Source organism: Phacochoerus africanus, chromosome 1 (assembly GCF_016906955.1).
Source record: "Phacochoerus africanus isolate WHEZ1 chromosome 1, ROS_Pafr_v1, whole genome shotgun sequence".
Lineage (NCBI taxonomy): Eukaryota > Metazoa > Chordata > Mammalia > Artiodactyla > Suidae > Phacochoerus > Phacochoerus africanus.
The window spans coordinates 172,772,885-173,061,242 of NC_062544.1; the positions used below are offsets into that span (position 1 = coordinate 172,772,885).

General features: G+C 36.1%; 1 protein-coding gene across 27 annotated transcripts; it reads left to right on the forward strand.

Moving 5' to 3' along the window:
- The first annotated feature begins 25,994 nt into the window (after positions 1-25,994).
- MBNL1 (muscleblind like splicing regulator 1) lies at positions 25,995-231,891 on the forward strand. 27 transcript variants are annotated; one of them, XM_047784867.1, is made up of 13 exons: positions 26,002-26,108; positions 36,939-37,014; positions 82,010-83,016; positions 187,978-188,148; positions 189,208-189,318; positions 198,408-198,608; positions 211,141-211,398; positions 212,568-212,621; positions 213,495-213,648; positions 221,974-222,009; positions 222,698-222,792; positions 225,830-225,904; positions 228,475-231,891. In XM_047784867.1, exons 3-12 carry the CDS (start codon positions 82,843-82,845, stop codon positions 225,884-225,886), a joined length of 1,311 nt encoding a protein of 436 aa, XP_047640823.1. In that variant the 5' UTR covers positions 26,002-26,108; positions 36,939-37,014; positions 82,010-82,842; the 3' UTR covers positions 225,887-225,904; positions 228,475-231,891. The 27 variants fall into 27 exon arrangements, 26 of the variants coding, with proteins under 26 accessions (XP_047640832.1, XP_047640823.1, XP_047640926.1 ...); XM_047784991.1 differs by lacking the exons at positions 26,002-26,108; positions 36,939-37,014; positions 82,010-83,016 and adding exons at positions 50,543-50,676; positions 114,979-115,098; positions 117,976-118,534; XM_047784876.1 differs by lacking the exon at positions 36,939-37,014 and having other exon boundaries at positions 25,995-26,108.
- Positions 231,892-288,358: the final 56,467 nt, after the last annotated feature.

The following is a 288,358-nucleotide window of genomic DNA, read 5'->3' on the forward strand; positions in this document are numbered from 1 at the left end:
CAAATGACTTGACCTCTCGGTATTGGTTTTCAATTCTATAGAAGTGAGATGCTGCCCATTTTGGAGAGCTATTAAAATGAGATGAGAAAATGTGCAGACAAAAAAAAAAAAAAAAAGAGTTCCCGTCGTGGCGCAGTGGTTAACGAATCCAACTAGGAACCATGAGGTTACAGGTTCGGTCCCTGCCCTTGCTCAGTGGGTTAACAATCCGGCGTTGCCATGAGCTATGGTGTAGGTTGCAGACGCGGCTCGGATCCCGCGTTGCTGTGGCTCTGGCGTAGGCCGGTGGCTACAGCTCCGATTCGACCCCTAGCCTGGGAACCTCCATATGCCGCAGGGTCGGCCCTAGAAATGGCAAAAAGACAAAAAAAAAAAATAAAAGAAAATGTGTGGACAGATCTAGCACACAATAAGCATTCGATAAATTATTGTTTTTATTTTTTTAGTGTTGTTTGTTATCATTAATCATATTTGCTCAAATTGTCAAATCACATTGGTGATTTTGCATATATTTTATGAAAATACATAGCTTATATATTTTACTACTTAGAACATTTGTCATTGGACAAAGCTCTGGAAAAGATAAAGCAGATAATTTACATAACGTGGCGTGGCGGTAATAGTGGTGATGGTAATTATTTTTACTTTTAAAATTTTGGTGCTCAATTCTTACTTTTAAAACATTATTACTATTAGAATAAATGCAAAGTAATACACAATTCATGCCCTTGATAAATATAAACCTAGTGTGGAATATAAACAAAACACAGGGAAGAAAATCCAGTGGGTGCAGTAAAGATGACATAAAGTAAAGAGAAAGTTGGATAGATGGATCAATAAAGGCTTTGATGGCTATGGAAAGATTGAACATGGGGACATGGGGATGAGATGAAGAGAGGGAATTTCCAATAAAAGAATCAGCATGATGGTAGAAACAGGAAATCAGGGCATGTTTAGAGATAAAATGGCAGCATGCTGTAAAACATTTTTTCCCCAAACTCTTGTAATAAATCAAATTTTTTTAAATGAAATTGTATACAGAACCCTAATATGTAAAATATTTCAAAGTAGTAATTAGTTATTCTATGACTTCAAAATTAGCACAATTACTCCTCTAAGGCTCTGGTCTAATGGCATGCAGATATTCGAACCCCAGAATAATGGACAATGGTTGCAGTCTCAGCATCCATTGCACTTGGACCACAATGTCATATAACTTCTGAAGCACATCTTTGGATCATTAGGATTCAGGAGACTTCATCTGAAAAACCACTGGGATAGAGGGATTTAAAGTACAGCCTGACAGATTTGTCTTAATTTAAAAAATGGGAGCCTTTGAAGATTTCTTAGTGTGGGAATGATATTGGATAGCACTGCTCTAGAAAGATTAATCTTATCAAATGAAGATGATAAACTGGGGGGAAAACGATTAGCAATAAGGAGAGCTTTTAATTATCAGACTATTGAAATAGAGCAGAAGATGTTAAAGTAGGGCCCAAAACTAGAGTGGGTAGAAGTGAGGTATTCATTTACATTCTAGTTTAAATTGGAACTTTATTTTTCTAATAAGAGAATTGTATTTTAATTTCACAGTCTTCACAGTACTATGGTTATTATTAATTCTATATTGAACATATAAATTTTGTTGGTTTTTAAAATTTTCAGTTCTTTGGAAATTAACTCTTTACATAAAAAAAGTGAAAAATTTTTTGTAATTATTCTTCTGAAAGGTAGATTTTTTTAGAATTGTGTTTGGTTGAAAATGTTGATCTAAAGATTTTTCCTTTTTTTTTTTTTACTTTAGAGTTTTAGTTCTTTAGTTCTTAGTCCATAAAGACTCTTAGGTTACTCTTTTCTGATTACTTTTTTTTTTTAATTACTCAACTAAATATAAATCACATATCACTTTTAAATGTGTAAATTTTTTAATAACTCGATTTAAATGAGTCCAAACCCTTTAATTTCTATTTTTTGTTGCATAAACTTAACCTAAGACAGGATCTTAATTTTTCTTCAACTCTTTCCAAAAAGAGCAGCTTTTTTTTTTTTTTTTTTTTTTCCCCTTTTAGGGCCATACCTGCGGCTTATGGAGGTTCCCAGGCTAGGGGTCGAATCGGAACTGTAGCTGTTGGCCTACACTACAGCCATAGCAACGTGGGATCCAAGCCCTGTCTGTGACGTTCACCACAGCTCATGGCTCATGGCAACATTGGATCCTTAACCCACTGAGTGAGGCCAAGGATCAAACCCACATTTTCATGGATACTAGTCAGGTTCATTAACCACTGAGCCATGACAGAAACTCGGACAGTAGCTTTTCTGACACTGGAACCAGAGTGTAGAGAGAAGAAATTTTAATAGCTTTGTTACTAACTTTGTTGCAAGGCATTAGAAATCAGAGGCAAATGTTTTGAAGACTTAAATACTATGTCTGAAGGTTTTGTAACATTTTATCAATCATCACCAATAAAATAATATTCCTTATGAGTGAAAATTCCAAATAGTGGAAGCTTATCACTTTAGATACCTTCTTTTTCTATTTCAGCCACTTCCAAGGAAGTCTTTTAAAATGCATTCCCCATTGCCTTGTTATTGGAATGAGAGTGTTATTCAAATCTTAATGCTCTTTTTTCAAAATCCAGATTCCTTTCTGGTTCGTATGTGACCATTTCTATTTCTAAAGTACCTGATTTCTTTAGATTTCTCATTTGTTATCACTATCAGCCTTTATAGACCACTAAAACAAACAAGAAAGAAAAAAAAAAAGATTGTTACAATTGCATATAAAATAAAAGCCAAAATAAATGATGATTGCAAAGACTACTTTGTGACAGCCATGTAGTCATCAGAAGTATTTTATTGGTATCCTTTATACTGACTCCAAATGGGTCGGTTTATTATATAAGGATTACTGATTAAATTGACTACCATGGTAATTTTCTGAGACAAGCATGAATTTAAATACTTCAATGTGATTCTAGGTGATCTATGTCAAAAGATATGATAGGAAGGACATAGAGGAAAAATCCTAAAACATTAAATAAATTAGCCGTTATTTTTCAGAGTCAGGGCTACAGGAAATGACATCCACTCAGTGTTGAGTTTTACTAGCTGTTATAGGGGAAGTTTATTTTTCTGAGCAGATACCCCTCCACTCCCATTGCACCCTACATTGCTCCATATCACAGTTCATTTCATGTTGGTTTATAAAAGTTGTGTTTAAAATCTGTCTTCCCCTCCAGACTTACAAAAAAAAAAATCCTAAAGGGAAGGATATGCCTATTTTTATAGACACAAAGAAGTATGAACTTAATTTCTGGTTATAACTGAAAAGAATGTTTAGGGTCAATATAAAACCAGACAACAGTGAGAAACTGAAACAATTAGGATTAATTTATCCTTTCTGGTTCCAGTCCTTAAGAGAATCTGCTATTTAAAAGCAAAAAAAACAACTTCTGCCAAAGTTTATGTTTTATCTCTATCCCAACCTTCCTATCTCCTTTTCCAGAACTTCTGGGTAATGATTTAATGATTCTCCACTCTGGGCAACTATTTCTTTTTGTTCATCACCTGCCATGGAAGCTCTTTTCTATATCTTCTTTGAAATCTTTAGGAGTCAGTTGCTGGCTCTGACTGACTTACTCTCAAGTACTTGGGTCAGAGAAGAAAGGACACTGAATATAATCACTATTTTTAGTTTGAAGTCAAAGGCTTATAAACCTTAAAAGTTAAGGTAATCCCAATAGTAGCTCCTTTTTATCATAACAAATGTATGCTTTCCTTGTGTATACATCCTTTACTATCCTGATAAGTTACTTTAGGCCCATCTCAAAGATGTAAAATTGAAGTTCAGAGAGGTTAAGTGGTATGTCCAAGGCTACAAAAGAGAACATTACAAATCCAGGATCAAACCAAGTTTCCCTCATGTTGCTGCAGACAGCATCCTCATGTTTCCTGGTCTCCTTTCATCACAAGGAAGTCTGCATTTGCAGAAAAACAAAACCCTGATATTTTCATGAAAGTTGCCCTGACAAACTGTTTTCTTTAGATGCCAAAGTCCTTTTCCTTCCTGTTCTAAACCTAGAAGGATTAACCTGTTAGGGTACAAATGGCTACACTGAAAACCAGATTGATACACAGAAGCTGGGAATTTGCATTTTAGCAATAAACTCTGGACAAAGTAATGTTTTTCAGGAACATGATAAAATTTCAGGCACTGTAACCAGATTCTTGGAAGGTATTTGGGGGCAAAGTTTCTTTTGTTTGTTTGTTTTGTCTTTTTAGTGCCGTGCCTACAATTTATAGAAGTTCACTGTCTAGGGGTTGAATCAGAGCTGCACTGCCTGCCTATGCCACAGCCATAGCAACACTGGATCCTTTAACTGGCAAGGCCAGGGATTGAATCCGCATTCTCATGGATACTAGTCAGGTTCATTTCCCCTAAACCACAACAGGAGCTCCAGGGCAAAGATATTTACTAGAGATTCATCAAAGGCAGAAAGCTGTTTCCTTAAATTTGTGCAGTCTAATCTTTTTTAGTCACAGGATGACAATTTATAGTCAATATCAATGATAGTGGAAGAGTTGCTTCATTTAGTACGGAAGGCTATGGATGGAAATTGTTGATTTATCTGTGTTTAATATGTGTATTGAACAGGTTAAGATGAACCATTAGAATTAAAAGGCAGACAGGAGGACATGACAATTGAAAAAAATGTCGGAAGGAAAATAAATGTACTAGATATTCTTTTCACAGAGTAACAGTTTCCTTATCATGACAAGAGACAGAGGGAAAGTAAGATTTCATGCTTATAGATGACAAGCAATTTTCTTCAGTTTACGATATTTCTCTAGTGCAGTGCTATCCAGTAGAATTTCTGTAATGATAGGAAATGTTTTTTATCTTGGTTGTCTAATAAAGTACCCACTAGCCACATATGGTTATTGAGCACTTGAAATAGTAACTAGTGCTACTGAGGAAATGGCTTTTTTATTTCAATTAAATTAAATGTAAATAGCCTCATGCAGCAGTGGCTACCATATTGGACAGTGCAGCAGGCAAAATAGATGCTGAAGCCATTTCTCTACCTTTCATTGCTGTCAAATTAAGTAAGATGAGTTCTTATTGAGTTTTTTTTTTCCTAGGTGTTCTGAAAGATTCGGAGTTATATTTCTAGTAGTACCGTTTAGCTTCTCCCTGTGAGAAAACTAAAGCAAGTGAGATGGATCAGACTTCCAAGCCTAGATCCATCAATTCAGCTGTCACAAATAATGTTATTAAAATAAAAATAATTCCACAAATATGCATTAATAATATCTGTCCACAAATGGAGCATTAAACTCATTTACATAAATAGCTTAAGATATTAAGGAGTTAAAGTAAAAATTGTTTAAAGTGATGGTTCCCTTTGTGCCAAGTAAGAATGTGCTATCTAGGAAAATAGCAGCCAAAGACAGGAACCTCCTTTCTTGGTGATTACACATTGAATGGAAAGGAAGAGTGAGTAGAAAGAAAGGTGAAGATATAATGCAGGCTTTGCAAACTCACATATCTTCAGGACCATGGCAAATAATGTAACTATGTGACTTGCAAAGTTAGGCTAAGTGTGAAGTAGAGAGCACTGCCCCTCCCCACATCCCATCCCCAAGGACTTTATTGCTCTGGTTATACCAAGGGCCACCTGCTCAGCCAATCTGCCCCCACCAGCGCACCACTCTTCCAACCCTCCTGGGGCAGTCACCTGGCCTCTTTTGTAAGCAAGTTTGAATACCATTTTACTAAAGGAATCTGAAGTTTTCTTCAGTTCCAGCACCCTTTGATGCTATAATTATCAATCCACTATTTTTAGTGGTGGGGGGAGTCTTATTTTAATCAAAATACTATATCTTGGAGTTTTGGTGCATAAGGATAACTTTATAACTAGTATGAATATTTATGGGGTAGGCAACTCCAGATTCTTTTTTTTTTTTTTTCTATTTCTTTGGGTAGGAATAGGGTTTGTGCTGGATATGTTGTTGTTGCTATTTCTCAGGGCCGCTCCCACGGCATATGGAGGTTCCCAGGCTAGGGGTCGAATCGGAGCTGTAGCCACTGGCCTACGCCAGAGCCACAGCAACGCAGGATCCGAGCCGCGACTGCAACCTACACCACAGTTCACGGTAATGCCGGATCATTAACCTACTGAGCAAGGGCAGGGACCGAACCTGTAACCTCATGGTTCCTAGTTGGATTCGTTAACCACTGCGCCACGACGGGAACTCCATTTTTTTTTAAAAAATCATGTTATGTAAAATATTTTAGATAAAATGGCTTTCCATAACTAGTTTAAGCTTATAGTTAATTTATGATTATTTCAAAATATTGTTTGGTGGTCTTATTGCTAGTTCCTGCCTAGTTCATGGCTAGTCAACTATTAGTCTTTTCTCCTAATGTTGTAAGGGTCCTGAGGCCCTCTTTATCAAAATACGCCCTCTAAATGCCGCCATCTCCATACCCAACCGCTAGTCTATCCATTCACTCTGATGGAATATTCCTATCTGGGCTCTCACCAGTGACTTCCTGGCCTGTATCTCATCACCCCAAAGAGAATGCAGGAAGAAACTTGGGATTCATGCCTGCCACCTGTCATTGAGAAAAGGTTGGCCACTGTAACATGAGATTTTGCTGCTCAGCTACAACACAGCCCCACAGTATGAACAGCACCTAAGTGGACCAAGCTAGCCTTTAGTGGCCTTGAGCCTCTCTAATAAACACCGGGAAATCAGGCCACAGTCCTTTATCCTATGAGATCTTTTCAACTTTAGGTACATTTTAATCTTTTCATGGAATTATTATCCCCAACTCTGGGGCCCAGAAAGTATCCAGTCCCTGATTTCTCCTCTTCATTTCCCTCTCTGACTCTTTTACACTCCTCACAAGTCCTATTAGTTGTCCTTCTTCTTGGGTAGAATTTCATACCCTCCCTTTTCTTTTCTCCAACATAATCCCATTTCCTTAATAAAGAACAGATGATGAGAGAAAGGTGGAAAAGAAGAGGACTTACAGATTAAAATATCACCGTGAGAAGCCTTGAACGTGAATGTAATACTGGAGAAGTATATCATTATTCTTCATGTATAAGGAAGACTTCTGATGGGGTAGCCAAAATTACAGTAAATGACACAGGATCCATAGCTGCCCTTTATCCCACTCTGCCATCACCCATACCCCCCCCCCCAGGTATCCTCAACAAGTATCTCTGGTGTAATGTGTATGTTTTTCTCAGTTTAAGATTAAGTATTCTTAATTTTGTTCACTTTTGCTGTCAGACTAAAACAAAATTAGGCCAATACTTAAAGTCAGTGTTAAGTATTTATACCTATCTTTTGTGGCTCCTAAAGGAGAGGCCAATGGAATGCTTCAGTTATCTGGAACTTATCTCAATCATAACCCTAAATCCATCTCCTTCCCTATCTCTATGCCCATCTCCATTCTCAAACAGCAGTTTTCAGCAGTTTGCTTATGTTATTTGTTGGGATAGTTTTCATTGTGTTTATTTTGCTTTGGGAATATAAGCTTCATAGTTTCATAGTTTTCAACAAATTTGGGAAATTTGTCTATTATTTCTGTTCCCTGTTCCCCTGCTTTCATTCTGTGTCTACTGTAAACTAAACTTATTTATATTGTCCCAGGGATCACTGAAGCTTTGTTTATATTTTTTAGTCTTTGATCTTTCTATTTTTGACTTTAGATAGCTTCTTTTTCTTTGTCTTTACATTTACCAACCTTTTTTCTGAAACAAATATACTGTTTTAAATTTCATCTAGTAAATATGGAGTTCCCGTCGTGGCGCAGTGGTTAACGAATCCAACTAGGAACCATGAGGTTGCGGGTTCGGTCCCTGCCCTTGCTCAGTGGGTTGGCGATCTGGCGTTGCCGTGAGCTGTGGTGTAGTTTGCAGACGCGGCTCGGATCCCGCGTTGCTGTGGCTCTGGCGTAGGCCGGTGGCTACAGCTCCGATTCAACCCCTAGCCTGGGAACCTCCATGTGCCCCTGGTGCGGCCCTAAAAAGACAAGACAAAAAAAAAAAAAGATACAGTTTCTTCCGAGGACTCTCCTGAACAATCAAGAGACATCTCTACTCTGATTGATGGAAACTCAGATAACTCCCAGCTCTATTTGAGGTTTAGAAATTGTTTATCTTACAGATCCAATATAATTATTCTTTCCCTGATAGATAGATGTTCCTAGTCTGGACTTGTGAGGCTTCACATTACTCATGTATTTGGTTTTCAGCCAAAGACTCATAGGAATCCCTAGTCAGATTGTTGGAGTTCTTTCTCCACACATTTCTTTTATCTCAGATACTTTTTCCTATAAATTCTAACTGTTGCTTCCTCCTCAAATTGGGACACCTATGTCCCAACTCAATGAAATTTCCAGGCTCATTTTGGTTTCCCCATTCCTATACTGCAGACCAGAAACTATCTCCAAGCAAGAAGCTCAACTCATTTGTTTCTCTTCTCAGGGACCATTAGCAACACTGCTTATGGTCCAGTTTCTGAAAACAGATATATTCTATATTTTGCACAATTTTCTAGTTATTTATGGGTGAAGGATTATTTGAGCTCTGTGACTCCCTCATGGCCAGAAGCAGAAATATCCTGCTTTTCAAGCATGACTTCCTTTTAGGCTTGTGATTTTGCTTCAATAGGTTTTAACAGATAGGACCCTCTCTCACCACTGTGCTTATATATGTACAAAAATTATAAAATATTTTCTTATCTAGATTTTTGACTGAATGTATGAAACTACTTTAGGAACAAGAGACATTTATACTCTAGATAGAGAATCAGGTGGAGATTATGAGAGGATAGAATTGAGCCCTGCTCACTCTCAGTTTTGGTTATCATTAGTGGGACCTGGACCTGTGAGCCACCCAAGAATGAATTTTAAACATCAGTGAATATGAAAGTTACATAGATTTTTATCTTAATTAATTAATTACAAAATAACTGAGAGAAAAAATTTTCTCTTCATGCTTGCCTTTTGTTTCCTATTCTAGGTGTTTATGCACCTCTAGGTTTTCAGTGAAACTCAAGATGATGTGACAGAAAGTTTCTGTATAAAATATTTTTGAAACCTGGTTTTAAAAATGTAACTGTAAAGTTAGGCAATTACCATTTTCATTCCAAATCCGGAAAAGAAAGTAGCTGCCGATCAAGTTAGGCAGGAATTGTCATATTTTTCACCTTAGAGGATGAGAAATATAAAACTATTACAATTGTTTTTAATATAATTGTCATCATGAAGCATTAGTGAACATATAACTTATTAACTTTGTTCTGTTTGAACAAAAAATTCACAGGATTTATGGGATGCAAATGACACAAAGATTATATTGCATTGGTGTTTCTATATTATTAGAATATCTCTACAATACAATTCAACTGAAAGAAATGATTTTTAGGTGCATAATTAAGATGTACTCTGGCCCATAGAGGGAGAATAATACTCAAATTGCTTGTTATTTACATAAATCTTTATTCAGGGACATTCATAGTTTAATAATAATGTTGGATACTATAAATCTTGTAAGTACATAGAATCACTTTTTAGGAGTTTCCATCATTGCAGCTCAGCAGTTAACAAACCCAACTAGCATCCATGAGGACACGGGTTTGACCCCTGGCCTTGCTCAGTGGGTTAAGGATCCAGCATTGTTGTGAGCTGTAGTATAGGTTGGATCCTGTGTTGCTGTGGCTCTGGCATAGGCTGGCAGCTATAGCTCCAATTGGACCCCTAGCCTGGGAACCTCTCTATGCCATGGGTGCAGCCATAAAAAGACCAAAAAAAAAAAAAAAAGAATCACTTTTTAGAAAATACTCTTTTATGCATAAAAGTCATCCTAAGTAAAATTCTTAATTTGTTCAGGTAAACAGCAGACCTTTATGCAACATATTTGAGTGCGGTAGCCCTGAGACTTTTTATTTAAACTTCAAATGTTCAGCAACTTAAACAGTGGTAAATTTGCCTTAGACAATTTGGAAAATTGCCTGAAAAGAGTCAATGTGCTGCAAATTATTTAATACAACATGAAATCTATAAATCTCAGAGCTATAAAGCACTATGCACATAGGTACCTGTTTTCATCTCTTATATTTAGTTGTAGGAATTCTTTGTAACGCTATCCCTTTCGAATATGACTATTGTTATTGATGGTAGTGCATTGATTTAGTCACATTTCTGGTCTTTTGTATTACAGTTCAAGATTGTATTGTTTTCTTGACTGAGCTAAAATAAAACAGATGTAAGTAAATCAGACAAAGATGTGAATTTGACACATGAGTAGATAGAGGGTAGAATTAATGTTTCTTTCTTGTTTAATTAAGCAATGCTAAATGCGTTTTGTTGTTGAACAAAGGGCAATGCTTTAGTAGTAAAAACTACTAAGTTTTTCCAATTCTGAAATTTGTAATAAATTAAGCATTTTTAAAAAGTTAGAAGAGATGGAGTTCCCGTCGTGATCAGCAGAAATGAATCTTAGTAGCAGCCATGAGTTTGCAGGTTTGATCCCAGGCCTTGCTCAGTGGGTTGAGGATCTGGCGTTGCCATGAGCTGTGGTGTAGGTTGCAGATGTTGCTTGGATCTTGCATTGTTGTGGCTGTGGTGTAGGCCAGTAGCTACAGCTCTGATTTGACCCCTAGCCTGGGAACCTCCATATGCCACAGGTGTGGCCCTAAAAAAAAGACAAAAAAAAAAGTTAGAAGAGGAATGGACAGAAACATGATATCAAAATCTGGGAAATCTACTAAATAATAGGAAGACCTACTGACTTCAAAGTTTTAAGAACTAATGCTCATATTAATTTTAAAAACAATTATTTCTTATGAGAACCTTATCCCATAGCTGATTACCTTCTCAGTTACCAGGATAGTCCATTCATGGAATCACTCATTCAACAAATATTGAATATGTGTGTGTGTGTGGGCATGTGTGTGTTTATATATAACTAATATATAAATAGCACTGTATATATAAATAAAACTATATATAAATAAAACTGCATATATAAATAAAACCATATATAAAAGTAATATATAAATAATGCTGTATGTATAAATAAAACTGTATATACAAATAATATATAAATAAAACTCTCTATATAAATAATGCTGTATTATTTACATACTGCAAGTGAGGTGGGAGATTCAAATTACATCTGCTCAAAATGCAGCCATCTTAATACTCACTGTTGGGTGAGAACACGATATTACCAGTACACAACCAAACAGGATTCATTTTTAACTCTCAGTAAATGTATGTTTGTATTGTACAGAAAAAAGAATCACTTCAAAATGTACCAACAGTACCAAAGTTTACAAAATTAATCTACCTATAAGTGTAGATGTTATCAAGAGAAACAAAACAATGTTTTAGTCAAAGACAAAATAGCCAGTTGAGGCTTAGATCCATGGTCTATAACATCCTTGCCTAGCAAAAAAATCTAAAGTCTGAAGGCATATTGGAAAGATGCTCAGATTACTTATCAGAAATCTATGAAAGTTTAAGTAAGATTATGTTAATCCTAGTTATGTTAAAAAAACATATCTGGACAAATCTTTTAGTATTGATACTCTGTCAAAACTTTTATGAGGATATATCATATCCTATCATATCAATTTTGCTTTTATTCTTAACTATACATTATACATAGTAAAATAGTAAAAAATCTGAACTTAGATAAATTTTCCTCATTTTTTTCTCTTTGAACACAATTTTAAATAGAAAGTTATGATAGATTTGGATGTATAAAATTTTTAATAAAATACTCCAATATAAATAAACCATTAAAGGAAAGACAGGATGTCAAAAATTATTCATGAAAATGATTAATATTTACAATATAGGAAGGGAATCATCTAAGAAACATTTTTTTATTTGTTTACATTTTTCTTCCTGACTGAGGGAGAAATTTCACCCTTCTTATCTTTGCAAATAATATTTTGTCACCATGGAGAAAGAATATGATTCATCAACAATTCAATACATTTTCTTGAGGCTCTCTGTGTAACATTTTTGGAACTTTCAAATAAAACAGCTAAAATTCTTACATTTAGAGTATACCTTTATATATTTCTATCCTTTAATATTGCTACCTAATCATAAATATAAGCTGAAAAGATATAATTTTAATCGATGTTCACCCATTGAGAATTATTAATTTTTCCAATTTACTACCTGCTAAAGAACCAAGATATTTAGTCTGCTGAATGAAAAATTAAAATTACTTCCTTAAAAACTATTCTTAGCCAATGTTTAGTACCTGAATAACATATGTACAAATTTTCTATAGTTTTTAAAAATTCTCCACAATATTTGGCAGAGAATCACTGATGAATTTCTATTTTTCTTAAAAAATACTCTATTTTTCTTAAAAAATTCTCTCTCTCTATATATATATATATACCTATATATGAAAGTTTGATTATGCCATTGTTATTATTATATATATTATATATATCACATAACTATTATTCTCAAAATGGAAACAATTTGAGCTTCTTGTTATATTTAATATTTTGAAAGAATCAAAGTGTTGTAGTGTAATTCCATCAACACAAAGAAAAACATAACTAATTATGTGCAAGGCAGTGGACTACATGTTATTCACAAAATTGTTTTAAATTAACCACCCATGTCATCAGCATCATACTTCTTATTCTCCTAGTCTGTTTTATTAAATTTTTGAATAACTAATTCAACTGCTGCTTGTTTTTTGTTTCAATTTACATATAATCAAAGAATAGTCAAGAACTTGGAGACAGTTTTTTCTAAACCCCTCATTACCCAGATGTAGAAACTAAAGTCAAGAAAAGTTGTGGGATTTTTTTTCCCCTTTATATTTGAAAGTTTAAACCTATAGAAAAGTTGAAAGAATAGTACAATAAAACCTATATAATCTTTGCCAATTGTTAACACTTGACGAATGTGTTTATTCTATTTTCACATGCACACATATGTATGTGTGTCTGTATATTAAACTTGCTTTTGAACATCATAATACTTCATCTCTAAAGACTTTAGAACATATCTCCTGATTAGGACATTCTCCTACAAAAGCACAATAATGTTATTACCCCCAAGATTATCTACAGTAACTCAATTATAACATCTCATGTGCCATTTATATTCAATTTTTTTTCTTCAACATTTTTTTCTTCAAACCAAGACCCAATTAAAGCTTATAAATGGCATTTGGTTAAGTTTCATTGGAGTATTTTAATCTAAAACAATCCCTATGCTTTTAGCTTTTGTTTTTAATGATACTGAATTTTGTGGGAGTTCAAGCCAGTTGTCTAGCAAAATGCCCCATGTTTTAGATTGGATGATTATTTTCTTCTCATTGTATTCAAGTTAAATATTTTGAGCAAAAAATTACATAACTGATAGTATATAACTCTCACGGCATTAATTAGGAATCACATAAACCAATCACATTCTTCGTTATCTTAAATTAGATAGCTCAATTAAGGTAGTAATGCAAAACTCTCCATTTTAAAGATCCATTTTCCCTTTGCAATAGCAAAAAGCTATTTGCAAGGTGATATTTTAAAACTTGAATATTCTATCCCCTAATAAAATTTCACCAATTGATTTTATCTCTGATATCCTTGTCTAAATTTCATGTTACATTGCAGATGGCATAATGGTAATTTGCTAATTCTGTCATCCCATCTACACTTATTGCTAACATTTGTATGGAAGACAGTTCCTCTTTTTTAGGCCTCCTTAGTTCTTTACCCCTTCCAACCATTGTAAGGATTCACTTAATAACAATTGTTGCTTTAGCCAGAGCTCTCTGTCTCACACATGCTCTTCACCTTTTGCATAGCAAATACCCCAGTCCTTATCCATGCATTAACATCTACCATCCTGGCCAACCCATATATGCCTTGGGATGCACTCAGTCCCAATAGCTTTCATGGCTTTAAAAGACTGAGGAGGAGTTCCTGTTGTGGCGCAGTGGTTAACGAATCCGACTGGGAACCATGAGGTTGCGGGTTCGATCCCTGGCCTTGCTCAGTGGGTTAAGGATCCGGCATTGCTGTGAGCTGTGGTGTAGGTTGCACACACTGCTCGGATCCTATGTTGCTGTGGCCCTGGTGTAGGCTGGCAGCTACAGCTCCGATTAGACCCCTAGCCTGGGAACCTCCATATGCCGCAGGAGTGGCCCAAGAAAATGGCAAAAAGACAAAAAAAAAAAAAAAGAAAGAAAAAAAGGCTGAGGAAATGAGTACCCAAGGATCCAGAGGAAAGGAAGGGCTCAGGTATGAGTTTGTACTCAATAATATTGCAGTTCAATGGGATCAAAGGTGAGGTCAGGATTAAGGCTCAGGGACATGCTGTTTATTTACGTAAAATTTTAATGGATATTTTCAAACATAACAGAAGCAGAAAGAATAGTAAAACAAATCCCTAAAAATCTGTCATTCCATTTCAATATTTTGCCAATTTTATTGCATTTATTTCTCTCTCTATTTTTTGTTGTTGTTGTTATTGGATTATTTCAATGCAAACTCCATGCATCGAGTCATTCTGTCTATCATATATCAGTTTTTAATTGATAGCATTCGTGATAGGCAGAATTCTAGGCTGGTGCCCCTAGATTCTTGGGCCCTGATGTGTATATTTTTCTCCCAATTATTCAATCAAAGACAAACCTAGGGAGCTTTTTAAAGGGTTTTGCTAAAGTAATTAAGATTCTAAATCAATTATCCTTAAAATAGGAGAGGAATTCCCATAGTGGCTCAGCAGTTAACAAACCCAACTAGCATCCATGAGGATGCTGGTTCCATCCCTGTGCTGGCTCAGTGAGTTGGGGATCTGGCATTGCTGTGAGCTGTGGTGTGGAGTGTGGATGCGGTTCAGATCCTGCGTTGCTGTGGTTCTGGCGTAGGCTGGCGGCTACAGCTCCGATTTGAACCCTAGCCTGGGAACCCCCACAGGCCACGGGTGCAGCCCTAAAGAGACAAAAAGACACACACACACACACACACACAAAAAAGGATTTTTCTAAGTGGCCTGGCTTAATCACATAAGCCCTTTAAAACTAGAACTAGTCAGAGACAGATAAAGTTAGAGATTCAACACATGAGAGGGATATTACATGAAAGATAGCCTCCATTACTTGCTTGAAGATAGAGGGGACCAGGTAGCAAAGAATGTGGTCTCTAGAAGAAGAGAGACGCTCCTGGTCAACAGCAAGTAAGGAAATGGGAAATGAGTCCCAAAACCACAAGGACCTGAATTGTGCCCACAGCCTGTTTGAGTGTGGACCCTAGGTCTTAGATGACAATAGCAACCCTGAACATTGCCTTGGTTTCAGTAGTTTGAGATTCTGGTCAAAGAACCCAGCCATGCTCTATGAGATTCTTGACCCACAGAAACTGTGGGAAAGTAAATTTTCATTAAGCTGTTAAATTTGTGTTAATCTGTTACATAGCCATAGAAAATGAACCTTTTTTATCCTGAATATAACTACCATACTATTATCAGGGCTGCTTATTCATTGCTTCTTGTATATAATGTATGAGGGGGTCTTAAAGGAACTGGTTATCTGGGTTGACATGTGAAACAGGCTTTTATGAACCAGTCAGGAGAGTCAACAGCAAGAGTATAATCTTACAGCTATGGGGGAGCAAATTCAAACACCTAAGATACAAATTAACTTTTGGATCATATCCCAGTTAAACTTGGGAGTCTGTATTTTTGAAATTAATCAGTTAAAGAGTTATAATCAAATGACTGTGAAGACCAAATTACCTAGAATATGTTAAATCATGTCATAGTTAACCTCCCTTCTTTGATGAGTCTTTGCAATTTTAAATAATTCCAATGAGTCATTTTTCCAAAAGTTTTTGAGTGTGTGTCATGTACATTACATGAGTTATATCTCCCAAGGTGCTTTTCCCTTTTCATTCTCTTTCATAATAGCCCCAACACTTTATCAACGACTCCTTGTACTGCAAGGTTTGATTTTAAATGAGCTGTATAAAGAAAAAACTCCATACAAAGAGATATTCAGGCATTAATAGGTTTTTATTCTGATGGTGAATACACAGTTATTCATTATACTATTTGTAAATTTACTTTTATTTCAAATTTTGGCTCCAAATTGAAAAGAAATCTGTCATGGTCTAAGTACTACTTCTGCTGCATCTGATATAAATTCCTTTGTGAATTCTTATCTCTTGATCATCCTCAGTACAATCCTCACTGGATATTTCTTTTGGATTTTGACTATATACCTCCCAGAAATCTTCATTTTTCTCAAGTATTAGAGCTCCTTCTTTCAAGATCTCTTCCAGATCTTACCTCTTTTTAGAAGTCTTACTGGGTTTCATGGAAAGAGATTATTGATGTGTCTCATTCACCTTTAGCCTAAGAACCACTAATGATTAATTGCTGAAGTCACATAATTACATAACCAGACAGGCCAATTCCCAAGCCTTCTCTCACAAGTTGAGGCCTATTCTGGTTTGTAACAAATATTCCATATGTATTTCTTGACAACAACAGAAGCTATGGCACTTGCTTTGAATGTAGAATGATCAAAACAGCCACACACAAGATTGGCTTGTTACAAATTTCAATCAGTGATTCTAAATATGTAAGACAATTTTTTATGAAAGATTTCCAAACTATATATCCACAGTTATTTCCATAGCCTGGATATATATATTCTGTAAAAATATGTACTACTACCATTCAAAGGTATGTAGGTGATGGTGTGAATAAGTATTATTGAATGTATAGCAGCTTTGTCATTGACTGTTTTTCCAGTCTGTGAATAACAAATACATAAGGGCAGTTACATAAGAGCCTGCTATATTTTTATACATTTCTTTAAAAAATATCTATATACACATATATATGAGTCTGGAAGGCTAAGTATATAAATTGAATGGTAATAATCCCCAGCTAATTGAAACAAAGATGATTTTTAGAGTTTTATTATCCTTATAGATTCGTGATGATCATATATATGATCTATAAATTTTATCCACCAAAAAATTCATTTATATACTACATATATATATATATATAACCATATTACATGTATATTTCTATTGAAAAAACAAACAAAAGAAAGTGTTTCCAGGAAGCAAAGTGTTCATGTCCTGACACTAAAAGAACATTAGGAACTCCTGATTCAGTTGAGAACACAGAATAAAGGACTTGAGCTTTGATATTTTTGTGAATTTTCAGTACTATGAAATATAAGTGATTTCATTTGAAGTCTGCTAAAAGCTGAGTAACTGCTGGTAATTGGCTTTTGGGAAGAACAGAATGCATTAAGGCTCATGTAAATGTTCTGTAACAAAAGGCACATTGTAAAGCTTTATAATATGACCACCAAGGGCTCAGTCAGTGGTGGCCAAATGGATATCCATACTTGTCATCAAATGTCAGAACTGGTCTTCAAAGAAAACATAAATAACTCTATTGACAAAGATAGGCACCTCCAAAGAGCAGAGATTAAACCCCCACTAAGAAATACCTCTTCTCTTTTGGTGCTTACAGTCTCACAAAATGTGAATCCTCATAACATTTTCAAATACATATCTCACCATTGCTCAAGACAAACATAAAACAAATAAATGAAGTCAGTGTATCATTTTATGAGCTTCCAACATTCTATAACACCATTGTTCCCTGGAAGTCTTGTTATTAAAGAGACCACAGCCATCTCACAGGAGCTATGACTTACTGCAGCCACCACCAGTGGCTGTTGCATTGTTATCTCTAGTTTTAGGTGTGGCCAGTGCCCAGCAGCTTTCCTCTGGGAACTTTTTTTTCTTGACCTGACCCCCATTTTGAAACATGTTATTGTGTTGTAGCGGTTTTGTGCTGCTGAAGAAGAACATACCCTTTCTTCATTTCATCATAGAAATAACAAACATAGCCCTCTCCCTGATGGCAGAAACAAAGTGTTTCACTAACTATATACAAATGCCTCTGCTCAGGAATTTGAAATGTTCTTACAGAAAAAGAGTGTTTCTGACAAAAAAGTTTTCAGTTAATGTAACTCATCTGCTAGCAAATGAAGACTTAGAATTCACATAGTCATTTGATTAAAATCATAATGAATTTTCCAGGAATGAAAAGTATTATATCTTTAAATCATTTTACATTCATGAAAAGATAGAAAGAAAATGGAATGTTGATCAGAAAATTTTAATTGAGAAGTTATTCAAATATTTTAGTTAGAGTTAAAATTGAAAAATATTTTTAAAGTGTTCTATTTCATACTAATTACCCATTAAGATTTAAAAGACTATTGTATCTTATAAAACACTAGTTCCAAATATCATTTTTGAGAAACTATTATGAGCAAGAAATTGGAATGGGATAAAAGCAAAGTAAAGCATATTTTCCACACTTTGAAGCTGACAACATACAAGTATATTTTCTTGACTCTAAGACTCTATTGTTTCCCTATTTGAGTATGTGTCAAATCAAGATTGACCTTGCAGTTAACACATATATTAGAAAAAAGGTTTTGATTATTTGTTCACCATACACTTGATTCCACCATTCCACTGTACCTGATTGTCCAGAAACAGGAATCGGAAGCTGGCATACCACTTAATGCCATGGGAATGTTCCAAATCTCATTAGGGACCGAAAAAAAAAAATGCATGGGCAAATTCTTGAAAGAACCCTGCTCACCACCAGATTATTTTTTTGGCTGCCTTACGCTAAGTGAATAAATGTTTCTGCCCCTAGAGAATCTGACATATGTACTTATGTCTCCATATAAGAGGATTATAGAAAAAGACGTCATTAATTTGGAAAATCAGGAAAGCTTTAAGGATGCTATAGATGCCAAATTATTTTTATTGAAGCATTGTTTTGTTTACATCATTTCCCTGTCCAAAAATATTAACTGTCTTCCTATTCTAAGACTCGAAACTTTGACTGAAGACTCAATTTCAACCTGGCTTCTGTTGCCTCCTCCAGTAATCTAGGGTCTGGTCTAGGGCTGTGCTGGTCAGTGTTACTGGGCACTTGAAATATGACTAGTGTGACTAAGGACTGAACTTTTAATTGCATTTAATTTTACTTAATTTAAAAAATAAAATGGGGAATTCCCTGGTGGCCTAGGATCCTGCATTGTCACTGCTGTGGCTCAGATCCCTGTTGTGGTATGGATTAGATCTCTGGCCCAGGAAATTCTACATGCCATGAGCATGGCAAAAAAAAAAAAAATCAAAAATCAAAAAATAAAAATGAGGAGTTCCTGCTGTGGTGCAACAGGATCAGTGGTGTCTTGGGAGCGCTGGGATGCAGGTTTGATCTCCAGTGGATTAAGCTTCCCACACTTCTGCAGCTGCAGCATAGGTTGCAACTGCAGCTTGGATCTGATCCATAGCCTGGGAATTCCATATGCCATGGGGCAGCCAAAAAAATAAAATGAAAATTAAATGATTTAATTTCTATATTGTTTACATATTGAAATAGTAATATTTCTATATATTAAGGTAAATAAAATCCCTTATTAAAATTCATTTCACCTCTTTATCTTTAATGTATAAATAGAAAAATTTAAATGATAAATATGGTTTGTGTTGTTTCTACTGAACAGTCCTGGTCTAGGAATAATGCAAAAGCTTTCTTTTATTGATGATATTCTATACTTCAGGGAAACATGCTTCTTCTTCCAGTTTACCTCCTGATGTAAAAGACTGTAGTTGCAAGGGACAAAAATCTAAGAAATTATTGGCTCATTAAGTGAAAAGAACAGAGACAAGGGTTCAGATATAGTTGGAGTCAGGGACTCTGATAAGGGCATCAGAGCTCAATCTTAATGCTAGCTAATCTCAGCAAAAACGTCCAGAAATAAATTTTATTAACTGGCTTGAGTCAATGTCCTTTTTTTGAACCAATCATTGTAGCAAAGGAGAAGGATTAAACCCTTGCCAACATTGGTCACATAATTACACCCAATGTCATAGTGTGGGAACAATCAATGCCACTCACTTGACATGGGCTAATACCAAGGATGAGCCTGTTCCTCAAAGAAAAATCATGAAACTTGTTTCCAGAAGATAGAGGATCAGTAATGTGGATAAGAAAAAACACAGATACTGAAAGACCTGATTGCCTAGGCTAACAATATCGTTTTGCTTCTTCAGTGGTCCTATTTCAAGACACCATTCTTTTTTTTTTTTTTTTTCCGGTCTTTTGTCATTTTAGGGCTGCACTCGGCATATGGAGATTTCCAGGCTAGGGGTCTAATCGGAGCTGTAGCTGGCGGCCTATGGCACAGTGATAGCCACGCCAGATCCCAGCCGCATCTGTGACCAATACCACAGCTCACGGCAGTGCCGGATCCTTAGCCCACTAAGGGGGGCCAGGGATCAAACCCACAACTTCATGGTTCCTAATGGGATTCGTTTCCACTGCACCAAGACAGGAACTCCTCAAGACACCATTCTTTATGATGCCCTTTGTCGTCTTCTGATGCCTATCCTCTGGCTTCATCTGTTGTGTTTCATTTTCATCCCCTTTCCCAACCGTCCCAGCTCATGTCTCCCAGATATTGTACCACATGAATAGGATCCTCTTGCTCTCACTTCTGTGTCTTTTCCATTTGCACCCCCTCTCTTAAATACTTACAGTCTTTTTATTTTTTATTTTATTTTTGCTTTTTAGGGCAGCACCTGCAGCATATGGAAGTTCCTAGGCTAGGGGTAGAGTCGGAGCTGCACCTGTCAGCCTCCGCCATAACCACAGCAATGCCATATCCGAGACGCATCTGCGACCTGCAACACTGGATCCTTAACCCACTGAGCAAGGCCAGGGATCAAACCTGCACCCTTATGGTTACTAGTCGGGTTTGTTACCACTGAGCTGCTATGGAGACTCCCCTTAAATGTTTATAAAGTCTTACTTTTCTGTCAAGTTTCAGTCCAGTTATCACTTTCTCTGAGTTGTGATCCTTGATACCCCCAGCCTAGGACATTTTCCCCTTCTATGTTCCCTCTGAAATTGTACACCTTCTAATATGTCACTTTCAAAGTGACATGTGTAATTTGAGTGCATGCAAGACTAAAGTAGGTGTTGAGACCTAAGTCTGGCTGAGATGGTTCATTTAAAGTAATCAATTTCAGATAATTTAATTGAGTGATTGAGAGGTGTTGAAAAAAATTAGGAATCAACCAGGGACAATAAATCACCTATAGGTTAGCAATGGTAAGAAGCCATTGCCATCCAGAAACCTAAAAGGTAAGAAGTTTGTTACTGGAACTTGGTCAGAGCTATGTCTGAGGAAGAACAGCCAGAGACAATCTGCAACTATAGGGAGAGGAATTCTCCCACTTCCTAAACTGTGCCCTGACAGGATGAAGGGGATAAAATAAATACTCCAAATTCTCTCTTCTCTATCTCATGCTGGTGCAATCATTGGCTAAACTTAACAAAAAGGAGGCTGCAATAAATGGAGACTATCCAATGTTTGCCTTAACTTTAGATTTTAAGTGATTTTTTAAACCCTGGCTGTGCCCCCTACCACCCCTTTCCTTCTGCAACTCAGTAATGTTTATTATCACAGAAGGAAGAGGGCATGGGAGCCTAGTAATATGGTGAGTATATATCAGCTTCTAGGCAAAAGAGGAGGGCAGGAAGGGGTGACACAGGGCATAACCTGCAGGGTCCAATTATTCTTTTTGTGTTCCAGGCCCCTAGTATAACGCCTTACATATAGCAGATAATAACGCTGAGTAGAAGAGTGAGTGAATGACTTTATTCCTGGATCTTTTCATTCATTTTCTTTAATGAATACAATAAAGGTAATGTAAGTGTAGAACTAGATGTGATTTAATTTGAAAACTTTTTGCAATGTTTTCAAATAAATGAATACACTCACAAATTAGAAGAAAAATTTTTGTCCAACTGTGTGTTCTCAAATTAAATTCGGAAATTACCAGCATCATACATATCAGGAAACTTATTCTGAGCCGCCCTTTACTTGAATATCCAATTAATCCTCCCAGCACCCCAGTGAAGGTGGTATTCTCATCCCTTTCCCAGTTAAGGAACTGAGAGTTAAAGGTATTTGAGACTGATTAGACAATGCTTTCCTCTTTGATCCCCTAGCTGCATAAAAACAAAACAGAAAAATTCTAGGAATGTTTAAATATTAAAGCCATTTTTAGTAAGTTAAAAATAAAATCAGTGAATCAGAAGCGCTTCTCTCACCACTGAAATATGCAGAGAGCAACTGAAATATTGCTACTTCTGTAGTTTTAAAGCAACCATGAAAATATGTTTTTAAAAGATGATGGCTAAAATCATGAATGTATTTATTTTATTTTAATTGAAATCTGTTTTCAAGGACATATGCACAGATACTTATTTTTAAGTGCTAACTGCATAATAGCAAAAAAAAGAAGGAAAAATATTAAGAATCATAATGAGAAATGTGAATAAAAATAATGGAAATTGTAAAATCTGTGTAATATTTTTCCAATCTATATGATTTTGAAATTTCTTTGGAAGGGTATTTTGAATATTCTAAATGAAAAATATGACAATTACCACGTTATTGCCTTTATCAAAATAGCCTTTCATAAGAAAATAGTGGCCAATTTTTATTTTAAAAAGTTATTTTTTGTATTAGATATATTACTCCTAAATTTTCTCAATACTAAATATGATATAATATTCTCTCATAAGCCTCTAATGCATATTTAAATATATTTTATAAATATGTGCTACTTGGCATATAGAAAGAGCTAACATTTTATTGACTAACACCAGTGCTTATGGGACCCAGCAGCAATGAGCACTATTGAGGTTCTAAATTGTGATCTCAAAAAAACATGTCCCTCTAAAAGGAATCAGTGTCCTTTAGAGAAATGGCTAAGTTCAGGCCTGTGGTAAGAAATATACAAAATGACCCTGGGTCATCAAAAGTCATGAATATTATCAAAGAATATTGGAGTCATCTCTAAAAGTTATTGTAGCCAATGACTGGAGCATTAAAAAAAGAGGAATTGGCTAGCATGAAGATGAGGAGGATTTAACAGTATGGCAGGTCCTCAAAAATTCAAAAAGAATAACTCCATGATCCAGCAATTTTACTTCTGGGTCTATACCCAAAAGAATTGAAGGCAGTGACTTGAACAGATATTTGTATATCGTGTTCATAGCAGCATTTTTCACAACAGCCAAAAGAAGGAAACAACCCAAGCATCCATGGTAGGATGAATGGATAAACAAAATGTAGTACTTACATAGAATGGTATATTATTCAACCTTAAAAAGGAGCAAAATTCAGATACATGCTGCAATTTGAATGAACCAATGTGAAATAAGCAGCCATTAATCCAACACATATTAACAAGATCATAAACCACTATTAAGTGGTATTTACCCCAGGGATGCAAGGATTCTTCAATATCCACAAATCAATTGGTGTGATATACCACATCAACAAACTGAAGAATAAAAACCATCTGGTCATCTCAATAGATGCAGAAAATGCTTTTGACAAAATTCAATATCCATTTTTGATTAAAAACACTCTAGAGAGTGGTCATAGAGGGAAACTACCTCAACAAAATAAATGTCATACATGACAAACTCATAGAAACATCATCCTCATTGGTGAAAAATGAAAGCATTTCTGCTAAGATCAGGAACAAGATAAGGATGTCCACTTTGACCACTGTTATTCAATATAATTTTGGAAGTTCTAGCCACACCAATAAGGAAAGAAAAAGAGATAAAAGGAATCCAAATTGTAAAAGAAGAAATAAAATTTTCACATGATACTATAACTAGAAAATCCTAAAGATGCTATCAGAAAACTCTTAGAGTTCATCAATTAATTTGATAAAGTGGCAGGATACAAAATTATTACACAGAAATCTATTGTGTTTCTATATACTAACAATGTAAGATCAGAAAGAGAAATTAAGTAAATAATCCCATTTACCATCACATTAAAAAGAATAAAACACCTAGGAATAAACCTACCTAGAAAGACAAAAGACTTGTACTTTGAAAACTGTAAGACACTGATGAAGGAAATCAAAGATGACACAAACAGATGGAAAGATATTCCATGCTCTTGGAATAGAAGAATCAGTATTGTCTAAATGACTATACTATCCAAGGCAAATCTATAGATTCAGTGCAATCCGTATTAAATTACCAATGACATTCTTCACTGAACTATAATAAAACATTTTAAAATTTGTATGGAAACACAAAAGATCCAAAATAGCCAAAGCAATACTGAAAAATAAAAACAGAACTTGAGAAATCAGGGCCCCTGACTTCAGACTATACTACAAAGTAACAGTAATCAAAACAGTATGGTACTGGCACAAAAACAAAAATACAGATCAGTGGAACAGGATAGAATGCCCAGAAATAAACCCAAGCACTTATGTTCAACTAATCTATGACAAAGGAGGTAAGAATGTCAGTGGAGGAAAGACAGTCTCTTTAATGGTGCTGGGAAAACTGGACAGCTACATGTAAAAGAATGAAATTAGAACAACCTCTAATACCATACACAAAAATAAACTCAAAATAGATTAAAGACCTAAATGTAAAGTATTAAAAACCTATAAAACTCCTAGAGGAAAACATAGGAAGAATGCTCTTTGACACAAATCACAGCAATATCTTGTTTGACCTACCTCCTCAAATAATGACAATAAAAGCAAATGGAACCTAATTAAACTCAAAAGCTTTTGAATAGCAAAGGAAACCATAAAAAAAAATGAAAAGACAAGTATCTCATTAAAGATTTCAGATCAAATTTTCCATTGGTGAAACTATGATGGGTTTTCTATTTGTTTGGTTTGGTTTTGTGTGTGTGTGAGAGGGGAGGCATCTTTCTTAGTATTATTTGTTCATTTATTTTTTTCTTACTGCAAACTCACATTAAGTATGATTTTAGGAAAACATTTTCATCTTTAATCATTCCCTAAAATGATTGCCGCCTTTGAAAATATAGCTAAGTAAAAAGAGAGTGTGACACCCTGATAGCACAATAGCTTCTAAAGTCCAGAGAGTAGTTTTTGCAATGTGTGGAGGTTTGCACAATTACTTAATTATTCTTGCAATCCACCCCCTTCCCTTCCCCAGTAAGCAAGGTAGGGTGAGAGGAACAGCCACAAATAAATTGCAGCTATCCATAACCTGGGAGAAGTAGATACATGAGTGTTTTTTTTTCTTTGAAGTTGGCAGTAGTACATGCAAGTATCAACTGCTTTTATGTCCTTTTTCAAACATTGTCCCTACTGTCTTACAGATGTTTTAAAATAATGCTCCAACTTGCTAGAAAATTAACCAATTAAATGTTCAGCATTGCAGAATCTACACCTGTTTTTTATTCTTGTGGCTGAAGTTGAGAGAGACCATAGCTCATGAATAAGCAACAGTTTCAGTTTTGCAACGCTTTATCTATATGTAACAGGCAGCTATTCATGAGAAAGGAAGTTTAAGACTTGTAGGTAAAAAAACCACCACTCAGATTCCAGGAAAATGCCTTTTTACTGAAGTTTTTTTTTTTTCTTCTTTTTACAAAATGTCTGTAGTCAAATTAGAGTTTAGGTCATACTCCAAAGACTTTACACTAATTAGACATATAAAAGCAAGTTTATCTCTCATATATCAGCTCGACAGTTTTCTTCCACATACAGCAGTATTTTTGGTTTTTTCTATGATTATCATTTAGCCACACAAGAGATGATTCTTTATGTAAACGAGTACTACTTAAGTATAGCTTCCGATAACTTTTCAAAACTTTGCTTACACGTATGTGTATACATTAATTATATATGTATAAACACAAATTATAGCCTGTTACCATGATTTCAAGCATAAGCTTTTTGACATAATTTTCCATTCGCCATAGAATTTATAAAGCATAATGACTCTAGCATTTCATAGCTTCCTCTTTTGGTAGACTGTCCTTTTGCAGAGTGAAAAAAAAAAGTGTCTAGAGAAGAGAGTAGAGCAGAGAACAGAGCTCTTTGAGGTGCTGCTAATTCAACTCAGCTATTTAAACAGTTCAACAAGCAACTGTAAATAAGACATAGAGGTAAGAAGAAAGTGTTACTTGCTATTTTTCATTTTATTTAGATTGCTATTTATAGAACAGCAATTTAAATGCTGACAGGATTACAAAGTACGTTAGGTAAAACCGATAGGTCTCTCAAATAAGTAGTCAATATTTTAAATGAAAAAGTTTAGTAAAGTTACAAAGTTTCAACTTCACATACAACATTTAAAAAGCTGGAAATTTTTTAAGTTCTTATTTATTGCTAAATTATTTTAACTGCAGAGTAAAACCTCTTTTCCTCATAATTATGTACCAAATTTAGTGCTAAAAGAACTTTTATATTAGTAGTAAATTTTGAAAACATTTTGCTTCTAGTAAATTTCTAACATTTGTAAATTTTCCTACATATATTGATTTGTTAATTTTGCATACTATGAGTCAAACATTTTCCAGGAAAAAGATATTCTTGCATTTGTTTATCCACTGTGAAAATATATTGTTTTATGTAAGATGTGACACTTCAGAATTATTTTTTATTATGATCATATTTAAATACTTTAGGGAAGCAATTGTAGTGAACACTTTGATTTTAAAATCTAAATAAGTAAATCTAAGCTTAGAAATTTGTGCTTGTCTTAGTAAGATTAATTTACAGTTTAATGCTTAAAAATGGAGAAAGAACTAAAAGAAAGACCATTTGGATTCATAATTGGAGATCAAACTAAGTTGAAACTGATCTTAATAGGAAATTCTAAAGTAATTTAAATCCAGCAGAATTTTTTTTTCTTGTTTGTCCCAATCTAGAGTAACATGTATTAACTATTTAATACAATTGCATTCATTTTATAGCCATTTTGAATCCTTCTTTTAAAAGTGGTTGGTTTCTATGTACTTTGGCAAAAAAAAAAAAGTTTATTTTAATATATCTTTAAAAAGAAAAATTCAGTTATATATACATACATCTATAAATATTATATTTACATCTATAAATAATCTATATTATAATATTACATCTATAAATAATATATTTGAATGTTTCCTTAACTTGGTTTGCTTTTTAAATAGAACAATTGCATGGCTTCCAAAAAAGAAAGTCTGCATTGTGCCATCAACTAATGGATTTAATATTTATCACTTTCGGTAAACAGTCCTATCATACTGGTTCTATTACATTACCTGGAAAAACAACTTTCTTAAAAAACTATATTCAGGCAAGGTGCTGTAACAATCATTGCTTTCTTTTGATTATCGTGTTATAGTGTTGTAAATTCAAGAAGTAAACCATTGATTCAAGCTTGACATCCTTAACTAGATCAACATTTTAAAATTAGGTTGGTAGTTGGGATAAATCCATTAAAATTGTGCATGTTCATCTTTACCTATCAGACACTGAACATAACTACTTCCATTAGAAATTCATTGTTATTTGCAATGATACCATTTTTAACGCCCCTCTCTTTTAAAATATGATGCAAGTATTTTTAAATGTCCAGAGTTTTAGGTATGAGATATTTTGATATCACGAACTATTAAGTGCTGTGGGTGTGCTGTGCATAATGGGGTGTTACAGTGAATAACTGATAACAACCAAGAAAACATACCCCAGGGAAATCGAAATCTGCTGAAATTCAGAACCTCAAATGAAGGCTGAAGAAGTAGGGAAAAGGCTATTTTGCTGTCAAGACAGATTTGTCAATGTTGTTGAGAGTTATGGAAGATAAGCTTAGAATTTGTCCTGCCTTTGAGAAAAATTATACTTACAGAAAAAAAATTAGTGCCTATCTGGCTGTTTTTGTGTAAGTCATAGAGATTGTTGAAGGGGATATTCTTGGCATTATTAGGAGAACAGCTGGATGCATTGCATAGGCTTTTTATTTCACACACTGTCACTTTAAAAATCATTTAAACCCTGCCCCAAAATCCAATATTTTAAGTGAAATTAGTTATAGTGAAGGAACTTACTGCTGGAAAATATAAATTTTGACTTTAGAGTTATAGACATATATTTTACTGTTTCATTAGGATTACATTCATGCGACACACTGCCTAAAACATACATTTTCACTGAATCTAATAAAAGTTAAAATGGGATGACTGCTGTATGGCATCGTGAAATTTTATATCTGTCCTAATAAGACACCGTTGACTGTGCGACATATGGGTAATCTTGCTGGGGATCTGTCAGACAGTGGAGATCCAGGGTTGATACAGCTAACCTCACAGTTCCCTGGATATCCTCCTCTTTCACAGTATGAACTTCCCAAAGCTGCCTACCTATGGAAGAGATCATCTTTCAAATAATAATTTTACTTTGAAACAAAAATGTTATTTGTTTCTGGCATAAATAACTAGATTTCCAAAGAACTTTTGAAACATTGAAACATTTCTTTTTGTTTTGTTTTCCTTTCTTTAAGTCATTTACCCATTTGCAAAAAAATAAAGACAAGAAAGGATGTAGCCTGAAAGAAAGATTATGGTTTAGATGCAGACTAAGAAGGATGGCTTATTTTAAATTTAGCAACAAAAATTCTCTAAATCTAGATAATGTGGGTCTTTCAGCTTTTAAAAGCAAATTTGTGTCTGCCTACATCTGTTGATCTTCTATTTATTTTTAAAGTATATGACTTCCAAATAAGTGTCACATGTAGCATAATATTTATTTTGTTAATAAAAATATGTACTAAATAAGTGGGAAAAGGCTTGTTTCCCCAAAAATATGCACCATGGCAGTACATGTTGTCAGTGAGATAGAATATGTATCTTATTTCCATACAATAGATAATTTCTACAAATATAAATAAGTACAAGCCCTTTTATGTTTGTGAGTATCCCCCTTAAAAACAATATATTAAATGCAGTATAATTTACTTTTCTGCACTGTAGAAAATGAAAACACTGCTAATTTTTTAAATATTTTAAATGCAAATCATTTACTGTTTGAGCATTATTTTGTATTTCCAACACTTACCTGACAGCATTGATATTTCTTATTATTTTACATTAACTATTATCAGGCAGTTAGATTTGATGTTTTTCAAATTGCTTCCAGCTCTATATTTTCATTATTCTATGCACATACAAGAAATGCTTTAATTTTTCAGTATTATTGAGGAAAATGCTAAATTTGTATATTTAAATCAAATTCAAAAAAAAAGTCACTAAAACTGTTAATTAATATTAGAACCATGGAAAGTAGTTCAGAAATGAGGTTAGCTACTGGTGGTGTTCCATGAACTAGTACAAAATGTTACACCTTATTATTATTCTGCTTTACAGATATTTCATCATAAGCTTTTAGTTTTATATGTATGTAGTGGCTAACAAATTCTCAAAATTCTTCTTACTTTGGACATGATATAAATAGTAATATGATTTTTTTAAACCATCACCAGTTTGTTCTGATCCTGAAATAAAAATAGTAGAAGTTTCTTTAAGTATACCTTAGATCAATTTATTTTCACTTTTCATAAGAAAAAAAAATTAAACAGATGCACTTATTCTTTTCCTGTGTAAGTGAACAGATCTGAATTAGAGTAGAGGCAAAAACATTCTCTATGTAATTAGGCAGTTTCCTGAGTAAAAATAAAATCAGATATCTGATGGCAATGGATTTTTTTTAAATATTCGCTAGAAATACTTGTTATACTTCATTTACTTAAAAGGTTTTTAGTTAGAAATAATTCCAAGCTCAAAAATTTTTAAAAATCCAAATATTATAATGAATTCCTATATACCCTTTCCTTTGCTTAATCTTAATATTTATCCCATTTGCTTCATAATTTGCATTCACTCTTTCTATCTTAATTTTTTTTTTTGAGCCGCTTGAAGACAAGTTACAAACAACATGGCCGTTCACTTCAATGTGTAATTACTAAAAATAGAAGTCTGTCCTATTTAAATATAATTTAAATATTTAAATTTTAAGTTATATTTAAATATAATTTAACAGTTATATAAATTATCTACTTTATAAGTTTACAGAAATACTTCTATCTCATATTTGTCCATATTCCAATTTTGCTATTTTTATCTAATAATATCCTTTATAATATTTCTGCTTCCAGTAGAGGAGTCATGTGTCACATTTAGTTGTAATGTCTCTTTAGCTTCCCTCAATCTGGAACATTTCCACAACATTCATCTTTTATGGAACTGAAAATTTGAAAGAATACAGCTTATCCACTTATCCATTTTTTTCTTTTTAACAGAGAATTCCCCGTTTTGTATTTGACATTTTTTCATGATCAGTCAGGTTGTGGTTGTGCATTTTCTGCTATAATACTACCTATATTGCTCTCATGCTGTTGCACCTAGAGGGATGTATGCTCATCTTTTCCACATCAGGGATGTTCACTTTGGTCACCTCATCAAGGTGTTGCCTAATTTCTCCATTTTATAATGACAACTCCTCAGGAAAAATTCCACTTGGGTTTAGCATCAATCAATGTTCTCATCTGATGCATATCACCTGATGCTACAAATGATGATTTTCCAACTCGAGAACTCCCAGCATATTTGCATCAGTATTCTGTAAGCAAAAGAACTCTCTTCTCCTCCATTTATTTAATTATTAACTGATGTTTCTATCTATTCCTGGTATGAACTCATGAATTTCTGTCTGTTCAGTGGTTATAATTCATTACTGCCTTAATTATTTTGTGCTCCGGTGGTCCACATTTAGCCAATGGAGCCCTTTCTTTCTGACTTCTGATGCCTTTATGGCATGCCCCCATAATATTAGTGAGTATGTTCCTACTCTCTGGAAGAAGGAGACATCCTAGGCTGGACTGGTACCCATCCTATCTCACCCTTGGAATCATTCATTATCATTTCTTTCAGTGGAGAATGACGTTAGAGGCTGGGATCTGGGTGTTTAGCATACTCACTGCCACTGGAGTATTTTTGCTTCTTGACACCTTCAAGAGAAATATATTAATGCATATACATATATATAGACATAAACACAAATATGCATTCATGAATGCATATGTGTTCATGCATTAAAGCGTTCATATATACACACATCTGTTTTGGATATCATGAATTCATCTGATACCTCTAATTCCAATCAATTCCAATCAATTCCTGAAGGATTCTTTCTTGCCCTCTTTTTTTCCATATTTTTGTGCTCTTTCTTTCACAGTGTGAGTGGCTGGATCCTAATAACATCAACTTGCTTACTTATTTGCTCAATTCTATAGTATATCTAAAATAATTTCTAAATTGCTTTGCCCAAACATCTACTGCAATAAACAACCCTACTGGAAAAGAAGGTAGGGTTTGTGTGCATTTGTCTCCCTACACTCACACCCCACCAAATACTGTATTTGAAAATTACTAGATGAATGTTTTCCTTCCTTCCTTCTTCTCTCCCTCCTTCCATCACTCTTTTCCTTTTTTCTTTCTATTAAGGGTTATCATAATATTCATTTAAAATGCAATTAGTTTAATTTCTTTCAGTTTCCAGCTTTAAGATTTTTTTCCTTTGCATTCTCATTGCTTCAATTTTATTTTTTGAATTGACTTAATCTTTTTTTTTTAAGCAGTGGAGATTAAGAGCTACTTTCCCAGGGCCATTTCTATTAAACAAACCTGATACAACCTAATACAAACATTATGATACAATTCATGACACAATTTGTTTGAATTATTTAACTTTTATCCTTATATTTCAATTCTATGCAATCTACATTTAGTCTAAAGTCAGTTATTCTCTTGGATATTCCAAAAAGTGACAATTTCAGATGAGAAAGTAGATATCCACGGTTATTGGCCAACCTTATGAGTTTATTATTCCAAAGATATTCTGAAGTTAATTGTGTGTAAATCTTCACATTTACAAAAAATAATTAGATAAGGAAAGTATGATAAGAAGCAATGATAAGCACCAGAAAAAATTCTCACCCTTTTATGTAAGTGATTCTACAATGTTCCTGCCCCCAGCCCTCCCCGACATTCTGCTCCAGTGCTTGTAACTATGAATACAATCTAACATTTGTGGTAGCAAGAGAAAGTGGGTCAATGTCAAAATATTAAATTTCAATTCTGTCACTTACTGACCGTGGATCTTAGATAGATTACTCCTCTTCCCTCTCCACATATCTGGTCCCATACCTTTAATTTAAAAAAAAAATCCATACCTCCTTAACTTTCTGCCAACTTCTGGATAATACCTCAAAGTGAGTATTAAACCTATTCACTCAGACAATAACAGATATATCAAAGTCAACATGTCCAAAATAAAACTCCTCATTGCCTACCCTTCTCTGCTCCATCTCTAATCTTCTTTGGTCAGTAAATGGCACCATCCTATACTCAGTTATTTAGGTTGAAAGCATCATTAATTTTTCTCTTTGCCTCACCAGCATCCTACATATCAGCAAGTCTGTTAATATAGTTTCTCAAAATATATCCCAGCACTGACTAAGCTCGTCTTTTCTACCATCTCAAGCATAGTGTGAGATACTGTCATCTCTGTTAGAGACTTGTAAGAAATTTCTTTTACTGCTCAGGCATCCTTGCCATCCTAGCTCTTTAAAACATAAATCGAATCATGTAACTTGCTGCTCAGAAGTCTTCAATGGCTTCCTATTTTAATTTGGATAAAATTCAGATTCTTCATGATAGCTTGTATATCTTGTCCTCCACCTACATCTCCTCCCTCTTACCCTACCTCTCATCCCATCATTCACTGTGCTCTGGCTCCACTCTTCATTGTGCTCCTAGGATATTTCCACCTCATTCCCTACTCAGGGCCTTTGCATGTGCTTATTCTTGTCTTTTCCTGGAATGTTGTTCCCACACATATTACAATAATACAATCCATCTTCATTCATATCTCTACTCAAATGCTCCTCCCAAGGTGTGTCTTCTATAAACAATGATGCATTTTATGGTAGTGTCCCTAACCTAGTCACTCTATATCCTTTTACCCCTTTTAAATTTTCTTGATAGCCCTCAATTCTGAGTGAAATGTTCATCTTTATTTCTTTATTTAATTATTTATTATCTGTCCCTCCCACTAGAACGGAAGTTCCATGAAGGCAGTGATTTGGTCTGCTCTGTTTGTGCTATGCACAGTATCTAGAACACTGCATGCAACATGGGAGGCGCTCAAATAAATGATTCAGCAAAAGGCCTCAACATTTCTAAGCCACAGGTACAAATAAAACATTATTTATTTACCATAAATAATGTTTATGTACCATAAAATATTATGATAAAAATAATGGCTATCTCCCAAGGTTGTCTAGAAGAGGCCAGGGTTATGGTAGGGCTCTCAACTGCCATGCACTTGTCAGGTGGGGATACTTCTGTTACGACTGAGTGAAAGGAACTGAAACAAAAAGGTGGTCCCTGTAGACAACAAATAACCCAAGAAGTTCTCAAGTTCTCTCTGTCTGGTTTTTTTTTTTTTTTTTTCCTTTTCTTTTTTGTGGCCTGTATCGGCTCTTCTTCACTGAGCTAAAAAGAGATATGTTCACAGCGGCTGCTGCTAACCTTTTAGATCCAGAGGGGCAGTCACTGTGCTTTGCTGTCCCACTGCTTTTACACTTGTTCAGCCCCTGTCCTCACCACTAAGAAAAACATGCACTTGCTATTCTTTGCCAGTTAGGGTTCATTGCTTTCTTCAAGCCAGATGGAAGAGCAATCTCCTTCCAGAATCCTTTCCTGATGAACCATCTGTCTGAGTTGCCCTCATGACTGTGCATATAGTTCACATATTGTTTTGAATTATTTCCTTGTTCTATTTTTGATTATGAAGAGGAGCATAAAGCTACTCTAGGAAAACCTGTTTGGGGATTTTTTTTGGTATGTGCAAAATGTCAAGTTAGGTTATAAACATGTAATTTGGTTCTTGAGATTATTAAGCTCCAAATAATAAAGGTGGTGGTGATGATGATAATAATAGATTAACTATACTTTTAGCACCATTTTAAGTGTATGTCACTTTTTAGTACTAGTTTTTAGTACCATTTAAAAATATTATTGTGTGCTAGGTGTGTCACATGAGTAACTAATTTAACACCCTCTCCAACCCTGTAAAGTAAGTACTATTATTCCCATTTCGCAGATTTAGGAGGGAAAAAAAGAGAGGTTCAGAGAGGAGGAGCCTGATAACTGTGACCAAGATAAAACTCATCTTGGTGTGTCTTTCTCTAAGTGGGATCTTTATCACGTTATTATTACTGCTTCTACTACTTACTTAATTGAGAAGCAAGGTAGGTAAAGCTATGGTTTGATATGTTAGAAATGCTGCAGCCCTTGACTCAGAAATCTTACAATCCAGTAAAGTAAATATTTAAAGAAGTGGGTTTTAAGATATAATATGAAAAATATAAAGAGTCACCTGAGATATCAAAACAATAGAAAATTATACTTCTGGATGCAATGATGGAGCAGAAACCTCCCTGAAGGAAGCAGCTTTAAATTTGAACCATTAACATTTTATTAGGAGAAAAGGAAGTAATCAAGTTTTTGGAAATTTTCAGAAAATTTTCAAAGAACTAAAAGAAGTTATTACATGAATTTAATATTGAGTCAATTTTTTTCTATTTTCAGTCCTATCATACAAGGTATTTGGTGACCCTGACTTTGTGGTTCTTCTCAGGAAGTAGGTTATGTGAAGAGAGGTTATAAGAAGACCATTTTCATTTTGAAGTGTGTTATTCATGTATTTATATATCAAGCATTATGCATTGAGCACTGTTTTAGATGCTGGGGGAAAATAGTGATGGACAAGACCAAGTTTCTACCCTCAAGGAGATGAACTTCGTCTAGTGGGGATAGACAATGAGTAAACCAATAAACAAGTAAATTTTTTAAAAAGGAATTTCAGATGATAATAACAATATGCAGAAAATTCAGCAAAGTAAAAGGACAAAGAGAGCTGGCCTCCCGAAGTGGCCTCTCTGAAAGGGCAACATTTAAGCTGAGACCTGAATGCCAAGAAGCTGAAATTGCCCTGTGAAGGACTCAGGAAACCCAATGGGCAAGTGCAGAGGCAGGCATGAGCTTGGCATATCTGAGGAGCAAAAAAGGAGGAATCCAGTCCTCAGAGGGAAGTGGGAGAGGAAGCTAAGGAAGTGGGATTGACAGAGGGTTGGGTCACCTAGGTTTTAGGCCAAGGAAAGGAGATGTATATTGTGAACAAATATTTGTAAGGATGTGCACATGTGTGGATGGGGTAGAGGAGTAAAAAGAATGACCCATTCATTATTTATATTTAACAGAGGCCAGGGAAAAAAATCTGTTGTTTAAAGAGAAGTAGGGATTACTGCATAAATCAAAATTTTCTTAGGAGATAAATGATTATATTTAGATAAATTTTAGATAAACTGAGTTTACCTACAGAGGTTAACTACATTTTCTTACCTTTTAATTTCCATAATAGTGTTTTAGAAGAGTGAAAAGGTCTCAAATATTGTTTAAATTTGTCAACTTAAGGTTTTTCAGCAAAAATACCGTGGAGTAATTGACCCCAGTCATGGCCATTGAAAATAAGTTCAATGATTTCTGGTAATGGGGTCATCAGGCACCTTCATTTCTGCATGGATATGAAGCAGAAAAGACTAGAGAAAAGACTGTTTTCCATTCTCTAGAGACAACAGATGTTCCTTTGTTCATTCTTCCTAAATCCCAGCGCAGCGCCAGTCATAATAGGGACCCTTGCAACATCAACCTGTTCCTCCTATGAGTAACGGTATTTTCTTATTCTGCATTTTCCACAGTAATTATAAATTCCCTATGATTTATTTTTATTATCCCATGAGCTCTAAATGACCTAATTATTATCTTTTACATCCCAGAGTTAGTTGTACATAATTTTTTGAGGGATTTGGGAGGCTGAGTATGATTTGAGAAGGGAATATAAAGCAGCTGACTGAAAAGGACATATTCTTTATTTTATGGAGTAAACAGATTCAATATCTAAGGACAAATGGCTTCCCCCTGTACTTGAGGAGTGAATTACAATTGGATATGGCTGCTGCTATTTCTGGTTTGGGTTAAGAATTGACAAAGGAAAAAAAAACTCTACTGGTGACCTTGGACTGAGTGTGTGCTAGAAGGATGACAATGGGTGGGATGGAGAGGAAAGAAAATCATAATTTTCCCAAGGCAGGCAAGGCAGACATTGTAGGGGCAGAAGCTAACGTTGGAGTGCTCCTGAAAATAAGAAAACCATTATGCTACTAGTATTGGGAAGTGTGGAGGGGTGCAAATAGCATGTGTTGTTTAAGCGATGCATTGCATCCTATCGCATAAATACGTGGGCGTGATGACTCACCATATTATCAGATTAATGCAAAGTGTGAGATGGTATGTGGTTTCAAAGTGCATGTGTGTGACGGAATAAATGCATGAATATCTGCAGTGTGTGAATATTAGAGACCAGTCCTGAAACATGAAGCACTCTCTGACCTACTGCTTATTGGACAGCTTAACCAAGAAGCAAATATACTGAAACTATGTGGGTAGCAGGTTTTCTGTTGTTGACATGATCTAGACTCAAGAGGGGAGCATAGAAAGAGCATGTAGTTTGGGGAATGACTCTATTTAGTTAACTTGGGGCTGATAGTTCTCTAGTATTGGATGTGAAGAAATGTCTTCTCCAGAGCCAAGCAGACTCTCCCCCTGCCTTATTTGGCTTTGTTCTTCTGGTGGTGACCCATCATGTTGGAAAAGAATCTCTTTCAAAAGTGTAAATGTTCCTCTTTTTGTGGGTGATGTCATCATTCCTGTGGCCCAAGCCTTTGTTACTAAGTAGTACTTAGCAACACATAATCATTATTTTCTCCTCTTAGAGTTCTGAGCATGCTTGCTCTGATGAATTTAAGAGAGACTTTTTTTTTTTTTTTTTTCCCCCAGGGAGGTAGGGATAAAATCTGAAAGAAAAAGGGAAGCTTGTCTGAATGGACCTCTTGTCTTGTGTTACTTAAAAGAAGTAAGTAGACAACTAAATTTTTATCCCGTGGCAACAGCTTTGATGGGTTTTAAAAAAATCATAATAACTTCACGAATGGCTCTAAAGGAAATGATTTCCATACTACTGTGCATCATAAACCCTTCTTTAAAGTGTGATAGATGCTTTTGCTTGACTTGGCTTGGCTTGTCCTTCTAACATTTTTCCCATGTAAAGTGGGTAGGGAAAGTTGGACAAAAGAAAGCTGTGCACTGGCCAATGAAGAGAGATATTTCTAAAGTGCCTGTTTATCATTCTAGGAAACAGCTGGTATTCCCTTTTAATTACAGTCTACCTGTCTATTCAAAAAACTGTAAGAAGATCTGTTTTTTTGACCTGGTAAAAAAATAGCTATAAATTTCTTAAGTTGTAATCGATTTTAATCCTCATATTTTGAAAAGACTTGAAGTTTAAGCCCATCTTATTCTTTGAATATTCTAGATTTTTAAATTTGTAATTACTATCCATTGAAAATAATAACAATAGCTATAATTTATCAAATGCCTGACCCACGTTAAGTTAATTTTCATGAATTCATTCATCAGCACAATATTATGAGGTAGACAATATGTCACAGAAAACTGAGACTTAGAGAAGGTGTCCAGAATCTCATGCCTAATTAACAGATTCCAAAAACTGTCTTTATTTCACAGGAGTCAAGGTCATGGGCAGAAGAGCAGCTTTTAAAAAATATTTCTGTTTTTTAATCCAATTCATAAAAAGAATGTGGTGCATACATAGGCCATTGCACAGGGTTGGCTGGGGAGATGGGTATGCCTTGTTTCAAGAACATCCAACAGGAATTCCCATTGTGGCTTAGTGGTAACTAACCCAACTAGTAACCATGAGGATGCGGGTTCAATCCTGGCCCTGCTCAGTGGTTTAAAGGATCTGGCATTGCTATGGCTGTGATGTAGGAGGTAGGCCGGCAGCTATTGCTTCAATTTGACCCCTAGCCTGGGAACTTTCATATACTGTAGGTGCAGCCCTAAAGAGCAAAAAAAAAAAAAAAAAAAACATCAAACAAACAGGCAGAAGGGCAAGGTGGCAGCAGCTTGCCAATGGAAACTGGCCCATGTGTCATATTTGGCATGTGTTTACCTGTTGCCAATAACCCCAAAGTAGATAGTGTTTTCCCTTTACTGACCCATAAGTTATTCATAAATGAAATAGATTACTTTAGTTGTCTTCTTCCATTATGTTAAGGAAAATATCCAAAGTTGTGCCAAATATCATCCATGTTCTCCTTTTCCTAATAATTAATTTGGCTGCCTCACATAACTTGGTTATCTGGTGCCAAGGATGCCCTTTTCCACAAGTTCAAGTCTAATCTGACAGAGTTAACGTTCCCAGAGCCCATGTAGAATTCTCAGTATGTAAGGACCCTGACAAACTTTTACAGCTTCTTCCAAGACAGATCTACCAGTGTATTGTAAGAATAAACAGACTTCAAAGTCCTCACAAGGAGAAAAACTGTTAAAACTGCTAAATCTAAGTCTGTAATTTTGAGTATCTTTAGAGAAGAAAGACTTCATGAAAAGAGTGGTCCAGAGTGGCTAGCCTCTTTTTTACAGTTACCTTTTTCTTTACTTAATTGTAAAGACTAAATGACAGGTAGGAAAGTGCTTTTGTAGGAGCGTGGGCGTCTTGAAGCTGTGGAAGGAAGTTACACTGTGCATGGGAGTAAGCTTGTGGGTAGGAGTTACACACTACCGCTCTATTGCAGGTCTAGAATAATCATGCATAAACATCTTTACAATGGCACCTGAATAGAATTAATAAACTCCTATTAAAGGCACTTGATACATTATTTAAAATAAGCACATATTACCTTTTATATCCAGAAAAAAAATTACATCAGGAACAAGGATTTAAAAAAGAAAGCCTGTAACTTTGACAAAACAAAGGATAATACAAGTGTATTTTCACATATTAATTTAAAAGCTGACAAGCTATACTCTCCGAAAGTGTGAGAGGGAAGCTGGCTTTGTGGGTAGATGTCATAGCCTTAAAAGATTAAACCCAGGAAACGAATGAAAGTAACACCAAAGAACACAACAAGCACGGAGGAGTCATGACCTGTCACAGAATTCTTCAAATGTTGCCCTCGAGGGCTGTGTGATGGACACCCTGCCCCTTAACAAATAAAGTCACTGTTTCATTCAATCAGTAATAGAATTATTTCTTAAGAATGAGGAGGAATTCAGGTAGTGTAGATGTGTAGTTTAAGTACTGAGATGACTCTCACTGGGCTGTAATTCCAGATATTTGAATTCAGTGAAATAAAAGGGAGATCATAATTTTAGATTCACCTGTTCACATTCTTTTTCTTCTCTTTCACTGCCCTTTGCCAATTTGTATTGTTTACTTAATTGAGTATCATCACTTACTATTTCATATCTATTGTTCCTGTTGGACTGCATGTTTCAAGACGTCTAATGTTGCTCACCTTGCAGCCCCAGATTCCAGGAAGGGCTGGAATTATGCCAGGTGCTCAGTGACCAACTAGGTCACTGAGCACCTGGCATAATTCCTAGTTGTGGACCAACTAGGAAAGGTGATAGCGAGAAGACAGTAAAAATGCAGCAGTTACTGGTGAGCTGGTGGCGTATGGCCAGAAAAGTTTGAAAAGGGAAAAGAATGTTCAACATTGTCTAAAAATACATTAATTACTGAGAAGGCTAGATGGGATCGGGTCCTGTCAGCAGTTACTCATTGCTAAGTCCATGGCAGAAATACAGGCATTCGAGTCCAGCCAGGTATTACCAGGAGGGTCATTTGGGCTGATGGCACATTCATAATGACGGTAAATTAAGACTTCTAATGTTTCTGGGGTTCCCACTGTGGCTCAGTGGTAATGAACCAGACTACTATCCATAAGGACACAGGTTTGATCCCTGGCCATGCTCAATGGTTTAAGGATCTGGTGTTGCTATGAGTTGTGGTATAGGTCGCAGCTGTGTTTTGGATCTGACATTGCTGTAGCTGTGGTGCAGGCTGGTAGCTGAAGTTCTGATTCAAGATTCAACCTCTAGCCTCTAGGCTCTGATTCAATCTCTAGGAAAAAAAAAAAAAAGACATTACCTGCAAATGAGATTCAAATGAAAAATATCCTACTAATTTATTTTTATTTATGATTTAACTGTGTTAGTTTGTTGAATGAATTTATAAAATATACTAGATTTTGCTAAATAATTTTATTTCTAAGAATTACATATACATTTAAATTCATTTATACATATATTTTCAAATACATGATGCATATATATGCATATATTCTAGACTATAGATTTTTTTTTTTTCTGTAGCTCGATATCAATAAATCCAAAAGGAAGTGGCCCAGGATATTCAGAGGCCCTGATGTCATTCTCAATTGTGTTCGTGATTGCAATTTCTTAGGAAAAGACAAGATACAGAATTTTAAGCAAATGGCAAACTAAGCATTGTAGAACATGTAGGATTATCCTCTGTGTGGACTTGATTGTTTTCCTAGTTGTTTTTCAGCCCACAGGCCACTGATTCTCACCTGGTATAAAGTGAAACATATTTCAGTTACCTAAGAAACACCACATCCAACCAGATGCATGACAAAGGTGCCACTCACCTTACCTCCCCACACCTAGTTTGACTTCCGAATTTCTGGATGCATATGGGCACCAGTTTACCCAAACCTAATTCTATTTGTGATAGAGTTTTCTGCAGAGAATGCTATTTCTATTGAGCCAAATAAACATTATTTGCTAACTGGAGGAAACTGAGCAGGTCAATGCATTGCCACTGATTCTGAGTGATTTCATTTCATGAACTCTAGCTCATCAGTGGGAAACTTTGGCTGTACATTGGAATCATTTGAGGAACTTTAAAAAAATATTGACGCTTGGGTGCCACTCACAGAAACTCTACTTTAGTTGCAACCCAGAAATAGATGTCTGTACTCTATTGATCCAAAATGTAGCCAAGGTCAAGAAGCACTGCCCTCAGTTTCAGTGTCTTCATTTCTAGGATGGTCTCATAAATACTATCACACTTGTCTCCTGTGAGAGTTCAGGAAGATAATGCATGTAATTAGAGTCCCTAACATTTCTGAATTCACCAGTTTCCCTTTTTCCTTTACTTTAGGAAAAGAAATAGAAAGGGAAGGACGTGGGAGTGGGGAGTCTGGGAAAGTGAGGAGGAGGGAGCCTTCCATAGAGCCCTCCTCCAAGTCCTGCCAATTAGCAGTTCATTAAGGTTAACAAGCTATCCTTTTGTCAAAGCAAACACTTTGGAAGGATTAAGCCTCATTCTTGCCTTAGTGTGAATGACTTTAATCAGATAATCTCCCATCACCTAGTTGGGGATTTGTGTTATTGAAGGTCTTGGGGAAGCAAGGAAAGAGAGTGGCAAGGCCAGCCTGGGGTTCACTGAGGGCAAGATGAGGAAGCCTGGTGGTCTGGAGCCCTAGGGTCTGGGAACTAGTCTTGATATTTAGTAGGCTTGACATAATGGTAGCATGAAAAATAAGAAAGACAAACTTCTCATGTTGCTGGGGCAATGATTTGTTAAAAGTGGTCCCATGATCCAAGTCCCTTGTCTGTCTAGTGGCCCTTCCTGGCTTTCTTTCTGCCATCAAGCACTTAACATGTGCTGGGTAATTTTGCCATTTGCCAGCTGTTTGGGAGTCTGTGAGGAGCAAGGTCTTGCCCAGCAGCCATATCCTCCTTGCCATCTGCTTGGTGCATGGGTTTGCTGAATTCAGTTGAATCGTTTCCCTTGCTCCACTCTTTTCCAAAGGTGTGGGTTGTTTTTTCCCCCTAGTGTATCGCTTTTGACTAGAATAGATTGTGAGCACTTTGAAGAAGTCTTAATGATTTCTGTATCCCCAAGGCCAAGAGCATTGTCAGTGTCATACATTGTCAGTGTTCAATAAATATTTGTTAAATGAATCAATGAACAATAAGGGGCATATGATGCCAACATGAAGGCATTAAATAGCCTTAATTTATGGCTGTATTTCTTAGTGTCATCCTGTTAGACAAGTCAAAGAGAGAAGAGAAAAAAAAAAGATGTGCATATGATGCTCCCACTATTTATTCATAGTGTCAATAGTTGTTCTTATTTAGAAGTTCTTTTAGGATATTGCTTGAGACATTGTCTGAAGGTACTTTCTGGAAATAGGAAAAGAAGGAATTAAGAGATGCTAACCCCAAACTCCAGAGAATCTACACAATGGAATGAGAAAGAGAGAATGTGGAATATAATTGAAATTTAAAAAAAAAGAAACTTCAGAAAAAAGCATATAGATAGATACAGTGGACATATAGGAAAAGAAAAAGCAACCTTTCTATTGGAATTTTCAATGTTTTGTTTTGTTTCGTTTTGTTTTGTTTTTCATTTAGGAGCTAAGGCAATGGCCACATTCCCCAGATGCTTTTATTCTAAATAGAATAGAGTTAATATGTAGACATGTTTGGATTACAGTCTGTAAGATAGTTACACTATGACATTTACACTGTTAGATTTAATAGATACTATTTTTTTCTTTTCTTTTCTTGGCTTTTTAGGACCATACCTGCAGCACATGGAAGTTTTCAGGTTAGGTGTTGAATCGTAGCTGCAGCTGCTGACCTACACCACAGCCACAGCAGTGCAGGATCTGAGCCATGTCTGCAACCTACACCACATCTCACAGCAATGCCAGATCCCCGACACACCGAGCACTGAGCAAGGCCAGGGACTGAATCTGAATCCTCATGGATACCAGTAGGATTTCTGCTGGGTCACAACGGGAACTCCTGATACTATTTTTAAATAGATACTTTTACAAGGGGATTCTCAGCTAAACCCAAGCACACCATTTTATGAGATGGTAGAAAGTTACTTCACGATATTATATGTAATTATATATTATGAGGTAATATAAGTAATATGTCTACTTTGGCCATCTGGCTGTTTCAAATTTATTTTTGTAACTTTTATATTTATTAAAAGGCCATTAGTGTATATTTCTTTTCCTTACTGACAGTTAGTATCCTAAGACATATGTATATCCCAGATAGAGTGTCTAGAAATACATTACATATTGGACATTTGACTTCAGGGTCTGGGATGTAGGCTCAGAAATGCTGTGGGGCAGGAGGCTTGATTCCTTATTAACTGTGAGGTTTTGGCCAAGGGTCAATTCTCCAATCTTTGTTAACTTATATAAGTGAGGATTATAATGAATATCAATGACAAGGAAGTTATCATTTGTTTTATAAAGTTATGAGATTAAGTGGGGAAAAAATGGCACAAAGTTGCGTGTATAGTACAATATCAACTGTGTAAAAAAAATGTGTTGAGAGAAGCCTGGAAAGAAATAAACTGTAATATTATCAGTGGCTGTCTCTGGGAAATGGAATCACTGCTGACTTTATGAAAATGTTATATCTTCAGTAATTTTGAATTTTCTATACTGTGTTGACTTTAAGGAAATATGTCCCCCCTCCCCATTTCACTTCTCTCGAGGCCTGGAGGTGGTCAACTTAGAGATGCTCTTCAGCTCTGAGATGAAAAATTCTAATGTTTAGAATCAAACCCCTCTCTTCTGTCTGGACTTTAGCCATTTGCTGCTTTGCTATTATGGACAGGGCCCACTTTTTTGGTTTGCTCTCATTCTTAGCAGAAGTGCATTTTCTGCTTTCTCTTCTGAGATTAGACCATTAGCCACCTACACACAGCAGTCAAGTGTTACCTAGTTATCTTCGTGAAAAACAAATCTGGATCCTGTGTTATTCTACCCCTACCTCTAATATAACCAAATATGTCAATGGTTCCCGCCAACCAAAAGTATCATGACTGTGCCTTTGCATTTTGAGTGTGATTAATTTTATTAAGATTCATTGATTCTCTCACTAGACTACAAGCTCCTTGAGGTTAGGTATCCCATGAGTTGTTATTGTTTGTTTGTTTTGTTTTGTTCTTTAATGACCTATACCACATTTTATTTATTCACTCCTTGGTTGATGAACATTTGGGCTGTTTCTCCTTTTTTAAAAATTAGAGTATAGTTGATTTCCAGTGTTGTTTCTATTTCTGCTGTACAGTATAGTGACCCAAATATATTTTCTTTTTCTCATACAATCTTCCATCATGTTAATCATGTTCATCATGTTCATCATGTTCAACCTCTATTGGATAGAGTTCCCTGTGCTGTACAATAGGATCTCATTGCTTATGCATTCTAAATGTATTAGTTTGCATCTACCAACCCCCGACTCCCAGTCCATCCCGCTTCCACCCTGCTCCCCTCCTAGCAACCATAAATCTGTTCTCCATGTCCACTATCTGTTTCTGTTTTGTAGATAGGAGGATCATTAGTGCCATATTTTAGATTCCACGTATAAGCGATATCATGTGGTATTTGTCTTTCTCTTTCTGATTTACTTTGCTTGGTATGAGAATCTCCAGTTCAATACATGTTGCTGCAATTGATATATATATATATATATATATATATATATATATATATATATATATATGCCACATCTTCTCAAACTGTTCATCTGTCAATGGACATTTAGGTTGTTTCCATGTCTTGGCTATTGTGAATAGTGCTGCAGTGAACATAGGGGTGCACTTATCTTTTTAGATTATAATTATGTCTGGATAGATGTCCAGGTGTGGGGTTGCCGGATCATATGTTAGTTCTTTATTTAGTTTTCTGAGGAACCTCCATACTGTTTTCCATAGTGGTTGTACCAGTTTACATTCCCACCAACAGCAAAGGAGGGTTCCCTTTTCTCCATACCCTCTCCAGCATTTGTTATTTGTTGACTTGTTAATGATGGCCATTTCTGACTGGTATGAGGTGATACCTCATTGTAGTTTTGATTTGCATTTCTCTAATAATTAGTGATGTTCAGTATTTTCTCATGTGCCTACTGGCAAACTGTACGTCTTCTTTGAAGAAATGTCTTAATTTAAGTCTGTTGCCCATTTTTTCGGTTATGTTGTTTGTTTTTTCTTGTTGTTAAGTTGTATGAGCTGTTTGCATATTTCAGAGATTAGGCCCTTGTCCATTGCATCATCAGCAAAGATTTTCTCCCATTCTGTGGTTGTCTTTTCATTTTCTAAACTGGTTTCCTTTGCTGTGGTTTCCTTTCCTTTCCTTTTTGAGTTTAATTAGGTCCCACTAGTTCATTTTTGTTTTTATTGTTATTATTCTAGGAGGTGGATCAAACAAGATGTTGCTATAATTTATGTCAAGAGTATTCTGCTTATGTTTTCTTCTAGGAGTTTTATATTTTCTGGGCTTACATTTAAGTCCTTAATCATTTTTTTTTTTTTTGTCTTTTTAGGGCTGCATCAGCAGCATATGGAGGTTCCAAGGCTAGGGGTTTAATCAGAGCTGTAGCCACTAGCCTACACCCCAGCCACAGCCACAACAACACCAGATTCAAGCTGTGTCTGTGACCTATGCCACAGCTCATGGCACCACCAGTTCCTTAACACACTGAGTGAGGCCAGGGATGAAACCTGCGTCCTATTGGATGCTAGTCAGATTCATTTCCACTGAGCCATGATGGAAACTCCTCCTTAATCCATTTTTAGTTTATTTTTGTGTATCATGTTAGAGAATGTTCTAATTTCATTCTTTTACATGTAGCTGCTGTCCAGTTTCCCCAACACTGCTTATTGCGAAATAGAGGCATGGTGTAAAAGTGTTTTCTGTATGGAAAGAAGGAAGGAAAGATGGAGAAGTGGAAAGGAAGAAAAAATGAGGAAAAAAGAAACAAGGAAGAAATAGAGAAGGAAAGAATTTTACTCCTAGAGAGCTAAAATACCTCTGCTTCATGTTAAATTTGGGGAACACTTATGTCTGTGTTAGAGCTTCTTGTTGCACCAGTGTCTTTAAGAAAAACAATGAAAATAAATGGCCTGAGAGGGTCATAAGACATTGATTCTAATTCTTCTCTGTCTTGCTTCCAATTTACTTATATAATGTCCTTTGGTCTAACAACAGGACAGGGCCAGAAAGTCTCTAATATTCCATTCCCTACTAAAATTTTGTGGTTTGAAACCTTTTATTCTGAAATGTATTTGGTTTCTACTTTCCTATTGTCAGATGCCAAAATCATTTTACTGAAGATTTAGATTCAACTTTTAGGTAAAATAGCTTAGCTGAAAAATACACAATAAAATTAATATTTTAAATCAGTTTTAGTCTTTATAAGCATTTTAAGACAAGTATATTGACTTATATTTTTACATGTATGTGATTTGCACATTAAATGGCATATGAAATATATACGCAATATGTTGTTTTACAAAACATGCTTTATGCACGTACAATATATAATAGAATATATTATTTACATTTAAATACCAGGCATAATTTTAAAAGCTTACTTGGTATATGAGATATGTAAAGATCTTAAACTAGATTTAGGTAAACTAAATTCACATAATTCTATTAAGTCTATTTATTTAGATACCTGAACAAATTTGAATCAAGCTACAGAAGAATGCTCCCATCTCCTTACCTGCTGTGAAGCTAAATGGAGTTACATGCAATGCCTCTACTTAAAATGTATTCCCTAGACAAGAGAGTTTCAAATTCTTCATTGTCTTTCAGCAGCTTCTTCTCTTAACTCTCTATATTTAACCAAGGATTAAAAATCATGGGACCTGAATTTGGGTCTCAGTTTTGACCCTATCTTGCAATGGATTCTTTTTATTCTGGTATAATAGAAAGAGCATTTCTATATCCGTGATTCAAGAACTTTTCATGTTTAAAGTTTTAAAAAGCATACCTGCTTGGGAGTTCCCATTGTAGCTCAACAGAAATGAATCTAACTAGCATCCATGAGCACACAGTGGATTAAGGATCCAGCGGAGTAAGGATCCAGTGTTGCCGTGAGCTGTGGTGTAGGTCAGCAGCTATAGCTCCAATTCCAACCCCTAGCCTAGGAAACTCCATATGCTGTGTGTGCAGTGCTAAAAAGCCAAAAAAAAAAAAAAAAAAAGCCCCCCCCCCCAAAAAAAATAGGTATACCTGCTCGAAATGTTTTCATTTAGATGATTTGTTGTTGGGGTGGGTAGGAAAAGCAAATTATATTGGAAAGGCAGTGAGAGCTTACTGACCTATAAATGTGGTATGCCGGACAAGAAAGATATGTCACAAACACACACATAGTCACACAGTCACCATAAACACTTTCATTTGAATGAAAAGATAGATGCTAGCTTTCCCTTTATCTGTATAATTGGTAAACCAAGTAGTTGACATCATCTCTGAGAATCATATCCTTAGCTGAATCTCTGTTGGGATTCATTGGTATAATTACAACTTGAATGGTCTGAAATCTTTCAGGAAACTGCAGTGAATATTCTTTCCTTTATCCAAAAATGTAGTTTCATTTCATCTGAAATTGTTTTCTAGAATTTCCCTCTCCACCTACAAATGACATTCTTTTTATACTTATAGATGGGCTGACTCATGAACCTGTGTACTCTAACTAAACTTCACAGATGTGAGAAGAACCATAATGCTCTCCTAGCACTGAGGGAATATGATTGGCATTCTAAGTGGGGAGCTATTTACTTTTTATTACTGTAATGATTTTTTAATAATTTCCACAATTTGAAATGTGGTTTGAATGCCACTGGTAGTTGAAAGCTAGCAACATGATTTAATATTTTTAGCATATGTTCTGGTGTTTGCTATAGTGCTTTAAAATGTTAAATGCCACTATTCATGTTATAGTATCATCAATGATAATAAATTAAGCTAAGCCAGTGGCAATGAAGTTTTATATCACAGTTTATTTTGACTCACTTTTGAGTCCTGGGTTGACCATTATTTTGTACAAGTTTTCTTAGTCATCCCTTTTTCCTCTCTCTAATGTGAAACAACATTTTTTCCCTTCTTCTTTGTCAGTTTACTAGGATGTTTATTCTACTGTTTCCAGCATTCAAGGGTCTTTCTTGTATTTCTTTGTATTCTGTTCAGTGGAGCAGAAAATTTGTCTCAGTTTCAATTTCCCTTTTGTTTCCAGAACTTCCCCCCTCCTCCAGTGCTGAAGTGGAGAAATAATTTCCCTTCTTGCACCATACACAGGTTCAAAGTCCTGTTTTTTACCATGTTGCTCCAAACAGTGAATTTTATAACTCACATGAAAAAAGAACACCAAAGCTCCAACTTGGAAGTCTACAAGGGTCTGAGAACAATTGAAAATAAATTTCTACAACTGCAGTTAGCCCTTAGCAGTTCACTGGACATTCTGAGGAGAGGCACAGGGAAGCCAGTGAGGGTACCAACCTGCCAGCACATGCATGGGGGCCCAGCTCAGAAGTCAGGGCTGTTGTCATGGAGAATGGAAGTAAGCTGGAGAAATTAAAAAGCAAGTAGCAAACAATCCAGTAGGCTAAGCCAGGGACTTGGGAGTCTCCCAAGGCTCCTCCCTTCCTCACTCCCTGCATGAGTCATTTTTCCAGTCTGTCCACACCCATTCACCCTTCTTCCATTGGCCCCCACCCCCACTCCCACTCACCCTCCAAGCTGCTGCCGAATCTTTCTGAAATACAAGTCCAAACTCCACCTTTCCCCTTGCTGTGTCAACTCATCTGGAGCATCACCGTTTTCAGAGTAAAGCTGAGACTCTTTGGATTAACACAGACCTACTTTTAGCTCATTTGCTGCCACTCCCCTACAAGTATCTGGCTTTCACTTCTAACAGAAGGACAGACAGGTCCATTGTATTTGCCAGACTCTTTTCTCCAAGGGACCTAGACTCAACTCCCTTTCCATCTTGCTAATTTCTATACACCTTTCAAGGCATCCATTAAAATAACTCCCCCAGGAAGTCTTCCTGACTCTCCTCAGGCCCACTTTGGGCTTTCTTGCATCATTTTAGTATTTCTCCTTCAGGCAGAATTAATTGGTTTATTTGTGTCTTCCCTAGTACAAGTATTATCCTTGAGGGTAGGGACTCTCTGTTATCCATTCTCCAATCTCTGGCATAGCAGGCTCTTGATGTAGTTGTTGAAATGAATGCTGAATTAGAAGAAAGGAAGTCCTCATAGCTTGGGCTAGCTACTAATTGGCAGATAGAGAATGCCCATCCCTGTTCTCTGAGAAACTGTTGGTTTCCTTTTAAATTTGTTTCCACTGTGTGTGCACTTGGGTAATTTTTAATGGTTAATACTGAGAAGTGGCACCATCTAATTCATTTATTTATTTGTTCTGGAAGGGAGCAGTGCACAATATTAACTCAGTGTTTTGTGGATCTAGCCAAGGGTAGAGAACTCAAGTCTGTTATTAATGCCTCTGGAAGTATTTCCGTACTTTAGCACCTTTCATGATGTTTTTCTTTCTACTTAAGCCGTCCCAACTCTCTTTAACACAACCTAATAACTTGTAGGAAGAACATCTCATAATATCTAGTGTTTTGTCCTAAATTGCGCCCAAAAGATGGGAAAATATTTTTACTTAGGATCATCATTGAACAAGTTATTCCCTAAATCCAAAGGAAATTTTACCCTTGAATCTCTAAAATTTGATCACATCACAATAGTCCAGGATTCTTTCCATTCAAAGTGAAGCCAAGTTACATCTTATAATACTCAGTGAATTATGATTTTGGACTGTGGTTTATTTTGTTCTAGCAATAATATGACTTATTTGCCTTGGACTATGTCAGTATTTCAGAAAATGAGTATTTTACGTTGATAGCAGGGCTCTGCTTTTTGTAAATCATGTAATGCAGAGTTGGGAAGGAAGGAGATTTTACATTCCAAATATTATTTACAAAGTAGATGGGACGCTGGTATGAGTGTTCATGCTTGTGTGACAAGTTTTATTAAGGAATTCCAAAACTGTGGACACGCTGTTACTTTAGAAAGATACACAGTGGCAGTCTTGCGGATGTTTTTCCCGCCTGTGAGCCATCCAGGTTCAAAAACTGTGTGCTGCATTTTAAGGGGGCAGCCTCACCAGCTCCTACTATTTTATTCTGATTTTGAGACTCACCTTCAGTCTAACCTTGCCGGCTGCCTTACCAAGCCCCATCCAGGAGCCTCTTTCAAAAACGAACTTATCTGTCTGCTTTGCCAGTCGGAAGGAGCAGAAAGTACTAGGGGCGAGTCCCATTTGCACTATAGCTTGGAGGTTATAATGTTGAACGTATAAGATGGAAGATACCACCGGGAGGCGGCGGGGATGCACCTCACCAGCGCCGGCTCGGGTTTCCTCCGGCTCTCGGCGTCGATCGGCGAGTGGCGGCGACCACCCCCGGCGGACTTTGTTTGGTTGAGGGGCTACGGCGTGGCAGGAGGCAGAGCTGCAGGGCGGCGGAAAGTTGAAGAGCGTTTTTTTTTTTTTTTCGCCGCCGCGTGCGTTCCGGGGCTCTTCGAGTCCGCCCAGGGCTTCCTGGTGGGGCTGGGCCGGCGGGGGAGGGGCCGCGCAGCAGCAGCGGAAACCAGACCTCGGCGATAAGAGGCTGCACAGCGACATGCAACAGTCTTTTCACTGCAGCTGAATGAGTTGTGGCGCTCACAATGCTCCCGTGACCGGGAACTGACAAGTTCAATTTTAAATCGCGGGCCTCTTGGAATCATGACTCCCACAATGCCTTGGGCACTCGCTGGGCAGTCGGGCTGCCTCTGAAAAAAAAAATGTGAGAGGTAAGTTTCCATTTTCACAGTTTGCTCGCGCTGTTCTGCTGCTCTGCATTGTTCGTACTCTTTCGGGGCTGTACATGGCTGAAGGAGGAAGTGAGAGGAGGCTCGGGCCGGCTTACCACGCTGGATGGTTTCCTATCACACACCATCTCGAGCTAGAGGGAAAGCGGGAGGTTGCAGCTGCAGCCCAGCTCCGGGTAGCCCTTCCCTGGGCTCTGCGGACACTGTCAGCACTGCCAGCTTCCCATTTGGCAGCTTAAAAGAAAGAAAGAGAAAGAAAGACAGCAGGAAAGAGGGGGGAAATAAAAGAAACAGGTGCGTGAAAGTGTACTTACAACTTAACGACCTTTGTCGGGGGAAGATGCGAGTCCATCAGATGGGAGCCACGGTTTCTCCCAAGAGATCCCGCATCCCTGTCCCCGGGGCTGCCGTCCAGCCCGGTTTTCATCTGGGCCAAATATGTGCACGCAAAGGTTAATTCTCTGCTTGCTACCCATAAATTACGCATGACATGTTTAGCTGGGCTTCCTTATATGGAGAGTGCTGTATTTCAGTCCAGTTTGCCTTTTGCCAAGTTTACAGGGCGGAAGACGCCCTGCTTGAGAGGGCTCCTTTTTTTTTTTTTTTTTTTTCTTCCATCGTTTTGTAGTGCGTCACTCAAAAACTGTACGAAAAGTAAGTATAGACCTATTTGGGTGGAGCCACAGTTCGTTGATTGAATTGCTTTCATGAAAGGTTGAGAAGAATGAAAAGTAGTTAGGACTTGGGTTCTGGTTTTTTAGACAAAAGCGGGACAAATATGTAGCGCGTCCCCCCCCCCCCCCCTTTTCTTTTTTTTTAAAACGGAGCCGGAATCTGTTATTGGTAGTAATGTGTCATGTGAGAATACTTTGATTCCAGAGCCTGTAACACGAGCAGGTATATGGTGGAGCTTATGCTTGCCCCTCTCTCTGCACTTTACAACTACAGTGGTGTAGCTAGAAGAGTAATTGTGTTCTTAAATCTCTCAGAAGCCAGGAGAATATGCTGCTGCTAGGGTTCTGTGGTGTAGTTAGGAGGAGTGTGCTTCCCTAGGATTAAGATTGAGTAAAGATCTGCTAGGAGGGTTATTGCCACTGCCTTTACTTTGTGTCCCCACCAGCCCAGGCACAGGTCCATAGCAAATGAATGGTAAACTGTGCCATACTGGGAGGAATTTCTTAAATTAATACACTGAGAGAGAAGTCATAATGAATGCCTTTGGATTTGCAGGCCTTCTCAATGTGCTTTGAAATACTACACCAGTGGACACGGTGTTCCTCCCTCCTGGGTTTGGACACAGTGTCTGTTTATACACAGAGGGTATTTAGTACATAACTATTCTATACCAGCATAAATGATCCACTCCATGTTATCTCTGTGGGTTCCTGAGAGCATTGGTGTTTCTCGCTGTCTTGCTGTTGAGATAAAATATTATCACTGAGACAAGTTAAAATGAAAGTTCAAGGGCTGTAAAATTCATCCTAGGAATACTTAGTTCAATGTTTTAGATATAGTATTATAGCCCAGGAATACTTAGAATGTCTTAGATACAGTATTATAGCCAGAGACACCTAAGTTATTTTGTAGCCTGAGAAAGCTCTTTGTTGTCACTTTTATCTTTGCTTTCTTAAAGTTGGTGACAGCTACGAAAAACTATTTTTTTAGGAACCCTCCAGCCTTCTGATATTCATCAGTGTTCATGGGGATGAAGAAAAAAGATTTTTTTTTTGATTACTAGTGTATGGTTAGGTCTTTCAGAAGGTAGACACAACTTTTAATTTTATTTGTTTAATGGGGGGTTTCCTCACTGAGGACTACAAAAGTTGCCTTTTGTGTTTTAAGGAACAGGTTGGGTCAGCACTAGAAAACCTGTTCATCCATCCGTCTATAATTACAGTGTCACTTAAGACATAATAATCAGGTTTTATTATTACTAAGAGACTGAGAAAACCTCACATGTGCCTAGTTTAATTTTTTTTCCTAATGTAACTAAAAACAAATTTGGGTGCAGATGCACATCAAGTGTGATATTCTGTGCAGCCATGCCAACAGAGAATCCAAAGTGTTTTATGGTTTGAGATATTATTGCTTGTGTTTACGTTTCCACATTTGGGGCAAACTTAGACTCCAAGTTGAATTCATTAAATTTTGATTCCAACATTCTGTTCTTCCTCTGGGCACAGAATTCCTATGAAATGAAACACTGGGTTCTGTTCCAGAACAAGAACAGACTATCCAAGGCTTCTGGGGGTGGGGTGAGGGGAGTAAAATCATATTTCTCATCTAGGAAGAGTGTGTTACTTTGTTATATAAAATGTCCTACCTTTACTGTCAGCAAAACAGTTACCCTTGCATTTATCTTTGTGACCATACTTTAGGCCTGTATTTGATATATCTATTTATGGAAACAGAGAATAGCCTTGCTTCACCTTCTGGCTTTCTGCTTGGTGATAGAAGATGCAGAGATTAGAGAACATCTCAGATCCTGCTTAGAAGAAACTGACAGGAATAGGTGATTGGGGTTTCTTATACTCTAAGACATCAGAGTGGGCAGTAGATATGAAGGTTAGGTGAGCAGATGAAGGAAGTAAAATATACTCACTTAAATGTTTGGCTCCATATAAAATCCTAATAGCGATACTGATCATAGAAGATATTACATAGAAAGATTTTAAAGTATGTGACCTTTTAGGCCAGAAAGCTTCATATTTTTGGAATCTAGAGTGTACTGTCCAGTATAGTAGCCACTAGCTGCATGTGGCTGTTGAGCACCTGAAATATGGTTCTGTTCTAAGTGTAAAATACATACTGGATTTTGAACACTTTGTTCAAAGCAAAGAATGTAAAACAACGGACTGTATTTTTTTATATTGATTATATGTTGCAGTGATAATATTTGGATATATTGGCTTCAGTAAAATATATTAATAGATTAATTTCACCTGTTTCCTATTACTTTTTAAAATATGGCTACTAGAAAACTTAAAATAACAAGCATGACTTGCATTATATTTCTATTGGACAGCTGTTCTAGAAAAAAATCAAGAAAATTGCATTCTGGGGAAAAGCATAAAGTGTTCACTGGTCGAAACACAATAAAATGGGCTTTTATTTTTACAAGCTAAAGAAGTTTATTATACGTAAAAGACATTGTCTTTCTTACCCATTGTTACCGAAATTTGAGAAAACACATCACCTAACATCTATTTTTATTTCCTCAAACTACTATTTAGTTTAGAGATTTAATGGTGAGTTAGTAATAACAGAGAAAAGGCTTATAATTAGGGGATGAGTCTTAACACCTCTCAAAGGCCAGAATAGAGTATGATTGCTACTTAGGAACATTTTAGAGACACTGTAGTTATCATTGTCCTGAAGTTACCAAACACACACAAGTCACTAAAATTTATTTTAAAATAGATTTTCAGTAAATAGCAATTATCTTCAAATGCTTAATATATATTTTCCCTTGCTATGACTTCCCTTCTTTAGAAAATAAAAACACCAAATAATTCCTGACCATATGTTAATCAAAGATTAATTAATTCAGAAAAGTAAAATCTAGAGAATAGGGCATTGTTTTGAAAGTTTATAAAGGTAAAAATATGTTTCTACAGTAATGTTATGGGCTTTGAAAAATTCCTATACACGGAGACATTGTCTTTATAATTTGAACACATTCTTGAGAAAGCATCTGACTGGTAAACAAAGCACAATGGCATAGGTCCTGGAAACATTCCTTTCAGATATTTTCATAACTGAAGTACATTTTGCCATGCACTGTGAGTGTTAAACTGAAAAAAAAAAGTCATTTTCTATCCATATAAAGTATGCTTCTTTTATTATCCTTGAAGGATGCCAGAGATATAAAACAGGATAGATGCAGTGGCTTCTTCTCTGACTGGAAGGAGGGAGCAGAATTTACAGAGAACCTCAGAAGAGTTGCCTCCCGGCTTGGTGCCATCTTGAATCTGTCTCCCACTATATGAGGCATAACTGCCATTAGTGTCAATGCATGTGTGGAGCCTGCGGGGAACAATGAACCCCATTAACTTTGTGGAAGGTTTCTGATGAGTCATGGAGCAGATTCACTAATGGTTGGAGAATTATTGATTACAAAGCAGAGGATTCAAGAAGAGCTATTGACATATGGCACTAAACGTCTCTAGACATATTTTGCATTTTTAGAGTTGAGATAGGAAACTTGGTGTTTATGTAGTGTTTATGTGTGATAAAAAAATACATTTATATAAGCATTATAGCTATATACTTGAAAAAACACTTAGCAAATATGAGGTTATAGTTTTCTACAGATTATTTTTCTTTCAATGATTTCATTCTATCTCTTTCAGATAATCATGTTCCTGAGAGGCATTTTATCACTTCTGCCTATTATGTCTGTAAAAATGAAAAACATTTGTAGGATTTATGTTAGAGTCTTAGGTATTACGTATTTGGTACTCTTCCCATGATTCTTGAAATCCTAATTCTATTCCACATTTCTGTTAAATGTTAAAACAGTTCAGGATATATTAATCTCAAGATGAAATGTAGTCATATTGAATAGAGTGGAGAATTACTTTTCTACTGAGATCAATTATTTTAAAAAAGTGAAGATGTTTCTGAAATAAGTATTACTTTTTCAAGTAGGGTATATGCTCCAAAAAAAAACTTTTATCTCTTTTGACATTGTTTTAAGCAATTCAGAGGTGTTTCTTTTATATACCCAAAGAGGTGAATAATAGCTGATTAGGTACATAGTCTATTCAAGTGTGGGGATACAATCTGCATTAAGTGTATATATGAAGATGTAACTTTTCCCATGACAGTGCCAATTCATTCAAATCATTTGGATGTTAAATAACATGATATTTTTAAAAAGAATTGTGGTTAAACCCTACATAATCCACAGGCTCTCCGTGCATATATCAACTCCATTCCAGTCCCTCTTTAGCTAAATTTACAGAATGAAGATATTTCTTCCTGGATCCCATTGTGGTGCAGTGGAAACAAATCCCACTAGTATCCATGAAGATGTGGGTTCGATCCCTGGCATTGCTCAGTGGGTTGCTGTAGCTGTGGTGTAGGTGGGCCGGCAGCTACAGCTCCAATTGGACCCCTAGCCTGGGAACTTCCATATGCCGTGGGTGCAGCCCTTAAGAAAAAGGCAAAAGGAAAAAATCCTCCAAAGGATTCTTAAAAAATTGATTTTGACACTGGGTTTTCTCTGTATTTTCACTTTTCAAACAGTTGGGGAGCTATTAAGAATGAATTTATTTTAAAGAGTTAAGATTCTACAATCATGGGAACATGTTTAATCATATGAAATAAACATTACATGCTGATTTGAGGTATTATTCTACTTTATAAAGTTGATTTATAGGAAAATACACACTGTAGCAAAAATAGTAAGCTGGGCTTAGTATGATCTACCAGACTTAATCAAGATATAACTTGTCTTCAAAGGCAAGGCGGTCTTTCCAGAGGAAGTAAGAGTTTTGAAAATAACTGTAAAGTAGAAAGTGATATTTCATAAGCAGTAGCTAGGTAACATTATGTGGAAGTTTAGATAAGGAAAGATAAGTTTTAATGTAGCTCTGATGAATACGTGTAATAAAGGGAACATTTCTAATGCATAAATAGTGGAAAATAAAAGGTATTCTTTATTTTTCAGGATTAATCCAAAAATATTGTTTGGTTAAAGCAGTATTATATTTATTCAGGGATAGTTCCATATTTTTCATATGTTTATATTTAATATCCAGACACATGATTTTCATACATGCTATAGTTCACTTATTTAGTTAATTTTGCTGGTAGATATACATAGATTTCTGAATGTCCTATACTAAAATATTGATAGCTTTTTCATTGGTATTACCATTGAATACCATAAAATACCAGCTTTTGAAGCTACCAAATGATTACAAATGTATCAGAAAACCAAAATGCGTGACTGAGGTGAACAGTGGATGCAGGAAATTTGTTGAAGAAAAAGATAGGTTAAAAGTAAACTCATGATTACAAGGTCATTTGCTAAAAAAATCTATATATTAAAGTTAAGTGGTGGAAATAAAAAGAATACCAAAAAATATACCCCCCCCAAAAAAATATACATATACCAAAAAAAAAAAAAAGGCCAAAAAACACCGACAGTGATTTCACTTTGGGAAGAGAAATGTATATTATATGATGAAGAACAATGAGGAAGATATATATTAACAAGGAGATTTTAATCAGAGACCTCTGGAGTATCCAGTTTAATGTGATGTTGAATAAAAAAAATAAAAACAAGAGATATAGCTGATAATATCACTGGTAGTAGTGTCACAATTATGGATCACAATTTTGTGGGTTTTTGAAAATAAATTATGAATATTTTAAGTACATCGTCTGGAAGGTGTAACATTGTGTATACTCACTGTACTCAAAATCTCTGCATACTAACATTTGTTTACAATGATTGTGACTGAATAGACTCTTTTAGAAAATTCTAATTGGTAGCAATAGTATATGCAGTAGGAGTGTGAGGAAATATAAACTGTGAAAGTTTAATTGTTGAAACACACCATAGGCAGGTTAAATAACAGGAATGCCAAATAAGGCAGGAAGCAGTTTGTATTCATATTTAGAACATCATTAAAAATACTTTTTGAATTTGATTTAGTATTAGAACTTACAGACCATTTCCAGCTTATTGCATCCGAAAATTTTAATCAGGTACCCAACAATCTGTTTATCTGCATTGTTGATAATAATAGTAATGATAGGTTAGCATTTTATTTGTTTCTATCTTAACTGATTACAAGAAAAGAACTTTTTTACAATGACCTTTTAGCACTCTTTGTGGATGGATAGCTCTTATCCTGGTAGAAAGATAGTCTGGGGTGAGGTGGTGATAGTCAAATTAGGCTACAAGCCACAGATATTATAGGAAGGCAGAGGTGGGAGGCCTTCAGATATTATAGGCCTGCTGTGGGAGCAAAGTTGTTGGAAAAGTTTTGAGCCGTTAAGTGAACTTGCAACTCAGTTTTCTCCTATGTAAGACTCCCTCATTGATATTTCTATGTACTAAATTTTAGTTTCAAATAGCCATGATGTACATCGGTTTCTATAAATGTTACATCTAACTTTGTTTTGAAAGCCCAGTGTTTGTTGCAGCACAGGTAGAACAACAGAAACAGACCTCATTTGGGGAAAACATGTTTTGAAAAGTAGAACAGTTTATAAATATGAGGTGATATTGATGCTGCGCTTATCATTTAAAATGTACGGTATCTTTATATATTTATTGCACGTTGTCTGTATCTTGAAAGTAGTAATAGACTTTGGGGAAAAGGGGCATAAAAGTCTCATATGTGTAGATTTTATTTTACCAAACCAGATGTGACTAGGTACATGGACTGGGAAAAAACATTTACTCTCTGATGTTTAATTTTTACATCTGTGAGATTTTAAGCATGTAAAGAATAGTAATAATAGAGGTCCCACTTACTATACATTTCTTTCACAAAATATCTCATTTAATGTTTTATGACAGCTGTAAAATAGGCCTTTATGACTTTTACCTTAAAGATTAATAGATGACTAGAAAATAGTTTTTGTCATTTGCAGAGTTATGAAACATATTTTTCCTTACTCCAATGTCCATATTTTAACCAATTTTTTGTCATGCTTACAATCATATACAAAGAATAGTGATGAGCATAATAGCTTTAACAGTGATGACTAACATCTTGGACTACTTTCTTTGTGCCAGGGTAAGGTTTATGAATTATTTTACATATTCCTCAGAATATGAAATGGGTACTCTTAAGATCGGTTTCATGGATGGGGAAACTGAGGCACAGAGAAGTTAATTACCCACAATTTCTTAATGAGTAAGTGGCATAATGTGTTGAACCAAGGTAGTCCAGTTCTAGAACCCATGCTTGTATGTGAGAAAATAAAAATGAGATTTAAAAAATTCTTGTGTTGGGAACTCACAGATTGAGACCATAAACATTTGGAATAATCCAGAAGAGTAACACTTTTTTATAGCATTTGAGGAGACTCTAGAAGAATGGCTAGAAGGAAGATAGAAAAGGCCAGGGGAGAGGCGCTTGGTAGAAGAAATGAGGACTCAGGTGGGAAAGGGAGACTGAGACTTCACTTTGGAGGGCACAGAGGGTAATAAGGTGCCCTCCACTGGGAACATAAGCAGACATTTTGCCAGGCAAGTAACCATATAGGAGTTGTGTTTTAGTGACATTTTTCAGAGGAAGAATAGGACATACCTAGAGAGAAGTAGAGATTGTAGGATAGAAATGAGGCACTAAAAGGATAGTGAATGGGAATGAAAGGGCATGTGTGCTGGGGAAAGGTGACAGGCTTAGAGTCCATAGGATGTAGCAGCTGCTTAGATGTGGATGCTAGAGGTGATGGGAGGTATTAAATGTGATTTTAAACAAATAGTAAGAATTTGTAAAACTTTTCCTTCAAAATTTCTTATTCCTTAATTGTTAATGGTATCCCTGTTCATCATATTGCTACTTGTCAGCTCTTTTAATATAAAAGAACTGTATTTTAAAAATCAGAGTAAAACTTAAGACTTAACATTATATTTTATCAGGGACTTAACTTGATGAAGTAGAAGATACATGTTAAATTCTTTTTTTTTTTTTTTTTTTTTTGCTATTTCTTGGGCCGCTCCTGCGGCATATGGAGTTTCCCAGGCTAGGGGTCGAATCGGAGCTGTAGCCACCAGCCTACGCCAGAGCCACAGGAACGCGGGATCTGAGCCGCGACTGCGACCTACACCACAGCTCACGGCAACGCCAGATCCTTAACCCACTGAGCAAGGGCAGGGACCGAACCTGCAACCTCATGGTTCCTAGTCAGATTCGTTAACCACTGCGCCACGACGGGAACTCCACATGTTAAATTCTTAAAATAGTTCATTTCTGTATCAGGCTCTTTGAAAGCCCTGGATCTGGTGAGCTGTAGAATATCGTGTAATTCTTTATCCCAAATTGGTAATTCTAAAGTAAGAATAATTTCGTCTTTAGGGGTACATTGTTTTTTGCTGGGAAATGTCTCATTGCCAACTAAGCAGTTCTAGTTCCCTGTTAAGTTCATGCAGGCACCGGTGTAAACTATCCTTAGTGATAAACCAGGTGGCAGATAGATACATGATAAAACAAGTTTGCAATGTGCTCAATGTGGCTGACATTTATACTTCTTAGACCTTGCTATTTTAGGGAAGGTATCAGTGTAACCATGATATTCTTTTTCCTGGAAATAAAGATCCTTAATCAGACACTCTTATAAACAGAATGATTTACATATGGGAATAAATAAGCAGTTGCATTAAGTTAACAGTTACCTAGGGTTGTGACGACAGTTATATTTCAAATAAAACAGAAAGCTTTCCAGGAGTACTTATAGGCCTGTTTACATAAGGTCCTTATATGCTTTTTACAATTAAATGGCTTAAGGTAGTTTAAGCAGAGAATGTCAGAATGATGATAGTATTTAATATACATAGAGAAATTCTCATGAAATAAAGACAATTTCCAAGAAAAATTTCTATTTATAAATATTAACCACTTATTTAAATGATCGACAGCCACAGAAAATGATTTTAAATTTGCACTGTTTGTGTTTTTAAATGTAGCATGTTTATATGGAGCTAGAGAAATTAATGGTGTTTTATTTTGCCTGTTGTTTAAATGATTGCTAGTATTATGTGAAAACCACAATTAGCACATGCCTTTTTCTACTATTAGACTTTTTCTTCTACTTTTTCTTCTTCTTCTATTTTTATTTATTTATTTTTTGCCTTTTCTAGTTTTGGTCTTGGCTATAAAGATAAAGTGAAAATTTGTTTTATTGAATCATAGATAGTGCTTAGAAAATATTCATTTTAAAGTAGCTAAGATTAAATAGTATTAAAATTAGAAACTCTTCTTTGCCTTCTCTATTTACTAGGCCAGTTTTAACTGGACACCTTTACTCCAAATTATTTTGAACCATTATTTGAATTTCATTGTTCAAACATTTCAAGGGAAGCTGCATCGTCAACTTAGTGGCATTCAGATAAGGCAGTTGGTCTTCAATACCCCATCCAGAAGACTTTGAGACATTTGATGAGTGTAGTGAAAGTGAATAGTAGGGAATACAAAGCAAATCTTTAATCCAGGTGTGGAGTCTTTCTGAGGTATTGTGGGACCTTTCCAAAAATTAATTTGGAATATCCAATATTTGAGATGATTGAAAAAAATGTATGTACTTCAGATGAAATTCTGCAGAATGCTTTCTGGGAGACCACATTTACTGAAAATTGCCTGAGGGAAATGACTGTCTCAGAGAAATGTATTTTGAGGACTGGATTTTAAATGTAAATACTGTTTTGGGAGCAGTTAATGTAGGAAGAGATTATTGTCTGTTTCTCAGTAATGGATTAAAGTTTACTATGTGCTGAGGTTTTTTCACTTAAAAAGTTATTTTCCTATGTTAACAATAAGGCGACACAGGGAAATCAGTTTGTTCTTTGTGTTCTGCTAAATATCAAGTAATAAACATATTTTGAGCACCTATTAGAATAAAGGGTTGGTAGTAGGTGGAGAGGAGGTTCTAAAGGAGGCTTTCTTAGTTTCTCTTCTTCTTTGACTTGTGATTGAGTTGGGGGGAAAGAATTGAGAAGTTAACAGGATGATCAAGTGTTGGCACCATGCAATTGAGTACCAAAGGAGGAAATTCAAAGAAGGAAGTCTTTGTGGAGCTGAATGATTAGGGCATGCTGTGTAGAGGAGGTGACATCTGATGTAGGCTGAAGATTAGGCACTCTTTGCAGAAAATGGAGGGAAATGGTATGAGCTGTATGAGCAGAACGAGGCTTTGCTGCTGTATTTGAGCATCTTTACGTGAGACATTGCTGGCTTACATTCTTTTCAGAAAAAAACCCCCAAACAACAAACAACTTGTTCACAATTAGAGAATAGGCTTGTGTGGCAGGAATCATCATCCTCTTGATAGAGATGAGGAAACTGACACTCAGAGAGATTAACCTACTTGCCCAAATCCACACAGCCTGGTGAACAGCCGAAAGAATTGAAGCCAGATCTTTCCTCACTTTAAAACCAGCCTTCTGTTTCCCGTTTATGACTCTGCTGAGAATGAATGTCACAGTTATGCTACAGTAATTTTAAAACTTCACCTATACAACTGACATAACTCAAGAAGGTGTAAATTTAATTTAAAAGGTTGGCAAATGCATTTTCATCGTTTTGCTTTGGCATTGGATTACAAATGGTATCGAGTTTGACAAATGTTTATAATCTTTATTTCTTAGGTTTATGAAAAAACAAAGCAAAACAAAAAACACAGCATGCCTCCTGTCTTTAGCAGCTATGGTTATGGGCATGCAGCACTGTAACCTGCTATAATATTGCATATGGCCATCTGAGATCCTCTCAGAGGAAGCTTTTCAAAGATAAGGTATTTTCACACCAATAACATATGCCATAAAATTTTCACCAAGAAATGATAGAAATACCTCCAGAGCATGTGGCTAAATTTATTTATCATCCTCATGTGGTCATTTTATGCTTTCATGTTATATCATTTTCACATACCAGTCTGTACTCTTTGTCACTATGTGGAGTAGCTTATGACTTTAAAAAGACAAACTATTAATTGAAGACTTGTTCTCTTGGAGACTTGTCACTTGCTAAAAAAATTCCTCTCTTCATAGAGCTATTTTGAATGTATACCAAATAAAATTATATATTGTTTAGAGAAGGAATGTGGAAGAATTGTATTGCCATTGCTTTTGGCCTCAAAGGAAGGCAGTGTTATTTAGCAAATATTTATTCGGTGTAATTGTCCATGTGCCACCTCTCATGCTTTATCCACCTATCAGGATTAAGAGGTAAGATGGGCCCTGTTCTCGGAGTAGTTTCCAGTGTAGTGTTGGAAATATTCACAAGTAATGTATGAGCAAAACAAAGTGGGCACAGGAGGAGCCAAGAATAGGCTGCTTGTGGGCAGAGTGTGGAATTTGCCTAAAACCATCCAGTTGACACATTAACTCTTTACATACTTTGTATATTGGAAAAAAGGCAAAATCAAACTGTAATTTATTAAAATTACATGATTTGATATTTAAGGCATTTATCTTTCTGTTTAATTATCTGGTGAATGAGCATGTGCCAAATGTAGGGTCATTCTAGACCAGGTAGAAGAGATTAATTCATTTTAGATGTTGGCACTTTTGGAGAAAGGTGGGGATGTACAATCATTTGAAGCTTCTTTATACTAACTCTCTGATTGGGAGATTAATACACTCAGTATTGACAGTAAGATTTCAGAGCCTGAAACTTTTGTGTTAACAGAAAAGGAAAGTCCATAAGAGAGAGGTGCACTATATTTAACTTTAGTGACAAAAGGTTTTAGATATGCACACGAGGCTTTTTTTCCTCCAGCTTTCCTTTGTATGTAGGAAATAAAGCTGTATTTTGTGGGCTAGCTTCCAAACTTTCAAATGGCGAAAGTGGCAACTCTGCATATTCTATAAGACCCCATTCAGCTGTGAAGTGTTTGTTCCTTGTATCCAGGATTTATTCTGCATTCTAGGTTAGAAAACTCAGAATTTTTATTTTATTGCTTGCCATGCTTCATTTGTGATCATAAACATTTATTTAAAGCCCATCACACAAAAAGCTTCACGATAAGATTTTGGCTGAAATTTTCAAGAGAAATTAAAGATATAGGTTCTGCTTTTCTGAAGTTTGTGGCTTGAAGGAAAAGGTCCATTCATTGTGAAATAATGAAAACAAAATAAAAACCACAAAAGACCAGGCTATTGGCAATCATAATAATTATAAAAATAGTGTGTTACTTGGTAGGCACTTACTCTTTTACTTATACGACCGTATGTAGTTCTTACACAGCTCTGTGACATTTATGCATTGCTGGCCCCGTCTCTGCTTCACAGGTGAGAACATGGAGGCTCAGCAAGGTTAAGGTCAGGCAATTTGCTCAAGGGTCATGTAGCAAGGTACAGTGAGTGCTGAGCTCCGTACCTAGGTTTGCTGTTTGTTTGTCTGCCTGTTTGTTTCCATCAGGATGGCATGACTTTAGTGCACAAACACTCACAGTGATGTAGATTTGAAGCCTAGTCCAAGTTCTCTGAAAAGACTTAAAGAAGGAGGTAGGTTGTGAAAGGCGGGTTTTGAAGCATTGTGGTCATAAAAAGGCAGAGATGGGGTGTGGACTTTGAAGTTTCCCTGATTTGGAAAGGAGGGCTGTATGGAGTGGCCTGATCTGCCTGTGTGGTTTGCTCAGTGTTCTGCTCACATCTAATACCCTCTGTCCCAGCACTCGCCAAGATCAGCAAAATCTACTTTTAGACTCAAAATCATTGCCACCTGTGAAGTTTCTGGTGTCACTTCTGAATGACATAGTATTCTGCCAATTGCTCTGTTGGATGTCTTTAAGTGGCCCATTTTAAGAAGTGTCTTGAGTCCATAAAGACTATTGCAAATGCTCTTATAATTTATTCAACTACACTGTTGAAGGCATGAGGGTAATTCATTTCATTTCTCATTAAAAAATAGAAATCGGTTGCTAACACTAAAATAAACATGTCAGTGAGAATTGACATTCACTCGGAGATTTCTGATGAACTTTTCTCACTTTCCCTCATTCCCTAGCAGAGTAATTAGAGCATATCTGTCGTGTATGTGTCATGTGTACATATATATGTGTATAATATTCATATGTACATGTTTTTTCCATAAATTACTATGAAGTAGTCCATAAATTATAGCTAAAAATGGGACAGAATAAGTATAGGAAGTTAAGGGACGCATTCACCAATAAAGTTAGTTTATAAGTTTTCTCTGAAGTATTATATTTAATATCATTTTGGGTTTTTTATTTTTTTTTGCTCTGCTTACAGGTAGGATTTGTGGAAATATAGTATGCCAGAGACAAAATAAAAGATATTCTAATATACTCTCTAATAGTTATTAAGGCTTGAGATCAAACAGTTAATAGATACTGTTTTTAAGAATCTTAACTCTGTCTTAATGAATTGATTTCTATTTCTTTTTTCTTCTGCCAGCCTTAAATTTTATACCATTCACAAAGTAACAATTTTCTGTGTGTAGGTGATATGACATTAATGGATTTGAAAAATATTTTCGCTTTATGTACCAAGAATTCTCAGGCATATTTTTTAAAGATAAATATTCCATGCTAATGTACTAATTTTTTGGCAAGAAAATTAAGCACCTCTATTTCAGTTTAATAGTTCTATGATGAATGAAGGGTAATTAAACATGCAGATTCTGCAACATTCACTGAAATATTAATTTGGGTTCTTTTATATTCTAGGCACCATGCTAGGCATTGAATACATAGTGGTTAACATAAACAGATACAATTATTAAAGTACAATTATAAAATTTAGACATCACTCAAATTTCAAATTGGCCATTGCAGAAATAATGACATATTATTATAGCTCTTGTTGCCACAGAATTTAAATCATCTTTTCAGTAACTAAAAAAGTATTATTTATATATGTCAGTAAATATTTATTTTAAAGCCTCTATCAATGTTAGGTTTACTTTGTATAAGTGAAATATATGATTTTCATGTAAAGAAAAGTACCATTTTATGTTGAGAATTATTGCTTTACAAATAAGCAAGAGAAGTAGCATCACAAAGTAATGCAGAAAGAGAAAACTCAATTTTGACTGGCAGCACAATATTGTAGAGTTTAAAAGGTCAGGCTAGTACAGGAGGTTCCAGTTTTGCCACTCAATATCATGCAGAATGCTGTGACAGCCAGGGCTGATACAGCTGAAAATATCTGTAGCCTTGGAAGCCTTGTAAGTTTCAGAAGGTTATTTTGGCATCATAGTAGAAACACTGATTCACAGGGAAGGTCAAACTGGGCGGCCAGGCAAAAAGACAGGTTGCTGAACCCAACAGTTGTAGATTTAGAGTAATTGTTAACTACACTAACTGGGTATCCTAATTTGATGTAGCCATCTTTCATTGCAATATTTATAGAGGAACATGCTTTAGTTGATGGTCAGATACTAATTTCTCTTTTCTCTTAAGTGTTCCATCTACATGCTTACCTGGTACCAGGACATATGTTAATATAATTTTATTTATGTATGATGTGTGCTCCATCAAAAAAGGGTGTTAGTTGGCTTACAACAGTAAAGTGCACATAAAATAGGACTGTGAAAAAGACAACAAATCATTTAGAAGGAAAAGAGATCAAACAAATACTTGAGATAAAATTGAGAACTACATTTATCTCTCAGCTTTCTGGAAATCAAAGCAAAAGCTTTAGGACATAGAAAAAAAAAAATCCTGCATTTATTTATTAAGATCTCAGCATATCCCATATACTGTCTTGTTCTTAGCCTTTAGGGTGTTTAGTTAAATATTCTGCCTCTGCCCTTGATCAAATCTTGAAGTGGATGAATTCCAATTAACTAAGAATTGAAGGCTGAATTCTTCACCCTGGCCTTCAAGGCCTTTACTGACTTGGTTCCAGCCCCCAAGTCCAACTTTATCTCCTGCCAGCCCCATTGCACATGAGTGTTCCATATATACCAGTTCTCCCAGTATTCATAGTCTATGCTTGTCTATACCCCTGCCCTTATTCTCTGTATTCCTTTTTGCCTCCAACCAAATGAAACCCATTCTTCCAAGCCCATTTTAGATGCCTTGTCCATCAAGAAACTACCCTGGCCTCTCTTTTAGCTCACCAAGTTTTATTGTTGTCTCTGCTGTGTACTTCTTTCCTATGTGCCGTTATTTGTATATTAGTTTTATGTCCCTGATTAAGCAGTAAATTCTTCAAAGCTGGATCCATGTATTCCCCCTATATCTAGGCTACGTGTAGAGGGTCATCTATAAACTTAATATAATCGATATACATGTATACTATTTTAGCTATGTATTGTTTATGTTTAATTAATGTATTTATTAATTTAATAAGGTTATTGTGTGTTGGATATATTTGGATTTCTTTAAAGAAAACATTTTTTTTCTAAGATAGTAGAGAAAGAGAACTAAAAAAATAATAAAGAGCACAATTAGAGGAATAACACTTGCATTTTCTATCAAAGAAGATATTTGGGGGCAATGGAACCAAGATTGCAATTTTTTTTTATTGTTTTGACTTTGGTCTTTATTATTAAAAAGTGACTTAATAGTTATCTTTTTGTGTGTGTGCCATAATGTAACTAATATACTAGAGAACAAGTTTTTAACATGTAAAAGAAAAATATCACTTATACCATTTCAAACCCTCAGTGCTTTCTCTCTAGTGTATTTTTTGACAGTTTTAAGAACTGTCAAAAAATCTATCTGACTACATGGCTTAGAAATGTTTCAGACAGTTACTCCATCTCCTTTACTGCTTTTCAAACATTGTTTTAGTGGCTGAAATAGATCAGTCTGACTATGCATACTTGCTTAGCATACATTCAAGTTGTGTGCTTTTAGAGCAGCCTTTCTTTTTCCTTATGTAGAAAGTTTCTACTAATAGATTTTAAGCTCCTCAAAAGCTCTGAAGTAGTGTAGTCTTTTATTGCTCAGAAAGCAGAGAAATAAAAATAAATCATACTCAAAGACCTCTTTCTCAACAATTTATCTTTAAATCATTTATCGACTATTTAGAACCCTGTAATGTATTAATTACTAGTTTAAAACTAATGAACAATCCTGGGAAGAAACTGATAGACGTAATGTGTAATTCTCACATTTCTACATGTACATTATCAGTGTGCAGTGTATACCCCATGGGCTACAAGGACAAGAGCATCCATTTCTCAGCTATGTAAAGGTACCATTGTATCTCCTTCAGAATCTATACACAGGGCTTTCTCCTTCACTTACATCTCAGCGCAAACCAAGGGGTGCCATTGTGGTGGCTGTACCAAACTCCACTCTACCCCGATAGCTCTGGTTTTTTTTTTTTTTTTTGACTTCAATTGTATTTAAGATCATTGTCTTTTCTACAAAGTTTGGTGTTAAATTGCCAGCATGTATTATGAATGAAATTTTAAATTTGGAATCAGAAGACTTGATTTTAGGTCCTAATTCTTCTGTTTAATTAGCTTAGGAGACTTTGGTGAGTCAGTCACTTAACCATGCAAGCCTGGATTTATTATTTGTTCATAAATGGGTAAGATAATATTGTCATCGCTTAGAGTTGTGAGGAGCAAATGGCAAAACTCAGATGGAAGTAAACTGTAGACCAATATATAAAATATTATTTGTTATTGTTGAATAATAATAGACTTCTGGAGAAAAGTAAAATTTTCTAAGTGACTAAGAAAATTTTTATTAAAGAACAAGATGAACACCTTGCAGATTTTATATATATTGTGAGCCACGTGGGAAGTCCGAGATTTTATATGTAAGTCAAAAAGAAATGTAGCACAAGCCAACTTCTGAAAAAGTTAATCTCTTTAAGGGTTGTTAATGAAGGAACATAGTTTGTAGTTTTATCCAAAATAAAGTGGTTCTTACTGGAAGAAAATTTAAAGCATTATTTAAGTCTTTCCCCCCTGTTAACTTTAATACAAAGGTTTTACTTGAATTAAATAAAGAGCTAGGTTTTAGTTATATATGAAGAACATGATTTGACTAATTCCCGTGCGAAGTTTTTCCTTACTCTTTGGATATATACATATACATGCACACACACGTCTCCACACCCATACATACTTTAATCTTTATTTCATTTTTTTATCTATACTATTAAAAATATATTTTATCACATTGTAGTGATTGAATGCAACTCAGTTGTTTTTTGCAAGGTAATTTTCCTATATAAATCTTTCTTATAAATAAGAAATAAGAAGCCTAAATACCACTGTCTCTAAAGTATTTATTTTATGTGTATGTGTATGTATTATGTGTATGTATGTGTGTGTGTGTGTATATATATATATATATATATTTGACATTTAAATTTTAGGAAGATACGGGAAGTTTTAGGATTGCTATATGATTGTCCTTTGAGTTTATTCAGTATATTCCTTCTGATAAACTGGGGGATTGCTTTTTTTTTTTTTTTAAACAAACTAAGTAGCTTTTGCAGGCTAACTTGGAGTGAGCTGTTGAGCAAGACTAAAACATAAGTGGTTTCTCCAGCCACTACATGGTGGTAGTGTAATATGATGAATAGTGTCTTTAAGAGATATGAAGGGGTGTGTGTGGTGCCTGAGTTAAAGTAATATTTTTAAAATGAGTATAGCAAAATTTTGCAGGTATGTCAATTTTCTAAAGCAGTCAGTCGAATGTAGACAAAAAGCATGTCACCACATCTCAAATAAGCCATCTTTTCAGGGCAGATAATCTGGGGAATTATTGGGTAGAAATGTATACTCCTTGGTGAAAGTAGTATTTTAGCTTTATTTGATTATGACTGCCAAAATTTAATGAGATTAAGAATAGCCTAGGAAGTTTGCTTAAAATATAAGTTACTGATCTTTATCCTTAGTGGGTCTAGGGTAGGTCCCGGAACTATGTATTTTTAACAGTTACCCCCAGGTGACCGATTCAGATGGTTCAAGAATCTGGATCTTCAATATCCCAGAACTAAAAGTATTGCTGTTAATAAACTGTTGGCAGTTATTGGCATTTATTAGCCAGCTCCCGATGCATTTTCATTTGCTGTGGAAAGCTGGTCACTCCTTTTTAAGTGCATATGATGCTGAGGAAAACACATAGAGCTTTAATTGCTGTCTCATTAAAAGGGTATAGTCGGCTCTTCAGATTTTCTCATGTGTTACTGCTCTTCCAGAATGCACAGAACCTTATGGGTGATGAAATAATTAAGAAAGAGATGTTCTTTTTCTTTTCAGCAAAGGAACCAAACCTCAAGCTGCCATGTTAGTTTGTTCATAGTGTGTTCAGTACTATACTCTTGGAAAGTACAGAATCTTATAGGAATAGGATCTTGCTCTGACCTCTTGAGAAGTGTGACTTCATTTATACTCTGACAACATGGTAAAAATCACATTGTCAAAAAAAGAATAAAAGCCTTGGAAATACCCATGTTTTGCTAACCAACCATCTGAAGTCTTTTGAAAATCCAGTTTTAGGTTCTTTATTCTGTGAACAGTTACTGAACAGCAGAGAAAGAATTTGAGGGGGGCAGAGTGAGGGGAGAGTGTTTTATTTTCTAACAGGACATATATCTGTTGGCAAAAATCATCCAAGAGTATATACCTATCTTGGTTCTTTTGTTTAGAACCAAGTTTACACCACTTCTGGAGAACAGTCCACTCCAGGGTCAGAAATGACTGCAAGAGGAGCTCCGGCCTCAGGAGGAATTGCCACACAGAGAAATGTGTTTAGATCTACATGAGTTCACCAGAATTCTTTTGTGCCTTAGCTGGTTTGATAACGCCTTGCATTATTTATAGCACTTGTCAGAAATCATTTCCTTTAGTCAATTAGTGTCTAAAAAAGGAGGGGGGAAGCAGGATATTTTCTGACATTTGTAGAAATAATATGTAAAAAAAGCATTCCCTTAATCATATGACATTGTGCTGTCAGAGATTTTCCAAATATAACATGCCCCACAGACTCTGTTAACTACACATTTTGTTTTTGTTAATAAGAAAAGAATAGTAAGCTATACATTGTCCATTTTGATTACTCTGTCAACCCAAATATTTATTCAAACTTCTAGTCCCTGTTCTTTGGCAGATATAATTACAAAATATAAATATTGTAATTGTTTTAGCAATGGAATGGTTTATTTTGAAATAGCGGGAGCTGAACAACTGATTTTACAAATGTTTTCATTGATTAACTGCCATGTAAGTGCTAACAGTTGGAAATATTTTGCAAAACACAAAGGCAAGGATTTAAATTCTATTTGTAGGAAAAAGACATATCATACTTTTTCCCTGTTCCTACAATAAAAATTTACAATCTAGATTTAAGGCTAGTATCTCTTTTAGGTCTAGCATAGATTTAATAAATATAGAAAAGCATATTATTAATTTTTGTTGGAAGTACATATTGTTTTTTTAGAAGTTTGCTGTTCTAGTTCAAAGTTAATATATGCATATACTTTATGTTCTAACTATTGTGTTATTAGTACCCACTCAAATATAAGCATAGTTTTCTGCATATAATTGCAGCGTTGCTTAAAATAATGAAAAATTGACATTAATTTAGGTGACCTCTAGTAAAGAAATGAATATACTGTGGAGTAATACATAGTTGTGTAAAAAACAAGCCTCAGAATAATGTACTTAGTATGTTTCCATTATTTCTATTAAGAAAGTAAGCTGTGTATGTGTATGTGTGTGTAGATGTATGTATGTGTATGAGAATGCATAGAGAAAGGACTAGGCATACCATACTAATAATTGCACTTACCCTTGATGTTAGACGGGTCTGATTTGGCAGCAGAGGGATGGGGATTTCTCAGTAAAACCCTCTGTATGGTTTAAATTTATTAAAGTGAAAATGCATTCATTTAGCAATGTCTACAACCAAAAAGCGAAGAGAGAAAGAAAGAAAAAAATGAAAAAAGAAAGGAAGAAAGGCGAACTGTGGAGTTAATATATATGATTCATTAAATTACTTGCCAGATACGTCTCTTCATCATTTGACCTTATGTTTTACTATCTCCTCCATTATTATTTAGTAGTATCTATAGCTATGTAGGTAATAGTCTTATCATTTATACCTGTACTTTCTCATTCACAGAACAAGGCAGAACCATAGTTAAGAGTACAAATTGTTCATTCTTTGATTTTTGAAATAATTTAGATTGTTATAGTCACTGGAGGTGTGGAAGTCTAGGTATGGAGGGAGAAAAACTCAAAATTTAAATAGACAGTATTTGGTTCAAAATTTAATTTGTTCCTGAGGCTTTTTACATTTGTGATCTGAGAATCCTCTATATTCACTGTCTCATCACACCACATGGTAGGTTTTTGCTGTGTTTTCTTTTCCATCTCTTTCTGAATGTGAGCTCCATGGGATGTGCATTTTCATGTATGTCTGCAAAAGTTCCTGTGAATGTATGACTCAGAGATTCTAGGTCTGCATTGTCCTTTGATGCACATATAATGAGATTCAGTTCTTGAGTATGTTGGAAATTTAAGGAAATACAGTTGTGGCACAAAAATATGGTAGACAATTTATGTATAGATGTAAATTAATTATCAGAGAGGCAAGTTACCTTTTTATTCAGTTAATCTTATGTTTTTAAGGTTTGTGGAATCTCTCAGTGTGTTTTTCTTTTTTATAAGTTAAGCCTTGTAATTAATAAATATTGAGGCAGGCACAAACAAAATATGCCTCCCTGCTGCCACTGTGGAGCTGCTTTTTGAAATTTTAGGCTTCGAGAAAAATACATTCTGAAGCTCTGGGTTATTGTATAGCAATTGTAATAATATTAGCATAATTTGTTTTCATTGACCATCTGAGACCTAGTTTAGAATATGAGTTATGTGGAACGTTTCCCAAAAGATACTTAAGCTACATTGAAGTGAAAATATGAGTTATTAATGTATGTCTTTATTTTGTAACATATCTTCCTCTTTTAAACCAGGGAAAAACAACTGGGTCTTTTTTTTTTTTTGTCTTGTCTTTTTTTTGCTATTTCTTGGGCCGCTCCCGCGGCATATGGAGTTTCCCAGGCTAGGGGTCTAATCGGAGCTGTAGCTGCCAGCCTATGCCAGAGCCACAGCAACTCAGGATCCGAGCTGCGTCTGCAACCTACACCACAGCTCACAGCAACGCCGGGTCCTCAACCCACTGAGCAAGGCCAGGGATTGAACCCGCAACCTCATGGTTCCTAGTCGGATTTGTTAACCACTGCGCCACAACGGGAACTCCACAACTGGGTCTTGACTCACTGTAGTCACGGAAAACATAATTCCTATTTGCATAAGAGCATATTTAAGATTTTTAGCTCCAGTTAAACTCAGATTCTAGTACTTTATTATTATTAGGAATAAATTCAGTTGATGTTGGTATGTTATTAAGAGTATGTTTGAAATTACTTATTAAAAAGATTATCTTTAAGGTCAAATATATAAATTAATAGGAATATCCCTAGGATTTTCACATTAAATGGTGTGACACCTTTGTGGCTTGAGTATTTGTAAAGTTTGCAATAAAAGATACATTTTTTTTTCTTTTTTTTAGGGTTGTACCCATGGCATATGGAGGTTCCCAGGCTAGGAGTCTAATCAGAGCTACAACTGCTGGCCTAGGCCACAGCCACAGCAATGCCAGATCTGAGCCGTGTCTGCAACCTATACCACAGCTCACAGCAACACCGGGATCCTTAACCCACTGAATGAGGCCAGAGATCGAACCCACCACCTCATAGTTCCTAATTGAATTAGTTTCCACTGTGCCATGACGGGAACTCCAAGATACATTTTTTTTTTTAAAGATACATTTGTGAAATGATGGGGACTTTTGCTGATTAACAGAGAGTAACAAATGTTTATGTGTTTTGTCATGAGAAGTCCATTAATTCATTTAATAGGATGCATTCAAGTAATACCATCCTATATTCACAATTGATATTATTCATTATATTCTGAAGAATAATTATTTTATGTCTCTTTAACTATAAATGTAGATTTACCTATGTTTCTCATAATGTTTAATAATTAGCATATTTTGGGCGGTCTTCAAAAGAAATAAGCCAGTAAAATTTCCCAGGTTGAGGTTACTAGGTTATGTTTCAAATCAGACATCTGGAGATTCAAAATTTATGTTATGATCAAGCTTTTGTGTTCATATAGTTGATAGTAATGAAGGTTATTGCCACATTAAAATTTTAGAAATTCTGGAAGCTGTGACAACTATGATTGTTCGTTCCTAATAGAGATATATGCATTATATTTTAGCCAGATTTTTTCCATTTTTTCACATACTGATTTCATAATTTTGCTTGATTGAGCTAGCTCAAATGGAAAACAGGCATAGGTTAATTGTGGAGAAGCTCTTAATGACCACTGGTTGTGAGAATGATTTCTGCCTTGGAAGGAAGGTTGGAACAGTGGGGCAAAGAGGTACGCATATGGCAAATTTCATGGATGGACAGGATACCCTGGGAATATTTCTTCAACTCTCTGATTAATCAACTTCATACTTCTTTTGAGTTGTGCAGTAATGTTATTAGGGAAGCACAGATGAATTTGCTACCATTCCTCAAGCACTAAAGATCGCATTTAAAAACGTTTTAGGTAGAGGTACTACCAACCTCAGTGAGAAGCTCAATGATAGTGTACAGAATGCATGAAGATTGGAAACTAAAACTAAGTTTTTTGGCCCCTAGTTACTATGCCAAATAAAATATAACTCACTGAAGTAAACATCAGAATCAGTCCATAATCTTGGCATTGCTCAGGGAATAGCAGTATCACAATGTACTGCATTCCATTTAGCATTCATGGTTTTGTCAGGCTAATTTCATGGTGGTAGATTCTGGTTGGGTTAATGTACCATTCTTCCTGAAAATTGCCAGAATGGTAAGATTTGCTGTTTCTACCTTTTTAGCTCTTTGAGTACATACCAGCATGGTTAATTTTTTTGTAGTCTGTGCTCTGACTTCCTGAGTAATTATTATTTTGAAATATTAAGTGATTTAGACAGATCAGAAATGATTTCCTCAGGCTAACAAGATAACTTCTTTGTGTAATATATAGAGAAAATAAAATACTAAATAGGATTAGCATTTTGTCTGGAAAGATGATAAAGTAACATCCATAGTGTTGTTATACTTTCTGTGGAATAGAGGGAAATGTTAAAATGCCTGTTTGAATATCATCAGAAGAAATACATTTTTTCCCTTCTTTTGCCAGAATTGAAGAATATTGATTCTGCCATAAATTCACAGATAATTCAACTTTACAGTTAAGGAGATATATAAATGTAGTTCTGTGTTAACTTCATTGCTTTATGCTCTCTTTCCAATGAGTGGTGTTTGATGCTGGTTTCATTCAGTTATAAAGGTGACATTGTCGGTGTATTTAGCTGTATATCTATTGCCCAGGCATTGTAACTTGTAGGAAAATACTTATAAACTAGTATTCAGATATGCTAAGAAAAATATTATCCTGCCACCAATACTGATTGGACCAGGTACTGTTTAGATGCTAGCTATTTAGTGGAGAGCTAGACTGACAACTGACTGCTGTCCTGGAGTCTACATTTTTATGGAAAAGATAGATGATAAGCAGACAGTGAGAGAGGCACATAATAAGACATCAAATACTAACAAGTGAAGAGGAAAGCAGGGTAGGGAGGGGGCAAGTCTGGACTGGGATGGAGAGGAACAGAAGGTTGGGATGCTTTTGATAGTGGGCTAGAAAAGCTTCAAGGGAGATAGTTAACCTTGCAGTAGGGACTGGATGAAAGCACATTTAGGTGCAAAGTTAGTGGCCCAGTTTATAAAATGCAGCGAGCCCTTGTGATATTTACCTTCTAGTGACTTTAAGCCTTTTAAGCTTTTAAATTTTGCTTGAGATAGGAATTCAAATTTTACTTTTTAATCATAGTCTGCATAGAGCCTCTGTGTTTCATTTTGTCTTAAATAGAAATATTTAAGGGACAATAATCATTTTCTAATTTGTGTGCAGTGTAGTTAGTTGCTTTTCGAATTCTAATTTTTAGTGATAGTGCATTACCTAACCAACACTTCTTCATTATCCTTCTAATGAGACCATTTGATGATTAGGGCATCAGACCTATCAGAATTTTAAAGGACTGCTTTGACAGACCTTAGATAACTTGTTTGAGTTGGTAAACATAATCTTACTTTCCTTGCTAGTGGCTTGTCACCCAGTGCAAAGCAGTCAGACCAGCAGTCCACCTTGTCTGTCACCATGCCATTCCAGAGAATGTGTGGCTGACAGTTATCTTTTTTTTCTCAGAAATATTTCTAAAACTTCAGTCATTTGCATATCTCCTTCATGGTTTTTACCAATATATGTAGTTAGTCTTATTCTTTAAATTCTTTTATACTTTAGGCTCTAGGTCCTAAGCTGGGATATCCGTATAATCTCAGACTTGACAAGATCATTTTCGCGTTCTGATGCATCCATTAAAATTATGTTGTTTCTGCATCATTTAAAATCTCCATGGGTGCTACCAGTAGTGTGCTTACCCCTCACTGAGAAACACTGATCTCAGCTTTTTGTTACATGAAGTTGAATACTGCTGAAGGCTGCATTAACCCATTCAGACCATGTATAAATAACTTTGTTACTTTATTTAGTACCTTAGTGAGTAGACAAATGGCTTTACAGCCTCCAGAAATGCCTAGCTGGTTGTTTGTTTATTGAAATATCTGTTAATATTTGGGACAAGCCATGGGCAAAATTGTACTGTAAGCAAGGTTAGTTTGCTAAAGTAATGCATTGCTAATTATGGACTTGTCGACACCAGTGAGCCCGGGGAGAAGTTACAGTTTTGGACAAGGGGCCTCTTGTCAATCCAAACATACACAGCAAATTGGACATCTCTTCTAGTTAGAGTGAAACTGTCTTAGTAAGTAAAAAATCCTCAAATGATTACCAAGTTAACTTCCTCAATATGTAACCTATTTCAAAATCAAAGCTTATGAAAAAAGTCCCCAAAATTCCCAGCGACTACTCTGGGATGTCATAGAACCAAGCTGCCTATATTTGATTCAGAAGAATTGAAATGATTAGTAAACATATGTGACTAAGATATTTAACCTTGCTCATAGAGGCCATACAGTTCTCTAAAACAGAATTTTAGTCTTATACCTTTGAGCATCTGTTTATCCTTTATTGCAGTATGATGCAACCCTTAAAGAGATTTTTACATGAAACCGTTCACTGTCAGTTTAATGCTAATATATATCAATTGCTATAAGATATATATTAGCTAGTATATATCAATTGTTATGAGATATATTTATTATATATTATAAATACTAGTGTAATTATTACTTGTAATTCTTCAAGCTTTTTTTTCTTAGAAAACTTTATCCTCTTTTTTCTTTCTTTTCCTCTATCATTACATTTTCTTCTTTCCCTTTCTATTTCGCTCCTCATATCTTAAAGTAGAAAATACATGTGAATTCTAATATCACTCAAGGAGAATTTGGTCTTGGTTCTTGTGGCAGAATATGCTTGTTTGTAGAACCTGTCACGTAATGTGAGGAACTCTATAGTTTAGTGTTTGGAATTTGATCAGTAGATAAAAGAGGGCTTGTTGTTATGCAGGTTTTTAAAAGTTTGATTCTCACTGAAAAATGGCTAAATTCCTCAATCTTTGTTTTGTTACTTTTTTGTTCAAGGAGGATTATTATAATATGTTGAAATATAGGGAAAACAGTTACTGCAGAAGCAATTTACATATTAATTCTTCACAGTAGAAGTATTTCCTAGAATCATTTACAACAACGCCTATTTGGAGGGCAGATATGTTTGTAAGAATTCCTTCAATCTGGACATTATCCATACACTTTTTTTCTTTTTGTCTTTTTGCCTTTTCTAGGGCTGCTCCCACTGTATATGGAGGTTCCCAGGCTAGGGGTCTAATCGGAGCTGTAGCTGTCGGCCTACCCCAGAGCCACAGCAATGTGGGATCTGAGCCGAGTCTGCGACCCACACCACAGCTGGTGGCACCACTGCATCCTAAACCCACTGAGCAAGGCCAGGGATCAAACCTGCAACCTCATGGTTCCTAGTCAGATTCGTTAACCACTGAGCCACAACGGGAACTCCTACCCATACACTTGTAAACATTGTCTCTGTAGAACAAAAATCCCTTGCTAGTTGAAGTACTGATCCAAATCCTATAAAATCATAGTTTATCAAAACCACTCAGTTGTGAAGATTTCTAGTCTTCCCTGAAATTCTTCTGTTTGAATAAGGAGAAAGATTATAAGATAATGTTCTAATGTCAGCAATTTAGTCAAATCAATTTCTAGGATAAAATCTGAGTTTGTTACCCCCAGTCCTCTATATTAAGGGCTGGAACACACATTACCAGGTGTAGCTAGATTAGTATTTCCCAAAGGTCAGTGTCCATCCTTATTGCTTACTTGTCCATCCCTAGTTAATTATAAATATTTTGATTATTGTCCTTGCCTAATATATTTTATAATAGTATTTTAAACTTACAAAAATATATCTATAACTCTTTCAGTAATACTTTTTGGACATAAATAGAATTTTTCTACCACAGAAAATAAAAATAGAAGACCCATTTCCTAGCATTTTAGTAATTAAAGTATATTTTGTTATTGCGTGTGACCAAGCCTGTAACATAGTAGAAAGGAAAAATAGCCTTAGAAATTAATTTTATAGTTGTATTTAGATATAACCCTCCAGCAGTGAAGATATTTCTAATGGTACCAATGTCTTTCCTCATATTGTTTAGATCCCATAGATCATGATGACATTTTGCTAGGGTTGGGCACACATCCTCACAAATATGTTTATTCCTAATAAGTGGAATAAAACCTATTCTTTTATTAAACATTTTGAAAACATCTATTGTGCTCCAGCGACTGGATTTTAAAAAATGCTGATTGATATACCCTGTTGTCATGGATTTTATAACCTCTGGAGCAAAAGTACCAAAGATACAAACTACTGAGAATATTCTGAGAGGGAATAATGTTTAGCATAGTTCACCCAGCCTTTTTGAGAAGATGATATTTGAACAAGAAGAGATTTGCCAAGTTGAAGGGGTGAGGAAATATGTGTCAAACCAAACAAAGGGTTAGTATGTAACAAGTCCCAGGAGCTCAGAACAGTAGGATATATACCAGGAACCCTGGGCAGTTACAGCTCCTTTCTCCCAGGGAGGATACAGATGCAGAGCTGGGAGAAGCCAAAATGATAAAATGGGTCAGTTCCAGACAAGGGGAAAGGGGCAAGAAAGAGGGAGTTGTGCAGGTTGTTAGAAGTCAGGTAATAACAAGGACTATGCTGTGTCTGGATTTGGCTTTGAGGGGAGCATTGACAGCTGTTGCTGAGCAGTAGTCAAAATTGTGGAGATCACACTGATACAGATTCAAAGGTTAATGGAAGGGAAAGAAGCAGGAAAACAGCACTTGGAGATAACTCTTTAGAAGTTTGGGAACAGCAGATTAAGAGATGAGGCAGGAGTTCCCATCGTGGCGCAGCAGAAACGAATCTGACTAGAAACCATGAGGTTGTGGGTTTGATCCCTGGCCTTGCTCAGTGGGTTAAGGATCTGGCGTTGCTGTGAGCTGTGGTGTAGGTCACAGACGCTGCTTGGATCCTGAGTTGCTGTGATTCTGGTGTAGGCCAGCGGCTACAGCTCTGGTGAGACCCCTAGCCTGAGAACCTCCATATGCTGCAGGAGCAGCCCTAGAAAAGGCAAAAAGACAAAAAAAAAAAAAAAAAAGGCAGAAGTGACATATGGTTAGGCAGGGTCCTCTTCCTCTTGTCATGCCATCCATTTTAGAGCTCTGTCAGCACTGTGAGGGCTAAGAGAAAGAATGGAAGAAAAGGCAGGGTGTTCACACAGAGAGGGAGTTTAGAGGCAAAGAAGTCTTGAGAAGGAGCCAGTCAAGTTGGCAGCTTAACCTTGGGTAGAAGGGAAAACTTCCGGGAGATGGAGAAGAATGAAAGATAGTTTATACAGATGGGTGGCAGGATGGTGAGAGAGTTCATCCCTGGGGGCCACTATTTTTACTGTGATACATAAGCTCATCCACTGTTGATAGTGAGAGGAACATGGAGAAGGAGGAACTTGAGTGATGACGTTTTAGAAAAGCTGGAATGTGAGGGGGAGCTGTCCAGGGCCAGGGGGGAGGATGCCTGGACCGTGGGAGGGCCTGAGTGACCCTGGAATATAGTAATCTATGGAGGCAGTGATGGCTGTGTGTGTTTGCATGGGTGTGTTCATGAATGTATTTGTGTATTTTTGTGCTGTAGAATTAATTCCAGTTCAGACATAATAATTGATCATTTAATTTACCAAAGCTTATGAAGCTCCATCTATTTTTTATCCCTAAAGCCAGGCACTAGGGTTACTAAGATGAGTAAGATCGTTTTTGTCCTTGGAAACATGTATTCTAGTGGGTCAGACCTATAACACATGAAACACTGTATAGGGGAGCAGAAGTAATTGAGAGGAGACGGTGTTAATATAGGGGGCGGAGATAGAGTAAGCGACCATCTTGAAAGCTTCCTGGAGGAAATGACATGTTAGCCGGCTTCTAAAGGAGGTCATGGTTGCAAGTGAGGCTCTTGAAGATTTCAGAGGACAAAAGAGATGTTGACCACAGGTGGGGTACATACTTAAGCATGAAGTAGTTGAGAAATTTTGAATGCAGGGCAAACTTTCAGGAAGATGGATGAATTTTAGTTTTCTTGACTGAACTGGCTTTGTTTTATATAGGACCAGAAAAGTTTTTGCAAACAACGTTTTTGGGGAATCAGTATGAGGTTTTTTTTTTTTTTTTAAGATCTTTCTCAAAAGTTACGGTCTTACTTTCTAAACCTAATAGCTAATAGTTTTTTAAAAAAATTAATGTTAAGAATGACAGTATTGGAATTCTCATTGTGGCTCAGTGGCTTAAGAACCTGACGTAGTTTTCTGTGAGGATGCGGATTCGATCCCTGGCCTCACTCAGTGGATTAAGGATCTGGTGTAAGGCCAGCAGCTGTAGCTCTGATTCTACCCCTGGTCTGGGAACTTCCACATACTGTGGGTACAGCCATAAAAAGAAAAAAAAAAGGACAGTGTTAATCTGGAAATAAATTAAAAAAAAATTCGACTAGACATCTATGTTTTATATATATATGTATACATAGTGTATATATTCATATTTTATATTCTAACTTCTAAATTATAAATATATTACCAGTTGTCCATTTTGGCCCTGGAAGAAATATAATCAAACACTATTTGTTCTAAATTATAAATATATTGCCAGTTGTCCATTTTTGGCCCTGGAAGAAATATAATCAAACACTATTTGGTATACTATTTGTTGCTAACAAATAGTAACACTATTTGTTACTGACTCTTTGGAGTGTGAAACTTTTAGAGTTATTAGAGCCTTGATTCCTTTGGTAGCATTCAGAAGGGGGGAAAAATGCATGCTTTTGTTTATGTAAATGCTAAGCATTTTCTGAAAGTTTTTCCATCCTTCTTGAAAGAGAAAGTACGTTGTTAAAAGCAAATATGCCCTGCTATAGGGAGCAGTCCTGTAGTGCCGAGGTAGTAGATCATTAGGCAGTAGAAGATCCCTTCCCCCCTCCCCCTCCCCCGGCCACCGTCAGGCTTCATTCGTACCTCTGAAGTGCATCATGCTTCCCAAATCAAATTGCTTACTTAATATTTAATGTTTCTGCGATGGAATCACTTTCTCCCTTGAGTTCGACTTTGGATTTGCCAGACACACTGACAACACTGCACTCCTTATTTTCCCCACATGACCTCAGCTTCTGCTTAAAAAATGTTCGAATAAAGGATGCTTTTGTTCATATCTCGCCTGCCTGCGATATATTGACAAAGTGTCTGCCGGCTGAATGGAATAGTTTTACAGTATGAGTGCTGCTTTCAGTGGAGGGGCAGGGCTTGGGCTGAAGAAGGAAGTGAATTGGATAGGTCAGGAGAATGTACCATTTGTAAACACCCCTTTCCTTTTTTATTCACGTGTCAGGACAGCAGGAGCAGGCTGTTCAGTGCCCGTCCCTGCTCAGAGCCAGAGGGAAAGCAGCTTGGAAGTCAGTTGCAATTTTTAAACCTTGCTTTTTATTTCCCGGTAATGATCTTCAAGTGCTTGGACTTGTTTAAGAAGCTGTTTTGAAACTAACATGGTTTAGTCCACTAACTGCATGTTGGGTAAATTCAAAACCCACATGCTCGTCCTCTTGCAGTGGAATAAGTCACATCTGATGGACATTTTCTGTGCTTATAGCATAGTAATGAACGTCTGACAGGCGCGACCTTTCATAAGACAACCCACACTATTGGCTTTCTGCCCAGAATATTGCTGCAACACTATCTGTGATTGGTTATCTCTCTATCATGCATTGCTTCACAAGGGGAAACGGCCCCTTTTTTTAATAAATCTACGATGGCTGGCTGCAATATGCCTCACTGTAAGTATTGCGTGTGTGTGAGAGAGAGTGTGTAAGTGTGAGTGTGTGAGAGAGGGAGAGAGAGAGAGAGAGAGGCTGACTTGAATATTACTTAGTCTGGTAGCACATGGCAAGGTTGTGATACTGTAGGACATCAGTGAAGAGCTACTTAGTAAATCTTAACCTATCTCTTTTTTCTACAGGTTGGTACTAAGAAGTGCCTTTCCTGACGTCTCTGCTGCTTGGAACCGCTTCTAGAGCAGTCTCTGCTTTTGCCTTGCTTGCTGCCAGCTAGACTGTGACGACAGCACATCCACCCTCCACCTCTAGCCCAGACACCCCCATTTCTACTTATAATCAAGAGAAAAGCTCTAAGTATCTGGCATTGCCCTAGGCTGCTTTAGTTTTAAAAGAAAAGTTTGCTGAAAAAGTAAGATATCTTCTGCCAGGAAATCAAGGAGGAAAAAAAAATTATTTTCTCGATTTTGCTCTAAACTGCTGCATCTGTCTATGCCAAACTAATCAATACCGATTGCACCACCAAACTCCATTGCAAATTCAGCTGTGAGGAGATTCCCTTTCAGACAACTTTGCTGAAAGCAGCTTGGAAATTCGGTGTCAAAGGGTCTGCCACGTTTTCATGCTTGCATTTTGGGCTCCAAATTGGCACTGGGAAGGGGTTACTGAGAGCACAAGGCTGATTCGAGGCCCTACTTTTAAACGTTCATCTACTTACAATTCTAGTATTTCTCTAAAAACCAAAACCTCTTTGAATTAACAGTTTCATGCTGTGAATTTCTAGTGGGAGATCTTTTCCTTGATATTGACAACACAATTTTCCATGTACTTTTAAAACAGGGAGTGGGGAAAAAAGTATTTTGGAGGGGACATTTTCATCATCATTTTACAGTTTTATCAGTTCAGTTTTTTTTGGTTTTTTGGGGTTTTTTTTTTTTTTTTGGTTGTTACTGTTTTTTTGGGGGGGGTTGGGTTTGTTGGTTTCACTGAAAATTTTAACTACCTGTAAAATCTAAACATGGCTGTTAGTGTCACACCAATTCGGGACACAAAATGGCTAACACTGGAAGTATGTAGAGAGTTCCAAAGGGGGACTTGCTCACGGCCAGACACGGAATGTAAATTTGCACATCCTTCGAAAAGCTGCCAAGTTGAAAATGGACGAGTAATCGCCTGCTTTGATTCATTGAAAGTGAGTAAATATTATATTATTTTAAGGATACGCAATAATTGAATAAAGGGGATATGAATATACAGTCCACTGAGTTTGGAAGTATGGATTGCTTTGTTAATAGTTGTAGTTATATGGTGTGTTCTTATTGATGATATTGGGGTGGGGCACTGTATTGAGAAGCAATAGAACCAAGTCTGGCCAAACTTTGTTATGAATAACTTTATCCGTCCTTTAATGCTATGATTTTTTTTCTAAAGCAGAAAGTGTCAGCGTACTTTTTATTTGGTAATAACTTAGTCAGTGTCTATCTATAGGAATAGTAAATGTAGGTATGTGTGTTAGCATATGCATAGATTATACACAAGGCTGTGGCAATAGCTGAGTGGGGTGGTTTGTTTTTGCTGGTTTGTAAAGGTGCTGTACCGTTGTAAAAGAATAGCAGATTTTAAGTCAGCTAAACTTGGATAGACTTTTTATTTTAGTATTTTGAGTTATGGATTTCCTTTTTATTGTATGACTTGATTAGTTTAAGGCCTGAAGCAATGCATTTCATGCAAAATATGACTAGAAATAAGGTTCTGAACTGCTGCTGCAGTACCCTATCTCAGGCATAAACTTTGTTGAGTTTTAGAAATACGCTTAAGTACTATTGGTTAATTGGACTTTTTAAAGTTTCTAAAATTCTACTGTGAAGTCACTTAGTTTATTTTCTGTTAGATCCTGATTATTTTTTCATTTGTAACAGTCTCAGGTAGAAGTGTTGTTGTTACCTTTTATGAGCACCATAATACTAACAAATTTGCCTTAGTATATTTTGACACTCAAAAAGTCTGTGGGTTCATGTTTCAGGTATCACGTTTGAAAGTGGGTCTTTTAAAAGATAGCATACATGTCTTTATTTTGACATGCAAGGCCAAGATTAGAACTGTGAAGATTTCTGGGTACTCCCTGCCTACTTGGTTTTAATTCTGTTGCCTCTGAATATTAATGTGCTGGTTTAATTCACCCTTTAAACCTTTGCGAAGGGGATTGCTACCATTTCTAGATCTATAGAGAAGTAAAAGTCCATCTTGTCTTTTGCAAAAGAAAAAACATAGTGCTATAATAATCTTTCTTTACTACCTTAGGGGTGAATTACCTGAAATAGTTAACAGGTAAGTTAACTCATGACTCACTCCAATGTTGTAAGTTAACTTGTGAGTTAACTATTTCAGTACATTACTTCTTGGTCCAGCTTGTGCTCTCACTTTGCTAAAAGTTTTCACCAAAGACTTGAGGATATTATCTTCAAAGTAAAATACAAAAGAAGGTATTAACAACAACAAAGATATCTTATAATATTGTCCTTAATGCCATAGTTCTAAGGATCAATAAACAAAAGTTACAAATTACACTGGGCCTTTTTCTTTCTTTCCTTTGAAAGTCATCTATGAAGGGCACAGTGGTTGTACCTTGTGAATGTGTATTCCCAAATTCCAGCTGACTGAATTTAGGTGTAATTAGAGACTGGGACCCATAAAATGAGGGCCAAAGGGCTAATTACACTTGTCGGTAACCAGCTGTGTCCATAAGTAACCCTGTTTTGACCCAATTCCTAGTAAATCCAATCTTTAATCCTACAGACAGTTGATGGTGCACTCTAGCTGCAAAATGAAGGACATTAAACTTGGCTGTGACATTGAGTGGTTTCACAGAAGACCTGCCTCCACAGCATTTGGAAACATTGTGAAACATTAAAATTCAGTTGCTATTTTTCCATCTCAAAATATTTTTTTAGTTGCTGCTCACCACTTGTGGCCATAGAACAGTCCCCCTTTGAGTAAAAGCAGCAGCATTGCTTAATGACATGCTGTGTGGTTAACAAGATTCAACTGCCACATCAAGGACTTTTTTTTTTTTAATAACAAATAATTTCAGGATCTTAAATTTGCTTAAGAGACGAACTCATTGTACCAGCTAATCAGTGCAAATGTCCTTATTCTTTGTCTTTCTAAGAGAAACTGAACTTTATAGTGTCTAAAATGTGGTAAAATATTTTGGTGTGAATAAAAGGGAAAAAATAAATTTATTTCTGGTAGAACTTCATCCCCAGAACAATAGCTCCTTAAATATTAGTGGAACAACTATGTTAAGAATTAATTTAATATTTTTGGATGTATAACTAAATATTCGTTTTTCATGTGTATGTGTGTACATCTGTAATTAACACATGCGATTCTTTATGTAGTGTTTAGAATCCTACCTTTTAGATAGTAGTCTTCCTGTGTTCAATTTTGTGGCTAAAATAGATCCAAAACATATTTTAGAACAGTTAAAGTAATTCTGTGACTCATGCCTGAAGTTCTGAAATTTGGGAGCATTATGAGGTTTCCATGCCAGTAACCGCTAGATCATTTGTATTGTTTCAGAGAGTAAACGGAAGGAATTTAGAAACTTGTAATATCCTGACTTCTTTAATAAAATGTGTTCTGTGTATGGCTACAATCCGTAGTCCAGCGTTTTGTGAGTTCTTGAGCCCTGAGATGGAGGTAGCCTGTGTAATCTACTATTTTTAGCAAGTTAGGAAAGCAAACCAAATACTCTCTGAGAGGACCCTGGGAAATGGCTGTACCCTTCAGCTGTGCTGTTTCAGACTTTGGCCAGGCTCCCAGGTGACTTAGGTTTATAGCAGACTTTTATATAGAGAAGAATTCATCTCATTAAAAACAAAAGTCGAACCGTTCAAGAAAGTATTTACATAAAAGAAATCAATTGGCGTATTACTAAAGGGAATGGGAAGAAAATCAGTTGATTGTATTTTAGTTACATATTGGTGATTTTGAAGTTTAAATAACTAATTTAGATGAATTTACTATACGAAAACAGAATTCTGTATCATAGTAAATGTGTTGCTAAGTAAAATGAGGATGTAGGATAATGAGAATATATATATTATACTTATTAAAATATATTCGAAATAAAATAATAGTAAGAAAGCAAAAACTATAATAATCAGTGTTCGTTTATAAATGTAAAAACATTTTAAACACTTTAATTTTTCTCACTTAATTTTGCCTTTGCACTTAGAGTCTTAGTTTAGAACAGCCTAAAGGTTATATTCATATTGAGAATCAAGTGGCTTACAAATTATCGATTTGTTTTAGTTACTTCAGAAATCCTGAACTTTTAAAAAAGTGCTTTATTTAATGCTGGAGGGGAAATTTCTTTCATGGCTTACAAAAGAGATACCAAAACAAAAATATCTTAAAAGAAAAATGTCAACAGTATAAGCTGCTATTGGCATATATTTCAGAAGTGATGAATCAAAATGTAGTTAATGGCAAGCTACCTATTTTCTTAACCAATAGTCTCTTACTTAAATTTTGGTAGTTGATATAAAGAAAGCCTACGGAATGTATTTTAGTGGACGCCAGGTTACTTACATTTTTAAAAAAGCTTTCATCTTATGATCAACAGAAATAGACTGTTGTTTGTTGAATTCTTCTTTTTCAAATATCCTTTTTCTTTTCCTGGGGAAGGGGGATTATAACCTCTGTGTTTACTATCTATTTTCCAAAAACTTGGCAAAAGTCATTTAACTTTGAAAAGTTTAGTCCCTTGTTCTCTTGTCAAATTAGGCAATTTAGTTTAAGATAATTACTTGCTCATTTCATGTTACACACATTTGCGTATATAGATAGCCCAATTGATCAAATTTATCATAGACACATCAGAGGCCATATTCCACTGCGAAGTGGCTTGGACCCAAGGGCATGAGTGAAAAGGTTTAAAGTGCTTCTAAAGACCTAGCAGAATATATGAAATACAGAAATCAGCTATTAGAAGTCATACAGATGAGTAAATAGCCAGGTAAATGAGCAACTAGGAAACTCAAAAGTTAGCAACGCGGAGTTCCCTTCGTGGTGCAGTGGTTAACGAATCCGACTAGGAACCATGAGGTTGCGGGTTCGGTCCCTGCCCTTGCTCAGTGGGTTAACGATCCGGCGTTGCCTTGAGCTGCTAGCGGCGTAGGTTGCAGACGCGGCTCGGATCCCGCGTTGCTGTGGCTCTGGCTAGGCCAGGGGCGACAGCTCTGATTCGACCCCTAGCCTGGGAACCTCCATATGCCGCAGGAGTGGCCCAAGAAATAGCAAAAAGACAAAAAAAAAAAGAAAAAGTTAGCAACGCAAATAAACCAAGTCTCCAGATGGTTTGATAGGGATAGGGGAACATAACTGGACCTAATACAGTGGTGTCAAGATGTTTACAGTTAAATTTGAGATCTTCCTTCTTTAGCACAGTTTATCTTCAGCGCAGCAATTGCCTGTGTTGCTGCTGCTCTAAGTCCCCAGCATAGTCTTTCTGTCATATCTTTTAAATCAGTTTAACTGATAATGCTCACACAATGATATCTACAGATTTCAGGCTAAACATCCGCTTTTGAATTAACACTTAGATCTACTTTTACTTACAATTTTGTTATTGTTTCTTTGCTAATGGCATCTCCCATGTGATACTAAAACTTTGACAAGGTATTATATATACATGTGACTCTATAGGTACAGTACTCAGTGTGTCTTTAAGTGACAGACTGACACAGGACCTCCTAGTTTCCCCCTAATGACTTAGGAGATGAACTAACTAACACACTGTGTAGCAGTGTGTGCCATGTGCAAGTTCAAATTGTATTCTCTAAGCAGAAACTTAACAACTTTCTGAAGAACACCCTGTGAATGTGCCGAGAGTGATGTCATCAACTCTGACACAATCCTTTCTTTAATGAAGCTCTCAATAGCTGCATCTGCTTCAGTAATACAGCTTTATTCATTTACCTGTTTATATTTTTATGGTTAGACATTTTTTTGGAATAATATTTTTTAAAGAAATAAAGATTTTTTTTCACTTTTGGACAGTTTTCAAGCTGTGTTTTGAATCATGATACCTAAGGCACTAACTCTAGAACGGTTTTATTTTTTTTTTCTTTTAAAAAATTTTGGTACACTCCTCATTTTTCTTTATTGCATGAAACTTTGCTTCAGATGTGTGTGTGACAAACTAAAAACAATTTAAACCTAAAGCAATGCAGCACTTATAATCAAGTTCAGACTTTCATTGTAACTCAGACTTCTAAATGTATTCAAAATTCTGATTCCAGGAATAGCCTCAAAACAATTCCATGCAAAAGACTGTTACTGACTTAAGAGAGCCTCTGCAGCATGGGGGTAATCTTGCATTCAGGAAGTGTGTGACATGAGCCCAGTTCACGCGAGAGGTGAGAAATTGAATGTTTCTCAGACTCGGTACAGTCTAGGGACCTAGTTTGGGAAGCTTATCCTGTCATTTTCCTTGCCAAGGATAAGTAGAGGATTTCAGCTATCGACATTGCTAATCTGTTACCTTTCATGCTGAGCAATGTCTCTGCCTTCCCACAGACTTAGACAAAGCTTCTTATTTTCTTACAGAGATCCTATTGAGCAAGTTTTGAGGTTTTGTTTTTTTTTTAATTTTTTTAACTTTAGCAGAAACACATTTTGTGGTTGTCAATAGGGGAGCAATTTCTATGTTAACAAGGCCAAAAATTATGACAGTGGAAGTGGATAACTAAAAAGATGGTCTTTGATTTAGCACTGATGATATTAATCTGTTAATAGGCAGAAACTTTAGTGAAAGCAACTAAAAAGACTTGTTAGAAATGATTAGTTGTTTGAAGTATAAGAGATTGGTAGAATAGTGATTCCTTGGTGAATCTCACTATAGACAATAATTCCAGTGAGGACGTCTTATTTTAATGTTTATAATAATTATAGAGTTTTTAATCTATCCCTGTATTTCTTATATAAATAACATCAAATACACATCACCTACATCATTGTTTACACTCTTTTGGCACATTTTTGAAAGATTTTCACTTTGAGATAAAGTTTGATTTGTTGTTAGAGATAAAACTTTCTATAAGGACCAATGTTTTAAAAAAAATACTGATAGTTAAAACGGCCTAAATGTTATAATTTGACTGAAAGGCTGTCTCCTGGATACCTTTGGTCCTTGGCCATCTCTGACCAGTTTTATTCCTCTTGTGTTTTCCCTGAGTTCTTTCCAGCTTCGTAACTGCCCAGCTTCAGAACTGTTGGTTCTAATCCCTGTTTATATTTCTCTCTGGAGTTACACAGACATGATTTAGCGATTTTGCCTTTAAGGAATTATATTTAGCATTGAGTAACAGAGACACCTTTCCTTCCCAGCATGAGGCATGCACAAATTAAGGGTTTATATTTCAGTCACTTGTCCAGGCCTATGCAATGACTCCGCAGTCACTAGAACTTAGGTTTCTTTTCCCTTAGGTCCTGACGTGCACAAGACTTCCAACCATAGGCTTATTTACAAATTACAAGATGGCCACTGCAGTGCCAGCCATCACAGCTGCATCCTAGGAAGCAGGAAGAGGCAAGGGTAAAAGAGGCCCCCAGCCCAGTCAGGCTCCTTTTAGCAAAAAAGTCTTCTAAACTTCACCCAGTGATGTATCCTGATTTCTCATTCGCAGCAGGGGTGGCTGGAAATTGTAATCTTAACTGCTGCCCTGATTGAAACCAGGCCTGTGGGTCATTTAGGCAGAAAGGGGGAATGGATGTTCAGGAGGATAGTCATTGGAATTTCTTTCCCCCAGAAAACTTCCAGAGTCTAGGAGTTCCTGCTATGGTGCAGTGGGTTAAGAATTTGACTAGAGCAGCTTGGGTTGCTATAGAAGTGTCGGCTTGATCCCCAGCCCCAGTGTGGCAGGTTAAAGGATCCGGCTTTGCCACAGCTGTCGGGTGGGACCTGGGTGCAGCCATTAAAAGAAAAGAGAAGACAAGAAAAGAAAAGAAAACTTCCAGAGTCAAGTAACTCTCCCTGAAAAGCATCTAGGTGTAGGGCTATTTGAGGGGAGATCATTTTGAAAAGAAACTTGTATCTTCTTATCTCCGCAAACCTCTCATCACTTCTCCTATCCTGGTTAACTCGAGTTGCCTTTTTTTTTCCTTTGCAATTATGACATATTTAGTCAATAAAATCTGGCATATCACAAATGGATTGATTTTTACTTATACAGAATAATAAAATTGCTTGCTTTTTATTTTTTCCTATTGCCAGTGCATCTTCATGCACACAGTTAGATATTTATAACTGGAACATAACAGTAATGTATGTCATAAAAAACAGGTCTCAAATGATTTTGACAAAAGAATCTAGTTACTCTGATGCCTATTTCTGCAGCTACAAATATTCTTTATGAAGCAAAATAAAATGAATTAATATTTATTGAAAATTACTCTGTGCTGGTCAGTATTTTCAGTGTGTTTAATTTTTTCATAGTATTTAGTCCTTACAAAAGTTCCTTGAGGAATTATCGATATTACTACCACCCCTCCGATGGTCATTGAAGTAAGGAGAAATTAAGTGAAGTTAAGCACAAGGTCACTCAAGCAGGAAAATGTGAGCTCCAAGCCTGGTAAACTGATTTCAGAGCCTGCACTTTTAACCACTTTCCTGTAAAGCATTGCATCTTAATTTACATATCTACATCCCAAGGATTCCTCAAAGAAAACACCTGCACAGCAGTGCTTAAGAGTAAAAATTAATATTTAAGGCAGATTTCCAGCATAGGACTTAAAGCAATAAATACTCAAAAGTAATTACAAGTCAACAAATGAATCCACGAGTGAACAAAAAATAGCAGCAAGAATGCCGCTACCAACTTTCAAAGATTATATATTTGTTTTGAATATATGGCCATGTAGGTAAAACATTTTAAATTAATCATCTTAAATAAGTAGTCACTGTAAACTATATAGCTGCACCCAATGTATAAAAAAAGCCATATTCCAAAGTTGTAATCATTTAGAAAACATTTTCACACAGAACCAGTGTGGTTAAGTCATTAGTCAAACCTTGGGAAGCCTAAGTAACCCATTGGATGCTTTGAGTTATAGTTTAGTACAAATAGTACCCTGGAAACTCTTATTATTAATTAAACCCAGGAGGCTCCCTAGAAGCATTATGAGTACCATCTTAGCATAACTTCTTAAGTAATACTAGTGTCATAGGCACCAGCTGCTTTTGTTAAGCTGTTTCAATGGGAAAGACATATTTCAAGGTTCAGTTCGGGGTTCTATAAATTCATCTGGGCCTAATGCAAGGGAAGTGGCCCTTCCTAAACTCCTGGACACTTCTGCAAGCCAGTGTGAGAGAGGTTTCCTCAGCTCCATGTTTGGGCTGCTCCTTTGCCCCAGAGCTGGCTTTCAGTAGTGCAGTGGCTCTGTTTGATGGGGAGTGGAATGAGGGGCTGTAGTCCAAAGCTTCCCCAGGGTGAGAAGACTTCTTTGTCATTATTTCTTCCAAGTAACGGTTCTTTTTCTCTAAAGACTCAACCTGCTTCCTTTTCAAATGTATAGTTTTTTGGTCCCGAGTCTGATTCACTGTGGAACTTATTACTAACAGCTCTTTCCATTTCTAAAGTAAATCAAATGTGTAGCTTTGTTTTGATACTGTTTCTTTCTCATTACAGGTAGAAATGGGGAAAAATAGTTGGATAGTGAAAATATCAAACTAAATTTTTGTTTTGTTTTGTTTCCTGGCCATTTTATCACAGGATATAGTCAAGGGATCAGCAATAAAGAACCAGATGTGAGAAGAAAGACATTTAGGAGGTGGTAGGGGGTGGGGATTTCAAAGAGTATAACTTAGACACTTCCTATGTCAAATTTAGGGAAGGCAGATTATTAAAAATGCAGGCCTCCAGGGGCCGATTGCTGAGAGGGAGACCAGTACATTAGGCGATGGTGGTGGTAGTAGAGTTCAGAGCAGAAATTTCTCAAGGGCAGTTGGGGGGGTCAGTGGAAGAGAAACTTAAGGAAGAGAGAAAGAAATGTCTCTGGTGGTTTCTCTCTCCTTTTGCCTTCTCTTCCTTCTTACAACTGCTAATTCTGAGACCACAAGTGGGAAGAGAAGAACTAGAGGGAATCCCCAGTAAGAGAGTTCCCACGGCCACAGGCTATCAGACCGGGGCAGCTGTTCTTGCATCACCATTGGTCTATTGGGAACCACGTATATTTTAACCCCAGATCACAATTTTAGGTCCAGAAGGATTCTTGTGATGCTATCTCGGTTTATTCAGTAATATTTATATTTTAATTTCTGTTAATGTTCAATTGAGACTCACTATTTATTGAGATCCAAACCTTGTTTTCTCAAAACCCCATATGACTCCAGGCATCTTAAGTTAGAATTATCTCTCTGTATAAAATTCAGACTTAGTGTGTAGGCTTCTGATTTTAAGAATCACTTACACTTAAGTCCAGGCTGTTCTCAAATAAGGCAAGAAGCATCTGCTGTTAATAGTTGACAGTAAATTACACAAAGTAAAACATGGAAAATTAAAGTTAGAAAAGCTGGGAAGCTTTTCTATCATTTTCAATTTTCTGCACAAGCATGGACATAATCAGTGTTTAGAATCTGCTTGTGACGGATAAATTACATCTGTAATTCATTCTTTTCCATGTTACTGCATTCAGACGATAATTTGCTTTCAGATATCTTTGCTCATTTAATATTCCATAATCGTTCATAGACTGAAAATAAGTCTAGTAACATCTTCCAATCCCAGGAAGCTTTTATAACTAAACAGTGTTAGCTTACCAAATGGGCCAAGTAAAAAAAAAAAAAAAAAAAAGAAGGTTTTAGAGAAAAACAGAGCCAAATTTATCATGCCCAAAATAAGATTCCTCTTTGGTAGACGACATTGCTTTTCATAAAACAATTCTCCTTTAAGGGAGGCAACTGAGAAATGAACCATGAAGAAAGAAAGAACTAAAGAATTCATTATTTATATAAAGAATCCTGTTAAGAAAGATCTATGTTCTGGATGAACTATCTTTCTTCACATTATCTCATATCTCTTCATGGCTAAGTGGAAACTAATGAAATCTAAATCTAGCCATGAGAAAAGATTATCATCATGATTTTATTTATTAAATTTTTTTCACTATTACGAAGTTTTACTGCCAGATACTGCCTTTCATGAATCATAGCACAGTAATAAATTGAAAACAAATGTACACATAAGGAAACCCAGTATATTAAAAGAAACTCCCAAAATAAAAGCAAACTCATCCTAAACTCAGATAAAGAGTCATGTCCACCTTGAGGAAGAGTCATCTAGATTGCAAATTTTTGTGTAGTAGAATCTATTTAAGTAGCTCCCCTAAAACCTTTAAACTGTGATTAGCATATAGTAGCTTAACATGTAACATACCTACAGTGGGTTAAGTATGCATAAGGAGAAATGCAAAAATTTTATTACTATTTTAAAAAATCGTTTATTAGCTACTCTTGGCTTCTGTATTTCCCACTAAAAATGAATAATGCTGGAGGAGAGATTTTTACCAGAAATATATTTTTATAATGAAGGTTTAGGAATTTAAATAAATAGGAAATCAAAGTATTTGCCACTTCTGCATCTCAGTTAAAGGTCCCTAATCCATTCTTCCTCCTCTTTTTATCATTTATTATCCTGCTATGTGCCAGACATTGCAATAGGCAATGGCTGAATAACATACAGAGCCTTTTGGGGTGTTGATAGACTGATGGTTACTATAAGCTTTCTAGCTTCTGAGAAATACATTGAATGGTCATAGATAATAAAACATAATTTAACTGTTCTATTCTTTAATATTAAAATGTCCCAGTAGAATGCAAATTTGCACATGTAAAATGTAAGTAGGCATTAAATGTCCACTGTCTGAGAGGCTTGTTGAGAAAAACATTGGAAATCATTATGTAGTCAGTGTGGGAAGAGCAGATGAATCTCAACTCTGATTATATGTGCTGCTAGAGAAACTGTGTGCTTGTATTTGTAGAATGGGTTTACATGGTAAGAGATTGATACCGGGCCCATCCCCATATTCCATAATTTATCAAGATAAATCTGAATCTGATTGATTTTTAGTTAACACATGTAGAAGTGGTTAATTTTCCTCCCCTGATTTGATCATTATTTATTGAATATATAAAATGATGAGGCTCAAAATGATTAAGTAACCTATACAAGTTTGCACCATCAGGAAGCAGTGGAGCTGGGATTCAGCACAGGCAGCCTGTCTTCAGAGCCCGTGCTTTCAGCCTTCCTCTGAGTTTAACCTGTTTAAGCTGACAATGTTACGAAGCACTGCATAGTGATCTTATGCATTAAAAAAAGTACTGTTAATTATTAGTGAGTCTACATATTAGAGTGACAGACATACTTAAGCAGGTATTTGTTGAGTCACTGTAATTAGCCTGAATTTAAGACAACTGTACTTTTTAAAACATGATCAGTTTTTCTTAATTCAGAAAACCATCCCCGAATATTACTAGTAAGATTTTTTAAATTTAAAATTGGAAATTTATGCTGAATTTTAACTGAAAGTTTGATAAAACAGAGAATCTAAAACTTAGGAAGAATTTTGAAAGTAATGCCAGACCCAACAGTTATAGAAAACCAGAATAATAGGCTGTTCTGGGAAAAAAACAAATGAGAATTTCAGAATTCCAAGATAAAGCTTGGAAGTGAAGTAGAGGGCAATAGATAAGGAGGTTTTCATTACATAATTATTCTTATGAGGTTTTTTTGCATAAAATAGAATATCATTTCTTATTTAAGGAAGTATTGCTATCTTTCTAATGCATGAAACCATGGACATTATTTTGTAAGTGGCTGAGATAAATTTCTTCATATTTTATGAGTTTTCCTGGGCATTTATCATAATATTGGAAAAAACAAAAAACTGCATTTTAACTTTTCTAGGCTTTTGTAAGTTGCACTGTGTGAAATTAAAATCTAGATTAAGCCATTCATCTATCTCTTTGACAGTGATTTATTTGCCTGCCTATTGTATGTTATACTTAGGTATTTATGCTAACTTTAAATAAAATTAGCTAGGAATAAAATTTTAGTAGTTAATTTACTTCTTTCTATGTTTATATATTACTTATTATATTAATAATGCTGAAATATCTAGATCCAGTAAGAGGAATTTTTTTTCAGATGAATACCTTATTTTTAAAATAGTTTACAACATTGTTTTTAAGACTTTTTCATTATTTATAATTGAAATAAGAATAACTTTAGATCATTTACTTCTTTTTATTTATTTTTATTTTTTTTAAATTTCCCCAATACATTAATTTTTTCCTACTGTACTGCATAGCATTGGGAAATATGTCTAGTTACTTATGATGAAGCATGTTAATGTAAGAAAAAAATAACTATTTAAATACAAGGATCACTATTTGCCTTTTGTTCATGATGTGGCAAAAAGAGCATATTTGCTCCAGAAGAAACATGGACTTAAGAAATCCCAAATTCCTGGGCTTACTGGATATTCAGTAAATATCAGTTTAAATTATAATTCTGGACTGCTAAGAGATATATCTCAAATATTGTGTTTGTTGTGTAATTTTAAACGCTCTATAAGAAATACATAATTATTCTCTCAGAGCACTTCTTTTGGATGAGTGATAGCTTGGACAAAAGGAAAAAGAACACCTTTGACATCAGTAGTTAGTATTATAAGGATCCTTTCCTTAAATGATTAAAAACTGAATGCCTTTTGGCCATTTTCTTGAATATCTCAGTTTAGTAAAATAACCAGTTAGAAATATTTTTAACAAAATTGTCTTTAATATCTAAATTCAGACCTGGTGTATAAGTCAAACTTACTTTTTATTCAGAACCAAATTGATCATAGGGAAACAGAAGCAGTATTCCTTGTCCTTTGATTTCATTTCTTTGGGCATTTTCTTCTTTAGTTTGCTTTAGTTTTAGTTCCAAGGTTTTTTTGTTTTGTTTTGTTTTGTTTTTTGGTGTTTTCTGAGTATCTAGATTGACCTCTATGCTCTGTCCCTTGGGATGAAATTTACAATAAGTATTATTTTACAACAAATAAATATTGGTGCCAGGAGTAATGAGAATGTGACCACTGATGGTTTTTTCCCTTAGTCACATTCTACCGTGGATCTTTTCATCAAAGCGTCATCTGCAGAATAATTGCAAAAAGCCAAATGCAAAAATGTGTAAGTAAAAACTTTTCATGGCAAAGAATAAAAGCTGTTTAAAAGCCAAAACCATGAATGCAGCTGGATCTGAATTTGATTCCCTCAGTCATTTCCTGATGACTTTGTGCCAATCACTTTGCCTCCCCAAGTCTCAGTTTCCTCCTTTATAAAAGGAGACTAATGATACCTGCTTTGAAGATTTGTAAGGAAGGTCATTCCATGTGCATCTTTCTCCTTGTAAGTGTTCCCTACCTAGTAGCTGCTGGTGGCATTCCTGACTGAATGCTGGAATTCAGTCTAAGTTATCTTCCCTTTAAGAGAGGAACTTTCTTTATGTCAGAAGAAATGTCATATCATTTTTCATATTGTACTACAAATATTTATCCATTATTGGATTGAAAAATTTTTAAATGACTTTTATCTGTGTTATCACATGGTAGATTATTTATTTATCCCTTATCAAGAGAAAGCACTTCTTAACCTTTATCATGTGTACCACTTGACTTTAAGCTCATTGAGGTAATATTAATAAGTCAGTATTTATATCATTCTCTATGCCTGAAAATCCATTTCATAAATGCAGTTATCCATGAATGGAAAAGTGGTTGTAACCATCTGTTCCAAATTTAATTTCATTTAAAACAAATGCCTCTTTAGCTCTGTGTTGGTCTAAAATAAATAATTCACATTTGATATATAAAATGCTGTATTATTTATGTAAATTTCTTACTGCAAAACTCACCTAAGACTTTTTTAAAAAATAAAAGTGATGTTTATTCAGTAAAGTCCCTGCAAAGTGTAGAAGGTTCAGTATTAAAGTCTGTTTTTTCATGATTTGCACTATCCCTGCTTTGTTCTTTTTAAATTGTATAATCTTAGCTGGTCAGATAGCTACCACTTATTTCCTCAAATGTGTAAAGGAGCATCTAAATCTAAGGTATTCCATTTATCAATGCTCCCCCCCCTTCACTGTAACTCAGAATTGATAGGTATCCAATTCTAGTCCAGTAAAATGGTCATTTTGCTCCAAGATATTTAAAGATGCTGGCCTAATTTACAGTTTGAGATGTTTGATTTTGGTTAGAAATGAGAGTATATACTTTTTGCAGCAAGTAGGGAAAAAATACCCCAGCTTCCTGATTTTATTGTGTTTTCAGCACTAATATAGCCTAATAGTTTCCTATGGTTAGCTCTGGGTTTTCCTTTGCAGTTGTGTATAAATTTTGTTATATTTTAATTCCAAATATGAGTTGTGCACTTACTGTTTGATTTATTGAGCCATGCCACTGCCTTCTTGTTAAGGCTATTGATTATTGCTCATTCTATTCTGTGTATTGATTTAGTTTGTGGCAATGAGTTAATTGCATTACTTGATTTGAAAGAGGATCAAATATGATTGAAGGAGATGCTTGTAGCCTGTTTAATTGAGTTGTCTATTTAGACTTTTAACATGTTGTGAAACAATTAGAAGAAAGTACAGGAGGACCTCTGAGGGCAGGGAACATAAAATTTGTCTTCAGTGTTTTGGAAGATGCCAAAAATTGTGCAGGAAGTCCTTCCTGGCATTAAATGGTCAATTGATATTTAGTTAGCAGATGTGTAAAAGCTGGGATTCCCCCAATACACCCAGTATTTCTTTTAAAAATCAAAGGTGCTAACACCCTAGATGCTCATGTTTTATTGAGAAAAAGTTACTTCTTTTAAATAATGGTTTCGTATTGAAACCACATATTATTGGATATACATAGAAGTAACAAGTAGGCTAGGCATGTGTCTGTAGGTGCTCACATTTTGGGGAATGTTGCAGAGATAGAATATTAGGGTACATGATTAAGCTAGAAATCTAATGATTTCTTTGCATCTAGTATTTTGTTTCATGCTTTTTCTTAGCTAAAATTATTTTTTTCCATGTGAACAATAACATTTAAGGCAAGGCTGATATTTACTTATTTTCTTTGACATTATTTGAATTTTCCAAACTTCAGAAAACATACTTAACGTAAAAAAAAAAAAATAAACTTCAGAATGAGATCATGGTACCATAGTCATCTAATGAATGTTACCTTTTGTTGTAGCAGCTCAGTTGGCTCTAATCCATGGAAAAGTTTTTATTCCCATCAGCTCCAAGGTAGGAGCCAAATCAAAGTTAAAGAAGTGTTTTCCAACAGACAAGTTTCTACAGATAACATCAACAGTCAGTGAGCATGTACTTGTATGTCTTCTCTCTCTCTGTTTCTCTCTCCCTCTCTCTCTCTCTCACACACACACAGTTATGAAAATATTAGATCGGAAAAAATATTTAAAAACTGATAATGATAATAACTTTCATGTTAATAAAGGCTCTCCTTATTAATCCTTCCTAGTCTTGTTATGGCATCAAAGTTTAAGTGTGTTTACTTTTTCAAAATGTGTTTGCTTCAGGATGTTTAAAGGAGGACTACTTTCTCCCTATGTTGATAGGTTCCAGGGCTTTTTGATCTAGAAGCTTTTGCCACTTCTGGTTTATTTGTCTAGCATATGGTTTTTGAAAAATGAGGGAACTTAAACAATTATGACTGGCTTTTTTCAAATGTCTATCAAAACTTGGCTTTGAAAGACCTGCCAATTCAGAACTTTAACAGTAGAAATGTAAAAGCTCAGCACTAAAATAGAGAGTATATAAGAGACGGTGCCAGTTGGAACACTTTGCTGCAAATACCTGCTAGACTCAAACCTTCCCCTGGCTTAGTGACCAATCATACTAACAGTAGGATCCACTTAATTCCATGTGAGTCAACTGCTTACATGTTATGCCTGCTTTGTGCCCGATAGCATCTCAGGTACTTTTCCAGGCTTTCTATACAAAGCAAAAAAGGCCTGGAAAGGGTTTTCTTTCCCCACCCCTACCACTTGCCCCACTACCTAGACATATGTAGTTGGACTCTCTAAACCAAAAAACATGGTCAGATACATTTTTTAAAAAGCTGTATGCTCTTGGTTTAACCACTCTTGTAATACTGCTGCAAGGTTCAGGGAATGTAGTATTTTTGCCACAGCTTTTCAATCCATGTAGATGTGTTTGTCTCCCAAGGATAAAACCATCTGGAAATCTTCACATGCTCCAGACTCTCATATAGAGCTGGATTTGCTTTCTGATTAGCACTGTGAATAAATATGAAAACATGAGTTAAAAAATGAAATAGGCTTCTCACCTACTTAATTTCTTATTCATTGTTAGAAGGTAGAGTCATTCTCAGTAATGTCTCCACCAGCTTTCTGATCCAAAAATATTTTTTTCTCTCTAAATGACACTCCTTATGACTTCTGTCCCCCCCCCCAAAAAAAAAACCCCTGATATATATGGATTGCAATTAGCAGGTTTCCATTTTGCTACGTATCTTCCATTCTGCTGTATCTCCTCTATTAATTATAATAAAATGGCCAGTTGGTAAAAGAGTAAGTGTTGATTCTTGATACTGTATATCAACAGATATGGAGCCCCCGTGATGACCTGGTCGACCTCATAATTATTTAATTTTTGTAAATAATTTCATATTTTCAGATACTTTATTTCTTCTCACTATCTCCAAGTAACTGCAGATAATCTCCAAATAATTCTAGTATCTTCTCTTTGAATTTCTAATTGATCTTGAATTTAAATGAAGGAAACTTTTGGGGCATAAGCAGTAGTCCTCAGGCATAACAAATGAATAGACTAGCCTGGGTAGCTTCCAGTACATGAAAGTGATCCTAAAACTCCAAATGCTGTTTCTTTAGAACTTCATGCATAAATTGTATGTGTTGTTCTAGGAAACAGGGAAAATTGATGGTCAGCCTTAGCCTCTAGTATATTTTGACAGCATGAATGAGTCAAGCAAGCAATTTTCCAGACTGTTTAATAGTACAAAGGAAAAGGCTTCTAAGGAAGTCATTCTTATGACTAGCTGAAAAATATTTTTCTTAGTAACTGTTGTAGAGAAAAACAGGTCACCATTGGAAGAAAAATGAAATCTCAGATTGCAAGCATTCTGAAAGTGATTTGATCACTACAACGTGTTTATCTTATGACAGAATTCCTTAAAAGGATACTTCTTCATACATGTCCAGTTGTTTAATGAATGTTGTCTTGAAACTCAACATGAAATTATTTAATACCATTATACACTTTAATCCAACCTTGGCAGAACTTTGGGCATTCTATTTTTTGTACTTTTTTTTTTTTTAAATTCCAGTAGCGCATATAAAACTGCATCATCATAAATGTAAAGAGAAAATGTTTTAGGTTTATCAAGTTGTACTATGTATTTCTAACTGCATTTGAATGAAAATAGGACTTGATCGATGGAAAATCATTAGTTTGTGGATTTACAGATTCTATTCCAGGTGGTTGAAAAAATGCATTGTCCATAAGCAACTTTTCCCCCAGTGACAGTGCTCAGTGTGAGCTTGATGAATTCCAACCACTGGGTTTATCATTACCACATAGATCTTTGGAAGGAGAGGCTGCAAATCTCATTTCTAAGTCATGACTAGCTATTATGTCATTTTGAAGAATAGAAATAAAATCAATACAGATAAAAAAAAAAAGAAAGATACTCTACGGTCATTCACAGATGATAGCCTTCAAACTGTAATATCCTGGCTAGGTAAGTACCCCCTAATTTTTATGATTTTTAAGTATCAGGTTAATATTTAAAATTGAGAATATAACCTACTAACCTTATTTGTATTTGTAGTCTTGTAAGTGTTTCTAGCATTTTTTCAGTAACTCGAAAGAAAATTGAGATTCATCTGTGGTTCTACTTAGGTTAAGTTTTTACCAGAGTAACACTTGTAGAGGCAAATCACTGAGTGATTTATAAAAAATTTTAAGAATGAAAACTTCAGGTGCTAGGTTTTTCCTTGAAAAACCTGACTTTTTTTTCTTGCCTAAATTTAATTTTTGTTTATTCTTTGCACTTTAAAAGATTGTTCATGTAATTACGTTCAGAAGTTTTGCATGATATTTAGAGTTTCTTTTTCCCTTTATCATTTTCAATATTGAACTCCAGTGATCTATAGATTCTTGAGATTGCTGTTAGAAGAATCTTTAGAAATGATGTCATGCAACCCATTTTCTTTACATATTAGGAAACTGAAGAGCCACTGGTGAGGTTAGAGCTTAGTCATAGTCACGAAGGTCCTGAAATCACCAGGACACTTACATATGACTGGCCAGTAGATCATAGCAAAAACTGAAATATGCTGTCTTCAATTTAGGAAAATAGCATTATGACACACCTAGTTGATTATAACTACTGTGAATTAAGGTAGAGTCAGTGCTCGTCACTGCTACTACAGTGTATAACTTTCTTGACTGTTCGATGCCTTGATTACTAGCAGTTTATAACATTTTTGTTATTTAATAGCAAGCTCCCCCCCCAAAATTACACCTGTTTATAATAAAATTTACCAATGTAAGGATGTAAAGTACACAATTTAAAATTATAATAAAATATATACTATCCAGTGTTTTACATTGTATAGAGCCAATAACCAATTAATTTTTTCAGAATGATTTTTTTTTTCTTGCTGAATTCTTGCATCTATAGTCAAGCCTCAGTTACAGTTGACAGATGAGTTGTTCAGTTCTCTCTGTGCTCTTACTCATAAGAAGCCTTCATTATGCAGTGATTATCAGATGAGACATACTTCATGAATAACTTTTCTTCTTTACATCTTCCTACTATTTTATGTATCACATTATACCTGATTTTATAGTTCATTTTTCAGTGTTTCTTTTCCCCACTAGTTTATAAGCTCCTTAAGGATGGGAAACTTATATTAATCACTTCTCTATGTATGTTTTGATGTGAATTGAAAGCAGTGTTTCGTCCTGACCATGACTGGTAATTGTGACCAGATTTTATATGCGTTTAAATTCGTTAGAGAATTTTTTCCCCCATGTAATGGAACCTTTGTTGGATAGTGACATAGAACTATTCATAAAGTATTTCTCTAAGGAATCCAGCACCCTTAATTTATAGGAGGACTCATCCAGTTAAATTACTCTGGCACTATAACGGTCTATTTATGTACTATTGATGTAAATCTCTCGAACAGGCCTTTATTTTCACGCATGCCATGTTTTGTATGTTATCTTGTGCAGGCAGCACGTAGAGACCTGGTCAGGCTTCCTGATAACAGTGGTTGTATAGACAGCCTGTGTCTCAGAGGGGAATGATAATTAGTTGGGGCAGCGCCACAATACACAGTTGTTTTTGTAACAGTATTAACTCTCTGTTAGTAAGAGTGCTTTGTTGGGAAAATATCACCCTTACGTAGGATAGTATTTATTCTTCACAGATTTCAGGGGGAGAAGCAGTGTTAGCAGGATAGCAACATCATCCATGTGTTGTTTTTCTTTTTTTCTCCCCCCGCCCCCTGCCCCTGCACTCTAAGGAGAATATTGAGAAGACCATTGATTAGTGTTGGTGTTCATTGTGAGGAGAACATTCTGGGATCCAGCCTGCACTTATAGCTTCTGTTGTTTTTATTATAGAACCAATAACGGTAGCAAAGATACATGATAAATTTCCCCACACTCTAATTTTAGGGGTGAAAAAAAATTTTGTCTTTCAAGTGTGAAAACTTTACAGTGTTACAAATCTTCAACCCGAAGCAGGTTAATAGAGGCCAAGCTTCCAGAAGGTATAAATGCTTGGGTCCTACCACTTGTCAGCTTGCTCATTGTTTCCTCCCTCTAACAACTGTTTTAAGAGCTATTTGACACAAGCTATTTTAAAAAGAACTGAAAAGTTCTAGAGAGTCAAAAATGATCCAGATTATGTGTTGATGCCAGTAGTCCTAGCAATTAAGTGTTTGATTGAGAAGAAACCTACATTTATCCACTTTGAAGAGAATCATCAGTAGGGATTAAAAATTTAGTACTTCAGGCTCATTAAGGGTTAGAGTGGGGTAATTATGTAGCTGATAACAAATGCTACAGTTTCCACTTGAACAGTAAGATATGTTACTTCTTGAGACTTACTGGCCCTCTTCAAGGAGTTTCACAATTTGTAAATTTTGTCTACTTGGGGAATAAGTTCTGCTGACCCATTATTTTAGATTTGGCATGCTTTTCTGCAAAATGTGCTTTTAGAGAAGGTAAGACCTTGAAAATAACCTTAAAGTGATTGGGCTCTATAGAGTTATCTTCCTTGGCCATGAAGCAATGTTAACTGTCCTCATCAGTGAGCCTCTTCACACAGTGCTCTAAAGAGGACACCTTTATTGATGGTTATGAAGCTAGTCTAACTTTCTAATCTTGTAACCTAGGAAGTAATTAAAATGCTCAAGAGATAGCCCATTGAGTCTGGTTTGCCATGCTTCATCACCAAAATTTTAAGAAGTTTTTTAAATCAGTAATTCTCTATTTACATATTTCAAGTTTTGCTTCCTATTTGTATAGCACACACAGTAGGGTGTTAATTTCAAAAGCACACATAGTCCGATTTCCTTTTAAACTAACTGGAAGAGATGGTGATATTTGTTTTATCTTGAGTTTTTTTTTTTTTTTAATCTGTATATATCAGTTATCACCTAAGGCAGCCTCTTAATTCCTAACTGAAAGCCTATTCATTCTTGTTTTAGATATGATTGCAATAATCCAGATGATGTTACTATCATACAAAAATATGAAAACATGTACACTACTTACTAGGTTATTTTACAGCATAAAAATGTGGTGGCAGGAGAAATATGTTAGAACTCCGTCATACTTCTAGTGTAGATAGACCATCGTAGTTAGGTTTTTATCTCCACATTCTCTGTTTGGAAGTTTTTGAAATCAGACTGTGCCTTAGTCATTAGGATCTTCAGTCCTACCCATGGGCCAGACACATGGTATGCTCCCAATAAATATTACTTTATTTGTATTGACTTCAAAATGGGATGAAATGTGCAATACCAGCTGATCTAGTAGCTCCTGATCCATGCCATAATCTTTCTTGCCTCTACTCTTGAGATTTATAAAAAGTAATTATCCTAATTATAGTCATTACAGTTGTAAACTAGAACATATATGTTATTAAAAATAGACATAATCACCTCTTTGAGAGATCTCTTTCATTCAAAAAATTGAAAATAGCATTGTAAACAATAAGTCAGTTGACTTGGATTTTCACTTCTCAACTAATTGTGGTATCATAAAGATAAAGATATATACCTGTTGTCTCAGCACAGGCTGATAACTGGCCTGAAAAAAAAAGTCAATTTAGTTAAGTAACAAAATTGGTGTTGGTCTTATTTTATATAGTAGGTAACAGTGATTGATTTTTTTCATTTCTAATCATTTATTCTGTGAATTTCTCTTCCCTAAGGCAGTGGACTGAAAAAGTGACATTTTTCTGCCATTGATAAGCATTATGAGTAGAAATCAATAGTTAAATTGACCCAATAAAAGATGCCTGGGACCTGTTATTGAGACAAGAAGAACATCGAAAGGCAACATGTAAAGACTCTAACAAGGCTTAGAAGCATCATTTGCTTTTGTCTTGCACATGTATGTAATAAACAAAAGATAGTGCTAATGAATTGCATTTTTTTTCTATGGAGTCTTTTTAAGCCAGCATTCTGTTTAGTTAACTAAGAGATAGGCTGCAGGTTCCTAGAAGCCAGATTTGGTAACATGCCACATGCCAAAAATGGGGACGTATTGGTTTAAGGTTGCTAGACCTCTAAACAAATTTGTGTAGAGTTTTTCTGTTTTGCTTTATGTTGGCAAAGCACCTGCTGTTTTTCTTTAACATTATATTTGCATTCTGTGTGGAAATTATATTTTGTTTATAATTTACCTAGATACTTTTTTGTATTAGACACTTCTTAAGTGACAAACTTTGTAAGAAAATAGGATTGATATATTAATATTAATAATTCTAACTCCATTTTATACAAATATAAAATTCATCTAGCTATGGTTATTCATTCAATGCTGTTGTTAATTGATAACTTAAAGGAATGTTTTTAACATTTGAACTCCCTTTTATACACATATCTGTATATCCTTCAAATATAGATAAGATCTATCTAGATCTAGATCTCTGATTACTTTTTTCCTTCTTCCTTCTGATCAGTATCATTCAACTCCTTTTATATGGCAGGGTGGTTTGTAAAGCACAAGGTATGCAAAAATAACCCCCCTCCTTTTAGTTGCAATGACTTGCTGACCCAAATCTAATAATTTTTTTTAACTGTGTTTTAATTTTCCCACTTCTCTAGTTGGAAATAAATCTTCTTGTGTGCTCCCTGAGAGAAGAGTAGTTTAGCAGGGATTCACTTACTAATCACTGATCATTAATCACATAAAAAATACTTTTCGTTTAACTCTGTCATTCATATAAAATATATGTTTCCTTGAGAAATATTTATGAATTACTTGTTCATCCTCATTGCCTTTTATGTATTTCATTATACTCCTTAGGAGTCACTAATTTCAAATAGAAATTGACTGTTGCTTATATACAGAGTCCTATAAACAACAAAGCTAGCGATAGAACCTTTTCTTTGGTTTATTAATTATCTCCTGGTCATCTGATTAGTCTAGTAATGTAACTCTCTACCTCTGTGGCTTGAGTGTGTGCTGGAGCTGGCTCACATCAGACCTCTTCCCAACTCCAGGTTAGACGACATCATATGGGCAGGTTGAGATGGTTATGGTGGGAGGATTTACCCTGTGGAAATTGGCAAATGCTACGTACAACTCAGGGTCCTTCCTTTCCAGAGAGCCACTTATTAAACACTTAGCAGCTCTTACTGTTTACAGAATTGTTTCTTTTTTAAAAACATTGTTTGACCATATGGAATAGCCATGTAGAATTTTATGTCTAGATATTTTTTTTAGGCTGTTTTATTTATTTCCACATGTTTTCTTTCTGAACCACCTTCCAACTGAGTACTGTGCAAGCTATATTTAGCCTTTCTGTGCCCCAGTGTCCCAATCTGTAAAATGAGGGTAATAATACTACCTACCTTGGAGTTGATGTGGGGTTTAATAAGAAATATGCTTATCTCAGGATATTAGCAAAATGCCTGATGTACAGTGAGCACTCAAATAGTGTCATCATTTATCTCCGTGTACTTTAATTAATAGGTATTTATTGATCCCTTCCTAAGTACTTAGCATTTTGCTGAGTCCAGTGATCATTGACTGAGACCCAGTGCCTCTGACATTGAATATTAGCCATTGTGCCCTCTGGTAAAGACCTTCTCATTTGCTGTTTCAACCCAATGTCCTCTTTTTTCTGTCTTTCTGCTTAGAACTTTTTTCTCCCTATGTGATTTTTGGAAACTTGTTCATATTTAGATTTAGTTTAGACATTACCTCCTCTAGGAAGCTTCTCCTCATCCCAGCCCTGGCCATGCTATTGTCCTGCCTCCTTTTTTCTCTATGCACCCAATTCATATTTCTATAAATGTATTAACACAGGAATCATAATTTTGTACCCCTCTCCCTTTCTGGATTTGAGTGCATGGCCTATGATTTCACCTTTGTGTTCTTTCTGTTTAGTGAAATATTTGCCACATAGTAGACCCTGTAGAAAAAGATACTGAATGGTTATTGGTCAAAGGAGTAAGATGGAGACTTTGCTAATAAAGAGCTTATTACTTGGTTGGAGAGGTAATATATATACCCATGTGACATGAAGGTGAATAAGAAAGCATTTTAGGAGTTCCTGTCATGGCTCAGTGGAAACAAATCTGACTAGCATCCATGAGGACTCAGGTTCGATCCCTGACTTTGCTCACTGGGTTAAGGATCTGGCGTTGCCATGAGCTGTGGTGTAGGTGGCAGATGTGGCTTGGATCCTGTGTTGCTGTGGCTGTGGTGTAGGCTAGTGGCTACAGCTCCGATTCAACCCCTAGCCTGGGAACCTCCATATGCCATGGGTATGGCCCTAAAAAGACCAAAAAAAAAAAAAAAAAAAGAAAAGAGAGAGAAAGAAAAAAAAAAGAAAGCATTTTAATAATGGTGTATAGATACAAATTAAGTTTATAATTTATTGACCTTGAAGTAGGAAAAGTCAGTTACTTCCCTGTTTCAGAATCAGATATTTATATTCACAGATCGAAATGGAGTTAAATCAGCCACATCCGATTTTAGGAAGCAAAGCCTACCGTGTCATTAGGCTTCTTAGGTGCAAAGCCTAGCTTATCATTAGACTCCTTAATTTCAAATATAAATCAACTGTTGCCAGGTTTTGTGACTCCGGGTAGAAATATAAGAGAAAGTTTGGTTATTCTCCCAGAGAGTAACTTACTCTATTTTTCGGGGTAGCATTAAAAATTTTATTATGATAATCTATGATAGTATTATGGTAATTTTTAAACATATACAAAATTGTAGAAAAATTGTAACAACTTCTGCATATGTATCAATCAGCATTTTGTATGCAGGAGTCCATGTATGTGTCATTGCATATTTTGTCTATCTTGTTTCTTGTATCACCTTTCACATACCTTTTATCCCCGATGTATTTTAAAACAAATCTCAGACATCCTATCAGTTTACTTATATGTAGGTATCAACTTTATGTATTAAGAACTATTTTAAACTTTAAATACAATTTTAAATTAGCTATTTACAAATATATCAATATTGATGATAATTTCATCATATCACTTCATACCCACTTTATGTTCAGCTTTTCCTAATTGTCACAGCAATATCTTTTTATAGGTAGGTTTTTCAAATGAACATCTAAGTAAGATTGCTCAGATGAACATCTCAACAGCATCCATTTGGATTTTATGTCTTTTAAGATTCCTTTAATGTATGATTATTTCTTCTCCTTTTTCCCTCTGTGCCTTTATTTGTGAAAAAAATCAGGTCATTGTCCTGCAGAATATTTGAGATGCTGAATTGAGCTAATTGCTTCTCTGTAGTATCATTTAGCTTGTTCCTTCATCACTCTTATTTTCTGTAGGCTAGACATTAGAGCTAGACTTGAGTTCGGTTTTAATGCTACTTAAAATAGTAAATATCATTATTTGGTGAGAATATCACATGATACTTCCAGGTGCATCATATCAGGAGGGTAAAATTTCATTTGTCTCCACATTTAATGATGCTGAAACTGTCTGTGAGTTCAGGTGGACCTGTCCCAGCCCTTGTAAATTCTCCATCAGAATTGGATACAGTGGTTTCACTCCATTGTTGATCATTTCACAGCTCCATGATTTTGGTAGGGATTGCAAAACAGTGACTTTTAATTATACTATTCTTCCTGTATTTATTACTGGGAATTTTCCTATAAAAAACTTTTCCTTAGTATCTAATTGGCAACTCTACGGTACAGTTTATAGCAAAAATATGGAGAAGATGCAGGATTTTTTATTTATCAATTTTTAGAACCAGATACTAACCTCTAATCTAAGATCTAAATATAGTTATAGATATGTTCAAAGTATTCTAATAGATTTTTACAACATTTCCCTTGAGGAAATAGTTTTCTTGATTTTTTTTTGATTAATGCATTTTGGTAACATTACACCCCATGGTACCAGGAAGTCCTCTTTCCTTTCTTTTTTGTATGTACCTCTATATAATTGAATCTATTCACTCAGAAGGTATTTATTGATCATATATGTATATATGATATATATATAGTAAGCACTGTGCTAGCAACTAGGAATATAGATAGGCACTAGCTATGCTTTTTCATAGAATATGTAGTTTGAGTTTGTTTCTGCTCATAATATGATGTGATAAAAAATGTATATGTATTTGATTTTGCTTACTATATTACTTGTTGTTTTATGTATCTTAACAAATACTAAGCTGATTTTATAGACCCTGGGCCCTCGTGTCTTCGATAGGGACAGTGAAGAGATTTAAAAGTTAAGTAGTTACTGCTAACTCAAAGGAAATGAAATGTCCTCATATAGGGCACTGTATATGATAAATGAAGAAGTTTTACTTTTCATTATTTGGAAAGGCAAGAGAGGGAATAATGGGGACCTCCCCAAGACAAAAGTAAATGATAAGATCCTGGGCTATTTTAACATAAGCAAATACTTAAACTTTATTTGACTTATATTTTTAGGAACTGAGGGTGACATTTTATGGATGTATTTTTCTCCTATAATTAAAATGTGTTTTGTCAGGATTTTTAAAGGTGTTTTGGATTTTAGAAAATGTATAATTTCTAAAGCTTTGTGAACATCATCTTGTATGAATAGTCAGTGTAAATGGGACTAGTAAGACACCCCTTTCTCTAAGGGATTCTGTGACTGTGAGATAGTGAATGTGAATAAATGTTGACTTCACCAGAAAAATGTGTTTTGTATATCTGTTATGATTTATATAGCTTTGTTAGACAGGTGATACTAATGTTGTATATTTTAGGTTATGTTATTTAAATAATCGTTGTAATTCTAAAACTCTTCTCAGATGTTTCCTCTAGAACAGAAATTCTATTTTATTCATGTTCAGATAGTGTAAGATAGCTGTTATGATTATTTTAGATTAGCATAGAAGACAGATTCTTGGGCAGATTCTTGGCTTATAATTAAAAGTACTTTTTGCAATTGAAAATCAGAAAGATAGAAAAATTTTACATTCTGCTTGTAAGTCTATGCTAACATGTTAGCTATTGGCAAGTAAGAGATTTTTAGAGGAAGTGGTATTAGGTTTCCTTTGCTAGTACCTTATCAGGAAATTTGAAAGGAGGCAAAAAAACTAAGCCCTTTAATTGTGGTATCTGGTAACTATGAGAATTAAGCTGAATTTCTTTGAAGATCAAAATTGATATTTATATTATGACAATTGAAAGAATAGTTGCATTTTTGACTCGAGGAAATAGCTTAATCTGAGTAGCACAAAAGTTGAGAAGGAAGTATGGTCATTCATAAATATTGACTCTTTTAATCTGTTGAAAATGGAAGGCTAGCCTCAGGAATACAGTAGTAAAATTATAAGAGGAGCTGGTTAAAAAGTAAATGTTATGCAACATGAAAAGAATACCAGGGGAAAAATTGACAGAGTAGAATAACAGGAAGATTAGTCATTTCTGGAAGGAAAAAAAAAGAGGTGGGGAGTGGGGGAAGAAATATTTTAAACAGGAAGGTGGAACTGGAAGTACCAGTGCTAACAGACAGATAGGAGCTCAGTTAAGGGTGAAACTGGGCTTTAAAGAAAGAAATAGTACTGGTTGCATTTAATTACAACATATAATGTTTATATTAACAACAAACAAAAACAAAAATGGGGAAATTTTTCTGTTAAGGATTAAGAGAACCCTGTAAAATTAAAGGAATGATGTTTACTCCTTAACTGAGCTGACTTGGCTTAGGTCAGCCAGTAGTGCCAAAGTGCATAAAAGAAAATGGATTTCTTTTAAAACAAACGAAATTGTACTGTTTTCAAGTGTTCAGTAAAATAAGAGTGTTTTGGACCTTTTAAAATATATACACTATTTGATTTGAAATATTTTTCACTTTTATATTTACCTATCTGACAGTAGGAGTAGCAATCTCCAAATACTTTAAGAACTATTTCTATAAATTCTCAAAAATATAAATTTTAACTCTCTTCATATCATATGAAATTTAGATATAACCAGACACTGTAACAGAAAATAAGAAAGTAAACATCACAGGTGTGTGTATGTATGTACGTTGCTGAAATCCCATTAATCTTTAGCTTCTCCCCAAGGTATTAGGGGCATTCATGGATTTTGCCAGATTCATTTACTAACCTTCCTGAGCATTCTCATTTGCCAAAGGGGAATAACAAAATACCTGCTTCAGAGTTGTGTAATGAGGATTAAATGAACTGGTAGACATATACATGGAGGTAGCATTTTATTTTTTTAATTTATAATATTTTATCCAGATATTAAATAAAAGCTTGTATGATGCATTTCCAGCTAACCAATTAACACGTGGAAATTGTGACAGTTGCAGTCAAAGCTCTTACTAATGCCTAGATACTTAAAATGTCATGATTTGTTACATATGTAGCCACACTTGACACATATAAAACCATTGCTTCTGTTGGCCATTCCTTAGTAAATACAGTAAACAATAAATCACATAAAATATATTTTAAAGAAAGTAGGTGTCTGTATGGTTGTTTAAGCAGGACATCAGGACAAAACTTGCTTATTCTTCTATCCAGAAAAAAATATGTTATTATTATTTAATGGCTTATGTATATTGAAATGAAGATATTAAATTATCTAATTTAGAGGCCCCAGACTACTATTATACAACTATATAGGACATATCATTCCGTATCATTGAATTAATAGAAATGTGATATGCAGTCAGGTTAAGCATTTTCTGTTGATTTTATGGTTAATTGTAGTACTCTCATGCTCATGTGCACATACTTACTGAGATGAATTCTCATTCCAGCACAAAATAACCAGTTTGCATAAACACTGCTGAGAAGTTCTTTTTCCCTTTCTTCTCTCTTTCTCTCTTCCCTCTCTCCACCCTTACCCACACAAACGTAGACACTCTTTCTACACACACACACACACACCACATACACACTGCCTCTCAGGCATAACTGCATAGGAAATGTTTATTTTCCAAACTACAGAAAACAAACCTTATCTCAAACACTGAAAGTCCTTCCTTTTCCTGGTTTAGAATACTAAGTCATACTCATAGAATTTCTTTGGCCAGCATTTGGTTTGTTTAAAGCATAAAGTTGTGAGGATGCGGTTACTCAAAAACTTGTAGTGGATAATTAGAACTTTTCACTTTTAGGTCACCAGTTCATATCTAGCTGACTTAGTTAAGGATTGGTTACAGTTGGTAGCTGAACCAATTGGTTCAGTTCCCAGAAGAAGCCGGGGAGCTCACTGCAACTTCTCCTGCTTTGATCTGTGTACAAAGCTAGAATTGATGATTATTAATGTATTTCTTTGCAGATAAAGCCAAGTTCAAGGAATTTAATAAAAAAGAGTTGACCCAGTAGGAGTTGATGAATAAGAAACTGTTAATTTATTCTTCTACAGACATAATTTCTACTCGTTGATATATTTCTAAAAGTAAAGGGAGTTAAAATGATCAGAAACATTTCTGGTTTTAGTGCAGTGTCATTAGCAGCAAGAAGTGAGAACTGTAACTGCAAGATAAGTCAGTCAGAATATATATACATATATATTGTTATAAAATTTGAATGACTGCATAAATGAGTCGTGATCTTCCTAGTCTATCACTTAGTAGTGCCAAGGTCATAAAATCATTTGTTATGCTTTGTTTTATGTAAAAGCCTATAGAGTTACTTTGTTTTTCTCACCCAAAAGATGCCAGAATGTGTTTTTGAAAAATTTTGAATAACTTTTGTGTTAATTCCATGTTCATGTTGGAAACTGAGATAAATTTAAATCTTCTTGTCAGCCAAAGAATAAGTCAGATTTTGTGGGTACAGTATGTAATACCACTATCCAAGGAATTCTGCAGAGAAGATAGTTGTCTAAAAATTGGGTTAAGAATTGTCAGCTTCCTTCTTTGGAAACTTTTGATTGTAAAAATAATTGAGAGTAAATAGACTCTAATACATCACTTCAAGTTATGCCACATGGGCGTGTAAATTTCTCCCCGCAAATTGCCACCAAGTGGCTGCGTTTCTTACAGCTGGTGGCTGAATTTTGACAGAGGGTAGACACCTTTACCATAACTGTATTTTCTCTCTGAAGTTTTCATGGATTCTTGCAATAATTTATATCAGGTTAAAGTCAAAAATCTAAAGCTGGCCAAAATTCATCCATAGAGTTAGGCTTGCTGCCAAATTAAGGAAATAGGTTGGTCTCAATATTCTTCGCTGGTTCTCAGACGTATTCTGGGGCCCTAGGTGCTTGATCTGTGCTGTCTCACATTCCCTAGATGGTTTTCTTAACCCTCAAGAGCTAATACAAGGAAGGTCATTTCAGCTGATGAATATTCAAGGTAGTATATTGGTCCAAGGTTGGTTTCATCTGGTATCTCAAGGGATGAACCTTGGATTGCTGAAGCTTCCTGTAAGCTCATAATTATTGTCTTAACCCTGCACATAATTACATTTATTTGCCAATGATGGGACTAAAATATAAATATGGCCATCAGCAGTGGTAACTCCCCCCAAACCCACTGACACTATGATGATGATGATGTTAGTGTCCTGTGAGTGCCTCTGAGGATATGATACACTGGAAAAAAATGTGAAAGCTGAATATGTCCTTGACTTTTTAAAATCTAAGAGTCACGTAAGATAATTATTAACTCCTCGATGATAGAATCATCAATGATAGAATTGTGTATTACATAAACTCATGTATTTTACTACATTTTTGAAAAAAAAAGCCAGGGATAGCAGATCCTCCTCCTTCCAGCATTCTGGCCAGACCTTTCATTTCTTTTTCCCTTTCTTTAAGAGTCTAATATACAATCAGTGCACAGACACCCACAATTTTGGGAGCTGCATTCTCTGGATCCAATGTTTACATTTGCTGCTTAGTAACTGTATGACCTTTGGCAATTTCCTTCACATTCTTACCTGCTAAATAGGAGCATGTTTATTATATCACTGGGTTGTTTTGAATCTTAAAGAAATTAATACATGGAAAGGACTTAGGGGATTTTAGGGCACACCAGAAGTACCGTGTACATATTAGTTGTTTAGGTAAACTTGCACTACACAAATAAATGAAAACCAGAACTGATGCTGCAGTTTTAACAACATGTTTAAGAGCTTCAGGTCTGTAACTGTGTAACCTGGGTTCAGATCACTTCTGAGCTCTGTGACCTTACTTACAGATGTGACATAACTTGACTGAGCCTCAGTTTTCTTGTTTGCAAAATGGGGCAGTAATGATACCTGATCTGCAGTTGCTGTGAAGATTAAATGGAATAGCACATGTAAAGTGCTGAGTGTCTGGCACATCTTGAGTATGTAATATGTGTTTACTATTCTGATTTTTACTTTGATGATGAAGTGAACATCTGAAATATTAATACACGGGCAACATACTCAGAATCTGTGTATGTTGGATTTCAGTTTTGCTAATGAGAGTTGTTATTTTCTACTGTGCAGAGAACACAAGCCTTGGTGCTTATAATTATTTTCTAATAAGTATATGGTATTTAACTATTAGGAAAATAATGTTTTTCACTTATCCTTTGTTGGACTATTAAAAATACTCTAGATGCTTTTTTTTAATCTATAGGATTTGAGCTCTGGATAAATCTGTTAAGTAAAGTAAATGCTTTGTAAGTGATATTACCTTCTTAACTCTATTGTCCAGCCATATTCTAACCACTAGTTATGTTGAACACCACTGAGAAGAAAAGCAACTCATCAATAACATCAAAATGGGAATGAAAGACGTTGCTTCTTCTGTAAAATAAAGTTCACAAGACCTGATATTTCCCCATCTGTTGGGAGTGTTGTAAAGATTATGAAAATATTAGCATTTGTAAAACATGATTCTGTGCCAGGGAGGCAGATAGGACATTATGAAAGAAATGACCAAAATTACACAATGGCATTTACTTCATATGGTAACATCCTATTTGTCATTAACGTGAAATTTTAGGCATCTACCTGCTTCTTAGGAGTGGAAAAGGTGAATGAAAATTTTAAAAGGATTCATCAAGGCTTCCTAATGATAAATTTTAAAAATATGTTTTCTGTGGAAATAGAAACTTAGAATTTCATAGTAATAATATATTTATCTCCTTGTTTGGGGAGCAGATTTTTAAGCATGATCACAGGAAAACACCTGTTTTGACATTCTGTGGGGAACGTGCAAACATATGGGCAAAACTGTCTAGGTGTAGAATCAACAAGAATGCTTTGGCTAGCATCCTGCAAGGAGTTGGGTCTAAACGGTCTGCTCCAGCTTCTGCTGCTGCTGCTGCTGCTAATATTGCTGGGAAGGAAAAGTGGCTGACCTGGCATATCCTTTACTCTTGGTGCTGCAGCAGTCACGCAGGAAATGTTGTTTAAGGGGAACCTTCTGGATCCTTTTCATGGCACCATGGCAAGAAGAAGCCGTATCTTATCTATTGAAGATAAAGCATGGAGTTGGCTAATGGATGCTGGTGAGTGAATAAGGCAACTGGGGAGCCAGTTTACTAAAATACCTTTTGGATAGACCTACTCTCTCCAGGACTGAGGTGGTATCCATGGGAAAATGCAGCCTAATAATCTGAATATCAGAACATTGTTTTCAAGAGGAATCATGGGCTTAACACTAGTGACCTAATCCGTGATGCTACATATGTTTGTAAATAAAGTTCATATTTATTTCCAGCTTAGCTACTTGAAGGTACCAGTCCTGAAACTTGTTAGATACTTTAGGATATGGAGTATAGTTTCCCATGTAATTCCTCAGGCACTAGTTAACCTTCACTCTTGTTTTTCCACTTGATCAACAGTGATTTAAAAAAAAAATGACTTTCTGGTATATGAAACAGTGGTTTTTCTTTCCTTTCAATTCTAAATGAGCCCCTTCTCTTTTCACCACAATAAAGTGTAGAATTTTTAATAAAGACATTATTTAATATACATAATTCTTGCCAGGAATATTATTTTTGGTTCAAGATAATTAGGAAAGCAAATTAGTAAGATATTGGTTATATCAGTCAGAATAGTTGTGCAGGATTAGTCTTTGACATTAGCAATAAAGAAACTTCTTTGCTAATGTATTTATCTACCAACACAAGGTAGTTTCCTTAAGCAAGTTTCTTTATTGGTAAAATTAATACTTTGAATGAGATGTTTCTAAATAGCTCACCCTATTTTCTCACCCTAAAATTTCCTTTCCTCAAATCAGAGGCCATTTCTGATAAGCCCACTATGAGATATATCTCTTACACCATATAACAGATATGGACATGTGCTGATTAATAGTTTACCTATGTCTTTCATTAACAGATTGGAGGATGCGGGAATATTAAGTTTTCCATTGAGGTGTAGATGAAATTTTTCTTAAATAATAAATCTATGATTAATAGGCATTTCCCCAAAAAGGTTGACAGTCAAGTTTAGGAATTTACAGTAGCATAATAAAAGCTCTGACAAGCCAAGTGAGAAAACACCTATTTACCTTTAATTTTTATCGACTCTACTTGACTATAACTGCTGCCCCCCATGCTTTCTGAGAAGTGCCTTTTCACATGTGGTACCATCATTGAGGCAGTAAATATGTGTTGAGTACCTACTGTGTTGCCAGGTTAACTAGGTGCCTGGTTACAGTTGTAAGCACCTTTGTCAAAAATTTCTTCCTTTGTGATGAACTGGTTTAGATGATCTAATCTTACTATTTTAGCAAGATACTTTAGTGGCAATATAGTATTTATTTTTTAAAAGCCCAGCACTGATTTTTCTCTTTTCGCTGAATGTAGTCCTGATACCTCATGGAATCTGAAGTGCTTTCTAATTGAGTGGACTCTACCATTTCACATTGGCAGCATTAATTCAGTTCCTTATCTTCTCTTCCACATTTTTTTGTTTGTATGTTTTAGTTTTTCTTGTTTAGATTGTTGAAACAGATTTTCATGAGTGGGATTGAGAACATAGGTCGGAAAAAAAAAACCTGTAATTTAATTAAAAATTTTTTCAAGTCAGACACTGCATTTTCAAAAAAAGTCAGCTTCCATTTAGTTTCTATCAAAGGGGCTCACTCACTCCTTCCTTATGCAAGCAAACCTATCATACTGACATGATTATATTTTGAAAAATTAAGTTTTAGTTTAAACCAACATCTACACTTAGATACTGTTTATACAATAAAAGTATTTTAAAAAGGAAATTCAGATTCCTTGTTCTCTTTACTTATAAAATCTTAGTTCTCTCAGATTTAAAAGTCCAGCTCCTTGGGCAGTACTTATTATTTTGTAGTATAAAGGTTATTTCATTTTATAAAAATATCTGGCCTTAGTGACTACTGGACATAAGAGAGTTTGCTCAAGCAAGAGCTGCTTTTATTGTACATGTTATTAACATTTATATATGTGTGTGTATACACACACAGACATCTGTACGTATACCCAGAGTCAGCAATACTTGATCAAAAATTACGCACACAGAACTGCTGTTAGGCAGTAGGGTTTCTTTTCATTAAATTCTAAAACAAGTATAAAATATTATGCATGGTTAATTTGCTTCTAGTCTTGAAAAAAAATGACAGTTCCTAAATGAGCCTGAGTATTTTAATTTTGATACATATTAGGGATTATTAAAGTTCTGTCAAAGTTTATATTTAGTCTCTGGCTTGATTTTATCCAGCTCATTAAAGCAAAATTATCTTAGGGTCTGTCTCTTGTAGCTGTTTAACATTTAATATTCAGTTGGCTCCTTAAGATGAGTTCCTGAGGGTTTATGAGCAGTTGAAGAGCTGTGAATAGTGGTTAACAAGCTGTAAGCTTCTCCATGGAATAGAGAACATTGTGAAGCCCAGATTTAGGAGAATCTTAGTGAGTAGTTATCTGACGATACATTAAAACCTACTAAATTTATCTCATTTTCCTTTCTTCTTCCTCTCCCCCCCCCCCGCCGCTTTTTTTCCATCTCTCCCTCTGCTCATCTCTGAACACTCTTCATCACTTTCTTTCTTCAGGTTCTTCTCATATCTCATTGAATTGCTTCAGTCTCCCTTATCTGATCATAAATGAAAAGGATGTATTTGATGAAACGTGTTTATTTAAAAAGCAGTTTTAATTATTATTTTTTTGTTTAAAAATAAACTTTTTAATCTCCCCTCTGTCTTTTACTTTTCTTCTCCCATAATGGGTAACTTTGCCTTTTAATCTCTGCTGCCTTGTGGATCCACACTGGACTTTTCCTATTTGTAAATTTCCTTATCTTAATGTAAATGTTATAATGATAGGGTTTAGGAATTTTATGCCATTTGTTGGGTATGTAACCTCAGATCCAGTAGGAATACTATAATGTGTCTTCCTTACTTTTCTTTCTAGAACTAAAGCTCCATATCCCCCTCAACTGTGTTTTTGGCTCTCTAAGGACGCTAGAATGGCCTATCTCCATGTATTTTGTTGCACTTTGCCATTGCTTGTGTTCTGTCGGGGAGTTTTGGTGATTCTTTTCAAGCGCTACCTGAGCTCTGTGCTAGTTGTTCCCATTCCCTTGTTCCCTTAGGGTCTTGTGCTGTGTGGTCATGTCTCCACTTCCTTGGCTCTGTCCATTGGCGGGCCCTTGGGTTCCCTGATGGCTGCCTCTAAACCCTTGTGAGGGTGGGGATATTCCTCCCCCTGCTGCTACAATTGAGCCTTGTGCTGGGTACCACGTTGCCCTCTACACTTGCTTTCAGTTGTTAAGGCTTCCCAAGCTTTGGCTGTGGCTCAGCAATCCTGCTGTCAAAACCCTGAAGCTTTCCTAGCCTCGACACTCAGTGGTAGCAGCAGGTGTTGGGATTTCTCCAGGCCCCTGAGACCCTGGGAGCAAGAGAATGGCTGCTTGACATAGACCTCAGGAGTTTTCAAAGCACCAAGAAACCTCTTCAGAAGATATGTAAAGGTAAGATTCTGATTTCTCTAGGCAGCTGTTCTAGAAGCTATAAAAACCTACAGCTATTAATTTTAATGTAGACTCCATAACTGGAGTATCCTTAGGCAACTCTGTATCTGATAATAGAATCAAAATAAAACACTTTTTTAAGGAATCTGGTGTGATATTCATGTTTTTATTTGATTTTATTTAAAACTTGGCACTGAATAGGTTTTTAAAATATATTTTTTTCTTTTTCTTTCTTTTCTTCCTTTCTTTCTTTCTTTCTTTCTTTCTTCCTTTCTTTCTTTCTTTCTTCCTTCCTTCCTTTCCTTCCTATCCTTTTTTCTTTTTTCTTTCCTTCCTTCCTTCCTTTCCTTCTCCTTTTCTTTTCTTTCTTCCTTCCTCCTTCCTTCCTTCCTTCCTTCCTTCTTCTTCCTTCCTCTTCTTCTTCTTTCCTATACTTTTTTCCCTTCTCACCGACTTACACTTATTCTACTTCTTTCTTATATCCTTTTCCTATCTAATACATAGGTAAAGCTGAAGAAGGGTCGAATAGGGGCAGGAAAAGGAGAGCAAGTAGTGATTGGGAACCTTTCTGTCTCTATTGGCCTATCATCTCACACTGGATCCTTACTTTCCGATTCTTCATTCCTTCTATTTTATTTGGATCCATCGAGATCTTGGGATCCTTCATGGCTGCTTGTATTCTTCTATCTCTATGAATGATCGTCCAGACAGTACGAATCGTGTCTTGCGGCATCTTTGTCCTGATTATCCTGTCCATGTCTGTTGTGGTCCTTCTTCAGTTCCTATAAGCTTCTTCCTTTAGATTCCCATAGAGTGTCCATATCTGATTCTTCCGTAACTTTCTTACACTTACAATGTCTTTATTTTTAACTTTTCTGATAGTCTTAATTATTGCCTTCCTTGCCTGAGTCCCTCCCTTCCGTCGTGCGTTCTTGCTTTCTTCCTCCTTCCTCCCTCCTTCCTTCCTTCCTCCTTCCTTCCTTCCTTCCCCTTCCTTCCTTCCTTCCCCTCTTCCGTCCTTCCTTCTTCCTTCCTTCCTTCCTTTCTTTCTTCCTTCCTCCTTCTTCCTTCTCTTCTCTTTCCTTCTTTCCTTTTCCTTCTTTTTCCTTCTCTTCTTCTTCCTCTTCCTTTCTTTTCTTTCTTTCTTCTTCCTTCCTTCCCTTCCTTTTTCCCTTCCCTCCCCCCTCCTTCCCTTCCTCCTTCCTTCCTCCTTCCTTCCTTCCTTCCTTCCTTCCTTCCTTCCTTTTCCACATTTGTGTCATATGGAGTTCCCAGGCCAGGGATTGAATCCAAGCTGTAGCTGCGACCTACGCTGTACCTTTTAACCCACTGTGCCAGATGGGGTATCAAACCCATGCCTCCACAGCAACCAGAACCTCTGTAGTCGGATTCTTAACCTACTGCACCACAGCAGGAGCTCCTTTTTTCCATTTTTTGAAGTGGACTTCATGACTCTTTGTTTCGTGTCTTGTAAGAAGAGTGTTGTTTGGAATTAAAATAGTTAAAAATAAAATAGAAATAATTTATTTTTCCAAATACCTGTATTTTATTTACCTCTTCATTAATGTTTAAAACCAGAAACATGAAATGGTTGTATCCTCAAAGTCTTCAAACTCAAGTTCCTAAGTCCGTAACTAATTCAAAAGGAATGGGAAGAGCCGCCCAGATCATGGTACTAGGATTCATCCTTGTCCTTTGTCAAAATTACTGCTTAGCATTCTAAATATAGCAGTCTCTTTTAGGATTTATTTTCAGGGTTTTCTTTTAATTTTTTTCAAGGGGATTATCCATCTACTCCTATTTCTTGGGGGGAAAATTACTCCATTTGCATGTAAAATCCTGAAGGATGCATGTGGGGTGTGGTGTGTGGCTAGAGGAGTGGGAGAGAGAGCAGCAGCATCTTGCACTGAACAACAAAGCAACTCTTAGCAGTGTAACTTTGCGGCAAACTTTGTTACTTATTTATAACCTTTATTCTTTACTCTACTCCTTTCATAGGCATTATTCTGTGAAGTGATATGAAGACACTTCTAATATGAGATCTTTGGTGCCCTTGCTGTCAACTCCTCTTCTATTTCCCCCCTTTGTTTTCTTATCGATATGGACTTAATCTCTTATTGATTCACTATAGTTGAACTCAAGGCTTTTAGCTTATTGTCACATTGAAACTCTTTCATCTCAATAACAAAAATGTAACAGTTTTTAAAAGTGAAAAGAAGCCTGTTGACAAATAGCTGTACAAAAGGAAAAGCAAAAATTGTCTTTGATAGTGCTTATTTAGCATGCATATTTTTAAAACTGAAAGATGTTCAACAAAGTATTTTATTTACACTTGAAAATATCCAAGTTTTATTCCCTTTAGACTTTGAAGCATAAGTAGATGGAATGTTTTGCTGTCTTTTTAGTGCATTAAATTGAGTAATTGATTTCATGTGTAAAAACAGAAAAGGGAAATTTTAATGCTTTGATTCTTAGCATTTATAATGAGTTTACAGTTTTAAAAAATTATGGTGCAGTCTCAAGTTAGGAGTTTGCATTATTCTCAAGTTAGCTTGTGGAGTGCATTTTCCTTTTTCTAATTTGTCTAGAATTCTTATATTCTGCTAGGACAAGAAATGAAACAGAATATGTATATATATTATTATATGTATAATGTATAATATTAAAATGATTCAGTTAAATGTTAAGATAGAATGATAAAATGAACATATTAAGGACATTTATAAAATTATCTTACAACTTTAAAATTAACCTAAAATATCTTTAAGTGGAACATTATGAAAGAGTGGTATTCATTGTGTTTAATGTTTTATGGAAATAGTAACTGCATATAGGCAGGACACACTACAGTAATATTTAGAGTTTAGTGACAACTTTTTTTAAGGCATACAGAAAAGGCACATGATGTCATAAAGTAGTATTGCCATAAAGATCTTAGCAGCTAGCCAAATAGTATAAATAATAGTTAGGAAATAAATTGAATAAATAATAAAATGGCTTTCTTACAAATAAGGAAACAGAGGACTGATAATTCACAATTTCATAAGCCCAGAGCAAAGACCAGAATCTGGGTCACTGAATTCTAATCTAGTGCATTTGCCTCTATATGATTTTATTTATTAAAGTTTCAATACATTTGAGGGGCCAACCTGCCAATACCTGGAGAGCAATGAATGGATTCTAGGAATTTAAGAGATTTTTCTTCAGAATTAAGAATACAAGTATGGCTGTAAACATGGGTTTACTTTTGTAATATAGCCTGATTGAGGCCTTTAGAATGTTTCTTATTTCTGTTTTGTTTAGTGTGGCTTTTCTTATATTAGGATTTCAAAAAGTCCATTGGAAGGATCACTAAAATATTTTTGTTTAATAGGAGTGTAGAACTTTAGGAGTGCCATTTATTTCAGTTTTTACGATCATGTAAATTTGGCAATTTTCTAAAAATTTAAATTTTTAAAATTGGAAAGATTAGACCTGTGTGCAAGTATAGGCAGTACATATTCTGTTTCTAAGCAGAAATTTTAATTGACTTCCATTGTTTACAAAATTTAAAAAATCCTCAGCTTGCATTTTTAAGGATATCTGTTTTTCTGTGATATCATAAAAGTGGAAAAAAATCCATATTGTCTGTAATACAGTAATTACGTTTGTGTGAAATTATTTGATATATTTATTACTTAAATGCATCTAGTTACCCGACTTGGAATTATTTACTTCGAAATTCAAGTTCTCCCTGACTTTACCACACACCTACCATCAATTAATAGGACCATGGCTAGGGCTTCTTTAGTGTAATTCTTGCCAAGTATTATGTAAGAATTTAGTGTAATTCTTGCCAGGTATTATGTAACCCGGTCCCCTTACTTAATGTTCAGAATGGACTCATGACCCAAGATGGTCGTAGGAGAAAAATGTGTTCAAAGCTATATGAACTCTGAATTCTATTTTTAGAAAATCCAATTTGAAAAATACTTGAGTACTGGAGTACTTTTGGAATAAGAAAACTTTAGAAGAAACATGAAGTACTTATTCACTGAAAGTCTTAGAAGTCTTAGGCTAGTTCGCAAAATAAGGTCTGTTTAATCCCAGCCATAATGATCCCTAGGTATTTCTGCCATCACTCAACTCATAAGACTCATAACTCTCAATTCCCACTGGTTCCTATTTCCCATCAATTCCTTGTCCCTTCTCAGAGCATGTGAGAGCTGTTCAGACTGGTGGGCTATGAGCAGAATATTTATAATCGACATTGACAAATGTCAAATGTAAGCCTTTTATGATATATTTCCTTTGTTGTAACAAATAAATCAAAGTTCCTACCTCGTTATACATACCCATGTAGAAAAGAAAGAAATGAATAGGGATGTACTTGCTCTCAACACAAATAAAAGAGAAGATAGATCAAGGGATGATCCCAGATCCTGACATTTTTGATACTTTAGGGGAATTTTACACTGTCATTATTTGTTTTGTTGGGTGGAAAGCAAAGGTTGCTATGTCAGGATTATTCAAGATTATTAATTTTAATTTCAATTTAATTTATTGATTACCTGCTATCTCCAGTGCCATTATGATAATTATCTCATTTAATTTTTCGCAAAAACACCTGGAAACATGTAGTGTTATTATTTGCCTTTACAAATGAGGAAACTGAGGCTGAGAGAAGCTGAATAACCTGCTCAAGATACCATAATGGAACCAAGGATTCAAACCCAGGATGTATGGCTCAAGTGTCCATACTCAGAGGTCGTATTATTTATAAATTCTGGCAATGAGTGCTTTTCCCCAAATTCAGTCCTCCCCCTTTTCGTGACCTAGTGCCATCGAGGTGCTCCTTCCTAAATCTCCTAACTTAATCTGGGCTACTTTTCGTCAGTGCCTGTTTGACCTTGGAAAGTTTACTTAGTATCCTCTCTCAGTCATAGTCTTACTTGCTCTGAAATAGGAGTAACATTATCTCCTTGTCTTTTTATGAAGATTTAATTTAATTTAATGAGACCATGTATGCCAAGCATTTAGCACAGTGTCTAGCATATAGAAAACAGCCAATAAATTGTTGATGCTCTTATGTAATTTTCTCAAGGTGACACAACTAGAAAGTGATTGAGTCAGAATTCAGACCCAGGTCTAACTGGAAAACTAAACAAAACAAGAACACACACATACATGCACAATTTCCACAAAGCAATAGCAATAACAGTAGGAACCACAACGCAATAATTCATGATTTCTCTGACTGCCTGTCATAGCTAACCTTTTATGATAAATAAATAATGATGTCATGTATGCTTCTAGGAAAAGCAGCATAGTTTAGTGGTTCTAGAAATAGGAGTTGGAAAAAATTGGAATTCTAGCTCCATTGTTTGCAAACTGTTTGATATTAGGCAAGTTCTATAACCTCTCTACAGCTCTTTATCTACCTATGAAGCTAACAATAGTACCTATTGTATTGGGTTATTATGGGAAAAAAATGAGTAAATTAAAGAGCTCCTCCAGGGAGTTCCCATTGTGGCTCAGTGGTAACAAACCTGACTAGTATCCATGAGGACACAGGTTCGATTCCTGGCCCTGCTCAGTGGCTTAAGGATCTGGTGTTGCCATGAGCTGTTGTGTAGGTCACAGTCGAGACTTGTAACCTGCGTGGCTGTGACTGTGGTGTAGGTTGCAGCTGCAGCTCGGACCTGACATCTAGCCTGGGAACTTCCATATGCTACAAGTGCAGCCCTAAAAACAATAACAACAACACCCAAAAACTCCTGCAATAAATGATTTTTATTACTAATTGATTGAGATGTACATATTTCTTTAAAAACATAGATGTTCACACAAAGAAACACATGGTTTGTGAAAATCAGAAACCCAGAGTTTTAGAGATGGTTAGAATCTTGGTGACTCGATGATCTTCCATTCTTCAATATCGATGTGATTTCCCCGTCAAAGCCATTTTACCTCTGTGGCAGGCCAGTATAGAAAGGTGGGGAAGAGTCATCAAAGATCAGAACTGACCCAAATATGCAGTGGTTTTTCCATCAGGAAGGTGGATGGACTTCTCTCAGGCAGTGTCAGTGATTTGCACCATGGTCTTCAGATGGTGGGGGTAGTTCTGGTTAAGTAGATGGTAGGTAGTATTATCATTCTTGTATTCTCTCTTTTGAAACAGAACCCAAACTAGCAGGTGGGGGGTTAAGTCCTGTAGAGGGTTAACTAAGTGCCAATGGTGAGCCTTGAACACTAGTGAGAGCAAGGACTTCTTGAATTCTTGCTACTTAAGTGTCTGGCCTCCTTTACTAGACTCTTAACTCCTGAAGGTCAATGATGTTTATTGTATGTATTTGCAATGTCTTGCACAGGGTCTGGGAAATAGTGGACACTCAATGCATGTTTGATAAGAAACTCGTTTAAGGATTTCATGGCTGCCAAAGGGATTGGAAAGTAAGCATGAAGTTCAGGAGGCGTAGGCTGCCCTGGGGTTCCCTGGGGGCAAAGAGAAGGGTTAAAGCAGATTCTATGAGTGAGCAGGGGAGCTCCATGCATGTAATAATTTAATCCCTAATCTGGTTTAGGGACCTAGCAGAATTGAAATTATTGGTGTAGCCTGAATGTAGGAATAAGGTATTTTAGCTTATTTATAAAACTTTTCAAGCAGAGGACATAGTCAAAGAATTGAAAGCTTTTAGAATCTATTTACATTCATTTTTCATACAGTTAAACATGATATTTATGGCTTTAAAAACAATTTTGGCACTAGAGACTCAGAAAAATATATCTGTAAGTATGTCATTAATGTATATATTGTTTTATAAAGAAGTTAACAAAATATGGCTTTAAGTATGTAATGTTGTAAAATTGTCATTTGTATATGTGAGTAAAATGAAGAACTTAGGTGGATGATGTGGGAAGTCAGAGTGTTAATTCAAAAGCTAAAATATTTGTGGGGGATGATTGGTACAACTTTTTTTTTCTTACAAATTTTATTCCTCTTTTGATATGTATTCTCCACAATAATAAGGTGACAGCACCTTTCAAAAGTCCGCATTAAAAACATAAAACATATTAAAAAGAAAAGTAACACTGCTTAGTGTTGACCCTAACAATGTATGTTGATACTTAAGTTACCCTAAAGGTATTTTTAGGTGAACCAAACAGGTATGCCTGGTATTTGGCATGGTATGTAGAGGCCAGACACCCACGATTCCATATGCTGGCACCTGAAGGATGGTTGTTGAGAAAATTTCAGCTGAGAGTTAAAATCAGCCCAGATGTTTCTAGGAGCATTTGTGGCTCCTTAATTTGAAAAAGAGCCTATGTTGCAGTGGTGCTTCTATACTGTTAAGATAGTATGGAGCTTTCCAGGGTTTCTCACGGACAAACTCTTAAATTAAGGGCTCAGTTATCACACATTTTAAAAACTTTGCCTTGAAAAGCACATTGATGTGATGGTAAACAATTTGAGTCTGAAAATGGAAAAATCATCAGTAACTTAAATACATTATTTTGTAGAAAGTAGGGCCCTTCTCTACTTATATTTTCAAATGTGCCGCTAAACTCATCCTTTCCCCCTCTGCTCTCCCTCTCTTCCCAGTCTCAAACGTGCATAGAGATGGCCACACACACACTCGTGCACACAGGCGCCCACACACAAGCTCACTCTTACTTATACCATACAAGATTTACACTAGAACAGAAATTGCAAGATGTCACCTCTATAATTCTCTTCAATCATTTGCTTTTATGACTGTGCACCCCTGAATTATGTGTGGGTCTAGAGTTCTATTTGTGTGAGGAAACACTCTGGCAGTACTCTTTTTTTTTTTCCTTCTGTTTCTCATTTCCTGATGCCTGCTTCTTTTGTCAATTCATCATGTGAGTTTTAATCAGGTTGTAAGTTTGAGATATTATTAAAGGCCGTATATAGTAACTAACAAATGTTAAACGCATCATAAAATCCTTTACACATGAAATAACTTGATACCTGAGGACTACTTTTCTCTACCGAAGCTTGGCCCCGGATGTGTTCTTGGCAGTTTAATCTGTTCTGTTTTACCCTTTTAATAACATAAAGAGGCAGTGGTACAAATAAAAATCAGTGAGATCTCTCCCTGAGGAGTTTAATAATAAAAGTGTCAGTGCTAAGATAGAAATGTAAATAAAGTGAGCAGTGCTTGGTAATTGTCACTAATTGTCACTCTTGATCTTCTATCTGGCAGTTGGCCTTTGATGTATGAATTTTTTAAAGACTCTTGTAATTAAAAAAAAAAAATGGCTGCAGGGAACAAGCCAAACAAACATTTTAAAAACATTGTTTTTTATTTAGATAGTTAAACCACTATGTATGTATATGGGTGTGTATAATATATTAGATATAATTTGCAGAAGCTCTGACACCATTCCTGAGTAGAACTGCAAATATGCTGGTATAGTTTGGCTGTAGAGCCAGATAACTTGGGCTCAGACCCCAGCTCCATCACTTACTGTTTGTGTTTCCTTGGATGTTATTGGACCTCTCTGATTTTCAGAGATGTCATCTTTATAATGGACACATAATGGGTTGTTTTTTTTTTTTTTTTGTCTTTTGTCTTTTTGTTGTTGTTGTTGCTATTTCTTGGGCCGCTCCCATGGCATATGGAGGTTCCCAGGCTAGGGGTTGAATCGGAGCTGTAGCCACCGGCCTACGCCAGAGCCACAGCAACACGGGATCCGAGCCGCGTCTGCAACCTACACCACAGCTCACGGCAACGCCGGATCGTTAACCCACTGAGCAAGGGCAGGGACCGAACCCGCAACCTCATGGTTCCTAGTCGGATTCGTTAACCACTGCGCCACGACGGGAACTCCTTATAATGGGTTGTTTTAAGGATTAAACAACTTAAAAAAAAAAAACTTAGAGCAGCGCCTGGCATGCATTAGGTATTCAGTAAGCTGTTTTTGTTGTTGTTGTTTTATTTTGTTTTTGCTATTCTTTTTCGTTTTGTGATTTGTTTCTGACAGAAGTGGCTATTTAGCCTCCTATCTGATGAGGTAGGACTGATGGAAACTGACAGTCTGAGAGAAAGGTAAAGCTGAGAGTCAGTGAGAGGGTTTCCTAGCCAAGAGGTCAACTGCCAGAGGCCAAATTCATGAGGTATTATGGGGTCCAAAACTTAGAATAGTTTATGGATGATTGAGGAGAAGGAGCTACAGTTAAAAATTATCTGAAGAAAGGTCCTTGGGCAGTGGGCTTTTGCAATAGCACCCTTTTGGAAGACGCAGGACAGTAATTCTCAAATGTATCCACACCAGTTCTGCATTGCAGTATCTTATAGTCAGAAGCTCTTCCCAATATTACTTAAATTATTGCTTCCTCATTTAAAAAAAAAATCATGCTTCATGCTTCTCACATAAATAGGTTAGATTTATTATTTAAAAAAAAAAACTTTCATTGTTCCCCTTCCTTTCTTCTTGATTTTCACCATATTGGCCCATCATTTTCCTGTAAAGGTTTCTTTTCATTTACTGGGATTAATGCAAGGATTATTTTACAGAATAAACCTGGCGAGCCTCAGAATGATGCTATAGTGCAAGATAAGCACATTTTCCTGGGATAGTTTCCATTTCAGATTGTCTATTAGACTTTGCATTACTGTTTTGAAGATAGGAAGATAGTGTCCTGCAGTTTTGTTTTACCAGTTTGCCTAGGCTATTTACAGCCACCATTGTCATCTACAACAGAAAGTCAAGGTTGCCTGAGAGGAAAGTACAGGGCACCTCCACTTGAAACATTAAAATAACAAAGGCTTTAGAAGCTGATTTAGTGATTCCTGACCCTGGATTAGAAACTTCTGACCCAACTATCTAAAAGGTTGTCTTGACACTCTGTTCTGGCCCTACATAAACTCCTAAACAAAATCACTTGAATTTTAGAAAATAAGTAATCTATATTATATTTTCAAAGTTTAGGATTGAGGGATGGAGCTGTACTTTCTTTTACATAATTACAATTTTGGAGCTTTTACATATTTGTAAACATTTAAGGAACTCTTATAGAACAAAGGATACCTAACTGTGCTGTATATTAAGATTGCTACATGGAAATAGACGCCTTTAAAAAGGACCTCTCAAATCAAAGGAAAGTTTGATTTAGGTCCATTGAGAGCCAAAATAATTTAAAACTATCTTTATAGATGTTGAAAAGTAACATATTGAAAAATAAAATTATTTAAAAACACTAATTGGGGGTGGTTGATACAAACTAACATTTGAAAGGGATGGGCCATGGGGTCCTACTGTACAGCACAGGGAACTGTGTGTGGTTGGGTCACTTTGTTGTACAACAGAAATTGAAGAAACATTGTAAATAATCACTTTAATAAAAATAAATAAAAATAGAAAGAGTAATTCAGTTGATACTTTATTTTCAATAATAGAACTTCAAATTGAGTTAAAATTATCCTTTTGTTATTTTTTTCATTTGATTTAAAATTTTTTTCTATTTCCCCAATACATTATTTTTTTTCCTACTGTACAGCATGGTGACCCAGTTACACATACATGTATACATTCTTTTTTCTCACATTATGCTCCATCATAAGTGACTTTTTTATTATTTTTGTTATGAATTTCCATTCCAAAGATATTTTTAAGTTAGATTTAATGTTTAAATTTTCCAGTAGGCCATTTTCTACCTGTAACTAAATCATACAAGTTCTTACGGTATCAGGTCAATTTCTACTTCAAGTTTGTAAGTTTTGGCATTCTTTTTCTCTTTTTCTTTTTATTGAAGTATAGTTTATTGCAAATATTGTGTTAGTTTCAGAATTTTCAAAAATTTTTTCCATATAGTTCTCTATAAGATATAGGATATAGTTCCTGGTGCTATATAGTAAATCCTTGTTGTTTATCCATTTGACATATGTATCTGTTAATCCCATACTCCCAATTTATCCCTACTTTCCTTCCCCTTTGGAAGTTTGTCATGTTTGGGGCATTTTTTAATGGAAATCAGGAAGTTAACATCAAAGAAGACCACAAATCATGTTAAGACGGAGGACATAGCACTGGACTCTTGACTTGGTTATTTAGTCTCTTGTGGCAAGCCCCCATGTGATTGCCATTTTACCTTGTATGTGTGTATCATGTGTCCTTGGAAGCATACTCACCATGTTGCCTCCCTGGACCTCATGAAATCTGATAGGGATAATGCATAAGACAGCACCTTTTGTAAACTCAACTTCATCTTGTTTGGGAAATAATTCATGTATCTGAAAAGTACAAGTGCAAATTCAAAAAAGGATACTATGAGTAGTAAATCTTTTCCTGAATCCTTGTCACTAGTGACACATTTATATGTTGCTCTCATGAGCACAAAAATTGAAAGTATAATTATTATTTTTATAGTATAATTGGTAGTATGAATTTAATCTATTGAGAAGAATTGTGGGGTAGGAGAAAAAGAGTCCAAACTCTTCCTTAAAGCTAAGTCATAGGTTGAAAAAAGTCAAGATAATAATTAAAATTTCTTCTACAGTTTTAAGACTTGTTTCTGTAGCCCAAAATAATTTTACAAAAGAGAAGATGAAAGATAAGGTATAGAAAACGAACATCTGCCATTAAGGAGAAAATAAATTTTTAACAAACACTAGAGAATATAGAATTTGCTATAGCAACAAAATACGTTATTTCCTCAAACAGCTACATAAGCCATTGTGTATTTATTGAATAAATGAGTGTGTTACTGAAAACCAAAGGGTGAGTGAGTAGATGAATGGATGGATAAATTTAGTGGTAACACATTCTTCTTCTTGTGTGTTATTTTTAGAAACTGATACTTATCTTAAAGTACACCAAAGAATCCATTGGAGGAAATTGGGTGAAATTCTTCACTTTCTTTTGTGGTAACAGCCAGTTGTTAACAGTACAACAAGAACTTTTTAGGTTGTAAGATATTGTTTATGCAGGTTGAATTACCCTACCTGCATTTATAGAGCTTTTGGAATGCAGTAGAGGAGAAGATACAAATAAACAAAAGGGGAGTTCATATTCTTCTAAAAATAAATATCTGTCCATGTAATTACATCCTAAATAAGAAGAGTAGAAATGGATTAGTAAAATTATAGTAGTTTAGAAGAATTTAGTGTGTTTTTTACCCCTATTTTTATTTGGTTTTGACAGTAATTTTGTTAAAGGGAAACTGTGCAGTATGTATTTTTAAACATTCAGCCAGCAGCAGTAACACCCAAAAGTATAAAGGATGGGGTAGGGGGGTAAAGCAGTGGACTCAATACTATCTCATCAGGTTTTTAACCGCTGGAGAAAAAGTTTGGGAAAACAGGTTAAATATCAGTATAAAGTTAAGGCTTTTTGTAAGTCTTAAGACATTATGGAGAGCATAACAAACCTTGCCACAGCCTGGGAGCAGAAAGAGTGGTTGCACAAGTAAACTGAGGTGGAAATTTGAAAAGAAGAACCTTTGCTGTTAGAGAAGCAAGCTCACATCAGTCTAAGTACTGGCTACCATGCCTCTCCTGGGGCTCATTCCCCAGGAATGTATCGCTTGTGCTAAATAGAGTACTTATGTAAACACACTCTGTAGACTGCTTGAACATACTGGAATAACAGTTCTTCAGGGGTTACTATGTAATTTTTTCTAGCTGTTGCATTTATTTATCTTAGTACCAATTTATAGAGCTAGTTTTTGACTTGTGTTACCTATAGTATCTTGTTTCATCATTTGAAAAAGTGCATAAACAACATTTAAGAAAAATGCAAACATTAGTGGCTTTATTCAGTGAAGAAAACAGTTGGAAACGTATTTCTTATTATTTTGTAAGTGAATAGCTGAATGTCACATTATATCCATGGCATGTTGAAAAATGAAAAAAAAAAAGAAAGAAAAAATGGAAACTTGGACTTCTGAATGAACAGCTTATCAAAACACTAGCTTTTGGAGTTCCCGGCATGGCGCAGTGGTTAACGATCCGACTAGGAACCATGAGGTTGCAGGTTCGGTCCCTGCCCTTGCTCAGTGGGTTAACGATCCGGCGTTGCTGTGAGCTGTGGTGTAGGTTGCAGACGCGGCTCGGATCCCGTGTTGCCGTGGCTCTGGCGTAGGCCGGTGGCTACAGCTCCGATTCAACCCCTAGCCTGGGAACCTCCATATGCCGCGGGAGCGGCCCAAGAAATAGCAACAACAACAACAAGACAAAAGACAAAAAAAAAAAAAAACACTAGCTTTTGATTTTATCTGAGCTTTATTGGAGAAAGTTTTTACTATTTCTACAAAGCCTAAAGGAAATCACTGAACTAGAAAAGCTGAATATTATTTCTGACTAATCTCTTAGTCATCCTAAATATAGGAAATTATTTAGTTCCTATTTTTTCATAGTAGCCCATCTTGAACAATAAAGTCATGTAGCCCACTCAAAGATATTTCAGGAAAATTCATGTGAAGCTATGAAAAAATATATTACTTAAAAAGGGGGCACAGTAAATGTTTTGTATTATGCTACTGTTTTATTACATTTCTCAATGTGTGTCTAGGAAAGTTAACTGAAAATGACTAAAGTTTTTAATTTGAATGATTAAGGGTGAGATACTGCCATTAGCCAAGTTAAGAAATGTAGGTCTTTGAACTTTGTATTCTCTTTCTTTATAGGGAGAGTAAGCAGAAAGCAGAGAGCTGACTTGGTTGGGGATGATTGAATTTACAGAAAAAGCATGTGAAAGTCATTTGCATAGAACTGTTAGTGCTGCATTACAGGAAAGTGTTGTGTTTATATTCAGAGAGAGGGTGTATGGTAGGAAGAAGGAATATAAAGACAATCTTAGTGCATCTCTCCATAATCAACAATAAGAAGGGAGAACCATCAAAGTGATAGAGAATAAGCAGATTAGTACATTGTGGGAAAAGGAGGATGGTGCATTATCAAGAAAGGCAAAAGAGAAAAGAATGAAATAGTTAATGGTGCCAGATGCTACAGGAGGACAAGAAATGAGAAAAGAACATTGACTGGCAGTTAAAAGGGCACCAAGTAACCTTTGAGAAAGCAGTTTGAGTAGAGTTGGTAGTGAGGCAGTAGAATCCTCATTGCAAACCAGATTCCAAGAAGATGAGTCATTAGTAAGTTGGAAGCTGTGTATGAGAACTCAACAAGTTTAGGCAATTCTACAAAGAAATTCAGTAATAAAATGAAGAGAAGTGAGTGTCAGCTGGAGAGTTCAGAGAAGAGAAGTTGTGGTAGAAAAGTGGAGGTTGTTCCTCTAATTAAAGTGTGCTTTTTCCACTGAAGGGAGTCAGTGGAGAGAGGACGAGTGAATATTCATTAAAATAAGATAATGGAGGGTACTACGTATCAGAGAAGTTGAGAAGGGTTCAAAAAATTGGGTAGAGAGGTTGACCATAGAAAGGAAGATGAGCCAAGCACTTTAGAGCCAGATTGAAGGAGTCCTAGGTCCTGGGACTACTATTCTAGCATCACCTCTTTGCCTGGAGCTCCATCTTATTTGTTTTCTGGGTGGCTCACTGCCCTGTTGACCCTTACAATCGAGTATTGCTTTTTTAATTTCTTTAGGTTTAACTCTGCTTGTCTTATAGTCCCACCTTGACTAAATTTTGTGAGGGCATATACATGTATATATTGTTGAATAATAATGAATCCTCAGTTTCAAATAAATGGGACAGGTTATTGTAGGAAGTTTTTTTTTTTTCTTTCCCCACTCCCTTGTTAAGAAAGTTACAACATAACAAAACATAACTTAGAGTTCAGAAATGGATACCTTCAAAGCCAGATAACATTTTAAATCATAATTCATTGTAGAAAGTGGAAACATGGGACCGAAAAAGAAAATAATTATGAAAACACAAACATTTGCCAAGTAAATGGTTGCTAAATGCTATGCTTTATACCACTGTTTATATCAACCAAAGAAGATTAGGTTATGTTCTTAACTCGAGGTTAACTTTGGGTTGATCCACACTCTAGGCATAAATCCCTTGACTGGGATAGTTGAATTATGTTTTTTGATTCTTTCATAACAAAAATAATTCTAAGCAAAAGTTAAAAATGAAAAGTTGTCTTTGCTTCCCATTTAGATAACATATAGTAAATATGTTCCTATTTGTTTACAGTTTAAGTATGTTACTATTTGTTTTATGGTTGCTACCAATAAAGTATTGACTTTTTTACATAAATTATCAATGATCCATTTTTATAAAAGTAAAGCTTTATAGACACAGAAAGATTATGAACTGGCTACACTTCATGATTTTAGACTCAGTATTATACTGAAAGTGAAATATATCCATTTAAAATTTTAAATAATGTAAAGTTGTGAAGTTTATAATGTAAGCCACTTGATTTTATTCCTCCTGAAAATACTTGGTTTTATTTCTCTCCAAAATAAGTAAAAAGGAGAAATTGGAGAGTGAGACAATATATCTAAATTAGTAAAAGGACCAGTGACAACTTCCATTTATTCATTTTTTTCATGTTTTTATTTTTATTACCCCAAATCATTTAAAATGCTGATTGATCATGACTCTTGTGCAGTTGCAGAAACCTCTTATTTTCTCCTGGAAGGGCCCAAGAAAGCATAAGAAGTTCCTTGAATTACAGTGAAATTTTAACTTGAAGCACAATTTTTCCCTGGCCCCCTCTCTAGGTCCATGTCAAAGTACTCTTGTCTAGATGCTCCTCTTTAGCCTCCCTAAAGAGAAAATAGTGCACAGAAGTTGACCAAGCCATTCTATGTTTTGCTTTGTCTTTTATGCTCCTGTTTTTAGGGCTGGACATGATGGGACAGATAGATGGGTAAGTGTCGGATGCCCTCAGTGAAATCAGTTGTAAAATCCAGCTTCACGGCTATTTATTGAGCCTTTGTTATAACCATGTGTTTTAACTCCAGAAGAAGGGAATTGGCAAGAGGAGTCTATCCCAATAGATCCTCCTCTTTTTGCTCATGATCCATTTTGAGAATTTGGTAAAGGTTATGAAATAGCACATCAGCACTTAGTCCTATAGTCTGGCAGGCAGTTTCATGGGTGTGTGAAGTCTCTGCAACTCACCCATCATTGCCCTCTCAATGTTGAGGGTGCCTGGCTGTTGCTGTTTAGATGGGTGAAGTATTGGAGAAGGAGGGAGATCAACATGAACATAAATTTTACCTGCCTTTGGTGAACACTATGGATTTTTTAAAATTAAAACTTAGTCCCTCAAGTTGAATCGAAGAAATAATTTGGTTGCTATATGAGATAGTAGACAAAATTGTTGATAAAAGCATACTTGTGTGTCAGGCAGCTTATGGGGGTATGCAGATTGATTTTATTCATGGTTTGTCCTGCTAGTCTGTACTATATGAGGCTTTAATGCAAAAGGGATTAAATTTTTCAGTTTTTTTATGGTTGCATTACAGCAAAGTCAGTGCTTTGCTATTAAAATGCATACTTGAATTTGAGGATCATACAGATAATGAAAAGACCCTAAGAGATTTCCAAGCTTAATTCTTTACTCAGGGTCCATTCATTCTTTAAAAATATAAGACAAACCTCTTAAATTGGAATTTTATATTCTCAATTGCTTCACGCTAATTTCACTTTTTTTTTTTTTTGGTCTTTTTGCCTTTTCTGGAGCCGCTCCTGCGGCATGTGGAGGTTCCCAGGCTAGCGGTCAAACCAGAGCTGTAGCCGCCGGCCTACAGCTAGAGCCACAGCAACGCGGGATCCGAGCCTCGACTGCAACCTACACCACAGCTCATGGCAACGCCGGATCCTTAACCCACTGAGCAAGGCCAGGGCTCGAACCCGCAACCTCATGGTTCCTAGTCGGATTTGCTAACCACTGAGCCACGACGGGAACTCCTCACATTTTTTATAATATGGAAAATAAAAGCTTCAAAGCCCTTCATTTATAGAGTGAATCAGGGCATATATATACTGTGTAAGAGAAGTTCGTATCAAGTTAACATGTATGTGATCATGGTTTTAGAATTACTTCTTTTCAGAAAGAGATACTTATGCCCATTTTACAGATGAAGACATTGAGATTCAGAGTGTTTAAATGATTCTCTCCAAGTCTGCTCCCATAGAAATTTCTTACCTGTCATTTTAGAAGTTTTCTCAGTAGATTTTAATTCTTTCATCAAAAATCTGTTCTCCTCACCAGACTCAGGAAATATTGAAAGGCATAAATTCTGTGTTATTTAATTCCTCCAGAGCCTGGCACTTGTGTGGGTGCTCAGAACATGTTTATTGAGTGAAGGAGTGAACAAATTTCTAAATGAAGATTGTTTTGTTTTGTTTTGTTTTGAAGAATGACATCCCATCCCTACACAAGTGTCTGAGAGGCAAAATAGCATCAGAGACTCTTGGTTCAAGTACCAGCCCAACCTCATATTAAGTCAGGGAACTTGGCAGTAACATTCCCTATCTTATAGTTTTGGTGTGAGGATTAAATGAGTTTATATATGTGAATACCTGGAGCAGAGCCTATGTCCAATTTAATTTTGCTTTATAAATTTAAATTCCAAGGATTATATGATTAGACATAAATATTTACGTTTTTGACTAAAATAAGAATTAGAGGGTGAATATAATTTGATGTTGATTGAATAAAAGGAAGCAAAATATTTTAAACTTTGTCTTATTACTATGCATTTGATAATCCTGGAAATTGAGAGTAAATTCACATTTTAGTTTTGGCATAATTTAAGTGCAACTTATTTAGGCTATCTTAAAGTTTAAAAATAAGTTCTATAAGACTATAGAGTTAAATTTTTCTTCCAGATTTAATTTTCTTTCATTGTGAAATGAGCATTCGGTTAGAGAAATACAGTCATTAAAGTGATGCTAAGTGAGCAGAGGATGGACACTGCTAGGCTAACTGTGTTATAAAATATAGGCCCGAATTTAGACTAATATATTGAATATAATTATTCACCTGTTGTTCTAAAGAGTGTGTGTTTCAAAACCAATTTAATATGAAAATTACTCCCTAGATGTGACCTTATTTCCAAGAATTATTTAGTCTGCTTCCAGGAGATTTCTGTATTCTATAGTTTTAATCAAAAGCACAGACTAGAGAAACAGCACCAGATATCATGTATTTTGCCATGTATTGGCTTGAGTCACCCCAGAATATGAGGGAGTCACCACGGAATTTGTTCCTTTAACATAATATCTGTGCCCAAGTGAATTGATAAACAACAATAAGAGGAGTGACCATTATGGCCCTACGGCTACAAAGAGAAGAGCCAGCCTTTTTGTTGTTGTTGTTGTTAAGTAAACACAAAATTGCTTTTGGCCTCAGTTTCCTGACACTTTGTGTTTCATGAGAAGAAGGAAGAATTCCAGAATGATGCAAAGTGGAAAGCCTTTCTGCTTCCATTGGAGCGATTTACCTTGTAATCCAGTGCAGCAGAATAGCCTGGGTTGGTTGTAATCATAAGGCAACATCAGTTTTCATGGTTTTATGAAACCACTTTCTGATTCATTAAAATGGGTGTTAAAAAAGACAACAGTCTCCCTAACTTTTTATTGTGCTCACATGCAATTTTTATAGTCTCAAAATAAACATATATCCCAGCATACTTTTACAAATAATGTATTACCTCTGTTCTTTTTCTGAGATTGATTAGACTTAGTGACCTTCTTAGTTTTTATGTGTCATCAGCAGCATTCAGCTGTTGTGAGTTAAGCTTCTTATTGCTTTATAACTTCTCTAATGTCTACTCCTTAAAAGAAATGGTGGACTCCTAGAATATGCATAGGAGGTGTGCCAGCTAAGAAAGCTACAAGTAATCCAGGCTTGCCTGACAAGGGCACCCTTAAAAGGTGGCCTGGTTTTTGATATTATACAGACACACCTCTCATTTCTCTGTAATCCTTAAGGGTCAGAAGTTCAGCTGTTCAGGATGCATCCTCTTATAGAAGTGGAGCCATCGAATAAGGCACATGTCTTGAAATGTGTGCTACCTGGAAAATTGAAATTAATTATGTGGAATAAAATAATGTTACTATATCCTTCAGGACATTAGCTTCATTGTAGAAATAATTTTTCTTTTTAGTTTTTAAAATTATAAAAATAAATTTTTGTCTTTTGTTTTTTGTTTTTTGTCTTTTTAGGGCTGCACCCACGGCATTTGAAGTTTCCCAGCCTAGGGGTCGAATCAGAGCTGTAGCTGCCAGCCTAGGCCACAGCCACAGCAATGCTGGATCCAAGCCGTGACTGCGACCTACACCATAGCTTATGGCAACACCGGATCCTTAACCCATTGAGCAAAGCCAGGGATTGAACCTGAGTCCTCATGGATGTTAGTCGGGTTCGTTAACCACTGAGCCATGATGGGAACTCCCAAAATTATTTTTGTTTTCTATCCCATGGGGGTGGTATTTGTATGTGTGTGTGTATCTGTGTGCATGCGTGTGCTCTTACATTTCCTCAAATGTAAGTAATGCAAAGTTGTACATTTCCCCAGTAACGTTACCATACTTATAATCCCAAATGTAGTGAGTCCTGTGGTAGGGAGACAGCTGTGGAATGAAAATGCTGGCTCTGTCCCCAAATTCACCATTTACTATTGATATGGCTTTGGGGCTTCACTTTCCACATTTTCTAAGCAGCCATCGTGCAGTTCTGAATCACAAATCATGCCTTCTCTGCCTCTGCAGGCTTCAGGGAGAATGTGCTTATAGAAGAGCCCAGTGCAATACTTTGCTCAGAGAGGCCCTCAGGAATGGTAGATGTGATTAGCTGTGTTATCTTCTATCCCTGTAAGTGATAGAAGAAAGGAGGCCAGTCAGTTTTAAGAAGGCCTGATTGTCGTCAAGACCATTGCTGCTCATTAATTATATGATCTTTGGCCAGATATCTCACATCTCAAAGTTGATTTTCTTCCTTTAAAATAAGGTAGGAGTATCTGCCTTGATGATTTCAAATGACTGTTGTGAGGATGATAGAAAATAATGATCCCTATATAAACGTAAACAGTGGCAGTTTTTACACACTGTCTTTGGTGCTAAGTTCCCATCCCTGAGAGGGAGCCTTGTAGGAGCAGGGAAAGCACCAGAGACTGAAAGTGGGAGGAATGCTTAAAGACTACTTTTGTTGCAGTAATGTGATAATTAGGGTTTTGCAGAGTGTATGTGGTGCTTTTTTGTTTGTTTATTTTTTGAGGGGGGTGTAGGACAGGAGAAGGGATATGTAGAAAACAGTGTCAGGGAAATGAATCTCAAGTGATGCCTTTCATTTTCCCACCTTATTCTTGCTTCTTTATGTTACTGCTCCCATAGAATCCTGAGTCTAGGCTGACATAGGATAGAGCGACATTACTGATCAGGGAAATCTAAGCTGCAATGAGGTAACATAGAATGAAGAAAACAATGAGATGCAAAGAGTTAAAAAAATAAGGTTGGCCCATGGTCAGCATGTCAAGATATGGGTGGTGGCAGAGGAATGAAGAGAATTCACAGTGAAATTAGAAATATGAAAATCCACAGAGCAAAAAACACTGAAGTTAAAAATGAAGATAGAAGTGTGTGTGTGTGTATGTGTGTGTGTGTGTGTGTGTGAATTAAGGAGTAAGTATTTTTGTAGGCTGTGTTTAAGAAAAGAATTTATTAAATTTAGAATATTAAAATTTACATGTCACATCAGTGAGGAGAGTTTCTGAAGAGATTCCCATGAAGGGTCAACCTGTGTACAAAGAATTACTAAACAAATTATGGTTCAGGGAGCTTTAAAGTCACATGCAAGTTTATTTACTACTTGTAAATATGTCATTATCATTGATCACTGATATATTTTATTAAAGATATTTTTCACTTATTCATATTTAAACATAGATGTGTTGATGAAGGTAATAAATACTATGTTCAGTCACTGGCTTCTTAAGACTTGTGTAAGCGTGATTAATGGGAAAAAAAATTCAAGTGATTAAAGAGAAAAGTAGAGTTGAAAGTTACGTTTTAGGATTTAAGTGACTTGTCAGCATAAAGGAGAGAAAAGACAGCAAAACCTTTTTGAAAAAAAAATCTCATTCACTTTTAAATATCCAAGTTTATTTAGTTTTCTTCTTAAATAGATGTCTTTCCTTTGCTCTCAGGAATGAAGAGAATGAATTGAGATATCCAAATGATGACATTCTTCTTTTTTTTTTCTTTTTTATTTGTAATGATAGAACATATTTTGTTACTTTTCTGATTAGGGATTGCATAAGAAAGCACTCGTTTAGCTGCCTTTTCCATCAAAGGAATTGAGTGATTCACAGCAGTTAATCTCTGAATTATAAAAGATATCATCTGGTTGTTAAACTACTGCACAGATATGTTTTAGAAAGATATCAGTTGTTTAAGTGTACACTAACAAATATCTTGCATTTGTTAATTTTCCTTGAAGGGAAAACATGTTGACTCTTTCAAAAGCTACATTTAGTACTTATAAACAAAGACTAATTATTTCCCTGGAGATGAAAACTTTATGTCCCCAGAATAACATAATTTCAACTTGTTTCACCTGTTCTATCATTTAACTTCAGCTACAGGTATAAGCAAGAAATGGATTTGCTTCCTTCTTAGTTGACATTAGCAGGAACCATATGTATTTTGACCCCATCCCTTGGGCAGAACAGGTGATTTTGAAAGTTTCAAAGCATTTGTTTTCACAGAGCAATCCAAACTGATTTGCTTGTTAACAGATTGTTGAACTATATTTCACAAATGTTCTCCATGTCTCATGTAATTTTTATTTAAAAGATTTTTTTTTTAATTTTATGGCCATATCTAAGGCTTATGAAAGTTACTGGGTCAGGGATTGAATCCAAGCTGCAGCTGTAACCTACGCCACAGCTGCAGCAATGGCAGATCCTTTTAACGCACTGCACCAGGCCAGGGATGAAACCCTCCCTTCCACAGCAGCTCAAGCCACTGCAGTCATATTCTTAACCCATAGTGCCATGTCAGGAACTCCTCTCATGTAATTTTTACTTAAAATAGTATTCAGTCAATTTTGGGGGTATTATTTATCATGAGATGCTTAGTTGGTTTCTGATTGTCTAGACAGGGTGGATCCCGTGGTATCCTGGCATATGTTTAACAATCTGGTCCCTGTAAGAAAAAAAATGAACCACATTGATTTGTCATGTTTGCTGACTTCTGTGGTAGAAATACTAATGCCACAATGGACTTCAAGCCACCAACATGACATCCCTGGATGTAGATTTGAGCAGAAATGTACACAATCAGCTAAGGCCAGTGCAAGCAGGCACCACTCAGGCCTGAAGGGATCAGTGTTTCACAACTCTTTAATCTCCATCCTGGGATTTGAGGGGGATGTGAAATGAAAGACAAAGAATGGCTATAGACATCTCTGCTGGTGTTAGTGAATGTAATGCTACATGTAGGCATAGCTATATGCTCTAGCCTCCTTATTTTATTCAGATAGCAAATTCTTCAGGGCTTATGGTGAATTCAAAAAACTAGAAGAGGGTTTGGACATTGAGTAAATCATCCCTGTTTTATAGTACCCACCTTTGCTTCATTTGCAGTCAGACCAGACTTAGGCTATAAAACTCCAGGCAGAATAATACTTGGAGCATATTCCCAGAGAGATTTAGAAAATTATAATCTTATTGCCTCTTGAAAACATTAGCCTTTTCCCTCTTTGTTCAGCTTCTCCCAGGGTACCTGCCTGTCAGATTTTCAGTAGATTCTTTTGGCTTTGTCATGGCAACCAAGTACTTTGGCTTAGGGCCCTAATGATTTCCAAATGTTTAATTATTTCTAGTTTCAGATAGGCTTATTCTGTCATTTTTTAAGTATCTTTACCCTAACACTTGCTGAATAGGTCCTTGGCCAGTGCCTATCAGGTTGGTATTTCATTACACATCTCCCCTCCTCCAGTGTATCTTCCACATTTATTTGAAGCAAAGGCAGCCCCAGTTGTTATACCATAAAAGAGCAAAGCCATAACAAAAGCCCCACACTGGTATCCCCAACCCTGGGGAAGTTGTACACCCAACCATTAACTATCAGTGGTAATATTGATACAGATTTTGACTTTGAAAATTTCATAGGATCCAATAGAAACAGATCCTTCCCTCCTTATGTCATCTGGGTCATTCACTCATCCTGGGCTCTCCTTTCCTTCTCCCTCCCTGTTCTTTAAGATCCATCTCAGGAATCACCCTTTCTGTGAAGTCTCCTCTAATTAGGCTCCTCTGCTCCCAGACATAGTTAGGGCTTCCTCTCTTGCTCTTCTCCTTGGGGCTCCCAGAGTACTCTGTGAAGTACTGTTGACCCCCCTGTGAGTATGTCTACCTTTATTATAATTGCTGGTATTTTGCTCTCAAAATTTTATTTTGAAAAATTTCAAACCCAACAGAAATTGCAATACTAGTGTCATAATACCTACATTCTATTCAACTAGGTTTCCCAAGGAGATTTTTGTATTTATATACTTATTTTTTCCAAATCTAGAAGGAGATAAATTGCACATATCCACTCCTTTTGTTAGTCAGCCCTCCTTGAAATTCTCTTGTCCTTGGATTAATTTTGCTCAATAATTTTAAAAGATTTATTTCTTGATTTTTTTCCATTCATCAAATAGTTATTTACAGCTACTATGTAGCAAGTGCTGAGGATGAACTTAAAAGGTTTCAATGAGGAGAAGCTTGACTGCAGAAAATATATATAATTGATGGTGGTTAGATTATAAGGAGAGAATAAAATGTTCCTGTTGTAAGTGGAGAAATGAACCCATAAACCCAAATCTGTGAACTTACCATCATTCATCCATTTATTGATCCAATCCTTCAGTCACTGACATTTATTGTATGTTCTATACCAGACTCTGCCAGGGGCTCTAATAGTTCACCAAGGAGGCTTCTTCCCTTTAAAGAATCCAATCTCACATACAAGATAGAGAAGATCATCAGATGCAGTGAAATATGCTCATTGATGGAGGTCATCGGGATGCCATGGGAACAGGGGTGGGTGGGCAGGGTGGACTTCCTGAGTAGTTCCAGTGTTGCTTGAGTAACAATTGAAGGATAAGGATAAGGAGTAAACGAGGCAGGTAAAAGTAGACGAAACAGTTGGGACCGAAGCATCAGTATATTTCATGTCAAAGAAGCATGAAAAAATATGGGATGTTCCAGGAACTGCTAACAGTTTGGTGTAACTGGAGTGGCAGTTGCTAAGGGGCAGTTGTGAGAAAAGGGAAGACCTAGGGCTTGAAACTAAGACTCGGGTTATGAGGGAGTTGAATCTTTATTTAAAAGCTTTGGGAAGCTACTGAATGACTCAGATGGGACAGTGATAGATGCCAGATTTGTGTTTTAGTAAACTTGTCCTGAAAAAGATTGTAAAAAGGATAAATCTTAATATTTTAAATTAGGGGATACTAAATATTACTAATAGGAGCTAACTCAGAGTAAAAGTGAATGAATGGCAGGGGATGTAATTATTGTGCATTTAAGAAATTAACTATATTATTGATACCTCAACCAATGTCTCAAGAACCAATTTAATTTTCTTTCAGACATTTTCTCTGAAGACAACTCACATCTAATTTTTTTAAAATGTGTTGCTTACACAAAAGAGTTAGTAGTCTCTGCAGCTAATAATGCTGCCTGCAAGAAAAGGAGAGAGAGAGGAGTCTCTATAATTAGCCACCTGGCTTTGCAGGGGACTGGATGTCATTTAAAGCATTTTTATTCCTTGCAAAGCTCTTTCTGTTGAGTAAATGAATAGGAATTAATCAATGAAAACATGACAGTGCTTCTGGAGATTTTATAATTTATGTAATTTTTTTGTTTGTTGGGCCAATTCACCTGATTGACTTACAGATTGCAGCAGCTCTGACGAAGCACCTATTGCTTACATTTTGGTTCTCTGGCTCCCTTGCACTGTGACTACACTGGCAGCATCATTGGGCCTCAATATCATGTCAGGGATCACATTAATAGGGGATCACTTGTATAGATGTTTCAAATCTGTGATATAGATTCCAGACACTTACCTAGCTGTATTCATTTAAAATAGCACATTGCATTTGTTTTTAAACTCTTACAAGTAGATAGCTTTATTCTTACTTGAAAGTTAATGCCACGAAAGAGCATATTAGCTTGATTTCTGAAGGGCATGTTATTAAATTGAGTTCATGTAGATCAGGGTTTCTCAGCCTTTGCACAGTTGCCCCTGGGGATCTGATAAATGTTTGTGGCAGGGGCTGTCCTGCGTATTGTGGGACATCTCTGGACTCTCCCCACTAGATGCCAGTAGCAACTTCTTCCCAACAATCAAAGAGTTCTGACAGCCAAACCTGCCTTTAGATATTGTCACATGTCCCCTAGTGGCCAAAATTACTTCTGCTTCAGAACCATAGATGTAGACACGTAAGGATTAATTTTTTTTTAAAAAAAGGTAGTTCAGTGAACCTTCTCATGGGCTAATGGTATTCATTTCTCACATATATATAGCTACATTTATGTAGGTAGATATTAATATGAAAATATAGTGTTTTGGCACTTCAGTGAGTGATAATTTAGGGATTATTTAATAGAATGAACAAGTCTGAAAATTATCTGGAATTGTCTAAATATACATGTGAAGTTTCCATATTTAAAAATTAATGTACAGAGAAAGAAAACAATTACAGAAATGTGTATCAGACTATACAGATAAAGTTCCATAAAAAGTTCTGTATTTTTACATAATAATATGTAAATTAGAAAACCTAGAAAAATTTTTAGAAAATTTTAGAAAGCAGAATTAGAAAAATCTCTAATTTTTAGAAAAATTAGAAACAGAATTAAAAAAATCTTCAGGAATGTAATCACAAAAGATAGTTATTTTTCAGTCACGGTTTATGATATTGGAGGTTTTTTTTTTCTTAATCAGTTTTAGTGTTTGATTTTCATCTACAAATTTAGTATTTCTTCACTTTGAAAAATATTACTAATTTTCAAAAATAGTATTGAGGAGTTCCCGTCATTGCTCAGTGGTTAGTGAACCTGACTAGCATCCTTAAGGATGTGGGTTCGATCCCAGGCCTTGCTCAGTGGGTTAAGGATCCAGTGTTGCCCTGAGCTGTGGTGTAGGTCGCAGACGTGGCTCGGATCCTGCATTGCTGTGCCTCTGGCATAGGCCGGCAGCTTCAGTTCCAATTAGACCCCTAGCCTGGGAACCTCCATATGCCATGGATGTGGCCCTTAAAAAATTAAAAAAAAGATAGAATTGAGAAATATATATTTAAATTGTTATGGAAATTTATACATACTTTATACACCAAGAGCATAATCTTTATTTATGTTTAGCACTCGATGTCAAGTTTATAGATTGTGCCACAAGATACTAGGGAAATCTGAAAAGGAATGGATATATGTATATGTACAACTTATTTACTTTGTTGTACACCTAAAACTAACACAACATTGTAAGTGAACTAGACTCCAATAAAGTTTATTAAAAAAAAAGAGATACCAGGGTTAAGGATGTTGAGATAGGATTTAGTAGGGATATGCTACTGTCATTAAGTTGATAGAGGTATTAGAGTTTTCCTAAATTCATATATAGTCATAGAAGACCAATATGTTTTTTAAAAAGGAGGATGAAGGAGGGAATAAGCCCAATGAAATTAATTTCTGTCTTAGCCCAGTATTAAAATATTTCTGGCATTTTTTTTCAGTACTTTTTTACTGAGTGCTGACCATATGCCAGGCATGGTAGTGCTAAGCAAGGTGCCTGTATTTACATGATTTCATTCATTCTGTAAAACAGCTCACTGAGGCAAGTATTGATAGCCCCATTTTAGAGATGATAAAACAAAGAAGTAAATGGTAAAATATATGTCAAACAGTTGGTTAATATCAGGACCAGAGATTGAGCCTAAATGCTAACCCCTCCCCCTTTTTTTACTGGGTATATTCAGGCACCTAAAATGTACCAGACACTTTGCACTGAAGAAAACATATGTCAGTTCCTGCCCTTTCACAGATAATAGTCGTCAGCAGTTCACCCTCACATTTTATTCTTTTTCAGTTTTTCTAAATCATAATCAAGAATGATTTTCATCCATCACATAGCTGATGGCCCCAGGGAGTATAACGTGTTGATCCAGTAGCTACATTCCATCAACACCTTTTCTCTAGAAAGAATATCTGTCAGGTAAATTTTTTGTTCGACAATATATTATAAATTAAAATGCCCTTATTCTTGATGTTCAGTTCCTGGAATAGAGTTCCTTCTTTTTTGAGTTGGATCACTTAAGTTATATAATTGAGAGAGACCATTATACCAATCTTTGTTTAGCGATGCCTGCATCTTTTATACTTAACAATTCCTTACCACGAGAACGACGAGACATCTGTGTACAATGTACCTATAGTATGACTACAATAACTTTGTGTTTTTGTTATCTGGGCAAGAGATCACTTGCACAGAAACAATGTACCTTTTGTGATTTCTCCTAAAACACTGCATGCTTTTATATGTCTAGCGTATATACAGCATGGTCAGCAGAAGTCAGGAAGGATAAATTTGTGACATGCCTACTGTCACTCCAAAAATTCACCTCCAATCAGAATTGTTATGGAAGTTGAAACCTATCTGACATTTCAGTTGAAATATTAATCAGATATGTCCTCTGAATTGTTATATACTGATGACCCAAATGATCCATTAGTGAACAGACTTGAATTTAAACATCTAAACATCTTTAAAACGTTTTATTTGGGACATGTTTATAACTTAGACTATTTTCCAAACCCAGTCCTGCCAACATGATGTAGCTTCTCATAAAATATTTTAAATTAGTTACCTCTAGTTTTGACAAAAGCTTCCAACTTCGGGGGAAAAAAGTCAAACAGTGAGAGAGATTGCGAAGGAACAGAAGGTAGATCTGTTATTACAATGGTGAAAAGGAATCCAATTTGTTACTTTGTGACTTGTCATGCCTTTTTCTTGGCATAACTATATTTGAAGTTGTAAGTAAAGACCCATGGCAGTCCATGTTATGAGCTCGGCTACAAATGTGCTAGCAGCTCTGTGAAAATGAACTGCTTTGCTTGAATGCTGAACTGTCTTAGATCACATTGAGTTCATCCTTTTATAAATGACCTCTCTTTTGGGAAGCTCTTTAAATGATACTAAATATAGGCTACCAAATTTAGGGTGGTTGTGGCTTATGTAGAAAGCATTTAACTATGCTAGAGATTTGAAATACATGCATATCTTATCTTTAATTTACTTCACACCTGTGAAATATATATTGAGGTAGGTTTCCTGAGGAGTGATCAGAAATTTGTACTGTGTACTAGTTTGTAAATTTTGAAAGTGAAATGGATATGTGGCCCAAACAATTTTCTGATAAATTTTACAGTTTTGTAGTTCCTTTCATTACTTGGTTAACTAATGAAAATTTTTGCATGACTTAACTTTTCTCTAAGTCCCAGCAAACAAAGAGATAAAATGGTTGAATGTTTGCTATTTTCATATTGTTTCATGACAAGGCAGAACAATTCATATATTAATACTATCTACTTTCGTTTCTCTCTGATGTCTTAGAGCTTTTCATTTTCCAATTTTGTTACCTCAAATTGGATGAATGTGAGCCTTTAAGCTCAGTTTATCTTCCCTAGCTAATATAGAGATTGCTAAAAGATATACTAATAAGTTGGTAATGTTAAGCAGTTAATTTTTTTTCCAACAAAATAGAACTAGAATTTGAAAAGAGAATTAAGAAATCTTTGCTTAATTTTACCTTGTTTTAAGAGGAGTTTGTGAACAACTAATAACAGCCTTGAGGGTGGCATACATCATTTTAATTATACAATTCTGATAAACATTTTTTAAAAGGCTGGCAGTTTCTAAAATTCTTTTTCTGGATTTTCCACAATAGGCTCAAAGAACTTTTTCTTTTTTGAGATATACTGTTAGCTTAAAAGAGGACGCGATCTCTGTCACATATATATGATCTGAGTGTGTGTGTGTGTGTGTGTGTGTGTGTGTATAAAGAGAGAGCGGGAATGGGGGGAAAGGGAGAGAGATAAATTTTTGGACTCCAAGATTTAAAGGAATCTTTCAAAAGCATAAACAAAGCAGCCTTGTCAGGACAAACATGCAAAAGATTTATATATTTGCTACAACCTAGGAGGAAGGCAAGACTGACATTCTATGGGCAAACCTTCATTTCTTTATGAACAAAATTAGGTGGTTGACTAAACACTATTTCTAAATTCTATTTCAATTCTAAGATTCCACAATTATTTATTAACTGCAATTTTTTTTGAAAAAAAGAAGAGTAGTTTTCAGTGATCACAGTGGAGCTAAAAGCTGTTAACTAGGTTTATAATCCTAGCCAGAGGGTTTGTTGCCATTTGAATACTGAGTAACAACTTTCCAACCTTGAATTTAATTACCATCAGAAGCATCTTATTCTGGTCTTAAAAGACCAGTAGATCTCTGATTTCAAGATGTAATTTTTAGAGAAAATACACATCTTTTATCACGTGTAATTTTTATCATTTGATTTTTATAGCACTTAATTTTATTCCATTTCAATCCATTTTTCTTCTTATTTTGCTGTGTGAGTCATCTTGCCGAGCTCTGCAGAGTATAATGTAATATCCTCAGCACCTAATAAGCTGGCAGATACATTTCCATTTGAATGTAGATGCTATGGAAAATTTAACTGAATTAGGCTCTAATGCTTCACTTACTTTTAAGTGGTCCATGTTAGAAGATTAATGAAGGAGTCTTTCAGTTTATTATTATATTTTGGAAATGTAGCAATCTAATGTTTTGGGAGGATAGCTTATGACAGGTGCAAGACTGAAATTAAACACGTAGGCATAATGAAGAAACAAATATTACAGCCAATTAGGAAGGTGAGCAAGCTTTTGAATGTCAGTCATCCTTTGTTGTTTTGCCATTCCTTATGACTATGAAGGACATGAAAATAATTGCTTACTAATGCCAGTTATTTTGGATGGTGAATTAAGAAAGATTTTCTTCATAGATCATCTCATTTGCCTCTAATTAATGGTCAAGAAATAGTTTGCAGAATATTTGGCATCAATAGTTTGAGGTAGCAAAGATAGACTAAAATGATACTTAAGTGATTTGGTTGATTTAAAGAAAGTGGCGATTTAATGCAAAATCCGGTGTTTATCTATTTGTAAATAAGCTTTTTAAAATGAAGATTTTCAAACATATATAGAAGTGAAGAGAATGGTATAATATACTATAATCCAGTGTCAACAATTTTCAGTATTTGTTAATTTCGTTGTTTCTATCCTTCGACTTTTTTTGGGGGGGGAGAGGTGGGCAATGGGCTCAAGTATTTTAAAGCAAATTCTAAATGGCATCTCATTTCTTGTGTAAATTCTTTAATATGCATCTTTTACATATAAAGACTTTTTTAAAAATGAGGATGTCTTTTATCTCGTCTTCCATAGAAACATTTAAGTTTAAAAATAACAATAAATTATAAGAATAGCCCACCTATGGAAATGGCACTTATTTAAAAGTCCAGTGAAGAACATATTTAGTTAGGGTTTTTTTTGTTGTTGTTGTTTTATTGTTTTTTTTTTTTGTTGTTGTTGTTGTTGTTGTTCATTTGTGTGTGTGAGAGAGAGAGAAAGGACGGAGTTAGATAGAGAAGGATCATTTTTATTTTTTGGATAATGGGCACATGCAGTGATCTGCTGAAAACAAAGTGCTCTGAGGCATCTTCAGCTGGAAAACATCTGTACCATTTTCTATAATCAGTGTCAGCCACCAGCATCTCCCATCAGCACTGCAAGTGGCCATTTCCCAGCTCTATTATAAATCACTAGGTAGCCACACTGCAGTGGCTTTAACCCATAGAGCTGGTATATTTGCCTTGGCATTTCCCTCACATGGAATGATGATTCAAACCAGGGTGTCAAACTGGAGTCAAGAGAAGCCAGCTGAAAATGGGCAGGGTGTGATTGCCAGGAAAGTGAAATTGATGTATTACTTGTGAAATGATCTACATAAAATTTACCAAACAAGAATGAAGTGTTCAGTGTGTCTGAACATGGAAAAATAATTGGAAAAATAGGGGAGGGCTTCAGGGATGTTGGAACCATTAGCAAGGCAGATTGCCACTCCGTCACTGCCTGCCCACCACCCACAGATTCTTTGCGTTCTCGTAGGTCAAAAGAGGACTTGTGAAGTGGGAGTGATTATTTTTTCTGTGGATAAAGAATTGACTTCATCATATTACTTCTTGGAACGTGTCTATTATTCGTATATCTTATTTATATGACAAATAATATCTTTTAGATGTGTACATTATAAGAAGTTGAGATTATTATCTCCTTTTGAGAATACTTGTATTTTTCAGTGAATAAAGATGGAATTGTTTTTCTTCCTCAAGTAAAGCTTTGACACTAAAAAACTCCTCTTGGCAACCTGTTTAAAGCTTTTCTCACAATGAAGTGTAGAGAATTGAAGATTAATTCCATTGAAATCATAAATGCACTGCAGTCTGTAGATTATCAGTTAGTCAAGATAAACACCACTGATTACCGTTGAATTATGCATACAAATATTTACAACACCCTGGGTAATGAATTCATAAAAATAAATAATAATTATAATAATAGAGACTTAGTACTCAAATTTCCATATTTCTAAAATCCTGAAAGGAATATTTTCTGAGTTTATACTTCAGTGTAATTTAACAAGGATAAGAAGTATTTGCAATGCAATGTTAGCCACATTTATTTCCCTTAAGACTTCAGAGAGTCTAAGTTTAGATATCAACCCTTTGCTTCCTGGATAAATTTCACTCTTGCTCTTTTTTTTTTTTTTTTTAAATGGTTGCACCCACAGCATATGGAAGTTCCTGGGTCAGGGTTGAATCCTGGCTGAAGCTGCAGCCTATGCCACAGCTGCAGTAATGCCAGATCCTTTAACCCACTGCACCAGGCCGGGGGTCAAACCCTTGCCTCGTTTCCACAAAGCTGCTGCAGTTAGATTCTGTGACACAGCAAAAACTACTCTCTCTATTTTTTATACTCTTGTTACAGAGCACATCAACATATTCATCTATTAATAGTTTGAAGTAAAATATGGAATTATGTTTTCAAAAGTTTTTTTTTTAATTTCAGAAACAATTTTTAAATTAATGACTAAAAGATTTGATTTAAAATATAAAATATAGATTTCTTGTTCTTCAGACTCTACTCTGTTAAACTGTTCAGATATATACAAATACTTGACTCAGATTACTTGGAAAATATTCTCACATGTTGTCTGGAAGGAATATAAATTGAACTGCACTTTAATTGTTTATCTCTACTGTTGCCCTCTTTTGTTTAATACGGTGATATAATTCTAACTTTTCAGTTGGAATATCTTAAATTAGAGATTCTTTGAAAGTGCTGTTGTTATTTGTGGTTCTCACCTGAAATATGAAGCTGTTTTAAAAGCAGAATGAAATGTTTACAGTAGATAAGACTTGCTGACTAATAGTTGTTGGAAACTTTCCATTTGTCAAGTTGTTATGTAGATGATCGTATATTAGATCTAGCTGAGAGGCGAGCCAAAAACCCAAGGAATCTAAAATAACACTTTGTTGGCAAATAGTTTGTTTTTAAGGATGAGAACTTGTTGTGAAGAATGAGGAAGCATAGGCTCTTGCCTTCTAAGATGGACCATATTCTGCCTATGGAATGTGTATCTCTCCCAATAAACCTGCTTTCACTTAAAAAAAAAAAAAAGAATGCAGCATCATATTATTTGTCCCAGTTACACCTCTTAGCAGATGATCTGAGGGGGAGAGCCCTATGTATCTTCTTGGAGAGCTCTGCCTCTGCTGCTTCACCTTGGGGTCTTCATGACAATTGGATTCTCCTTTTCTTCTGGTGTGTTCCCCTTTCCTCACTTCCTCTTCTCTCTTCTCTTCTCTTTTTCCCTCTTTCTCTAGACTCAAAATGTGATTTGAGGGTGGGGGCTGTGGCGGGTGATTCACACACCAACTTCCTGCTACCTTAATACAAAACCCCAAAGCCATGGCAGTGAAAAAATACAGCAGTAACTGTGCGGCTTTGCCATGTGGTTGAAAGACTTGCATTTTGAGTAAGAAGTTGTTAATAATGGTTATTCGTTCCTTTCTTCAAAGATGTCTTTTCTTTTGACAAGATGACATTTTGCTATTTTTAATAGAATTATGTTCAGATATGATGCTTTTAAACATTAAATTGGCCAGGTCTTTTTTCCTACGTGAGTGAGCCTTTGAATCTGGGTTGATTTAAAAGTATCCACTCTTCTGCTAGAATCAGGCAAGAGGCCATCTGCAGAGACTTGAATTTGTAACCAGTGTGGAAGATGCAGTGTAGCTAGAAGAGTGGTTAGAGAGCCCAAGTTAAGAAGTTCAAAACCTGACACCTCCATTACCAGCCACATGCCTGTTTGCTGATTACTTAACTTGTCTGTGTTTTAGTTTCATCGTCATTTATGTGGAGGTACTAAGAGTGCCTACTCAATAAGATTGTAAGTCTTAAATGAGCTAATAGTATGTGAGCTAATAATATGTAAAGCTTCACATACTTTATGTAAGATGATAAATATTGGTTGTCATTGTGTCAAAAGACAAATTATTGAAATAAAACTTATATTTGGAGGTCACATTCATGATTCAGAATCTTTGGCAGGAACTTGTTTAGAATTATTTAACATTGAATAAATGAAGTACTCTTCTACAGTGCCTTAAATTTCTTTTAAAATCAGAACTACCACATTAGTTATTATTTGATACAATGTACAGCTGTCAAATTCTGGGAACAAGGAGAGTATTTTAAGAGTATTTCATCTACTCTTGCTATCCAAATGAGATGTAGAAGTGCACGTGTTCCTATAATATTTATCAGTTTTAAATTATTCTTTTTCATGATCCTAAACTTACATTTTACTACTTGGAAATAGGTATAATTTAATGCTTGTTTTTTAGTGCTGGTACATTTCCAAATTTACTTAAATGTTTAATAGTATATTCCTACCTATTTTTATGTAATGACTAAACAGCTTTTTGCAAAACTATTTTATTTTATTTTTTGGCTACACCCATAGCATTTGGAAGGTTCTGGGCTCGAGATCAAACCTGTGTCACAGCAAGATCTGAGTTGTTGCAATGACAACACTGGATCCACAACCCACTGGGCCACATGAGAACTCCACAACACTGTTTTTCAGTGTGGCTGTATCACTGCTTTTTTTCTATAAAAGATTTCTTCTTTGAAAAATCTGGAAGCTTCTTATAGTTCCAATAATATCAAGAAATCATACCCAATATACTATGTTTTATCACTGAGTAACTTTAAAAAAGTGTGTTTGTAGTAAACAGAATGTCAACTGTGTTTTGATTATCCTATATATTTAGCATATATTGAGTAACTTAAGACTGGGTTGGAAACAATGGCAATTAAATATAAGGACTTGTTTGGGAGGTTGCCACGGATGCTTCTGATAATTCACCTTGAGTTTTGAAGAACATAGCAAATGGACAGAGTGTTCACTGAAGCAGGAATTCGTATACCTGTAGTTCTCATCCAATTGCAAATATGGTTATTTCATCAAAATATCTCATTTTTCACCAACTAAAAATCATTAATATTGGGTTATTACAACATTTTCTCTTGTGTAGAAGTCAGCTATTCATGTATAGTAGCTTTTCTTGGAGGCTAAAATATTAAATTCATTTCAGCTTTTCTTTCAAACTATTATTTTGATTGTACTTTATACTTTTGGCAAGATGTAGTTTCCTTTCTTGGGATTATTTCAAATTGCTCAGAATTGTCTTCATTAAATTTATTGAGACACAATTTTTCTAAATGACATTTTAATAATTGCTACAAATAAATAGAGATGAACCAGGAGGTTGTAGTAGGGTGGTTGGATTTGTTTTGTTGGTTGGTTTATTTTGTTTTCTGATTGTTTTGAGACATGTAAACTTTGTTTACTTTTAGTTTTTTGTTTGTTTGTTTGTTTGTTTGTTTTGGTCAAAGATTCAGATCCAGTTGAGTTAAAGTACCTTGCCTCTGCTCCACCTGAACTGGTGAAGGATTCTAGCTTCTTTGAGGTATACTGACCCTAATGGCATAGGATGCTTAGCTTATAAGGAAATTAAAAACCTTCTATATAGGTGTAATTTCTAAAAGTAAAACAGCTTAAAACCACAGACAGCTATTCCCAGCCTGGACAAGTTTATATTCTAAACCACAAAGGTCTATTCTGAAATATTTCTAGGTATGAAGGTTTTTATACTCTTGTTCCATCATACATTTCAGGTTGTATAACCTTGAGATCAAGAAATTTTCATTTACTATCCCTCACCTAGTGTGTTCTCTGTTTGAGAAGTCTTCTTTTGTTACAGAGTTGAAGTTTAAAAAATGCGTCAGAAAGTATAAAAATAGGAAGTGCCCACAAAATCCAGCATTAACAGTTGTAGAACATATTGGTCCCTGAATGCCTAAAAATACAGTGCCTGAAATGATTAGAGGAAGAAAATGGGGTAATTTAAGAATTTGACACTGTCCTCCTTTCCAAATTGCTCAGATTGGCTTCTTTTCTTGTATTTAAACTCTTCGAGTCTTTAGGTCTAACTGGCACAGAGCCAGAGAGAAAGGAGAGAAAGAAGAAAAGGGGAATGGAAAGGAAAACAAGAACATGAATGGAGGCATTTCAGATTATTAATTGATTACTAGGTATAAGCCTCTAGTGAAGTTTTGAAAGAGGTTATAGAGCTTTCTGCTTTATCATCCTTGCCCCTAAAGACTTGGCTAAATACATCCTCCATATTATGAGGTTGAATAAATAATATTTCAAATATGTTAGTACATTATTTTAAGCCCTTCACGTGGAAATTACATTTTCACCTGCTATATTTTAATATGGCTTTTACACATTTTTCTGTATTTTTAAGAGTAATTTATAGTGTTTATACACTTTAAATGTGTATATATTCCATTGCATATTTCTCTAAGCATTGAGTTACTGTTTTTTTCTCTCTGAATATGTTTTTGCTTGGTGTTACAAAGGTAGACTCTGAATAATTAAGATGTTCATAAGTTGATTCCGAGTTTTTTTTTTTAATATACCAAGTTCTTATAATATTTGAGCAATGCACAGTAAATTCAAAAAGGGTTGGAGGTGAGCTAGAGTAAACTGGCTTTGTGTCAGAAAATAATTCCTTATTTTTAGACAACTCCAAATGACAAAAATCATACATCTTTCCCCAAACTAAGATTTTATAATAGATGGTTTTGTTATAACAAGTTTTATATTTACATTACTTTTACATAAAAGGCAGCTCTAAACTCTTCTCTTAAACAGAATTATTTGCAACAAAGCCTGGATTGGAAGATGAACACATCTAGATTTGAGGAAATGTGTTATAGATATAGGCATATGGGAAAGTAGCAGAAGTTTATTGGTTCCCTTACTAGAAATAGGTACTGTATGTGTACCCTGTACTTTAGGCTGGTTTTAGAAAAAGCCCAGGGCATATTGAATTAATGTGTATCCTTACTTACTAGAAAATAAAAATAAAAACAGGTTCTCCCCATAAATACACACTGTTTTCTTAAGAAAAATTGCTGTTTATAGTGTGAATATTTAAAATCCTAATATACCATAAAAAGAAGAAAGCATTTTGATTGGCTACTTATTGAAATATTATAACAGTAGATGAGGGAAATATGTTCTGTTTTGTTAGAAAATTGCTTATCAGACAATTCCCTTTGTAGATGATGTAGTATATTCTAGCAAACTTTAATTTAATTTTACTTTTCCACATCCTTATTTCTATCAAAACTGGTCTAAATTTAATATGCAAATATTCTTTCCATTCACTTATGTTAATTTTCATATGTATTTCTATGAAAGCTGTGTTTTTGTCTGATTAAAAAAATGTTATCTAGTTTAGCATTGTACATTGGTCAAGTGAAAAAAGACTAAAGTTTGTGTTCCTCTAAAATGCTTAGCTTTCTTTCACATTAATCAACCCAGTCAAAGAGTTTGAAGGGTTTAGTTATTTGATGTCAAATAATTATTTGATTGACTCATTTTGTTTTCAACTTCTCTTTTATCTTAACCTGCTTCAGTATAGGGATCATATTTTTTGAGGCCAGGGACATATTAAATATTTGGTATATTTGTCAATTGATTTAGAAACAACCTTTGTGTAACTAAGCAATCATAACACACTCCTTAGTTACCCCAAGGAAGGTATATTTAAACTTGTTTAGTAAGCAGAGGTGGTAATGTTTAATCAAGTAAGCAAATATAAGTATGAAATAGTTTGCCTTTAAACCCACTTGGCAGTAGAAAGAGCCAAATGTAAAACTAGCTGACTACACTTAGCCTGTTTGTCTTACGCAGGAGTTAAGCTGAATGCCTCTCAGACAATGATTGATTAAGGGAAAGGAAACGTTTTTCTTTCCTAAATCATAATGGACATCGTAAGAGTACATTATGAATCTATGGTAGAATCCTTGTTCCTTGCTTGAGATGTTAGGCCACATAACATTTTTAAGAAGGGACAACAGCTGGAGAAATTGTACATTAGTAAGAGGAACTAGAGAGAGAATGGAAATGAGACTTTACTGCCCTTTTCCTGAAGCTTCAAGTCATTTGAAATGTGAAAGAAAATAAAACTTTGAAAATCCAAAACAAATGGGAAAACCTGTTTTTCTAGAGGTTCTTTCATTTTTGTAGTACTTCTCTCCTGTCCATGAGTCTTTCTGAATGGGTATTCCAGGCAAGTAGGCAGAGTGCATTACAGCTTTCATATTTTTCAGTTTCGATATACTTGTCTTTATTGACAGAATATAAGTAGGAGTTGGATAGGTATCCTTCTGTTCTGCTCTCTCTTTTTATTGCATTGGGCAGGGGTAAACTCTTTTTTTTTTTAATCTTTTAAATTCAGTTTTTGTTATCCTCACACTTTCTGTGACTTTGTATTATTTACTTATTTTTGTCTAGCATTATGAGTTCTATAATGCTGCTTCACTTTGTATATCATTCCATGCATAGTCACCGTGTCTCCACGTATTATTGGTCTCCCGGTGATGCCTCTTTCAAAGAGTGGGTCTCACCTGAGAGAGAGGGAGGCTGTCCTTCCAGTCTCACAACCCTAGGGAAGACTTGCTTGATTTCCACCTCTGGACTCAGGGGCCCATGAGACAAGGGCTGTCCTGTAAGGCAGTATTAGCATTTTGTTTGGATAGAGGTTTCTATCAAACTTTCTCTAAAATCTCCTCTATTGCTCACCAAAAGCCTCCTCATTAGACTGCTTGCAGAGAGTGGTTTTGTGCAAATGGACGTGCTTTTGGATGCTTAGATGAGGCCTATTTTCTGTAGTCAGTAAGTACCGACTACTGCAACCGGGTAGAACTTGAAATTCCACCTTAAGCCAGAAAGTCTTAAAGGGTTCACAAAACTCCTAAAGGAGTTCCCGGTTTCAATGGGGGTATTCAAAGGCCCTAATATTTTATGTTAATTCTACATGTGCAGTTTCCTGGAGCATGAGTCCATAGCATACAGGGGTGTCTGTGACCCTCCACAGCTTAAGAGCTGTTTATATGCTGTGTACAGAGCCAGAAAGTATTCTGAAAATAGCAAAGATCTGAAACCTTTCGGTGTAGAGAAATACTGTTTCTTGAATAGAGAATACATTAAATTAGATTAGATGAACTGGAGTAAAGGAGCCATTGTAATAAGATCAACAAAGGTTTGTTATCCCTGTGGAAGAGCTGCCATGGAGCTAATTCCCAAGTGACCACACTCTGGTTGTTTTTAGAGGAATCTTCTGGGCAGTTTTGCATTGTGTTGATGCTGAAGCCGAGGGATGAACACTTTTCAGAATGTAGATTTTTGTGTTGTGGTATAGTTCAGGGTCCTTTTGCCTTGAAAACTATGTTGCTGTCATATTGGAAAATAACACTTAACAAAAATGATGAATTTGGAGAGTGTACCTTTAATCTATGACTAAGAGAATTAGTGATTTCACCTTTACTCGTCTCTGATTCCCTTTGTGTGATGGGAATTCAGCAGAACTCTAGCCACTAAGTAAAATCCATACCATGAAAGGTAGTTTGAGATTTACTATTTATTAGATTTATTACATGTTTCCATTAAATGAGAGTTCGACTTTATAATCTGTTGGTTATTTCAGTAACAAAGTGGCCAAAATGTTGCTTTTCAAAAAGTAAAATTTAAATAATTTGTATTTGAGTGATTACAGACCCCATATGGTTAGTGTACAACAGAAGTTTAAGATGTTTTATTTTAAGAAAAGTTACATTGGGAGAGGGGTAGATGGATAGCAAACTCTGCCTGGACAGAATTCTTCTTGGAGGAGAAAACTGCCAATCATTATAATTTTTATCCATTTTTAGGGTATATTATAAACTTTTCAAAAGTCTTTTTTATATATAAAATAACCCCTTATCCCCAAAGAGTATTGCTCCTGGGTTTTTCGCCTGGCCAGAGAATCATAGAAAAATAATTGAAAATGAAATGTACGGGGGAGTTCCCATCGTGGCTCAGCAGAAACGAATGTTACTAGTATCCATGAGGAGGCAGGATGGATCCCTGGCCTCGATCAGTGGCTTAAGGATCTGGCATTGCCGTGAGCTGTAGTGTAGTCACAGACGCAGCTCAAATCTGGCATTGCTGTGGCTGTGGTATAGTCCGGTGGCTACAGCTCTGATTTGACCCCTAGCCTGGGAACTTCTGTATGCCATAGGTGTGGCCCTAAAAAGCAAAAAAAAATAATAAAAAAAATGAAATGTACAGTTTGAAAAAAATCCAACCTAAATTCAAATTGATCTTTTAGAAGTTACATTAAAAAAAATACTTCACTGTCAATTTAAAAACTGTAAAATGTCATAACAATACTCTCTTAATAACATATTTTAGAAAAAGAAACTAAACAATGAATAGATTACAGTCACAGTTTTTATTATGAGCATCGTTTCAGGCAGCCTGCTATAGTGCTAGTTGTTGAACCAAGTCAGAACGGCACTGAAGCAGGTCATTTGCAATGTTCACTGGCAGGTGTAGAGTTTGTATGATGTTTACTTTCCACCTTTTGATTTTGACACTTTAAATCTGCAAAGGACATTTTTGCTTGATCAAACAAGCAAGAATTCTTTTGTGTTGCTTTGGAAATGTCCACTTGTGGAGTTCCCTTTGTGACCAAGTGTTAACTAACCTGACTAGTATCCATGAGGACGCAGGTTCTATCCCTGGCCTCGCCTAGGGGATTAAAGATCTGGCATTGCTGCGAGCTATGGTGTAGGTCACAGACACAGCTCAGACCTGGCGTTGCTGTGGCTGCGGCAAAGGCCATCAGCTATAGCTCCGATTTGACCCCTAGCCTGGGAACTTCCATATGCTGTGGCCCTAAAGAGACAAAAAAGATGGAAATGTCCAATTGTATAAACTAGTACTGATCAGGAGCTTATAATGCCAAACTTTTTACCATTAGATTGGCTGTTGTCTTCAGTTGGTCAGTTGTTTATCTTGCAGATTTGATTCTTTAGTCGGCATGTTCTCATAGAACTTATTTAGATAATTACTATTTACTCTTTAGGCCTGAAAGGAAGATCAAATAACGATAGTGTAATTTTCAGAATTATTTATACTTTTTATGTAATGCAAAAGAGGTTGCACATCTCTTGTGGAAGTCTCAGGAAGAGAACTCTATTTGGTAACAATACTTAGTTTTGAGATGTGACTTGCATCTTTTTTGGCAGTTTGAAAGACAAATAGCTCACTTTAAAAAAAGAATCTGTAAGATATTTTTATATATGTGCCTTTTTCAAAAATATTTTTCCTTCTTGTATTTAGAGCTTCCTTAGGTTAAATCCTTAAAGAGCCATTGTTGCCCTAAACAAACAAGGTGGTCTCTCTTTGAGGGCAGAGACAATGCTCACAGGGGAGAAAGAGGGGAATTTAGAGGACTGGTACTCTCATGTACTTATTAATGTTTTAGTGCAGGTAATCTTCCAGAATTAAGTCTTCTTCTTTCCTAACAACTACTTTCTTTCATCTTATGTATACTGGATTAAAATCTTTATTGATTTTGATGGTATCAAATCATACTACTTCTGGGTAATCAGTGGTGTAGAATATGAATGTATGAAATACTCTATCCAATATCTTTCCCACATAACAGATAATTCTACCCTTAACTGACAAAGGAATATATACTTTGAAATTTTTATCAGTCACAGGATAACTTCATTTTCTATATAATGAATCGTCGTATCAGTATAGATTGATCCTTTCAAAAAACAAATTTTAAACCTGTCTCTTGCTTTTTAGAGTGATATTGCAGTGAGTACAATCTGGGAACTGCATGATAGAATTTCTATAAAACATTAATATTTATCTTGTGGGTCACCACCTAAAGACTAATAGCACTATGTTCTGAATTCTTGTCATGGAGTATGTTAGTAAAACAGTAATAAAAGTGATAGAGTAGTTCACTATTTTATATCCTGTGGCTGGTTATGGTCATCTGGCTAGAGTCTAACCCATATTAATCCCTTGAGTAAATAGTCAGGAACATTCAATGATGTACTTAAAATACTTTTTAACATGTGGTATTTAGAGTGTTTAGAATGTCAAAGGATCCTTTGTAATGATCGTCCCCTTGAGTAGTTCAAAAGATATTTTTAAAGTTATTTTTCAAAGAGCACAGTGTTTGAAGACTTTCAGAAAATATAAATCTAGTAGAGTACTTTGGGAAAAAAAAAAAAAAGCTCAGTTCTAACAACAACAAAAAAAATCACCCCGCACACTGAAGTGATATATTAGTCAAATAATCCATGAAAAATTCAAGAAAACAGAGTATGTGTTCATTTTTGATTGAGAAAAGGAACTTTTATTTTTCCGTGAACAAGAGAATGTGTTTGATGCTCCCTCAGGGAGCTACACCCTTCTCTATAATTGTGTTTTTCACATTTTATGTTCAAATGTAAATGACTGAAGAGAAAGCATAACGTGTTCATTTTTTTTTTTTTTGGTAGAACATATTAAAGCCTGTTTCTATGGCAACAACTTTTAATTGGCAAATCCCATTCTGTCAGTACTCTCAGGCTTATTTTTCTTGGGTACATTACATTGTTAGAAATGCTTCACGAAGTAAAAGTTAGATTTGGCATTGTTCTTTGGCATGAAAGAAGTTCTTGGTCAAGGATTTATTTTATGAAATAATTTAGCTATAATATACTTGTGTAGTAGGTTGCTGTAGAGATGATACATCCATCCCAAATGCCTGTTAGGTGTCAAAAAAACATGCCAAGGATTGGTACAGACACTCAGGCTTGCAAACCAAGAATAGCAACTTGTGTTATTTCACACAGGTGAGCTAGGCAACTGTCTTACCTGGCCGAACAAGCAGAGTTTGAAAAAATTTAAATCCTTCTGGGCTGTGTTTCCGACTTTTAGAACAGTATATCTGTGGTTCCTTATGGCCTTGACTTTAATGGTATAGAGTAGATTGATTTATTAGGAACAAACATAGTTTGCAGCTTGCTTCTCATAAATTTTATCTCATGAATCAATATGGTGCAGAATTTTGAAGCAGGTATTTGGTAAGTTGGATTTGGCTACTGCACTGTTATAAAAATAGATTAAGTAAACAGACACAGCAGGCCAGTGCAGCTTGGATTTTGAACTCTTCTGAGACCCAGTATAACTTTAATTGTTTATAGGTCTAGGGAGAAAGAAAGATGAATCCCTAAGGTAATTTTAATATTATATAATGAAGGAAAAACTATTTTATAGCAGAGGATCAGGTGCTGTATCTATTATAATTATTTCAGAGAGCGTTATCCAAAAGCTTCAATTTTTAAGCTATTCCAGTCTGCTGTGTATTTTTTTTTTTGCCTTTGCTATTTTTATATCACTGCAGTAGCATAACCCTGCACCAAGCGCAAGACAGCAGTGCAGTTGGTGTTGAATGTGAAAACTGTTATTAAACGAAAGCTAACAAAGCAGATCCTTAGAAAGAAATTGTCTACATTGAAGACTTGCAATATTAAATTTGTCTTCTAAAAATTAAAATGTGAAAAGAGTAAATAATACTGTATATTTCCTCCTTTAAAGCTGTGATTTCATATAGTCAGATACTAAAATGTCTAGTCACTCTTTTTAATTATTCTCCACAGTTGCAGATTTTCTGTCAAAGCATTCCTTTCTCATACACCATCTTTGTGTCTTAAAACTGTTCTTATTACATTTTTTGATTAATAAATGACTTTGTTCTTTTCATCAGAAGTGACAGAAAGCATTCATGTGAATAGTCCAACCTTACTTTGGTAAAGTGCCAGTGTATTCTTATTATCTATATGTATTTCCTGAGTAATTATGATTCTTATAATTTTATAATTACATTTATGCAGGAAAATTTTATGTATTTGCTATGTATCTATACACATGGTATATATATATGTATATATGTATACACACACACATACACACACATGCACACATACATGCTTTGTGAATAGATTTGACTATATCTCATTTGTCTCCAGTAGCCTAAGAAAAGTAATCAAAAGGGTATTAACATATAAAAAGTGATAGCCATTTCACAAACCAGAACAAGAAAAGTGAAAAAAAATAGAAATTAGGTGGCCTATAGTTCCCTGAACATTGTTTTATGGGCTAACTAAATTTCACTAGACCGTGTACATTCTTGTAGTTTTTGAATATTTGGGAACAATCCCAAGGACTTAAGACATATAATTGATTATTTTGGTGCTTGGGAGGAAATTTAAGTCCTAAGTGAGCTTCATGCCTCAACTGGAGAGGGCACCTAGGTGGCCCCCCGCCTCAGTGTGTCTTTGGTGACTTCAGTAAGCAGCAGCTCTGATGAAGTGGGGCATTTCTGTGTTTGGGAATTTACAAAGGTCTAGAGGACATAGTCAAGCTTTAAGCTATCAAGGGTCTTTTCATATCAATGCTATACAAATAGAGTTTTAAAAGTGAAAAAAATCTAATAAAGATTAATTATGCTTTTTATGTCATCAGCTTTTACTATTCTAGAAGTCCCTGCCTCATAATTGACTGGAGGAATATTCTTCTTGTCTCCTTTTAAACCTCAATTCCTGTACTAAGAGCATCTGTCTTGGTCATGGCTGCTTCTGATTTACAGTTCAGTTTTTACATCTGTCTACCTACATCCAATCCATGGTTTATGACTTTGAAGATGTATGGCTTGGTACACTATGGGAAAATGGTAGGACCAGAAAGAAGCAGAGAATTCTGGGAAAGGGCCAATGATTCTGAGTTCAGGGATCTTGTAGTTAAAAGACCAAGACATGCAAAAACTTCGTTGATGATGTTCTGTGGATATCCACTAAGCACATCTGATAATCTACCTATAGATTATTACACAGGTATACAGGTTAAATAAACTCACTAACTGAAAAAAAATCTTTATTACATGAGTCATGCTCTAAAATAAGGGCACACTGAGTTCTGTTTGTGGCTCAACGGTTAGGCTCCCTGAGGGTGCAGGTTCGAACCCCGGCCTCGCTCAGTGGGCTAAGGATCCGGTGGTGCCATGAGCTGTGGTATAGGTTGCAGACGCGGCTTGGATCCCATGTTGCTGTGGCTGTGGTGTAGACTAACAGCTGCAACTTTGATTCGACCCTTAGCCTGGGAACTTCCAGAGGCCACAGGTGTGGCCCTAAAAAGCAAAATAAAATAAAATGAAATAAGGACAAGGGATGGAGGTGAGGTTGTGGTAGAGTAATTTCTGAGTTACTGGAAAAGATGAATGTGGGTATTGTTAATAGAATTAATAATGAACTTTTTCTGGCTTAGGGCCTAATTTACTTTTACTTAATCCTGCCAAGTCCACATGAAGTATTTCATAGATCTTGAAAGGGGATTAATCTCCACTTATGCCTTTTATGTATGTATATATATGGATTTCTCTGTATATACACATACATACATATATATTTGTACCTATAGACATGTGTGTATATATATTCATCTCTCTCATATATGTATCTTTCTGAATATACACAAATGGTGATTCAGTCTGAGGTCCAGTTTTTAGAAGGAAAACGGAATGTCTTCTTTCTGGTAGTGGAGAAGCACACCCAGGTAGCAGTAAAAGTAATATTGGGACACTTGATTCGGGGAGAGCATCACAGGGCACAGGCTAGAATGTCCTTGTCCTTCAGTCTCAAGTGGCAGAACACTTTGTAGAAAGGCCCCGCTTACCAGAACAATGAATCAAGGCCTTCAAGTTGCACTCATATGAGAGAGACCGGAAAACTTTCAATAGCTCAAGACAGACTTATAATAACAAAAACCACTGAACTCTATTTTCTGGGTGCTAGGTATTGGTTTTACATAAATTTCCATTTGAATCATCACAAATTACATTATCAGGTAGATATCCCATTTTACTGATGAAGAAACTGAGCACCAGGATTTAAATGGTATGCAGAAGGGTTGGTAAATGGCAGAGCTGGGATTTCAACCAGTGTATCTTTCTGCTTTTTGAGCTTGCACTTTTAAAGGAACTTCACAGAATAATGTTACAGGTAAAGATGATCTTTCTTGGAGAAATTTAAATCTGTCCTAGAGTGGATATGACAGTCCCAAGTTTGAAGTATGAAGTTTTCACAGGCAGGAGCAGATGTGTTATATAACTACTTTAGCTTCCTTTCACAAATTTCTAACATTACCCTTCAAATTCCTGACCTTCTTCCCACATTTCCATTTCTTCCAGTCCCTCATACCTGTAAACCTTCCTTCTTTTGACCTTGTCATTTGTATTTGAAAATTTGGCTCATACAACTTGCCTGAAAATCACATGGGGAACCAAAGTGCTTCTTCCAGCTCCAGAAGACTTTGGGGAGGAAAGCTGACTGTATTTGGTAGCTCACTTTTGCATGTTTCCTTATCTTGATTGCGTTTAACTCTTGCCTGACATGGTTTTGTTTGTGCAGCATTTTGTTAAACATATGCGAGGCATTATTGCAGTGCTACTTCCTATATGAAGTACCTTGGCATGATTCAAGATGAAACACTGAGTATACATGAGAGATGAAAAATAAGATTTGATCTAAAGTGCTGACACCCCAATTGGCAGCAGTGAGAAGTAGCATACAGTTGCCTCAAGCATGCCATGTCTGTTTGTCTAGCCCCTTCCCATCCCAACTCAAATGGAAACACACTTTAAATATTCTTATGAATGCTTTCCAATTCTATTTTGGTGGGAAAGGCTGAATTTGCAAGGAATTGGTAATAAAGTATTGGCACTCTCTTAGCTTCTACCATCTGAATGAATCGCAAACTATTTTTAAGAGTTTCTTCTATGGAGCATGGGTTACAAATACAGGGAACTTCATTAAGTCTTGATATTTTTGGGAAAAAAGTTACATTCTAGAGAGCCAGTTGAGATTTATAAATAGCAATTAGTGGCATAAAGACTTCTTTTCTCTTCATATAGTGCAATGTAAACAGAAATATCAACATGAGGTCCCTAAAGATGGGCCTTATTTTTTTTAAAAAATACTTGGGTGATATTGTATCCATATTAATATGTAGCTCACTTCTTATTGCTGCATAATGCTTCAAAATTTCAGAGCATCTTTCTGAGGCAAAAATTGAGAACTAAAATTGCATTTCAGTGGTGTTAATGGGGGCAGAGTTCAACAAATTGAGCCTTTTGTACATATTTACATTTCATGCACTATTTCAAAACTCAAAAAATGAATGGAATGCTTTTGAAAATTGGCTTCTCCATCTCCTCCTACTTGTGCCTCTTTGAATAAACAACTGCCCCAGAATTTCTGCTTTTGTTAAATAGCAACAAGAAATACAAAACATTCCAAGTGCTAATCTTTAACTTTTGAATAATATATGTCTCCTTTAGAGTATCTTCTTAACTAATTACTATCTGTTTTGGCACAATTATATAATAGCCTTAATTGGGTGAACCATAATCTCACGATAGGAAAGATATGCATGAAGAGGGAACAGCCTTTCAGAATATTTCAGTGTTCTACCAATACCATCACATTCTTCTGAAAGGTAGTTACTCCCACTTTTTGCAATAATGTAAGGGAAACTTCATGAAAGATGCAAAAATATTCCTGAGAATTCATTTGAGTACAAAATCCCAAAGCCCATTTTTCCCCCTGTTTTTAACAGAAAACATGCCTATGCAGATGGTCTGTTGAATTTTCCAGCATTTTAATGCAGTATGTAATATGGTATTTAGATAATAAGTTTCTGGAGTGGTTCTATCTTATCTCTTCAAGGTACCTTGTAAAAGGAGTCCACAGTTCTTGCCTAGATGCCCAAGGAAGGTAACAGAATTCCTGTACATAAACAATCTCTATCCTTCCACCTAACACGTACTGGTCTGTCTCCCTGTCTTACGTCATCCCTCCCTCAGATCCCTTCTCCATGTCTGCCTGTATGTTCTGACATCCTAGAAAGCAGCAGCATTGCATTCCCACAGAATTCACATAGAATGGATCCACGGCCATTGCATAGCTTTTAAATCTGTCATGCAGGTTAGAATCAAAATTTTTCTTGCAGACAGAATCTATCCTAGAGGATTTTTTATATCCAAAACTGATCCCAGGTTCCAGAGTACTTTTTCGTTTCCTATTATTATTTTTTAAAATTTGAAGTATAGTTGATTTACAGTGTTTTAGGTATACAGCAAAGTGATTCCATTATATGTATTTTCTCCAGATTCTTTTTCCATTATGGTTACTATGAGATATTGGTTTATAGTTCTCTGTGCTATACAATAGGTCCTTGTTTGGTCTGTTTTATATATGGTATTGTGTACCTGTTAATATCAAACTCTTAATTTATTCTTTCCTCTTTTTACCTTTGTTTTTTTGTCTGAGTCTATTTCTGTTTTGTAAATGAGTTCACTTGTATCATTTTTTTTAGATTCTACATTCAAGTAGAATATCTTAAATATCTATCTTAGAATAGATATCTTAAATATCTATCATACATATATGATATTTGTCTTTATCTGACTTACTTCACTTAGTATGATAATCTTTAAAAGGTCCATCCATGTTGCTGCAAATGGCATTATTTTATTCATACACACACACACACACATACGTATATATGAACACTACTTTTTTTTTAGCAGAGGCATGCAGCCACTTCATGTGGAATCTCAGTTCCTAGACCAGGGATTGAACCCAGGCTGCAGCAGTGAAAGCACCGAGTCCTAAGCACTAGCCCTCCAGGAAACTCCCCATATCACATCTTCTTTATCCATTAATTTGTCAGTGGACATTTAGGTTGTACCCCAATGTTCAGAGCAGCACCACTTACAATAGCCAAGACCTGGAAGCAATTCAGAGAACTTTTAATGGGCACAGTAATTCTGCCCTTTCACTCTCTGAGATTTGAACCACCATAAAATGGCAGCAATGACCTGGAAGTCTCTGGAGCCTTAGTGAACTAGTAGATAAGAAAGCCACTGACTTACCTACTCTGAAGAATGAAGAGGAGAGGGCAATATGAATCCTGTCAGGGCTGAAAATATCCTTCAACCATTTTAGCCCAACTTTATTCATAACTTTTCTTGAGGATGTTTCCCATGAAGTCAGCTTCCGCTCCTGTCTCTTACACCCAACTCTCTTTACTAATTAAAATTGCACTTTGTATTTCTTTTTCTATCCTGAATCATCTGGCATAATAATAAGTTAATACACATACCCAATAAACATGTATTAAGAGATAGACGTAAAAAATACGGATACAGTTTCCTCTTTCCTATGTAAGTGCTGTAGTTGACGCAGTGAATTTGAATATGATATGTAGTTCATCAGTTCTTTGTAGAAGTTGCTTTCTCAAAAGAGTCATTTCTTTCTCAGTCTTCATGGATATTACCACTTTTAGTAGAAACTATGAAATTACTTTAAATGATTTTTTTCTAAGAATCTCACTGAAAAATGGTGTCTAACTTATAGAGTTTTTATAACAGTCATTGAAAGTAACCAATTTAGTATGAATCTATTTTTATCACTGACATTCAGTTCATCCTACATGGTTTTCTAAGATGAACCTACAGCTTTTAAAGCCAAGATCATCAGCTAGATTTTCTTCACAATTTCCTCTAAAGTGAGAATGACTGAGACCTTTGTAGTGGCAACACAAATACTTTAGAGCAAAATTGAGTTTTTCCCAAAGGGTAACATAGACAGCTCTGTTTATGATTTGCAAAATGTCATATCAATTCGTGTGAAATCAATAGTATAACTAAATGCATACTGTGGTGACAGCTATAGGAAGTGTAGCTGAATGTACTTAGATACAATGAAAAGAGTCTTCTAGAGCTTGTTATTTTCATTGCTGGATTTTAAGCACCACTGACTTTTTGAATTTTAACTTGATATTGTCTTAGTTTTAAACATGGCCTGCCAGATTTATTTATGTGGTACATGTGAATCAGGCAGATGACTCTCCATTGCTTTAATTGTTCTGTGACTTTGTGACACATATTTACTTTCGCAGAGTCTTCAAATCCTCATCTGCAAGGTGGGGTTGGGGAGGGATTTACAATAAATACTCCCATCTTAGAATTGTGGGGAAGATTCCTGTATTCCACACTATGTGACTCACTCTAAACTGGGGAAACAGAGGTCTGCCTTCATGGACCTTCCATCCCTAGTGCAGTCTGTCAGTCAGTAAGGAAACAATCAATAAGCAGAATAATTGCAGGTGTGACCAGTGCTGTGAAGAGAATAAACAGAAGGTCAGATGGAGACTGGCTCTGAGAGGACTTCAGTTGAGTAGATTATGTCCACTGCTCTGTCTGGAAGAGCATAGACATTAAATGGTAAAGTTTTCTCCCCTCATCATCCATAGTTAATTTCCTCACCTTGAATTTAACTGTTATATTCATAATTTGTAAAAAGAATATGGATAAGTCATTTTTATTTTGTGAGAAATATTTTATTTTTATAAACTTAAGATTGCAAAGCAAACATCTTGTATCTTCATGGTTAATAGGGTGGCTGGGGACATTTTTATTTCTTCATAGGGTAATATAAATTATCTAAAACTCAATTATCAAGTAATAGTCCTGGTTATTATTTAAGTCTAGTTTCTCTTCTCTGTCATTTTGGTGTATAATAAATTTCATGAGGACAGTTGTGTGCTTGCTTAATGTGCTAACCTACTTGCTCAGTTCAGTGCAACTGTTTTTTTTTTTTTTAAATTTCATTTCATTGGATTATAGTGATTTAAAATGTTGTATTAATTTCAGGTGTACAGTGGAGTGACTCATCATACATATAAACTTATCCATTCCTGGGAGTTCTTGTTGTGGCTCAGCAGGTTAAGGATCCGGCATTGCCGTGAGCTGTGGTGTCAGTCACAGACACACTGTGGTCCTGCATTGCTGTGGCTGTGATGTGGCCGGCAGCTGTGGTTCCAATTTGATCCCTAGCCTGGGAACTTTCATATGCCGTGGGTGCAGCCCTTAAAAGCAAATGTGTGTGTGTGTGTATATATATATCTCCAATGCTTTTTCCCATATAGGTTATTACAAACTAGTGCAATTGTTTGGTCTTATATTGTTAGGAACCATATAACCAAAGTTATTACACTTGATTTGAGTGCAGTCTTTCTATATCCTTTTGACTTAGACCATCTTCACTACACAGTGTCTTCCTGAAATTCTAGTCTCAGCAAAGGCCCTTAATAGATGGCTCATCTTTGCTTAAATTGTAGATTCTTTTTTTTTTTTTTTTTTTTTGCCATTTGTCTTTTTAGGGCCGCACCTGTGGCATATGGAGGTTCCCAGGCTAGGGGTCTAATTGGAACTATACCTGCTGGCCCACGCCAGAGCCACAGCAATGCCAAATCTGAGCTGCATCTGCAGCCTACACTACAGCTCATGGCAACGCCGGATCCTTAACCCACTGAGCAAGGTGAGGGATCAAACCGGCAACCTCATGGTTCCTATTCGGATTCCTTCTGCTGCACCACGACCGGAACTCCAAATTGTAGATTCTTAACCAGACATTTAGTAAACTCTACTTACTTTGCCTTAACTCTCTGAACTTGCCTCTCCTGAGCAAAGCCTTCATTCCAGCCAGGACAGCCTGAAGTTCCCACTTCTGTGGTGTTACTTGCTGTCCTTTTACCTAGTAGGACCTCACAGCTTTTTGGATTCCTGAGACAGATATGTGTTATAGAGAACATAATCCTCAGGTATCAGACCTGGATTTGAGACTTAATCTTTATTCGCTACTTCTGCGATCTTGGACAAGTTATGTAACTTCTGTGAGCCTTAATTTCCCCATCGACCTAATGGAGTTAATGCCAGTTGCTTATGTGTCATTGTGAGGTTGATTAAAAATGCTTCTGAAAGCGCTTCGCTCCTGGACTGTTTTTCGTCTGCACTCCGGTCGCAGGATACTTCATAGTCTTGATTATGTATTTTCTGAAATATACTGTATGCTATGATATATGGTCTGCCTCACTACACCTTTTCATTTTTGATAGGTAATCAGATAAAAGATGTAGGTTAAAATTTTCAAAAAGAAACTTTGAGGACTACCTATTTTTTTTAATAAACCATTTATGTGAGCAAATATGTTATTTATGAAAAGTGAGGTATAGGAAATGGCCACAGTGAATTAACAAGTAGTTTTACATAGTGGGCCCATAGAAATATATTAAAGAAAAACACGGGGGGTATAGCATGTTTTTAACTCTATTATTGGAAACAGTGAAAGTAGAAATGACAGAAAGTATACTCATAGTAAGTTGTGAGTGGTCAGGACTATACATGTACTGTTAACAATGGATGATGTCATATGAAAATTACCCCACTTCAGAAAACCTGGGCGATAAGAACATTGGCATTCTGAGAACTGCTCAGACTCAGATGATGGATAACATGTTTTAAGTATAAATAATAAGGCTATTGATAATTTGTAAACTATTATCTGAATCTCTTTAAAGTATTGCTTAGTCCTTTCATGGTACTCTGTTTAATCTTTCCCTAAAATAACCTTGTTAACTAATATATTATAAATCTTTGTCTACTCTCTGTTATATGCACCTAGAAATCTCAGCAACTCACTCTTATGAAGTGGGGGGGAGCTGCCCCCAACCCCATGTAAGCCGCGTACTTTAGCAAAACCCTGTAGTTTATAACATTAGAAGGAGTTACTTTTAGTTTGCATAATCAGTCCATTTGACCATCAGCCACTGTTCTTCTTTTTCAGAGATTAATATTAAAAACAGACTCCCTTACTAAATGGTCCTTTTCAGACCAGCATTTATTTTTTTAAAAAATCAAAACAATCAAACCAAAAACAGTTGCCCCAGTTGCAGTGCAAGAGAAATGTAAATCAGGAACCACAACTTTTTAAGTGAAATTTAAAATTAGCACTTAACTTATAGGTAAGTGCTAACAATAAAATAAGACAGGGTGAGGATAGTTTCAGAAATAACTAAAAATAGTTGCATGAAAAATGTTATCTATTTTGGATAATTTGGAACTTAATCACATTATGGTTCACTGAAATAGTTTGGAAAAAGTTTTAGAAGATAGGCTTATATCCTGGTTTTTATTTTTGTTATGTTAGTGCATTTACTATATTGATTTTAATTTAAAAAAAAAGCCTTTTGTGTTTTATTCCATGATATAAGGATTCTCTCAGGGTTGTTAGTAATATTAGTTTCAAATATTATAGATGAATATGTCACATTCAGAAAACATACATTAAAATTATCAATAACTGCTACTGGTAGAATAAAATTAGGCAAACATGAACTTTGATTTTTATTGATTTTTGTTTTTGTGGAATCAGGAAAAATGTAAAGTGGTTATTCTAACAAGAAATATTACAACAGGAAAAAAGGACGTTTTGGTTTCATTTTATTGGTATATTCCTTGAGTGATGCCTAAGAATTTTTGCCAAGCCATCTACCACATTGACACTTCTAAGTAACTTTTTCTTTTCTTTTTTTTTTTTTTGTCTTTTTGCCTTTTTCTAGAGCCGCACCTGTGGCATTTGGAGGTTCCCAGGCTAGGGGTTGAATTGAAGCTGTAGCCGCTGGCTTACACCAGAGCCACAGCAACTCGGGATCCGAGCCCACTGAGCAAGGCCAGGGATCAAACCCGCAACCTCATGGTTCCTAGTCGGAATCGTTAACCACTGAGCCACAACGGGAACTCCCTAAGTAACTTTTTCTAATCTGAGAAATAGAAATTGCAGTCACTGTTTACTCTTTTCTAATGTGATTCTGGTGTGGAGCCAGATTTTGTCTTGGTATGAAGGAAACAATGAAACATAGAATAACAGACTAATATTGAACCAGAGTTTTGCTATTAAGTTGCAAGAAATTGTGAAATAATCAACCTTAATATGACAATCAATATGTACATTTTTCAAAACTACTAGATTTTCAAAAAGCACTGTTCTAGGGGTGTTTTAGAAGTAGGACATACATTAATATATATGTATGTATATTATATGTATATATTTTTAATATACATTTTGCTTTATAAGACTATTTATTTGCTTATTCAAAGAGGCCATGCCTATTATGAGCCTGGCACAATTCTAGACATTATTGTTTTGGGAATACAACTGGAAAATAAAGTCATGGTTTTTACCTCATTCCTGGTCAAATGAAAGAAAAAGGCAGCTACCCTGCAATTTTGATAAAGTGTAAGGAATGCTCTGGAACCACCTAAAAGAGTGTTAAACAAAGACTTGAAGTTTAAAGAAAACTTCTTGGAGGAGGTGAAATTAACTGGAGACTAACTGATTGGAGATTAGGCAGACCGAACAAACAAACAAACAAACAAAATGGGGGAAGAGCAAAGTATTTTAATGGCTGGATCTACATGGACAAAGTAATGTCTTGTACAAGGGATTGAAGGTAGTTTAGTAGGGTAGGTGGGGGAGGGGAGGGGAGAGGACATGTGTAGGTGAGTGTGCTCTCGCATAGGAGTATGATGGGAGACTGTGAAAAAGATGGAATGATTACTTAGGGAATAGTCAGGTCTTGCCTAGACTATTAAAATAATTACTTAATTGGTCTCCCCTCCCCAGGCTCTCCTCCATGTCAGGCCTCCTTTCGCTCCTGTCTGATGAATGCATGAAACAAGCCTTGCTAATGTCATCCCTGGCTTCCTTCAGTGACTCTCTCTGGCCTACTGGAGGAAGTAGACAATCTTTAACTCAGTTTCTAAAACTGTTCCCAAGCTAGAGTCAGTCTACTTTGCAAACTTTATTTCCCACTACTCTTATTACAGATTTATTACTTGTCACTGATGCTTTAAATTATGCTGTTTTTCTCTATGTGGGTATCTTTTCTAACTCCTCATGTATAAATTCTACCTCTTCTTCAAAGTTATTATCTGATTTTTCTAAGCGGAAATGTTCTCTTTTTTTCCTTCACAATATAAAAACTCTTTATTTGAATGTCCCTTATGATGCATTTTGTCTTCTATCGATATATTCTAGCTGTTTATGTGCATGCCTTATTACCCTTAATAGAATATCTCTGATTCATTTTGTTTCCACTGCCCTGTAGCCCTCGGCACATGAGCAGACTCACCAAGTAGTTGGTGGATACATGTATACATGAGTTATTCTAAAAGATATTCAAGCATGTTTACGGCAAGACCACTTCTCTACTTATTTTACTTTTTTTCTCTTTGTCCATTCATTTCGTAGCTTTTAGCTTATTTTTTAGGTTAGACTAGAGGACAATGAATCAGTTGTTCCACTCTGCTTTCCCCTTCACTTGTGTGCACGTGCACAGGTCCAAGATGATATGCCCAAGGGAACAAAAGGCAGTAGCTCTTTTTGTGCCACCCATTGCCCTGAGCACCCTTTCTGCCACTGTCTAGGAAAGGAGCTGTGAAGAGAGACAGTTTAGAAACAGAGGTATCAGTTAACTGACAGATAACGTTAGCGGTTATCTCAAAGTCATTGCCAACACTGGGTTTAAAAGAACTGTGGAAAGTGTTCTGATTGATGTGTAAATGAGAATGTGTATTAGTATATGGGGACTAACCAATGGTCCTTAGAATACCAGTCATTAGAATTGTCTTGAGAGCTTTCCTGGGACTCAGCCAAAATCAATTAAATCAGAATTTCTAGGGGTGGAGGCTGGGTAAAGGAATTTTTAATTTACAATGTACAGCTGTGATTAAGGACCGTTGGCTTAAATCAGTGTTGTCTCAGTGGTATGAGAGCTTAGACACCGGAAATGTCCTGTCTCCTAAATTGCTTATTCATTCTGCAAATTCAAAATGCTTAGGTTGCTAAGTTAGATTTTGTCCTGTCTTTAAAAAGTTCTTAATCTCAAGGGATAGACAGACTTGTAGAAATTATCTGTAATACATTTTGACAGGTGCTGAATTCACCACTGTGAGTTTATTCTACCTGGCAAGAAAGTAAGGGGGGGGGGGGAGAAAAAAGAGAAAATGCTCAGAAAGTGACATTTTGGGTCACCTCCATTATCAAATTTAACCTAGGAAAATGATCCCTGTTGATTATCAACCCTTTTAAAATACAGATGCCCAGTATCCTAATGGTAAGAGAAAGGAGCGTCAGTTGATTCCTCCTTTGGGCCCTGGGGGAGCTTTCTCACAGCTACACCGGGCTTCTGTTACTTGGATACAGTTTCACAGATGGAGGCACTGTGTGGATTAGGAGGTTGAGTCCCTGCATGAGACCACAAACTAGTGGGTGAGAGAGCTGCACTGAATCCAGGGCTCTCTGACTCCCTGGATAAGTGATTTTTCCCCTGGACTGTATATTTGCTATCCTGGGCCACTAGACACTTAGCATGAAGTAATTCATTAAAAGAGATTCTAACTTGACCATGAGCTGAAGGACTCTGTCAAAACAGGGGTTGAAGGAAAAGGAGAAAGAATGCTTCCAAGCGTGACCAGAGACATGGGGCTGTGTGATGGGAAGCAGGGATTGTAAGATTTTGGGAACGTGAAGAATGTATTAAGAGCATGAGAGGGACTGAGTGCTGTCTCTGCCCTGAATACCAGGGCACAATCAAGGGCCTTTGAACGTGCTCTCGCCTAACAGTCACATCCTCCCAAGGATGGTTTTTGCCTCCATTTTTGCAGAAGCTTAAGTTAGAATTGAGTGTGGTTGAGTAATTTACCCAAAGTCTCTCTGCTCTTAAGTATCAAAGTTGGCCTTGTAATAGACAACTCTGTGATCAGAGCCACAGCAACGTGGGATCTGAGCCGCGTCTGCAACCTGCACCACAGCTCATGGCCGGACCATTAACCCACTGAGCAAGGGCAGGGATCGAACCCGCAACCTCATGGTTCCTAGTCGGATTCGTTAACCACTGCGCCATGATGGGAACTCCTCTAGTGCTTTCTTAGGTCAAGTTCCTGTGTGCAGATCACCACAGCCTGGAGAGGAAAAGCTTACAGGCTAGGGGCACAGAGAAATCCAACAAGGTGGCCGTATTTCTTACTTGGGTTGGAGCAGAGTACCAAGTTGCTGTTGGATGACGGTAGTAAGAAGTTACCAGGAAAAGGAACAAATGGGAGAAGGAAAATAAAATTGAATTGAGAGAAAATGGGGCTGCAGTGTGTCAGTTGGTAGAGGTTTGGGCAAAGTTGCAGAAGGAATGTTTTGGGGAACTGCTTTTTTGGACAGAATATATTCTATTCTAACAAAGTCAGGACTCATACAGTTGGCATTTATCAGGCTTATTGGCCTGGGCTGGGCTCTGGGCACACGGTTGAGGCAGGCAAGGCAATCATGGGAGGAAAGTGTGTAATCAGCATGCGGTAAAGTCCTGTGACCCCCTTGGGAGGGAGGTATGTCCAAGGTGCCAGGAAATGTAAAACAACCACGTCTGCTAACTGCCTCCTGCTTTAGCCACAGGTAGAGAGGGTAAAATTCACAGATACATTGCTTTATTCACTTAATGCACCCAAACCTGGTGTTTAGCAGATCCGGGCTTTCAGCCTAAACGTTGTTGATGTGATGGCAAGAGAAAAACATCATGTGACAGCCGCCTGTGCTTTCCCTCTTACGTTCACGTTCTGGCTTATTATAAAAGTGTTGCTATGGCTCACGTTCCTGTGAGGCCCAACGTCTTCATACTTTTCATCTTAAATAAGCACTTAGGAATACGCTCCAGAGCTTCTGATTGCCGTTTAGAACCAAGCACCTTGTCACACGATTAAGCTTTTCAAATGCCTGTTTTTAAGTCATGACCTTTATACCCTCTGCCTTAGAGACTTACCTTATAGATGTTTTGTAAGAGTTCCGTAATTGATAGGCCTCTCTTTTTATTTATTTGTTTATTGTTAAAATGGATCACTTCCCAGAAAGCTGATCAAGGATAGTAGAAATATATGAGTTCTTTCTCAAAATTCAATGAATTTTGTTTTATTCCCAGCAATAATTTTAAAGTAACTTTTGTTGATGGTTACTCCTTTAGATGTTTGGAAACCTGCCTTAGAAAGCCAGTGGAAGTCTCTGGGGTGAGGGGGGAGTTGGTGAGGGAGATTGCAGTGTGGCGGGGAGGGGAGAGGAGGAGACAGGCTCAGATAACCTGTGTTGTGATACTGCTTTTTTACATCAAGAGATTTTTTTCCCCCCTACCGCCTATGCTGCTGCAGTCAGCATCCAATAGAGACGTGTTCTGGGCCCAGGAGCCAATTGTCTTTTTCCTCACTGCAACCTGAAGTCTGAGAGAGCTGATGGCTGTGCACAATTTTAGCAAATTGTCATGGGGATGGGGGGGGGAGTGCCTTCCCCACAGGGTCAGAGCCAGTGGCATTGAGCACATTTTGTTCAAGTACAAAGTTGATCTGTCTGAAGGAGACAGTGATCAGCAGTGATGAAGAACTTTGTCACCTCACCTCTGCTTCATGCTCTGTCACTGCTTACATGAAGCAGTCAGTAGCATTTAATGGCTGGATATGAGGCAGAATTTGTGAGGTTAAGGAGGTAGCAATGATATTTGTTTTCAGTTAGGGAATCCCTGAAGTTTATGGTGGAGTCTGAATGAAAAACTGGGAAGAAGGAAGGGTATTTGTTATTTGGCAAAGTCGGTGGTGTCTCTAAAAGATTGGAGAGCAGTGTAATGTAGTTATTTCTATATAAATCTGACAGCCAAAATTTTGGACATCTGTTATAGTTTAGAAAATTTTATTTAAGCATTAATCATATGCATTATCCCATCTAGTGGGCTTTGATGGGATTTTTACAAATGGAGATATTGAAATGGGACTTTTAAATATAGTACGAATATAGCAAATGCTTCATATAAATTCAGAGTAATGGTGTTGTTATTCTTGAGCTGAGTTGACCAAAGTGTCTTATCACTTTGATTTCCTTTAGCTTCTTTTATATTGCTAAATAAAAGATGTGCCCCTTAAAACCTACCATCTTCCCAATGTTATTGTCTCACTTTACTTTTTATTTTTAATGTATGTGATGCATTTTTCCGTATATAAAATCACCTTTTCTTTACTTGTGATATGTCCAAATCACAGAGGCCATGTCAGTGGAATTCATAGATATTCTAAGAGCCTCTTGCTTCATTAGGTTCTTGTTGAAATGGATGATGTGAGACAAAATTTTCACTTGTTTGGTGTTCAATTATTTTATTTTCTGCTATTGATCCTATAGTACAGGTCCTGCTGAGGGGAACAAAAAAGAATGGCAGAGAAACTGAAATGTATTGGTGAATCTAATTTTTTTCCATTACATTTTGGAAATACTAGGTAGATTAGTCTTCTCCAAATTAGTTGCCTATACTGTGAAACATCTTTTCCTTCGCACAACTTAAGGGGGTTGAAGCATCCATTTGATTCTGACCTATTCTGGTTAAAGTCATTTATGTTTAGTGTGAACAATGATTAGAAGAACATGCACATGTAATTATGATCACATGATCATCAGTACAAATACATACATCTAGCATAGTGGGGAAGAGCGCTACCATCTCCGTAGTTAGATGGTCTGGCTTTGTTATGTGTCCTTGGACAAGCACCCCTCATCCTTCCCTTTGGAGGGGTATTTAAAGATGGAGAGTTTTTCCTTTATCAATGCACTAGGAGCTGAAATAGTTCTATAAAGAAATGCTTAAACAAGTCTTCTAAGAGGTTGTCAAGGAAATAATTATGTGCATTTGACTTAAGAAGTGTACCTCCTTTTTACCCTCAGGAAAGCCCTAGGGATATAATAAAGATGGTCATGCTGTAATCCACCTAATAATAGTATGATGATGAATTGCATATTATTTGTAAAACATTTTGTATTTCTTAATTGAAAGGCATGAGCTACAAATAGAGCTCTAAATTTTATTATGTAAATGTTAGGGCTTTTAATTATTAGCCAGGATTGAAGAGTGTCTGATTTGGATGCCTAAAACTTCAGAAATGTTTCTGCTACAAACAGTTTAGAAGTCTGACAGTTGCTGCACCAAAAAAATAATGAAGCAATTGAAAAAATAATAGAAACATAGTGATCTGGCATTTCCAATTTTATGATGCTATAAAAAAGCAGCCAACAAATGTTGGACTGTTTAATGATGCTGGCACCTACCAAATGTCACTGGGCTTTCACAAGGTCATGGAGACTTTGGTTTGGCTCAGGGATGCTGGCCAGACCCATCTTTGGAGCCTAGGAAGACTGTGGAATAGTGGCAGACAATAGGTGCCAGCTAAACCTTTTATAGCACTTCATAGATGGCTACACACTTTTGTGGGATTCTCTGAGATAGAGAAGACCACGAGTAGAAGAAAAAAGTGAGACTGTTGCTTCGTAACAGCATCCCATCACAGGCAACTCTAAATATAAGATCCTTGTGGGCCCTCTCTGAGGAGGCTAAGATTTCTTCAGATGACTATCAGCTAAAATTGTATGCTGATATAACTGTTGCTGTCACAGTTGTATGTATATCTGATCTCTCACAGACAAAAGCTGCTAGAGAAAGGAGTGATATTTTTGTAACAAGAATGTGTGTATGATTTGTTGCCTTTTTCTCTTTCTCCACCTCCTCAGCAGCAGCTAACCTGACTCTCATGCGTTACATAATACTTATCTAGATGTGTAGAGTTTCAGTTATGCCATTTTCAAGATGATTAATGGGAGTTGTGCAATTAAAGCTCCGAAGTTCTCTGGGAAAAAAGTCATAGTATCCTGATGTTTGAGTTAGAGTGCGTTGATATTGCGTCAGCATTGAGGATATTTTGGGATATTGTAAATGTCACTATTGGTTTTCTTGTCTAAAAATCATCACTACCAGACTTAGGAATGGTCTATAAAATAGTGCTTAGAATATTTGAATACTGGAGAGGCTTCTTTAAATAGCTAGAAAAGTCTAACCTGAAATCCCTTCCCTAAAATCAGATTAGACTTGCATGAGAAAAAGTTTAATGCCATGAAATAGAGTCTGTTACATTCTTTTTTATCCTTTCAGACCATCATAAAATTACAGATTTAAACTCAATAGATTGTGTGCATGCATGTGTGTGCATGCGTGTGGGCGTTTGTAATTTTGTTTCCTTTCTTTTACTGGCAGTCTCAATAATTATTAAGCCATGGTTTATATGTGACTATGAACTTTTTAGGGGGTAAGGAAAAGGAAAAATATATATAAATTTTTATTATATTGTATTTCATTTGAAAACACTTTAGATCTATAGTAAAATAATATTAAGAAATTGGGACTATTTCAGTGAAAACCCACTTGTAAATTTTTGCTTCTTTTTTTTCTTACTGGTAGGAGAAAATTCTCTCTGCTCTTATGTTGACCTGAGCTCCAAGCATTTGTCCTTAGGTTGATTGGATGAAGAAATAGCAATTTACATCTAGAAAATTAAGCTTTAAATATTGATTAGTGTTGCTTTATTTCGTGTTAAGTTTAGGAGACTAGAGATTAATTCCCGAGCAAAATAAGAGGAGAAATGACTCTTTTCTTCATGTTCTGTGATGCTGCGCATTTGTTCCTGATGTTAACCTGAAAGTCCAATGAGTAAATTAAAACAGAAGTTGTTTTTTTTTTTTTAAAAGAATATTTTCTTGCCTTTCTGGATGATAAAACTCTGAAATAAGTACAAGGATGTCCTTATAATCTGGCTTCAAGGGTCATAATATTTGAGAATGAAAAAATGAATAGAAAAATTACTGTAAATATGTCAGTACTATCTGATTACTCTGTAGTATACCATACTATTTAAATACAGTAAAGAGAGTTTTGACTTATTAACAATATCTATATTCTAGTTGACCCTGGATTAATATGGGTTTGAATTGTGCAGGTCCACTTATATGTGGATCTTTTTCAATAAGTACTGCTACAATACCATGTTATTTATGGTGGCTTGACTACAGATGCTCAACCACCCCGGAAGGAAGGCCGGTTGTAAGGTTATACTTGGATTTTCAACTTCATGAGGGTTGCTGTCCCTGACAGCCCCTGTCTCTTCCTCCTGCTTGTTTAGATGTCAGCTGATTTGTGATAGAGTATAGACTACAACAGAATAGGATAAAAATAGAATATGTAAAACAAAACAAACAAAACCATCTCATCGGTGAAATCGAGACTTTCTAAGGAAAAAAAAAAAAAAGAGGCTATATCTGTTTTGATGCTTTAGGAATTTCTACCAAATGATAGTTCAGTGTCCTTTTAGGTTTTATTCCATAGCTTTCTAGAAGTCCTTATGTGTTTTTTCAAATAAAACATGAAATAAAAATTTTACTCATACATCTTAGGCTTCTTAAATTTGCAATAAAAGCAAGGTCGGTAATAATACACTGCTCTTAGAAATAGGAATACAGTTGGGGTGACTATATATGCGTGTATATGCATAATTACATATATACACATGTGTACATTTACATATGATTAAAAACAACAGTATGCAATGGATCCACCAGAATTCCAGTTGGCAGTCAGAAATCTTTATTTTTAGGGGTAATCTGGCTTCTTAATTTATCTTTCTTTTTCAAAGGTGGGGGATACATGGCTGACTTTTAGTTATTCGGAAAAGATTTTCAATAGGGAAATAAAATCAAGAAAATTGTGCTTGTCCTTCAAAAAAAGTCAATATCCTGAGTATAATGGAGCTATTGATATGATTTTGGAATTTAATTATTTAGTCTTTTTATACCACAGTCTTTGTTTTTATTTTAAATAAAATAATTTTAGTGAAACTCAAATATTCATACCTTGAAAATTCTTAGAAGCTGCAGTTATTAGATTTTAGCAAAATTAGAAGGAATAGGGAGTCCCCATTGTGGCTTAGCAGTAACAAACCTGACTAGTATCCATTGAAGATGTGGATTTGACCCCTGGCCTCACTTAGTGGGTTAACGATCTGGCATTGCTGTAGCAGGTGTGACTTGTATCCCACATTGCTGTGGCTGTGGCATAGCCCAGCAGCTGGGAACTTCCATATGCCACAGGTGTGGCCTTAAAAAGCAAAAAAAAAAAAAAAAAAGAAAGAAAGAAAGAAAGGAAAAGAAAAATTAGAAAGAATAACTGGTCATCCACTCACTCCTTTAGAGTCAGTTTTTTGTGGGTTTTTTTTTTTTTTTTTGCTTTTTTAGGTGCGCACCTGTAGCATATGAAAGTTCCCATGCTAGGGAGAGAATTGGAGCTGTAGCCACCAGCCTACATCACAGCCACAGCAACACCAGATCCAAACCATGTGTGCAACCTACACCACAGCTCACAGCAACACCAGATCCTTAACCCACTGAGTGAGGCCAGGAATTGAAACCTGTGTTCTCATGGATACTAGTTGGGTCCTTTGCCACTGTGCCACAGCAGGAACTCTGAGAGTTAGGCTTTATTTTACAAATCCATTATCTTATGTTTGAGGAGGTTCCCAGAATAAGAGACCCTATCATTTAAATGTAAGACTGAAAATATTTAAGAGTTCCCTCATGGTGCAGTGGTTTAAGGATCTTGCATTTTCACTGTGTGGCTCTGGTCACTGCCATGGAGCAGGTTTGATTCCTGGCCTGGGAAATACCACTACTGCAGATGTGGTTAAAATAAAGAAATATATTTTTTTTAAGAATGAAAATATTTAAAGCTACTTAAAAATAAATTTAAGTTTGTACCTTTTGAATTACGTGTGCCCCTTTTACTGACAAGGTTTGTATTCCTCTAAAATTCGTATGTTGAGGCCTCTCTCCAATGTGGTTTTGGTGATGGTACCTCCAAGGAAATAATTAAAGATAAAATAATTAAGATTAAGGTCCTAAGTGTGGGGCCCTGATCTGATAGAATTAGCGTCTTTATAAGAGATGCCAGAAGGCTTGTTCTCTCTCTCTATGCACCCCCCACAAGGAGAGGCAAAATTACATTTGTGTTGTTTAAAGCACTCAGTATATCTTGTTATTGCAGCCTGAGCAGACTAATACAGCCCCTATTAAATTCCATTAGATATAACACAGTGGTTAACACTCAGCTGGCAATGATTTTCCCTCCTTGGACCCTCAGAGCCATTTTGGCAATATCAAGAGACAATTTGTCATAACTGAGGGCAGGAGTGCTATATGCATCTAGTAGGCCAGGCATACCACTAAATATCCTGCAGTGCCAAGAACAGTGCCCATGACAAGACTTATCTGGCCTCAAATGTCAGTAGTACTGAGGTTGAGCAACCTTGAACTTTTTTGGATGCATGTGTTCTTTGAGCTGACACAAGTCTTTTACAGAAATAAGTAAATCATAAGAAGATAATACATCTAAGAACTAAAGTATCCTTTGTGTTAGAAGCAATTAATTTATTTTCAATATTTGAAAAAGCCAGTAAACTGGAATTCCTAAAGCTAAGTAAACCTATATTCATTTACCTAAATGAAAACAAAATATTTGAAGATAGATGCTTGTGTATGCATATTGGTGTATGAATAAACTATAATTTTTTTTCTCAAAATTAATCATCTTTTAAACTGCCTACATTTCCTACCACTAGATACATGTAATTTTTTTTTTTTTTTCTTTTTAGGGCCACACCTGCGGCATGTGGAAGTTCCCAGGCTGGGGGTAAGAATTGGAGCTACATCTGCCGGCCTACGCCACAGCCACAGCATTGCCAGATAGAGCCGTGTCTGCGACATACACCACAGCTCACAGCAAAACCGGATCTTCAAGCCACTGAGCAAGGCTAGGGATCGAATCTGCATCTTTATGAATACTAGTCGGGTTCATTACTGCTGAGCCACAATGGGAACTCCTAGATACTTGTAATTTTAAATCAAATATTATATATACACATTTATTCACCCATACATTAGAATTAATAATTTAAAAAGCATAGCAGAACTTATAAAACACATGATTTTGGAAAAGCGTGAAACAGTATTTCTTGACTTTCAGTTTTTTTTCCCCTTCGGCAGAAATTTTCTGAGTTATTTGTATTATCTTAGATGGAAAAAACCCACAAAAGCCAACCAAAAACCAGTAGCAATTTTCAAATGGAAGCTACCAAATTCCTTTGCCAGAGTTTCTGGCCAATATCTGAGCAGTGAATATCTCCAAAAAGTGCTTCAAAAACATTTGCATATCTCAGCTATTCCAAAGGAAATATTAGTTTTAGCAGTTGAAATAAATGGTTACATTTTGAACAGTCTACCATAAAACCAGTATTTCCAAAAAAAGTTGGAAGACTTTTGAGTATTAGCTGGTACCCTTATAATTTTTTCATTGCCCCTTTATTTTCAGAATCTACCCAAGTATATGACTCATTAATTTTAATCCTACCACATAGTTACTGTTTGGCAACTTAATAAGATGTCTTTTTATATTCTGACTTCATAAGTCACCATATTCCTTTTATTTTAAGTGGAAGAAGTATAATTAAATATGGGAAATTAGCTTTTCTAGTTTTCAAGTAGAATTTTGATTTTTTTTTTGTCTTACTGAGTTTGACCAACTTCTAACAGAGTAAGATGTTTTATTTTTGATTGTTAACTAGTTCTTAAGTAAATATTAAAAATAGCCAAGAAAGTTAAATTTCCATCTCTAGTTTCATTTAGTTTTATCTTTATTCTACAATTTACGCCTCACTGTACACATCACATACGCATCATTTTTAGAAATGTATCATATAGGCTTATATGTTGTTCTTTAAAGGTATACTTTATTAGACTATAATGTTTAAAAATCAACCAGGCATTTGTTTTGAGGCTCAAAAAATTAATCTAAGTGTACATCTTCTCTTTGTGCCAGTTTCAAAGGCTAATGAGAAAATCCTTCAATTTACAATTTAATATTTTGTAACCTCAGAAATTGAGGACTTGATGGCTTGATCTCTCCATTGGCCTCAAATGATTTCGGATAGCCATTATTGGTCTCACACAGGCTTTTAAGACTACAGGAGGGATTTTTTTTTTAACTTTTTTTTTTTTGGATAGGTTATTTACAATTTAAAGATGTTGAAAAACTGTTAGAGAAAAATGGGCTCATTCTGGATCAATATTCTGTTGAACTCCCTCCATTTCTTAAAATATACAGTATATGCATTACATTGATATCTTTGGAATCTGTGTTCTGTTATCTTATTAAAAGCCTCCTTGAATGGAGTCTGAGGTATTTACGGTATAGGCACTATAGCATGGCCTGCTAGTCAGCTGGCCAGTTCACTGAAAATAAGATTTTGGTGCATCAACAAAAGTAAACCTCAGAAATATAACACTATGAGTAATGTATTAGAATGGCATTTTTCCTTCGTGGATGTGGCAAATACAGAATAATGATCAAGGGGCAAGATTATCTTATTGTTGATGATTGACATGCACTGTCATTGAGTTTTGCTACTTCTATTATTTTTAGTACTTTTAACAGATATGGTGTTAGGTTAAGCAACTGCTGCTTGTTACTAGCTTGAGAACTTAAGAGAGAAAAATTATGAATATTTATTGGCAGACAGCCTGTTATACCAGGAGCCATATATGAGGCTGTCCCGCTGTCTTGCTCAGTCCTCATCCAGCTCCTGTGAAATCAGTGGTATTTTTCCATATCAGAAAAGTTATGATGGCCACTCAGAGATTTTAATTAACTTCCACAGCATCACATAGCAATAAGTAACAAAGCTAGTGTTTGAACCAAGTTATCTTTGATAAAATGTACAATTATATGGCAATAAGTGAAACTACACGTAGCACCCCAGACTGAATTAAAACTTCTTTTTTATATTTTTGCATTAGTCCTAACAGCCCAGTATATTGTATCTAGAGGTGAAATCTCTGGATGATTTACAGTAATGTCTCCTGTACAAACATCTGCATATCTGAGCACTAAGTACTGATTGAATTTCTGTTTCTAGATTTTCAGAATATATTGTTGCTGTATAGATTTTCGAAGGCCAAATGCATTGAATCCCTTCACAAATCTTTCCTCCCTAGTGAAACTTATAGCCCTTCCTTACCTTTTCTCCTTTTATCCTGGCACGCTTTATCATGTGTTCAAATTACTGGCCTCATTAGGTTAATATAACTCAGAGTCAAGATTTGGTATCAGATATAGTTTTTATTCTTTTTTTTTTCATTGTCTCCAGAATGGAGTTAATTTAGAATTCATCTTTAAGCATTTAGTAAGAAATGTTCATTCACTCATTCCACAAATGCTTATTGAGGTACAGTGCCGGGAAGTAGGAGATGGATGAACCTGGCAAAGTACCAGTTTCGTATATACCTGAACTCTCAGCAGAAGGGGTGCTGCGTGTGATTTTCTCCAGGGCTTAGGTAATTCTTTAGAAGAGGATGTTTATGCTAACTTACTTTTGACCTATTTTATTTGTCAAACCACAATTGTTCAGCAGCACAGTCAGCCTTAAACAAGTTTTGACCTTCCTAAGAAGCTAAGTTTATCTATTGTCAATTGCAGAGGCTACCCTGTTATTTTTTTTTTCACATGTCAATGAAAAATTTGCAGAATTGTGTTTGGTCATGTTTTCTGCTAGATCCGAATAATCTGGAATACTGTCAAAATACAGATCCCTGGGCCCCCACATCTATTGCCACAGACACTCACTCTACGGAAGAGGTTTGGTAATCTGTTTACTCGTCCGCAAAATATCCTCAACTAATTCTTAGTAACATAGCTTTTTGAAAGTGAGGCTCCAAAGCAGTCAAATTAGGCTGAGCATGGAAAGGTAGACTGTGTAAAAAATGCAGTGGAATGGCATTTCTCCTGAGTGGATATAGTAAAGACAAAATGAAGACCAAAGATTTGGGATTCTATTAAAATTTTAGAGATGCACTATATAGATTTCCTCTCTTGTGTTATTTCCATCTGGGCTGTGGTCATCTGTAGGAGGGCCCTGGTGGTTTGTGTTTAAGGGAGGCACTGGAATGAAGTGCTTAGGGACACCGGTATTCATGTGGACAAGGCAAGGTTCGGGGCCCAGGGCTGTCTCTCTGCTATTTATGGAACTATAGAAACTAATCTGAATGAATCGACCGTAACTGAATCCCCAGAGTGGATCCAACCCTGCTTATCTGCACTTAAATAAGTCCAATCTTAGTAAGAAATGTGGTGTGGAGACATTGAGAACCAGAATTTCTCTCAGAGACAAGTTGTTCTTTGTATTGAAAAAGCAGGTTTTCTCTAAAAGACCCTGAATGGATAGCCCTGAAATCAGGCCATGTGTCAGCCATGGGTGTATTTATGTTGGCCAGTCATTCCCTGTGGCTTATCTTGTGACTCAGAGTGTTGTTTTTGTAAAAGTTGTTTTGCATCCAGATGCTTATAAGCTAGTAACATGCTCATGATCTCAACAGATATCAAGCTTGGTGATTTCCTATGAAATAAGTCATAGATATGTAAATGTTACTTTCCTTGTGAATTTATCATTAGCCATAACTAATGGTATTGTAAAAGTTCCCGTCATGCCAAGGTTTTGTTTCTTAGTTATTGGATATATAATTTAAAATGTCCTGGGGGTGGCGATGGCAGCCTCTTATCTTTCCCTTGTTCCTTGGAGAGTTGTGGTGCAATGGCAGATACATTGTTTTCAAACTTCAAAATAAACTTATGGTATAGGTTATATAGCAATTTTGAAATGAATGAAAAGCCTGAGACTTAACGAAGTTAGTTTTCATGCAATTCATGTAACTGATAAGTGACAGAACAGAGCCTCTATCCCAGATCCTGAGACCTGTAAGGTCCTTGCTGTTGAACACTGTCCTCTACTGCCCCTGGATTTAAAGTATTATTAGTAATACTTGAGTACCTGAATCTGTTAAACTAACAGGCAGCATCCTCTGACATTAGCCTGTGTATACACTTATTCCTAAAAACCTTAATCAGAATAAGCCAGAAGTAGATCATTCAAATTAGAGTTGCGACAGATTTTCTCACACATATAAAAATATCAGTTTTCTTAGTCAATTTACAGTACAAAGTTGAATTATGGTAAATAGATTTTTCCTCAAAAAATCAAAGACAGCTCAAGAAGGCAGTTGATAGCTTCAATGAACTCTTTCACCCTCTCAAACAGTTTTAATAGATTTATTGGTGAAAGAAGTTGTCAAAGTAGTAATTGATGAGATATGTTACTATCAATATGACCTAACAATACTATATTGAAACAATAAGGGTCAATCCTTGACAATATTGCATAATACAGACTTTAATATATATTTTTGATGAGAAGAATCATCCCCAAAGAAACATAAATTCACATTTCTTATTTTATAGTAACTTAGTTTCTCCATTTTATACTGTAAATTTTCTGGAGGGTAAATATGTCTCTTTCTGTTGTTTTATGATTCTTGGACAATGGAAACTAGAGTTATTGCTGAGGGGTTAGTGCTACATTTTTCACCAATATTTCATTATACTTACTAATTTCTATATACAGTGGGAATGAGTGGGAATTTTCTTCTATTCATTTGTAGATTTCTTAATATATGGGCTTTACAGCTAGGTAGTAATTTTAATTTTACTTCTTACATGTGTAAAGGTGTTTTCCTGAAGATACAGTGTGCTGTGCGTCCTTTAAGTCCATTTCCTTACAACTCAATACAAGTAAAAATAGATGGTAAAACTTCATGATTATTTTGGGTTCATTAAAGTTAACCACAAGATGTTATGGAAGGTGGCTAATATTTTTATTTGATATTCTGTGTTTTAATATTACCCTGACAATTTGTAGATTTTTAAACTTGAATCTAGAAATATTATTGCTAACATTACAATACAGGAACGTCTTTAAGCTTTAAACATTTTTCAAGTGTCTTAAAACTTCATTTTGATAATATACTTGAGTAAATTCATTACTTATTCAGAATGTATCATGACGTGATTGGACAGTACATGGTGGTAAAAACCCACATTAGAGCCAGGTGTTAGGTTTGCATCATTGTGATTTTTTTTCGAGAGTTGTGAACTTTATTTTTTTAAGATGCTATTTTCTCCTTTTGTGTTTTAGGGTCGTTGCTCCAGGGAGAACTGCAAATATCTTCACCCACCCCCACACTTAAAAACGCAATTGGAGATAAATGGGCGCAATAACTTGATTCAGCAGAAGAATATGGCCATGTTGGCCCAGCAAATGCAACTAGCCAATGCCATGATGCCCGGTGCCCCATTGCAACCCGTGGTAAGCCCCTCCTCAGTGCTCATTCCTTCTGTTTGTCATTCTAAATGCTTAGTTTTGATGTGGAAGTGATGATTCACTAGATCAAGTGAACACAGGTAATAATATCAGTTGCCTAGCATTTTCTAGCAAAATTATCAGTCACACCCTGGAAACAATTTTCACACTGTAAGGTTACTTATCTTCTGGCTAAATCATGTGGACATGTCTATGAGGGCATGTTTATTCCCCCAAAATCCTCTTCAAATTAATTTCTGTGACTTGCAGGTGTTGATTGGCTTTTTAAAAATGGCCATCGGACTCATCCCTATAGCCAAGGTGCATTATCAATCAGGCCACCTTGAGCAATAATAGTCATTTTAAACATTGGTGTATGTCATCTTTACCACAAATTGGTGTATATTATCTTTACCAACTTTAAAAAAAAAGATTCTCCTTGAAGAGAATCTGTGTAGTTCTCTTTTGAAAAAGAGCCTTTGTTATTCTTTTATTTAGAAACTATTTTGTAGTCACAAATTCTAGGAAAATTCTGACTGAGGTGAATCTATTTCATGAACCTGAAAGTCTTATCAAGGGAGGACTAAACAGGAGAGACACGAACTCAAGGGCTTCTAAGGAAAGAGTTAAATTTTATAAACTGTAGGTGGTCATTGAGATTTAATGTTTACTGAGCAGTTGTATGTGGATAACTTTTGGTTCTGAGCCCCTATATTTATTTATTTGGATTTGGGGGGGAGGGAGGAGGGTATGTGACAAATGACTTTAATAACCTGTACTCACATTAACCCACAAAAAAAGTGAGAGATGAATATCATCATTAATTTTAGGTTGTAAAAGATATTCTGATGTTAACTGTGATATAGTAATTCTGTGTTTCAATGCATGTTGAAATTTGCAATGATTGAAATATTCCTCTCAGTGACTTATATGCAATATTATGGGGTCACGGAAACGTGAAGACCCACATATTTCTGATATGCTAACTGTAGCATGTGTGCTAACTAATTTTTTTCCTAATACATTTTAACACCTGAACTCAATGTAATTATTATTCTCTCTTAGAACTTAATGCACCAATCATTCCAAAAAAGAGGGGGGGATTGCATTTCGAGGTGGGAGGGATCTCCAAACCCAATCGTCAGTGATACCAATTATCAATACTATACAGTTGAGGTGAGAGAATATTATAATTCTGTATCTGTTTTAACCTGATATTTTTTTTTCCATTATTGGGGACTCAGTTACAAATATGGTATCTTAAATTTATTTCTGTGACATCTGTTAATTTCACATGTCTTTGTTGGGATGATATGAAGATTTCCACTTGGTTAAAAGAAAATGTTCAATCATTCTCTCCAGTATTAAAATATAGGAAAGAGTTCTCTTTTACACTTGGCTCTTACATCTGGTTTCAAAGATCTGATAAATCCTTGGGGTGGCTGCTACTTTAGTTGATATGACATCTCTCCTTGATGTGAGATTCTTTTATTTTTTCAGTTTTTAAAGTTTTATTGAAGTATAGTTGATTTACAAGGTTGTGATAATTTCTGCTGTACAACAAAGTGATTCAGTTATACATACACACATGTTCATACTTTTTCAGATTCTTTTCCCATATAGATTATCACAGAATATTGGGTAGAATTCTTTTGTTCCCCTTAAACTTTTAAAGCATGCTTTCCCCCAGGCTCTACTATCTCGGTGACCAGAAACACCTCTGAGATCAGCTAGTGTGGTTTGCGGACAGTAGAGAACGATTAGGTCTTGACAGGAAGTTCCTCACTATGAAGTCTTGGCCCATCTCCTAAGTTTGTCCTTGAGTTTTACTCTAAAGATTATAACAGGGCCATCATAGATGTAATCCTGGCACAGACTATAAACAGCACTTACGCTCATGCCTTTGAAATACTGGTAACAAATATGAATTGTTTATGAAGTCACTAAATCACAAATTTCCAAGACCATCAAAAAAATTACCCCACTTTCTGATGTTTTTGTTGGAAAATTCTCTGCTTAGACAAAGCATTTGTTTTTATTAGTTGTGAACCTATTCAAGCCTCATGTTTATTTTCCCTGATATTGACTAGATTTGAATGTGGAATTACCCTTCTGCTAAAGGCACCCTGAGATCAGAGACTAAAAATAGACTCCATCCAGAATTAGGTTTTTGTATTGACTATAGAGGTTATTTTAATTATTCAATTTTAAAGCATTTGGGGTTTTAATGACTATAGAGAAGGCTTTAATCCAGGAAATTTGCCTCTAAAACCCCACCTGAGACTTTTTTATCCTCTCTGTAGTCAGCCCTGTTTTGATGAGGATAGTGATGTGGAGATTCAGAAATAAATGAGATGGTCATAACCAGCTACTTACTGGAACTTCAGTGTTAGGCCTACAAACAGCGATTGTAATAGGCCTGGAAGCAGCCAGGTGACTAATATGGAAAATGGCTGCTGCTCCAAGAGCATGGTCACTAGACTGAATGATAGTTTTGAAGACATGACATAAACTTGGAACCAACCCAGGCAGGGGTGATATCAAAAGAGATAATACTGTGAGCAAATTCGTAATATCAGCGGTGTCAGGAATATCTGAGCAATGAGACAGGGCTTTTAGTCAAGTAGGTAAAGCATCTTAGTTTTCTAAGATTAACTAGTTTGGCCCCCAAACTATATCTGGAGGAACAGAAGGAAGGGAAGAGGCTAGCAAGGTATAATCAAATTCAGAAGCATCTGGGATTATGCCTGACCCATAGGAGAGATTAAAAGAAAATTCCTTGATGAGTGAAAGAACAAATGAAGGAAGGGGTTTCCTGAACGTGAGAAGAACAGGCAGAGGTTCACGGTAGTTTACCTGCCCAAGAGTACAAAGGAATCATAACCAAGAGCCAGAGCAAAAGCCCAGTGCTAGAGACTGCAGCATAGAATGCGGAATACAGATGGATGTGTACTCGCAGATGGTGAGCAGAGGTAGCCAGGGGTTGGTGTAGGTACTGTTGGACCAGGAAATAGCTCTCATGCCACCCAGTTTGGGTCCTCATTTTCTCATAAATTTCGAAAGACTGGATGTATAAATTTAGAATCTTCAGAACATGACATGGGCAGACCTGGGGAATGTAGGAATTTATTGGAGAACTTCCTATTTTGTTTTTCCATTTTTTTTTTAAATTATAGTTGATTTACAACACTGCCAATTTCTGCTGTATAGCAAAGTGACCCAGTCATATATGTGTGTACGTATATACATATATGTATTTATTTTCCCTCTCTTATGTTATCTTCTATCATGGTCTATCCCAAGAGACTAGATATATAGTTACCTGTGCTATAAAGGACTTCATTACCTATGCATTATAAATGCAATAGTTTCCATCTACTAACTCCGAGTTTCCTGTTTTCAGAGAGTTCATTATGTTGTAATGAAATATGCTAAGCCAAGAATCAGAAGCATTTCTGATATGTTCCTGATATCCCAAGAACATAACATATGGGGGGTGGGTGGGTAAATACCCAAATACTCCCTCTGAGGGACTTTGAGGCACTCAGCCTTTTTTGTGTCATAAATCCTCACAACCATACTATAAAGTAGAGAATGTTATTCACCTTTAGAGATGAAGACTTAGGGATTCAGAGATTAAATTGTTTGCCCCATTTCCATAGCTAGTGAGTAGCAGGGCTAGGATTTTCACCCAGGCTGTTCAGATTCCTGTGTCCACACTATAGAAATACTAAGTGGAGACATGCCACCAGCCAACTCTATGTCTTCAGTTGATACTTTTGAAATCCGTGACCTTCTTTAAAATTATAGTCAAATGTTTAAACTATATTATCTGCAGGGGCCTATACCAATCTTATAAACATAATTATTCCTACTTCATAAGATGAGAAAGTAAATAGTTGAAAATAAGTAATTGAATTTAGTTGTGTTTACTTCCTAAAAATCAGCATAATAAAGTATTAAATAATTGGTATTGATTCTATGGTCGTTTGTAAACCACAAGTAAAAATGTGAAGAGATCACTTTTTCCTTTATTGTATGATCTTTGAATATAAATAGAGTGACCTATAGTATTTAATTATCCAAATTAAAAATAATATTTCTGGATTATTTTTCCTAGGTAGTACTTAAAAAAAATACTATTACTTTGCCATGCACTATTAGATGCAAAGGTCATCTAGTGAGAAATTACTAAATAACCAAAGATAGATTGCACCTTGGACCTCACAACTTGGACGCATCTGGTATATATTCTTTGGTCCATCCTAGAGAGATATTTTTCAGAAATCTTCGTGATTTTGGGTTCTTGTCATTGCCCTTGAAGAGCTCTGCATAAACAGTGTTTAGAAACTGTATCTAGCTCTGAGATTCCCCTAGCAGAGTCCTCCTGTGCCTTTCCCTGTGCTCCCAAAGGTTAGCGTTGGCCATCCGTAATTTCCCATGGCAGCTGCCCCAAAGGTACACACACTGGCCACTTTGAGATACTAAAGTCATGTTGAATTCCCTATGCATTTCATGAATTTGAAGTAGCCTAGGGAAAGAAAAATTCAAAGTTGTTGGATTTAGCTAAAGTCAGGAGCTCCTTGGCTGCCCCATCACCTTGTCTCTGCTGTCACTTCATGTGGAAGCATTTTTTGGCAGCTGGTTGCTGAAAGCTTTGACGCCATCATTTGTCACATTTCCAGGAACACCTAGAATTCCTAAGTTGTTTTTTAGTGCTTTACTTTTTCAGTTTATCCAACTAGTGTTTAAGATAAGGCCTCTTTATCCCCAAGTGTTTCTGGTAAAATGTTTCCAGGTCAGTCACCCTGAGTCTTATTTCATCCATCCTGCCCTCATTACTGCCTGTTTCTATCCAGGAGCTTCTGCTTCTTAGGGCAGCTTAGAATGGGCCCTGAATTTTAGGCACCAGGCCATATTGCTTATGTACCATTTTGTACCTTTCTGCTTCCAGGGCCAATATTGAGTTTTCTTCATTTAAATGTTTATTACTTCAGTGAAACTCTCTTGAAAGGTAATGTAAAATTAACAATAAAGTAGTCATTTACTTTGCCCAGTCAGCAAGTCAGTCTAGAGGCAGAATTTAAAATAGTATCTCTCATATTATTCCAGTCATCTGCTACCTTCTTAGAAAAAAAGACAATGTAATGTGAATTTGTTGATAATTCCCATTAGCTTTTGGCTCTGTGTTTATATTCAAAATAATTATTTACAGAGACTGTTTATAGCTCTTCTACAGGGTTGTGCCTACCCAGAAACATGATTTTATACACCTTAATTTTATGCTGTTAATTTTTGAAAAAGTTTAATTTTTCTCTTCTTACAAATTTGACCTTCACAAACACATACACAAACATACACATAAAATCTAGAAAAATCTGACTTAAATTTGTGTTCTGTAAATTCTGGCAGAAACTGGTTCTATTTTATTTATTTTATATACTCCCTCCATTTTATTAAAAATCACAAATATTATTTGCAAAACAAACACTCTTTCACAAAGTGTTTTAAAATAAATTAAGGCCCTTATGATATTTGCAAGATTGCAGCAGGGTAACAGTATGTTAACAAAACTTAGTTCAATATGAAAAAAAAGTGACAATCAAAAAAATTGCAAACCAGCATTCTAAAGAAATTAATGATTAAATTTTGAAATTGCAAGGAAATAACATTAAATCTTTTTTTTTTCATGTTCAAATATGTATCCTGGAAAATATGTAATGTATTTGCTAGTTAGTTTCTGTAGCAGAGAAAATCAGTTAGGAACTCCATAAATATATTTGTTAAGCAAATGTTTGTAGAGGACCTGTATAGATGCCAATTGCAGGATATACAAGGTGAAAAAAGCACAGTGCATGAAACTGCACTCTGAGAGCCCAGGTAAAAGACATGATTAGTTATATACACCTGGTGATCAGTGCTGAACCCAAGTGATGAAAAGTTAAGGAGGAACAGAAGGTAGGAAAAATGAAAGCTTCTTGTTTTCTTGAAGCCTGATTAGGAATTAAACAGTTGGAGTGGCCAGGAGCAGCCTTCTCTTGGCGGGGGCAAGGCATGTTCACAAGAAGGGAGCCTTAAGGAAACATGTGTTCTTACAGACCTCACATAGAATCAGAAAACTGAACCAATTTCTATTTTTAAATAGTAGAAGACCACATATATTACATGGAATTGGATTTCCCCAGAAGCTTTAGAAAGATACTGCTGCCTAGCTACCTCTCTTCCCAGAGTGGAGAGTGCCGGAGCATTCTGGGCTTCAAGTTGTCCAGGTGATTTCATTGGACAGCCAGCACTGAGAACCAATGGCTTTAGAACCACCCGGGATCAAACATCCTATGTCCAAATCCTAGGTCTTCCATGCATTCATTTGTGACGACAGGCACGTAATCTCTGTGAGCCCTTTTCCTTATCTGCAAAGTGACACTAATAATACCCACCTGACAAGGCTGTAACTCACACTTTCATTCACTCAAACACTTATTCAGTGTATATTTATTGAGCACCTACTGTATGCCAGGTATCATTCTTGGTTCTGGGGATTTGGTAGTGAACTAAATATGAATTCCCCCTCCTCCTTAAAACAAAAGCAGTGGAGTTTTTGCTTTTGTTTGCTCATGGAGTTTATATTCTACTGTTAGGGGGATTAAATATAATATCATACATAAAGTGCTTAGCACAATGCCTGGCACACAATAAATAAGGGAAATATTGTAATAATCATGTTTGCACACATTTAACTAGGGTCGTAATGTGAAATTGGATAATGTTTTCATTCATAATAAAGCCTGATTACCTTAATGGAATCAAATGTCTCATTTAAAACAAACAAGTGATTAGCCCATAAATGCACCAGCCTTAGTAAGATTGCAATTTGTTTTTCTCTGCTAAGGATGTTCACTGGCAAAAGGCAATCAGAAACGAAACTTCCTTATGCCTTCCGGGAACAAAGATATCTGTAAATCATTATTACAAGGATGTAGTCAGTATCAAATACATCCAATTACATAGTTTTACGTTATCCTGTGGATACTTGAGAGAAAATAGGATGCTACTTGATAATACCATTGCATTAATATCCGTCCTTGTGATTCTACTGAACCCTCTGCAGGATGGCTTTTGGAATAGAGCACTGGCAGTGCCACAGTTCAAGTGCCTCACTAATCTGATTATGGCACTCTGGTGGGGCCAGCAGTGACCTGCCTCCAACAAGGTGCCCTTTGAAAAAGGGATATAACAGATTTACAAACACTCAAAAGAAATCAAGGAATGTTGCACTTTGGTGGTTTGGGGGGCAGCTTTTGGAATCAAGTTTCAAAGTATAGAGCTATTATTATTGATTGTCTGCCTGTTTAGCAAATAACTCTACTTATCTGGAGAGGGAGCAATTTGGATAATGCTTGCTGAATAGTTGATGTTTCAGAATTTTAAGAGCTGCTACAGATTTGACTTGGGGACAGAGCCCTAAAGTTCTTCAGATTTAAATTTGTTCTGCTGAATTCAGTCAGAAAATCAATTCACATGACAACTCTATAGAAACAGTCCAGTGGGAAAATTGTTGATCCATATTTTTATCCATATTTTTATCTCATAAAGTATTCTTTTATCTGTAATATGCAACTGCTGCATTATATGCATTGTAGATTATACATTTGTTTTATTTGATAGATTTCACAAAGCTGAGTTTTGTTGACCACTGGTCTAATTTTCTTAAAATCAGAATGCTTTTCTTCCTTGCAGATAACTTTGTCATTTTGACCTCTCCTTCTAAATAATTCTGGTAGATTTTGCAAAGGGACATAAACCTCTCAATCTCAATAATTTCCTGAAGTATACATTTAAAATGCCCTCTCTGGAAATACATATTAATTCATAGCAAGAAATAATATTGACCAGCTTCTGTTCTCCATATTCTAAACTATTTTTCTAGTTCTTCCATGCTAAATTTATTTTATTTCTTAAATATCTAAGAGAAAAATTAGATTGCTGGTCTGGCTGAAATTTCACATATTGTATCTGACAATATGTAGACAGTGTGAAGTTTAACGTGAATATTTCTGAACAGAGAAATGTGTTCAATGTGTATTCACTCTACAGATCAAGTCATGTCCTGCTGCTCCCTTGGTAGCTGGTAGACAGTACAACAGCATTAGATCAGTTGCTAATTGAATGAGTAACTCCTGTTGGGCAGAAATTTTTCTGGGCCCCAGTTCCTGACAGGTTATAGATTGTTAATGTCTGAAACAACCTGATAGTTTCCTATTGTCAGTGTCTGTTTCGGGCAGAGATGGAACTGAGCACTGAAAGTATTATTTGAGGGTACTTCATCAAGAGCTATCAACCTGGCTGGGCAGCTAGCTAGTCATGGCATTCAAACCAACACATTGGGATACATAAGCATTTTAATTTGAAAATTCCAGTGGAATCAATGGCATATTGTTTCTTCTCCCAAGTGAATCAATCATGTGTTAACTGTTCTATATTTCATGGTCTTCTTAGTAAGATGGTGTTGCTAACTGCAAATATTTTGTCTTAAATTAGTTTGTGAGGTCAAGAGAAGGCTGTATCCTTTAAGACAGGGATTTTCAACCCCAGCACTATTGACATTTGGGCCTGGATAAGTCTTTGTTATGAAGGGCTGTTTTGTGGTTGTAGGACACTTAGCATTTTTTCCTCTACTTATCTGATGCAATAGCACCCCCCAGCTATGACAATCAAAAATGTCCCCAGATGTTGTCAAATGTCCCTTGCAAGACAAAATCACCATGGATGAGAACCACTGCCCTAAGAAAAAAGGAATACATGAATTCCATTTTACTCTTCTAAATACAGGATGAGTCAGGGCCAAATTAAATAAAGGATATGTTTTCCTTTTTGAACTATAAGAATTACCTTTGTAACATACACATCTTAATTGCATAAAACTTTACTCCAACTTCAAATTACTCTTGAATACTAAGTAAACTACTCTGGGATCATCTAACTTCTTATTCTTGCCAGAGGGAAGAATTATCTACATTCTCATGTCCTAAAAAAAAAGAAAAGAAAAGAAAAGAAAAAAAACCCTGTGATTCTATTCCTTACTACCGTGTAAAGATAACAAATTGTTTAAAATTACCTTAAAGAACGGGATCCATTTTGTCCAATTGTTTTTACGTTTTGTAAATGAGCATTAGAATTATACAAAGCATTAAATATCAAGAATGAAGACTCTGTTGAATCAGGAAGCTGAAAATATACCACCAATAAGGTAGAAAATTGTACTGGGTCATGCTTTAAAAACTGGAAGAACACATTGTTAAAATAGATTTAAGGTAAATTATTTAATTTTACTCAAGAAGAGAGCTATCTCCTGATGTGCAAATTTTCATATCAACAAATAGAAGCCATTCTCATATATTCATTAAAGCATTTCTGGCAGAAAAATCTATCTTGTAGCATTTTATTCAGTGCTTCTATCTGTATTTCCTTGAAGAATCATAATGCATTTTTTAGAAGTTTTTTTTTTTTTTTTTTCCTTCAGACTTCACATCTCAGAATCGTTTTCCCCCTAGTAAGCTAATTCTGTTGTTAGGGATCTCACAAAGGTGTAATAGGCTAGTGGAACATTTATAATTTCCCCAGGAAAACCTGCAACAAATATATATGCCAAACACTTTATCTTATGTGCTCAAAAGAAATAGTGTCATCATCACCTTTCACATATCCCAGGAGATTTATTCACAGTTTACACTGGCTGTGAAACTGTTATCCACCGGGAGTTCTGCTTTATTTATTCTAGATAATAGGACGCTTGCAACCTATTAACAGTTGTAAACAGATCTTTCAAGTACATCTGACATAGCAATTATGAAATGTATTTCGTAGACAAGTTTCTGGGATTAAATCAGGACAAAGGTGGAGATAGGTAACTACAAGAGATTTCTGTACTGATAAGTTTGAACTGTTGTTCAAAATGAAATTGCAAGTATTGTAGACCCCGAGTTTCAAAATCCCAGTGGAAAATTTAATGGGTAAATGAACCATTATGTTTTAGAAAAACATTGATTTGATGAATGCGTATTTAAGAAACATTCTTATAAACATTCTTATCCTAAATGAGAGTAAATAAACATACAGTTAAATGGAGAGAGAGAGGGAGGCGGGAGGAGGAAGCAAAGGGAGACTGGATTATGGATGCATGGATGGTGTAACAATATTATCATGTAGGGTATCAACTTTGAACCAAGATCTGCATATTAAAGTTTGCTTTGTATTTTATTTTTCAGCCAATGTTTTCAGTTGCACCAAGTTTAGCCACCAATGCATCAGCAGCCTTTAATCCCTACCTGGGACCTGTTTCCCCAAGCCTGGTTCCAGCAGAGATCTTGCCGACTGCACCAATGTTGGTTACAGGGAATCCTGGCGTCCCTGTACCTGCAGCTGCTGCAGCTGCTGCACAGAAGTTAATGCGGACAGACAGACTTGAGGTAGGCGTGATTCACTGGTGTCATTATGTATTCCATTCTAAATTTCAAAGGGTGCTGTTTGTTTATTTCTTCCATGACCATAAAGGTTGAAAACAATGCAAAGCAGAGATTTTGGTTCAGTGTTTGGAGCATTTTTCTAGAATATAGATATGCTATATTTGATGAATGTGATGTTTATAGGAGCTGCAACATCCATATGTAGAATAGTGGATAAGAACTTTGACTCTGGGACCAGACGCTTGTTACTTTGTTGTGCCTCAATTTTGTCATCCTCAAAATGGAGATAATAATGGCACTTACCTCAGAAAGTTGGACAGTAGCTGGCACATGGCAGAAGCTTCCTAAATGCTCCCTGTTATTGTTGCTATTAACAAATTCTGTCAGTTCATGATACTCGTTCTTAAAAAGATCTTATTTAGTTGCTATCTCTAAAGTGGTTTAAAATTCATCATTGCGAGTTTCCTCAGAAGCCTCACAATATTTTGGTCGGAATAGCAAGGCAGCTTTGTTTTGAGAAGTGTGCCTGTAAGTTTTTAAATAGTAAATTTGGTGATACTCTAAATCTTAAAGAATGATCAGCTATTTGGGCTTTGCTATTGCTACATAAAAAAGGAATTAAAGATATAAATCTTATATTGAAGTGGTTCTATAGAGTTTCATCATGGCTGTAAATTGGTGGACTTAATAAACACTAGATGAAGGGGGAAAATGACAACACTACTGTACGTTAAAGCTCTCAAACTTGGCATTGGTGTCCAAGTAAAGAAAAAGTGAGCTTATCCTCTTTTCCCTGGTTAGAATGGGATATAATACTGAGAAGTTTTGTGTGTTTTAATTACTGAGAAAGCAGCCAAATAAGGCTGTTGTGTGGACATAATTGACACTAATAATTCATCAGTTTAGCAGGAATTTATTTAATAAGCACCAATTTCTTGTTTATTGGGTTTCATTGCATGCATTACAAAGGATCTCAGATTTCAGAGTAGTTACAACTGTCACTTTCTGATGGGAATAACAGTAGTTGATACTTATGGGGTATTTACTATCTACCAACTGCATCGTTAACCCTTCATATGCAAGACACACTTAATCCTAAGAATGATCTCATGAGGAAGATACTGTCATTAACTCCATTTAATGGAGGCAATATGTTTAAGGAAAGAGATGCAATATAACTATTCAAGGTCATGCAAGTAGGATATTCTGCTGGGATATGAACTCAGAACTCCATTTTTATTCTTTCTTACTTATCTTTTGGCCATGCCTATGGCATGTGGATTCCTCCACCAAGGATCAAACCTGAGCCACAGCAGTAACCTGAGCGACAGCAGTGACAATGCCAAGTCCTTAATTGCTAGGCCACCAGGAAACTCCAAAACTCCGCTTTTAAACACTGTACTACTCTCTCTTCCCGTACAGGGATAGTACAAAGAAGAGGCAGCAAATTTTGGCTTAGAGATTTTGCTTGTTTGTTTTAGGCTTATTTTTTACCTTTCATTGAACATTTTCGAAAAAGCTACTAATTGTAAGAGTTCCATAAGGGGAACTCCAGAAGGATGTTGACACCTAGTTACACACCCTCTATGGATCAAGGACCCTGCTGTGCACTGGAGATACATTTTGACTTATGGGTGGTTTGTCATTGACCAGTTGCTCTTGCTCACTAATTAGAATGCCATTTGCAGGAGTTCCCATTGTGGCTCAGTGGTTAATGAATCTGAGTAGGAACCATGAGGTTGTGGGTTCTATCCCTGGCCTCGCTCAATGGGTTAGGAATCTGGCATTGCTGTCAGCAGTGGTGTAGGTCGCAGATGTGGCTGAATCCTATGTTGCTGTGGCTCTGGTGTAGGCTGGTGGCTACAGCTCCGATTAGACCCCCTAGTCTGGGAGCCTCCATATACCATAGGTGCAGCCCTAGAAAAGGCAAAAAGACAAAAAAAATGCCATTTGTGGATAAATCAGGAGGAAATTAAAGAAACTTTAAATATTTTAAAATTATCAAATGCTCAACATATAAATCCATTTCCCCCCCTGCCCTTTCTGAAGCAAACTCTAGGTTTGTGATGCATAATTATTGATTGTTTCTTGAGTACCAGATAGACAGTCTGAGATGAACTTCACCGAATTAACTACTAATAGGAGATGATATTCATAAAAATGAGAACATCTCTATTTAAATCTCTTTCAAAGAATCTCTTTAAAAGGTTGATTGTGTGGTCAAAACTCTTTTAAACCAATCCTCCCATATTTTTAGGTAGTCTTAGTTGGCTATATATTTTGTATAGTGTTTGGTTAAAATGAAGACTTTTCTGTTTGGTTTTGTTTTTCTTTTGTGAGGAGCTGCTTCAAGTATTTTGTCTGTTTTCTTTCCCTGTAGTCACAACAAATGACTCCTGTTGCAAAGACTGTCATTTCCTTTTAACCTGAATTCCACTTATCTAAATGCCTGATGGGAGGGCAGCTTCCTATCTTATTCTTGTTCACAGGATCTGAGCCAATGTCACAGTTACAACCTGTTAGGATATTGCAGTGTGAAGCTAAGGGGCACATTGCTCTGCTCAGCACTTGTGATTTTAGACACTCCTGTCTTCAGGCTATTTGCTCTCATGCTAATTGTGCTACATCTACATCTTAAAGTGTAAAATTCATGACAATGCACACACTTATTTACACATTTAGTTATTTGGGGGCTTAAATCTATACTCTGTGTTTAACTCATGAAACTCCTAAGTATACTTCTGAATTTTGAGTTCCTTTTGAGGTGAATAGATTTTGAATCCGTTAAAATATTGGCCAGTTCTTCTTGCCACTTCTATTTCTCTTTTTGCTGCAAAATAGACAATAAAGCAGTTTAAAATGCCATAGATAATCAGCCTTCTGGTTCTTCTGCTTAGAAGCACTAACATATATTTACAGCACCCAATGTGATACCACAAAAAATGATAAATTAAAAACAGGAATCCAAGGATAAGTGCTGGTGATTTTGCTAATTAAATGACGTAAGTTTGGGTCAAGTTTTTCATATTTTCTGAGCTTTGTATTACACACATATAATGTTAGGGGATTGTACAAGATGGTCTCTAAGGTCACAACTAGTTAGGACATTGTAGATGAAAATTTAGGTCATTTTCTTGCTTTTAATGCTAGCCACAAACTAATGAAAAGGTTGTTTGGTATATACATATAAAACACACACATAAGCTTTTCCATCACGAGTTATATTATCCATTCTTTGTTGGATATCTTTCAAAAGATTTTGTAGCTGCACAACTTTTATATTGCAAAATGTAGTCTTTACGGTTTTTCTCTAAAAAGGAACAAATTTCTTAGATATTGGTCACTGAAAGGAGGCTTTTAAAATTCCATTTTATTTTCTGTGGAAAGTTTCTTTTGTGCCATATATTAGATTCTAGATATGTGATATCATATGGTATTTGTCTTTCTCTTTTTGACTTACTTCACTCAATATGTGTAACTGGGTCACCATGCTGTACAATAGAAAATTGGCAGAACACTGTCAACTAGCTATAATGGAAAAAAATAAAAATCGTTATATAAAAAATAATAATAATAATAAAATAAAGTAAAATTCCATTTTATGACCTTGGGATGCCTTCGTGTAATTTCCAAGCATCAGTTATTTTCAGTGATTATTTAAGAAATTGTGAAAATCTATAGGTACTGGAAAGGACCGAAGTTTTTAGTCACATCTTTGCTTCATTACAAAGAGTTGGTAATTAAGGAGATCATTGTTTGATTTATTTTCCAGATACACAGTAATTTTTTATGGTGCAGAGAGGATCCATGAATACATTTATTCTCTCATTTATTCAGCAATATCCAGTGGAGAACTTTTGAATATCTTTCAAGTAAAAAATGTTGTGAGGAATATCTTGAAGCCTTAAAAATGTTATCAATAACAAGGAAAGGTTCCCCAGAATACTGCCAAGCTCATAAATGATGAAGTAACTTGCAGTAAAGGAATAAATGAGTCAGTCAACCCATTAATCAATTAATTAATCACAAAATGATCCATGCCTTTATTCAGAGCTTAGGGTATTTCAACAGAGGAAATAAAACATGACACATTTTTGATGTTTGTTGGCATTCTCCTTGGGCACATGTTTACATTTTGAGCATTCCAACTGCAAAATATGGCATCTTGTTTATGCCCCTAGTCCTAGAGCTATGGTTTGCAAGCTTTAAGGTGATTAGAATCTCTTGGGGTTATTGTTAAACAGGCAGGGCCTCATCCCCACCGACTGATTCGGTGGTCTTCAGCAGGTCTCTGAAATCCTTTTCACAGATCTGCCAGATGATTCCAAATGCAAATGGTCTATCATATACTTCCTCCAGAGGATGGCAGTGTCTATTATTGAAGTCTTAACTTTTCGTCATTTACCTCATGTGCAGTTACTTGTGACTTTCTCTGGATTAAAAATCTGCCTCCTCCAATCCGTTTTGTTAGGTTTCTGAGAACATAATGTACAGCATAATGAAATGTTTTAAGTAAACAGTTGTTACTTTTAGGGTAATTTGTATGATGGAACAGCATTAATCAAACAAAAGGCAAACCAGTGACTGTATACTTCATAAGATAGTGAAGACTTTTAGATTGCCATTTGGTTAATTACATCATTTTTATTTTTTATTTTTTTAATTTATTTTTTATTGTTATTTCCCCCAACACACTTTTTTTTTCCCCACTGTACAGCATGGGGACCCTGTTACACATACATGTATACATAATTTTTTCTCCCCTTGTCGTGCTGCAGTCTAAGTATCTAGACATAGATCTCAGTGCCACACAGCAGGATCTCATTGTTAATCCATTCCAAAAGCAATAGTTTGCATCCATTAACCCCAAGCTCCCAATCCTCCCATTCCCTCCTCCTACCCCTGAGCAACCACACGTCTATTCTCCAAGTCCATGATTTTCTTTTCTGTGGAAAGGTTCATTTGTGCTGTATATTAGATACCAGATATGAGTGATATCATATGGTATTTGTCTTTCTCTTTCTGACTGACTTCACTCAGTATGAGCATCTATAGTTCCATCCATGTTGCTGCAAATGGCATTATGTCATTCTTTTTTATGGCTGAGTAGTATTCCATTATTTATATATACCACATCTTCCTAATCCAGTCATCTGTTAATGGACATTTAGGTTGTTTCCATGTCTTGGCTATTGTGAATAGTGCTGCAGTGAACATGCAGGTGGGTGCATGTGTCTTTTTTAAGGAAAGCTTTGTCCAGATATATGCCCAAGAGTGGGATCGTGGGGTCATATGGTAGTTCTATGTATAGTTTTCTAAGGTACCTCCATACTGTTCTGCATAGTGGTTGTACCAGCTTACATTCCCACCAACAGTGCAGGAGGGTTCCCTTTTCTCCACACCCCCTCCAGCATCTGTTATTTGTGGACTTATTAATGATGACCATTCTGACTGATGTGAGATGGTATCTCATGGTAGTTTTGATTTGCATTTCTCTAATAATCAGGGATGTTGAGCATTTTTTCATGTGCTTGTTGGCCATCTATATATCTTCCTTGGAGAAACATCTATTCAGGTCTTTTGCCCAATTTTCAATTGGGTGGTTGGCTTTTTTGCCGTTGAGTTGTATAAATTGCTTGTATATTCTAGAGATTAAGCCCTTGTCAGTTGCATCATTTGAAACAATTTTTTCCCATTCTGTAAGTTGTCTTTTTGTTTTCTTTTTGGTTTCCTTTGCTGTGCAAAAGCTTGGCAGTTTGAGTAGGTCCCATTGGTTTTTTTTTTTTTTTTTTTTTTTGCTCTTATTTCTGTTGCTTTGGGAGACTGGCCTGAGAAAATATTCATAAAGTATGTCAGAGAATGTTTTGCCTATGTTCTCTTCCAGGAGTTTGATGGTGTCTTGCCTTATGTTTAAGTCTTTAAGCCATTTTGAATTTATTTTTGTGCATGGTATGAGGGTGTGTTCTAGTTTCATTGATTGACATGGAGCTGTCCAGATTTCCCAGCAATTCTTGCTGAATAGACTGTCTCCATCATTTTTTATATCAGTAGTCTATATGCAAAAACATATGACATTCTAGGAAAGGTGGGCAGGCCGCTTGGCTTCTGATATTTTCAGTTAGATTGTTTCGGTATTAAGCATTCTTGTGCTGAAAGTTTTATTCTACTGAGGTAATCATGACACAAGTTTCTAATTCAGGCTGCTGGATACTGGAAGCTCCCACTATTTCCCCAAACAGAAGAGTCTAATGACTTTTTTCATATAGGCATTAAAAAAAATATGATACCTACTGACTACACAAAAAAGAGCATTTAATGCTAAATATGGATTCAAGTGATAGTGAAAGGCATGCTTAGGTGACATCATTATAGGCGTTTAATGGATTTGTCATGATCTATTGCATATAAAAGCCATTCAATTCAAAATGAGATTAGAAAAGCATATGCTTTTAATAATGTAAGAAGGGTTTATTTTACTTTTGTAATCTTGTAGAGGGTATTTGGCTACTATTTTAAGATATTTTAATTTCTTTAGAAAATTACTAGGAAATATTAAGAGTTTTGTGCACATAGGTCTATGTAGTTTAAATTTTAAAAAATTATTAAGGCTTTAGAATGGCTCTCTAAAATGTGGTCACACCCTCATTTAAAACATCGAGTCTCTGCCAGTTACTACTTTCTCTGATTAGTTTGAGTTTGTTTTGGGGACAATAACGTTATAAATTGTTGAAAATTACCTAATTGCTCATCTTGGTTTAGCTTACTTATATTTACTGTTTTCCCACCAATATTTGCATCCAAATTAAAGCTAAAATTTCCCTTTCTTTGCAGTTATTTAGAAAGAGTAATAGAAGTAACTTTAGATTTGAACATTTTGGCATGTTGATGAGCTTATTAAGATGTCATGTCAGTTGTAGAAATTAATAAAGAAGAACCCGGGGATGGATTTAGTGAGACGTTTTCCTTAATTGGTCATTGCTGCCAATTCAGATTTGATTTCTTTTTTAAATTACATGAGGTCAAGTGACACCTTCTTAGCTAGATCATCTATAGAAATGAGGGCTATCCTGTTGTGGCTTACCGGGTTATGAATCCAATTAGTATCCATGAGGATGTGGGTTTGATCCCTGGCCTCGCTCAGTGGGTTAAGGATCTGGCATTGCTGTGAGCTACGGTGTAGGTTGCAGGTGCAGCTTGGATCCCATGTTGCTGTGGCTGTAGTGTAGGCTGGCAGCTGCAGCTCTGATTTGACCCCTGGCCTGAGAACTTCCATGTGCCGCAGGTATGGTCCTTAAAAAAAAAAAAGAAAAAAAAGAAATGTGCTTGACTTCCCTCACCTGGTGGTAAAGAGGGATTCCACCCTCTATATTTTAAAGCAAACCTCAAATTGATCTTAACAGAAATCCTCTGAGGTAGCTGAAGTAAATGTCTTTTTCTTCACTTTTTTTTTTTTTTTAATGAGCTTCAGGTAGACCAAATTTGTACAATTACCAGACAACAGACTGAAATTAGATATCACATCATCAGATATTTATCTTGAGAGTTTAATTTCACAATTAACTGAGAACATGTCCCCTAATCAATAGAATTTTAAGATGTGGATATTTTAATTCTTTTTGAATTGAAAACTGATTTCTTTATATTAGATTGTTATATTTATGACCATTAATGTTGTGGCTTCTTTGATAAAATGACTGATTATCCAGTATTTCTTTTTATAGTGTGTTAGCTCAAACTTAATAGAAAATAAAATCCATGATGCTTATTATTGAACAACAGGTATATATTTGTCTTTGAATAAGCTCCTTAATATCGGTCATTAAGGTTTAAATTGACTTCCAAAAATATTACAGTAGACTGAGTATCCCTATTCCCTGTTACAAATAACTCTCCCTTCCTACTTTTGGATCTTATTCTCTAAAGATGACTGAGTTAATAACTAAGGTAAGCACAAAACATAGAACCTCTCTTTAAAAGAATATGCAGATGACTGTTTAGTTTTGAATAAATTTGAACATTGACCTTAATTTCCTTAGAATCCCAACCAAGCCTTAACTTGCAGAATAATGATGAATTTTATACTACTTATAACCTGTATTATTTTGACCATTTTGAAATGTTTGTCATGTATTTAAAAAATCAGAGTTCAAATAGCAAGAACTATTTATTTTAATCAGAATTGTATGATGTGTTTTAAGCTATCTGTACATTATCTTATTCAGTATTCACAGTTCCAGAGCTAGAAAATATAGATATTAGATGTCACCTGAAATTTCTGATTTCAAACTCTATCTTTCACTCTCCCAGTGCTATTTAATCAATAACAGAAGATTTATGTAGAATTAACTCAGATTTCTTTGGGAATTTTTCTTTTGATTAATTTAAATTTATATTCCAAAGATTTTTTTTTTTTAGAAATGGAATTTAGTTCTTAAATGTTTTCAGCGAGGGTTTTTATTGAAACTATGGTTTTTAGTTTAAAAGCAACCGCTTATCTATTTTGTATGAAAGTATAAAATTTACCTTATTTCCACAGCAAACTGCTTTAATACATATAGTACATGTAAGTATTTGTACTTTAAAAACATTCTTTTTGATTGAAACATATTATGTGTTTAGCTACTAGATGAAATTATTTTCATCCGGGTTTGAAAACCACTTATCAAACTATGAAAAGTACTTATATTTGTTGATCCATTAATGCCATTTTTGCACATTTATCCTTGGAGAGTAATTTTTCAAGAAGTATGGTCATGAGTATATTCTTGCAACATTATTTCTAATAGGGGGTTATTGGAAGTAATCTAGATATTCTCTGGAAGAGTTACTTATGTTACCCACATCTATTTGATGGAATTTGATGCAGCCAGCAAAAATGATCACCCTGGACACTCGTTAGTAAAATGGAAAAAAAAATGCTTATGCTGGAGTTCCTGTCGTGGCGCAGTGGTTAACGAATCCGACTAGGAACCATGATGTTGCGGGTTCGATCCCTGGCCTTACTCAGTGGGTTGAGGACCCGGCGTTGCCGTGAGCTGTGGTGAAGGTTGCAGATGCGGCTCGGATCCTGTGTTACTGTGGCTCTGGCGTAGGCTGGTGGCTACAGTTCCGATTAGACCCCTAGCCTGGGAACCTCCATATGCCGCAGGAGTGGCCCTAGAAAAGGCAAAAAGACAAAAAAGACAAAAAAAAAATGCTTATGCTATATTGTTAAGCAAAAACAGATCACCAAGTAACAGCCATACTATAATCACAACTATTTGAAAAATGTGTTCATGCGGAAGATTGGATGAGAATAGAAAAAAGAACCATAATGTGGCTAGGATTTTCAAATTTAATTTTATCTTCTTTGTCCCAAATTCTTTGTATGGTAAATTGTTCAGTTTCTTATCCTGATTTGAATTATGAGGTTAAATTTGTTGAAATTTTGTCAACTATACTTTGCTAATATAATACTGAAACTAAGAGATTTCTTGTGGGGAGAAGCACAGTCTAAGTTTTCTTAACTTTATCAGAGAAACCAGGCCAAATCCATATTTAGCAGTGAAAGGATAGATCTCATTTTATTGATGGTGATTATCAGAGAAAAATCTGTTTGAAGAGCTTTGGGAAGTTTGTTCTATTTAGAGAGGTACTCAACAATCCAGATGTACGTCTAAAGTTAGGTAAACTTCTCTAGCCCTCTGGCCTTGTAGGTTCCCCCAGTACAAATTTTCATGAGAGATTTTCTATTTCGTCTTTATTTTTTTCAAAGGCAAGAATATTGGGAGAACAGCTATTTTAGCACTATTTCTTCTGTAACATTTCCCATGTTAGGGGAAACTTTAAGCTAGAAAATAAAAATTAGAAGTCAAAAATGTATATCATGCAAAAATAGTTGAAATTCTTGGAACATCAGAAAAGGCTGGATTTAGGACAAATTCAAAGCTAACTGTGAGTTATTCACTTCTGCTTAAATATTTTTAGAATTACTGCATCCTGCAAGACAGTAAAGAGTACAAAATTGTAATAAACAAATTATTAACCTGTACAAACTGTACAGATATATGCATAAAGCAAATGGAGAGGGTCAAGGGACCTTAAAATGACCATCTTTATACAGCCTGACTTAAAGTTCACATCGCTGAAAATAAAAAGAACATTGAGATGGAGTGAGGAATAAAAAGTCAAAATTAGCCCAGCACTCAGTTTATATTTTGGGAGAATGATGCTCAAATTTCTGGTACCAGCCCTGGCATAGTTGTTTTCAGAAAATAACAGATCTTTGATTTTAATAGTTATTAAAGATCCTGCAAATAGACTACTTTTAGATCTTCTTTCTTGTCAATGTGGCAAAGAGTAAGAGAAACTGGAAAATAGAGTGTTAGTTCAGCTGTTGCCAGTTTCTTTGTGAGCACATTCAAAAAGCAAGAATTACCGAAGAGCTAACAGCAGTAGTGTCCTATTACAGATGGTTTCCTATTGGATGTCCTGCACTGACATAGATTTGCTTCAGCAGAAACATAGCCTTTTTGCTTATGCTAGGGTATAAATTTAGCATAATTTTTACATATATATATATATATATATACACACACACGTATATATATATATATATATATATATATATATATGAATGTTTCTGTTCTCAAATAAGTGTGTCACACTTCCTATTTTGAAGCGTCTAACTTAGTAAGTGGGGATTTGTGGTTTGGAAAGCTCTGCACCTGATTCCAGTGCTCAGCCAGAGTGGAGGACAATAGTTCTGGATAATAGCTTAAGTATTTTTGCTTTTCGAATTATAAATTCCTGGTTATCCTTGTTTTCTTCTGTCCATGAGAATAAATGAAATGATTTTTAAAAAATAGGATCTTCAGTAACTTTGTATTCCTAATATCTCTCAGAGTGTCTGGCATGGAGCAGTTATTTAATAATCTTTTTAAATTAAATAAATTGAGGTGGTGAATAGAGTTGGTTCAATGCAATGTGGAATGCAATGCGTTGCTAGCCTGAGGTTTCCAAATAGTGCAAGATGTCATTTGTAATGCTCTTTTAAAGATGTAGCGGATATAAATTATGAGGCCTTTTTAAAAGGAGGCACTTTTCTCAATAATAGGATATGAATATAATAGGGGAAATACCTAGAATTAAATGTGATCTCTTCATGTACTTAAGTCCAAGAAAACCTTTGCTTTTTAAATTGCACCACATGGTTCCCATTTTTTCTTGATGAACTCCAAAATAGAGTACTTTGGGTCTATATTTTCTCAGTTTGTAAAAAAGATTTATGAAAAATAAAAAGGAAACATCCTTGAAGCATGAAGTAGGAGCATGAAAATATTAAAAGGACATTCTGGGTTTAGATGGCCCTCTTGTGGCAAAAAGGTCAAACTACCACGAGTGAACATAGTGCTGGGAACCTCTTGATTAGGGCAGGCACCATGGCAGACTTTAATAGTAAGAGTCAAAGTCGAGCAGACAAATGAGAAATAATCCATTTTCACTTTTCCTCAGGGACCTCATCCAAAATTAATAGATATAAAACAAATAGACAATAACAAAAACTTATCTTTTTCCATCAGCTGTATATAGCTACTAGCTGACTCTCTAATGATCAAAGAAATAGCTCTTGGAAACATTTTACAAAAAAGCTATCACTTTTTTATACTTTCACTTTTAATAATTTCAGATTAGCATACAAGTTGCAAAAATAGAAGCAAGAGTTCCTGCCTATCCTGGTGCACCTAGCTTACCTAAACGTTAACAGCTTATATAAGCATATTATTACCACTTACAAAATGAGAAAATTAACATTGCTATGCTGCTCTTAACCAGTCTACAGAACTTAATCACATTGCACCAGCTGTCCTACCAATATCCCTTCTCTGACTCCAAGATTGTCCAGTCTGTGACAATGTCTCAATCTCTTTTCTGTCATGACTTTGACATTTTGAAATAGTACTGATCAGCCATTTTGCAAAATATCCTACCATTTCAATTTGTGTGACGTTTCCTCATGATCAAATTCAGGTGATGCGTTCTCAGCATTAGTACAACAAAAGTGATGCTTTCAGTGTGTCATATCGGTTGGTATGTGATGTCATTATGGGTGATACTAACTTTGTTCAGTTAAAGTGGTGTTTATGGGGTTCTTCACCATAAAGTTACTATTTTCCCTTTGGTAATGAATAAGTGTATCACCATAATTTAAATTAGATATTTTACCATAACTAGTATCATACATGCATTTTCTTTCTTGTGGACATTTTACTAAAATGGGGTTGTAATTTTTATCCTGTACTAGCAATGTTTTCAAGTTATTTTATGGTTCCTTTGCAAATTACCTTTTCCACTTTGACCTGTAGACTTCTATCACCAGTCTTGCGCTTTATTTTAATTTTTTTATTTTTTCCATTATAGTTGGTTTATAGTATTCTGTCAATTTCTACTGTACAGCAAAGTGACCCAGTAACACACATATATACATTCTTTTTCTCACATTATGCAGTTTAAGTTGTCCATGTTGACTCACCCCTGTGCACTTAATGACTTGTAGGTATGTCGAGAGTACCAGCGTGGCAATTGCAACAGAGGAGAAAATGATTGTCGGTTTGCCCATCCTGCTGACAGCACAATGATTGACACCAATGACAACACAGTCACCGTGTGTATGGATTACATCAAAGGGAGATGCTCTCGGGAAAAGTGCAAATACTTTCATCCTCCCGCACATCTGCAAGCCAAGATCAAGGCTGCCCAATACCAGGTCAACCAGGCTGCAGCAGCACAGGCTGCAGCCACTGCAGCTGCCATGGTAAGTAGAGACCTCAGCTCAATCCTTGCTAACAGTCAAAAAAGCAAAGTGAACAACTGTATCTGACTACAAGCTATTCATTTATTAACCTTTTTCTTTTTTTTTTTAATTTTTGCTGAAAATATGTTTGTTCAGGTATCCCAGACAATACATAATGAAGTTACCATTCACAGAAGTGAGGGTAACTCCTCAAATGGTTCAGATTGCTCCTACCCTTGGCCTAACTCTTAATTCTCTGTCTTATTCTGGATATAGGGTTTCTGAAATTTCTGCTTTGTACAGAACACCTGTCTCCTTTTGGTTTAACGATACTGCCATTTTCGGTCCTCTTATTTCTGTGTGCCATCTAATCAGCCATTGTTTTCCTTCGGTGTGTTCTTTTGCACATCAAGGCTCTTCTCTACATATATCTTGCTTTTAACCATAACAAAATCTGGAACTATTTAGGAGAACTGCTTGAACAAAATTCTTTTTAGAATTAGCTACAAGATTTTGAACAGTTTGCTATCTAGATTATCTGAAACAATATTGTGGCATAAACAGAAGTGTAAAACTAGAGAAGCTTGACTATGCCATTATATAGAAAGGAGAAAGCTGTACTCCAGGAGTTAGAAATTGGATCATTTAGAACAGATACAAAACTAGATACTTAAGGTAAATTTTAATGTGATCTAATAGCTCATCTTAATGAGTCCATTTTTGTTCTTTGCTTAGCTGTTTTAATGTTGTCCATTTTTTACATAAATATATGACTTAATCATTAAAATATTCATAAAAACACTGTGGTATTTCATAGCACAGTAAAATAACCATGAGAGAGGTCTTTTCTGTGTTTGTTTATGGATACTTGAGCAAAAATACAGAAGGCAGACTCTCTCCTCCTCTCTTCCTTTCACTCTTTTTTTTTTCTGTTAGAGTATCTTGTTTGTAATTAACTACAAAGAGGAGTTATCCTCCCAATAACAACTCAGTAGTGCCTTTATTGTGCATGCTTAGTCTTGTTATTCGTTGTATATGGCATTCCGATGATTTGTTTTTTTATTTGTTTTTTCTCACCTACCCAAAAATGCACTGCTGCCCCCATGATGCACCTCTGCTTGCTGTTTATGTTAATGCGCTTGAACCCCACTGGCCCATTGCCATCATGTGCTCGCTGCCTGCTAATTAAGACTCAGTCGGCTGTCAAATCACTGAAGCGACCCCTCGAGGCAACCTTTGACCTGGTACTATGACCTTTCACCTTTTAGCTTGGCATGTAGCTTTATTGTAGATACAAGTTTTTTTTTTTTATCAATTTTAAAATATATATTCCTTTTTCTGTTATAAAATGTAAAGTACAATGAAAAACTGAGTGTGGTTTCCTGACAAAACTAGTGGAAAGACTGTAATATAAGTACCTGGATATCCTACAATGAAAGTTTCTGGAAGCCCGGCAGCCCACATTCAGTTTGGCTACATTGTAGAATGTTCTAATGAAATACTTGAAGGACATTAAAAATGTATTTTTTGACTGTATATTTATGTACCTGTTTGGTTAGCATGGCTTTAGTGATAGAATTATTGACTTTTTGATATTTATAGTTCAGTGTTTAAGAAAAAAAAACTTGCATGCTCTGGGACATGTGCATGTTTAGGTAGATGTGGGGGGGAGGGAAAGAGTGGGATTAGTTTTTATTTTACCTGTTTCAGTCACTCCGTACAATTAACTATTAACATTGCTTATACTTGTCAATCCTCATGGAGCTCGCAGTGCAGCTTTTCTTCTTTTCCCAAATCAACGGCTTCTCCCAGAAAGCCTGAAGCATTATGGGATTTAAAACACTTTAACACATGTAACATGTGCTCTCGTACTAGTGGGGTTTTTGTTTTCGTTTTTTTTCCAGACAAAAATAATGCTTCTTTTAAAGCTTTTATCTTGCTTTTTTTTTTTTTTTCCTTTAAATTTTTGTTTATTGGATGTTTTTTTCCCTTGGGTAGTTAAGTGCTCTGCTTCTTGCTTGCTCGTGCTTCCTAACAATTTTGGCCTTCAACTGATTTTTCTTTTTTCTTTTTCTCTTTTTACTGGTATTTGTTTTTTATACTCATTCACTAAACAGGGAATTCCTCAAGCTGTACTTCCCCCATTACCAAAGAGGCCTGCTCTTGAAAAAACCAACGGTGCCACCGCAGTCTTTAACACTGGTATTTTCCAATACCAACAGGCTCTAGCCAACATGCAGTTACAACAGCATACAGCGTTTCTCCCTCCAGGTAAGGGGTTTGAGTTTGTTAATAAACCACCCTGATGATCCCCATAGAATTCTCCTGGTAGAGCAGATAAGCCACGCCCCCAGTTGTTTTTAGCCCTAGAGCAGGTGGAAGGTAAGACGGAAGCTTAGCTGAGGCATCTCCTGTGGTTTTCTGTAAAAACTAAGAACTTCAGCTTAATGAAAGGTGGATTAGAGATCAGTGATATTTTATATATTTATTTTTGACTGTGTAATTTGAAATTGAAATAGAGTTCTTTTTTTTTTCTCTTTCCTCTACACCATTATATGTCTGTCAAGCTATTTTATGACCCTTTTCTGCTGTAAGACCCCTTTGCCTTCATGATTCCATAGAGTTCATTTGAATTATATGAAATGACACTTTTAAGTTTTGATTTTTATTTTTTAGCCTTTTTGTTTTCAAGGTGGAGAATGAAAAACTGACTCTGTGTTGCAGAGCTCTGAAAAATGTGCTCTTGTCAGTACCAATCAGTACATTGCTTAAAATTCTTGCTCCTGGGCTAATATTGAAATAGCCCTAAGTGCCCAGTGGAGTTTACATTTATTATTGAGTTATACATTTGTGGTTTCAGTTGATTTCAACTTAAGTCGCATAAACATATTCTAGAACTATGCACAAGGATATACAATTTTAAAACATCATCAGTCATTCAATTACCTGAAAATTTATTATTTTTACTCACTCTTCGTCTACTTCAGAAAATACATACTAAACTCCTTGTAATCTGGAATTCAACTACCTAGAGAGTCTAATTCCATTTTCCTCTTTACTTCTTAATCTTTCTAAAAAATTACCATGTATTTCTTTAACAAAATAATTTTATTGATTAAATTGATAAGTTATGACTAAGTGGGTATGTCAGAGATCTGATCCCATTAATATATTATCTATGTTAACAGTATTTATAGTGCATTAACTTCAAAATGCCACAAGGGAATGTGACCATTTGTTTTTGAATAATAAAATAATAAATTAGACTCACATTAGTTTTTATTGCTAAGCACAACTTTTTATATGTCTTTGAAAATTAGCCATCCATGGGTAAAATATGTAGTAAAATTTGGGAAACTAGAATATTTCATTAATTGAAAGAGCCTACCCTAGGCATCCCAGTACAATATTTATACTGATAAAATATTACCTATCGAGTTGCAGTTTGTCCATTTTAGAATAGAAATTCAATCATTTTGATCTTTAGCATAGTTGCTGCATTCTGAGAGAAAAGTCACATTTCTTTTAAGTTTTATATAAGGTTAAAACTTTCTTCTCAACATATGTAGTTTTTCAGAAATTTCCTGAAATAACTTTCTTTGTTTTGGTATAAATTACCAAGCCCCTAGATTTATGCTGTATCTAACAAATCATCTTGCCATTTTTCAGATCACTAGATAAAGTTTCAAGGGACTGTAGGTAACTACCATATTTTGAATAAATTAAAAATTATTTTTGTCAGTTTAATTCATTTTATAAAATATTACCAATAAAAATAGTTTACTTAGTTAAAATCTAAAAATAAAAACAAATCTAACTTCTTCCATCTATTATTTAAAGAAACCTAAAATAATCTATCTTATCAAATGGGTTTTTCATTAGTTTCTCCAGCAACTTGAATGTTGAGCAACTTGAGTCTTCAAATGACTGAAGACTCTTATAAGTATAATCATCAATTGCATGATATGTATGACTCTGATTTATGACAGTAGTCTCTCCCTGCAATTTTTTTTTTTTTTTTTTAGTCTGTGGATAGGATAGAGCTAGGTAAGGTTCATGTCAGGGAAAAACAATAAGTCAGAATCATACTTACCTCTCTGTTCTAAAAAATAAGCATTGTACATGTAAATAAAATGTGTCGTGGAGTTGCCTGGTGGCTCAGTGGGTTAAGGATTCCAGGTTGTCACTTCTGTGGCTCAGGTCACTGCTGTGGCATGGGTTCGATCCCTAGCCCAGGAACTTTCACATGCTGTGGGCACAGCTAAAAAGAAAAGTGCTACAATATTTTGAAATATGCTGAAAAATTTTAAGATATGTTTGCATTTTTATGATGAATTTGCATTAGAGATACTCTGTTTTAATGTTTATAGTCAATATGATATGAAATTACTGCAATAGTAATGTAAAATAACACTCATTTGTAGCCCAGTCTTGAAGGGCTTAAGCTGCAAATTGACCTTTATTAGTCATACAATCAGAAGTAGGTACTGCCTCCATCATTCATTGTCACATGTACCTGTGTGCCATTATGACATTAAAAAGTTAAAATGGATAGTCCATCTATACTTCTGCCACACCACTTTATCAGACAGCCAGAAAGGAAAGAAATCTAATGCAGAGAATGTAAATTAAGATGCTTTGAGGGCCAAGAAACATAAACAAGTGAAGCATGAAATTAATTAGGAGCTTCGGGTCTGGGAGGCACTGGAGAGCCCAGGCACAGTCTAACGGGACCATCAATGTCCAGGCTTAGCTTCTTGTTGCCTCAGAGGATTAACTGCCCAGCAGGTTGTACCTGTTGTGCACTGCATACCCTTTGTGGCTCCATATACATCGTAGTCTTTGTGAACAAGGGATAGTTGTGTTTGTGCCCCCAGAGTTAGTTGTATATAAACATGTACAACCTAATGAACTGGCCCTGGAGTTTTTCTTCATAAAGATAATTTTGGGCTTAATTATTAGAAAAATCACTTCTGAGGAGTTCACGTCATGGCCAGAGGAGACGAATCTGACTAGCATCCATGAGGACGCAGGTTCGATCCCTGGCCTTGCTCAGTGGGTTAAGGATCCGGGCGTTGCGGTGAGCTGTGGTGTAGGTCGTGGACAAGGCTTGGATCTTGCATTACTGTGGCTGTGGTGTAGGCCAGCTCAGATTTGACCCCTAGCCTGGGAACCTCCATATGCTGCAGATGCAGCCCTGAAAAAAAGACAAAACAACAACAACAAACTAGTGCACTGGCCCTGATGACCAATGTTGCCAGATTAGATATTTTTTCAGATATTCTGGACATTTGGATATTTATATTTGAAATTTCTCAATTTTGAAATATGGTCAACTAATTTAATTTTTTAAATACCCTTTGAGAACTATAGAAAATCAATCTGACCACAAATTCATATGTAATCTCATGTATAACACTTGGGAGAAAAGGAAATTCATTTTCCACAGTCTAGGTTACTCTGCAGCCATATAGAAGAATTAGATGATTAGAATATCCTATCTAAGCACAATATTATAATTTGGAAGTTATATTCTGAAGGCATTATTAGAACAGATTAGTAAACAGAAGTCATTTATTTTTTGCAGTTTAGAGTTTTAGAGCTCTGTAGTCTGTTGCTTTAATAATAGCTTGAGGACTATGCAGTTCTGTTTCATTGAAGTTGCAACAAAGCATAGTTGGCTAAATCCTTAGAGCAGGTTACTCTGAATATAGAGGATGTTGCTGGCAAAAGATCAGAGCTCAGTGGAAAGCCAGCTAGCTAGTTAAGAAAAATTAGCATATACCATGACTTTTTGTTTGTTTCTTTTGCCTTTTAGGGCCATGCCCTTGGCATATGGAGGTTCCCAGGCTAGGAGCTGAGTCAGAGCTACAGCTGCCAGCCTTTGCCACAGCCACAGCAATGCCAGATCTAAGCCACGTCTGCGACCTACACCACAGCTCACGGCCACACTGGATCCTTAACCCATTGATCAAGGCAGGGGATTGAACCCGAAACCTCATGGTTCCTAGTCGGATTCATTCCTGCTGCACCATGATGGGAACTCCTATACCATGACTTTTAAGAACAAACTTGGACTTATGTGACACATGCCTATCTATCAGTCATCCATCCATGTACACATTCGTCTATTTATCCATCCATCCTTTTAAACACTGTATACTCTTCTCTCTCTCCCTATCTCCTTCTCTTCCTTCCATTTTCCATTTATCTATCCATCTACTCATCTCATCCATCTGTCCGTTCATCCATCTTTCCATTCATCCAATCAGTCCTATCCCACTGCATCTCCCCCTCACTCCCATGCCCCCCCAAGAAAGTATTTTGGACTTTTGTTTTTATACCTTCCACCTCATTTCAAGATAAATACAAGTAATATAAAGTTCACTTGAAGTTCTTTTTAAATATGCAGTCCCTTTTTTTTTTTTACCTTTACCCTTTAATAAGACTGTTATTCACATCAGGTTATGCATAATCTAGGGACTATTTATGTTGCAGGTATGAATTTCACTCTTGAAATTAGAGTGTATAAAAGATAACACTTTTGGAGTTCCCATCGTGGCTCAGTGGTTAAGGAACCCAACTAGCATCCATGGGGTGTGGGTTTGATCCGTGGCCTCGCTCATTGGGTTAAGGATCTGGCATTGCCGTGAGCTATGGTATAGGTCACAGACGTGGCTCAGATCACTTGTTGCTGTGGCTGTGGCATAGGCTGGCGGCCACAGCTCCGATTTGACCCCTAGCCTGGGAACCTCCATATGACACTGGTGTGGCCCTAAAAGACAAAAAGAAAAAAAAAAGATAACACTTTTATTTACATCAGTTTTATTTTCCTGAATTTAAATTAAGTGCACTTCTAAACTTTACTTTCACCTTGTTGGATAGGAATATCAGGTGTTACTGGGATACCAGGAAGCTGTAGTCACATCTCCCCCTTTCTTCCTGGCTCTACTCAAAGGAAGGGCCTGTGTAATCCAGTTGATTCTGTTGAGCTACCCAGTCTCCATCCTTCAGTCAGCACTGGTCACTGCTGATGTGATCTTTGTCCATGCTTACGTGATCTCTTGAAGGCAGGCACTCCAGGGCTTCTCTGCCTGCCTTGGGTAAAGCATCCTTGCCTAAGCCCCTTAGCTTCACACGTAGGCCCCCTGGAAATCTTGCTGCCTGCAGGGCTATTGTGAAAGAACACACTACATGGCCAACTACCAGAGACCCTGCAGCCTCTTCAGAGTCTGGAGGAATTTTTACCCCTGCTCTCCTACGCCATTTTTGCCTACCCACCATCCTCAGAAGCACACCTCTCTTCCTAGCATACTGCCCTCCATCAGTGTAGGTTTTTGCATTTAGAAGACCTAAAAATAAGTTTGCTTTAAACTAATTCAATTTTGCCGTTCATGGCAACTCTACTAGAAATAAGGAAACAAAAGGCCAGGAAACTTTCCACAGGGGCTGGAGTAAGAGGGGAGATGGGGGCGGGGGGAGTGTTTTTACTGAAAGAAAAGAAAACAAAGCTTTCATAATTTATCACTTTTATTATAATTAATGAAATTAACACAGATGGTTTAGTTGAAACTTAGCATAGTGATTATGAACCTGGCTTGCAAGTTTAAATACAGCTCTACCACAACTTATAACCTCTCTGCACTTTCTTTTTTTTTATATAAAAATGAGGATAATGCTGATAATTATTTTATAGTTATATTTAAATGAATTTTAGATGTAATTTGATAAAACACTTTCTTACAGTACTTTTACAGACAGGTCTAAGAATTTAGAATAAAGCCTGGAATGCAGTAAGCACTAAGTTTTATGTGTTATTTCCTAAACTCACTAGTGCAATAAAATAGAATTCAATAGATTTAATAGAAACTAATAAATTCTATGAAACCATTACTTCTTTAAATATCAATTTTGAAAATAATTCAGTTGACTGTGAACTTTTAGTTCTAAATGATATAAATTATTTTTAGAAGGCTTTAAAACAGCTTTATACTCCTATCATAATACACCTCATAGGCTTCAATTACCCCATTTAATTCAAATCTCCAAACAAATTTCTATTATTTTTCTATCTATTTCTTATTTTTTTATCTATTTTATAATTATTATAATTATTTTTCTATCTATTTCTTTCCCTTGCCCTTGAACTAATTTTAACTACACACACATCTCATTTGTAAATTACCTTCCCAGTTATTTTTCTGCATCCTCAGATTCTAAAACTTGATTTAAAAATCACAAAATTAAAATATTGCATTCCTCAGAAACACACTATTCTGCTCTGCAAATATCTTTGTAGGGGAATTTGAACTTGACAAATACATTCACTTAAATTTTCCCTTGTGCTAAAAATTGAAAAAAAAAATTTTAATTGGCTATTTGTGCAATCATTATTTGTAAATCAACCCATTTGATGTAAAGATAGATATTACAGTCATTTCAAAAGTGATTTTTGCTTTTGGTAAGTGGGTCCTACAGCACTATGTCTTCATATTTGTGAGTTACTGCACCCTGGCTAGTATTTTCATTGCTGCCTTATGTTTATTTGCTGCAAATCCCTCTCAAAACTGTGTGCGTTGGTTATAATGGTAATGAGGTAGATAACTCAAACTGAAATTCAAATCATAAAAGCTTTAGGGTTGTAGAGAAAATTAGGTTAACTCATTTTCGGCGTGTGCAGCCTTGATTATACAGGGGATGAAATACAATAGGCAAATTGCAGCATAATAATAAGTTTAAAACATATAACCTGTACAGTATTTAAAATTAATTCTTAAATTCCACATTATTCTTTTTCATTCATCTTTCCATTCTCTCTTTCCCACTCTTCCCACCCCACTATTAGAGGATAATGATTTCATAGGATCTAGAGTATTAAATTTTGCTTGCTCTACTGTCTCAAATTACCGTCTTTGTTATTACTGGTTTGTTTTTGTTGTCTTTCACAAGTCTTTTGACTCAGTAGTGGTAGCAAATGACAGAGAACTTCAAGTGTCTTAAATGATGCCTATCAGTTCTTTGAACACCACCTGAGAGGTTGCCTCCCTAGCTCTGTTACTGAGTTTAATCACTGATCATCATGCCCACAGGCTAATTGTGATAACAGTCTAATTGCAGCTGTTACAAGGATGCCAGTTAAGTAATCTGTGCTTCTCAATGGCAGCTTTGTTTTGTGGGGCCATCTCTGACAAGACACAATTGGCAGATATTTTTCTAACAAATGTTCATCCCAGATGCTGCTAGTATTTAAATAGGATGTGCCAAGATTTAGATAGAAATATAAAATCATTTGATATTTTAAAACCTAGAAGTCTAAAATAATCTCGTAGAAAGAACAGTAATTCAGTATGTGGGAAAGTGCCCTGTACTTGGTAAAATAAATTAGATTTTTCAATGTTTATTATCAGAGAGAAAAGAGACTGTATATGTAATATTAATTTTAAGGTCATGGTGGAGCCATTGTGAACATCAGTGCTAACACTGCATATGCAATGTATATATCTTCCTTATCTCCCATCCAGGGTTTTTATTGAAGTCTAATTAACCATTTTTTGTATGTGAAATTTTGTAGAATACTTGCTATTCCAAGAAGTTCTGAAGAGTTTAAACCAGCAATGAAAACCAGTCTGTTTTCCCAGATACCTACTGAGTAAACCAAGACTATAAGAAAGTGTATCTCGGGAGTTCCTGTTGTGGCGCAGCGGAAACGAATCCGACTAGTATCCATGAGGATGCGGGTTCGATCCCTGGCCTTGGTCGGTGGGTCGGGGATCCGGCGTTGCCATGAGCTGTGGTGTAGGTCGCAGACATGGCTCGGATCCTATGTTGCTGTGGCTGTGGTGTAGGCTGGCAGCTATAGCTCCAATTCGACTCCTAGCCTGGGAACTTCCGTTTGCCGCAGGTGCTGCCCTAAAAAGTGGGAGAAAAAAAAAAGAAGTATCTCATCTCAGTGTTTTTCTTACATTTAAAATCCAAACTAAGGCAATGCAGAGGTTCCCTTTCTCTTTATGCATAATTTATTGAAAATTCCTGTACCGATAATCATAACCCCTTCCATGTCTGTGTGGTTGCTGCTACAATGAACAGGGAAATAAATAAAACCAAGGGATCAAAAATGAATGTTTGGTTTCATTACATTGTTAAGTCAGTTTTGTGCATTGAATTACTTAGCATCTTAATAATAAATTGCTCTAATTATTTAACATGTGCTCAATTCATATGTTAAAGTCAGAAATAGCAAAGCCACCAGATGGCCAATAACCAGATTAAACAAAACAAATTACAATATTATTTTTAAAGGAATTAAGCAGGTTTCAATTTTTTTTTCAAAATACTTTTATTTATAGGCAGCAATTAGTAGAAACAAAGTGTACCAGCACACAGTTAAACTGGCTTTTATTCTTCACTTGAGACTAGTTCTAATTGATCACTATGCTATTGTATGATTTGATTGTGCTGACAGTTACATGCCACTGTTCCCATAATAACAATTTTTCTTCTTTGTTCAAATGAATTTCCTAATTACACGTGTGATGGGATGTTTTAATTCTTTTCCCTTTTCAAATCCACCTTCCTGTTGCAATGCATGATGGGCAGGCTCAATATTGTGCATGACACCCGCTACAAGTGTTGGTAGGTGCCAGCTTTGTTTCTTGATTATCTTAAACCTATGGTGCACCTCACAGCCCCTCAAAATCCACTGCTCAGTTTAACTTATATCTATTGGGCAAGTCCATTTCCCTTTTACTAACACCTGTCAATTAAATGCCATTTTCTATTTAATTGACATGGACTCACATAAATGTTTTCTTTACACACAAGTTTCCTTTAGTCACCTTTGGTGGATTTTGATTGGACTATGAGTTCTGGTGTGTTTTTAAAAAATCTATCTCATAAAAGTAATATATTGTATATTTTTATAACAGTAAATAAGAAAATATACTTTTATTCAAACAGATAATTGTATATATGATGTAAATACCTGTATTTTGACTTAGGTTTTGAATGTCTGACTATGAACACTATATAAAATTCTTATTTTTGACTTAGCAAATTAAGCCTGTTTGTGTCAATTTTCTTGATTTGATGGTAACAAGCTTTTTTTCCCCTTTTTTTTCTCTTTCATCCCCCTTCCCCTTCTCTCCTTGGAATGTTGTCCTGCTTTGCGCTGTGATTGCATGTCACTCGCTGGTGGTGATGTCCCGTCACATGGCTTATTGCTGTGATAAATACCATGCCCAATTATCTCCTCCATGCTGCCATGGTTTCCATATTGCTACACTCTTCTGTATGTTTGCTTATATGATTTTCCCTCCGAAAGTTCCCATGGTGCACGGTGCTACGCCAGCCACTGTGTCCGCAGCAACAACATCTGCCACAAGTGTTCCCTTCGCTGCAACAGCCACAGCCAACCAGGTTTGCTAATTTACAGCTTTGTTTCTTAAAAACCGACTCTAATAGGGCTCAATCCAGCAGCCCTTACGCACGTGGATTTCCCATTGAGGTCAGTGGGAATCGTGTGTCCGTGAGGGCTGTAGAGGGTGCTTTAATAGCATGGGGTTTCAAAGATACCTCTTGTTGGCCTACACATTCTCTCTATGATGAGCAGCAGAATGCTTTTATGCCATTTATAAGTGCTCCAAAGTTGTCGCAGCTCCATTTCTAAAGCTACTAAAATGATAATTACACAAGCAATTCTCATCTGGTTTCAATCAATCATGCAGGTATTTTGACCAATTGAAAATACATAGCATAGTGTATACAGATGTTGAACTATGATGCTGTACACCTGAAACGTACATAAAGAAAAATAATTTTAAAATCTAGGAGATCTTAAGGTTTTTGTTATAAGCATATGATATATACAATTTCTTAGTTCTTGCCTAAATTCTTAATAAGAAGCAACATATTTAAACGTGTTATATATGCCACAAATGACCACTCTAGTAAATAGACTTTGTTACAAATTCCCTAGTTATTTCACAAGCAGATTGCATATTTGAAATAAATTATATTTGTGACTAAGTTTTGATTTTCAGTGATTTAAGTGAAAAAATAAAATTCCTAAGTGCTCTTATTTCTATAACTACTCAGCATAAATGTTGGAGGGTTCTGAAAGAAAAAAAAAAGGCATCAGATGAGGCAAATTGAGTCATTCTATGTTCCATACAAGTTTATGAAGTGACAAGTACACAAGATATTTTTAAGTAAAAGGAATCCGTTTCAGAAATTTAAATTTTTTGATGTGATTATTCAAAAGAAAATGATTATTAAAATATTTAAATTTTAAATTTTGCATGAATTCAGCCAGCATTTTCTGCTCCTATTTAAAATTATGTCCTAGAAAATACTGGTTGAATTAAAATCAGATTTATATAAAGTAGATTATAGCTTGAATATATAGATATGTTTGCTATGAAAGCAAATTTCAATAGGGTTAATAGCACATGAAAAAATTCTAGGGCCAAATTAAATTTTAGATAACCCACAGACCAAGGTTATATGTAGCCAAATGAATCTCAAAAGAGCCAGTATCTGATGGGAATCAACATATTGCCCCTTGGAGAAAGAAGAACAGTTAAGTGCATCTGAATTTGCACTTATTTGCAGTCATTTCTATAAAGAGTAGCCACCCTTGTTTCTACAATGCACCGTGTACCACTGAAGAAGAGCTGTAAACTATTAGTATAGCCATTAAAAACTTTCAGAAGCAGCATGCCAAAATGGATGTATTTGAAAGTTTCAGACAAGCTCTAAACATTTCTTGGCAAAAAATCATTAGTTTTTCCGAAGCTTGTCAAAATAGTCCTAGATTTATGCTAACACATCAGACTCATTTACAAGAATGCTAGATTGTGCATATGTGGCATGTTAGTAAGTAATCTATGGCAGAAGTTTCTTAATGGATTCAGTGCACTTTGTTGAAGGTGCAGATCAATGATGCTCAACTCTCTTGTGTGTTACCATGTATGACTATAGAATTGCTGGTGTAAGCAGAACTACAGCAAAGCAAATTTCAACATGTCCTTGGCCACCTTGGTTGTAGGGGACACTTTACTTTTTGCATTGTGCTGTCACCATTTCATGCATAATCTTGGGTCTTTGTACTGTTTTACAACCAAAAGAAAGAAAAGGGAATGGATATATATATCACACATATATTATATCTACATATACATACATATGTATATGCCTACAGTACATTAGCAATGCTGGAAATAGCTGATGCCACAAAATGCAGCCTGCATGCATGCAGAAGTTTATAGCTGGCCCTTCATCTGCATTGATTGGTGTTGAAGGTCCTTGGTATGTTTCGACAGCCCCATCCTTGATGCTTCTACACTGTTGGGTGCAACATCCTGTCCTGCAGCAGCAGGAAAAATGGTATGAGAAGCTTCATTTATGCTTGGAGCACATTTTCGTGCCATTTGCCAGTGCTGTAAAATTGTGTAAAGATGTCAGCCTGAGAAATGGAAATAAAAGAGAGACATATTAATTTACACTCCAGACTGTGGATTGTAATATGTTGAATTAGTCTAGGACATCTAAATTGAAACAACAACAGAATGCCTTCACGGATGTAATTTCACTGTTCTCCCATCAACCTTGCTGAAATAGAATTACTGCCATTTTAGAGATTACTGCATTTTTACTAAGCGTAGAGGAATTAGGTGGGATCACATACCCAGAAATGGGTCCCTAGTCTTAGAACCCATGCTTTTAGGCCTCTGATTGTCTTCATCTGTTGTGCTGCCTCTTCTGAGTTAGCAGACAGCATTCCGGGTTGGTGGAGAGTCAGGCAACAAATTGGAAGATCTTGGCTTTTGAGATGACTGAAACAAGTCACCTATCTATTTATTGGTTTCTTACTGTGTTTTTTTTTTTCTCTCTCTCTCTCTAATTCTCTTGTGCATTTAAAAATAATACAGTAAAATGTGCAATCAGCATTCAGAAATATGTCCTGAAGTAGACTTACACTCTTATCTGGGTCTTTTGAAATACTCCTTTGTAATTCTTACCTGGTGTTTTTCATTTGGGAAAAAAGTCAGACGTTGTTAAGTAAAATGAAAATATAAAAATTGGTTGCACAAAAATAGGCAAGACATTTCCTCCTTTGATTTCTGGATTACTGAATAACTGAAACCACAGGTGTGTGTGTGTAGGCCAACAAAAAGGGCTTCTTTCAATTACTGCTCTGCATGAATTTTTTATAGTTTTACTTCTTTTACTTCCTAAAATCTGTTAACATTTATAGCATAGTACTTAACACAAAGATTTTAAAAAATGAGTTGCTACTTTGGCATTAAGTTTACTGTTATGTTGACCAGATAAGGACTATCACCTCACAGCTGAATTTCACTTTTCTTAAAAAATTTAATATTGAAATGTTTTCATCTTTTGGTTGTTGGCTTGCCTGCATGGATCATTCATTAAATAATTTTTTATTTGCTAGATACCCATAATATCTGCCGAACATCTGACTAGCCACAAGTATGTTACCCAGATGTAGAATTTTCATCACTAAACAGTAAGTTCCTTATGTGATATAGAGTGTTTCTTTTTTAAGATAATAATTGTGTAATGTAAGAGAGTTTTGCAAAATTTCAAGGAAAATATTTATACAGAACTCACAATTTTATCTTTGGTTATAAGGATTTTATCATATGGATTTATAAAAAATATGTTACTGTCACTTAAATATGCATAATACTTAGGGTAAATTAATTTTGTTTTTTTATATTAGAAATAAATGCAAGCATGACAAAAAAGAAGTATGATTTTAAATAGAAGGTGTAGATCAGAAGTTGGCAGACTTTTCTCTAAAAGACTAGATAGTAAATATTTTTGGCTGTGTAGGCCATATGGTTTGTGTTGCAGCTGCTCCTGCCATGCCAGTGGCCAGAGGCAGTACGTAAACAAAAGGGTGTGCTGTGTCCTAAGAGAACTTTATTTACAAAAATAGGCAGTAAGTAGGCTAGATTTGGCTCACAGACAGTAGATGGTTGACCCCTGGTGTAGGTCAACATTTATTGTATTTCAAATTTGTTTTGCTAAATCCTAAATGAAAACATGCTCCTTCTTTAACCCCATGCTTCACCATACACATGGTCATTAGAATGTAGGGTATGACTTTAAATAAATATATCCACATACTTACATATATGCACAAACACACATCTACATACATATCCAGATAAACTTGAGGTACTTCAGAGTAGTCACCTTGGAGGATCATATAATTCTAAAAATGATGCCATTGTTCAAATAGCTTAAATGGTTTGAAAGCCTTGTGGTTTCTGCAGACACATTAACTTAGATACTTGCAAAGATGGCCATTTTTCATCCTTAGAAGCTATGTTCTATTCAGTATGCATGTATTCAAATTATCATAGGTGCTCAGAAGTATATTAGGTACTTATTTTTATATTTAAAAAGAGCCATGATAGTTAAAACTGAATCTGGTTAATAAGATGGGTATTGATTCTTTTTGCTTCCATTCATTCATTCATCTGTTCATCCACACATTTACAAATGACTTTTTGGTGCTACTATGTGTTAGTTACCAGATCAATGAAATAAAGATGAGTAGAGAGTGAGACAAAGATGTAAGTTCCAATACTCTGTATTAAAATAAGATAGGTTTGAACAAATTTCTCTTGGAGGAAAGATGAAGGAGCAACTCTTCCTAACAGAGACAGAATTTAAGTGAATTTGAACAGTGAAAGTTGTTATAGAGAGAGGAGGGAGAAAGAATTAGGAGCCTTATAGAAGAAGGCGCAAGGTATTGAGTGGGGAGATGTTGGCAGAAAACCAGTTCGGAGGCCCTGGTGATACTAAGCCATCGTCCGAGCTGATCAAAAGTCAAAACCCATGCAGAAGAAGAGTAGACAAAATTTAAGAGAGAGCCATTTAAGAAAGAAATGATGGACTCATTCTGAAAAGTCCTACCGAAGACATGCTGCAATCGTGAATTAAATCATTAAAACTGATATTTGTCTATTTCATAAGCTCCCTCAATACAGTTCTGAAAATTAGGTTTATTACTCTGAACCTCTGAACAATAGCCACATTTTGAATAAGTATATTGCTTTGGAGTGTATAGGTTTGGAAGTAGAATTCTCCTTTTGACATGTTAAAAAAAACTGTTTCAAGCTTTTACAATCAGTTGGGTATGTTGTGTATATATGTAACAATGTTCTATTTCTTAGTAATAATCTACATTTTAAAAATGATACCAAGTGGCTTTAAGTTCATCAACGAGTAAAACAGTGGATTTGTATGGGTTGAAACTTAGGCTCTTTAATGTTCTGTTCATTTAACAAACGATTCATGAGGGGTTGCAGTACTTAAACTAGTTTTGGAATGCAACAAAGTGGTGATTTTTTTCATTCTTAAGGTTGCATTCCAAAGCATAGTTTAATATGTAAAGATTCTCTGATGGGAACAAATTTCATGTAAAAACTGGAACTATTAGTTCACAAGTATATTGTAATATAATTTCAAACTGAATTCATCAAGAACATAAGGAACAATTTCTATTTTTCTTGGCTTTAGGGGGGAAAATCCAAACTTGAAATTGTCCAAAACAGTCACTTAGAGTAACATTCTTTTATTTTTTTCCAAACACATTCTGTACTAAATCAAGCGCCCAAAGAGAGCAAATTGTATTTAGTGGAATTTTTGCATGGATTTTAATTTCGTGGGCCAAATCCTGACTCTTGAAACTTATTTAACTTTAGAAGGGAAGTAAAGTGAGTTGTAAATTCTGCTCCACAGTGATAGTGCTAAAAAGATCTCTACTTCCTTATGCTCCTTGATTCTGCAGATGTATTTTACACTCTATGCTTAGTATTGGGTGATACCTGTGCAGAGTCTATATAATTTTATTAAGCTATAGGTGTCATTTTATTCTCAAAGGGATGCTAAAAACATTCAGGTCCATTTGTACTTGTGAAGTGTTTTGTGTTTTTACACAATGATACAACATACTTATATTCACTTTAAGTCAAGAAATGTGATTTTCATGTTGAATATATATTGGATACTGCTTTTAGATATTGTCTGTTTTAACGAAGATTATCTCTTTTTCCCTTGTAGATCATACTAAAGAGGAAAGGACAGTGTGCTTGGTTAGAGTAAAGGACGAGGTCATTAGCCATATTGTATATACCGTCAAGCAACACACACAAAAACCCCTCAGCCACAAGACATCCACATATTGCATGTTAACCAGAAGAAAAGACAACATGGAAATCCACTGCACACTGTTGCCTATACACTTTGTACATTTAATTGATATTTGTGCTGAGGTGATATTCCTGTCTAAAAGAACAACATTGTCTTTCTTTTCTAGCACAGAGTGATGCATTCAAATATGCAGACCTAATTAGTTTCCTATCTATTCATGCCATCTTGAAAAGACAGACTATGGTGTAACCATGATTCTATTATGTATTGGTACGTCTGTAGACCAAGGTATAATTTTTTAAAAATAAGTTTATTTCTTTCAAGGTTTACAAATAACAAAGGTGCACCTTGTATTTAAAATTGCCATTATAGATGAGAGCGTGCATGCACAGTCATTTTTGTTTAAGAGTAATATTTTTAATGTAATAGATTTTAAGATGTGGTGAGGGAGGGATCTGACAGAGATGAATGTGCCAAGCAAAACCACAACTGTGTATCTTTTAAAGCACATCATGGCTTTAAGTACCATGTTGTTAAGGATTCTCATGAAGTGCCATAGACTGTACATCAAATTAGAGTATTATTTCTTCAGTGTTATTGTTTTCAGAGCCACATTTTGTTGCTTATTTGCTAGTACTAATCAGTCAAAGGGCACCATTCTTTTTTTTTTCTTTTTTTTTGGAAACCAAAGCTGTCTCAGAAATGGCCGATTTAACTTTACAGTAACAATAGACAGCACAACACAAACTCTCTCAATACAGATAAACTCACACATACTGGAGATATATATAATAGATATATAGAGAAAATTATTTTAATGCATTGTAGTGTAATATTTATGCATACTATACTGTATAACATGTTATTCAAAAGGGATATGCCATTTCTGAGACACGATAACAAAAAAAAGTTTGAGGAAATTATTTTGCTTCTATTTATAGCTCTGTCAAAAGTCAAAAGACTCTAAATGCTTTGCAAAAATGGTTTCACATTTGCTTAAATGCTTCATCACAGTCACATTTAAAATAGTGACTCTAAACAAAGAAGAAAGCAGCACTGTCATCAGATGCATGATAAACCAAAATATGAAAATGGGAAATGTTTAATTAACCTAGTAATTGGGTGGGTTAAGTACATGGGTGACTTTTATATGTGATTTGTTTTGTTTTGTTTTGTTCAGATTTACTGCTTATAGCCTTAGAAAGCCTTTTACAAAATTAAAAAAAAAATAGATGTGCATTCAGTTTTTAAGAATGGATTCATCCAAAGGAATTCCTTTTTTTGTGGTTTGGATGTTGCAGCTAGTAAAGGATATTTTTGCTCTGTTCAGCAGTTCTAAAAATTGCTGAAGTAGGGGCCAGGTCACTGGTAGTTCTAGTGTGGAATGGGAGAAGTGAAAGTTCAGTTATAGAACTTTCCATACTTCCAAGTTTACTGCAAGTTTTTATGCTTGAGAGAGATGCTTTCTAATATAAGACTGATGTGTTGATTTTACTGATTGTACTGTACATCTATTAAAGCCTTAGATTATTACATTACGGGTTGGAACCCATACCAATGTAATTTCAATCGTGTTAAGAGAGTAATGGTGACTCCACATGTTATTGTAGTTAGTTACATTATAGAATATTACTTATTTTTCTTGTTAAAATGTAGTTTTTCATTTCCTACATTTATTAGATTTCATTTTCTATTAACAATTGAATACCATTTCAGTTTATAGACTATTGTTTTGTTAGATTTTACCGATGAATTTTTCAAAATACAAAAAAAAATTAAAGTAGTTTTTCCTTCATAACATACTCAGTTTTGAATTACATGTAGTGTCATATGAATATTCGTATTGTTAACTAAATGATTTATATTTTACTGATTTAATATTAAAGTGTAAGAATGTCAGTCATTGTTAGTTCTTGTCTAGTTTTCATTAAAAGAACAAAGATCTTTTATATGGATATCTTATAAATATATAATCATTGCTAAGTAAGAAGTTAAGTTGTTGCTATCGCAACAATCCTGGCAGACAATTGAGTAATATTTTGATGATTTATTTTGTTTGTAATTAGTTATTATAAGAAGATCTAGATCCTAGATATTAGAATAAAATTTATTTTCTACTGTATCCATTTCAAATGTTAAAGTATTGTTTAATATTTTTGAAATCCCTGAATATCAGGCCTTGTTATAAATAAGCTGCATAATCAATAAATAGAACAAGGGACTTTTTGTTGATAATCCAAATACTCAAAGTTTACGTAATGAGAATTATAGCGTGTGTGCAAACTCTTGAGGGTTGATTATGCTGCAATTTAGCATGTTGGAACGTCTAGAGAGAAGGTTGACTTTTTGCACTTCTGTATATAGTCAAAAGAGAGAAACCTGTATAATAGTAAGATCTTATTTTGAATAAAAACGTCTATAATTACAAGGAGTTTTGTTAAGGCTAATAAAACGACAGACTGAGCAAAATTGCTTGCAAACGTGGCACAGAGTTAGCACTCCACACCCCTTCAAACATGTTGCTTTGCTTTTTGTGGACAGCTTGTAGTTTGCCAGGATTTTTTCAGCTGGAAAGATATGCCATCCTTCCGAGATCTCATGACTGACAAAAACTCCATTGGGCCAAATCTGCCTGAAGATCATTACCAAAAATAGCAGGTACTTCAACCATTAAGGTGAAATCATGGATCAAATATTCCTTACATTTTTCAAAACTACTGCATGTTTAAAACTTCAACAAAACAAAACAAAAAAAGAACTATACTAAGGACATATACTATTCAAATCAGTTTCTGCCAATTTCAGTGGTTTATTGTTCACACAACAAAAGAAAAAAATCTTCAAAACAAGCATTGACTTTCACAAAATTTAAACCATAAACAGGCAAACCAAACAGCACACCGTAGCTATAGTTGTTATGTGATTGTTTTTTAATTGCTGTAGGATCCTGTTCTTTCAGCAGGTGAAAAAAAATAAAACACAGTTCAAATTTCACGGTTTTAATTTTCAACTCAGAAGCACTCAAAAAAGCAAATGTGATAATGGGCACTTGTTTAATGAATTAGCATAGCCAGCCTTCACTCCAGCTGGTGATAATGTTGCACTTATCAGCAACCCTACCGCTTTCATCTGCTGAAAGGACAGATGTGCTTGGTTTTACTATTATGTAATCACAACTTACTTTCTGCTTGTAGTTGCTTAAAATTATGTATTTTGTCTTGGGCTGCAATTTGTTTTATGCTTATTTTATTATTACTGCAGTAGTTGACTTTGCTGTATGGAAAAATAAAGTGAAATTGCCCTAATAAAACTTCTCTTTCTTAAGTATATCTGTGTATCTGAGATTGAAGAGTCAACTACATTTGCGCCTTTCCAGTATCCACGCATGTCTGTCTGTAGGAACATAGTGGTATGAAAATTCATTTTCAGGTGGTAACTGATGGCAAGAAAGGCTTTCGCTATCTTTCCCACTGGCCTTTGATACCAAGAGGGAGAATTTGAATCATGATCTGTTGCCATCCTCTGCCCAGTGTTTTCTGAAAAATCTTGTCCTCCTTTCCTCTGACACTTTAAGTGCTGTTTGATATATTTTGGGTGCAGGAGGGGAAAACCCTAAGGGAAAAAAAGAAATCCTCTTATCAATTCTAAATCACTGTCTTTCTGTAAACGAAATTGTATTTGCCTGACTGTCCCAGGAGACTATCAGGGTATCTAAGAGAATATTTCAGTATCGATAATGATGACACTAGATTCAGGAACAGCTGAGCCAGACCACGACATGACTCACTGTGTGTGTGTGTGAGAGAGAGAGAATTTTTAAACAGTGAATTAAAAATTCAGTTGAAACAAGCCCTGGTATCCCATATGGCTTTACATTTTGCAATTTTCACAGAGTCAGTGAAAGCCAAAGTCCCAATGTGAAGAAATGTGCTCGTTTGATCATTTAATACTACTTTGTGTGACTGTGCCATTTGGTATTTGGTCAAAGGCTGCGAATTCTCCTTTGTCAATGCTTTTTCCCTAAACCATACTGCAATAGAAATAAGTGTGCTGCTTATGATGATACAGTTTAGTTACTGGTTGAGTTCTGTAATCATTTCTGTTGTTTTCAGTGGACGCAACTATTCCAGGTGCTGATTGTCAAAGAGGGTAGCTGCCCTGGAGGTGATGATCTGAAGCAGGGGTTCACAACCTTTTTGAGTTACAGTATCTGGCTCCTCTCCAATTAGTGAGAGTCCCTTTGGTTATCTTTTAATTAAAAGAACCACAGTAACAAAATCCATTGTAACATTTTAATTAATCACAACCTGGAAATGGGTAATTTAAGATACTCATTCTCTAGACACTTATTGTTCAGAAGGAGTTATTACTACAGCGTCCACTAGGGGTCCTCAGCTAGCAGGATGGGATCCTGTCTTAGAAGAATTTCTTACTGCTTTACAGACCCCTAACACTCAAGGAGTTTACATTTTGGAATGACCCTGAGGGTCAAGGATGTGACAATGTATAAAAATCTATGCTTTTGAACAGAAGCTTCTTTCATACAGGGGATAAGTCAATGAACATGTAAATGAAGCTGTGGGACAGGCAGCAATGAGATGGTACTAGTTTTCTGCTTGTATTAACTCCACTCACTGATGAGTCTGAGGCAGCCACTTTACTCTTTGCAGTAGTCTACTATATGCTCTGGAAGAAAAATTACAATATTGTTCAAGGTTTGGAAACTTCTAACAGCCTAGAACAATATCTACTTTGAATGTTCAAGTCTGTTGTGTTAATATGAAGAGATCTAAAAATACGAAACAGAGATGGAAATGTTAAGGGCTTTGTTTTGACTTCTCCCAACCTGTCAGAACAACATTAGGCCTCACTGAAATGACTAATAGGGCCCTGTACCATGCTGCATACCTTCATCCAGCATGCTCTCTTTGCCAGGGTTGGTCCCAGCTTTGCAGCACCTGGGTAGCACATCTGAAGCTACCCTCAGACTGTGGCTATGTGAGGCCACACTGGGCCACAGCCTTCCCCTCCAAACTCAGGAGCTGGACTCTAGGTTCTTAAAGGGCCCTATGTGCGCTGAACCCTAAGACAGCCAAATCCAGATGTGGGTTGGGGCTGACTTGCGCTGGGACTCAAGAATGTTCCTTCCTAGCCTGTTACCAGACTCCCTCTGAGTTGTCTGCCCTTGCCCCAGACACCTGTCATCCTCAGCTACCCCATCCCACCCCCACCTCACCCCAAACAGGGGACTGAGGCAACCAAGGGGGCCAGAGCCATTCTGAGGAAGCAGACCTTCAGTTCTCTTCTTTTCTTTGTTGCTTGAACCTTTTCTTTATTCATGTGATATTTTTCTTTGGCTGATTAAATGTTGGGAGATGGGGAAAATATAGGCTGCCCTTGAGGGGACCATTTTAGGAAAGAACAGCAGCGGCAGGTTAGAACACAGATAAAATCTGTTACTATTAGTGACCTGTTTAGATCTTTGAGAAACAATTTGCTGAAGCAAGTGTGTTCAGTTTCTTTCTCCCTAATTGGGTTTCATAATGACAAAACAGAGAATTTCCTTTTTTAGAGAGAAAAAATGAACCTGAAGGCTCGTTCATGGTGGTGGGGAGCCACAAGGCTGTTATGTAAATTCTAACTGCCACTCTCAGTCACATTTGCCTCTTGGTGGAGCTTGATCAGTTGAATCCTTGTTCCTGGAATTTAGCAGACCCTGGAGGCCAGGTTAAATTGCAGCTTTGGGTGGGCTTGTGTGATTCCACTCCAAACCGCAGTTTCACTGGAGGGAAGTCTTAAGTATTGCAACCACCGCATGTGCCATGGTCATGAATACATCTCCCAGGAACTAAAAAAGCAGCTACCTTCGCCATAGGAGGGTCCCCCATATGTATAACTCCTCAGGCCCAAGTATCTAGCTTATTAAACGCATTCTGGCACTAGATGTACAGTTTCTATGGGGGGAGGATTAAATATATAGAGATATTTAACCCCAAGTTATAGCCGAAAGGTGAGAGCCTGGACCAAGATAACTATAAGCACTTACAGGAGAACATCATGTTCATTCATAAGGGGTGTAGAAACTAGCGGTATGTGGCTCTGAAGGTCCGGAAATAAGTGAGCAATCTGCAGAAGAGGTATGTGCTTGAACTTAGAGGTAGAGCAATACACTGCCAAAGAACCAAAAATTTAGCCAAGGCGGATCTCCAGAGCCCATTAAGGATGGCATGCCTTTTGGAGTTCCTGTTGTGGCACAGTGGAAATGAATCCAACTAGGAACCATGAGGTTGTGGGTTCCATCCCTGGCATTGCCATGAACTCTGGCGTAGGTCGCAAAAGCAGCTGGATCCTGTGTTGCTGTGGCTGTGGTGTAGGCCAGCAGCTGTAGCTCTGAAGCAACTCATGGCCTGGGAACCTCCATATGCCACAAGTGTGGCCCTAAAAAGCAAAAAAAAAAAAAAAAATAGAATAGCACACTAGCACGCCTCTTGAAGAATGTTATATGGTGAGTAGCAAAGCTAAGCAGAAAACTAGACCCCGGGAGTCCCGTAATATAACATGACTTGAGGTTTAGGATGGAAGTAGAAAGATAGCTGAGGAACTAGACTGCAGCAGAGGCTGAACCAAGGAAGCCTTCACAGTGGACAACTAGCCAGTGAACAGTTGACATCTGGACACTGAATGGGGCATGAGTAACAGGAAAACCTCAGTGCTTTGCTTTACCCCTGGGCCCCTTCCTTTCACAAATGCAACCAATCCCCAGAGGTAGGCTTGAGCGGACTCTAAAGATAAATACACGTAGTGATATCTGGAGGGTTATGGAACAAGATAGAAGGGCAGTTTTGACAACCTCGTGCCCAGGAACACCAACATCACAGATGCTGGGCAAACAACAGGAAGACATTTTAACATCCTGAAATGATTATTGTTAAGACATGCATTGGTAACTTCCTTAAACTCATAAAAATCAAAGCTACTCATTTGAAATGGCATTAGAACACTGGGGAGGCACTGCAGGTGATTAAGATCAAGGGCTGTGCAATCAGACGACCTGCGTTCATGTCTCAATTTTTCGGCTCTTTGACCTGGCTACCTATATCACCTCTCTGTGACTCAGTTTCCACCTTCGTAAGATAGAAATAGCAATGAGGATATTTACCTCGCAGGGTTGTTGAATGTTTCCCATATTAAATTATCTAGGGGAGCATTAGAATGATACCGATGCTTGGTCTCTTTCACCAGACATTCTAGTTTGGTTGCTATGGAGACAGGTACTGGATTAACGTGTATAAAATGCTTAGGAATAGTGCTTGGCATATAGCAAGAAATTGATACATGTTAACTGTGATTGCTATTTTATTTTTATCTGTTTTTTAAATGACTCCACCTAATCTTCAATTTTCATCCTAGTTCTTAAGTTACACATCTCTTTCAAAGCAGCCATGTACACATTTTATCTATTTGTGTTATCACTAGTTCTATCTTTCCTATTCAGTAGTGAAACTTTATCTTCCTGTAAGTTGCTGCCACAACAGGTCATGCTCATTGTTGCAAAGATAGTGAACATTTCAAAAGTAGTATCAAGTGCTTTTTGACTCACTCTGAACATTTTTATTTCATGATATGACCACAAACCACACCTAATCCATGTCACTTTGAAAGTGACCGTTTAGATATAACTAAACCTGTTTGAATTCCCCTTGTAATAAATTATGCTCAAGATCAAATCATAGATCACTTTATCAAAATATTTCCAATTATATTTGAGCAGCACTACTGTATTTCCTGATCATATTTCATCATGTTTATTTTATTCTATTTTTGGCCTCACCCAGAGCACACAGAAGTTCCCAAGCCAAGGATCAAATCCTTACCACAGAAGTGACCTGAGCTACAGCAGTGACAATGCCAGGTCCTTAACCTGCTTCACCACATGGGAACTCCCATAGATTTATTTTAGATACTTAAATTAGCACTGATTCAGCTCCATAAACACACATTATAAGAATCCAGCTGTATACCAGGTACCATGCTGGGCTTGAGATACAAAGTTGAATGGGAAAACCCTCACAGTGTAATGACTAAAACAAGATGTATAGACTGTTGGATACACACTGGTCCAGTATTTCCTACCTCCCACATCTGCTCCAAGCCCTTTAACTGCACCACAAAATAAATTAGAATAAAATTAACTGAAAACCACCCTCTCTTCTCGAGTATAATAATATGACCATTCTATATACAATCCACTAATTTTATCCTTAAAAAGTAATCTGAATATTGAAAAAATATTTATGAATAAATACATTCATTGTAGCGTTTTTTCATAATAGTAAAAACCAAGAGCAGTCTTTGCTTCAATAGTTAGGAAATGACCAAGTAAAGTATTATAGAACATTATGTATTTAAAAAGACTTTTTAAAAAATGATTTAGTTGCATAGGAAAGTAATTTTAGTGGTAGGCTTATAGGAGACAAAATTTTCCAGATTTTCAAGTTTTCTAAATGTTTTAGTAAAAATTTATTGCATTTCATTTAAATTGCTTCATATATTTTCTCTTTTTTACAATAAAATTATTTATATTGTTTCTTAGACCATTCACCCATTTGAGTCAGTTCACCATATTCAGAGTATTAAAATGCCTATAAAACATGCACTTATCTATCACTGTTAGTTGAAAAATGTATAAAATAACTTGCTGAATCAGTGAAATATGTTGTTTTAGGGAAGAATAGTGAAAGGACATTAATAAAACTCATGTTGGTATAATCTTTTTTTTTTTTTGTCTTTTTAGGGCCACACCCACAGCATATGGAAATTCTCAGGCTCGGGGTCAACTCGGTACTACAGCTGCCAGCCTACACCACAACCACAGCAATGCCAGATCCAAGCCATGTCGGTGGTCTACAGCACAGCTCATGGCAATACAGGAGGGATCCTTAACCCACTGAGGGAGGCCAGGAATGGAACCTGAGTCCTCATGGATACTAGTTGGGTTCATAACCTCTGAGCCACCACAGGAACACCCCCATCTTGGTATAAACTTAATACCAAGAATTAATAATCTTAATTCTCTAAAATTGTAACTAGTTTCTATATGATTATATCATGTCCTATTTAAATTTTATCTATAGCACAATCCATCCATCAATTAATCAAATTTAGGTGGTCTTCTCCCCCTCTCTGCCCTCACCATACTCTCATCAAAATTAGTTTGTATATTGGGAGTTCCAATTGTGGCTCAGAGTTTACAACCCTGACTAGAATCCATGAGGATGCGAGTTCAATCCTTGGCCTCTCTCAGTGGGTTCAGGATCTAGTGTTGCTGTGGCTGTGGTGTAGGCTGGCAGCTACAGCTCCGATTCAGCCCGTAGCCCGAGAACTTCCATATGCTGCAGGTGGGGCCCTGGTTTGTATATATTTATTATAATTTAGTGAAAAAGACAACTAAGTGTGGGAATACACCTTAGGAAGATTCGCTAGCAAGGTAAGTATGTCAAGCAGGGAGAGGAGGGCAAGGTGCTTTCCAAGGAGGTAACTTTGGAGCAGAGGCCCCAATGGATGGGGTAAGGCAGTGACCTGTCACCTTGCCCTAACCATTTGTCCTGGTGAATGCTAACTCATTCTTTTAGAAGTGTGCTTCTCTTCCATTCTAACACCATGAAAGGACCATTAATTATTCTTTCTTTACTTTCTCAGGGCTGATTGCTTTTACCTCCACTTTAGTACTTATTTTATTCTTCCTGATGGTACAGGTGTGTTGTTTACAAATCTGAATCTGCCCAAAGAAAGGTTTTTCTCACCCGGAGGAGCCAGTCTTACTCCTCTGTGTGTGCACCTCAGCGCCTTGTAGCAGTTTGGCATTTAAAAGCTGCTGGTTGAATATTTGTTACTTGAATTTTAATTAAAGGTATCTTCTATCCTCACTGAAAATGCAGATCAGGAACATTCTACCCAACTCTGCTCTTCAGGCAGTGAAAACCGTGTAACCGCTGAGTGTCTAGGGAGACTGATGGAATTGCAGTGTCTCCCATGGCTTGAAAATTTGTCTGGAGAAATAAATGAGCTGGTACTTCCTAACCTACAACCCACTCTAAACTACTTGAAGTCTACCATCAAAGACAGTCATTTATTTTATTTTATTTTATTTATTTATTATTTTGTCTTTTTAGGGCCACACCCATGACATATGGAGATTCCCAGGCTAGGGGTCTAATTGGAGCTGTAGCCACCGGCCTACGCCACAGCCACAGCAACTCGGGATCTGAGCCTCGACTGCAACCTATGCCACCAGCTCACAGCAACGCCAGATCCTTAACCCACTGAGCAAGGCCAGGGATCGAACTCGCAACCTCACGGTTTGTAGTCAGATTCATTTCTGCTGCGCCATGATGGGAACTCCCAAAGACAGTCATTTAGAGTGTGTTTAATTCAAACTTTTCTCCCTCCTTGAATATAAAAATCTGTTTAACTAAATCATTATGTATGGAGAGGAGAATGTAGGAAGGAATATTCTGGTAGGTGATAAAGTTTATGAACAAATTCTTACAAGGAGTCTGCGGTGATAGAGAGAACATACCTTTACAGTTTTTTGTACAGCCTTTAAACTATTTCTAAGTCCAAAACTGAGAGTCTCTTGCCTTGCATGCAAATTTCTTTCCCTGCTGTCTGCAGACTGTTTTTATTTATGTATTTGTTTCTTTTCCCAGGCATCTCAAGCCTGTGTTAATCAGCATCGACTGTGGAGCATGGGAGGGACACAGGCCATTTACTTATGAACAAATTATAAGAACTGCACTGGGAAGTTATTTGTACAGAATATACAACTACAGTCTGAATACTTTTTAATATATTTATCTTGTTTTAATTAATTGGTTCTTTTCCTTCCTTCCTGTTCCCTTTACATCATATCACAAGGCGCTGAGTTCTGATCACCATTTTGGTTCTCCTTGTTCCCAGCAGAACCCTCCAATGAAACGGTGTATTGAGCAATTATTTCATCTGATGTAACTTACTTAAAAGGGTCTGGGAAGCCACTTCATTTCCCTACACCCCCCCTTATTCATTTACTTATTTATTTATTTGCTTTTTAGGACCACACTCGAGACTGATGGATGTTTCCAGGCTAGGGCAATCGGAGCTATAGCTGCTCATCTATGCCACAGCCACAGCAACTCAGGATCCAAGCCACATGTGCAACCTATACTGCATTCATGGCCATGCCAGATCCCTGACCCATTGAGCAAGGCTAGGGATCGAACCTGCATCCTCATGGATACTAGTTGGATTTGTTTCTGTTGAGCCACGACCAGAACTCCCTCAGCTATTTTCATTCCACAGTTAGAGATTTAAATACTTTAAGAGGCTTTGGGGGAAAATGACTTAAATTCATGTTACTTTATTTCTTACCTTTCTCCTCTGCTTTCCTCATCTTTTTCCCCACTGTTCTTTCTTTTGTAAGAATTTAGAGAATGATAATCTGTGCCATTCCACTCTGGTAGCCGTGGAGGACAGTACAATTAAGCCAAATCAGTCTCCATGTTCAGAAACCTCAAAGAACGGCTGGCAAGATACATGCGCCAACAAAAAGCTGCAACTCAAATTGATAATTGATGTATTAAGGGACCACGCAGTTGGCTATGGGAAAGGAGAGGGCAAGGTCACTGATTTCTCAGGAGAAATGGTGGAGAAAGAGCCCAGAAGATGAGTCTACGGAACACAAACTTCCCCAGTTTTACAATTATCCCCCTTTCTAAAAGTGCACCTCTCTACAAGCTTTCTCATGCTCATAAGATCAGTAAGAATATGATTTGCCTTCTGTGATTGCACGATACCCAAACCTTGAGTTTGTTAAATAAAAAATGTAATAACCACCTGTGTTTTGCTTGCACAAAATCTGATACTGTTCCTTTAACTTGAATGAGGTGCTGGCAAAAATGTGAGTCTTTCTTTAATTCTCTGATCTGCCAATATCAAATTCATACCCACCACATATGTGAATAAATGGCTACAATGTTTTAAGATAGCTATCAGAGAAACTATTAAAATGTACCTCTTTGCATCTTCCTAAAATGCTGAAAGGCAGGACTTATGCTGTGTATTATTCTTATTTCAAATATGAATGGGTGGGTGAGCAAACTAGATTTCCAAAAAATTCACACTTCAATTCAGTTGTTAGTCTTAATGGTTTATTTTCCTCTAGCATTCTTATCAATAGAAAATGGATTGGTTCTAATTTGATCTTATTTTCCTTCTATTGCTCACCTTCTGATGGAGGCGCCCATAATTCTAAAATGATGAAAATTCTGGGCAGCCACTGGTTTACCTCTGTCAGTCCCTGAATTACAAATAATGTATCCTCTAATTGCAAAACATTTGAACAAACTAGTTAATTATTTTGTATTTTAAGAGTTTCTGGGAGTTCCTGATGTGGCTCAGCAGAAATGAATCTGACTAGGAAACATGAGGTTGCAGGTTCGATCCCTGGCCTCGCTCAGTGGGTTAAGGATCCGGCTTTGCTGTGAGCTGTGGTGTAGGTCACAGACATGGCTCAGACCTGGCATTGCCGTGGCTGTGAGGTAGACTAGCAGCTGTAGCTCCAATTAGACCCCTAGCCTGGGAACCTCCATATGCTGTGGGTGTGGCCCTAAAAAAAAAAAGTTTCTAAAGAAGGTAAATTAATGAATTACTAGGGTTTAACATTTTCAACCAAAAAAAAAAATATGAACTGTGGAGTTCCTTTTTGGTGCAGTGGATTAAGGATCTGGCATTGTCACTGCAGTGGCTCAGGTTGCTGCTGTGGCACAGGTTCAATCTCTGGCCCAGGAAATTCCACATGCCTCAGGCTCAAGCAAAAGACAAAAAACAAGCAAATGAACAAGCAGAAAACCCAAACCAAACCAAACCAAACAACAACAACCAAGAAACCACCCATATATGTACTGAAGGATTACTTGGGGCTAAGTGTGTGCTAGCACTGAACATATTGGAGACAAACGAGTAAGGCACCATTGGCACCCTGACAGAGCTCACAGTTAGTTGGGGAGGAAGGTACAAAGGCAGTAACATAAGTCCGGGAAGCACTTAAGGCATAGGGTGATTAATGGACTCAGCACAAAATGTAGATTGGGGTGTTCTGGGAAGTTCTCCTGGAGAGATGCCAAATAATGAGCTGCTGTATCTCAGCAAAGAGGCAAGAAAGGCATCCTAGGCGAAAAGTCTACCTTAGCTGAGGCACAGAGGAGGTGAGGATGAGGCATGAGTTGAAAGGATTCAACAAACCTGAGGTCATTATCGCAGGAAATATGAAGCCAAGAAGGGTCAATGGGAAAACCAAGGAGAGAAGCTCAAATGGGGTCATAGAGCCCTCAGCCAAGTGATTCTACTTTTCAGAGTGCAGTTATGGACAGATGGAGCATTCCGGTTGCCACTGGCAGAGAATTTGTGAAGCAGAACTAGAAACAGGAAAACTGGACTTCACAAACCCTCTGGTTGTGAGACATCATGATGCTTAGAATTAGAATAATGAGTTACTGGGGCCTTCGAGGAAACAGAAGCCAAGATGGATTAAACATACAAGAAACTTATTAGGAAAGAGCCAGAGAAAGTGGGAAGTACAACAGACTGTCCTGTGGCCCTGACATCTGCGAGGGAAAGGGAGGAAGGAAGGAAGAATGGGTAGGAGGAGGTGCAGACTGCAGCTCAGTTCCAGGAAAGTTCCAGCTGGGTCAACAGAGAGACAGCAAGCCAAAGTGGCCTATTAAAGAAGCTCTGCACCTTGCTGTAATGGGTCTGCTCTTTTCTTTTTATGACCACACCTGCAAACTATAGAAATTCCCGGGCTAGGGTGTGAATTGGAGCTGCAGCTGCCAGCCTACACCACAGCTTGAGCTGCATCTGTGATCCATACAAATTGGAGCTGCAGCTGCCAGCCTACACTCACAGATCTGAGCCGCATCTGTGACCCATGCTAGATCCTTAACCCCCTGAGCAAGGCCAGGGATCCAATCTGCATCCTCATGGACACTATGTTGGGTTCTTAACCCTTTGAGCCATAACAGGAACTCCTTCTCTTCTCTTTTCTTCCCATCTCTTATCTCTCTCCTTTTCTTCCTTTTTTTCTTTTCTTTCTTTTTTTTCTTTCTGTGCTGTCCTGGAGGCTTTATTTCACTGCGTGTTGGGGAGGATGGGAGGGCAGGAGAAGGCTGCCCCAGGCCTTTTGGGAAGGAAAAACTGAGGCCAGGCCCTGTTGAGACCTAACTCAGGAGGGTTGGGGTGGGTGTGAGAATTGGGTGTAGAGAAATGAGGGACCCCTCCCTCCCTGGGATGGATGTGAGACTCTGGCCCTGACTTGGTTTCCTTCTATAGGGCCTCAGTCCCTTCCAGGCTCTAGACCAGGAGTGCCCCAAACTTTGGTGCCTGCAACCAGAGGAGGGGGCTAGGTCAAAGAGGGGGTTGGACAGAGAGTCCGGGGTAGCTAGGGAACAATGGTGAGGTCCATTATGCAAGGAGGCAGTTGGAGGTGGCAGCCACCTAGGCAGTGAGTTTCTGGTTGCGATGGCCACAGAGAAAGCCATAACCCCAAGGGCAACAGCAGTCACCCCCCACCTCCCCCGCAAAACCCCGCAAAGCCTCTTCCATGGGATGGACCAGGCACCCTTGCCAGAACACAAGGTGGTCAGCCAGCCAAGACTGCCCAGCCCTTCGGGTCACAGGGAGGTCTTTGTGACCTGCCATTGGCAGGCTTCCCCGCTAGCTTCCAGAGCTTGGTGTAGATCATCTTGTTGGAAGTTTCTACCTTTAGGGCCATACTCAGGATGAGGATGGTTTCACTGGGCTCACTTGGCTGGGGCTTGCAGAAGAGCACCTTGAGGTTCCCTGGCTATGCTGGAGCAGGAGGCTGCAAGTGCACAGGGTGGCACGGTGGTCCAGTTTCAACTGCAAGGCTGCCAGATTGTTCAGATACGTGATCTTCAGTTGCATAAAGTGCTCTTCCTGCTTAGATGTCATGTCTACTTTGGTGCTGGAGGGGACAGCCTGGAGAGTAGGGTTGCAGATCCAGCAGCTGGCTGGTGGTGGGCATGGACAAAACTCACAGTGTTGATTGAATGAAGCCAAATATGAAAGAAAACATGCACTATGACCCCATTTATATAAAATTAAACTCCCAATAACATTATAGTCTTTTGAGATGTATACTTAGGGGATACTATGTAAAAAAAAGAAAGGGTGTGGATTGTAATTGAGAAGGAGCAGCTAGGATTTTTGCAAACATGTTGACAATGTTTTCTTTCTTTCTTTCTTTCTTTCTTTCTTTCTTTCTTTCTTTCTTTCTTTCTTTCTTTCTTTCTTTCTTTCTTTCTTTCTTTCTTTCTTTCTTTCTTTCTTGGTCTTTCTCTCTTTTCCAGGGCCACACCCGTGGCATATGGAGGTTCCCAGGCTAGGGTTCTAATCTTAGCTGTAGCCACTGGCCTACACCACAGCAACAGCAGTGCCAGATCTGAGCCGAGTCTGCGACCTACGCCACAGCTCAGATCTGAGCCGAGTCTGCAACCTACGCCACAGCTCACGGCAACGCTGGATCCACTGAGCAAGGGCAGGGATTGAACCTGTCACCTCATGGTTCCTAGTTGGATTGGTTAACCACTGAGCCACGACGGGAACTCCCGAATGTTTTATTTCTTGATATGAGTGATGGTTACATGAGTGCTCATTTTATTACAATGCACTAAACTGTACATTTGTGTGTATATGCTTTTTCTGTATGCACACTGTATTTTACAATAAAGAGATAAAAAGTCAAAAAGCAAAAAGGGACAAAGTAAATACCTCACTTCCCCCAAAAGGACACTTATGATGTAAATTTAGAAGAAAACATGAACATCTCAACACAGAAGATTCATGCTGGGATGCTAGGAGTTAACTTTTATAGATAACTATTTTAAACATACCAGTATTTTTTTCCTGGAGAATAAAACAGAATAAATTTTTTTTGAGTCATAGAATTTTTCTTTTACCAGAAAGTTTTAATAAATAGGAAAAAACAAGCATAGAAAGAAACACTTTACTTCTTATTATACTGAAAATACGTAAATAAATAAATGAAGGAAAGTATATTCTTCTTCAGTTCCACTATTCCCCAAATACCAAATTAGTATCACAAGTGAGACAGCATAGAGGAAACTTTGGAAAGCAACTAGAATATAAACCACAGCAATAAGCAATTAGAATAATATAAACCACAGTTTGTCAAAACTGCTTTCTTCATATCCATGAAAACTGAGGCCTCAAAATGATTTAGTATTTTCTATGACCCAGAGAGCATGAACCATGCTATTTATGAAACGTGAAGTAGATATTAATTGCAGAGGTATGCATCTTATTTTGCTAAAGGATGTGTATACAAGAATTAGTAATTCAGAGACATAAATCTGTGGCCATGTTTGTCTCCCAAAATATGTTTGCCCAGATTATATTCTCTAAAAGAAATGCCCAAGAGGAGTTCCCAGTGTGGCTCAACCGGTTAGGAACTTGACATTGTCTCTGTGAGGATTTGGATTTGATCCCTGGCCCCTCACTCGGTGAGTTAAGGATCCAGCACTGCCACGAGCTGCAGTGAGCGTCACAGACTCTGCTCGGATCTGGTGTTGCAGTGGCTGTGGTGTAGGCCTCAGCTGCAGTTCAGATTCCATCCTGAGTTTGGAAACTTCCATATGCTGCAGGTGTTGCTGTATAAAGAAAAATACATAAATAATAAATTTTAAAAAAGAGAAACACTCAAGATTGTTTCAGCTCACATTTTCTCGATCAAATAGTTCTTTGTTTGGGTTCTGAGGTATTTTGTAGGTCATTTCTTATCATTTTGTTTCTGTGCACTTTTTTTTTTTCCTTTTTAACCAACTGCAGAAAATGTGGACAGAGTGCATTTCCAGCAGATGTCAGTGTTGGTGTCTGATGTGATCTAGGAAGTCCTCCCAACCCAGGGCCTTATCTCGAAGATGAGTAGAATACTGTTCTTGTGAAGCATGGAAAGGTATTCTGGAGAATTCTGTTCTTTTGTGGGATATTTTGTGGGACATATTTGCTGTAAGTTAGGAAATAGATATGGCTTCAACAATATCTTCTGTCTCTTTCAGATTTAATTTGTTGTAGCTATACATAAATTACATGGATTTATTCTTCTTGCTCCAAAAAGTATATTCACTATCTATTCTTCTCTCTGAATCCCTTCCCAGAAGGATGATTTTTTTTTTCGACTTGAAGAATTTCAATGTGTTTACCTCAGAAAAATATATTTAGCACCTAGCAGGTACCAAAGAAACAGAACAGCCTAGCTGCCTGAAAGAAAGTCTTGTAATTATGGGGTTAAGATCTATCATAAGGTATGAACAAGTTACTAAAAAAGCAGAGAATATAGGGCAACAAATACTGCCTGGATGAGGAGAGGGAGGCTTTACAGAGGAAAGGATTCAGAGTCTTGAAGGATGACTATGAGGTTTCCAGGGAAAGGTCTTCAGAGAAGTGACTTGCAAAATTTTAATAAATGTTGGTCATGCATATAATTTCAAAACAAGTGATTTTTAGACCACAGTCCTGATTTTTTGACTACTACTTGAAATATATTCAAGTTTGGGTCAGACTTCCCATAGTGGCTCAGTGATGATGAACCTGACTAGTTGAGGATGTAGGTTGGATACCTGGCCTTGCTCAGTGGGTTAAGGATCCAGCATTGTCATGAGCTGTGGTGTAGGTCACAGATGTGGTTCAGATCACACAGCTAGTATTGCTATGACTGTGGCATAGGCCAGCAGCTGCAGTTCTGATTGGACCCCTAGCCTGGGAACTTCCATATGCCTCAGGTGTGGCTGTAAAAACACAAAGAAAAAAAAATAATAGTTTGAGTCTAGAGGTCATTTAATAAGTTATTAAGAACACAAACTTACAAGTTTAGAGTCAACTTAGATTCAAATTCTTGCTTCTCAATCATTAGGTTATAATTTAGGGAAAATGTTAATATTCCTTTGTATGAGGTTCTTCATCTGAAAATGAGATAAAAAAGACTTCAACATTTCATCAAGTTGGTTAAGGATTGATTGAGATAGATATAAGTACAGTATGTGGTACACAGTAAAAATTCAAAATATTAGCTATGATTAATTGCTCTTTTATCTCATGAAGAAACATACAAGAAAGTTGACAGTGAGTAGAGGCACTTAGATTTTAATTGGGAAAATAAGTGAATCAAAATTTTTGTAACCAATAGATCACAAATGTTTGATATTTGTGCACGATTTACTCTGTCCTTTAGGACAGAGAACAGGTCAAAAGAAGCATTTCAAGCAGTTGTCTGTTATGCATGCCTTGCTGTGTGGTTTTGGATTATATTCATAGGTTATCAATGAAGGATCAATTCATGTCAAGAGCACATCAAGAGAATTCAAGGAACCTCCAATGCAACAACAGTGCTCATGCAGGGAAAATCAGGGTTCTTGAGGATTTTGTCCATATGAGCCTGGAAGGCAACACCCCACTTGAAAAGGATGATCACAGAGCAGTCTGCTTTCCCTCTGGTCTTGTGAAGAAGACTGACTCCTGACCTAAGTCAGAACAAATAAGAATGAGGCACACTGGTTGAAGGAGATAATAGGAATCTATCCTTAGCTCCCAAATTGACCAGGGGTCTCCCTTACTGTGAGGCAGATAAATGATGGGACTTATTAAATTTGGTTGACAGTGTGATTCATGCTTACATTTATTTCATTAAAGGGATAAGACACAGAAAATAAAATTAAGTGAAAGGGGAAAAGTAAGACTTAGAGAAGGAAATAAAATTTCCAGCAATAAGGAGGAACAGAATTCCAGTGACAAAGCAGACATACCTTCCTCTAGTTTTTCCAGCAACCAAGGTGTAAAAATTGACCAAGTCGAATTATTCACATGAAAAGAGAAATGTATATAGACAGCCTGATGCTAAAATTTATTTGAAGAGACAAAAGACCAGAATAGCCAACAAAATATTGAAGAAGAAAATCGTGGGAGATGTGACTTCAAGACTAACTACAAATTTATAGGACCAGAATAGACCAATGGAACAGAATAGTACCCTGAAACAGACCCACATAAATGTAGTCACCTGACCTTTGACAAAGAAGCAAAGGAAAGGCAATGGAGCAAAGACAGCCTCTTCAACAAGTGGTGCTGAAACAATTGGACTTCCACACACCAAAAAAAAAGAAAAAAGAAAAGAATCTAGTCACAGACCCTATGCCTTTCATAAAAATTAACTTAAAGTCAATCATAAACCTAAGCATAAAATGCAAAACTATAAAAATCCTAGAAAATAGCATAAGAGAAAACCTCAATGACCTAGGCTATGGTGATAGCTTTTAGATACAGCACCAAAGACACAATCCATGAAAAAAAAAATCGATGAGTTGGCCCTTCACTAAAATTAAAAGTTTCTACTTAGTGAAAGACAATGCCGAGAGATAGAAGACAAACCACAGATTGGAAGAAAATACTTACAAAAGACACATCTGATAAAAAAGTTATTATACAAAGAACTTTCAAAATTGATTGATAAAAAAACAAACAAGCCAATTAAAAATTGGCCAAAGACCTTAGCAGACACCTCACTGATGAATATATATACATGGCAAATTAATACATGAAAAAAATCCTCCACATGATGTGTTATTGGGGAATTGCAAATTAAAGCAACAGTGAAATACCGCTACACACCAAATGTCCAAAAACCAGAACACGGACAACAACAAATGCTAGTGAGCATGTGGAGCAATATGAACTCTCAGATATTGCTAGAGGGAATGAAAAGTGGTACAGCCACTTTGGAAGACAGTTTGGTAGTTTCTTACAAAACTAAACATACTCCATGTGAGCCAGCAATTGTGCTCCTTGGTATTTACCCAAAAGAAGTGAAAATTTATGTCCACATAAAAATCTGTGCACATATGTTTTTAGATAATTATTTATAATTGCTGGAACTTGGAAGCAGCCAAGATGTCCTTCAGTAGGTGAGTGGGTAAAGAAACTGTGGTACCTTTAAGTGTTCCAGACAATGGAACATTATTTACACTAATCAGAAATGAGCAATCTGGAGTTCCCATCGTGGCGCAGTGGTTAATGAATCCGACTAGGAACCATGAGGTTTCGGGTTCAGTCCCTGCCCTTGCTCAGTGGGTTAACCATCCGGCGTTGCCATGAGCTGTGGTGTAGGTTGCAGACGCGGCTCGGATCCCGAGTTGCTGTGGCTCTGGCGTAGGCCGGTGGCTACAGCTCCGATTGGACCCCTAGCCTGGGAACCTCCATATGCCGCGGGAGCGGCCCAAGAAATAGCAACAGCAACAACAACAACAACTACAACAACAAAAAGACAAAAAGACAAAAAAAAAAGAAAGAAAGAAATGAGCAATCTAACCATGAAGAGACCAGGAGGAAACTTAAATGCATATTACTAAGTGAAAGAAGCCAATCTGAAAAGTCTGCATACTGTATGATTCCAAGTATATGATATTTTGGAAAAGGAAAAAGTATGGAGACAATAAAAAAGTTTAGTGGTTGCCAGGGTGGAGGGTGGGAAAGGATAAATAGGCAGAGCATGGGGGACTTTTTAAAGTGGTGAAAATACTCTGGATGATATCATAATGATGAATATGTGTCATTATATATTTTTCCAAACCCAAAGAATATAGGATGCCAACAGTGAAGCCTCTAGATTTGAGGTGATTATGATGTGTCAGTGTAGGTTCAGCCTTGGTAACAAATGTACCACTCTGGTGAACGATACTGGTGGTAGGATGGGGAGTCTATACATTCTTTTGAAATTTTGTGTGTGTGTGTGCGAACCTAAAACTTCTCTCTCTCTCTATCTTTTTTTTTTAAGAAACATAGCAGTGGCTTAAAGAAGCCTCTTTTACGAAAGAGAAAGCTTGTCACATAAGATATTGTATAGGGACCAGTGAGTTATGCAATTAAAAATATTCCAAACAATCCTTTCACAATATTCTTACTGTTCACTTACTTTATGTGTATTTGGATAAGTAAGATGGTTCTGCAAAGGTGTTTTGTTTTGTTTTGTTGGTTTTTTGCTTTTTAAGGCCACATCTATAGCATATGGAATTTCCCGGGCTAGGGATCGAACTGGAGCTGCAGCTGCCAGCCTATACCACAGCCACAGCAATGCGAGACCTGAGCCGTGTCTTTGACCTACACCACAGCTCAGGGCAACCCCGGATCCTTAACCCACTGAGTGAGGCCAGAGGTCAAACCCGCATCCTCATGGATCCTAGTCCGGTTTGTTAACTGCTGAGACATGAAGGGAACTCCTGGTTCTGCAAAGTTTTAAACACACTTTTAATTCTTTCTTTTTTTCTTGTATTCAAATTCTAATTATTTATAACAAGAGTAATCCATCCTCGTGACCTCCCCTCTTTCTGTCTGTGAGTCTCCCAGCTCTGAGAGTCTGGATGAGTCAATCACCACACATGCACCTTACACCATTGCTTCACATTTGAAATGAGAATTAATATTAGCCACTCTGGAGTTCCCCTCATGACTCAGTGGAAATGAATCTGACTAGGAACCATGAGGTTGTGGGTTCGATCCCTGGCCTCGCTCAGGGGGTTAAAGATCTGGTGTTGCCCTGAGCTGTGGTGTATGTAGGTCGCAGACATGGCTCAGATCTGGCATTGCTGTGGCTCTGACATAGACTGGTAGCAACAGCTCCGATTAGACCCCTAGCCTGGGAATCTCCATATGCCATGGGTGTGGCCCTCAAAAGACAAAAGACAACAACAACAACAACAACAACAACAACAACAAATAGATTAGCCACTCTGTAGTTGGAGTTTTAGGAGTATAATGATTTTCTAAGAGGAAATGATCTTTCTTTTGCTGTGATAAGACTGAAGATGTTAACTCAAATAGGTTTCGTTGATCTTGGTAGGATTCAATCAACTTAAGCTGTTGAGAAGCACTGAACATTAGCTATGTACTCTTTGGCTTAAAATTTGAATATATAAATTAATTATTACTCAACCCATGTAACTTGCTTGGTAGATGAAGTCATTCAACATGGAGAATGTAGAAAAATAATAACAGGGATTAAATTATAGTGAGCCTCTGATCTGAAAATTGGTATTATTTGGGGGTAGAAAATATAGGATTTACCTTGCTTTTCCTGCCCTTGGCCCTGGTTTTAAAAAACTTGAGTAAGTATCCTGGCTTCTTTCACCCTGGCACCACTAATCTTCCTCAAATAGCATGTGTGCAAAAAATATACCTTTATTGGAGTTGCCTGGTGGCAGCGGGTTGAAGATCTGGCATTGTCACTATGTGGCTCTGGTTACAGTACAGCTGTGGCACAGGTTCAGTCCTTGGCCTGGGAACTTCCACAAACTGCAGGCTTAGCCAAAAAAAGAAAAAAAAAAGAGTTCTGAAACTCTTATTAACTAATAATTACACACACACACATATACACACACACACACACACCCCTTTATTTTTTCCTACAAATGACCTTTCTCTATTCAAAGCCTTCAATAGAAAAAGAAAAGAAAAGGCCCAGGAGTTTCCTTCATGGCTCAGCATTAACGTCCCCGACTAGTATCCAGGAAGATGCGGGTTTGATGCTTGATTTTGCTCAGTGGTTTAAGGATCCGGCGTTGCTATGAGTGGTGTAGGTCACAGACAAGGCTTGGATTTGGCGTTGCTGTGTCTGTGGTGTAGGTCAGCAGCTGTAGCTCTGATTCGACCCCTAGCCTGGAAACTTCAGTATGCCGCAGGTTTGGCTCTAAAAAGATAGAAAAGAAAGAAATAAAATTAAAAAAAAACAAAACCCGCATTCTGCTTGACATAAAAAACATAAACCAAAACCAAAACCTACCTGATTCTAGTCACTCCCAGGAAAACATGATCAATTTAGTGCCTGAGCATTCCTGGTCCAGGCACACTGTCATTCTCCTGTGATAACTGCATTCCCAACCAGAGCCTGGCAAGGACAGCTTTGCACACGTTTGCTGCTACAGAAATAAATTGACACTATAGTTAAAGTTATTTACCTCAGTTCCACATTTCATTAGAGGAAGTGAAATGTGAATGTATGTCATGGGAATAAACACAAATGGTCTAGTTTTTTTCCTGAGAAAAGTTTAGAGGAAAAAAGAATGTGGATACTTCTGTTAGAACTCCACTTCATGAATTTTATCAAAATGATAAAATTTAATTCAGAGAGATCTTTTATGATTTTCAGTTTCATTTTCCAGATGGGACCTTCAGAATTTCTGAGTCTCCCCAGTCTAAGACAAGTTGGTGTGCAGTTTCCTCATTTAGCATCAAGGAAACAGACAAGATCAGCAAACCAGAGGCCAGCATTTGTCTGAGTGTGTGTGTGTGTGTTTACTAGATTACTTAGATTTATAATTCATATAATTAAAGAGGGAAATCTTTTTTAATGCCATAGAGAAAAAAATTTATACAGGAAATTCTGCCTTCTTAGAGGTATGGCAAATTCCCATCAATGGGTATAGTAATCTACCTATTGCTCTCTTGAGTTACGAAATGTTTAGAATAGTATGCCACAAAGGCATATGTCATATAAGTGGGACATTTTAGTATTAAGTGTTGTTTCAGTCATGTAGAAGGACTGAATTCTGCACCTTGATCCACCCAAGTTGAAAGACACAGACAGCCTTGGGAGATGAGATGCAACTCTGAGCAGAAATTATGAGCCAGGTGTGATCACAGGAACCTAAATCCTCACAGTGCACAGAAGCCTTGTGGGAAGATACGGTAAAGATGGTAGCAGGGTTGGTATGTGCACTCCAGTCTGTGCTATGGGTTTATGCACGTGTAACACTGTACTAAGAGTCTGATCCCATTTTTTGATGTTTGCTTACTGACAGCTTTTCAGCCTCTCCCCTCCCCACATCGTGGCAAGTTGATAAGAAAGTGCTCCCTCCTGTGGCTCCTGCTAGAAGTTAGAGCCAAACACATGAATTCCCACTGCAGCCCCACCCCCTAAGCTCCATAAAGCTCCCAAGCTCTTTTCCTTTCTCAGCGCTCCCAAGTCACCTTTGAAACTACTTGGGAGGCATGCTGCTCTCCCCCCAAAGCCTTACTATTGAACAACCCTTTTTGACTCTCTCAGTGTGTGTGTGACATCATCAGTCTCAACATTCAAACCAAATATCGACTGCAGGCCCATCTCCCTCTAAGAGGGACCGAAATATGCATATACATTGGAGGATATACCTATATTTCGATTTTAGATGTGGATTGCATTTGTATGGAGAACATTGTCTTGTAACTCTACGATCAGAAAGAAATCTCAAAACTCACGTCAGAGGTAAAAAGAGATCCGTGTAATCTAAATATCTGTCCCACGTCCATATTTAAGACACACATTGAGCAAATAGTAAATAGCAAAGCAGTTAAAAATCATTTTGGAAATAAAGGAGCTTTTTGAGAAGAAAGATTGTCACTTTTAAAGTAGCGCTTAGCAGTAAGTTTTTTCCCCTTTCTTCTAAACAAATGTCAATGAAATGTTAAAATTCTACCCTTAGCTACAGAGTATGGGGTCTTGGAGTACTGTGGCAGGACTAACATAAGTTAGTTTGTACTTGGGGGTCTTTAGTCAGAATCAAATCAAGGACAGAAACAGATGAGATAAAATCACACGTTGATGAAGTCTATACACAAAAAACTGAGCTTGGCACAATTACAGACGGAAGTCCCAAGGGATATCTTTGTCAACTCTGTGCAAGGTGGCTAGACTTTTAGGAGCAAAAAAAATGATCAGGTGCACTGGATGACGTTTAATCACACAATGGCCAAGAAAAGAGACTTGTGGTTTCTGTGAGGTGAAAGTGAGCTAATTCAGGGAATTCATCTGTTCAATACATGGTAGTCAAGAAATATACACTCTCATTATTTTTATGTCCTCAGTATCAATGCAGTTTCTTTAGAAAAGATGAAATTTTGGGAGTTCCTGTCGTGGCGCAGTGGTTAACGAATCTGACTAGGAACCATGAGGTGGCGGGTTCCATCCCTGGCCTTGCTCAGTGGGTTAAGGATCTGGCGTTGCTGTGAGCTGTGGTGTAGGTCACGGACGTGGCTCAGATCCTGCGTTGCTGTGGCTCTGGCATAGGCTGGCGGCTATAACCCAAGAAATGGCAAAAAAAAAAAAAAAAGATGAAATTTTGCAAGCCCATCCAAAGTGGCTTTTCTGGATCATTCTACTTCTAGCGAAGTCTCTTCGGTTGATGTCCTTGGGTAGACCATCCAATTTAAATCTGGAGTTCTCAGAGAAATAATTGTTCCTTCTAAAATATAACAAAATCCAGCCAACTCTCTTAGGAGTTATTAACATTTCATTGCTGTATAAATGTTCTGCAGAAGCAGAAGGAAGAACTGTATTCAGGGAATAATCTTGACAGATTACAGTTTGAGGTCTTGTTAAAGGTTATTAGGGGTTATGACCTCCAAATGATATATCCATCACAGTAGTAATGGAAATATTGAACAGCCCGAATAAGAATTAGCACTGCTATTTTAATCAGGTGAGCCCTGGATTTTTAAAGCTCAAACAGGCAACAATTCTAATATAGGAAGCACTGCAAAGCATTTTAAAATAATAAAATCATTGTATCATTCAAAAATTGTCAGCCTTAAAAATATCTCGTTAACCCTGTACATACGCTAAATATTCTATCTGCCATCTCAGTGAATAAAGGAAATTTGATAAAGTCACTCTAGCTCCTACGTGTGGTGCATTTTGGAAATTTTACTGTTCTTGAAGGTAACAAACACAGTTAACTTTAGTTGTACCAAGAGAAAGACTGTGATTATGTGAGAAAGACCGTGATTATGTGAGAAAGACCTAATGGCTTACAATCCACCTGCAGAAAGCAGTAGGATATGAACCAATGGGACAGGAGAACAGAAATGTGGCTTCATTGGGCATCTCTTTAAAGGAAATCAGGAACAGATGAAAAAGGACTCTACAAAACAAATTGCTTCTGAAGGAATACTGATATCATATTGCTGTGCCTACATCAGTGTTGGATGAAAAAATAGCCATACCTACTTTGCAGATAACCTACAGGTAATGAGCAGAAACAAAAATCAAGGCTGTATCTAAATATGTTAAGAGGCTAGAGCAACAAGTACAGAAGAGTGCTTTTCAGGGAAGTAATTAGGCTTATGGGAGTCAGAATCCAATCTTGTTAACGGTATGAGGTTCTTTTTTCTTTTCCTCAATCAATTATTTAAGCCTGTTTCAGGAATTTACACAATGAATATAGTCAAGGTGCAGAGATTTTGGAGGATGTGTAATTGTCCAGAGATGGACTAAGAGTAATTTAGTCTACACTGGAAAGTTTCCAATGTCTGAGTACTTGTTAGAAGTTCTAAAATGGATTATTTTCTTCCAATTAAAGTCTTGGCAAGAATTAAGCTGTTTAGTATCTCTCAGGAGTAACAGAGCTAGAGCAAATTATTTGGAGGCACATCCAAATCAAGTTTCGGAAACAAAAAACAAAAATAGCAACTTGATCTATTAAGCACCTATTGTGTACCAAGTACTCTGTCAGGTCCATTACATCGACAATCCCACCTAATCCAAGGAGAGCTTTATGAACCGTGTTTCTAAGGATGAAGACATGGTGACTCTAAAAGCCTAAATAATTTCCTGTGGTCTCACAGGGGATTGACGGCAGGAAGGATGGCAGGAAGGATAATGGAAGTCCCGGCTCTTAGCCATCACGGTCCCCCTTGTTCACTCACAAAGATGAAGATGAAACTAACTCTATAATTCTCTTCAGCCATATTGAGAGGTAACTTTTATATCATTTTTGGGGGTGTGTTTTGTCTGAAAGTCTAAAGCTAAAGATCAGAGATGTGGTGGTATGAATCAGGCCATTCTCTGGCAGCTTCCACATGACAAGTTGTTCTTATAAACACTCTATTTGGTGGTTTGTAGTGGTTAAAGTGTATGAGGCTTCAAACTATTGATTTTTCTGTGCTGTATAGTAGGTCCTTGTTAATCACCTATTTTATACGGTAGTTGTATATGTTACTCCTTAAGCCAACTGTACTCCAATAAAATTTTAAGAATAACATATGTGGGGCTTCAGTACTAGCCAACTGTATGACTTCGGTGATTTGCCCTCTCAAAACTTCTCTTTGGTCACTTCTAAATTGGTAATGATAATGGTACATACATCACAGAACTGAGAAAAAAATTAAATTTTATAGTGAATGTAAAGTGTCTGATCTTGACTATATGCTCAACTTAAGCTCAGAAGCCAAACATAAAAAGCTGACTTCTGTGAGCAAAAGTTAGGATTGCTGAACAGAAAATTACAAGGGCTTGAAAAAGTTGAGCACTCGATTATTAAAAAAATTATTACAAATATCTCTTTGTTGCTTAGCATCAGAGAAATCTATAAGGAGCTCATTTCAAAGGACAAAGGACATAAGAAGACAATTTTCAAAAGATAATACAAATTTTAAAAATGTAAAACATTTAAACCTACTTAGTGATCAAAGAAATGTACGGTGCAATCCCACTGACATACCATTTATTATTTACTAAATCAGTCATCCTCAAAAAGATAATACTCAATGATTCAAAAAGTAAAAGGAAGTCACTTTATATATTGCTGATAAAGGAAATATTTTGAAATGATAATTAAACAATATTTTTCAATTAACATAAAAGTAATTATTTTTAAACATTAGTTTTACTTCTGAGAATTCCCACCAAGGAAATTATCAAAAAATGGGAAATCAACGTAGAAACATATTCTTATTATAGTATTATTTAATGGAGAAAAACTGGGAATAGTCTAATTACCCAACAAAAACATCATTTGCAACAACCATGATTATGAAGACAATGTGGTATTGTGGAAAAGTTTAGGGGAAAAAAGAAACTGTGATAAAAATTCTGTGTATTGATGAATTATAGCTAAATAAGAAACAGGTGCCCAGGAAAAAATGATTGCAAGAAAATTCAAAATGATCATAGTTGTGTTACAGTGATGGAATTTGAAATTATTATTCTCTTTTTAAAACATAATTTCAATATTAATTGTAAGATATTGCAAAAGTTGATTGCATTGAAAGTGTGCAAGTGATAGTGGTAAGATGCTAGCTACATTGTATTGGCAACTTTTATGACTAATTCAACCTTCTAAGTTCAGGACATGATTTATTCATTACTATGTTCCTTATCTGAACAAAATGAAGATAAAACAAGAGTCATGTTATAAAATTCACCCTTTCAGCCATTTCGCTTATTATTTTAGAATTATTTTATATCATTTGGTACTTTCTCAAAATGAGTAAAATATTTGATATAGGATGAATTATACATGGGTATCATTGTATCCTTCATTCAGTATGCCACAGTTTACCCCAGATGATTGATATCTTTAATTTCACATGTCTATGGATGTTGAAATTTTATTTTCTCAAAGTCTAGACATAATCTCTTGTCTTTGGGAAGGTTTTTTAGAAAAGACAGTAGCAATATGAGTACTGCTATTTTCTGCCAAAAAAATTATTTTTAAGTACATTTGAAATCCCACTGAAAGAATTAATTTTTCTTCCTCCTTTTTTTTTTTGTCTTTTTGTCTTTTCTAGGGCTGCACTCGCGGCATATGGAGGTTCCCAGGCTAGGAGTCTAATCAGAGCTGTAGCTGCTGGCCTACGCCACAGCCATAGCAAAGCGGGTCCGAGCTGCGTCTGTGACCTATAGCACAGCTGACGGCAACGCCGGATCCTTAACCCACTGGGCAAGGCCAGGGATTGAACCTGCCACTTCATGGTTCCTAGTTAGATTCGTTAACCACTGAGCCACGACGGAAACTCCTAATTTCTTCTTAAACTACTATTATTACTAAATATCTGGAGTCTTGTTTTCAGCTTAATTCCTTATTTTCTAATTCACTCTATGATTTCATATTAAATAGGGAGGATGCAGTTGAAAGAACGTAGTAAACAGTACATATGCAACTATTTTAGCAGAAAGCCAGAAAGGGCTTTGCTTCAGAGTCCCTTTCTAATTGCAGTGGATACTCTGAGTCTACGATTACAACATCTAAAAGAATGGAATCCAGTGCAATTTAGCATTTACTACATGTCATACAACTACATGTTGTATGACAGACAGAAGTCAAGGCGAGAAAGAAACAGTTTTTGGCAATAGGCATATATTCCGATAAGGAAGATAATACATATAAACAAACAAAAACATGTAAATGAATGACTGCATTCCACTTCTTTCAATTATGCTGGGCTTTATGAAATTCTCTAATTTTTTTGTTAGGCAATTTTAGAAAGTTTAAAGCATAGTCTATTTTTATTGCTTTAGAGTCGTTCCTAAATATATAAGTAATGCTTTGCTTATCATAGGAAATTGGAAAAAAGGGACAAATGATGAATATCACCCATACATAGACTTCTGGTGGTCATAAGCATGGTGTAAGCACACTATAGGTTATCAAGTAAATGCTCTGGACAAACTATCAAAAAAATGACAACTATTTTAGAACTCTGAAAATGAACAATAACAAGTAAATTGAGGAAGGAAGATCAATCTTGAAAAACGATTCTTAGGTTCTTTTCTTGATTATTTACCTCTCTTTTATATTTATGCCTTGCTCAAGGGCAGCTTTGGCTATGGAAATGTGCACTTGGTACAGGCAGCAAATTTCAGAGAGGGCCTCCCTCTGTCTTTTTAGCCAGAAGGACAGGAAAAAGGATGTTGTTTGCTCCAAGGGCAGCCCCTGTTGTGCATAACTGCATCAGTACAGGTAACTAAAGCTCCAAAAAGGAAAAACAAAAAGTAAAACAAAACAAAATAATTTCCAAGCCAGAGGAGTAGAAGAAGGGAGCCCTGAGAATTCACAGAAGATTACAGAGGGAAGATAACTGAAGTTGGGGATGTCCTGACTCTGTGTATGAAGTGACTCCAGTTTCCTGCTCAGCCCTGAGCTAGGCAGATATGGGATGGACCAAAAGCAACATAGCAAATGCTTTGAAAACTAGCTGACATTGGAAGTCTGCTCATGAAAGGTAAGACAGAACTTTGAGTTTCAACCTTGCTAGGATAATTGCCTTCTGAATCAACACCACTACAACAAATCAATATTCTCCATTCTCTGGATTGTTACAGAACTCAGTGTCTCATAATATAATATTCAAAGTGTCCAGGATACGATCCAGAAATACTCAACATACAAAGAACCAGGACACCATGAGAAATCCTCGAGGGAAGAACAGTCAACAGATGGACAGATGAAAACTCCAAGAGGAATCAGACATCGGGCGTAAAGCAACTATTGCAATGGACCAACTTCCCTCCCTCCCTTCCCTCCTTCCTTCCACTTAATTTTGCCTTAATTTTCTCTTCATTTCCCATATTTCTTTTTTTTATTAAAATACAGTTGATTTACAATGTTGTGCCCATTTCTACTGTACAGCGATTTCCCATCTTTCAAAGATGAAGACTCAGACTGTTGGTTTTAGACCTTCCTTCTTTTGTAATCAAACAACAAAAAGCTATAATTTTCTCTGTTTCAGCCAGCTGCCACAGATTTTGTTTTGCCATTTCCAATATTATTCAGTTCAAAATGGAACTGAAGCTGAAACTGAATAATCCTTTTCAAAGGATTCTATTGTCAAATAGTACTTGGAAAGGCCATTTCACTAGAAGTCAATTGCGGGGAGCCGAGAAAATGCAGGGACTCAAAACAAGGACCTTGCCTGATAGCAAAAAAAAAAAAAAACAAACCCCTGAAGGTAGGTTCCTAACCAAGGAAGGGAGCTCACCTGAATGGTACAAGCCGAAGGTGGGCTCCTGGTCAGGAAAAAAGCTCACCTGAACAGTACATGCCGAAGGTGGACCTCTGGTCAGGATGAAAGCCTGCCTGCACGGTACAAGCCGAGGGCAGGCCTCAGGTTACACAGCTCTCGTTTTGATGTTGATGGGGAAGAATTGGGGCTTTCCTGGGAAAACAATTTCCATGTTTGCACCACAGAACATGGATTGTTTCTTGGGTGACCTAGTCTTTCCTGCTGTTTTATTTGCTATTCAGTTTTCCTCAGTCTTTCCTGATTATTTACTTATTATTCTTATTTCCCATTCTTATTTTCCTGTGGTGATTTGTGACTTAACAAAATTACAACAATAGTATAATAAAAATTTCATCCTGAAGGACTTTTCCCCTATTGAAATCCAACTTAGTTAAAACATAGTGTTTATCTATTAACTAGCTATATAGTAAACTTTAGAGTTAGGATTTTAATGAGGTCCATAGAAGTTAGCCATATCTTATCCAAAAAACCTAACTGTGAGTTTTGTCTTTGATTTTAAAAGCTTTTTAGTGATAGCTAGTTTAATTAAGTTGGTTTATATTTACTTACACTGTCTCCCTGCCATAATGCTTTGAAGATAAGCACCAGTCTACAAAGTTTGTAAATGCTAAATTCTTGTGTTTTATGGCCTCTTTAAAGTACTCACTAAGTTTAGTTAAGATAGAGATCTTAAAACAGGGTGCATAGCTGCTATACCATGTAATAGTTAACCAATGTACTTTTAACACTGTGGTGCAATCTGTAATGAAAAACTGTCTATATAATCAACTACTATTGCCAATAAAGTTTGAGCAGTCCAGCGCCCTGAAAGACAGGACAAAGAGGCTGACTCCGTAATTGTACATTCGCAGACGCTGTGTCCCTCTCCGATCGGGATGTATACTCCCTGGCTGCCGGAGCTGGCCTCTGGAGACAGTCAATAGACCTGGGTTCTAGTCCCACTTAACCTGGGCAAGTAGCTTGACTGCTGTGTATCATTGTTTTCTCTTCTGGAACTCAAGAAATTGAATAAGATATATAATAACTTCAGTCAATGTTCTTTTGAAAGTCAGTAAACAAGACCTCTATTAACTCACAAGCATAGCAATTATTTAAGCTAAGATTTTCTCCTGTTTCCAAGTTCCCAGAAGAGAAGCCCCTTGTCCACTTAGATGGTCTCAGGAGTTGAATGAAACATTTTATCTGTTGTCTGTGTTTTCTACATCCTGTTTTCAGCTTCAGTGCCAAAATGGTCAATAGGTGCATGACTCTCAAGGTGAATTCTGCAATGTTCCCTAATTTCCCAACCAGAGTGTCATTCATCTTTCCTCAGTTTGCTGTCAGTTTTCTTCTTTTCTTAGTATCTCTGCTATCACTCAACTCTAATTTCAGTTCCTTCTCAGGATTTCTATATCAGGTTACATTGTTCCTAAATAAAAGAAAAAACTACCATTGTCTGTTTCGGCCCAGAGTATTTTCTACTCTATGCACAATTCAAGAGAAGGATGCTGAAATGTATTTGCTCTGCTGAAAGGCAAAGTCAGTCAACAAAATAAGAAGCATGTCAAGAAAATGTCAAGTGTTTGCAAGAAATAGAAGGTGAACAAAGTGTAGAAAAAATTCTGCCACAAATTGCTCCTTAGAAGCTATGAATAATAGTGTTTGTTGTCTTTAAGTCAATATTCATCGTATTAAGAAGTCTAGTATGCTCACTGCATCCACTATCTTTTCATTCCATTGCTTACTAAATATTTTTTGAATTCCAACCATATGCCATGGAGCAGTGAACAAAATAGTGTCCCTTCCTTATTATTGCCACTAAGTCCTGGGATGATGAAATGCTAAACTTAGAGTTGACATTGATCCTTGGATTCAGAGACTTAGCAAGTCTACTGCACAAGAAAGTAGAAGTAAGTGATTCAAGGTATGAAATAAAATGCATATATTATGGCAGGACAAGAAAAATTTAAATGTAAAAACTCTCTGTCCTTTGGCCTTCCCTCTCCCCATCAGCAGGAATACCTGCTTAACCATAAAAAGCAACATTCTCCTAGCATTAATAGGACAATTCCTTAAAGATAACATTCCTGGAGTTCCTGTTGTGGCTCAGCGGGTTAAGAACACAACATGGTGTTCCTGAGGATTCAAGTTCTATCTCTGGCCTTACTCAGGAGGTTAAGGATTTGGCAATACCACAAGCTGTGGTGGAGTTTGCAGGAGCGGCTCAGATCCGCCACAGCTGTGGCTGTGGTGTAGGCCAGCAGCTGTGGCTCCAATTTGACCCCTAGCCCGGAAACTTCCATATGCCACAGGTGCAGCCATAAAAAGATAAAAAAAAAGGATAACTTTCCTTCTTGGTTTTATAAGGGGTCATATGACCTACCTCCATGACATTTAGATATGGATTATTTAAACTGTCAATACTATGTCATTTGATGTACAGCCCTGTCTCAAAAAACTTATATAACTGTGCCTTGACTTCTAATGGGCAAAACAGTTCTCAGAGTTTTTTCAGATGCTCTTCCTGGGTTATAATCTTCAAATTTGGCTTGAATAAAATTTTCCATTTTTTTCTTAGATCAATTGATTAATTTTTGTCAGCAAAGGATAAACATCTTTTGAAGGTGACAGTATGAGAGATGAGATAGAAAAGGAAAGATCAGAGAATATCAAACAATTTTTTTTTCTATTTTTCCCACTGAGTTAATCAAGTTATTTCTAGGTAAATTGGTTACAGTCTATTGCATTACCAAACAAATACCTGTGATGGTACAATTGGAGTTAGTCTTTTTTTTTTTTTTTTTTTTTAATGGTCTCATCTATGGCATATAGAAGTTTCCAGGCTAGGGGTTGAATTGGAGCTGTAGCCACTGGCCTATGCCACAGCCACAGCAACACCAGATCCAGACCACTTCTGTGACGTACACCACAGTTCACGGCAACACTGGATGCTTAGCCCACTGAGAGAGGCCGGGGATTGAACCTGCACCCTCATGGATACTAGTCAGATTCGTTTCCGCTGAGCCACGACAGGAACTCCAAGAGTTAAGTCTTAAATCATCTTTTACACTTAATTAAGAAACCAATTTCTTGATGTTGTGTTATCTGGAAGTCAATATTATAATATAGTTTCCTCTTATTTATGAAATACATGATCATTTTATATTAATTTGATGAACCAAATTGTTTAAACTTTGTTCACCTAAATTTATTTGTATCAGACATTGAGGTTAATATATGGGAATTTTATACTTACACAATTACAGGAGTTCCCTTGTGGCACAGTGGTTAAGGATCCCATGTTGTCACTGAAGGGGCTTGGGTTGCTGCTGTGGTTCAGGTTCACCCTCTGGAATGTGAACTTTCTCATGCTGCGGGTGCAGCCAAAACAAATAAAAACCCACAAATAACAACACAAAACAAATAAAAACCCACAAATAACAACACAATTACATTGTGTGACTCTATAATCAATTTATTAAAGAGTTAAGGATATTTATTTAGAAATATTACTCTATATCTCATAAAGTAAATGACGTTTTTCAAATTAGCTTGTAGGAAATTTTTTAAAAATTGATATTCTATAGTTCTAGTTCTATAACGCTTTGATTTGGGTTATACCATATTTTATATGGGAGATACCATAGGTTTGAAGTTAGATTTAAAAACAAAAAATATATTAAGCCTCTCATAAAATTTTATAGATATTTAAATCACTGGACATTATAAATGTCATAATTTGATTTAATAGAAGTATGAGAATGCTAGATTTTTAAAGGATGGATTTCCTATTTGATAGTTTATGAGTATCAGGCTACAGATAAGCAGAATCCAAGCCTATCTTTCAAAATTCCTTATCATTCAATTCTTTTTATATGTTGGTGGAGATGAAAGGGAGAGATAAAGTTTTCTAGATAGCAGAGCAATGTGGAAAATTAGAAAAAGAGATATACTTTTGTTTAAGAAAGTGTAGCCATTTTTTAAAAATCGACCATTAATATGTAGACTATATTTCCATTAATATGCATGTCTCTATGCAAGTTTTGTTGTGTCCTTTGGGAGAGCCTGAGTTAGGAGGACCAGCGCCAGACCAGTTCAGCTTTCCGACATTCACACCCACCCTGCCTTGTAGAGAATCTAGTCAGAATTTCCACTCCAGGAAGGTTATCATAAGAGATTGGTTTTACTTACACAAATCCATACCACCTAGCAATTTTTTTAAGCAGGTAGTTCTTTGACAACTGTCTTCTATGGTAATTGGATTTTTAAAAAAAATGTCCTGCTGTAGAGGTCAGTTTTCATAATACTTGCCTTCTTAGAAAATTAGTCATTTTATCCATATTTTAAAATATATTGTCATGGAGTTTGATAAAGTAGTACATTTTGATTATTTTTGTTTTCTCTTTAGTTGCAATTCTTTCTGCGTCTTTATTTCTTATTTATATATGTTTTTTTCTTTTTTTCTCCTCTTCTTTTAACTAGGCTAATGTTATCAATTTTCAGTTAAAAAGTTGTTTAGTTTATTTACCACTTCAAATCTCTTTCATTTTTATAGTTAATTTCTTTCTGTATTTTTATAATTTTCTTACTTTTTTCCTTATGTTGAATTGGCACTTTTTTTTCATTTCTTGAATGTTTACCAAGTTAGTTTATTTTTATCATTTCCTCTTGTTTTATATACATATTTAACACTACCAAATTTTCTCTGAGTGCAGTTTTAGACAGTGTCCCATTGCAGTGAATGATATTTTCTGGGTATTATGAAATTAAAGGCTTGATTCAAGGTTTGATATTTTGGCATTCTCTGGTGGCTCAGCGGGTTAAGGATCTACTGCTGTCACTGCTGTGTCTCTGGTTATTGCTGGGGTGCAAGTTCAATCCCTGCCCTGGGAATTTCTGCATGCTGCAGCTGCAACTAAAAAAAAAAAACAATTTTTTTTTAAGTTTTGATATTATAAGGATTTAAGAGAGATAAAAAATATTCGCTTTTTTCATTTACTTGATATTTCATAGTTAAAAGAGATAAATCAAAACCTTTCCACCACATTTGATTTTTATCTTTATTTTTCTTTACATATTTTGGTGCTAAATTACACATTGTTATGTGGAAAATAAACAAAAAAGGTGATATATATAATAGTATCTTTTTCTTATTATTAAAATAATGATTGTTGATCTTAATAATTTATAGCATTATATCAGTTCCATGTGCAAGGTACCAACTAAGTTCAATGTCTACACAAGTTTATTTAATTATTCCTATTTTTCACATGAAAATTGAGAAAACTGAGTTTTAGAGAGGTTATATAAATTATGCTGAGTCATACCTCTGGTAAATTAGAAAGTGTATTCTTTAACCTATGTCTTTCCAAAGCTAATGGTCATGCCTTACAATTATGTGTAGAGGAAAGAGCATAGAAAAGTTGAGTCAGGCAACTTGTATTCTAGCCCAGTCTCTGCAACAGCAAGCTCTAGCACAGGTCAATCAAGCTCTGTGACTCTGGGCAGGAAATTGTGACGAATAATTACTATACTCAACGCATTTTTTTACTTTGCTGTGCTCCAGAGAGCAAGTGCACTGATCTTAACGTAACATCATTCAACTGACTATTATCATATTTGATTTGGCTAAGTGTATCTGAAAACTCAAGACAGTGGCTTAAGTAAGCTCAAAGTTTATTTCTTTTTCCCATAAAAGAGACTGTTGCGCAGGGCTGTTATGTAGTTAGCTTGCCTCCCTCTTCAAAGTAATTTTCAAGATGCCTTCTGGAACTTCATCCATCAAATTTGATTTTGGGGCAGTAAGAAAGGGGAAGGGAGGAGGCAAAAGAACACACCTTAGAGCTGACTCTGCTCCTGATAAAATAGCTTCTCCAGCACTTTATTCATTTATTTATTTTTGCTTTTTGGGGGCCAAACCTGCACCATATGGAAGTTCGCAGGCTAGGGGTCTAATTGGAGCTACAGCTGCTGGCCTACGACACAGCAATACCAGATCTTTAACTCACTGAGCTAGGCCAGGGATCTAGCTAGCATCCTCATTGATAGTAATCTGGTTCCTTACCACTGAGCCACAACAGGAACTCCCCCACCCCACCCACAGACGCTCACATTTTAAATGACATCCCATTACTGAGAATTTTACCACCTAACCAAAATGTGGTGGCTGGAAATGTAGCCGACTACATGAATGCACTTTAGCCCCAGATATAATTGAGATTCTAAACTAAGAAAGGAGGGAATGAATATTGCCTCTATTCTATTTAGAAGTTACTTCTCTAATTTGAGTAGTGCAGGATTAATTCAGGGCCGTTATAACAATCTGAGAGTATTAAACAACTCAGTTTTTAGCAATCAATGGAGTCATTATGTCTAAGACTTTTAAGCTCTCTTTTTCTTTCTTGCCAATCATTTGTATTTTTTTCCTAATTGGCTGCTATTTTCAATCAAGTACAATTGCCCTAAAGTAAAGTTTTAGTCACACTCCACTGATTAGAGTTGTCTTCTAATGATTAATAAGCCAGTCTGAAATTCACACTGTGCTTATTTAGAACGTGATAACATCATTCAGTAAATGAACTTTCAAGAGATTATTTATTTCCCATTGCCATATTTCTAATCAAGTGTTCATATGCATAATGAATACTTCAAGAGAAATATGTTTTTTGCCTTGTTTACAAGAAGAGTCATCTTTATGGCAAACCATGAGCAGGTTGAGATGGCTTGTCTAGTCAAATCTGAACATGAATTAAAGTATCTCAAGGATCCATAAAACAGTAAAACATAATGGTCTTTAAAATTCTAATACGACCATATGAACTCAGATACATAAGAGACCTGGATATTCATTTGACCAGTTCCATAAATATAACCACAAGCAGGTGATTCTCTAGTGTTTTGTGGACACCTGGGAAATTGGAAACCAATCACCTCTTGTGTTAGTCTCTGAACATGTCAGTAATTATCAGAACATTCTTTTATTGAGCAAAGCCACAAAATGTACTTTCCCCGTTACCATCTTTAACTCGTTTGTTCCATCTGCCATGCTAGACACTTAGGTGGTTAAGTATTTACCTTAGACAAAGTAAGCTGCCATCAATATTGACAGCCATATTAGGACGAAGTTTAATTTCAGAACAGGGTAGCAAAAGTGGTGAAAAGATCACCAAAGAACTACCTAGGCCAGGGAGATGGATAAAGGATGATGGATCAGGGAGGGGCAGGAAGACAAATCTGATAGGCAAAGTTTGAACAGTGACTTGAGGGAAGTGAGGGCACCATGCAGACTGCTCTCTGCCTAGAGTCCAAGGCAGAGAAAATAGAGAAGAAAATAAAGGGCCACTAGGGTGTGAGTTTGGTGGGCCTGTTCAGGAAATAGTAAGACTAGTGTAGTCAGAACAGTGAGGGAGGGGAGATTGGTGGGTGGTTAAAATAGAGATGGAGTGAGACTGTGAGGATGATATGAAGTCTTTAAAAGGTTTTAAGCAAAGGAGTGACATCATCTTAGGGTTTTAAAAGAATCACTGATGTATGGAGAACAGTTTGGACAGCACTTAGGAAGCTGCTGCAATAGTTGAGTTGAGATATTGGCTTGTGCCAAGATAATAATAGCGTGTAAGTGGTCTGATTCTAGTTAGGTTTTGTTGGAAAAGCCGACGTGATGTACTAATGGATTCAATGTGCGAAAAAAGAACAAACTATAATGAATCAGATGATTTTTATCTTGAACACCTAAAAGAATGACTGTATCAGTCAAATGAGGAATCTTGTGGGGAGGAGCATACTTACTCAGGGGAAAGTCAAATGCTTTGTTTTTATTGTAATGTGCCATTTAGGCATTTAAAGGAGGATATTGAGCGGGCAGGTGGATATATGAGTTAGGATTCAGGAGAATAGCATAAATTCAAAATCTTATAAGTGGTTTGATATGTAGGGTACCATCAATATTTTTCTTCCTTAGTACTTCAAGAGGATTGGGCTTGATAATGACAAATGTTAGGGTCTAAATTTTAATACTGATAATATCAGGTCACAATGCCCCTGGTATACTAGAAGACTTTTTTTTTTCTTTTTTTTTTTTTTTAGTTTGAACATTGCAAGTAGATGCTGTAGCACACCCACTGCCTTCAGGAGGAAGGCATTCTTTTCCCCAGCTGCTGGGAGTGATGGGTGATTAGAGTTGACAGTTACATCACACTTAGGGAATTGCCCTTCCTTTGAAGGACATCCCTTCCCCTGTGTGTAGCTCACACCCAATGACTGGTCCACGTAGGAAGGATAATAAGGCCTGTACCCTCTGCTTCAATTTGAGAACACTCTTGCACAAATGTGTCCCAATTCACCTTCTCCTTCAGCTCAATTCTCCTCCCTTGTTCTTTAGAAGTAGAGCATTCCCTAATCTCCGAGACCCAAATCTCCACCTCAGAATCTGTTTTTCAGGGTGTACAACTTAAGCCACAAATGCCTTGCAAAAGTGAATATTCATAAATGAAGTGTTTTAAGTTAAAAAAGGTAATAGAGCTATTATGATATATTTGAATTTGATATTATTTATTAAAGCTAGCCAAAAATAATGGTGAAAGGAAAGCATTTAATTAAATATATCCTATTTAGCAGTATTTAAGCTAAAATAGATTCACCCAGGCAGAATCAGGGTCTAATGGCAAATAAGAATTTCATTTGCATTGTATTCTTTTTAAACTTTAATTTTATGGGTTTTATTTATTTATTTATTTTGTCTTTTTGTCTTTTCCAGGGCTGTACCTGTGGCAAATGGAGTTTCCCGGGCTAGGGGTTTAATTGGAGCTGTAGCCGCAGGCCTAAGCCACAGCCACAGCAATGTGGGATCCGAGCTGAGTCTGCAATCTACACCACAGCTCACAGCAACGCCAGATCCTTAACCCACTGAGCAAGGCCAGGGATCGAATCTGCAACCCTATGGTTCCTAGTCAGATTCATTAACCACTGAGCCACGACAGGAACTCCTAAACTTTAATTTTAGATTAAACCGTAGACCATCACACATAAAGGATATTTTAAAACCAATTATATTAAACAAAAGCAGAAAAAAAATTGAACCAAATAACAATTCAATTGCAAAAGCACCTCAGAACAACATGGTAGGTTCATTATTTTTATAATTCAAATACTTCACAAAAGATACCAGGATCAAGCTCTCAAAGCTTTTGTGCACATTCACATCTGTCATTCAAATGTTCCCATTTTGAACATGTTTGCTTTTCATCATTTTGAAAATTTGACATTTCTATGATTAAGATTTAAAAATCCCCATTTAAAAATCTCTACCCCTAACTTCCAGTTTATCAGTATTATTTTTTAAAATATTAATAAATGTTCTTTTGATGGATTCATTTTGTTTACTTGACTGCTTATAAACCCCAGCAAGCTTTAAAAATCAGACAGAATATTTTTTTTTTAATTTTAAGCAGCAAAGCAAGTTGAACATTTAAACGTGAGTGAATTATCTTAACTGTTATTATATATTTACTAATGTAAATATATATCAACTGTTATTATATATTTACTAATGTTAATTTAAATTTATTTTTTTTGAAATACAGCAAGAAAAGCACAACCAAAAATTTAAGTGATACACTAAAAGTGTATTACTTAATTGCTTTTCATAAACAATTCCTCTGAATATAGAAACATCTGTTTAACATCTGCCTGGAAATTGCTGACCCTTATCTATTCTGTTCCTTTAAAATTTCAGTCTTCAAATTCTTTTTGTTGATAAAGTAAAACTGTTATAAAAGGGAACATAGGAAATGTTATTTAGATGACTTTAAAGTGAAATACTAATTTCAAATTACAGTTCATAAAGAAAATGAAAGATTGTTTTTCTAGTCTTAGTATTAATGACAGGTTATTTTTAATATTTTGGAGATAAATTTCAAGTTTAAACTGTCTGGCTCCAAGTCCACTGTAGAATTTTATCCCTTATAACAAATTTTGAATAAGGAGATTATAATATGGATTAAAAACAATGTAATGGGATCCATTATGTCTTCTATCTCTTAACTGTTCTTTTAAGTGATTCCTTATTGCATAAATGAGGTTATTTTTGTTTGTTTGTTTTCTTGACTCAAATCATATAATAGGAAAATGTTACGTCTCTTTAACTAATCTACATAGTGGCCTAGAATGGTTCTATATGGCCCCTCAGAAACCATGTAGCAAGAAGGAGCTGAATTAGATTGTTGTTCGTGTGGTTCCTAACGGGAGAACAGAGAGCCATATGTGAGCATGACAGATGGGCTTATTTCAGCATAGTGGTGGGCAGAACCTTTAAACAATTACAGTTGTGCGAAATTCAAATGGGTAGTGCATTACCATCCCTTGCTATGCTTAGAGAGCATTCACTGGTCAGAAGCAATGTGGAAGGGACTGTAGTGTTGGACAGTAAAGGTGATATCTCATTCTAATCTGGGATTCTCTAATTTAAATTTTTGACTTGTTTGAATGTACCCCCTCCTCCAAATCAGGAATATTCTAAAATTATACTGGAGAATTTTCATGTGAAAGCTGCCATGCCAGTTTGTCCAATTTTATTCCTCCCAGTACTATAAAATTGCTCATGGTTTGAGTCAACTGGTAAGTTTTAATTTTTTTTGAACTGAGGTTGCCATGAGAGGATTAACCTTTGGGTCATGTTCTCTCCATAACGACCTTCCTGGTTGAAATGGTGGCCATTGCAGTGTGAGTCAAAGTATTCCTAGTTAGATCATCTGTCCTAGGCAGAACAAGGCCTCCAAAGATCCCCAGGTTCTAATCTGTGGAACCTGTAGATATGCATGGCAAAAAGAGACTTTTGCAGGTGTGATGTTAATAGCCCTGAAGTGGGGAGATTCTCAGGGTGGGCTCCATCCAATCACGTGACCTCAACTCTGAGGACATTTCTCAACTGCTGTCAGAGAGAAGAGGTCGAAAGAAAGGTTGGAGAGATGCCATATTATTATCTTTGAAGATGATGGAAAGGGTTCTTGAGCCAAGAAATATGGGCAACTCTAGAAGCTTGAAAAAGACAAGGAAGTGAGTTCTCCTCTAGAGTAAGCAGCTCTGTCAGCATCTTGACTGAAGCTCAGTGAGACCTGTGCCAGACCTCTGATTTATAGAACTGGATGATTATAAATTTTGGGTGGTTTTAAACCTATACATTTGTGGCAATGTGTTATGGAGGCAACAGAAACTAATACAACCTCTATGAAACCAGGTCACTCTACCTCTGCCAAGAGGCTGTGGACAGGGCTGCCAGTATGCACCAAGTTCAGTATGGAGGAGCCTCTCCTGCAGAAAACCTGTAGTTGGATCTCTTTGCTGCATTCTGCTGTGAAAATGTGAGCATCTGCAAACAACTGAAAGTCACATAGAATGAGAACATTTGTAAAAGATTTCGAGATACAGCAAGATCCAAAATGGTGTTTTGAATCATAAACTTCAATAATTCAACCTCTGAATATAATCTTCAGCATCGTTTTGGTTTAGTATATGGTGTATTGTTATGATATTTCAATTATTATTTTTTTAAGATTTTTATTTTTCTACTATAGTTGATCTGCAATGTTCTGTCAATTTCTGCTGTACAGCAAAGTGACCCAGTCATATATATATATATATAAAGAATATATAAATATATAAAAGATTATATATATATTCTTTTTCTCACATTATCCTCCATTATGTTCCATCACAAGTAGATATAGTTCCCTGTGCTGTACAGCAGGATCTCATTGCTTATCTACTCCAAATGCAAGAGTTTGCATCTACTAACTGCAAACTCCAAGTCCATCCCACTTCCCCACCCCTCCCCTTGGCAATCACAAGTCTGCTTTCCATGTCCATGAGTTGGTTTCTTTTCTGTAGATATGTTCATTTGTGCCATAGAATAGATTCCAGATATAAGTGATATCATATGGTATTTGTCTTTTTCTTTCTTTCTTCACTTAGTATGAGAGTCTCTAGTTCCATCCATGTTGCTGCAAATGGCATTATTTTGATTTTTTATGGCTGAGTGGTATTCCATTGTGTATATGTACCATATCTTCTAATCCACTCATATGTGGATGGATATTTAGGTTGTTTCCATGTCTTGGCTATTGTGAATAGTGCTTCAATGAACACAGGAGTGAATGTATCTTTTTGGATGAAAGTTTTATCCAGATATATGCCCAAGAGTGGGATTGCTGTGTCAAATGGTAGTTCTATATTTAGTTCTCTGTGGTACCTCCATACTGTTTTCCATAGTGGTTGTACCAGTTTACCTTCCCACCAACAGTGTAGGAGGGTTCCCTTTTATCCACACCCTCTCCAGTATTTGTTATTTATTGACTCATTAATGATAACCATTCTGGGATGTGAGGTGGTACCTCATCGTATTTTTGATTTGCATTTCTCTAATAATTAGTGATATTGAGCATTTTTTCATGTGCCGGTTTGCCATCCATATGTCTTCTTTGTAGAAATGTTTATTAAGGTCTTCTGCCCGTTTCTCACCAGAAAATACCTCAAAGTGCTGACCTTTGGCAGGTAGGGGACCATGGAATTAAAGCTGTTCACTCTGAGGGTAAAAGTCTTAACCTGTGCAGTGTGAGGTTTGGTGAACTAAGTACAACTGTAATTAATGGACTAAGTGGGGAAATATTTTCTAGGCAGAGTACTTTGAAGTGGTTGTGTTTATTGCAGGCTCTTAGTTCCACTATGCAACCTTCAAGCATGCAGTGAATATCTGCTAAGCTTCTCAATAGTGCACCGGGAGGCGGACAAAGCTGATTGAGTTCAGGCTTTGTCATTCTGCAGCTGTGACTGAGATTGTATGTCCTCATCTGTGAAATAAAGATAAAACATTGGCCAACTCTTAGGTTTACTATAAGGTCTAAGTGAAATCACACATGTCAACTGCCTAATACAGTGCCTGGTGTAGAATAAGGACTCAATATACCTTATCTGACAGATATTATCCAGGTTAGGCTCTGAATAAGGCTTTTTGTGAAAACACAGGCTAAGAGAAAATGTTCAGCCTCAGATCCCATGGAGTTCTATCTCTCCCTCCAAACCTTCCATATCAGTAAACAGACACCAGAAAAGCAACAGTCACCTTTAAAAAGAAGTTAACTCCTAATTTACATGTACATACTACTATATATAAAATAGGTAAATAGGAGTTACCGTTGTGACTCAGCAGGTTAAGAACCTGACTAGTATACCTGAGGGTGTGGGTTTGATCCCTGGCCTTGCTCAGTGGGTTAAGGATCCGGCATTGCCATGAGCTGTGGTATAGTTGCAGATGTGGCTCAGGTCCCGAATTGCTGTAGCTGTGGCGCAGGCCAGCAGCTGCAGCTCTGATTCAACCCTCAGCCTGGGAACTTCTATAAGCAGCAGGTGTGGCCCTAATAAATAAATAAATACATAAATAAATAAACAATAAAAAACCTACAATATGGAACAGGGAACTATACTCAATATCTTATAGTAACCTATCATTGAAAAGAATCTGAAAAAGCATGTATGTGAATATATGTATATTTACATAATCAAGTCACTTTGCTGTAGACTTGAAACTAACACAACATTGTAAATTAACTATACTTTAATAATAAAAAAGTAATTAATTCATACATACCTGGAATTTCAAAACAAAATTTTATCATCAGAAGCAATAAAACACACTAAGTCAGTCCTTGTGTATGTGGGTATTGACTTATTTTTTTAGAATTCTCCCAGTACAATGAAGGAGAAATACAAAGGGGGGAAAATATGTAACTAATTCATGGAATTTTTTTCCCTTTAATTATAACACACTGGAGAAATAAACAGAGGTATTTTAGGAAAGATTATCTTTAAAAAGCATTTCACAACAGTTCCAAAAAAAGTATAAATTTTGGAATAAGTCTCCACATCTTCCCCAGGAATTCTGACTTTGTTGAGGATACTCTGCCACTGCTGTAAAATAGAGAGATGTGGCTGAGTGGTAGTGAGAGCATCAAGAATGATTTGGTGGAAGCTGTTAGGTGGCAATAACTATTAATGATTCCATTCTGAGGACTTAAAAAATACCTAAACAAAAAAAGCATCATTTTTTTATGACGTGATTTTAATTTCTTCCATTATAATTGATTTACCATGTTCTGTCAAATTCTACTGTGCAGCGAAATGACCCAGTCATACATATAAATATGTATGTATATGTATTCTTTTTCTCACATTATCCTTCATTATGTTCCATCATAAGTGACTAGATATAGTTCTCTGTGCTATACAACAGGATCTCATTGCTTATCTACTCCAAAGGCAATAGTTGCATCTATTAACCCCAGACTCCCAGTCCATCCCACTCCCCCCCCCCCCCCCCCCCCCCCGCCCCCGCTGCCCTTGGCAACCACAAGTCTGTTCTTCAAGTCCATGAGTTTCTTTTCTGTGGAAAGGTTCATTAGTGTCATATAGTAGATTCCAGATATAAGTGATATCACATGGTATTTGGCTTTCTCTTTCTGACTTACTTCTCTTAGTATGAGAGTCTCTAGTTCCATCCATGTTGCTGCAAATGACAATAATTTTTATAGCTGAATAGTATTCCATTGTGTATATATATACTGCATCTTCTTAATCCATTAATTTGTGGATGGACTTTTAGGTTGTTTCCATGTCTTAGCTATTGTGAATAGTGCTGCAATGAACATACAGGCGCATGTGTCTTTTTTAAGGAAAGTTTTGTCCAGATAGATGCCCAATAGTGGGATTGATGGGTCATATGGTAGTTCTCTATTTAGTTTTCTGTGATACCTTCATAATGTTTTCAATAGTGGTTGTACCAATTTACATTCCCACCAACATTGAAGGAGAGTTCCCCCTTCTCCACGTCCTCTTCAGGACTCATTATTTGTTGACTTGTTAATGATGGTCATTCTGATCAATGTGGGGTGGCACCTCATAGTAGTTTTGATTTGCATTTCTCTAATAATTAATGATATTGAACATTTTTTCATGAGTTTGCTGGCCATCTGTATATCTTTTTTGGAGAAATATCTATTCATGTCTTTTGCCCATTTTTCAATTGGGTTTTTGTTTTTTTGGTTTTTTTGCTATTGAGTTGTATAAGTTGTTTGTATATTTTAGAGATTAAGCCCTTGCCAGTTGCATTGTTTGAAACTATTTTCTCCCATTCCGCAGGTTGTCTTTTGTTTTTTTTATGGTTTTCTTTGCAGTGCAAAAGCTTATCAGTTAGATTAGATCATATTGGTTTATTTTTGCTTTTATTTCTGTTGCCTTAGGCGACTGACCTAAGAAAACATTTGTAGGGTTGATGTTAGAGAGTGTTTTGCCTATGTTCTCTTCTAGGAGTTTGATGGTGTCTTGTCTTATGTGTAAGTCTTTAAGCCATTTTGAGTTTATTTTTGTTTGTGGTATGAGGGTGTGTTCCAGTTTCATTGGTTTACATGCACTGTCCAGTTTTCCCAGCACCACTTGCTGAAAAGACTGTTAGAATTAAAAAAAAAAAAAAAAAAAAGGTAGACCATGACCTGTACTGTAAAATGAGGTAAAATAATCCTAAAGTGGCCTTCTTAGTATATCGGAAAAGAAGAACCAAGATGTTTTTCAAAAGCTAAATTTCAGGAAAAGTCTTATTATAATAAAAGCAGGTTTTCTCCTTAAGAGATGCCATTCAGAATTGATTACATTCTTTCACAGTATGCAACAATAGATATGATTGACAAGCCTGCCAAAGACTTCATTCTTCTAGCTGATTATCAACTGTTCCTTCCGGGAACTGATTTCAATGTGGTGCTGTCACAGCCACATTAGAAGGAACTAGAAATGTTAGCTCCTTGTGTCTGTAATTCCAGCAGGGATTCCATGTCTGGATATTATGTCTAACTTAATAGTTTTTAAAAGTTTCTGGAACAGTATGGAGAAATAGAGTAGTTACCTCAGTTCAATCTTTATAAGAAAGCTATAGAACATCAGAATAGTGCTTTCTCCATTCAGTCTTACTTAACTCTTGTGATTCTGAATAGATATTTACTATTGCAAACAAGTTTGAGTATTAAATGTAATACCATTATTTCTATTGTTAATTATTTTTTGAGCAGAAATTAACTACACTGCTTGCATAAAAGGATAAATCCAACTCTTAGAACACCTACATTCTGCTGAAGGGAAGGTGTGAACATTTATAAATTTAAAATTAGTCTATCCTTGCTAGGACAAACAAGTCTATAAAAACCATAAACTAGCATGTTTAATCTGCACAGAAAGGTGTTATCTTTCTAGGAGTAACACTTATAAATTATTTAACATGGTGTCTGGCACGTGGCAGACACAATAAATCTTAACTATAATCATCATTCAGAAGTGGTATTTGATCAAGAGTTACAAAGATCTAAAAATAAGTGGCTTAAAAATACATTAAATTTTCTTTCAGATACAATGGAGTCCATAGGTGGGCTGTTCAAGGATGGCATATTAACTCCTTCAAATTATCAATATCTTAGAAGACTTCCATTTTATGCTTTTCTCTTCTTAACAGGAGCGCACAGCCTCAGAACTACCTCATATTCATAATATGGCTGCCATGATCCTACTCCCACGTATGGGGAGAAGAAGGAAAATACCTGGTTGTGCACAATGGTGAAGGCCAGCTGAACCCATGCCAATTCTTCCAGAGTCCCAACCAATAATTTTGTTCAAATATCATTGTCCTGAATGCTGTCACATATCTTCTTCTTTTTTTTTTCTTTTGTCTTTTGTCCTTTTAGGAACACACCCACATCATATGGAGGTTCCCAGGCTAGGGGTCTAATCGGAGCTGTAGTCACCGGCCTACACCAGAGACACAGCAACGTGGGATCCGAGTCGCGTCCACAACCTACACCACAGCTCAAAGCAACACCGGATCCTCAACCCACTGAGCAAGGCCAGGGATTGAACCTACAACCTCATGGTTCCTAGTTGGATTCGTTAACCACTGAGCCACGCAGGGAACTCCCATCTTCCCTTTTCTTTAAGGTGAGATGGGAAATGTATTTTAACTGGATGCATTGCCAAACCTAACAAAACATAAATTCTGTTGTTAAGAAAAAGGGGAAAATTGGATTTGGATAGGCAACTATCTGTCTTTCTCACTGTTATTATTATGACTATAATTACTGGGTGGTCCACAAATAAATGAGTCTTTTTTCAGTGGTTTGCTTCTCTGTAAACTATAATATTTCCTTTTTAGCAATGCATTGGAGCCAGCTTGCAAGAGCCAACTGATAAATTTTCAAGAATTTTGCAACCTGGTAATTAAACAGCCATTATTAAAAGTTAAACAATGTAAACAGAATTAAGTAAATTGTATTAGAAACCAAGCTGATAAATACTTAAACAGATATAAATTTCTAATTATTTTACAGTAGTTTACTTTGTATGGTTATGTACATCTATTGTATCTATTGTATCTGTATGGTGATAACTATTGTTCTGAGACTAATTTTCTAATGAAAGGTGGTGAGATTCTACTGTTGAACTCAACTATGGTGCTCTCTAACTGGAGATAGTGTCAGATTCCCCAAATGAAGGGCTCAGTCCTACAAAACTACCCACTTTCCAGCCCCCTATTTCAGATGCCATTCACAAGCCCTGTGCTTTTGACTGACTGGTTATAAATCAGAAATTCCCAAAACCTTCTCCTTGGGTTTGATGAATTGCCAAGAGCAGTTTACAAAACTTATAGAAACATTTTACCTACTAGATTGCCAGTTTGATATAAAAGGATATAACTTCAGAACAGGCAGATGAAATAGATACATATGGTAAGGCATCAGGAGAGGTCTGGGAACTTCCGTGCTCCCTCCAGGGGCACCACTCTCCTTGCATCTCTGCAAGGAGAGGCATGTTCACCAATCCAGAAGCTCTCTGAACCCAGTCCTTTTGGGCTTTTATGGAGGCTTTATTATATATGGTCCTAATAGATTAATTTTTGGCCATTGGTGATTGATTCAAGCTCCGGGCTCTCTCTCCACCCAGAAGTTAGAAGATGGAACTGAAAGTTTCAACCTTCTAATCCCAGGGTTGATTCTTTTAGAAACCAGCTCCCATCCATAGATTAGGTCTGAGAGTCACTTCATTAGCATAACAAGAGACACTTTTAAGGTTCTCAGCCCTTAAGAAATGCCAATGGTTTTAGGAACTCTGTGCTAGAAACCAAAGACAGGACTAATGTGTATTTCTTATTATAAATCACAATATCACAGGGGCAAACAGTATATAATGGAAGCCTATATACTGGTGAGCTACTGTGCTTCTCACCCCAATTCTGCATTTTGTGATGTCACGTTGGTAACTTAAAATTGGTCATGAAGGGAATTTATGCACCATGGAAATTGAGAAATACGAAAATGCAGGCCCTTTTCCCTGGAGAGTATGTTGTAAACATTTACCAGGGCATTTCTGTCTTGTAGTAACACAATCTTTTTAAGAGTTTACTATCTTAACACTGGCCAGTCTAGAGATTGGGGTAGGGACACATAGAGTATGTTTCACTAACATTATAATCACATCCAAGTAGTGAACCAGTGAATACATTAGAAGAGGGAAGGAACTGTTCTTATTCTATTCATGCTGTGCAACAACTCTCATGGGACCACCAGCGACACCAGCCAGATACTTTAGCTCTGAGCTAGAGAAATAAATCTTTTGTGACTAATCTCTTGGATAGGCAAGGAAAGAAAGAGAATGCTACCTGTTTTCCCCAAGAATTCATAAGTGTGTTATGGCCCTTTGAGCTTGTCATACTCATCAAAAAAGAAAAAAGTGCTTAAAAAAATTCTGCTTAAATGTTGTCACTCTTTGGAGGGTGCGAAAATAAAACATTTTGGGAGGAATAAAGATGCAGTATTGAGCAAAATTGTTATTTTCTAAACAAGATGATGTAGTGGGAATCTGTTAAAATGGTGATTTATAATGCCTTTTCTGATTCTAGCTTTTAAATGAGCTTATTAAATTAAAGCTAATTGTGTTTTTTCATTTGCTATCTACAATTGTGTGTAAACTCCTGCCCTACTGTCTGTATTTGAGATGATGCTGGAGAGATTTATGGGAGAAGGAAGTTTGACAACATCCTCCTTCAGCAAATCTGTAGAGAAGCACTCTTCACTGCTGAAAGGAGTGTCAACTGATGTGACCTTCATGAAGGACAGTTGGCCAACATTTATCAAAATTGTCAATGCATATAGCCTTTGACCCAGCAATTCTACTCCTGTGATATATTCTGTAGATGCCATAGGCCCAAATTTATTCATTGTGACATTTTTGCATAATAGCAAATTGTTAGAATCAACTAAAAAAATCCATCAATAGCGAATGACTAAATAAATTATCTCATTTTTATAGTGGAGAACGATGTATCCGTTTAAAAAAATCATAGGAAGTATATAGTGGAAAAAATGAGTCAGAACAGTATGTATAATATACTTCTTGTTTAAAATAAGAAAAAAAAGATCTGTATTTATGTCTTATTGAATATGCATAACTCTGGAAAGATCTATAGAACCTAAGAATAGAGATTTCTATGTGGAAGGAAAGGCGGTTCTGGCTAGATAAGGGACCAGGCTGGGAGGAAAGAAACATTTTTTTTCTTGTTATCTTTTACAGTTTTTTTGATTTTTTGAGCTGCATGAACATAACAAATTAAACATTAAAAAAAAAAAAGCCTTAAATACATGGCTTGCAATGCATAAATAGAAAGAAACTTGCTTTCCATCCGCAGAGATATTATTTGGTCTGATTTGAAAACAGGAGTTCTAGCTGTGAGATGAAAGGACCACGTGCAGAGATGTGCTGATTTAAGGATTCAGCAGAGGAGAGGGAGACATTGAGGGCCGAGCAAGAGCCGGATGCCAGCACCATTGCTGGTCTGGTTGGAGGATAAGGAAGTTGGAGCTGTCATGGAAGTAATGCAGGAGCAACAGCTCTAACTGGAGAAAGCAGCCCATGCCAGAAACAGTGGGGCCATAAGGAGCAAAAAGACAATATATCCCAACCTTTCTGTCCTCCCTCTCTTAATCTCCTGCTAGTGCCAAATAGAAACCAGAGAACAAGGAAGCCTGGAGCATACTCTCCATAGCTGTCATCTTCCTGGAGGACAAAGGATGACCGAGAAGAGCGGAGAATGAATCCAGGCAACACATTAAAAACTAAACAGTACAAGATATTAGGCTGAAAATTTGCATCCTGGATGTGTGTGCAAATCCATCTTTGTGTTAAATGAGTTAAGATGGCCACTGTATCTTGGCTCCTGTGTTTAGTTCTTCACAGCAAGCTAGGATAATTAGGTCCAAGCTTGCCAGCACCAACCTCAAGTTTTTACACATCCAATTGCTTTAAACATAGCCCAAAGGAAGCAAATTGATTGCCATTTAGAGACTGGCAGCCTTATTTACCCTGTGGGACTACTCTTATCTATCTGCTGGCCAAACCCTGGGCTATAGAAGAATTATTTCCAGAGCCATTCTATTATCTCTGTAAAGTCTTCTGTGAAGGACTTCCCCTCTCATGCAAAGCTCATTATGTACCATTGCCACCCCATTGTCATGATTGGCCCGAAACTCTCTAATTCATCACAGGGTGTGCACACCTTCATAGCTATATAACTTGAATAATCTGAGTAGCTAGTATTCAGATAATTTTTCTTACATTTTTTTCCATTTGCTTCTTAAAACCTTTCTGTAGATTAAGTCCTATTATTCCCCACTTAAAAGTTAAATGTCTTGTCCAAGGTCTGAAAGCCATGATGAAGCCAGGAGACAAACTCAGGCAGACTTCTGACTTCAAATCTGAATTCTTCCTTTATACCATATATAAGACTCATCTTTAACCCCCTGAACTTCCTCATTTTCCCTATTCCTCCATTTTTGCCTAGGGCACAATTTTTTTTTTTTTTGTCTTTTTAGGGCCGCACCCATGACATATGGAGGTTCCCAGGCTAGGGGTCAAATTGGATCTGTAGCTGCTGGTCTACACTACAGCCACAGCAATGCCAGGTCTGAGCTGCATCTGCGACCTATACCACAGCTCAGGACAACACCAGATCCTTAACCCACTGAGCGAGGCCAGGGATCTAACCTGCATCCTCATACCAGTCAGATTTGTTTCCTCTGAGCCACAACAGGAACACCTAGTGCACACATTTTATTATTTACCATTCTTTCTCTCTTTCAAGAAGGAGAATAAGGTGATGTGCTCAGTTCCCCTAATGCCCAGAGTTCAGTTGACTCACAAAAAAAGCATCTTGAAGACTCTGAATCTTCTGTTTCTAGCCATGTTATATAACTATATTACTTAAAAATATTTTCCACTCTAAAACCCCTTACATATGTTGTGTAAAATATAATAAACTTGTTTTTCAATGCCAGGCTTGGTTCAGAAGAGGGACAAGAGCAAGACTATGGAATAAGAAACAATGTAGGAGGCCTAACATCTGAAACCATCCCTGATGAGCGTACCTTCTGATTTCTACATATCAGAGTTTTGAGTTTTTGCAGCTATATATGGGACAGGAGATTAGGTCTTAGGGCATTCAAAGCAGGGATTTGGAACTGAGGCCCCACATAAACCTCAGTTATAAACTTATAAACTTATAAGTTTATAATAAACTTATAAACTTTGCTTATCAGCAAAGAGAAACAATAAAGAAATTCATCTGGGAAGCTCCCTTTGCAGCTCAGTGGAAACAAACCTGACTAGTAAACATGAGGATGCAGGTTCAACCCCTGGCCTCCCTCAGTAAGTTAAGGATACTGCACTGCTGTGAGCTGTGGTGTTAAGTCAGCGATGGTGTTACTACAGCTCTGATTCAACCCCTAGCCTGGGAACTTCCATATGCTGAGGGTGTGGCCCTAAAAAGACAAAAAAAAGAAAGAGAGAGAGAGAGAGAGAGAGAAGAAATAAGAAAGAAAGAAAGAAAGAAAGAAAGAGAAAGAAAGAAAGAAAGAAAGAAAGAAAGAAAGAAAGAAAGAAAGAAAGAAAGAAAGAAAGAAAGAAAGAAAGAAAGGAAGAAAGAAAGGAAGGAAAGAGAGAAAGGGAGAAAGAAAGATAGACAATGTCTTATTCATCTAGGTAAGAATCATTTGGAAGCTTGGGATTCATTTTTCACTTGCCTGCATAGTTCAGGGAACTCCGAACTAGGCAAGTAACTGTAGGTGGTTCCAGACTGATAGCAACCCAGACATTTGGTAGAAATAAAAGTAAATATTCTCCAGAGAGATAGCCAGGTGTCAGAGATCTCACTGAATTCCCACTTATACAGCCTAGTCCTTCAAAATGAGTTCACAACCAGAAATTACAAAACATATGAAGAATAAGGTCACAATGAGCGAGAGACAGTGAAACTTAGAAAAGGTCACGTTTAATCCCCAAGGGCTGTGGTTATTCAAATTAATGGATGTAGAATTACACACACACACTCATACACACAAAATTATTGGATAGAAAATAATAATGAGTTTAAGATCTCCAGAAGATGCATATACAAGCTCACTCTTGATTTGTTGCCAAAGGGATACAGAGAAGATTTTATCATTTGCTCCTCTGGTGACTAACTGGAATGTGCCTTCTTTTTAATGTCAGAAGTGAGGAGCAAAAAATGGAAAATGTTCATAAAATAAAGGGGAGTATTTGAAACTGAAAATTATGATACTAAGCCTCAGAAATAATTTCAACATAAGGAATAGCAAACTTCTACTTGGCCTCATAGCTTGTCTGTTTTCATCTTTTTTCTGTCTGTAAAATGAAAGTTTCAGATCATACTGTAGGAAAGGAAGAAAATGCTTTTTCTCCTCTCTTGCTTTCTTTGGCAGGCTTGAGAAAGAAGCTACTGCTACTTTTGAGAATTCTGCTAGTTTTCATGGTGGAGAAGTTTTCAAGCAAAAACAGATAATCTAGTTCTATCATGCTAACATGAAATGATCTCCAATACATGTTAAGTGAAAAAACTCAAGGTTCGGAACAGTGTAAAAAATACATAGCATATAAATATGTAATATACATGCATAGGATATTCATGTAAGAATACGGTAAAAAAATTATAATGGTCTGAAGGATGATGCAAGTGAATTTGCAGGATCTGAAGCTGGAGTACTAAATGCATGAATGTGTTATTATTTTTCTTTTTTTTCTTTTTTCTTTTTTTTTTTTTTTTAGGGCCGTATCCACAGCATATGGAGGTCCACAGGCTAGGGGTCTAACTGGAGCTACAGCTACGGGCCTACGTCACAGCCACAGCAATGCCAGATCTGAGCTGCATCTTCGACCTCCACCACAGCTCACAGCAATGCCAGATCCCCAACCCACTAAGTGAGGCCAGGGATCAGACCTGAAACCTCATGGTTCCTAGTGCGATTCATTTCCGCTGCACCACGATGGGAACTCCTGAATGTGTTATTTTAATTTTATAAACCTGGTTAATTAAAAAGTAAATTCTGTCATCAGCCAAGACAACATCTTTACTTATTGATTACACGTTATTTATTATATATTTAGGCAATATAATACCTAGCATGTGTAGTGCATTATGTAGCTGGAGTTTGCATGTTTAGGTTTGACTCCTGGTTCCATGATTCTTTAGCTTTATGTTGTCAAGTTTTTATTTATTTATTTTTAATCTCTCCATGCCTTGGTTTACTCTTCTATTTAGTAGTAAAGTTGTTTTCAGGATGAAATAAAATAATCCATATGAAATTGACATAGTAAAAGACTTAGGAAATGTGAGATTACATTGAGATTTCAACCTTGATGATTTTTCTGTTCTTACATTTCAAACACCTTTATACACTTGAAGCCTAAAAACTAATTAAAGAGGGCAGAAAGTTTTAATAATGACACTGCTATTTGACTATTATTATATATTCACTTTCAGAACATTTGTCAGTTATATTTCTTTTTGCAGCTGCACCTGGTGGCATATGGAAGTTCCCAGGCGAGGGATCAGATCAGAGCTGTGGCTGCAGGCCTTCGCCACAGCCACAGCAATGCAGAATCTGAGCCGCATCTGTGACCTAGACCACAGCTCACAGCAATGCTGGATCCTTGACCCACTGAATGAGGCCAGGGAGCAAACTTGAATCCTCATGGAGATTATGTTGTGTTCTTAACCTGCTGAGCCACAGTGGGAACTCCTGTCAGGCATATTTGAAGGTAACACCAAAACCATGCTGAAATATGAGATCTGTATTGTTGCCTTCTGGAAACATCTGGCCCTCAGATTACTTACAGTCTGATTAAAACCTGCACAGTTTGCCAAATGTTGTATATTTGGAAGTGTGTCCTCTAGACAAAAAAACAAAACAAAACATGCACTTTGTTTATGAAATCACATTGTTACTTCATTTAAATGACAAGTGAACAAAATCTTTCAGTAAATACCAGCCGAGAGAGACGACTTGGTTTCCAGGAGTTCTCATTTAGTTGTTTACAATGAGAAATAGGACAAATTACTAAATAGACCATAACATCAGACTTCACTGATCACCACAATTTCTTCCTGGAAGACTGATTTACATGTGAAGCTAAATTCTAACAGGATGTGCAGCTTGCAATATGCATATTCTGAACCCAGGGAGTGGGGTGATTTTTAACCACGTGACCACCTCTTCTCCCTGGAGAATATACTCTGATTTTCCTTAAGTATTCATCAGAGCTGGAGACCAATGGATCAGATTTGACTGAAGAGTATTTGCTATTGTTATTTTACCATTTGGCTTTGGTTAAACAATTGTTAATTATTTGTTAATGATATTTACTTTGCCTTGGGTTAGGCATGCTAATATCCTCAGATGTTTCCTATCATTACTCTGAATATCTAGCTAGATTTTTCAATATTCTTGACATTTCTCAGATATCTGCATTCATTTATTATTGCTGCATAACAAATTCCCATTATTAAAGTGACTTAAAACAACACAAACTTATCTTATGGTTTCTGTGCCACAGGAAGTCAGGTACAAGTTAGCAGAGATTTCTGCTCAGATTTTCACTGGGTTGAAATCAAGTATCTGCTGGAGCTGCCCTCTCCTCTGAGGCTCAGAGGGATCCTCTCCCAAGCTCACTGGCTATTGGCAAGATGAGTTCCTTATTGTGGGACTGAGGCCCTCATTCCTAAAGGCTGCCCACCATTCCCTGCCATGCGGTTCTCCCCAAAAGATGGCACTTTGTTTCTGCCAGGCCAGCAGGAGAGCATCCGCTGCTACTTGGAATAGCTTTCCCCCAGCTGTCACAATAGAGTCTTACATAACTTAATCTAAACAAAGTACTGGCTACACTTGTATTCACAGATCCTGTCCATGCTTACAGGGAGGAGATTATGCTGGGCTATACCTCAGTGGGTGGGAATCCTGGAAGCCATCTTACAATTCTGCCTGCCATGCAATGTACTGGTTTTTATGAGGGTGAGGGGTGAAGAGGGTTGTATTTGATGTGAGTTGTCGATGCACTAAAGCATAATATCAGTGTAAATTCTGGTGGGTCCATCTGCTTTTGCCCCCAGGTTTTTCCTATGGCAATTTGATCTTTCCTTGGTGGTAACAACATGTCTTTCATAAACTTGGTTTGGCAGAATTAGCATTGAGAGATGCTATGAATTTACATTAGGGGATAAAATAATGCTGAAGGTTCCTCCTAGGCTAATTTTCAGGGTGAAAAAAAAAAAACCTAATTATTTATAAAAATTCTTTTTACCAAGATTCAGAGTAACAAATTATTTTAATTGTGAGTGAGGAAAAATAACAGTCAGCAGTTGAATACTCCTTATCTCAGGGACTCTACGTACATTATTTCCTCCAAACTTCTCTATGAAGAAATTGAAGCTCAATTAATGTAAATAATAAAGAATGTTATAATGTTAAAAATTCATAAATATCCATTTATTATTTCAGTACCCATAGATAGTAGTTCTCAGAGCTAAGTTTTCAAACCTAGCCCCATTAGAGTTCAAAGTCTATATTCTCTGAACTCTACACTGTTAGCAAAATTAAGAGCCTGAGAAATTCCCACTTAGTTTGTCCACAAATTTTTTTGATTAATTTTTATCAAAGTATAGTTGATTTACAATATTATATTAGTTTCAGGTGCAAGACATAGTGATTCAATATTTTTATATCTTATATTCCATTTAAAGCTATTATAAATCAGTAGCTATTATTTCCCTATGTTATATAATATGTCCTTGTTGCTTGCTTACTTGTTGCAGTTTGCATCTCTTAATTCCACACCCCAGTCTTGCCCCTCCACTTTCCCTCTTAACAACTGGCAGCCTCCAGTTTATTCTCTGTATCTGTGAGTCATCACTTTTGTTTGTTCTTCACTAGTTGGTTTTATTTTTTAGATTCTACATATAAGTGGTATCATGGAGTATTTGTTTTTCTCTGACTTATTTCACTAAGCATAATACCCTGTAGGTCCATCCACATTTTTGCAAATGGAAGAATTCTATTCTTTTTTATGGCAAATATTCCACTGTATTTTTATGTATTTCACATCTCATTTATCCATTCATCTGTTGATGGACATTTAAGTTGCTATGATTTTTTTTGAAATTGTAAATAATGTTACTGTGAACATTGGCATGCATGTATCTTTTCAAATGAGCGTTTTGATGGTCTTCAGATATACTTCACAGTGAAATTGCTTGGATGATCATATGGTAATGTTTTAAAATTTAATTTTATTGCAGTATAGTTTATTTCCATTGTTTTATTAGTTTTAGGTGGATAGCAATGCCCACAATCATGTCTTGAAGGCATGCTCTATCTGTGCCAGGCACCTGCTAACCACAGGAGATCCAATGGTGAACAAGACTGACATGGTCTCTGTCCCCCAGAAGGGGAGCTCAAGTTTCTATTAGAGTCTGAGATCCTAAATTTTCCTTACAGCAAATAAAGAGCTTATCTATCAGTATAGTAATACCAATTAGTAGTGTTATTCATTCTGTTTTGTATTGGATAATAACTGTTTTGTATTGGATAATAATTGTATTGTTATAATAACTGTGTTTGTGTTCCTGATATAGCCACAGTGAATCTAAATAAATTTTTCTAATTGTAATAGAAAACTATAAAATTTTCCTTGCAGTTACTAATTACTAATTACAAAAGGAATAATGAATTCTCTGCTTTGAGAAACAATAACTTATTCATGAAAAATTAGCATTAACCATCAATAAGTTAAAAACTGTGTTAAGGTTGAATTGTTTTTACATAGTGTATATCTTTGAGTTGAGCAGTGTTACCCAATCGACAGAGCATGTGCTCTGGGCATGAACAAAGAAGGACAGTAAACACAAAAACTAATAAATAGGTAAATAAATAGGGGAGAATGAGAGAAAGAGAAAGATGGAGAGAGAGAGAAATTGAGACGGAGGTTGAGTTAGCGTCAAAAAATTTATCCAGAATTTTGAAAATAAGAAATCTAGAAATAAAGTTTTACTGATATGTACAAATGCATTTTATTTAACTGTTCTCCCTACATATATGAGGAGGAAATCAAGTGTTTTCAGTGATTTGGGGTTTCTAAAAAACCCTAACACAGTTGGTCTTATTTTGGATCAACAATTTAACATCTCTGTTTCACCGTTTGTAAGCCCCATTAAAAGAGAAGGATTTTTGAAGTGTAAGGGTATACCCTTTGTACACCACAGAGGTAAAAATGTTAAAGTAACTTTAAATTGTTTTGTGAATTACAGGGAGACAACTATTGCCACCTCGTGGTAGAAATGCAAACTGCAGTTGGTTCTTTAACAGACATTTGCAACTTTTACAGCACCTTGGACTACATAAAAATGGCATAAGTTTAAAATGCAAATTACATTAAAATAAAAATTTTGGTAATAATAAATATGGAAACACCTATTAATATAAGTAGTACACTGTTATATAATTACTTGACTTGGAAAAATTTTATGCCTTATTTTAATACTTAACATTAAACCGTTCTGAGGAATGCTATCATGGTGCTACTTCTATTAAAACAGAAGCATAACCTAATATGAGAATAATATTTTTATGACTTTAGGTTTTTAAATTACTAAATACATATTGAGTTTACTATTAAATAAAATCTGAATACTTGATAGTGGCTTTGTAATTAAATTTTGTTCATGTGTTTAAAAGCTCTAAGAATTTTATTTTCCCTTGGGAAATACATCTAAAATGTTTAGTTAGAACTAGTCTTAACTGCACAATTTAAGATGAATTACCATAATATCAAAGTGAGGTAATCAGTCAGTGTAATAATTTAATGGGGATGTGATAATCATTAATATTCAGGATATGCCCTCTAAAGAGACAGCATGTATAGTTGCCTACCTAGTGGGATATGCAGGTTTCTCAAATTATTTCACTGTCGTACTGTCAAGCTCCACTGTGTAAGAATGTCGAGTCATCATTTTTCCACTTAAAGTTATTATTTTTTTTAAAATTTGTCTTCTTTTTTTTTTGACTGTGCCCAAAGCATGTGAGAGTTCCTGGGCTAGGGCTTGAATCTGTGTCATAGCAGCAACCCAAGCCACAGCAGTGACAATGCCAGATCCTTAACCTGCTGCACCACCAGGGATCTTTGAAAGTTATCCTTTAAGGTGACTGAGTACATGATGCATTTGTTCATCTTGCTGACATCCGTGCTCTTTGGCAGAGAAATGTGGACAGAAAATTTTGATGTAGTCAGAGAAGAAATCTTTTCCCAACTGTGGGACACCACAGGGTAGAGCAAGCATGGAAGGAAGTGCCCAGTGTGAGGGCTTCCCTCTCTGGCACTGAACTCCTAGGGGAGCCCATGTGAAGGGGAGAAATTTGAGGACAACATTAAGAGCATAGACAGATCATCTACCTATGCTGATGGGAAAAGACTAGGATTTAGAGTCAAAGACCTC

Coding starts and splice junctions, on each gene's coding strand:
- MBNL1 (XM_047784876.1), top strand. CDS start 82,843: ATGGCTGTTAGTGTCACACCAATTCGGGACACAAAATGGCTAACACTG. Junction 198,609..211,140: donor TGCGGACAGACAGACTTGAG/GTAGGCGTGATT, acceptor AATGACTTGTAG/GTATGTCGAGAGTACCAGCG. Junction 211,399..212,567: donor CAGCCACTGCAGCTGCCATG/GTAAGTAGAGAC, acceptor CTGCTAATTAAG/ACTCAGTCGGCTGTCAAATC.